The 272,056-nt window shown below is 47.6% G+C and overlaps 12 protein-coding genes, 121 non-coding genes and 5 pseudogenes across 133 annotated transcripts; 45 read left to right on the top strand and 93 right to left on the bottom strand.

Moving 5' to 3' along the window:
- The first annotated feature begins 22,446 nt into the window (after positions 1–22,446).
- LOC146195672 (uncharacterized) lies at positions 22,447–35,690 on the top strand. Its single transcript, XM_084596254.1, has 5 exons — positions 22,447–22,512; positions 25,055–25,235; positions 29,117–29,260; positions 30,439–30,548; positions 34,341–35,690. Exons 1-5 carry the CDS (start codon positions 22,462–22,464, stop codon positions 34,614–34,616), a joined length of 762 nt encoding a protein of 253 aa, XP_084452380.1. The 5' UTR covers positions 22,447–22,461; the 3' UTR covers positions 34,617–35,690.
- A 37,172-nt stretch (positions 35,691–72,862) lies between these two features.
- On the bottom strand, positions 72,863–72,935 carry TRNAK-CUU (transfer RNA lysine (anticodon CUU)). The gene has a single exon. It is a non-coding gene; the product is annotated as a tRNA-Lys (tRNA).
- Positions 72,936–73,083: 148 nt separating this feature from the next.
- On the bottom strand, positions 73,084–73,156 carry TRNAK-CUU (transfer RNA lysine (anticodon CUU)). Its single transcript has one exon. It is a non-coding gene; the product is annotated as a tRNA-Lys (tRNA).
- A 144-nt stretch (positions 73,157–73,300) lies between these two features.
- TRNAK-CUU (transfer RNA lysine (anticodon CUU)) lies at positions 73,301–73,373 on the bottom strand. Its single transcript has one exon. It is a non-coding gene; the product is annotated as a tRNA-Lys (tRNA).
- Positions 73,374–73,523: 150 nt separating this feature from the next.
- On the bottom strand, positions 73,524–73,596 carry TRNAK-CUU (transfer RNA lysine (anticodon CUU)). The gene has a single exon. It is a non-coding gene; the product is annotated as a tRNA-Lys (tRNA).
- Positions 73,597–78,756: 5,160 nt separating this feature from the next.
- Positions 78,757–79,762, bottom strand: LOC146195667 (uncharacterized; annotated as a pseudogene).
- Positions 79,763–83,864: 4,102 nt separating this feature from the next.
- Positions 83,865–83,937, bottom strand: TRNAK-CUU (transfer RNA lysine (anticodon CUU)). The gene has a single exon. It is a non-coding gene; the product is annotated as a tRNA-Lys (tRNA).
- A 145-nt stretch (positions 83,938–84,082) lies between these two features.
- Positions 84,083–84,155, bottom strand: TRNAK-CUU (transfer RNA lysine (anticodon CUU)). The gene has a single exon. It is a non-coding gene; the product is annotated as a tRNA-Lys (tRNA).
- Positions 84,156–84,300: 145 nt separating this feature from the next.
- On the bottom strand, positions 84,301–84,373 carry TRNAK-CUU (transfer RNA lysine (anticodon CUU)). Its single transcript has one exon. It is a non-coding gene; the product is annotated as a tRNA-Lys (tRNA).
- A 5,089-nt stretch (positions 84,374–89,462) lies between these two features.
- On the bottom strand, positions 89,463–89,535 carry TRNAK-CUU (transfer RNA lysine (anticodon CUU)). The gene has a single exon. It is a non-coding gene; the product is annotated as a tRNA-Lys (tRNA).
- Positions 89,536–89,685: 150 nt separating this feature from the next.
- On the bottom strand, positions 89,686–89,758 carry TRNAK-CUU (transfer RNA lysine (anticodon CUU)). Its single transcript has one exon. It is a non-coding gene; the product is annotated as a tRNA-Lys (tRNA).
- A 145-nt stretch (positions 89,759–89,903) lies between these two features.
- TRNAK-CUU (transfer RNA lysine (anticodon CUU)) lies at positions 89,904–89,976 on the bottom strand. Its single transcript has one exon. It is a non-coding gene; the product is annotated as a tRNA-Lys (tRNA).
- A 3,921-nt stretch (positions 89,977–93,897) lies between these two features.
- On the bottom strand, positions 93,898–93,970 carry TRNAK-CUU (transfer RNA lysine (anticodon CUU)). Its single transcript has one exon. It is a non-coding gene; the product is annotated as a tRNA-Lys (tRNA).
- Positions 93,971–94,120: 150 nt separating this feature from the next.
- On the bottom strand, positions 94,121–94,193 carry TRNAK-CUU (transfer RNA lysine (anticodon CUU)). The gene has a single exon. It is a non-coding gene; the product is annotated as a tRNA-Lys (tRNA).
- A 145-nt stretch (positions 94,194–94,338) lies between these two features.
- Positions 94,339–94,411, bottom strand: TRNAK-CUU (transfer RNA lysine (anticodon CUU)). The gene has a single exon. It is a non-coding gene; the product is annotated as a tRNA-Lys (tRNA).
- Positions 94,412–94,556: 145 nt separating this feature from the next.
- Positions 94,557–94,629, bottom strand: TRNAK-CUU (transfer RNA lysine (anticodon CUU)). Its single transcript has one exon. It is a non-coding gene; the product is annotated as a tRNA-Lys (tRNA).
- Positions 94,630–94,774: 145 nt separating this feature from the next.
- On the bottom strand, positions 94,775–94,847 carry TRNAK-CUU (transfer RNA lysine (anticodon CUU)). The gene has a single exon. It is a non-coding gene; the product is annotated as a tRNA-Lys (tRNA).
- A 2,582-nt stretch (positions 94,848–97,429) lies between these two features.
- Positions 97,430–99,807, bottom strand: LOC146195655 (uncharacterized). The gene has a single exon (XM_084597871.1). The coding sequence runs from the start codon at positions 99,785–99,787 to the stop codon at positions 98,531–98,533; it is 1,257 nt and encodes a 418-aa protein (XP_084453997.1). The 5' UTR covers positions 99,788–99,807; the 3' UTR covers positions 97,430–98,530.
- Positions 99,808–99,991: 184 nt separating this feature from the next.
- On the bottom strand, positions 99,992–100,063 carry TRNAK-CUU (transfer RNA lysine (anticodon CUU)). The gene has a single exon. It is a non-coding gene; the product is annotated as a tRNA-Lys (tRNA).
- A 148-nt stretch (positions 100,064–100,211) lies between these two features.
- TRNAK-CUU (transfer RNA lysine (anticodon CUU)) lies at positions 100,212–100,284 on the bottom strand. The gene has a single exon. It is a non-coding gene; the product is annotated as a tRNA-Lys (tRNA).
- Positions 100,285–100,432: 148 nt separating this feature from the next.
- On the bottom strand, positions 100,433–100,505 carry TRNAK-CUU (transfer RNA lysine (anticodon CUU)). The gene has a single exon. It is a non-coding gene; the product is annotated as a tRNA-Lys (tRNA).
- Positions 100,506–100,653: 148 nt separating this feature from the next.
- Positions 100,654–100,726, bottom strand: TRNAK-CUU (transfer RNA lysine (anticodon CUU)). The gene has a single exon. It is a non-coding gene; the product is annotated as a tRNA-Lys (tRNA).
- Positions 100,727–100,874: 148 nt separating this feature from the next.
- TRNAK-CUU (transfer RNA lysine (anticodon CUU)) lies at positions 100,875–100,947 on the bottom strand. The gene has a single exon. It is a non-coding gene; the product is annotated as a tRNA-Lys (tRNA).
- A 148-nt stretch (positions 100,948–101,095) lies between these two features.
- TRNAK-CUU (transfer RNA lysine (anticodon CUU)) lies at positions 101,096–101,168 on the bottom strand. The gene has a single exon. It is a non-coding gene; the product is annotated as a tRNA-Lys (tRNA).
- Positions 101,169–101,316: 148 nt separating this feature from the next.
- Positions 101,317–101,389, bottom strand: TRNAK-CUU (transfer RNA lysine (anticodon CUU)). The gene has a single exon. It is a non-coding gene; the product is annotated as a tRNA-Lys (tRNA).
- A 148-nt stretch (positions 101,390–101,537) lies between these two features.
- Positions 101,538–101,610, bottom strand: TRNAK-CUU (transfer RNA lysine (anticodon CUU)). Its single transcript has one exon. It is a non-coding gene; the product is annotated as a tRNA-Lys (tRNA).
- Positions 101,611–101,758: 148 nt separating this feature from the next.
- TRNAK-CUU (transfer RNA lysine (anticodon CUU)) lies at positions 101,759–101,831 on the bottom strand. The gene has a single exon. It is a non-coding gene; the product is annotated as a tRNA-Lys (tRNA).
- A 148-nt stretch (positions 101,832–101,979) lies between these two features.
- TRNAK-CUU (transfer RNA lysine (anticodon CUU)) lies at positions 101,980–102,052 on the bottom strand. The gene has a single exon. It is a non-coding gene; the product is annotated as a tRNA-Lys (tRNA).
- A 148-nt stretch (positions 102,053–102,200) lies between these two features.
- TRNAK-CUU (transfer RNA lysine (anticodon CUU)) lies at positions 102,201–102,273 on the bottom strand. Its single transcript has one exon. It is a non-coding gene; the product is annotated as a tRNA-Lys (tRNA).
- Positions 102,274–104,723: 2,450 nt separating this feature from the next.
- Positions 104,724–107,348, bottom strand: LOC146195643 (uncharacterized). The gene has a single exon (XM_084597870.1). The coding sequence runs from the start codon at positions 107,319–107,321 to the stop codon at positions 106,098–106,100; it is 1,224 nt and encodes a 407-aa protein (XP_084453996.1). The 5' UTR covers positions 107,322–107,348; the 3' UTR covers positions 104,724–106,097.
- Positions 107,349–107,525: 177 nt separating this feature from the next.
- TRNAK-CUU (transfer RNA lysine (anticodon CUU)) lies at positions 107,526–107,598 on the bottom strand. Its single transcript has one exon. It is a non-coding gene; the product is annotated as a tRNA-Lys (tRNA).
- Positions 107,599–107,748: 150 nt separating this feature from the next.
- TRNAK-CUU (transfer RNA lysine (anticodon CUU)) lies at positions 107,749–107,821 on the bottom strand. Its single transcript has one exon. It is a non-coding gene; the product is annotated as a tRNA-Lys (tRNA).
- A 5,160-nt stretch (positions 107,822–112,981) lies between these two features.
- On the bottom strand, positions 112,982–113,987 carry LOC146195640 (uncharacterized; annotated as a pseudogene).
- A 4,103-nt stretch (positions 113,988–118,090) lies between these two features.
- Positions 118,091–118,163, bottom strand: TRNAK-CUU (transfer RNA lysine (anticodon CUU)). The gene has a single exon. It is a non-coding gene; the product is annotated as a tRNA-Lys (tRNA).
- Positions 118,164–118,308: 145 nt separating this feature from the next.
- On the bottom strand, positions 118,309–118,381 carry TRNAK-CUU (transfer RNA lysine (anticodon CUU)). The gene has a single exon. It is a non-coding gene; the product is annotated as a tRNA-Lys (tRNA).
- Positions 118,382–118,526: 145 nt separating this feature from the next.
- Positions 118,527–118,599, bottom strand: TRNAK-CUU (transfer RNA lysine (anticodon CUU)). The gene has a single exon. It is a non-coding gene; the product is annotated as a tRNA-Lys (tRNA).
- A 5,093-nt stretch (positions 118,600–123,692) lies between these two features.
- TRNAK-CUU (transfer RNA lysine (anticodon CUU)) lies at positions 123,693–123,765 on the bottom strand. Its single transcript has one exon. It is a non-coding gene; the product is annotated as a tRNA-Lys (tRNA).
- Positions 123,766–123,915: 150 nt separating this feature from the next.
- On the bottom strand, positions 123,916–123,988 carry TRNAK-CUU (transfer RNA lysine (anticodon CUU)). Its single transcript has one exon. It is a non-coding gene; the product is annotated as a tRNA-Lys (tRNA).
- A 145-nt stretch (positions 123,989–124,133) lies between these two features.
- Positions 124,134–124,206, bottom strand: TRNAK-CUU (transfer RNA lysine (anticodon CUU)). The gene has a single exon. It is a non-coding gene; the product is annotated as a tRNA-Lys (tRNA).
- A 3,922-nt stretch (positions 124,207–128,128) lies between these two features.
- Positions 128,129–128,201, bottom strand: TRNAK-CUU (transfer RNA lysine (anticodon CUU)). Its single transcript has one exon. It is a non-coding gene; the product is annotated as a tRNA-Lys (tRNA).
- A 150-nt stretch (positions 128,202–128,351) lies between these two features.
- TRNAK-CUU (transfer RNA lysine (anticodon CUU)) lies at positions 128,352–128,424 on the bottom strand. The gene has a single exon. It is a non-coding gene; the product is annotated as a tRNA-Lys (tRNA).
- A 145-nt stretch (positions 128,425–128,569) lies between these two features.
- TRNAK-CUU (transfer RNA lysine (anticodon CUU)) lies at positions 128,570–128,642 on the bottom strand. Its single transcript has one exon. It is a non-coding gene; the product is annotated as a tRNA-Lys (tRNA).
- A 145-nt stretch (positions 128,643–128,787) lies between these two features.
- TRNAK-CUU (transfer RNA lysine (anticodon CUU)) lies at positions 128,788–128,860 on the bottom strand. Its single transcript has one exon. It is a non-coding gene; the product is annotated as a tRNA-Lys (tRNA).
- A 145-nt stretch (positions 128,861–129,005) lies between these two features.
- Positions 129,006–129,078, bottom strand: TRNAK-CUU (transfer RNA lysine (anticodon CUU)). The gene has a single exon. It is a non-coding gene; the product is annotated as a tRNA-Lys (tRNA).
- Positions 129,079–131,659: 2,581 nt separating this feature from the next.
- On the bottom strand, positions 131,660–134,038 carry LOC146195628 (uncharacterized). The gene has a single exon (XM_084597869.1). The coding sequence runs from the start codon at positions 134,016–134,018 to the stop codon at positions 132,762–132,764; it is 1,257 nt and encodes a 418-aa protein (XP_084453995.1). The 5' UTR covers positions 134,019–134,038; the 3' UTR covers positions 131,660–132,761.
- Positions 134,039–134,222: 184 nt separating this feature from the next.
- Positions 134,223–134,295, bottom strand: TRNAK-CUU (transfer RNA lysine (anticodon CUU)). Its single transcript has one exon. It is a non-coding gene; the product is annotated as a tRNA-Lys (tRNA).
- A 148-nt stretch (positions 134,296–134,443) lies between these two features.
- TRNAK-CUU (transfer RNA lysine (anticodon CUU)) lies at positions 134,444–134,516 on the bottom strand. Its single transcript has one exon. It is a non-coding gene; the product is annotated as a tRNA-Lys (tRNA).
- Positions 134,517–134,664: 148 nt separating this feature from the next.
- Positions 134,665–134,737, bottom strand: TRNAK-CUU (transfer RNA lysine (anticodon CUU)). Its single transcript has one exon. It is a non-coding gene; the product is annotated as a tRNA-Lys (tRNA).
- Positions 134,738–134,885: 148 nt separating this feature from the next.
- TRNAK-CUU (transfer RNA lysine (anticodon CUU)) lies at positions 134,886–134,958 on the bottom strand. Its single transcript has one exon. It is a non-coding gene; the product is annotated as a tRNA-Lys (tRNA).
- A 148-nt stretch (positions 134,959–135,106) lies between these two features.
- Positions 135,107–135,179, bottom strand: TRNAK-CUU (transfer RNA lysine (anticodon CUU)). Its single transcript has one exon. It is a non-coding gene; the product is annotated as a tRNA-Lys (tRNA).
- A 148-nt stretch (positions 135,180–135,327) lies between these two features.
- Positions 135,328–135,400, bottom strand: TRNAK-CUU (transfer RNA lysine (anticodon CUU)). The gene has a single exon. It is a non-coding gene; the product is annotated as a tRNA-Lys (tRNA).
- A 148-nt stretch (positions 135,401–135,548) lies between these two features.
- Positions 135,549–135,621, bottom strand: TRNAK-CUU (transfer RNA lysine (anticodon CUU)). Its single transcript has one exon. It is a non-coding gene; the product is annotated as a tRNA-Lys (tRNA).
- A 148-nt stretch (positions 135,622–135,769) lies between these two features.
- On the bottom strand, positions 135,770–135,842 carry TRNAK-CUU (transfer RNA lysine (anticodon CUU)). The gene has a single exon. It is a non-coding gene; the product is annotated as a tRNA-Lys (tRNA).
- A 148-nt stretch (positions 135,843–135,990) lies between these two features.
- TRNAK-CUU (transfer RNA lysine (anticodon CUU)) lies at positions 135,991–136,063 on the bottom strand. The gene has a single exon. It is a non-coding gene; the product is annotated as a tRNA-Lys (tRNA).
- A 148-nt stretch (positions 136,064–136,211) lies between these two features.
- Positions 136,212–136,284, bottom strand: TRNAK-CUU (transfer RNA lysine (anticodon CUU)). Its single transcript has one exon. It is a non-coding gene; the product is annotated as a tRNA-Lys (tRNA).
- A 2,436-nt stretch (positions 136,285–138,720) lies between these two features.
- Positions 138,721–141,345, bottom strand: LOC146195617 (uncharacterized). Its single transcript, XM_084597868.1, has one exon. It carries the CDS (start codon positions 141,316–141,318, stop codon positions 140,095–140,097), a length of 1,224 nt encoding a protein of 407 aa, XP_084453994.1. The 5' UTR covers positions 141,319–141,345; the 3' UTR covers positions 138,721–140,094.
- Positions 141,346–141,522: 177 nt separating this feature from the next.
- On the bottom strand, positions 141,523–141,595 carry TRNAK-CUU (transfer RNA lysine (anticodon CUU)). The gene has a single exon. It is a non-coding gene; the product is annotated as a tRNA-Lys (tRNA).
- A 150-nt stretch (positions 141,596–141,745) lies between these two features.
- Positions 141,746–141,818, bottom strand: TRNAK-CUU (transfer RNA lysine (anticodon CUU)). The gene has a single exon. It is a non-coding gene; the product is annotated as a tRNA-Lys (tRNA).
- A 148-nt stretch (positions 141,819–141,966) lies between these two features.
- Positions 141,967–142,039, bottom strand: TRNAK-CUU (transfer RNA lysine (anticodon CUU)). The gene has a single exon. It is a non-coding gene; the product is annotated as a tRNA-Lys (tRNA).
- Positions 142,040–142,070: 31 nt separating this feature from the next.
- On the bottom strand, positions 142,071–149,975 carry LOC146195603 (uncharacterized). Its single transcript, XM_084596253.1, has 2 exons — positions 149,576–149,975; positions 142,071–142,644 (listed from the first exon to the last, which is right to left on the bottom strand). The coding sequence occupies exons 1-2, from the start codon at positions 149,973–149,975 to the stop codon at positions 142,139–142,141; spliced, it is 906 nt and encodes a 301-aa protein (XP_084452379.1). The 3' UTR covers positions 142,071–142,138.
- LOC146195613 (uncharacterized) lies at positions 144,853–146,963 on the bottom strand (annotated as a pseudogene).
- TRNAK-CUU (transfer RNA lysine (anticodon CUU)) lies at positions 147,133–147,205 on the bottom strand. The gene has a single exon. It is a non-coding gene; the product is annotated as a tRNA-Lys (tRNA).
- TRNAK-CUU (transfer RNA lysine (anticodon CUU)) lies at positions 147,354–147,426 on the bottom strand. Its single transcript has one exon. It is a non-coding gene; the product is annotated as a tRNA-Lys (tRNA).
- Positions 147,571–147,643, bottom strand: TRNAK-CUU (transfer RNA lysine (anticodon CUU)). Its single transcript has one exon. It is a non-coding gene; the product is annotated as a tRNA-Lys (tRNA).
- TRNAK-CUU (transfer RNA lysine (anticodon CUU)) lies at positions 147,794–147,866 on the bottom strand. The gene has a single exon. It is a non-coding gene; the product is annotated as a tRNA-Lys (tRNA).
- Positions 148,015–148,087, bottom strand: TRNAK-CUU (transfer RNA lysine (anticodon CUU)). The gene has a single exon. It is a non-coding gene; the product is annotated as a tRNA-Lys (tRNA).
- Positions 148,236–148,308, bottom strand: TRNAK-CUU (transfer RNA lysine (anticodon CUU)). Its single transcript has one exon. It is a non-coding gene; the product is annotated as a tRNA-Lys (tRNA).
- Positions 148,457–148,529, bottom strand: TRNAK-CUU (transfer RNA lysine (anticodon CUU)). The gene has a single exon. It is a non-coding gene; the product is annotated as a tRNA-Lys (tRNA).
- On the bottom strand, positions 148,679–148,751 carry TRNAK-CUU (transfer RNA lysine (anticodon CUU)). The gene has a single exon. It is a non-coding gene; the product is annotated as a tRNA-Lys (tRNA).
- Positions 148,911–148,983, bottom strand: TRNAK-CUU (transfer RNA lysine (anticodon CUU)). Its single transcript has one exon. It is a non-coding gene; the product is annotated as a tRNA-Lys (tRNA).
- Positions 149,976–152,907: 2,932 nt separating the features above from the next.
- LOC146195602 (uncharacterized) lies at positions 152,908–153,677 on the bottom strand (annotated as a pseudogene).
- A 432-nt stretch (positions 153,678–154,109) lies between these two features.
- TRNAK-CUU (transfer RNA lysine (anticodon CUU)) lies at positions 154,110–154,182 on the bottom strand. Its single transcript has one exon. It is a non-coding gene; the product is annotated as a tRNA-Lys (tRNA).
- Positions 154,183–154,330: 148 nt separating this feature from the next.
- Positions 154,331–154,403, bottom strand: TRNAK-CUU (transfer RNA lysine (anticodon CUU)). The gene has a single exon. It is a non-coding gene; the product is annotated as a tRNA-Lys (tRNA).
- A 148-nt stretch (positions 154,404–154,551) lies between these two features.
- Positions 154,552–154,624, bottom strand: TRNAK-UUU (transfer RNA lysine (anticodon UUU)). Its single transcript has one exon. It is a non-coding gene; the product is annotated as a tRNA-Lys (tRNA).
- Positions 154,625–154,772: 148 nt separating this feature from the next.
- On the bottom strand, positions 154,773–154,845 carry TRNAK-CUU (transfer RNA lysine (anticodon CUU)). Its single transcript has one exon. It is a non-coding gene; the product is annotated as a tRNA-Lys (tRNA).
- A 4,736-nt stretch (positions 154,846–159,581) lies between these two features.
- Positions 159,582–159,654, bottom strand: TRNAK-CUU (transfer RNA lysine (anticodon CUU)). Its single transcript has one exon. It is a non-coding gene; the product is annotated as a tRNA-Lys (tRNA).
- Positions 159,655–159,802: 148 nt separating this feature from the next.
- Positions 159,803–159,875, bottom strand: TRNAK-CUU (transfer RNA lysine (anticodon CUU)). Its single transcript has one exon. It is a non-coding gene; the product is annotated as a tRNA-Lys (tRNA).
- A 148-nt stretch (positions 159,876–160,023) lies between these two features.
- Positions 160,024–160,096, bottom strand: TRNAK-CUU (transfer RNA lysine (anticodon CUU)). Its single transcript has one exon. It is a non-coding gene; the product is annotated as a tRNA-Lys (tRNA).
- A 148-nt stretch (positions 160,097–160,244) lies between these two features.
- On the bottom strand, positions 160,245–160,317 carry TRNAK-CUU (transfer RNA lysine (anticodon CUU)). The gene has a single exon. It is a non-coding gene; the product is annotated as a tRNA-Lys (tRNA).
- A 148-nt stretch (positions 160,318–160,465) lies between these two features.
- TRNAK-CUU (transfer RNA lysine (anticodon CUU)) lies at positions 160,466–160,538 on the bottom strand. Its single transcript has one exon. It is a non-coding gene; the product is annotated as a tRNA-Lys (tRNA).
- A 148-nt stretch (positions 160,539–160,686) lies between these two features.
- Positions 160,687–160,759, bottom strand: TRNAK-CUU (transfer RNA lysine (anticodon CUU)). The gene has a single exon. It is a non-coding gene; the product is annotated as a tRNA-Lys (tRNA).
- A 148-nt stretch (positions 160,760–160,907) lies between these two features.
- Positions 160,908–160,980, bottom strand: TRNAK-CUU (transfer RNA lysine (anticodon CUU)). The gene has a single exon. It is a non-coding gene; the product is annotated as a tRNA-Lys (tRNA).
- A 952-nt stretch (positions 160,981–161,932) lies between these two features.
- Positions 161,933–165,833, bottom strand: LOC146195590 (uncharacterized). Its single transcript, XM_084597867.1, has one exon. The coding sequence runs from the start codon at positions 165,814–165,816 to the stop codon at positions 164,569–164,571; it is 1,248 nt and encodes a 415-aa protein (XP_084453993.1). The 5' UTR covers positions 165,817–165,833; the 3' UTR covers positions 161,933–164,568.
- Positions 165,834–166,017: 184 nt separating this feature from the next.
- TRNAK-CUU (transfer RNA lysine (anticodon CUU)) lies at positions 166,018–166,090 on the bottom strand. The gene has a single exon. It is a non-coding gene; the product is annotated as a tRNA-Lys (tRNA).
- Positions 166,091–166,238: 148 nt separating this feature from the next.
- Positions 166,239–166,311, bottom strand: TRNAK-CUU (transfer RNA lysine (anticodon CUU)). Its single transcript has one exon. It is a non-coding gene; the product is annotated as a tRNA-Lys (tRNA).
- Positions 166,312–167,195: 884 nt separating this feature from the next.
- Positions 167,196–167,268, bottom strand: TRNAK-CUU (transfer RNA lysine (anticodon CUU)). Its single transcript has one exon. It is a non-coding gene; the product is annotated as a tRNA-Lys (tRNA).
- Positions 167,269–167,416: 148 nt separating this feature from the next.
- Positions 167,417–167,489, bottom strand: TRNAK-CUU (transfer RNA lysine (anticodon CUU)). The gene has a single exon. It is a non-coding gene; the product is annotated as a tRNA-Lys (tRNA).
- Positions 167,490–167,637: 148 nt separating this feature from the next.
- On the bottom strand, positions 167,638–167,710 carry TRNAK-CUU (transfer RNA lysine (anticodon CUU)). Its single transcript has one exon. It is a non-coding gene; the product is annotated as a tRNA-Lys (tRNA).
- A 148-nt stretch (positions 167,711–167,858) lies between these two features.
- TRNAK-CUU (transfer RNA lysine (anticodon CUU)) lies at positions 167,859–167,931 on the bottom strand. Its single transcript has one exon. It is a non-coding gene; the product is annotated as a tRNA-Lys (tRNA).
- A 148-nt stretch (positions 167,932–168,079) lies between these two features.
- TRNAK-CUU (transfer RNA lysine (anticodon CUU)) lies at positions 168,080–168,152 on the bottom strand. The gene has a single exon. It is a non-coding gene; the product is annotated as a tRNA-Lys (tRNA).
- Positions 168,153–168,300: 148 nt separating this feature from the next.
- Positions 168,301–168,373, bottom strand: TRNAK-CUU (transfer RNA lysine (anticodon CUU)). Its single transcript has one exon. It is a non-coding gene; the product is annotated as a tRNA-Lys (tRNA).
- Positions 168,374–173,513: 5,140 nt separating this feature from the next.
- TRNAK-CUU (transfer RNA lysine (anticodon CUU)) lies at positions 173,514–173,587 on the bottom strand. The gene has a single exon. It is a non-coding gene; the product is annotated as a tRNA-Lys (tRNA).
- A 4,987-nt stretch (positions 173,588–178,574) lies between these two features.
- TRNAK-CUU (transfer RNA lysine (anticodon CUU)) lies at positions 178,575–178,647 on the top strand. The gene has a single exon. It is a non-coding gene; the product is annotated as a tRNA-Lys (tRNA).
- A 148-nt stretch (positions 178,648–178,795) lies between these two features.
- Positions 178,796–178,868, top strand: TRNAK-CUU (transfer RNA lysine (anticodon CUU)). Its single transcript has one exon. It is a non-coding gene; the product is annotated as a tRNA-Lys (tRNA).
- A 5,100-nt stretch (positions 178,869–183,968) lies between these two features.
- On the top strand, positions 183,969–184,041 carry TRNAK-CUU (transfer RNA lysine (anticodon CUU)). Its single transcript has one exon. It is a non-coding gene; the product is annotated as a tRNA-Lys (tRNA).
- Positions 184,042–184,189: 148 nt separating this feature from the next.
- Positions 184,190–184,262, top strand: TRNAK-CUU (transfer RNA lysine (anticodon CUU)). Its single transcript has one exon. It is a non-coding gene; the product is annotated as a tRNA-Lys (tRNA).
- Positions 184,263–184,410: 148 nt separating this feature from the next.
- TRNAK-CUU (transfer RNA lysine (anticodon CUU)) lies at positions 184,411–184,483 on the top strand. The gene has a single exon. It is a non-coding gene; the product is annotated as a tRNA-Lys (tRNA).
- Positions 184,484–184,631: 148 nt separating this feature from the next.
- Positions 184,632–184,704, top strand: TRNAK-CUU (transfer RNA lysine (anticodon CUU)). The gene has a single exon. It is a non-coding gene; the product is annotated as a tRNA-Lys (tRNA).
- Positions 184,705–184,852: 148 nt separating this feature from the next.
- Positions 184,853–184,925, top strand: TRNAK-CUU (transfer RNA lysine (anticodon CUU)). The gene has a single exon. It is a non-coding gene; the product is annotated as a tRNA-Lys (tRNA).
- Positions 184,926–185,073: 148 nt separating this feature from the next.
- On the top strand, positions 185,074–185,146 carry TRNAK-CUU (transfer RNA lysine (anticodon CUU)). Its single transcript has one exon. It is a non-coding gene; the product is annotated as a tRNA-Lys (tRNA).
- A 148-nt stretch (positions 185,147–185,294) lies between these two features.
- TRNAK-CUU (transfer RNA lysine (anticodon CUU)) lies at positions 185,295–185,367 on the top strand. Its single transcript has one exon. It is a non-coding gene; the product is annotated as a tRNA-Lys (tRNA).
- Positions 185,368–185,515: 148 nt separating this feature from the next.
- TRNAK-CUU (transfer RNA lysine (anticodon CUU)) lies at positions 185,516–185,588 on the top strand. Its single transcript has one exon. It is a non-coding gene; the product is annotated as a tRNA-Lys (tRNA).
- A 148-nt stretch (positions 185,589–185,736) lies between these two features.
- TRNAK-CUU (transfer RNA lysine (anticodon CUU)) lies at positions 185,737–185,809 on the top strand. Its single transcript has one exon. It is a non-coding gene; the product is annotated as a tRNA-Lys (tRNA).
- A 148-nt stretch (positions 185,810–185,957) lies between these two features.
- On the top strand, positions 185,958–186,030 carry TRNAK-CUU (transfer RNA lysine (anticodon CUU)). The gene has a single exon. It is a non-coding gene; the product is annotated as a tRNA-Lys (tRNA).
- Positions 186,031–186,178: 148 nt separating this feature from the next.
- On the top strand, positions 186,179–186,251 carry TRNAK-CUU (transfer RNA lysine (anticodon CUU)). Its single transcript has one exon. It is a non-coding gene; the product is annotated as a tRNA-Lys (tRNA).
- A 148-nt stretch (positions 186,252–186,399) lies between these two features.
- On the top strand, positions 186,400–186,472 carry TRNAK-CUU (transfer RNA lysine (anticodon CUU)). Its single transcript has one exon. It is a non-coding gene; the product is annotated as a tRNA-Lys (tRNA).
- A 173-nt stretch (positions 186,473–186,645) lies between these two features.
- Positions 186,646–187,866, top strand: LOC146195566 (uncharacterized). The gene has a single exon (XM_084596830.1). The coding sequence runs from the start codon at positions 186,676–186,678 to the stop codon at positions 187,864–187,866; it is 1,191 nt and encodes a 396-aa protein (XP_084452956.1). The 5' UTR covers positions 186,646–186,675.
- Positions 187,867–191,792: 3,926 nt separating this feature from the next.
- Positions 191,793–191,865, top strand: TRNAK-CUU (transfer RNA lysine (anticodon CUU)). The gene has a single exon. It is a non-coding gene; the product is annotated as a tRNA-Lys (tRNA).
- A 145-nt stretch (positions 191,866–192,010) lies between these two features.
- On the top strand, positions 192,011–192,083 carry TRNAK-CUU (transfer RNA lysine (anticodon CUU)). Its single transcript has one exon. It is a non-coding gene; the product is annotated as a tRNA-Lys (tRNA).
- A 4,054-nt stretch (positions 192,084–196,137) lies between these two features.
- Positions 196,138–196,210, top strand: TRNAK-CUU (transfer RNA lysine (anticodon CUU)). The gene has a single exon. It is a non-coding gene; the product is annotated as a tRNA-Lys (tRNA).
- A 148-nt stretch (positions 196,211–196,358) lies between these two features.
- On the top strand, positions 196,359–196,431 carry TRNAK-CUU (transfer RNA lysine (anticodon CUU)). The gene has a single exon. It is a non-coding gene; the product is annotated as a tRNA-Lys (tRNA).
- Positions 196,432–201,471: 5,040 nt separating this feature from the next.
- On the top strand, positions 201,472–201,544 carry TRNAK-CUU (transfer RNA lysine (anticodon CUU)). Its single transcript has one exon. It is a non-coding gene; the product is annotated as a tRNA-Lys (tRNA).
- Positions 201,545–203,832: 2,288 nt separating this feature from the next.
- Positions 203,833–203,905, top strand: TRNAK-CUU (transfer RNA lysine (anticodon CUU)). The gene has a single exon. It is a non-coding gene; the product is annotated as a tRNA-Lys (tRNA).
- A 145-nt stretch (positions 203,906–204,050) lies between these two features.
- On the top strand, positions 204,051–204,123 carry TRNAK-CUU (transfer RNA lysine (anticodon CUU)). Its single transcript has one exon. It is a non-coding gene; the product is annotated as a tRNA-Lys (tRNA).
- Positions 204,124–204,271: 148 nt separating this feature from the next.
- On the top strand, positions 204,272–204,344 carry TRNAK-CUU (transfer RNA lysine (anticodon CUU)). The gene has a single exon. It is a non-coding gene; the product is annotated as a tRNA-Lys (tRNA).
- A 145-nt stretch (positions 204,345–204,489) lies between these two features.
- TRNAK-CUU (transfer RNA lysine (anticodon CUU)) lies at positions 204,490–204,562 on the top strand. Its single transcript has one exon. It is a non-coding gene; the product is annotated as a tRNA-Lys (tRNA).
- Positions 204,563–204,707: 145 nt separating this feature from the next.
- Positions 204,708–204,780, top strand: TRNAK-CUU (transfer RNA lysine (anticodon CUU)). Its single transcript has one exon. It is a non-coding gene; the product is annotated as a tRNA-Lys (tRNA).
- A 148-nt stretch (positions 204,781–204,928) lies between these two features.
- On the top strand, positions 204,929–205,001 carry TRNAK-CUU (transfer RNA lysine (anticodon CUU)). The gene has a single exon. It is a non-coding gene; the product is annotated as a tRNA-Lys (tRNA).
- Positions 205,002–210,262: 5,261 nt separating this feature from the next.
- Positions 210,263–210,335, top strand: TRNAK-CUU (transfer RNA lysine (anticodon CUU)). Its single transcript has one exon. It is a non-coding gene; the product is annotated as a tRNA-Lys (tRNA).
- Positions 210,336–210,483: 148 nt separating this feature from the next.
- TRNAK-CUU (transfer RNA lysine (anticodon CUU)) lies at positions 210,484–210,556 on the top strand. Its single transcript has one exon. It is a non-coding gene; the product is annotated as a tRNA-Lys (tRNA).
- A 339-nt stretch (positions 210,557–210,895) lies between these two features.
- On the top strand, positions 210,896–212,219 carry LOC146195552 (uncharacterized). Its single transcript, XM_084596829.1, has one exon. The coding sequence runs from the start codon at positions 210,996–210,998 to the stop codon at positions 211,944–211,946; it is 951 nt and encodes a 316-aa protein (XP_084452955.1). The 5' UTR covers positions 210,896–210,995; the 3' UTR covers positions 211,947–212,219.
- A 2,096-nt stretch (positions 212,220–214,315) lies between these two features.
- Positions 214,316–215,547, top strand: LOC146195551 (uncharacterized). Its single transcript, XM_084597866.1, has one exon. The coding sequence runs from the start codon at positions 214,393–214,395 to the stop codon at positions 215,545–215,547; it is 1,155 nt and encodes a 384-aa protein (XP_084453992.1). The 5' UTR covers positions 214,316–214,392.
- Positions 215,548–215,666: 119 nt separating this feature from the next.
- TRNAK-CUU (transfer RNA lysine (anticodon CUU)) lies at positions 215,667–215,739 on the top strand. Its single transcript has one exon. It is a non-coding gene; the product is annotated as a tRNA-Lys (tRNA).
- A 148-nt stretch (positions 215,740–215,887) lies between these two features.
- TRNAK-CUU (transfer RNA lysine (anticodon CUU)) lies at positions 215,888–215,960 on the top strand. Its single transcript has one exon. It is a non-coding gene; the product is annotated as a tRNA-Lys (tRNA).
- Positions 215,961–216,108: 148 nt separating this feature from the next.
- On the top strand, positions 216,109–216,181 carry TRNAK-CUU (transfer RNA lysine (anticodon CUU)). The gene has a single exon. It is a non-coding gene; the product is annotated as a tRNA-Lys (tRNA).
- Positions 216,182–216,329: 148 nt separating this feature from the next.
- On the top strand, positions 216,330–216,402 carry TRNAK-CUU (transfer RNA lysine (anticodon CUU)). Its single transcript has one exon. It is a non-coding gene; the product is annotated as a tRNA-Lys (tRNA).
- A 463-nt stretch (positions 216,403–216,865) lies between these two features.
- Positions 216,866–217,984, top strand: LOC146195546 (uncharacterized). Its single transcript, XM_084596252.1, has one exon. The coding sequence runs from the start codon at positions 216,941–216,943 to the stop codon at positions 217,982–217,984; it is 1,044 nt and encodes a 347-aa protein (XP_084452378.1). The 5' UTR covers positions 216,866–216,940.
- Positions 217,985–218,285: 301 nt separating this feature from the next.
- On the top strand, positions 218,286–218,358 carry TRNAK-CUU (transfer RNA lysine (anticodon CUU)). Its single transcript has one exon. It is a non-coding gene; the product is annotated as a tRNA-Lys (tRNA).
- A 148-nt stretch (positions 218,359–218,506) lies between these two features.
- On the top strand, positions 218,507–218,579 carry TRNAK-CUU (transfer RNA lysine (anticodon CUU)). The gene has a single exon. It is a non-coding gene; the product is annotated as a tRNA-Lys (tRNA).
- Positions 218,580–218,727: 148 nt separating this feature from the next.
- Positions 218,728–218,800, top strand: TRNAK-CUU (transfer RNA lysine (anticodon CUU)). Its single transcript has one exon. It is a non-coding gene; the product is annotated as a tRNA-Lys (tRNA).
- A 148-nt stretch (positions 218,801–218,948) lies between these two features.
- On the top strand, positions 218,949–219,021 carry TRNAK-CUU (transfer RNA lysine (anticodon CUU)). The gene has a single exon. It is a non-coding gene; the product is annotated as a tRNA-Lys (tRNA).
- Positions 219,022–219,169: 148 nt separating this feature from the next.
- On the top strand, positions 219,170–219,242 carry TRNAK-CUU (transfer RNA lysine (anticodon CUU)). Its single transcript has one exon. It is a non-coding gene; the product is annotated as a tRNA-Lys (tRNA).
- A 148-nt stretch (positions 219,243–219,390) lies between these two features.
- TRNAK-CUU (transfer RNA lysine (anticodon CUU)) lies at positions 219,391–219,463 on the top strand. The gene has a single exon. It is a non-coding gene; the product is annotated as a tRNA-Lys (tRNA).
- Positions 219,464–219,611: 148 nt separating this feature from the next.
- On the top strand, positions 219,612–219,684 carry TRNAK-CUU (transfer RNA lysine (anticodon CUU)). The gene has a single exon. It is a non-coding gene; the product is annotated as a tRNA-Lys (tRNA).
- Positions 219,685–219,832: 148 nt separating this feature from the next.
- TRNAK-CUU (transfer RNA lysine (anticodon CUU)) lies at positions 219,833–219,905 on the top strand. The gene has a single exon. It is a non-coding gene; the product is annotated as a tRNA-Lys (tRNA).
- A 148-nt stretch (positions 219,906–220,053) lies between these two features.
- Positions 220,054–220,126, top strand: TRNAK-CUU (transfer RNA lysine (anticodon CUU)). The gene has a single exon. It is a non-coding gene; the product is annotated as a tRNA-Lys (tRNA).
- A 17,036-nt stretch (positions 220,127–237,162) lies between these two features.
- Positions 237,163–239,094, bottom strand: LOC146195536 (endothelin-converting enzyme homolog). Its single transcript, XM_084596828.1, has one exon. It carries the CDS (start codon positions 239,092–239,094, stop codon positions 237,163–237,165), a length of 1,932 nt encoding a protein of 643 aa, XP_084452954.1.
- A 28,032-nt stretch (positions 239,095–267,126) lies between these two features.
- Positions 267,127–268,353, bottom strand: LOC146195535 (uncharacterized; annotated as a pseudogene).
- Between the last annotated feature and the right edge of the window lie 3,703 nt (positions 268,354–272,056).

The following is a 272,056-nucleotide window of genomic DNA, read 5'->3' as shown; positions in this document are numbered from 1 at the left end:
GAGAGCCGGATCATTACGTTGCTGCTGCGAAACAGTGAGCGCGTCGACGGCTGCGAGAAGGGGAAAGTCTGGTTCTTCGTCTTCCCGCGCAGCCTCGACAGGTGAACGGGACAAGCAGTCAGCGTCGTTGTGCTGATGTCCAGACTTATACACGATGGTCATGTCGAACTCCTGTAGCCGTAAGCTCCATCGTGCAAGGCGTCCGGAGGGGTCTCGCAAGTTTGTTAACCAGCACAGAGAGTGGTGGTCACTCACAACCCGAAAGTGCCGGCCATAAAGATAGGGTCGAAATTTCATCACCGCCCATACAACGGCCAGACATTCTTTTTCGGTGGTTGAATAGTTTGATTCGGCACGGGACAAAGTCCGGCTTGCGTATGCGATAACTCGCTCGGCACCGTCTTGCCACTGGACGAGTACAGCGCCTAGACCCACGTTGCTGGCATCTGTGTGGACCAGAGTCTCGGCATTCGCATCGAAATGGGCAAGTACAGGTGTTGTCTGCAAGCGGTGCCGTAACTCGTCGAATGCCTTTTGCTGTTCGTCCGTCCAGGTGAAGGTGACATCATCCCGGGTGAGACGTGTCAACGGAGCGGCAATGCGTGAAAAGTTTTCAATAAATCTGCGGTAATAGGCGCAGAGGCCCAAGAAACGGCGAACTGTCTTCTTGTTACATGGTGTTGGGAATTTGGTGACGGCAGCTGTTTTAGCGGGATCGGGACGAACTCCTCGATGGCTGACGACGTGGCCCAAGAACATGAGCTCTTCATAGCCAAAGTGACACTTTTGTGGTTTTAACGTGAGGCCGGCAGATCTGATAGCCCGTAGCACAGCGGAGAGACGTTGGAGGTGTTCCTCGAACGTTGGTGAAAACACAACAACGTCGTCCAGGTAGACTAGACACATCTGCCATTTAAGACCAGATAGAACTGCGTCCATCATTCGCTGAAATGTCGCTGGAGCGGAGCACAATCCGAAAGGTAGGACTTTGAATTCATAAAGTCCATCGGGCGTGACAAACGCTGTCTTCTCGCGATCACGTTCATCGACTTCGATCTGCCAGTAACCGCTCTTGAGATCAAGCGATGAAAAGTAGCGCGCGTGGCGCAACCGGTCTAATGAGTCATCAATGCGTGGCAGCGGGTAGACGTCTTTTTTTGTGACCTGATTGAGCTTACGGTAGTCCACACAGAACCTTAAACTTCCGTCTTTCTTCTTAACGAGGACAACAGGCGAAGCCCAGGGACTCCTCGATGGCTGGATGACACCGTCATTTAGCATCTCGTCGACCTGTTGAGCAATGACTTCGCGTTCCCGCGGTGACAATCGGTAGGGGTTCTGTCTGACTGGTCGGGTGCGGTCGTCGGTTATTATGCGGTGCTTGGTCAAGGGCGTCTGTTTAACCGCGGAGGCGGATGAGAAGCAGTCTTGAAACTGAAAGAGCAGCCCAACGAGTCTGTCCTTCTCTGCCGGTGATAGAGCGGGATTCACATCAGGGTCGAAGTTGGGCGTTTGGCTGGCAGACGTGTTGGTCTCAAGAACAAAGCAGCTGTGGGCTGCTTCTGCGACACCTTCAAAGTAAGCTACCGTGGTGCCTTTAGCGATGCGTTGCCGTTCGTTCCCGAAGTTCGTAATCAGTACGTGAGCTAGACCATTAGTCAGATGAACTATACCGCGTGCAACACAGACTCCATGATGTAACAGAAGCTCTATGTTCTGTTCGGCAACACCGGCAGCACAGGACTGATCGTCGCACCTGACTGCGACGAGAGCAGACGAACGCGGCGGCATGAATACATCCGCGTCAACGATGCGTAAAGGTGCGTGGCGTCTTTCTGAGTCAGCGGTCATCGTTGCAGGCGTCGAAAACGTTACAGTACGGCGAGGAACATTAATAATCGCCCCATGCTCCCGTAAAAAGTCCATGCCGAGTATGAGATCCTTGCAGCAGTGTGGCAGGATAACAAAAACGGCTACAAAGGCTGAATCGGCGATGGTTACTCGGGCAGTGCATCGTCCGATCGGCGTCATAAGGTGACCGCCAGCAGTACGAATTTGCGGCCCCAGCCATTCAGTTTTCACCTTAGAGAGCCGATCTGCGAAATTTTTGCTTATTATTGAGAAGTCTGCTCCGGTGTCTACCAAAGCTGTTACTGGGTGTCCGTCGACGAGAACGGAAAGGTCGGCGCTAACAACTTGATCGGTTTGAGGTTGATTGGGAGTTTCGGATTCATGTGGCGGCGGCGGCATCCTAGTCACAGCATCGGACTGAGTCGTCACGGGGGGGTCTTCGGGATATCGGTTCCGTTCGTCAGCAACCTGCCCCCCTGAGGTAGCCGCCTTCAGTTTCCCCGGTGTGGGCTTGGCGACCGGCGCCTCGGCGCATCATTAAAATCACGGCGGCTAGGTGACGAGTAGCGCGCGGGAGAAGACTGTGTACGGTTGCTCGAAGAGGTTGCACGGGTTGCGAGGTATTCCTCGATTTCTGGAGGGCGTTCGCCGACCCGGGGACGCGGGGAATCCCGAGAAAAACCCCGAAGACCGAGCTCACGGTATGGACAACGACGGTACAAGTGGCCGGGTTCTCCACAGTGGTAGCACAGCGGCCGTTGGCGAGGAGTGCGCCAGACGTCTGCCTTCCGAACCGGTGGCTGCATGACGGGGCTCTGCTGGGGCGGTGGCTGGTAGGAAGGCTGGTAGTATAGTGGCTGAGGAGCGGACGGCTGTATGACGAGGCTCTGCTGGTATGGCGGCTGGAAGGACGGTTGGTAGAACGGTGGCTGCAAAGTGGGTGGCGGCTGTGCTTCGAATCGAAGCTGTTGCGCAGGAGGCACTGCAGGCCGACGAAGAGCTGCTGCGTAGTTCATAGAACGTGGCTCCGACGGTGACTCAGGCGGGGACAATGTCTGACGTATTTCTTCCCGCACGGCTTCGGTGACAGCCACAGCAGTCGGGTTAGGCGATCCAAGGTTGAACTTGAGGAGCTCCTCGCGAACTACCTCGCGGATCAGCTCACGCAGAGAGTGATCGTCAGTAGATCCGTTCAATGTGGCCACACTGCTGAAGGGCTGACCACAGGCAGACTCCGTGCGCCGGTATCTTTGCTGCAGGGCTCGCTCAATGAGGGTAGCTTCACTGATGAATTCCGCGACGGTTTGAGGCGGACTCCGAACCAGACCAGCGAAGAGGGGTTCTTTTACGCCCTGCATCAGGTGGCGCAACTTCGCTGATTCCGTCATGTCGGGATCAGCCCGTCGGCAAAGACGCGTCACGTCCTCAGCGAACATGGCCACGCTCTCGTTTGGTAGTTGCACACGAGCTTCTAGGAGGCGGCGTGCGCGATCACGGCGGTCATGGCTGGCAAAAGTGTCCCGCAGCTGCTGGCGAAAGGAATCCCAGCTTTGAAGACTGGCTTCCCTATTCTCATACCATGTTTTTGCGCAGTCCTCAAGGGCGAAATACACATTGTGCAGCTTCTGAGCAGGGCTCCACTGATTGAATTGCGCCACTCGCTCGAACTGGTCGATCCAGTCGTCGACATCTTCCCCAGTAGCGCCATGGAAACTGGGGGGCGTACGAGGCTGCTGAAGCAGCAACTGGTGCTGACTTGCCTGTGCCATTACAGAAGTCTCGAACTGCTGATCAGCTGGCGTCGGTTCAGGTAGAGGAGCGAATTCCGGCGCCAGACCTCGGAGGCGACGGCTGCAGCGATGAACGGGTGTCGACACGAGCGGAAGCCGGTTGGGACTCTATGAGCGGCTGCGAGAGGCCCGAGACATGTAATGCAAGGCCTCACCTCCACCAGTGTCACGTAGCCGTTTAGGCCCGTAACCAGAAGGTTGGTTTTAATAGGGGGGTTGACCTAGAAGGCACAGAAGAGTAGGTCCAGAGAGCACTGAGAGACAGCAGCCGACTTCAGCTTCTTCTCGAACGCCACGAGACCACTTCTTCCAGTCCGCGCACGAGACTCTCGATGAGCTGCCGCCTAGCGGCTGCTGTTGCACATGCTACAATATTCTTCCTTTTCATCTCCTCCTCCTTTTTCTTCTTGTTCCTCTTCTTCTTCTTATTCTTCTTCTCCTCCTTCTTCTCCTCCTCCTCCTCCTCCCTACCACGCAGAGCTTGCTGCCCTACTTTCTTTTCCGAGAAATACCCTGGCTCGTGACTCTCTTTCGCTCCAATGGTGACGCATCTCAACCGCCGCACCGAAACATGAGAGCTGAACTCTTGAGTGTCAAAGGAAGCAGCAATAAAACATTTTCTAAATTTTTTCTTTGCAGCCCGCAGTGGTGATGTAGTGACAATGTCATTCTACTTCCGGCCACCGTAGTGAACGGTCGCAGAATCATGTGCTCCAGCGGAGCGGCGATAGCGGCCCTTTCCAGCCGCGGAAACAGGCTCGACGACATGGACGATAGCGAGTATCAGATTATTCTGCCAACTTTGCCCACCGGACGCGTTGTTTTTAACACGCTTTTGTCGCACGGCGATGTGCGAGTCAGGCCATACAGGGTCGAAGATTTCCGCGACGCCCTGGTCAAGGCTGGTGCGCTCCCCGACGTTGTGGCGTTGGGGGCGTATCAGATCAACCATGTTTGGGCGGTCACGTTAAGCAGCACAGAAGCAACGAAGAAATTGGCGGCTTTCAAGGAACTCGAAGTTAAGGGACGCCGTTCCTCATTATTGATCCCGAAGACCAACAGGTGAAGCTGCGACTTCACTGGATGTTGCACGGTGTGGCAGACGACGACATCCGGACGGCTTTTGCTGCGTTTGGGAATGTGACCGAGGTGACCCGGGAAAGGTGGAGAGTTCAAGGCGTCAAGGAGAAGGGGTCCACCACGAGGACTGTGCTCCTGAAATTGAAACCCGGCATTAAGGTCGACGACTTGCCTCACCAGCTGCGAGTTACCGGAGAGCTAGCCCTTGTCGTGGTGCCTGGGCGAGCGATGCAGTGCCTGCGCTGCCGCGGTACCGGTCACGTTCGACGTGAATGTAAGGTACCGCGTTGTCCAAAGTGTAGACGCTACGGACATGACGAGGCTGCCTGTGTGCTTTCGTACGCTTCGGCCGCGGGACATGGAACTGCGGAACGGTCGGCGGAGCTAACCATGGACGTGGTCGAGGCGGAGGAGGCGGCGAAGGGTGCCGGAGAGGTGCGAACGCAGACACGGGAGACTGAATCGTCGGTGGACTCGGCAGAAAGCGGCAATGCTGCGAGGGATGTGGGGAGAGCGGACTCTGCACCTGAGCTCCCTAGCAATGAGGAAGGCACGTCACTTGAGCCGGCAAACGGTATGGAACAGGATAATGGGGAGGAGCACTCGGGCACCAGCGGTGTTCGTAAGCCAGGCGTCCCAGCCCCAGCCAAGCGATCCCACACACAGTCCGAACCCGAAGGTAACCAGGCGTCAGCCCCCAGCGTCGACGAGCCACCAGCAAAAACGGGGCAATCCCGGCGGTCCACGCTACGTCCGCGGCCAAACATATCATCAGAGAGACGGGCAGTGGATAAAGTGCCCCCGCTGCCGGGTCAGCCGCTCGCACCGGACGGGGATGGATCCAATGACGGCGTCTAGCAACGCGCTAGACGGGAAAGGTAAGCACCATGCTTTCGGTCTCTTCACCCTTGATGAAAATGGCGCCTGAAACCACCTTAAGAGTAGCCACGTTAAATGTCAGGGGATTGGCAGGCAAAAAGAAGCAGAGCCAGGTGCACCGGCTCTTAACTGACCCCGATATTGACGTGCTTGCCGTGCAAGAAACTAAGGTTGATGGGGAGGAAGAGACCGGGAGCATGGTGCGACGTTTCACGGCTAGATTTTACGCCATTGTTAGCCACGCAGTTGGGACATCGGCCGGGTGTGTATTGTTCGTCAAAAAGCTGCCTGGTCTGGTTGTAAAGGGCTACTCCTCATGCTCTTCTGGACGGTGTGTGGTGGCTGATTGTGTATACAGTGGTGTTGAGTGGCGCATTATTTGTGTGTACGCTCCTAACTGTGTGGAGGAAAGAACAGTGTTTTTCGAGAATGTTATGCAGCAGTTAAGTACGGAAAGGCAGGTAATATTGCTGGGCGATTTTAACTGTGTACTGAATGCTCGAGACAAAACCAGCACACGCGGATTCAGAGACAAGAGCACTGAAATGTTATGCCAGTTAATAAGCGGATGGAATATGGAGGATGTGGCTGATTGCTTGGAAGGACCGCGTGCCGTTCAGTACACGCACTTCCAAGGTTCTAGCCACGCGCGTCTGGACAAAATTTACGCGTCGCTGGATTTGATTCATTCATGCAATGAATACCGAGTTGTGCCTATGACATTCACGGATCACTGTTTGGTGCAATGCTTATTCGGCACCAAAAAAACGAAGCAATGCATTTAGCTGGGAGTTATGGAAATTGAACAATAAATTGCTTAAGGATGATGCCTTTAGACGCGTGGTATTGAATGAATTTATAAAGTGAGGCCAGGGACTTTGCTCGAAATCTGGAAACAGTGGGAGTTGTGCAAGAACAGTTTAAAATTAAAGCCATTGACAGATCCAGTTGCCTGGTGTACGAAAAGAAAATTACAGAAACCCAGCTTAAGGCTTTGCTCGCAAAACTACACGAACAGGAATGTAAGGCACCCGGCAGATGGATAGAGGATATTCAAAAAATAAAAGAACAGATTAACTTGATAGAAGAAGACGGATACCAAGGAGCGTTAGTGCGTGCAAAAGCGGAAAATTGGGCCATGGGTGAGACGCCATCGAAAAGGGCACTGGGAATTGAAAAGGCTCATGCCGAGAAAAACCGCATTGATAAGATCGAATGGGGCGGCGTGCTATCGTCGGAAGACGAACATATCAGGCATGGTTTCTTCCAATATTATCAGGAACTGTTCAGTAAAAAAGTGGTCGACATGAAAGCTTTCAAACAAAAGTTTCTCGCAGCTATGCCGCGACTAGACGAGGATAAGAAGGAAAGATTGGAGATGCCAATCACAGAAATCGAGGTAGAAAAAGCGATCGATGGTTTAAATATGGGAAAGTCGCCTGGGCCAGACGGCCTAAGGGCGGCTTTTTATAAAGAATTTAAGAACGAAGTAGTTCCAATATTGACAGCGCTCTTCAATGAAGCCTATGCAATGAATAGATTGCCGCAATCTTTCGGACTATCTCATACTATTATTATTCCCAAGACAAATGACGAGGAAAAGCTGAAGCAAGTCACAGCATATAGGCCAATTGCTTTGACAAACGTAGATTATAAAATATTGATGAAAGTGTTAGCTAGAAGATTGCAGTCAGTTATTACAAATATTGTTGGTCCTCACCAAACGTGTGGTATAAAGGGGAGGTCAATTATGACAAATATACACACGGCAAGATCGGTGCTCGAGTGTAGTGAACTAATGGATAAATGTGTAGCCATCCTACAACTGGACCTCGAAAAGGCTTTCGACTGTGTAGCCCACGAAATATTGCTGTGTATTCTGGATCACGTGAACCTAGGTTCAGTAATCAGAGAGGGCGTGGCCATGGCGTACCGGGGATGCACTACTAGATTAATCATTAACAAAAGTCTGGGGGCCCCCATTCAGGTGCAACGCTCGGTACGCCAGGGCTGCCCCCTCAGCCCACTTTTGTTTGCCATCTACATAGAGACACTATGTGTGAACATTATTCAAAACGAGGCAGTTAAAGGTTTTAAGTTGCAGGCAGCTGAAGTCAAGTTGCTCGCATACGCGGATGACCTAGCGGTCTGTGCTGTGGATCAGCATAGTATACGCGAGGCAGTGCTGTGTGTCGACAGTTTCAGGAAGGCAACCGGAAGCAAAGTGAACTGGTCAAAGTGTCAGGGATTTTGGCATGGCAATTGGCCATCGACCCCAGAGCTTTTTGCAAATGTGCCCTGGGTAACAACCCCCACAAAATACTTAGGAGTTCCATTAAACATCTACAGGGACAGTGAGGCATACTGGAAAGGAGAACTGAACGAAATACAGGAAAAAGCAGATAGATGGAAGGGGGCATATTTATCAATTTTTGAAGAGCGACGGTGTGCAATGTGTTCTTTTTAAGCAAACTCTGGTATGTCATGCAAGTGTTGCACTGTTCCCGGGTAAATGTACAGAAGATACATCGTATTCTAGCTGTGTTTGTTTGGTCATCGAGCTGGGAACGGTGCAAGCGGACGAACTTGTTTCGAAGTGTGAAAGACGGTGGGCTCGGGCTGGGACATCTATTTCTCCGCCAGCTTGTCAACAGGTTTTTCTTCTTTCGAGATGTTAGTGACCCTTTCTTAAGAACTGTGTGCCAACTAAGATTGAACCGTGATTTGCCTGATTTTGTTGTGGGTACCAAGAGTTTACCAGGGAGAATCTTCGGTTATTTTAGAGAAGCGGCTGACAGCGTGAAATTTCTTACAGCGCGTTTTTCTACAGAATTCTTAAGTCAAGTGAAGCGGAAAAAGCTATACGGTGATCTGTGTGATGTTGTTTTTCCAGTGCTAGTGTACAGAGCCATTTACAATGGAGGCAACGGTGGGGACGTTTCGAAAAGAGTTAAAAGAATGCAAGTGCAGCCAGGAATAAAAACTTTCTTCTTCAAATTACATACAGAAACACTACCAGTTAAAAAGTTCTTAGAGGGGAAAGGTTTATTTTTACCATGGGGTACGCATTGCCTAATATGTAAAGTGCCCGAAACAATTGACCGCGTATTTCTTCACTGTTGGGAGGGGGTGTATTTTTGGGATGTGTTACAAAGAACCATTAAAAAAGAGTTTCCGCTTCATCCGTACGGCATCAGATTTTTGGCCATTCAAAATGAGGATGGCTTCCCGTTGGACCAAGTAATGCTCTGGGGCCTCCATAGTATATGGCGCTCCAGGATGGCGGGTTATTACTGCGACCCAGACGCGCGACCGGCCCGCATGTACTTTAAGGAGAATGTGCACAGATTCGTGCAAGTGGTGCGATCACAATCATGTAACCCCGATTGGCTACCCAGGATGAAAACTTTAAGCCTGCTCAAAGAATTTTAAACAAGACAAGGCCTGTCAAGCAGCTCTGGCAGGTTGCTGGTGTCAAGATGGAATGAAGTTTTTTTTTTTGTGTGTGTGCAGTGTTTGTCAAAGAATGGCAATAAAAAAAAAAGCAGTGGTGGTGTAGTGGTTATGGCGCTCGACTACTGTGCTCAAGGATGCGGAATCGAATCCCGGCTGCGGGGGCTGTTTTTCGATCGAGGTGAAAAGCAAGGCGCCCGTATACCGTGTGATTTCAGTGCAGCGTATTGCCATTCCCTGAAAACTGCAGCAACGAAAGGGCTGGGTGGCGTTACTAAAAAATAAAACGCAACAAAAAGGAAGTTAATAAAGCTATATGTTTTTTTTTGAGTATGCATTGAAGTGCATAAACTAAAATGCATACGCAATAAAATAGTTTGCTGGATTTAAATTGCTTGCAGTAATCCTGTGATCATGCCAGTTGCGTCCGTCGCGCCATCTTTACTGCATTGAATCAAACCGAATAAGAGCGCGTTTAAAGACCGCAAAGGGTAAAAAGAATGCAGGTGACGCCAGGAGCAAAAACCTTCTTTTTTAAATTGCACACTGGAGCCTTGCCAGTAAAAACATTTTTGGAGATAAAGGGATCATTCATACCCTGGGGATCGTATTGTTTAATATGCTGGAAGCCAGAAACCATAGACTATGTTTTTTACACTGTTGGGAAGGAGTATATTTTTGGGATGTATTGCAAAGAACGCTAATGAAAGACTTTCCGCTAGATCCGCATGGCATTCGGTACTTATGCGTAGAAAGTGAGGTGGGGTACCATTTGATTTAATTATGCTCATGGGCCTCCACTGCATATGGCGCTCAAGAATGGCGGGTTACCGTTGTAATAAAGATGCACGGCCTGCTAGAATTTATTTTCGGGAAAGCATGGACAGGTTTTTGGCAATACAAAAAGCTGCAGCAGAACCTCCCGAGTGGCTCTCAAGGCTAGAGCCTTTGTTGTGTATGCGTGAATTTTAGTGTGTCATATGTAAATAGCGTATGTTAATAATATTTCAGTGATTTTTGTTGATTTTGTTTTAGTGAAAAGCAATGTGTCAAGACCAGGCAAAGAAAAAAAAAAGCTTCTGTGGCGTAGTTGATTAAAACCCCGTACCTGACTGTAAGACACGTATTTGATGTACCTCTGAGTCAAAATCACCTAATCTTCCAATGCCCCGATTCTCCGGGAGCTAAAGAAATTGATCCCCTTGATCAAATAACCTGGGAGTCCTACATCCGCAGCCCAAATGTGGATGAACAAAAGATCGTCCCACGCCTGGCGAAGGAGGCTTACTTTAGGACCTTCTCTGCGGCCAAGACACAGGAGAGCCGGCAAGGAGACCCTCCCCCTGGCTGAGCCCCTGCCTCGAGGTCCATGTCGGTGCAAATAAAGTCTTCTCACTCACTCACTCACTCACACGTATTCGATTCCTGTAGATACATTTTTTTTCAATGCACAACATTCAAATAAATTACTACCATATTTCCTGAGGTATGTTCTGTTGTAGGTTGCATAATACCATGTTTTTTTTTCTTAAAAGTAGCGAAACCAGCCGCGAACGCAGCCAGGATGTGACGGTATGACAACGGTTACACTATACAATTACCTTCAGCATAATCAATTCCGGTCTTCAGTGAGTGTATGTAAACTTTAGGTTGCGTTCACAGACAACTCTCAGCAACAATCGCCTTTTAACATGCTTTAAACTCTTTTTAACGAATTTACGCCGCGGAGATTTTTCAAGTTAACTTATTCAACATCGCATAGGTGGCGCGACGAATGCCACCGATGTATTACGCTTATACAGTAAATAATTTTAATCCATAACACTATTTTATTAATATTATATTTCTGTTTCCGTACTGTGCTTCAGGCTCGAACACAACGTAAGGTTGTGTTTTATTTTTGAGTGACGCACTCGGCACCTTTTTTGCTGCAGTTTTCGGGGAACGGCAGTACGCGTCAGTGCACGTTAAAGAACCCCAGGAGGTGGTCGACAATTCTGGAATCCTTCACTACGGCGTCTCTCATAGGCTGAGTCGCTTTGGGATGTTAAATCCCCCAAAGCTAACCACGAACCAAATTGTTTTCTGTATAATGCCGGGAAAAGGTATACCTTGGGTATTCACGGTCATAAATCCGCCTTTCGAAATTGTTCTCAATTCTTGCTGCTTCTTTCTCGTGCTCCTGTATTTTTTTCTCAGCAGTCTTCTGGAAATCTAACCACACTTCGATGCACATCTTTACACTGCCTCTGGTTTTAATTTAAAATTATTTTTTTTTCTCTTGCTCGATAAAAATGCCGTCAAGTAGCGTGAACTCCAATAACCTTGCTCATATTTTCTTCGCAGCTGTATTATTTTAGCTCCTCTAAGGCTGAATTCATAACTTTTAAGTGTATCAGCTAACGTTTGTAGCTACCATAAGCTACACTGTTTGACAGAGAAGAAGAAGATGCCACCATTGGTTCTGGTCGCTGTTCTTGCATTCCCGCTGGCCACAGCTTCCGTCAACCCAACTAATCCAGGCTACTACGAACTAGGTAAGTGGTCTTTGAACGCTGCTTATATACAGAGCTAGCGTGTGGAAATTGCTTGCACGCAGCCTGTCCGCCGTCAGCCGCGACGCGCCTTACACCAACATGCGCCAAGCACGAAGGCGTCTCTCTGTAAGACGACGCAGGATCACTGAATTACAGTACCTGCCCAATGAACTGGCCTAAGACCCTGGAAAACAGTCGGTGTATGCTATAAGTTTGATGAGTGGCGTTACATCTTATATACGTTCTAAGATGCCTTGCGACAACACTGTCATTAGAAAGTAGCTTAGTCAAGGCAGATCCTGTGGTAGCGAAACTTGCATAGCGCCCCATGGTAACGACTGAGCGAGGCACGATTTTCTTGACGCTGCCGCTCTGCCCGGAAAATTGTTCTAATCACTGGTGTACTTAAAAAATAAAAGTATGACGTCATGAACACGTACGATTGGCACGGATATCGAATTTTGGTTTTGTAGGCTACGAAAGACAACGTCAGTGACGACGAAGACGGAACGTTACATGGCCAAGTGGGCAAAAAATAACCCCGTAACTCTTGAGGCAATTTAACTCGACATGTATTTTGACTGTCAAGTTTAGCTACCCCTTGATATTGAACACGGTCAATTCTTAACCGACGTAATTATCCAAGCATTGTTCCGTCTCTGTCATCGTTGGCCTTGTCTTTCTGTGGGCGTCATCTTTAGTTTTCAGGCTCTATGGAGCTGAAATTGCATGCATTGACCTCAGAATAACGAATGCTTGTTAGTGCTTGCATACCACGAAGAACACAAAGGCAAAACTGAGTGTCGGAGAAGCAACAGCATTTTAATTTCAGCTGTAGTACGTGATCAAAAAGCGACATGGTACAGTAAACTGTACAGAAGGCCTTAATATATAATGGAATAAACAAGTGCAATAATAACACAATGTAGAAGGTTGCAGCAGTAGTACGGTAAAGCGTGGGAGATGAGAAAGGCACGTAACAAAGCGCGTACTGTTAACACATCTTTTTTTTCTGTGTACAGTTACTTGCAAGATAAATTGCAATATTACATCACAAATGCTTGGGCATCGAGCTGCGAGTAATGTGGCCTTGCACTGTCATAGCCAATATGCAGCATGTTACATAAGGGATGATAAAAAAGCATTTATAAAAAGTTAATATTTTAAAATCACGACGAAAATTGAGCACAAGTATGAGCCCACATACTACACTTCTGAGGTCATATAAGTGAAGGAAATTGATGCTTATTGGGCTAGTTGGTTAAACATGACTTCAGTAATAGCGCAGGTAGACAGAAGGGACGAGATGAAGCATAAGAGTATAGAGCGCTTTATTCTTTGTGCTACCCATCCCGTCCCTTCTTTCTACCTGCGCTGTTACTGAAGTCAGGTGAGGGGAGCCCGCATGAAAACGAACATGCTGGAGTCAACACAACACTTAATGAAAGTAATCTGGACAAATGTACTATTACATGAAAGCGTATTGTATTTCGTGGTGTTTTTTTTTAAATGCAGTCAGCTCGCACGCATCATGCCAAGGTAGTAAGATTTACATCAGCCCAGAATTTACGCAACTGAAATTTATGCATGCCACAAAACAATCCTTCACTAATCACCGAAATAAAAAGCTACTTATTCTTTGCACCTTTGTCCTGCACATTGCATGAGCAGTCACGTTACAAATTCGGCCTTTCTTTGCCTCGCAACCAATGAAGCCTAACCCATGTGATCAAGGGAACAATTCATCATTTACAGCATCGCTGCACACTACCGAGCATTCTTCTATTTTCTCATTAAGGAGCGGTTAGCCGATATCGTCTAGAGACACAAATCTCCGAAGCTAAGGCATTCACACGTAGAAAACAAAAATAAGCAAGAGGCGGTTCCTATGACTTTTCATTGCATCTGGTCTTGAGCACAAGTGACTTATGGCAAATGTTCCCACCTTGCCTGCCACAGTAGTCCTCAAAACCTTCAAACTAGCCGTCGAAAGATGTCTTGTAGAACAACGTTTCTGAATATACAACTCATTAGACGCAATGAAGCATACGCATTCCGGCGCTAAAAAAGGAAGCTCCTTTCTTTTTACTAGTTGAAATATTTGAAGGAAAACTTATTTTCTTAGGGAACACGCTTCAACCAGATTTGCGTTGATCTGACTGACGTTAACATGAGAAACTGTCTATAATATCAATAGCCCTTCGGACGATGAAAGTCAGGTCCAGAGCAAATGCGTTGTTATAGCTTCTGCAAAGGCTACCATAACGTTTAACATTTTTGAGCTTGAACTAAGCTTCAACCAGTGCGCGTCAACTAATGACGATACATGCGTGATTGTATCATTTACTATTTCGGCCATAGTGTTCTGTCGACGTGGGTGGGTGGACTGCTGAAGTTTCTGGTTGCGCTCTCGAAGCAGCTGGTATTTTCTTTTGATGCTGGGGATGTTTCTGGTGGAAAAACTGTGGTTCGTAAAGGCAGCTTCAAGACGCGCATTAGAAACAATTGAAAGAATTAAATTCACGCCAAACTGCAGAACAACTGAAGTTAAAACTGAGTAGAAATACGTTAACCTAGCCCTTGCTGCTACTAATATGTCTTGGGTAGTACCTTCCAAGCCGTCAATAATCACCTTTGTAAGCTCATAAAAAAGCGAAAAAAAAAGAAGGTAAGTGGAGTTTCTAAGAAACACTTATGAGGGGGTCTGTTACTGCTAGATGTCATTAGTTCCCTCACAGCTCATGTGCTGTATTTAGTGTTGCATTCTATTATATTATATTCTAGTAATGTATGTAGTAATGTAGTCGCTGGAGAAAGATTTGATGTTGGGAAAGGTTGAGGGTCGGCGGAGAAGGGGTAGGCAGCGAACGCGATGGTTAGATGGCATCCTCGAGGCACTGCAGATGAAGTTATGTGATGTTAGGAAGATAGTGAGAGACCGGAAAGCGTGGCGTGACATGGTCCATAGGGTCACGAAGAGTCGGACACGACTGAACGACTGAACTGAACTGAATGTATTACGAAATGTGCAGAGAAATGAAAATTGATCAAATGCAGCGAGGAATTCGGGACATGCTGCTGAGCTCGTTAAGGTGCGAGACTTCACCGTCGTCTCAGCGGTGTCATTTATCGCCAAATCTTCTTTTGAACAATTTCCTTTATTATAGCTGCGTAAAGCATGTAAAGCTACCGTTCATGCGGCAACCTGTCAGTAAAAACTACTAGAGTGAATTCAGCTACTAATGCTGGTTAATGGCACACAGTAACCGCAGTGCGCACCGAAGGTAATACGCAGAAAGCTGTGCAGAAATGCCACGTGCGCCCTGAAAGTAGTAAAACCATGCTTGCCGACTTTCCCAATAAAATACAAAGGGACAAATTGAGACGCAGTTCGAGCAGTGCATGCCGTCATCCGCATGTCGGGACGTCTCTCCGGGGAAGCGCTGACGTCGCATCGTTCGAGGAGCTTTGCACGATATAGGATTTACCGCAACAAATATAAAGACGTGCGATAAGGTCTGACACATTACACACCAGTTCACATTGTGTGCAGACGCTCGCAAGTGGCAAGATGAAGACGTGACGATATAACGAAGACATTGCTGAACCGCCGCCATCCCGCATGCAAACCCACCATGTTCTTGAAGATTCCACCGGGTTCACAAGTGCAAAAGAGGCCGCTGAAAAAAAAGCCCACTATATGTACTGCAAAATAAGTATACTGCGTTCTTTTTAAGAAATAAGAAGCTTGATCTCGTCTACATAAGAACATGATCATGTTGTTTTATTGATCATTTTTACTCTGTGGTTCCGATATTTACAAATCAATGCAAAGATGTCCTTCAAGCGATTGATGTCCCTATCATATAGGTTTCCGAAACCCGTTTGGTCACAAGCAACGCGACCATGCTATGGACCTTGGCTTAGTCGCCGTTGGTTTACAATATATCCCGTGTCTATTCCTTATGACACGGAGAAACTCGCTGAGTTGAAGATTTTTGTAAGGTAACGTTGTGAGGTTCGTGGGCTCTGCATTAAAGCGTGCAAGTCTCTTAGACATATACCGAAATAAAACATCCTACTAAATATAAATGGATCGAGTGAAGCTAGCCGAGACGTACAGGCGTGTAAGGATATACGAACAGTCCAGGACAGATACCAATTAACTGTGCTTGTGGATTACCTCATATTCATAATTCACAGAGCATGGAGACAAATACCGAAAGCTAAGAGAGACAGCCCGCAAGCAGGTCGAAACCTGATTGATTTGATTTATAGGAAGGTAAAGGCGCGGTAACTGTCTCACTTGTTTCTGTAGACACCTCAACCGTGCCAGAAGGGATGGAAGGAAGGTGGGAGTGAAAGTGGAAAGAGAGAAAGAGGATCCGTAGTGGAGGGCTACGGATTCTTTTTCTCTCAAAACTTCCTATGCATCATACAGGAGCGATGTCAGCGCACGTTAAAGATCCCCAGGTGGTCGAAATTACTCCGTAGCCCTCCACTACGGCTCCTCTTTCTCTCTTTCCACTTTCATTCCCACCCTCCTCCCTTCCCTTACGGCGCGGTTCGGGTGTCCACAGAGCAAGTGTGACAGTTACTGCGCCTTTCCCTTCCTGTGAACCAATTTAACTTTTTATACAGGAAGGCGCATTAATCTAGATGCCCCGCGTGAAGCGAACGCTGGTTCATTTCGCAGTAGCGCCTTTCTTGGAGATTAGATGAGAAAGTGTCACAACTGCATTACTGAGGCCTGCTGTTTCTGATGCATATATGTGACGCCAGAGCAGTTAACCCTATAGTATTCACCTAATCTGTGCAAGAAGGAATTGACGGGAAAAATATTAATGCAAAATGTTTCTTGAAAGAACGAGCGGCTTATGAGTGACATTTATAGAGATAATATGAACTAGGTGTGTTAGCGTCTGCCCGTTGTTTATATTTGTGATTCTTGTGATTCACCTTGGTGAATCATGCTTAGCATGTTTTTTGTTTTGTTTTCTTTGCTTGTGGACGTTGCTTAGGTCTGATGTTCTTTAATTGCTTTACTCACCTGAATGCATGGTTTATCATTTATTACTGGTGATTTGATGTCTCCTTAAGTCCTATATTTATTTCCAGTCAAGCACAATAAGTACTAGGGCAATGATTTTATGCCATATCCACGGTGACAGCTGCCCACGCCATCGAGTGTTTTTCATTTCCGTAGATGCATGTCAATTTGTAACAGTTGTTACACTGAATTGAACTGCAGCGGCTGAACGAGGGCACCGAGAGAGCTGAACAAGGGAGTGAGGGCACCAGAAAATGGACCTACAGTTCAGCGTCCTCTACTTCTTCCGATTGCGCTATTTTTTTCGTCTTCCTCTACTACACGTGTCACTGCCCCCTCCTTTAGAGCATCGCTCCCATGCGGTGTTACTGCCATACAGAAGAGCAGGCGGAGAGGAAAAGCCTTCACGAGTTACGCCACGAGTCTGACATCACAGGACAGACTATATGCAACGTGAAAGTCAGTCGGGAGGTCGCTCATAACAAGGCTTCATTCGCAATACATGCACAACGTCACTGCGCTTGCTGATTTGCAATGAATATGCCTTTCGGTCTTTAAACTTCGTGAAAGCAGATTAGGGCTGCGTGAAGTTATTTGATTTACGCAACACACTTCCTATCACTGATTTGAACACTGAATCTAAGCATTTTTTTTTGCTCTGGAAGGCTGCTATGTCAGCGGGAGTAACGAGGTATGTGAAAATGCTGCTTTAACTTTTGTATAGAGCGCAGCCACAGCTCATAACATCTGGGAATTACGTGGCGCAGCGTTAACAATGATAACTATACGGCGATAACTTACATTAGACCGAAAAGCTGTCAGGGTGGTAGTTGTAATTGTCGATACTGCGTGTTGGAAATCATCGGGCGCTGCGTAAAAAAATTGTCTTGATAATTTGTGGTTCTAGTGATTGATGATTGATTGGTGTGTGATAGACGATGACGAGTTGATGAAATGATTGTAATGAATTGATTAAATTATGAAGTAAAGAAATTAAAAGTTCGAAATAATTGGACAAAAGGGGTTCAATGGTGTTTATGTGCCGAAAATGAAAAGCCAATGCTCGATGATGCTTATTAAGAAACTATAGAGTATGTAACTGACTATTAATTGATGGAAATATTTCAGGGAAGGAAAAATACATTTCTCAATGCGGATTTTCAGAAAATAGCAAGGAGAGATAAGAATGCCTTCCTGAACATACAGTGCCAAGCAGTTGAGGACAACAGCCAATTAAGGAACACAAGAGCTCTGTATAAGACAACCAAAGATATCAAAGGAAGCTTCTGTGCTAAGCTTCTGTGCTAATACCCTTCATGGATCACTGCCTTGTCGTGGCGGAGGGGCTTGCGAAACTCGATGAAGTCGTGAGCTCTGCTGTGTAGGGCCACCCAAGATAGACAGGTCACGGCAGAGAGTTCTGACAAAATGTGATTCACTGGAGAAGGTAATGGCAACCCACTCCAGTATTTCCTGCCAAGAAAACCCTATGGCCAGTCACAATACCATTATCGATATGGCGCCGGAAGATGAGCCCCCCAGGTTGGAAGGCGTCCCACATGTTACTGGGGATGAACAAAGGGCGATTCCTGGTAGCTCCAGGACGAATGAAGCGGCTGGGCTAAAGCCAAAAGGACGCTCAGTTGTGGATGTGTCGGGAAGCGACCGGAAAGTCCGATGTTGCAAGGAGATATATCACATAGCAACATGGAATGTAAGATCTATAACGCAAGGTAAACTGGATATCGTCAAGCGAGAAATGGACAGATTGAACATTGATATCTTGGGTATCGGCGAGCTCAAGTGGACCGGAATGGGAGAATTTAACTCCGGCGACCATTATGTCTTTTATTGTGGGCACGAATCCAAGAGAAGGAATGGGGTCGCTCTCATAGTAAACAGAAGATTGGGCAAAGCAGTGCTAGGGTACAACCCCAAAAACGACCGAATGATGTCACTTCGAATCCAAGGTCACCCTTTCAACATAACAGTTATCCAAGTCTATGCACCGACCACTACTGCTGAAGAAGCTGACGTTGAGAGATTTTATGCGGACCTACAATGCCTTTTAAATCGCACCCCATCATGAGACGTCGTTTTTCTCATAGAAGACTGGATTGCTAAGGTAGGGAGTGAAGAAATATCCGGAATTACAGGCAAGTTCGGTCTTGGTGAGCCAAATGAAGCTGGGCAGAGGCTAGTAGAGTTTTGTCAAGAAAATAACCTGACCATAGCGAATACTCATTTTCAACATCACAAGAGGCGCCTGTACACATGGACTTCACCGGACGGTCTGTACAGGAATCAGATCGATTATATTATTTGCCGGCAGAGATGGAGAAGCGCTATACAAGCAGTAAAAACAAGGCCTGGGGCCGATTGTGGCACCGATCATCAGCTTCTTGTTGCCAAAATTAAGCTTCGATTGAGGAAAACGCAGAAAACTAGAAGGCCTTTCAGGTATGATCTGGATCAAATTCCATTAGGATATGCTGTGGAAGTGAGGAATCGATTTCAAGAATTAGATCTAGAAGACAAAGAGCCCGAAGAGATGTGGACTGATGTTCGTGATATAATACAAGAAGTTGCTACTAAGGTAGTTCCAAAGCAAAAGAAATGCAAGAAAGCAAACTGGTTATCTGAAGAGGCTTTGCAAATAGCTGAGGAAAGGAGGATGGCAAAAGTTATGGGGGAAAGAGAAAGATACAAGGTTCTCAATGCGGATTTTCAGAAAATAGCAAGGAGAGATAAGAATGCCTTCCTGAACATACAGCGCCAAGCAGTTGAGGACGACAGCCAATTAAGGAACACAAAAACTCTGTATAAGACAATCAAAGATATCAAAGGAAGCTTCTGTGCTAAGCTAGGCGTGATAAAGGACCAACGAGGCAAGGACCTCACTGAAGCCTCAGAGATAAAGAAGAGGTGGCAGGAATACACAGAAGAACTGTACAAGAAGGACCCGAATGTGCAAACCCAACATAAGACGGTTGTGATCACTGCTCTCGAGCCGGGCATCCTGAAGAGAGAAGTTGAATGGGCCTTAGCCAGCCTTGCTAAGAACAAAGCTAGCGGAATTGATGGCATTCCAGCTGAGTTGCTTCAAAACCTTAACCATGACGCTGTTAACATTGTGCATACATTATGTCAGAAGATTTGGACAACCCTGCAGTGGCCACAGGATTGGAGGAGGTCAGTTTACATCCCCATTCCAAAAAAAGGCAGTGCCAAAGATTGTTCCAACTACCGCACGATCGCGCGTATTTCACATGCTAGCAAGGTGATGTTGAAAATCCTCCAAGGTAGGCTGCAGCAGTATGTGGATCGGGAGCTTCCGGACGTGCAAGCTGGGTTTCGCAAGGGCAGAGGAACTAGAGACCAAATTGCCAACCTTCGCTGGATCATGGAAAAAGCAAGAGAGTTCCAGAAACCCATCTACCTCTGCTTTATTGATTATGCGAAAGCGTTTGACTGCGTAGATCATGACAGATTGTGGCAAGCTCTCCAAGAGACGGGAGTTCCAATTCACCTCATCTGTCTCCTCAGGAACCTGTATGAAGGGCAAAAGGCCACAGTCAGAACTGGGCATGGTCTTACTGATTGGTTTCCGATTGAGAAAGGAGTGAGGCAAGGCTGCATACTGTCGCCCTGTCTGTTTAACCTATATGCAGAGTGCATCATGAGGAAGGCCGGTCTGGACGAGTCTTCAGCTGGAGAGAAAATTGCTGGAAAACGTATCAACAACCTTAGATATGCGGATGATACCACTTTAATGGCAGAAAGTGAAGTGGAACTCAAGAGACTTCTGATGCGCGTACAAGAAGAGAGTGACAAGTTTGGGCTTAAACTGAACATTAAAAAGACAAAGATCATGGCGTCTTGCCCTATCAAGTCCTGGAGGATCAATGGACAAGAAGTGGAAGCTGTGACGGATTTTCTCTTCTTGGGCTCGAAGATTACCTCCGAAGGAGACTGCAGCCATGAAATTAGGAGACGCCTGCTTCTGGGAAAGAGAGCAATGGTTAGCCTTGAACGCCTAGTAAAGAGAAGAGACATTAGGAGACATTAGTCTGCCAACCAAGATCCGTATAACTCGTGCTATGGTCTTTCCAGTTGTGATGTAGGGATGCGAGAGTTGGACTTTGAAAAAGGCTGACCGCCGAAGAATTGACGCGTTTGAATTGTGGTGCTGGCGAAGACTCTTGAGAGTTACTTGGACTGCCAGAAGATCAAATCAGTCGATATTGTCGACCATAAACCCTGACTGCTCATTGGAGGGTCAAATTCTAAAGTTAAAGCTCAGCTACTTAGGTCATCTGATGAGAAGAGAGGAGTCGCTGGAGAAACATTTGATGTTGGGAAAGGTTGAGGGCTGCCAGAGAAGGGGTAGGCAGCGAACGCGATGGTTAGATGGCATCCTCGAGGCACTGCAGATGAAGTTATGTGATGTTAGGAAGATAGTGAGAGACCGGAAAGCGTGGCGTGACATGGTCCATAGGGTCACGAAGAGTCGGACACGACTGAACGCCTGAACTGAACTGAACTAATTGAGAAAATTTAGAGCCTGTAATTGAATAATTGACACAATTGAAAAATCACAAATTGCAAAAAGAGGGCATCAAATTGCTCAAAAGGAAAAGTTAATGCTTGATGATGCTAATTAAGGAAATATAAATTGCATGATCGAAATAGTTCAATGAATGAAAAGTTTAAAGAAGGGCTTTTGAACGGTGCTAAATTGTCTTGAAAGAAGAAGAAAATGTTTGATACTATTTCTGTGAAATTTAGAGCGTGTAACTGATCAACTACGCAATTGAAATACATAATTTGAAAAATATAAAAATTCGAAAAATGGGATTCAACAGTGTCAGAACGCTCAGAACTAAAAGCAAATGCATAATGATGCTAATTTAGAAAATTGTTATTATGTAAAAGATAAGTTAGCCAATTTAATTGATAAAAACTAGGAAATGCGTTTATGCGCGTCAAACTGTTGATGATGGAAAGGCAATATTTGGTGATGCTAGTACCGATATATAAAAATAAATAAACAAAAAGAAATAAAAGTAATAAAATTTAAAGTGCAATACTGAAGAGTGGAAACATCGTCCGTGTGTGTATGAAACGCTCTCTTATCATATCCTTAACGGCGGGGCTTAAGTGATGTCCTACTTATTCTTTTACTATTGAGCCCGTCAAAATGCTATTGACGCCGTAAGGCCTGTTGCCACACTGCAATTGCATCCACAACGAATTCCAAGTAGCCAGACGGGCAGCACTTGCTGGCCCGTGTAGTGTGCCATTGCAGATACGTTTGAACACAGACTGTTTGCTCTTCGAACTGAGATTCCGATATATTACGGCTTTTTTGCTATCTAATACCAGTACAAACAAAGACGTTCTGTGCTCTCCGCAAAGTAATTTATTTTATACTAGTTTATAGACATTAGGTGTAGCTAACCTGGGAACAGTGGGAACTAGATAATGTAGCACACGAGAGGAACACTCGTGACTGACAAGTAAAAAGTAACAATGGTGGTCTAAACCTTTTATTTTGCGTTTATAATAAACTTGCCAGTACTATAGCTCAAGATAAGGTTCTCTTCTTGCTCACCTACTTTTCTGTCTGGCGGCAGTGTCGCTGAACGACTTCTGTGACAACAAGGAGAACAAGAAGGACCTGCGCAACACGTCGCAGAGCAAGTCCGCGGCCATCGTGACGGCAACACAGTTCCGCGACATGCGAGGCAGCATCAAGGACGGCTGTTCCATCGACCTGTCGACCAAGGGAACGGCAGGCCTGATTGTCTCCCTTGTCGAGATGAACCTGCGCTCTGGGGTGCTGAACCGCTCCTGCATCGACTACGTCAACGTACGTAGACTGATGCTCGTCCTTAGACAGACGAATATATATATATATATATATATATATATATATATATATATATATATGTATATATATATATATATATATATATATATTTTTTTTTTTTTTTTGCTAAGGAAATGGAAGTATGAAAATTTTTATCACGAGAAACTAGTCTCTCGGGTAAAATTTAAGCGGAAAGAGAGAGTGTTACATGCATGTTGCTTTTAGTAGTTACCAGATAAAGGCGCAATATGACACAATTTCTGACCACCCTGACTGTCATGTATGCCTTGAAACCAACTTCAGTAAGCAAGGTTAGTTTGTCGTAGGTATAGATTTTCGGTTCTTAATAAACTAGGCGTAAAGTTAGCACATGTTTAGCGTAGTCAAACATCGCATTCAGCGAAACCTTCACAGGACAATTGCGCTTAGTAAAATAATTCGTGACCGATTTAACGCACCGGCGCGACGCGCTAAGCGCAGCATGATCGCCAGTGGCATCGATGGGTGGCTGTTAGTCGAGGCGTAGTGGCTCCTGGTTCTTAAACCATCGATTGATGTCCTGGCTGTTTCCATCGCGCGATGGCGCGACGTGACGTCGCTCACATGATAAATCAAGTTCTCCAACTCTTCCTGTCTCTTCAGCTCCAAGTTTGAAAGGTTAAATATGAAAGGACACCAAAAGTCAACTGTAACCCAAAGGTCATGACCTTGTGGGGCTACACCATGGTGCTCAAGGTTACACTCAAGCGGCCATATGTTTTGAGGAAAGGAAGGCCCACTATATTAAAAGCCAGATTTGTCCTTTAGCTCCTTGAAGGTCGTTGGCTAGCCCAAACTGACATGTGTTGGTTCATAGTCTACCCCTTCTAGAGCATTAGTTTATAGGAAAGGAAAGCCACATCATCCGTCACATTTTTCTCTGTGGGTACCTGAACCGCATAGCAAAAGTTTGTCCTGCTCCTTGAAGGTCAAATAAACATCAAATTTTGTGTCACGCGAAGACCGACACCACCTATAGCATAGTGAGGAAAGGTAGCCTCAACGCGTTCAGTCGCTGTGTAAACAATTCTACATATGATGAATTCGCACCCTTTGGCTGGCTAGGCCTAGTGATTAAATTTTTGTCGAAATCATTTAGAAATGTTCTCAAATGAGCGAAGTCGAGATATACTATTTTGATGACAAAAAATATTTTTTGCCGAATTTACGTATTGTACCCCTTAAGTCTGCTTCGGTGCATTAATGCGAAGTAATTTCTCTTACTGTTTCTTATGCATTTGTCGCCTCAGATACGCGTTTTTCCCATTTGCTGCTGTGGTGTTTTGTGTCGATCTCGCTAGAGGGCACAATGTGTCTGTCTAACGGGAGATTTATTTTTATTGTTTTGTTTTAAGTTTTGCATGCGAAGAGTTTGAAAAGCTTTTGTTGCCCTCCATAATTTATACTCTAAAGCAGGTTTTTGAATTTGTGCTCATTTTTTATTCTTTCTTTTCACTCTTATCACTATCCTTTCCGTCAGTGCTCTCCGGGGTCCATATGCTAGATTAGTGGAATTACAAACGCGTTCTGGGATAGTCAGCACGCACTGCTAGTTAGGAGTGCCATAGATGTGTGAAAACATTGCGTGTATTTATTGCAGTGTATTATACGTATATTGTAGTATATTGCATTGTAGTTTATTGTGTTATAGTGTATTGTATATTGCATGATATAGTGTTGTGTTGTAGTGTTTTGTTATGATGTACCCTACAACCTTGAAGGCAATAAAGATATAAAAAAGTTAGCATGGAGTAGTTGCTTGCGTGCTCGGCTGAAGAGCGGAGGGATGGTAGTTCGACTTCTGGCAGTGACACGTTTTTGTTTCTTAAGTGTCAGTTAGCGCGCGCACGTTTATTATTAACAGGCGCTGTCTGCACCACTCGTAAGCCAAGAAGGGCTTTCAGATTAAAGAAAATAAAAATTCCGAGAGCACTGGGAAATCTGCACAGCAGAAATGCGAAAGCCTGAGCGTTGCTGCTGCACGCGTCACATTTACTCTTATTATCATTATCAGCTAACTGCACCGTCATTATCACCGCTAATGTAATCGTTGTTTTATCACTAATTTCAGCACAATTGTCATTCTCACTGTAGACAAGGAGAATTATGATGTGCGTGTCACGATCCCCGGCGTGGCGCAGTTGGTTCAAGCGCTCAGCTGGGGATTGAGGACTAGAGCTTCAATTCCCTATGAAGATACGGTTTTAACAAATTAATTAATAATTAAATATTTATGTTCTCATTACTACTAAAAATTTATTTACGTCGATGACGTCATCAGTTTTATTGGCGAGACTCCTGCTGACTAAATGTTCGAATTTGCCACCTAACCGGATGTGACGTTACATTGGCTATAGCGTGACGGACGTGCGTGACAGAATCGTGGCCGACAGTATGATCCGTTAAAGGCGTTCGCCTTAAAACATTGTTCCACTTGCCTGAGACTTCTCACGTTCCGTTGCCGTGAAAATTGTATCTATAGGAGTGTGTTTCGTGCACGCAGATCGTGACCAAGTTCCACATCCCGAGCGACAAGGACGAGCGCTGCGGACGCGTATTGCCCGGCGAGTACTTGCATTTCGCCACGTCGCAGTCTCTGCAGCTGAGGCTGCACTCCCGCACGCCGCTCTCCACCTTCTTCGACGGATACACGCTGGTCGTGGTGGTCACCAGCTTTACCGAAGGTGCGCTCCGCTCGCACCCAATATGCGGAGACAATATCCGTGCCGGGAAAATTGTCGCATCTTCCGTCTTTCGGCTGGGAACGTGGTGCCCGTGTACTACGAAACGTGAACACTTCCCTAAGGAAAACATACTAAAGAGTTGCAGGGCCGTGGTCTATTGTTTCAGAGGCGTGGCAGTAGACCTAATAAAAAATACTTAACTGACAGCTACTCACAGATACTTAACTAAAAGATACTTAACTGAAAGTGACAGGTGACACTATTTTTCTCAGGAACAGATGCCAACGACTTCGTAAAAGAAGCCTGTATAATGCCCGACAAATTACATTCATGGTGAATCGGAAATTTCGTACTTATAAAGTGAGCTAAACCTGAGGCTGTTTTTTTCTGCTCCAAGACAAGTTATTGTTTAACCAATGCACTGATATTAAACAATTTTGAAATAGAAATATCTTCAGCAATAAAAGCTCTACGTGTTCTCTTCCGTGGAGATATGTTTTGGGATTGCCGTGCAGACGAACTTTGCACAAAGCTCGGTAGGATTTTTAGGGCCTTAAGAAAATGCCAGCACCTACTTTCCCCAGCATTAATGCGCATGTTGTAAAACTATTTCAATCCCGACGTCAATACTGTCATCTAGTTTTGGATAATGGCACAAAACATTTGCTACTTATATTGCAGATTTTATAGAATAATACCTTGCGCACCGTTCCAAAGGAGCCGTACAATGCTCACTGTGCCAATTTAAAAAGAAACAAAAAACATAATTTTATAAAAATAGAACTGTTCGATGAATATCAACTTATAACGTCATTTATGAACCAACTATGCGAGCACATTACCAGCTTATGTTCCGGAGCCAATTTGAAAGTAAACACTTCATCTAGCTCCACAAGGCTTCGTGAATACTGCACGTGCTCCTCCCCCGTACCAAATGTGGTTTACAGATGCTGCAGTCTAGCCTTCCGCGTGCGCGTAGTAAGTTTAAAATTAGATCAGAACAACTCCACCTTTTATCAAAACATTTTTTGCATGCAATGTTTATTTGAGGAATCAATCCGATTTCCTCTATCTGTCCTCACAGTAGTTTGTTTATTCCTTCTTTTGTGATTTTGCTAAAGAAATACTGATACACCCACACGTCTTGAATGCCTCTTAGGCTGTTTTTGCTGTCTTGCTTGCTCATTTTAAGGTGAGGCGGCGCAGTATTTTTTTTCTAATAAAACCTTGTGGAGCTTGGCCCTTAGCACGCAAACCAGGTCACCACAGGGTGCTATTCTGTCGAGCAGATTTATATCTCGCTTGTACTAGTCTGGGTTACTCGGAGCAGCGACAGGGTCCTAAGCTCTTACCTAACGCTTGCATGTAATTTAGCAGTTCCCAGATGAAAACGAAAAATTAGTGCTCGTAATTATCATCAATCGGCCAACGCTAAGGTGGTGCTGGTGTGCCATAGTTCGTCATGTCTCAGAAGGCGGCGAAAGGCGACAGGTACATGGCACTTTGTACGGGAGCCACAACTCGTTCTTTGTGCGGCGCCCACAATCAATGAACAGTTTGGCAGCTGGTTTCAAAGCGCGTGCAACGCGATAGATCAATTCAAAGCCCATCGTTATGGAGGCTTCTCCTTCCCCGCTGTTGCTACGACTTCACCTTAAAACAAGGTGAACATTGAAAACGATCTGTTAAGCACTGCCACTGGGGTCCACGATCAGAGAACGCACGTGTAGCAATACCCAGAATGGCGTCTCGACATTTATAACAGTAGGGGGCGAGGCCTGTCTTATAGATAATTGGCAGATAATGTTTTTCTAGGAAGTGACCTTTAATCTTTATCGTGATCACATCAAGTCTCCAGTGTTACGTGACAACTCCTGTGACACTTCCAGGAATGATCGAGTCACTTTACTGGAATGTTGCCCTATCTATACTCGCTTAGTCGGTCGCTATGCATGGGCTCATACATTAAAATATTATCACGATAAAATAAAACGGATGACTATTGACAAGTAGATGGCAAAATATGTAATCACCCTAGAGGTTCGTGGTGTCGCGAACAGTGTTTTCAAGTTTTCATAGTGTATCAGATATATAAGGGTGTTCATTTTCACGGAAAACCCAATTTTTCCCTAGTGTTTTCTCGTCGCCATTTCCTAAAATTTGAGTAAATCTAGAGGGCAAAAATGTGCCTTGTAAGTACCATGCGTTTTGCAGAGTGCGAAGAGGAAGTTATCGTAAAAGAATTAGGGGACATGATGTGTTCAATACAGCGGCAGGGCCCCAGTCGAGTGAAAGTCGAAAGTTCTTTTAAGTCGCATGGTACAAGAAGCTCTTCAATTTCAGAACCTGTCCGACGAGCGCATTGTAGAGGGGACATTCTAAAGCTTGGATACTGACCAGGCTTCTTCTCGGTTTCTTTGAGCATTATCTACGCTGATGACGTTCATGACTCGTGCTTGAATATCATCCACATGCCGACTTTGAAATTATGTTTTTTCAACGTGCACAGACAGGCGGGTGTCTCACTGCCACGAAAAGGCTACGTAAGAGGTCAGCAATGCCCCTGACGAAATAATCGTAATACGGGGAAAAATAATATGTATGATTTGATACACATTTATACAGCGAATTCTGTCATTTCTATCCTAGGTTTCAATTATTATGAAAAGGCAGAGCACTTTACCTCCCTTGGTGGTAGATTGGCGAGTGCTTCAAAATACTGCCCGTCTCGTATAAAGAAGGAACTCGTATAGTTTAAATTTTGTGGAATACTTCGATGTGTACAGAAGTTCGGGCCGAAACTTCTCTCTCTCTGACGTTTTTATGCACCAAGGTGTAACTGGAAAATACAACGTTAGTACTTTTTGTCTTCTTATTGTAGCAGAGAGTGCAACTGTAGACAGCATTCGAGTGGTGGCAGCACAATATATAGCCGCACTAAATGGTAGTGGATGCCTAATTGTGTTGCCATCCCGGTTATCATCCTATGGTGCTTCGATATGAAGGGGCTTCTTTTCTTATATACTTGCTGGCCTTTTGCGTCGCATCTGCAGGACTCATGGAATCTCAACCGAAAAGGACCGGACTGTTTTGACAGTAAATATCCCGCTAGTCATTCTAGCTCAAGGGCAGTTAATCGTCACTCAGGCAAAAACTGAATGTTAAATATTTGTTTAGTATATGTAATTCGTTCGAGGGGCACAGCGAATACGCAAAAAATTATGAACACGTTTAAGGGCAAAATATCATATACGCGTTTGAATATTTTCCTCCAAACTTTAAGCGCATTCATGATTCTTTTAGTAGAACTTGGGCCCTCGTAATTAAGAACAATGCCCAAAAAAGAACTACTTGTGTAAATTCTCTATCTCTGAATTAGAAGTACGTTTTTGACCAATTTAACATTTTCTGCGTGAGAACTTGCTGAGCTCCTTTGAACCATCATGCTGACATGGTGATGGGCGCAGAAACAGCATTTAATTTAGTTGTATTGTTTGTTTTGTAGATTCCGCTAGTACCACAGATGTCGGATTCATGGCAGCATAGAAATAGGAATACCTACCTCACCTCTGGTTTCGTCTGTTCGGTTTAGGAATATATTGGGTTGGCATACATGATTGAACAGCGCTAGTAGGCGGGACGGAAAAAGAGGAAACAGACATTCTTTAAACGAGAACCATTTGACAATACTAACCAACCTGTCCGGCTTGGGCCTATTCTTAACCATCTGCTGTGTTATAACGCAACGCTGACTGTTTATGCCTCAGATTTAAACAGCGATTAAAGCTTTTCAAAGGGCACGTATGCTTGGCAAAGTGCAGTGCGATGTGCATGTTCAGTATGAATATACCCGCTCCTTATTTTATTCTCCTTAACGACAGCGTCCGCACGGGACGGTGGCTGCGGACCGCATGAATTCCAGTGTGTCGATGCCGGACGCTGCATCTACAAGCACTACCAGTGCGACAACATCAACAACTGCGGAGACAATAGCGACGAAGAGCAGCTGGGAAATTCCATGTGCTGTGAGTACTCATACAGCGCATTTTACATACTGGCTGAGTTTTACGCACACTTTATCACCCAATACGAGTAATTGTTTCGTGTGTAAGCAGAGGTAATGATTCTGCACGTTTACTTTGCGCTATCAGCATGAGGTTCGTAAGCGCTGTTCCCCACACAGACACCCAAATTATTTTGAACCAATGCAGAAGAAACACGCTTGAATATCGCTAAGGTCAATTTGTGTCAATTTAGCGGAAGACCTGCACTCATGTAACACCAACTCATCAATGTCACGGCGAGGGAAGGGTTAGTTTCTAAACACCTAGATCGCCTAGCACTTTGATAAGTGATGCCAGTTTATAAAGTCAAGTGATGGTAACAGATTTTCGCAACTTGAGACAAAGACAAATAGACTTTTAAATCAAAACAATGCATAATACCAAGCAGGTACAGATTGCTGAAGCCGAGGTAAAAACTGGGGGCACATAAATTATTCTTAAGCAGTATCGAGCGATAGCGTAGATATTCCATTGCCGCTAGCTTACAAAAAAAGGCATACATTCACGTACGCACACGCACGCAAGCAGCACAATGCAATACTATGCAATCGGCATTTCTTTATTTATTTCACACACATGCTGTACGATCACTACTACTTACTGCTCACATGTTAAAGCACTCGTGTCGGTCTCATTCGTGTCATTTCACTGTCAGGCGAAGTGCTCGTACGAGGTATTCTTTTAACCCCGATAACCGTAAGTTCTTTGGTAGCGTAGAGGTAATTTGTCCAGTTCAGTTCGTGACACTTAGAGCGAATTTACCGTCTGACGGATCTAATTCTCATACGTCTTTGTTTAACTGGTCACGTGACATATGACGTAATGACACTGTCGGCGAATAAAGATTTAGCGTCACGCAGGACAAGTGACGGTTTTTCTCTTTGCGCCGAGACTCCTAAGGCTACCGTCTTAATAAATTACCATACGTTCCCTTAATGCCTGGGGAGTAGGTTAAAATATATTTTATTCAGAGTAGTCACTTTATGGCGACTGCGCGGCATACCTCGATCAAAATCATGGATCATAAACACGTCGTGCAGCACCTTTAGTTCTGTAGGAGCGCTAAAGCGTTATAGCATTACTCGTTGAGCGCCATCTAGAAACAGCAGCCTACAGAAAGAGTCGGGTTTTCTTCGCAGTGATGCCCCTCAGTTCGCTCATCTTGATCGTCACGGGCACCATACAGTTCGTCGTCACGTGGCTCTTGGTCCTTTATTGTTGCATCCGCAGCGCCCTCGCGTCAAAGAAGGTAAGCGTAGTTTGCGCTTTATAACCCAGGTGCATAAATAACAGCTCGAAACAAGGACGTGATAAATTACAACACACGTTTGATGTCACCTCCTTGTTCTTGCGCTTTTTATGCCCATTTTTCATGCACCAACCAGCCCCCCAAAATGCGGTCTTAGATAGGTGCATAAAATGGGAAGAAGCCGCGGCTGGTTTGGCGGGATTGCAGATTAAGATCGACAAGTCGTGATTCTTCGGCCTGCGCCGAATTCACGCTGTATACACGGGTGGTTTTGCATGCCGACTAAGTGAAGCATAATGTGCAAGTGGAGCAGGGACACATTTGTTTTGAACTCTTAAATTGAGACTTAAAACGAACCGGTCCAATCTAATTTCCTGGCTCTTCCTGGCTATTTCGTCGTTTATGCAACAGATTGGCAGCAATTTGAAGTGGATGACGGTGTGCCGTTGCTTCTGGGAACCGCGACCATAAATCGATGTAGACCCAGGTGTTTTGCTGGTGAGATTAGCCGGTTAAGGCGACGCCTTTGGTTTTATTGCCCTTCCCATATTATAATGTTCCTCTCTAGGAGTGGGAGTGATTACAACTGCGAATTCTTCTGATTCAAGTGAAATAACATCACTATACTCAGCGTTCCTTTAAATGGTGCATCAGAAAAGGACGCATGCAGATGCCGATTTTCGAGAAACATGGGAACTGGCCGGACGAGCCGCGTTGTCGATGCTTTAGGTAACCGTCCGAGATTTTTGTATTGAACACTCAGGCGCACCTTGGTGTTCTCAGCACGTCATTTAACCAAGTTATATTCGCATCCTATTCGCGAGGAGGTTAATAACCTCATCCCAGCAGACTGATTAAAAATTGTGCAGGTTTTATGGTTTTTACTGCTGGGTTTATATGGTTGCGAATAGGCTCTGCGCGCTACCTCTATTAAAAGAAGCAGGTGGCTGCGCAGGTCGAAAACTTCTTGAAAAGTTCACTGAGGCTAAGAAGCAGAGCTGAATGCTTCATTAGCCAAAATGGGGCATAAAAAAAAAACAAGGGTGAAATAGGTATTTTCAACGTCCGGCTGTCCCCTCAGGCGTGGAGGCGGCAGCGAAAACCGTATCAGCCACAGAGCGGCACAGTATTCGAACAAAAAGATGAACTGGACATGAGACATTTATCCTAGCGTGCAGTTTATAGCCACCGGTGTCAATTACGCTACAACACTTCATTGGTTCCACGTAGTGGTTTATAAAATTGGCTATGATTTTCGGATGTGCCATTCGCAGTGATGGCGCATGGAAGCAGCGCAGGCACGTGTTATGCCAAAAGCATCTAACGAAATGCCTTTCAATGGACGTACCTTAACTGCTAATAGCATTGACATCTGGTGTCAGTGAGCAGTCCTCCACCAAGAATACGTGCCAAAAAAGTACGTGCCCAATAGGTGCTTCGTTTATTAGCTGCTTGTTGGCCAAAACATCTGTATATTTCACCGGTGCCACAGGTAATTAAAAGGGCATTAAAACGAAGGAAAACCGCTTTGTCGGTTGAAAAGGATGGCTGCAGTGTTCCTGGAAGCAGCCAAATATCAATTCTTGTAGAGTACCTGCAAGTGTGTGTGTGTGGGGGGGGGGCGTGGGGGGGGAGGGTTTTGTCGGAGCAGCGTGTTGCCATTCCCTGAAAACTGCAGCAACGGAATTGCCGGGTCCGTCACTCAAAAATAAAACGCGACCTTACACTTTGTTCGAGCATGAAGCGCAGTACGGAAACCTAAATGAAATATTAATAAAATAGGTTTATGGATTAAAATTACTTACTGTAAAGAGCGTAATAGATCGGTGGCGTCCATCGCGCCATATTCGTGACGTTGAATAAATTAACTTGAAAAATCTCCGCGGCATAAATCCGTTAAAAAGAGTTTAAAGCACGTTAAAAGGTGATTGTTGCTGAGAGCTGTCTCTGAACGCAACCTAAAGGTAACATACACTCACTGAAGACAGAAATTTATTACGGTGAACGAAATTGTTGTCATACCGTCACATCCTGGCTGCATTCGCGGCTGGTTTTGCTGCTGTTAAGAGCAAAAAACATGGTAATATGCAACCTAAATGAGAACATACCCCATGAAATATGGTCGTAATTTATTTGAATGTTGTGAATTTAAAACAAAATAAAACATTGTACCTACAGGAATCGAACACATGTCTTACAATCGGGTACATGGTGTGAATCCACTGCGCCACAGAAGCTTTTTTTACCAGCATGGTATTTATTACACGCGTTTACATAGAGAAGGGAGTTAAATAAAGTGTATAGCGTCATAGAAGCGACTGGCAGCGCGGTCTTTAAATGCGCTCTTATTCGTTTTGATTTAACATACTAAAGATGACCAGACGGATGCAACTGGCATGATTAGAGGATCACTGGAAGCAATTTTAATCCAGCAAAATATTTTATTGAGTATGCATTGCATTTCAAAAAAACATATAGGTTTATTGACTGCCTTTTTGCTGTGTTTTTGTTTTGAGTGACGCAACCCACGTCTACCATACTCGAGCAATAGAATGTAAAAAAAAAAGCATCTTGCTGCTTCATAAAGTGACACCTAGAGTTGCAGTGACTAACCTTAAAAATCAGTTTCCATTTTATTAGGTATGAATTTTGTATAAGGTAGTTTCTTCCTCCTCCCTGTTAGTCTTGCTAGTGATGTTGATTCTTTCTGGGAGAGGTGGAAGGCGATGAAAATTTAATGAACGAAGTATATAGCTTGTTCAGAAGTTACAATCTGTTTTCTGTTCTGTAATCAACTGCATTTTACCACTCTCTATAGCTCCTAATGCAAACTCTAACCTTCACTACCAAATTCGTATAAATTCTACCGTGCGCCTAAATTGCTTATGTGTTCACTCAACCCAATGCCAGGACTTGTATCGCAGCCTCTGCAGTCTGCCCGTGCACTGTGCGTCGTCAACGGACCTAAAGGACCTGAGCTTCTGGAAGTTAATCTATTGCCATTTACTCGTCTGCCGCTTAGCCCACGTATAGCCCTTGAACGCTAAATGGCGCACACCATAACATTTCCAGCTGCCCAGTATTTGCCGTTGCCCCAGCGAGGATCCTGTCCACAAAGATTAAAAGATAACCTGTGTTATTCGTGGGATCGTCCTCCCTTTTCCTGCTTTAAAACAATCCGATATTCCACTCGTACGGGCGATGCCTCTCTTCTTGCGCCTTTGATAGAGTCACTGTACTACCCAGTGACTAACCTACACGCTGCTTTCTGCCCATGCTTAGTCTGGGAGAGGCGGGAAAAAGGCGCTCTTTCTGAGATTTCCATGGTAGTCCTCTGAAATCATGAGTGGAGTGGTGCTCTCAGAAATCACTGTCAAAATGCACGGATTTCGCGCGTGAATGATTTATTACACCTAAAAAACCATTCTGGCTACACCAAAGTTACTCGCGGTACTCACTCAGAGATAAAAAGAAGCGATGAAGTAAAGATAAAAACAAACCGATCAAGAGGAGTACCGCGCAAAGGTTTCTTTAGGTAGGACTGCGGCCAGAATGCAGAGCCCTCCTTTGTGTCTTACGCAGTCAATACTCTTTCGATTGAAGGCGGGAACCTCATTTTCGCAAGTTGAGGCAGGAGTTTGAATGCTTAAATGGACTCTGTTTATTTCTGCCCGTAGATATGCTCAGAGTCAACTGAGACTCGCTTTCATGATTGGTGCCCCACACTGTATTCTCAACTACCACGTTTGGCTAACATACATGTGTATACATTTATTTGGCTTTCTTTAACAGGAGCTACTGGACGAGCGCACGGACTCGGACTTTGCTCAGCCGACCAGCGTGCAGGTTCCGAGGCGCCATGGCAGCGCCAGCATAGAGAACACTGCCGGCATCAGCGAGATGCAGAGCGACGCGGTGACTCCCGACGGCGAAGAGCAGCAGCCGGCGGCACTCAGTCCCACGGCTCGGGCCAAGCGCTCCATGTCGCGCTCCTACCGTATCCCGCTGTTCGCCACCATCATAAAGAAGGACGCTGAAGAAACAGCGCCCATACAGCCTGTTTTGTAGCCACAAGCCTCTTCAGTTGCGGGACAGCTCAACTAGGATTGGCCGCTCCAACCATATTTGGGTGAAACATGTGCAATATGTTCACCTGAGCACTTGGATTTCTGTGGTCATTAGGTGACAAAGGTTTTTCTCTTATGGTACTTGTGTGAACAATGCTAGACTGCTATGCGGAAATACGCACCAAAGTAGGTACTGTAATGGGATTCGTTATCAGTGATATGGGTGGTATAAACAAATACAAGCAGTAGAGGAACAAGAAACCAAATGAAAAATATGAAAGCGAGTCAATCACACTTAAATATATCGATGATGTACACAAAACGGATCGCAATGTGAAGCAAAAATGGCATGTAGGGAAATACACTCACAGAAATAAATTACAGCAAATAATCTTCATGTTTATAAACGGTGCTCAGTTAAGGAAGGGACGCGTCCCAGGCATAAATTCTATAGCACATAAAAGGACAGATTCAAGTATAAAAAAATATATAATGTCAGTTGTAGTAATATGCAATACTACAGCTCTGGATGATTGCTTGAAATTGCCGAGAAGGCAATGGAAACAAAGGCGTTACGAAAGTTTCGCCAATGTAAAACCGAGAGTTATTTTAGCGTATTTTTGCGAATCTTCATAAATAAAGTAATATTTTCGAAATAAAAAACAGGCAGTGATCAGGATGTTTACAAAATGTTCGAAGAGGGCGAGAGCTTTTATAAAACGATATGCTATCGTGCATATACGTACTCCAATTTAGGTCCATGACCATGATATCTATGAAATGTTAGTGATTATTTTAAAGTGTCTTATTCGCGATCAATGAGCAGGACACAAGCATCATAAGGCGTTGCAATAGTAGTGACTATAAGTAAAAGGACAATAGCGAGTTGCTGAAAAAAAAATGGCAGGGGAATATCTTTCTGAACACAATATACTGCGAAAGCACGGGTTGTTTCGTCTTTTTCTTCACTTGGAGTAACTGCTGTTTTTTACGCGGTGCTTATCTGATAAAAACTTCCCGTGGTTGTGGCCTGATGCGTTGCAGTTAAGTTATACATGTGGCACCATCTGGGATCAGCCGCTACAAATGGCGGTGGTGTAACCATGACTCTCCCGATCAGCTCCGCTGCATCGGTGTAGTTGATGGCGCATGTCACATAATTACCCTTTTGTTCTGACGTTCCTACATATAGTCCGACAAAGATGTGAAGGCCCCCCCCCTCCCCCCCCCCCCCAAAAAAAAGAAAACTTGAAATCTGGGAAAAAAGAAAAGATTATCTTTTCCTTTATTTTGCATCAAAAAGTGAGTTCCTTAATGCAATTTTGAGGCTTTATGAGTGTTTGCTTTCAGTTAGGTTTTTTTTTCTTTAAATTCTGGTACAGCGTTACGCAGAGGGAAGCCATCAAGTATTTCTCATCGCCTGGTCGTAGATTCCCATGATGTTTGGCGTTATAAAACTGCACACGCTTGAGGAATGTCGCATTAGCGGGCTTGGATAATTCCGACTATATGAGATTCATTACCATGCACTGATATCCGACAGCGCACGGATACCTTGCATTCCGTCGCCATTGAAACGCGGCTGCCTCGGCCGGGATCGAGCCCACCTCTCCCAGACAAGTAGCCGAGTGCCGATGTTGTTGTGCCCTTAGATAATCTTCGCCTGTTATGGCAGCGTCTTTTATTCTCTTCATTGCCGGCCTTCGACACTGTAAATCGAAACGAAAAGAAGCTATGTGCCCAATTTGCACAAAAAGAATACGAGATCATGCGACCGGGCCTGGCTTTGTCGGTTCAAAAAATGAGTGCCATCAGAGGCTCCATACTTGATAGCCCATCTGGAACGCCCTCCTGTAACGTCTGTATTTCGATATACTTGTGCACATATTTACGAAAATATATTCGCGCTAGATTTGCGTCCGGATCACTGTGGTATCTAGCCGTATGAGAGCGTCAAATTCTCTGAGGCCAACCACCATGGCTAATTCGAACGGCAAACCGTTCTCATTTTCTGTTTGTAAGAACCTAATTCAGCATGAGTTTAGTGAAAGATATATCTATTTTGATCGTCGTTCTTAGCACATCCCAAAAGCAGACCTCTATCAGCAGTGCAGTAATATGTCGTCAAATTTCCCAGGTTGTTCGCGTATCGGACATTGTGGCCCCCAAGGCAGAAACATCTGTTTTGCCTCCAAAAAAGTTTTCGCAGGCAAAATTCCGGTGTGTAGTTTAAAGAAACAGCTCCTGATTATCGGTTACACAATAATTTTTTTCTACCATTTTCAAAACGTTAATGCCCGGGCCTTCACAGTACAAAGCTCTGCACAAAGGAATCGGGAAAAGAATATCACACACATATCACACTGCCCCGGCTGCGGAGCTGGTTACGAGGGGCAACGCCGATGGCGACGGCGAAGACGACGCGAAACGCAAGAACGGGTGTCAAAGAGCCTGCGCTTTAGAATTTGATATTGCAGACTATCTCCTTACGAAAGCGAAAATGCACCTGTCATGAATTCAGCAGCAATCACAGAACATCGTAAAGCTTGCCGAAGCCCTGCTACTACCGACCAGCTACTTGACAAATAAACAGCCCATTCCCATACCCTATTTTTCTCTCTTCTGAAGAAGTTGGTTCACGAACACACCTCCCAATAAGATGACCAAACAGAAATCGCAAAACTACGGTATAACTTCTAAGCATTAACACAAGAATAAAATTAATATTATCATTACATTAAGACGATTGCATGAAAAAGAGATTGCATCTGGTGGCTCCGGAAAAAATAGATGTGACACCTTCCACTTTTCAACTATTGCTTTTGTTTCTTGCGTCTGCAGTGTCCAATATGAGTGTTCCCGTAATATTCTGACTGGATCTCCAAGCGATCCACAGGGGGCGTGTACCATGCGAAGTTCGCAAAAATATCGGGGGACGCATGCTATTCTTCATGACAGGACCCCGGACACTGTCTCAAATTAACTCTACTCCCAGTAACTCTACTGAAATGTTTGACCCCATCAACTGCATTACGGATGCTGTTCTAATACCAAACACTGAAACATCGTCAGTATATTCACCGCATGTAATCGAAAACCGTAAATAGCATCATTCCGTATTAATATAAATGCAAAAAGAGAGATGATTGAGGGAGCATCCTTGGCTCACAAAACATTGCACTTTAATGTCCCCAACCCCTCCAAACTTATTAAGGTTTGGCTTGGTTTGTGGGGTTTAACGTCCCAGAGAAACTCAGGCTATGAGAGACGCCGTAGTGGAGGACTCCGGAAATTTGGACTACGTGGGGTTCTTTAACGTGCACTGACATCGCACAGCACACGGGCGCCTTGCTTTTCGCCTCCAACGAAAAGCTGCCGCCGAGGCGGGATTTGTTCCCGCGCCCTTGGGAACAGTAGTCGAGCGCCGTAATCAATGCGCCACCCCGGCGGGGTAAGCTATTTAGGATTAACCTCGTTGCGCTATCTCTGCACACCAAGGCCTCGCCCTCAATGATAACCGAGCCAAGATTAACCCGACGGAGGTCTGACACAGCGACTGAGCTATTCGGGGGACGATGACGAACGTATGTGAGGCGCTTTTTAATGACTGCGTAAATGAATGAAGTGTGCTATAGGTTTTAAAAAAAAGACTAAAACAATCCTGATCCTGAACAGCTCTGAACCAAGCAGTAAAGAAGAAAAGGAGCGCCCAACCTGGGGCTCGAACCCACGACCCTGAGAATGTCTCATCTTCTACCGTCTGAGTTAGCCGGACTTTTTTGTTCTCAATTGCATGGAAAAACTGCCCAGGAATAGCAAAAATTACGTGCCTCAAATCACCGGTCTGTATAACGCATGTTCGCGAGAATCTATAATTGCCTATCATAACAAATGTCATAATTCAGGGAGGAGCACACAATCCCCGAGATGCGGTAGCCAATTAGGCGGTTCTTCCAAGGCAGCATACACTCCCTGCTCCAAAAGCGCACTGCTCTCGGAACAATGATTTTGACGATCGTTGTAGTTCAGCAGGACTGTCCATCATTCAGGTTAGCCATAAACAACATAAGCCACATCACAGTTCTTCCGAACGGCAAGAACGAATGCTATACAGCGTGATTTCAATGTCCTTCTTTAGCGTCCGCTGCAGTATGTCCGAGAAAAACGCACAATCATGGAACTGAATACAGCAGTGCTCAGTGGTCTCTGGCGTGTTGCACAGGCGGCAATTCACTGGCCATGCCACGAACATCTGCTTGGTTTGTAGACATACCTTAACAGGAAGCGTTATTGTGTGCAAGATTGTTTTTGCAGCAGACTGAATGCACATGCGCTTAACACGCTTTAAAACGCTAGTGTCAAGAAAGTCTTGATATGGTTGCCCAATCAAAGGTAAAGACTCAGAAAGAACCTCGGTCATCTACCTTCTGAGTAGGCTATGTAGGTAATCTAAACAAGAGCGCTAAGTGAAGTAACTGAAGGCGCCCGAGACCTGCTTAAAGGGCCCATGAAAAACTATTTGCTAGAATTTTAAAAATGTGCACTATCGATAGGCATCCGATCCATCCTCTATGCAACAAAAAAACCTTTAAGGCAGCGTCATTATCACCGAACATATGTAATAATATAATTGGTTGACAGGAAGGGAGAGGCGCAGTATGTCACACTTGCTCTGTAGACACCTGAACCGCGCCGTAAGGGAAGAGAGGAAGGTGGGAGTGAAAGTGAAAAGAGAGAAAGAGGAGCCGTAATGGAGGGCTACGGAGTAATTTCGACCAACTGGGGATCTTTAACGTGCGCTGACATTGGGATAGTGCTCTCCCCTGATGGGGTTGGTACAGGTGGGTCACCGCCGCTTGCGGCGGGGGCTAGCCTGGCGCCGAATTTTTATCTGTTCTAGGCCGTCATTGCACACGCCACCGCTTGTGGTGGACGACGGCTGTTGTTGCGGCGCGCGTCTTTCTTTCCCTCTTCCTTTTCTTTCTTCTCTACATTCTCTTCTATCTGCACGAGGCAGCGGAGGTGGCTCAGCTACAGAGCCAGTAGCAGGCCCGTGCATTTTCTTTTCCTTCTTCCTACAGCCACAACAACAACAACAACGCTGACATCGCACAGCACACGGACGCCACTGCGTTTCGCCTCCAACGAAACGCAGCCGTCGTGGTCGAGATCGAACCTGGGTACTCGGGCACAGTAGGCGGGCTTCTTACCACTGCATCACCACGGCGGGGCCCTTAGAATACCCTAAGTAGATTTCAGAAGCCCGTTAAGGAATCCCCATAGAGTTCTTTCATGAGCCTGTCCAGTCGGTGCGAATAGGTAAGGCAAGTGAGAACTAAGAGCTAGCCGGACGACGCTGGAGAACGTACGTGAGGCGCTATTTAATGACGGCCAACCCGAATAAAGGGTGCCATAGGTGCAAGAACATAGACAAAAAATCGTGATCTTCAATTCAATGGAGGCGAAACGAAGAGGGGTCCGTGTGCTGTGCGATGTCAGTGCACGTTAAAGATCTCCAGGTGGGCGACATTATCCATAGCCTTTCACTACGGCTCCTTTATCGCTTTCCACTAACACCTTCCTCCCTTCCCCTGCGGCGCGGTTCAGGTGTACACAGCACAAGTCTGACCGATACTGCTCTTTTCTCTTCCTGTGAACCAACTATTACTATTATCAATAGCTCTTTCCCTTCCGGCCACAGAGTGCAACGGACGTTCGATGCTGTGCTCCGTCGGAGTGGCTGCAGCGGCCATGTCTCGCCGCGGAAACAGGATTTGTGCATTGGAGAACGAACACCAGGCCGTACTGCCGATTTTACTTACTGGGCGCCTTTTTTGAATACCATTTTCCTGCACAAGGACATCAAGGTCCTGGCCCGCCGGGGTGGTGCAGTGGTATGACGCCCGACTATACTGTGCCGGCGTACCCGGGTTCGATCCCGACCTCGGCGGCTGCGTTTCGATCGAGGCGAAACAGAGTCGCCCTTGTGGTGGGCGAAAAAAAAAATCTGATTTATTTATAGGAAGGGAAAGGCGCGGTAACTGTCTCACTTGTTTCCTGTGGACACCGCAACCGCGCCGTAAGGGAAGGGAGGAAGATGGGAGTGAAAGTGGAAAGGGAAAAAGAGGAGCCGTAGTGGAGGGCTACGGAGTAATTTCGACCACCTGGGGATCTTTAACGTGCGCTGATATTGCACAGCACACAGACTTCACTTTGTTTCGCCTCCATCGAAACGCAGTCGCCGTGGTCGGGTGCGAACCCGGGAACTCCGGACAGTAGTCGGGCGTCTTACCAGTGCACCACCCCGGCGGGGCAGCTGAGCCAGTAGTCGGGCGTCTTACCACTGCACCACCCTCCGCTGCCATGTTTGTCACCACCACCCTCCGCTGCCTCGCCGGGGTGGTGCAGTGGTGAGACGCCCGACTGCTGCCACCTCCACTGCCTCGTGTGGGCAGAAGAGAGAAAGTAGAGAAGAAAGAAGAAAAAGAGGGAGAGAAAGACGCGCGCCGCAGCAACAGCCTTCGTCCACCACCGAAGCAGTGGCGGGTGATTACGGCCTACAGCAGATAACATTCGGTGGCTGGCTAGCCCCTGCCGGAAGCGGCGTTGACTTACCGTCCCAGCCCCGTATGCGTATTTGAGTTTGCTCGGTACGGTGGCTCCGCAAGGGACAAAACGACAGAAGAGACGAAGAAAGCGGGCTGTTCCGACTAGCATCCATACCGGCCCCAGGAGCCGAGCAGCTTAGCGATTAGCGGCGCATGCTTTTTCAATGGGCGTCGTGTTGGACGCGGCACTAGCTTGAGAAAGCCTATACTACTACTACTACTATTACTACTACTACTACTACTATTATTATTATTATTATTATTATCATTATTATTATTATTATCATTATTATTATTATTAGTAGTAGTAGTATAGAGAAAGAATCGTTTCACTAAGTTGGCACTGAATTGTCTGTAGGTAACGGCCTAATTAACTGGCTAACAATTATCTTCACAGTTTTAATTATTAATGATAATGATATTAATTGGTTCACAGGAAGGGAAAGGCGCAGCATCTGTCACACTTGTGTCTGTGGACACAAAGCGATGAAGGTGTCCACAGACAGAAGGGAGGAAGAGAGAAAGAGGAGCCGTAGCGGAGGGCTACGGAGTAGTTCAGGTGTCCACAGACACACGTGTGACAGATACTGCGCCTTTCCCTTCCTGTGAACTAATTATTATTATTGTTAAGCGGGGATCCAGGCACTGGTAGCGGGCACTGGTAGCGAGCAGGACCGGAGCGGGGCTGGCCTAGCTTGCAGTCAGCTGGTACGCAAAATCACTTCCTCTTCCTCTTTTTCGGCGATATGCCCACTTAATCTGAACTTCTTTTTTACAATCTGGCCGCCGCAGAAAAGAGGGGCCATCCTGGCGACTCAAGGAGACGAAAGGAATGCGGGATCGTAGTAAGGCTTCAAACGGTCGACGTGAACAATCTCACGCCCACGGCGGCGAAGGTCGGTGAATGCGGCTAGCGGTTCAAGTAGGTAATTCACGGGAGAAGTCTATTGGAGTACTAGATAGGGTCCGTGGTATTTGGAAATAAACTTGCTGGTCAGACCGGGTGGTGTCGATGGGACCCAGAGCCACACGTGAGCACCGGGAGAAAATTGGTGGACAGAGTGGCTGCTGTCGCTGTGCGCTTGTTTCTGGGCTTGCTCGTCCGAAGTGAGTGAGCGAGCCAGTTTGCGACATTCTTCAGCGTGCCTGGCAGCTGCTGAAAGCGATGTATACTCTGAGATATCAGGACGGTAGGGAAGGATGGTGTCAAGTGGAGACGAAGGTTCACGCCCGTACAGCAGAAAAAATGGCGAGAATCCGGTAGTTGCTTGAACGGCGGTGTTGTAGGCGTAGGGTATAAATGGGAGAATCTTGTCCCAATCGGAGTGATCGGAGGCGATGTACTTGGACATCATGTCACCTAGTGTGCGATTGAAGCGCTCTATCAGTCCGTTGGTTTGAGGGTGGTACGCGCTGGCTGTCCGATGGATGATTTGACATTCGCGTAGGAGCGCTTCGACAACCTCGGATAGGAAAGATTTGCCTCGATCACTTAGAAGTTCACGGGGGGCCCCGTGCCGCAGAAAAATTATGAAGAAGAAAGGACGCGATAGTGTGTCCGGTGGCATCCTGAAGTGCTGCTGTCTCCGCAGAGAGTGAGGTGATCGACGGCCACGACTATCCAACGATTTCCTGCAGGTGTGTACGGCAGAGGTCCATACAAATCGATGCCAACACGATCGGTCGGTATGGGCACGGAAGGTGCTGTAGTGGAGCCGGCTGATGGAGAGGAGGCGGCTTGCGCGTTGACAATCTATGCACGAACACACATACTTACTGACGAAGGTATACATACCGCGCTAGTAAAACCGCTGTCGCAACCGTTCGTAAGTCTTAAATACACCCACATGGCTACACTGCGGATCGTTATGGTAAGATGCGCAGATATCACTTCGGAGGTGGCGAGGTACGACGAGCAGCCACTTACGGCCATCTGGCATATAGTTGCGTCGATAGAGAAGACGGTCACGAAGGGCGAAATGCGGCGCTTGACGACGAAGGGCGCGAGGAGCCGGTGAAAGTGACGAGTGTTAGAAGATCGATTAGTGATGTAAGCCACGGATCCTTGCGCTGTTCTGATGGCATGTCGTCGATGGACAAGGAAGACAAGGCGGAGCTGGAGGCAGGGGACAACGGAGCGTCAGGCGACACTGGCGAGCGAGATAGAGTCTTCGTCGGAATGCTTACGCTCTGTACGATATATGACTCGGATATCATACTCTTGTAGTCTAAGCGACCAGCGGGTGAGACGGCCGGTGGGGTCTTTTAGTGAAGACAACCAACATAAAGCGTGGTGGTGCGTAACAACATCAAATGCGCGTCCATACAAGTATGGCCGAAATTTTTGAGCGGCCAAAGAATTGCCAAGCATTCCTTTTCTGTCACCGAGTAGTTGGTCTCGGCATTGGTCAGCGTTCGACTTGCGTACGCCACAACGTATTCATCAACACCGGGTTTTCGTTGGGCAAGAACAGCGCCGAGGCCGGCGTCGCTGGCATCGGTGTGCACTTCGGTAGGAGCAGCCGGATCAAAATGGCGCAATACGGAGGGTGAGGTAAGTATCGCGCGCAATTTCGTAAAAGCAGTATCGCAAGCCTGCGACCAGGCAGAAAGATCTTTGTGGGCGCTGAGAAGTCGCGTCAGAGGAGCAATGATGGTCGCAAAGTTCCGAACGAAACGCCTAAAATAGGAGCATAAGCCTATGAAGCTGCGCAGTTGCTTGATAGATGTTGGCTTCGGGAACTCAGCGACAGCGCGGAGTTTAGATCAGGAAGGATGCCATCCTTGGACACTGAATGCCCTAAAATAGTAAGTTGGCGAGCGGCGAAATGGCACTTTTTCAGATTGACCTGCAGACCAGAGTCGCTAAGACATTGCAAGACAGTTTCAAGGCGAGTTAGGTGGGTAGCGAAGTCGGGTGAAAATACGACGATGTCATCCAAGTAGCAGAGACATGTGTGCCGCTTCAAACCGCGGAGAATATTGTCCATCATGCGTTCAAAGGTGGCGGGCGCGTTACACAGGCCAAACGGCATGACGTTGAACTCATAGAGCCCGTCGGGAGTGACAAAAGCTGTCTTGGGGCGATCGTCTTCAGCCATTGGAACTTGCCAGTAGCCAGATCGTAAATCGATTGAAGAGAAAAATTCCGCTCCATGCAAAGTGTCCAGCGCGTCGTCTATGCGTGGCAGCGGATAGACGTCCTTTCGTGTGATCGCATTAAGTCGGCGGTAGTCCACACAGAATCGAAAAGACCCGTCTTTCTTCTTGACTAAAATGACCGGGGACGCCCAAGGGCTTCTGGAAGGCTTAATAACATCTCTACGGAGCATCTCATCGACTTGTTCATCAATAATGCGTCGCTCTGAGGCTGATACACGATAAGGACGTTGGCGTAATGGGGCGTGCGTACCAGTATAGATGTGGTGGGCAACAGTTGATGTCCGACCCAAGGAAGGCTGCTGGATGTCGAAGGAAGTTTGGAATCGGTTCAGCAAGTCGAAGAGCTTGGCGCGTTGATCTGGAGCGAGAGCACTGTCGATGGCTTTGTCAAAGGCAGCAAGAGGCGATGGAGGAGACGAGGAACGAGGTGGGCTAAGGGCACTTATGCTGTCGGAGATTGTGTCGGCACAGTCGGAGAGAAGCGGCGGGACGGTAACAAAATTTTCAGATCGAACAGGGTCGGCATGCCCAATGCACTCGCCACATTGCAACGTGAGTGGGTAGAACGAATCATTAGTAATGGCTAGTTCGGTACGGCCGCTTCGTACACTAAGGACGGCGAAGGGGAGGGGAAGGCAGCGTCGTGAGACGAAAAGGGAAGATGGGGTGAAGAGCACTGTACAGTCATGAAGAGAGGCACAGTTTATAGGCACTATAGCGGCAGATAAAGGCGGGGTATCAGTAGCTATTCACAGCTTGTTTAGAGGAAGTATTCAGAGACTTGGAATGGGAGCAGTTAGGGATAAGGGTAGATGGAGAACACCTCAGTAATCTGGGATTTGCTGATGACATTGCCTTGCTAAGCAACTCGGGGGATGAACTGCAAATAATGATTAATGACCTAGACAGGAAAAGTAGAAAAGTAGGCTTGAAAATCAATATTGTCACGCTAATGAGGACGATGAGGGATGGTGATGGTGAGGCAGAAGAAGAAGCGTTGGTGCCTGGGGCTAGTAGGCTTCACCTTATCCCACTGCCATATCACTGTAAATAAACACCCCTTTGCTATTTCATCGTAACAACTTGGTGGAAGGTGCTCCGTTCGATCCCCAAGTACGGCGCAGCAAGAACCACTGGAGTTTCGACGTAGTCGCCGCCTTGCTGGACTGCCACCGCTTCCAAACATCATGGACCACAGCGATTCTAACCGCGCCGGCCGCGACGCTGCAAGCCAGGCTGGTGACAGGCCTGCCCCCTCCAGCTCTATTCCCTGCCAGCCTTACCGGGAACCACGACCTTTTGCAGGAGAGGAAGGTGAGGACGTTGAGAAGTGGCTACTTCATTATGAACGAGTTAGTCGGTACAACCGGTGGGACCCTATCACCATGCTCACAAATGTCGTCTTCTTTCTAACTCACACGGCGATGACATGGTTCGAGAATAACGAGGACAATTTGACAACTTGGGAACGGTTTGCCACCGAGATCAAACAGCGTTTTGGTGACTCTGTACCGAGCAAAAAACGGGCTGAGCAGACCCTTGCCCAAAGAGCTCAGTTGCCGGATGAAACTTGTACCACTTATACAGAAGAGATCCTCCGATTGTGCAGATGTGTCAATTCCAACATGCCCGAAGAAGATAGAGTCGGCCACATTTTGAAGGGTATCGCGGCTGACGTATACAACTTTTTAATCGCCAAAGACAGCCTTGAAACCGTCTCCGATGTCATTAAACACATCCGCGCTTTTCAAGCTCTGAGAACGCGTCGTATTGTGCCAAAATTTGGGCGGCTGGCCAACGTGCCTACCGTGGCCAGCCTTGATGACCACGCCCAACTAGATCTTCCGTCGACGATCCGGCAAATCGTGCGGGAAGAACTCCTGCGGCTCAACCCACTTCCCCTGCACGAATCTGCTGAGGTCTCTGTCCAGAGGGTATCTGGACGGCCGGCTTCACCACCACAAGCGATTACCCTTCAGCCTTTCCCACAAGCTCCTGAAGTTGCAGCTTCCATTGACTATCCTCCCATGCATTTCGCCAACCGGAATGCGTCGGTGCCTGACGCCCCAAGGTATGACGTCGCCTCAAGTGCCCATAGATCTTCCATTCGATCTACCAGGATTCCTGAGCAGTATGAGCATTCAGACAGACCTACGACGCACCCAGCTGTTCCCTGCTCTTATTCGCAACAGCATTTTCTACCTTCTCCGCCGATATGCTACCGCTGCGGCGTCGAAGGTCACATCGCCAGATACTGCCGCAGTAGGTTCCCACCTCGCTATAACCGTCCGGCGCTTCCAACAGTACCCAACAATCGGCAATACAATCCCGTTTTTCAACAATCAAATACTCAGCGTGGGAATTACCGCAACATCCATAACCAGAATATCCGCGACCACTCCCCTGCATCTGATAGAAGTGTTACTCCACCACCCGCCTTCCGTGCGCGTCGTTCTCCATCACCACGACGGCGCCCCATGTCGCCTCAGCATCATCAGCAGGAAAACTAACCAGCGCGACCAATGGGGGTGAGGCCGCTGGAAATGTGCTGTGTGCCAACATCCCTCCAACTATAATGCTCAAAAACAAAATTCGTGTGTTTATTGATGGTGTGTATACATTAGCTTTGGTGGATACGGGTGCGACTGTGTCTGTGATGAGTAATCAGTTTAGGCGCTTGTTGGGACGCAAAGTGATGTTTGAATATGACCGTGCTTCAACGTTTTGTGGTGTGAGTGGAGAGGCGTTGCGGCCACTGGGTGTGTGTAGTGCGCAAGTGTCTGTGGGTGGTGCAATTTTTCAAGCAGAATTCGTAGTCTTACCCCACTCTACGCATGACATCATTTTAGGAATGGACTTCTTGAAGTTTTGTGGCGCTACCGTGGACTGCCGAAGTCAAGAGGTTCATTTTGATGGCTCGCATCTGCCGACACTTTTTGAAAGTGGCCGTGATGAAGAAACAGTTTTTAGTATTACCGAAGACACAGTAGTTCCACCCTTGTCTGCCATGTTCGTCCCCGTGTCCGTTCCACTTCTTGAGAAGGTTTCATTCCAGGCCATGGTGCACCCAGTTCACTCAGCATGCCTGAAGAAAAATGTAATTATCCCTCACTGTATGATATCCGTGCATCATGGTAGTGCCTCGTTATGCACCATCAACCCATCGTCCGAGCCCGCAGTTTTACCAACGGGATTGAAGCTTGCCTCTTGTGGACCCGATGCGCCCCACGTCGTTGCTTTGGTCACAGATGCTACGAGTGCCATCGTACCTTTGCCTGCTGATGAAACTTCAATCTCCCGCATGATCAGCGCCGATCTCAGCTCACCTCAACGCCGTACTCTTGTGGATATTCTTCTACCTTTTTCGCCTATGTTTGACTTTTCTGAAACAGATGGACCAACCTCTCGCCCTGCACATCGGACCCATCATAGCATCGACACTGGTTCGGCTCGTCCCATTCGTCAAAAGCCATATCGCGTGTCCCCATCTGAGCGCAAAGTCATTCATGAGCAAGTGGAGGACATGCTACAGAAAAAGGTGATACAGGAGTCATCTAGCCCCTGGGCTGCCCCTGTTATTCTTGTACGCAAGAAAGACGGTTCGTGGCGATTCTGCGTCGATTATCGGCGTTTAAATTCTGTTACGAAAAAGGACGTCTATCCTCTTCCTCGCATAGACGATGCCCTCGACTGCCTCTCTGGTGCGTCCTATTTTTCTTGTCTTGATCTCAGATCTGGCTACTGGCAAATTCCAATGGACCCTGCAGATAAGAAAAAAACAGCCTTCGTAACGCCAGATGGCCTTTATGAGTTTAATGTTATGCCATTCGGGCTGTATAATGCGCCAGCTACATTCGAACGCTTTATGGACACAGTTTTGCGCGGCTTAAAATGGGACATTTGTCTTTGCTATCTGGACGATGTCGTGATATTTGGGAAATCCTTCCAAGAACACAATGACCGTCTAGTACGTGTCTTGAATTGCCTGCACAACGCCGCCCTAATTCTGAACTCCAAAAAGTGCCGCTTTGGAGAGCGCCAAGCGCTGGTGCTAGGACACCTTGTCAATGGTGATGGTGTAATGCCGGATCCCCAGAAAACTGCCGCTGTTGAGTCTTTTAAACCCCCGCAGACAGTGAAGGAGTTGCGCAGTTTTCTAGGGTTGTGCTCGTATTTTAGACGCTTTATACATCGCTTTGCTGACGTTGCTTACCCATTGACGTGCCTTCTCCACAAAAACTCTACTTTTAACTGGACACCAGACTGCGACGCGTCATTCCGTCAACTGAAGTTTCTTTTAATATCGAAACCCATCTTACGTCACTTCGATCCTACTGCAATGACAGAAGTACACACGGACGCTAGTGGAATCGGTCTTGGTGCAGTCCTTGTCCAACGGCACAATGAACGAGAGCATGTTATCGCGTACGCAAGTCGTACCCTGAGCAAGCCGGAGCGAAACTACACAGTCACCGAACAGGAATGCCTAGCTGTAGTTTTCGCTGTGCAGCGTTTCCGTTCATATTTGTACGGACGTTCGTTTACTATCGTAACTGACCATCATTCACTCTGTTGGTTGCGGAACCTTCGAGACCCATGTGGTCGCCTCGCACGCTGGGCCCTCCGGTTACAGGAATATGACTTTGCCGTGGTTTACAAAAGCGGGAGGCGTCATGCAGACGCAGATTGTCTTTCTAGGATGCCAATGGCCACGACTGGACCTGAAAGCGACGATTTCGACAATTATATATCGACCCTCGAGCCAGCGTTCCCCGACACGAATGTTTTCAAAACGGAACAGCAAAATGATACCAGTCTGCAGCCTCTCTTTGCCCAAGCCAACGTACCTACAAGCCGTTTTTGTGTGCATGATGGCCTCCTATGGAAAAAGTTATTCGCCTGTCGGCCAGCGATACCTACTCGTAGTTCCCAAGACGTTGTGCACGGACGTATTGCGTGTTATGCATGATAATCCAACTTCTGGGCATTTGGGATCGGTTAGAACACTCCACCGTGCTCAAGAAAGATTTTACTGGCCCAGAATGCGCTCGACGGTTGAACAATACGTTGCCAGTTGCAAGCAATGTCAACGCCACAAACGTCCAACTGCAACTCCGTCTGGCTTGCTGCACCCTGTGAAGACCCCGACAGCACCGTTTGATCAAGTAGGCATTGACCTCGTAGGTCCGTTTCCGAAGTCCGTGGATGGAAATCGCTGGATTGTAATCTGCGTGGACTATCTCACACGTTACTGTGAAACCGCCGCTCTTCCATCTGCTACGGCGCATCAGGTGTCGCTTTTCTTGCTGCACTCAGTCATCTTACGACACGGGCCGCCACGAATTGTCATCACTGACCGGGGCCGACAATTCACTGCTGATGTTGTTGAAGAGCTCATGCGTTTATGCGCCGTAACTTTCCGACACTCGACGCCATACCATCCCCAGACAAATGGCTTGACTGAGCGCGTCAACAGAACGCTTATCAACATGCTAGCCATGTATGTGGACGCAGGGCATAAGAACTGGGACACCATAGTGCCCTTCATCACGTATGCGTTTAATACCGCCACGCATGAGACGACTGGATACAGTCCATTTTTTCTGCTTTACGCCAGACCACCACGCTACTCTCTGGATACTATCCTGCCCTTCACAAGCCGTGAAGACCCCTGCCTGGCTGAGACCCTCTGTCTCGCCGAAGAAGCTCGGAGAATCGCCCGATTACGGTCTGGTGCTTCACAAGAACGTTCCAAAGTGCGATACGATTCCAGTCACCGGCGGGTCACGTACTCTGTAGGTGATTTAGTCTGGCTATGGCGTCCAATTCGGCGCCGTGGCCTACATCAAAAACTCTTGGCCCATTATGACGGCCCATATGTGGTTATCAAACGCCTTAGTGATTTAACTTATGGGATAGCCCGCCTGACAGCATCGGGTCGCCGGTCTGCCAAAACCGAACTGTGTCATGTTGCCCGCTTGAAGCCGTGTCAGCCTCGCACGACTCACGAACACGCCCAGAGGGCTTCGTCTGAGTAGGGGGGAAATGTCACGCTAATGACGACGATGAGGGATGGTGATGGTGAGGCAGAAGAAGAAGAAGAAGCGTTGGTGCCTGGGGCTAGTAGGCTTCACCTTATCCCACTGCCATATCACTGTAAATAAACACCCCTTTGCTATTTCATCGTAACAATATGCAGAAGACTAAGGTAATGTTCAACAGCCTCGGGCAGGAACAGCAGTTTACATTAGGTAGCGAAATACTGGAAGTAGTAGGCGAATATGTCTACTTAGGACAGGTAGTAACCGCAAATCCGGACCACGAAAAGGAAATAACAAGAAGAATACGATTGGGATGGAGCGCATTTGGCAAGCACTCGCAGATTATGACTAGCAGCTTACCGGTATCGCTCAAGAGGAAAGTATACAACAGTTGCATCTTGCCTGTACTCACCTATGGGGCTGAAACGTGGAGGCTAACCAAGAGAGTTCTACTTAAGTTGAGGACAACCCAGAGGGCTATGGAACGAAAAATGGTAGGGGTAACATTAAGAGATAGAAAGCGTGCAGAGTGGGTCAGAGAAATAACTCAAGTTACCGACATTCTAGTAGAAATTAAGAAGAAATGGACATGGGCAGGACATGTAGTGCGAAGAGAGGATAACCGATGGTCGCTGAGGGTAACAAACTGGATTCCAAGGGAAGGAAAGCGTAGCAGGGGGCGGCAGAAAGTTAGGTGGGCGGATGAGATTAAGAAGTTCGCAGGGGTCAAGTGGATGCAGCTAGCACAGAACCGGGTTAAGTGGAAAAATATGGGAGAGGCCTTCGCCCTGCAGTGGGTATAATCAAGCTGATGATGATGATGATGATGATGATCAGTAGCATCCGCAACGTGGCATTTGGCTTCCCCAAGAACGTTAACGGTGGTCGGTGCGGTGCACAGCGGAGAAAGCACTACTTCGGCACGAGCGCAATAAATTACGGCGCGATTGCGACACAAGAAGTCCCACCCTAAAATAATGTCATGAGAGCAGTCACGAAGAACGATAAAACTGATGACGTAGAGAACGTCCTGAATGGTGACTCGAGCCGTGCAGGTACCGAGCGGTTTGATGTGCTCAGCAGTGGCGGTGTGCAAAAAAACCCCAGAATACGGCAGAACAACGTTTCGTAACAAGCGGCACAGTCTAACGTCAATAACCGACACAGCAGCACCAGTATCTACAAGCGCAAGAGTACAAATATTTTCAATGGTAACTTCTATTAAATTGTTCGGTTGCGAAGCAGGACTTTCACTGTTCGATGAAAGCGCAGTTCTTGCCTGCGGAACTGCGTCTAGTGGTTTTCCAGCATTGGCGAGGTAGAACGGCGGTGCATCGGCGACGGAGAGCGACGGCGCGGAGAGGTTGAGCGGTTGTCATAGGTTGAGCGGTTGTCATGCAAGAAGTGGTCAAAGTGAGACGAGGGCTGAGGGGGCGCACGGAGAGGGGACGGCGGCTGCGCGTAGTTAACCGGGCTCTGATCGAAAGCGTACGGTGCCGAGTGACGGCGGCACAGGTGTGCAACATGGCCAGGGAGGCCACATGCAAAGCAAATCGGCCGATTGTCAGCTGTGCGCCAAGGGCGTAGAATAGGTGCCGCACGACGCTGAGTGAAAAATGCCCGCTGAGGCGAACCGTACGATGGAAAAGGCGCAGGAGGGGGTGGTCTTGCGGCAACCTCAGCATAAGACAGTGGACTGGGTCCGGGCGTCGGGACAGCGTCGGCATGAATGAGCGGAGCTGTGAGTGGAGCGGCATGAAGAGGTGGTTGTAGAGGGGGCGGAAGTGCTTCGGCAACTTGTTCCTGAATAACCTGGCGTATGTTCGAAGCGAGGTGTGAGCTGGATTGCGGAACGTTTGAAATTAAGGATAATTGCCGGGCAACTTCTTCCCGTACGAAGTCTTTGATTTCCTGGATAAGTGCAGAGCTGACAGTGGCATCAGACAGCCGCGATCGTGCCTTCAGGTTGTCGAGGGACGATGCGTTGGCGAGGAAGTTCGTCGTAGCTTTGACACATCGTGACAACATCACTTACAGTGCGGGGCTCTTTCGCCATGAGGATGTTGAATACGCCTTCATGGATGCCCATCATGATGTGGCGAATCTTCTGAGCTTCAGTCATCGATGCATTTACACGATGGCACAAATCTAAAACGTCTTCGATGTAGCTTGTGAAGGTTTCGCCTGTCTGCTGCACCCGCTCGCGCAAACGGTGTTCAGCGCGAATCTTGCGGACCGCAGGGCGACCGAAGACATCCACAAAGCGAGATTTGAACGAGGCCCAAGTTGGAATGTCAGCCTCGTGATTTGTGAAGCACAACTTTGCGACTTGCGTGAGGTAGAATATCACGTTGTTAAGCTTCAAGATGTCATCCCACTTATTGTGGGTGCTTACGCGTTCATACGACGAAAGCCAGTCCTCGACGTCCTGGTCGTCGGTACCGCTGACGACCGGCGGGTCCCGTTGGCGAAGCACCCCGGAGCATGGAATATAAGGGGCCGAGGTAGCGAGGCCGGTAGTGTTAGTGCTGGAGTCTGTCATTGAGGTAGGAATTCGGCGGCTGCGGAGCTCCAGGGCGAGGAAATGGAAGAGAAATCCCGCGACCTCCACCAAGTGTTAAGCGGGGATCCAGGCACTGGTAGCAGGCACTGGTAGAGAGCAGGACCGGAGCGGGGGTGGCCTAGCTTGCAGTCAGCTGGTACGCAAAATCACTTCCTCTTCCTCTTTTTCGGCAATATGCGCACCTAATCTGAACTACTTCTTTACGTTATCATTATTAATTAAAACTGTGAAGATAATATTTAGCCAGTTAATTCGGCCGCTAACTAGACAATTCAGGGCCAACTTCGTAAAACGAGTCTTCCTCTATACTACTACTACTCAGTTCAGTCGTTCAGTCGTGTCCGACTCTTCGTGACCCTATGGACCATGTCACGCTACGCTTTCCGGTCTCTCACTATCTTCCTAACATCACATAACTTCATCTGCAGTGCCTCGAGGATGCCATCTAACCATCGCGTTCGCTGCCTACCCCTTCTCCGGCGACCCTCAACCTTTCCCAACATCAAATCTTTCTCCAGCGACTCCTCTCTTCTCATCAGATGACCAAAGTAGCTCAGCATTAACTTTAGAATTTGACCCTCCAATGAGCTGTAAGGGTTTATGGTCGACAATATCGACTGATTTGATCTTCTGGCAGTCCAAGGAACTCTCAAAAGTCTTCGCCAGCACCACAATTCAAACGCGTCAATTCTTCGGCGGTCAGCCTTTTTCACAGTCCAACTCTCGCATCCATACATCACAACTGGAAAGACCATAGCACGAGTTATACGGATCTTGGTTGGCAGACTAATGTCTCTGCTCTTTACTAGGCGGTCAAGGCTAACCATTGCGCTCTTTCCCAGAAGCAGGCGTCTCCTATTTTCATGGCTGCAGTCTCCTTCCGAGGTAATCTTGGAGCCCAAGAACAGAAAATCTGTCACAGCTTCCACTTCTTGTCCATTGATGCTCCAGGACTTGATAGGGCAAGACGCCATGATCTTTATCTTTTTAATGTTCAGTTTAAGCCCAAACCTCTCACTCTCTTCTTGTACGCGAACCAGAAGTCTCTTGAGTTCCACTTCACTTTCTGCCATTAAAGTGGTATCATCCGCATATCAAAGGTTGTTTATACGTTTTCCAGCAATCTTCACTCCAGCTGAAGACTCGTTCAGACCGGCCTTCCTCATTATGCACTCTGCATATAGGTTAAATAGGCAGGGCGACAGTATGCAACCCTGCCTCACTCCTTTCTCGATCGGAAACCAATCAGTAAGACCATGCCCAGTTCTGACTGTAGCCTCTTGCCCTTCATACAGGTTCCTGAGGAGACAGATGAGGTGAATTGGAACTCCCATCTCTTGGAGAGCTTGCCACAATCTGCTGTGATCTACGCAGTCAAACGCTTTCGCATAATCAATAAAGCAGAAGTAGATGGGTTTCTGGAGCTCTCTTGCTTTTTCTATGATCCAGCGAAGGTTGGCAATTTGGTCTCTAGTTCCTCTGCCCTTGCGAAACCCAGCTTGCACGTCTGGAAGCTCCCGATCCACATACTGCTGCAGCCTACCTTGGAGGATTTTCAACATCACCTTGCTAGCATGCGAAATAAGCGTGATCGTGCGGTAGTTGGAACAATCTTTGGCACTGCCTTTCTTTGGAATGGGGATGTAAACTGACCTCCTCCAATCCTGTGGCCACTGCAGGGTTATCCAAATCTTCTGACATAATGTATGCAGAATGTTAACAGCGTCATGGTTGAGGTTTTGAAGCAACTCAGCTGGAATGCCATCAATTCCGCTAGCTTTGTTCTTAGCAAGGCTGGCTAAGGCCCATTCAACTTCACTCTTCAGGATGCCCGGCTCGAGATCAGTAATCACAACCGTCGTATGTTGGGTTTGCACATTCGGGTCCTTCTTAACAGTTCTTCTGTGTATTCCTGCTACCTCTTCTTTATCTCTGAGGCTTCAGTGAGGTCCTTGCCTCGTTTGTCCTTTATCATGCCTAGCTTAGCACAGAAGCTTCCTTTGATATGTTTGATTGTCTTATACAGAGCTCTTGTGTTCCTCAATTGGCTGTTGTCCTCAACTGCTTGGCACTGTATGTTCAGGAAGGCATTCTTATCTCTCCTTGCTATTTTCTGAAAATCCGCATTGAGAACCTTGTATTTTTCTCTTTCCCCCATAACTTTTGCCATCCTCCTTTCCTCAGCTGTTTACAAAGCCTCTTCAGATAACCAGTTTTCTTTCTTGCATTTCTTTTGCTTTGGAACTACCTTAGTAGCAACTTCTTGTATTATATCACGAACATCAATCCACATATCTTCGGGCTCTCTGTCTTCTAGATCTAATTCTTGAAATCGATTCCTCACTTCCACAGCATATTCTATTGGAATTTGATCCAGATCATACCTGAAATGCCTTCTAGTTTGCGTTTTCCTCAATCGAAGCTTAATTTTGGCAACAAGAAGCTGATGATCGGTGCCACAATCGGCCCCAGGCCTTGTTTTTACTGCTTGTATAGCGCTTCCCCATCTCTGCCGGCAAATAATATAATCGATCTGATTCCTGTACAGGCCGTCTGGTGAAGTCCACGTGTACATGCTGGCGCACGGGGACCCTTCCGGCCCAGTGGACACACGCCCGTATCACATTTATCCCTAAACCCGGCAAACCACTCGACATCAAGAATCTCCGACCCATATCTCTAACCTCCTGTCTAGGCAAACTCTTTGAACATGTTGTGCTCGCACGCCTCCAGAACCACATAGATGATCACAACCTCTTCCCTGACACAATAGTCGGCTTCCGACCACATCTCTCCACACAGGATGTTATGCTGCAACTGTCGGAAGATGTCCTTCACCCCCGCCACGCAAAGTGCACTCGAGCAATTCTTGCCCTAGATCTCACAAAGGCCTTTGATAATGTCCGTCACGCAGCCATTTTAGATGCTCTCTCATCGCTTCAAGTCGGCTCGCGTGTCCACCAGTACATATCCGCCTTTCTTAGTCATCGCACAGCAGAAATCACCATCGGCTCGCTCTCATCTCCATCTTTCAAACTCGGTAGCATTGGCACCCCACAGGGTTCTGTCCGCTCTCCACTGCTTTTTAACATTACCCTTATGCCCATGGCACACGCCCTCAACCAAATCCCTGCCCTGTCCCACTCCTTATACGCCGATGATATTACACTGTGGACCACCACAGGTAACATTGGCTTCATGGAAGATACATTACAGGCCGGAGCAGACATTGTCGTATCTTTTGTCGCAAATGTCGGCTTGGCTTGTTCCCCTACCAAATCGGAGCTTCTCATACTCCGACCTCCTAGATGTCGTACAGACAAAGGCCCTCCTCCCCCCCTTTTCTTGACAATTGACAACACCCGGATACCAGAAGTGGACAACATCAGGATTCTTGGTGTTCTAATACAAAACAATGGCAAGAATACCGCAACCATCACTAAGCTGACGGTGATGGTTCATCAAACAATCCGCCTCATTCGCCGCATAGCCAATCGCCATCGTGGCATGCGCGAGCATGACCTCAGACGCCTGGTACAGGCATTTGTCCTGAGCCGTGCTGTGTACTCTCTCCCCTACCTTTTCCTCACGCGGGTGGAGGAAGACAAGGTTAATGCCCTTATCCGACAGGCGTACAAGGCCGCCCTCAACTTACCCCGCTACGCTTCCAATGAACGCCTTCTTCACATGGGCATCCATAACTCCCTAACTGAGCTCACGGAAGCCCACCGCTCAGCCCAGTTGGAGCGATTATCATCTACCCTCACCGGCCGTAACATCCTTGCTCGCATCCATCTCTCACCTCCCGGTCACTGCTCTACACAACATACACTTCCCCCTGCGATACACCGCGTTCTTAAGGTGCATCCCCTGCCAAAGAATATGCACCCAGAGCACCATGTCAGGAGTTCCCGGGTTCGAACCCGACCTCGGCGGCTGCGTTTCGATGGAGGCGAAACGAAGTGGCGTCCGTGTGCTGTGCGATGTCAGCGCACGTTAAAGATCCCCAGGTGGTCGAAATTACTCCGTAGCCCTCCACTACGGCTCCCCTTTCTCTCTTTTCACTTTCATTCCCACCTCCCTCCCTTCCCTTACGGCGCGGTTCGGGTGTCCACAGAGCAAGTGTGACAGTTACTGCGCCTTTCCCTTCCTGTGAACCAATTTAACTTAACCATGTCACTCGCCGCAAGGCACGCGCAGAAGCTCTTCACAAACACTATGGCTTCCAGCCAGAGACCGTTTACGTAGACGCTGCCTCATACCCCTCCCGCCCAGCGTTCGCCGTCAGCGCTGTTTCCAACTCTTTCCAACTGGTCTTGGCCGGTACAACTTTTGCCTCCACTTCCCTGGAGGCGGAGGAGGCGGCGGTTGCCCTCGCCATAGCTACCACCAGAGCCACAACCATCTTTAGCGATTCTAAATCCGCCGAACGAAACTTCGCCCGTGGTCGGATCTCTACACCAGCCTTCCGGTTCCTCGCCTCCTTCCCCCCACCCGAACACACTATTCAACTAATATGGGTGCCTGCTCACACGGGTCACCCAGGCAACGAAGCAGCTCACTCTTTTGCTCGAGGATACGTCAGCCGAGCAGGGACTGCCACTGCCTGGGGAGATGCTCGCGAGCGCATGGTATCCTATCACGAAATCTCTCTCCATTACCGTGATCAACGAACCATCTACCCTCCTCCTCATAAATCTATGACTAAGCTACAACAGGTGACGTGGCGCCAACTTCAGTCCCGTACATTCCCATCCCCTGCTTTCTTATCTTTGATCCATCCAGGACTGTTCTCGCCGCAATGCAGCCTGTGTGGGGCACCTAAAGCTGATTTTGAGCATATTATGATCAAATGCTCGGAATTCCACCCTCCAGCCACTTGGCAACTCTCCGACCTCGAGCGATGAGAGGCTGTGTTCAGCTTTGACCCGGCCGTTCAAAAGCGGCTGACGGACTGGGCTTTGGGTGTCGCTCGGAAGCACCAGCTTCCGGCCACAACACGCAGCCAAGAGCCGACCCGTCATTAACATGCAATCCCTTAAGGCTCCCAAACAAAGTTTTTTACCACCACCACCACCATGTCCTGTTGAAAATGAGTATTCGCTATGGTCAGGTTGTTTTCTTGACAAAACTCTACTAGCCTCTGCCCAGCTTCATTTGGATCGCCAAGACCGAACTTGCCTATAATCCGGATATTTCTTCACTCCCGACCTTAGCATTCTAGTCTCCTATGAGAAAAACGACGTCTGATGATGGGGTGTGGTCTAAAAGGCATCGTAGGTCAGCATAAAATCTCTCAACGTCAGCTTCTTCAGCAGTAGTGGTCGGTGCATAGACTTGGATAACTGTTATGTTGAAAGGGTGACCTTGGATCCGAAGTGAAATCATTCGGTCGTTTTTGGGGTTGTACCCTAGCACTGCTTTGCCCATTCTTCTGTTTATTATGAGAGCGACCCCATTCCTTCTCTTGGATTGGTTGGTTCACAGGAAGGGAAAGGCGCAGTATCTGTCACACTTGCTCTTTGAACACCTGAACCGCGCCGTAAGGGAAGGGAGAAAGGTGGGAGTGCAAGTGGAAAGAGAAAGGGGAGCCGTAGTGGAGGGCTACGGAGTAATTTTGACCACCTGGGGATCTTTAACGTGCGCTGACATTGCACAGCACACGGACGCCACTTCGTTTCGCCTCCATCGAAACGCAGCCGCCGTGGTCGGGTTCGAACCCTACTCTTGGATTCGTGCCCACAATAAAAGACATAATGGTCGCCGGAGTTAAATTCTCCCATTCCGGTTCACTTGAGCTCGCTGATACCCAAGATATCAATGTTCAATCTGTCCATTTCTCGCTTGACGACATCCAGTTTACCTTGCGTCATAGATCTTACATTCCATGTTGCTATGTGATATATCTCCTTGCAACATTGGACTTTCCGGTCGCTTCCCGACACATCCACAACTGAGCGTCCTTTTGGCTTTAGCCCAGCCGCTTCACTCGTCCTGGAGCTACTAGGAATCGCCCTTTGTTCATCCCCAGTAACCTGTGTGACGCTTTCCAACCTGGGGGGGTGGGTGGTGGTGGTAAAAATATTTTAATGAAAATGATTAGGAGGTTGTAGCGGCGGTTGGAGTCCTCAGTCCGGAACCCCATTGGCGTAGGCTGCTGTCCGCGCTCTTCCGATGAGTTCTTTTTGAACCCTTGCGTCCGAGCTGGTCAGAGCTGCCTCCCACCCCTCCTGCGTTGGCTGGTTATTAATAGTGACAGTCTGATTTCGCTGGCATGCCCACACCATATGGTATAGGTCCGCCTTCTCCCCGCAGAATTTGCATTGTGAGTCAAATGACTCTGGATCTATTGCGTGTAGTCTGCGTGGATTGTTAAAAGTGTTGGTCTGTAGCTTGCGGAGGTGTATCTCCTCCCCTTTGTCTAGTGTCTTTGCCGGTGGAGGGTAGACCCGGCGAGATAATCTTAAGTGCTGAAGTATTTCGGTGTAAGTTAGCAATGGGATAGGAGGTTCCACGAGATCCGTATCGGGTGCCCGGGGGAGAAATGCTCGGGCTGAGGCGTGTGCGCTCTCGTTCCCTGGGATGCCCTGGTGACCTGGTACCCATACTAAGTGTTTATCCATGGGTTGGTAGCCACGGGTGTAACTATCTTGCAGGATTTTAGCTGCTAGCGGTGCAATCCTGCCCCTGAGGTAATTGCGATATGCTGTCTGTGAATCTGTAAGAATGTATTCTGAGGTAGTGTGTGTCGCAGCTAGGGCAATTGCCACTTCCTCCGCAGCCAGTGTGTCATGGCTGTGTAATATTAGTCCATCCACTGTTTTATCTTGGTGTACTACCGCAACGGCCGCCATTCCCTGTTCAGGACCCGCAGCATCGACATAGAACACGCCCTCGCGCCCGCCGTAGTGCCTTTTTATAGCTTCCGCTCGTGCTTGTCTTCTTGGCTGGTGAAAGTCGGGGTGCATATTCCTCGGTAATGGAGTTCCCTTGAATTGTCCTCTCCATGAGGCTGGGATGTCGCTTTTAGGGTCTAGCTGTTCGGGGCAATTGATGTTCAAATCGTTCAAGACTTGTCGGCCAGTCAGAGTCGTGGAGAGTCGTACCACCTGCGCCGTGAGGTGTGCCTCAATCAGCTCGTCTACCGTGTTGTGGACGCCTAGTCGTAAAAGCCGGTCCGTCGATGTCGTAAGAGGGAGGCCCAGGGCCTTCTTGTAGGCTGTTCTGATTATGACGTCGAGGTTCTTGATGTCAAACTTCTTGAGACGAAGGTAGGGTGCCGCATAGACGATGCGGCTCACGACGAAGGCCTGCACCAGTCGGAGAGTATCTTCTTCGCGCATCCCTGATTTCCGCGTCGTTATTCTGGCGATCATCCTGCCGACTTGCTCGCTCACGAGGCGGAGTTTCTGGATGGCGAGGTGGTTGTTGCCCTTGTTATTGATGCATAGACCCAGTATCTTAACGGTCTGAACTTCCTTTATGGGTGAGTTGTCAACGTGGATGTCGATCGTGGCCTGATTTTTGTGCTGGCGGAAGACTAGGAGTTCACATTTTTCGGGAGAGCAGGTTAGTCCACACGCTCGTGCATAATTCTGAACTGTTGTTGCCGCTGTTTGTAGTTGTTCTTCCATCATTCCCATACTACCCCTAGTTGTCCAGATGGTTATATCGTCAGCGTACAGGGCGTGTCGTATGCCCTGTATCTGATTTAGAAGAGGTGGAAGATTGCGGAGTGCAATATTGAACAGAAGTGGGGATAATACTGCCCCTTGCGGAGTGCCTCTCGTGCCCATCTTCACTTGCGTTGTTTGTTTAGTGCCGATGCTGATGTTGACTGTTCTGTCTTTAAGGAAATCATAGATGTATGAGTAGACTCGCTGGCCACAGTTGGTGGTCTGGAGATTTTGGAGGATTGTGGAATGTTTGACATTGTCAAACGCTCCTTTGAGGTCGAGGGATAGAAGTGCTCGGTCACTGTTTCTGCGTGCTGGATCAATGACTTCGCGTTTGAGTTGCAGAAGCACATCATGGGTGGACAGATGTGCTCTGAATCCAAACATCGTGTGTGGCAGTAGCTCGTTGTTCTCTAGATAGTTGGAGAGACGTGCGTGGACTGCCTTTTCCATGAGTTTGCCTGCGCACGACGTGAGGGATATGGGGCGTAGGTTTTCAATGCTGATTTTCTTGCCGGGTTTGGGGATAAAGTGTACATTGGCTGTTTTCCATGCCTGTGGAATGGTGCCGATGCGCCAGCATTCGTTAACGTAATCCGTAAGTTGCTGCAGTGCCTCCGTGCCGAGGTTGGTTAGAAGTCCGACCGTAATTTTGTCTTGTCCCGGGGCTGTACCTCGGCGCATATCTGCTAGTGCTGCTATGATTTCTTCTAAAGTGAAGTCTTTATCTAGGTCTTCGTTCGGTTCCCCCCGGTATTCTGGATTTGAGGGTTCTGCGTCTCTCGAAGTGCAGATATAGCGACGCGTGAGTTCATCCATGAGTTCATCATCCGTGCCTTGAAAGTTGTGTAAGGCTCGATGCAAATTTCTACGTTGTTCACTCTTCGATTTCGGTGGATCAATTAGGCATCGGAGAAGGTTCCACGTAGTCTTGCTGTCTAGGCGACCTTTGAGGGATTCGCACCTTTTTAGCCAATTGGTGCGAGCGAGGTCCCATGCGTATTGGTCTGCTTGAGTAGTTAGCTTCGCTATTCGAATTCTGAGTTTTCGATTGTGCCTTTGTTTCTTCCACCGTTTTATGAGACTACGCCTAGCTTCCCAAAGGTGTAGAAGATGGTTGTCAACAGCTGGGTGGTCCTCCGTGGTGGCAAGGGTTTTTGTGAGGTTTTCTTTAAGGTCGAGAATAGATGCCGCCCACTCTTCGTAACTAGTTATTTGTTCCGATGTAACTAGTTTAGTATCCTTCCTGAATTTCTCCCAGTCTGTCATTCTGGCTTGCCCACGAGGTTTGCTGTGCTTGTTGCTTTCAAAGATGGTCTGCAGCATGTAGTGATCGCTGCCTAAGGTCTCTCCCGTATTGAGCCACTCATAGTTGCGGGCGTTGCGGACGAGCGTCAGGTCGGGGGAGGTATCCCGAGTTATGCTGGTACCGACTCGAGTCGGATGCTGCGGGTCAGTAAGTAAGGTGAGTGCCATGTCAGCGATGGCGGAAGCTAGTTTCCTGCCTTTAGTGTCTTCCTTTGGATATCCCCATAATGGGCTAGAAGCGTTAAAGTCGCCGACTATAGCTAGGGGAGCTGTGTGAGCTTCTCTTAGTGCTTTGATAAAGATAGCGTCAAAGGCTGCGCGGCGCTGTTTGGGGCGACTATATATATTGAGTATATAGGTGCCCTTGCTGTTACGGTGTTGTGGTAGCAACTTTATGAAGGTATATTCAATGTCGCTGTGTAGGTCAAGGTCTACAGTGGTTGCTGTGCATGATTTGTGGACCAAAATACATGTCGAGGGGTTTGTTTGATGTGTTGAGTATCCTCTGATCTTAGCCTCCATATTTACTTCTTGCAGGGCTATTATTTGCGGCGCATGAGAATAAGAGTCTATGTATTGTTGTAATGTTTCCCTCTTGCGCTTTAGTCCCCTGCAGTTCCATTGTAGGATGGTGAGTTTAGGTCTTGGTTGTGGCGCCATGTTGAGGATTAGAAATGTGTGTCGGATCCTGTGGTGGATCTTCAGGTTCTTTATCAAGTTCAGGGATGACTAGGCGACGATTTCCCATTTTGCCCTGTAGTTTTGTGCCCTTGTTGTGAGAAACATCCGAATATTCCTGAATTTTTCGGTCAATTCTAATCTCCTGCGCTTGCATCCTGATTAGAACTGGTTCAAGTTTTTCCATCATGGGCTTGATGACTGATTCTAACATGCTTTTGATTGTCGTCTCGATCATAATTTGTAATTTATTGGCCATGAGATCTTGGACTGTGTTTTCCAAGCGGGTAATGCGGTCCTGTGTTTCGGTGTTCTCAATAAATTGCGGCATGGGTGCCTGCGGTGCTGCTGCCTGCGGTTGTGGTACCTGCGGCATTGGCGCCTGCTGTGGCGTCTCTAGTGCAGTTTGCCTGTCGATAGTGCTAGTATTTAGCTCCTGTGGGTACGGAGGGTGTACCTCTTCCTTGTCCTCCTCCATCGGACATGCCTGTTGTGTCAATGGAGGTAATGTGTTCTTCGGGTTGGCTGCGACGCCTAATTGCTCTTTTAATTTCCTATTTTCTGACTTTAGTTTCTCGATCTCTGCTTTAAGTTGTTTGTAAGCCAACGCTTCGGGGGAGGAGGCAGCTACATCTGCCCAGCTCACCTTGCCGTCGTTGCGCTGGTCCTTGTAATGGGGTCCTGTTGTTTTCTCAGCTGGACGACTGCCGGTGGGGTGCGACGCCTTGTCGCTAGTGTCACGTCCTTTGCTTGATGACCGGGAGCCGCGTGGTCCTGAGTTGCTGCTGTTGGACTGGGCCCGTTGGGTCAGTCGGTCCCCGCTGTTAGATGTGCCTCTGCGGCTGGACCGGTCCCGAAACTTGGCCCTGGACTGGTGACTGTCTTGACCTGTCTTGGATTTGGCTGGTTGTGATGTTCGGTACTTGAACTTGCATTGATTCGACCCCATGGGATGTGGGCCTTCGCACACTGTGCACTTGGGTTGGCAGTCATGGGCTTCTTGAATGTCGTCCTGGCCACACTGCGGACATCGTGACTGCGCAGGGCAAGGGCAGACATCCGCCCGGTGTCCAAGTTTCCCGCACAGCAAACAGGCTGGTGTTGTTTTCTTGTACAGGCGCACAGGAAGCGCCTCTCCGTAGTAAAAGACGTGAAAAGGGACCTTTCTTCCTTCGAAAGTGACGGCCGCTTTGTTGGAGGAACCTAGTTTTCTCACGCTCACCACTGGTGCGTCCGGGGAGCGAAGCGCTTCCGTGATGTCTTCGTTGGAAACCCTAGGGTCCACCTGTATTACTCCTTTACATGTGTCGTCAGAAGGCCGGAGGTAGGAGTACACTGCGTGTGCTGTGTCCCCTAGTTTAAGTTCTTGAATTGCGAGGATCTTTCTGATTATTTCGGCATCTCGTACGCCGACGACGATGATGTTTTGTTCCCAAATGGGCCAAACGCTGAGCGCTGCTGATGTGTTATTAATGCCTGCTGCCATGTGCAAGGAGCTTCCGAGAGTGTTGCTTCCCCTGAATTTGCTGAGATCCAGCGTTCCTCTAGGTTTGATTATGATGACTGCATCTTGCTTGTCGAGACGCGGCTGCGGAGGAGGCTTCCAACGCTTGACTTGCGTGCGTGGCGTCTCCTGCAGCGGCGTATCAGCTGCGGCGGTGAAGTGGCCATCTGGCGTTCGTCCTTTCTGCCGTGCCGAGCGGTTGTTACGGGCTGATGCGCGTTCCCACTCTTCTATCTTGCGTTGGATGTTGGCTTCTGTTACTTTGTCGAAAACTGGCGTTTTCGCCTGCGGAATGGTGACGATACGCATTCCATCCGGGTCGTACCCCGTCAAGGTTGTCATGATTTGCGGCAGAGTTTGCCCGCGGAGCCGCGGCGGGCAGCTGACTCGAGGCCTATCTGTTAGGCTTAGCTACTCGCTCGATCCGCTTGAACTTGAAATCCTCGTTGAAAATGGTCCCACCTGAGAAACGGTGGTCTCCTCGTTGTTCTGAAGTGCCCGGGAACAAGTCCTGCTGCTTTTGAAGCGCTTTGGAAATCCTTGTCCGGGAAAGGAGCATAAATTCGGCGGAGCCGATGTAACACACGGCCGTCCTTCCCGACTGCTCGCAGCGCCCTCTGGGGGGGTGGGCTCATCTTCCGGCGCCATATCATTAATGGTATTGTGACTGGCCATAGGGTTTTCTTGGCAGGAAATACTGGAGTGGGTTGCCATTACCTTCTCCAGTGAATCACATTTTGTCAGAACTCTGCCGTGACCTGTCTATCTTGGGTGGTCCTACACAGCAGAGCTCACGACTTCATCGAGTTTCGCAAGCCCCTTCGCCACGACAAGGCAGTGATCCATGAAGGGGACTACTACTACTACTAATGATAATAATAATAATATGATTAATATGAATTAGCAGATAAATATTACTGTGTATTATTATTATTTAGTAGTAGTAGTAGTATTAGTAGTAGTAGTAGTAGTAGTAGTAGTAATAGTATTATAGGCTCTCTCAAGCTAGTGCCGCGTCCAACGTGACGCCCATTAAAAAAGCATGCACCGCTAATCGCTAGGCTTCTCGGCTCCTGGGGGCGGTAGATGCTAGTCGGAACAGCCCATTTTCTTCGTCTCTTCTGTTGCTTTGTCCCTTGCGGAGCCACCGTACCGAGCAAACCCAAATACGCGCCCCGTATACGGCCAGGAGCAGCGACCCTTCACCACCTCGCTCCCTCCGATGACAGCGCACGTTAAAGATCCCCAGATGGTCGAAATTACTCCGTAGCCCTCCACTGCGGCTCCTCTTTCTCTCTTTACACTTTAACTCCCACCTTCCTCCCTACCCCTTACGGCGCGGTTGAGGTGTCCACAGAAACTAGTCTGACAGATACTACGCCTCGTGACATCGGGGCCAAGTATTATTATTATTATTATTATTATTATTACCAGGGCCCGCCCATACCGGGTTGAGAATATTCTAGACGCGCTCGCTTCGCTTTCGCTCCTGTCGGAAGGCTCGTGACCGTGAAGTTTCATGCCGGCGTCAAGCTAGACGACCTGTCCCATCAGGTGACCGTCGCCGGAGAGCTGGCCCTCGTGGACGTGTCGGCCAGCACCCCCCCTCCCCCCTCTTGCCTGCACAGCTGCGGCACGTGCCATATTCGACAGGAATGACGAGTACCGAGGCGCAGAACCTGCCAACGTTTCGGCCGGGAAGAACCCAGTGTTCTTGGACGTACGCCAATGTTACCGGGCCCATGAGCAGCGAAAATGCCTCCGAAGTGTTCAAGGATAAGGCCGATGGGGAGGAGACATCGAGAGCGGGAAATGTGCTGGTGGTGAAAGAGAACGCGCTCGCGCAAAGTCTAGGAAGCAGTTCCCAGTTCCTGCAGCGACCGTTGTCGTCGCGGCTAAAGACTCAGCTAGAGCATCAATGTACTCTTATGTGAGCGACACAGTGTTCATGTATCTTTTGTGCTCAGCAGCTAGTCTCACGGCCGGAAAGCGGCCACATGATGAAGCTATCTCAAATGTGCCTCAACAGGATGTCAGCGGCGAGGACGAGCCTCCGCTTATAGCACCATGCTGGTATGAGGATCCATGTTAGAACGTAAAACAAAGATGGCTACACGGTATGGAGGATCACTGAACAAGGGTAGAGGAGGAGGAGGGAGCATCAGTTGCGAACTCTTATTGCAGACTAAGGCTCTTCCCTCCCCTCCCCCTCTACCCGTGTTCAATGATCTTTGATGCTGGTATGAGACGCTCGAAGTTGAAGCCGCATCCGAATATTCTGGTAGATTCATGGTAGGTGGGTATACCGCCTACGTAGTTTCGTGCTGTTCAGCTAGCTTTTCGGTGTGGGCTGTTTGCGGGGTTCGCTCTAGACCAAGCGCTAGGGTCCTGTCCTTCTTTCGAGATGGCTATCAACCTCTCGGAAGCGCTGCGTGTAGCTACTATAAATATAAAGCAAAAAGGCGACAATGCGTGCTGAGTCGTCGTATTCAAAGCCATGAAGCGATAGATGGAATGGTGTCTGCTTTCTGTATGCGCTTCGATGTCTGGGTGAGTCACTCTTTTGGGACTTCAGGTTATTGCGCCCTTCCTATTCGAAATTGCGTCAGGATCACCTGCATTCACTCTTTTCGTGCCAAAGCGGTAAACGCCCAGGGGATGACTTATTGAATTCAGGCACAAATTATCGAGTCATCTGTGCCTATGCTCCTAATTCAGAGACAGACAGACAACTGTTTTTCTAAAGTTTTCAATCTACTCTGCAACAAAGTATTTATTTTATTGGGCAACTTTAACGGTGTTTCGTGCGGCAGATCACGTAAAGCGTTTACCTGTTCGAGATAAGAATGCCGAGGGGATGAGTATAGTTGTTCAGGATCACAACTTGGAGCATATGAGAATTTTCGCAAATACGCACTGGTTTGCAGTAAACACACATTCAAGGGCATAACCACGCACTACTAGATAGGTTGTGTGTATCGGCTGACCTTGTGACATTATGCGCATCGCACAAGGTTAGGCCTGCGCCTTTAAGCGATCACTGTCTGGTGATCGCAACGTTTGGTAAGATAGCAAACAAAGGACGCTTCTATTTGGACCTTTGGAAACTCAATAAGAAACTGTTAGATGACGTCTTCTATAAGGAAGTACAGAAGTAGTTAATAAAGTCAGATTAAGCTGAACTGATGAGTGGCTGTAGGCTTAGAAGAATTGAAGAAGCTAGTTAAAATGTGAGCTGTAGAAAGAAGCACTGCTCTGCATTAAAAAGAGAAACCAAACGAGACACAGCTTCGTTGGCAAATAGAATTCCTGATTAGTACAGAATGGCTCAATCAATGAGCTTCACTAAATAATTAAGACGCATCAAAATTGAGTTAGAAAGAGCCGGCGCAGACAAGTACAGAGCGGAAATTATTCGCTCACGTTCAGAGAAGCTGTGGACTGATGAAACCCCAACAAAGCGGGCGTTATGAGATGCAAACATATACGCCTGTCATAAAGAAATAGGGGAAATAAAAATGCGAGAGGCAGTTCCAGTGACAGCAGTGTTATCAACCATATCAGCGCTGCTGACTTCAAAGGCTTGCTTGATCACTCGAAGAAATGATAGGGGGTTTTCAAGCAGAACTATACCGTTGCTGCCAAATCTTGATGAAGAGGTTACAAATGCTCCTGGAACACCCAATTTCAATACAAGAAATAGAATACGCAATATACACACTACCAGCTGTGTAAGGCCCCAGTTCCGGACAACTAAGGGGAGACTTCTTACAATACGTTTAAAACTATGATAGCTCAGGAGGAGGAGAAAAAGAGGGCAGAAGGCAGTGATGTTAACCAGAAAGAATGAATTCCGGTTGGCTACCCTGCACTGGGGAAGAGGAATGGGGGATTAAAGGGGGAGGGTAGTAGAGGAGAGGAGGTCAGAAAGTCACAGTCTGTTAATCAGGCTAGTCTCTCTTAAAAAGCGAAGAAGTGCCTTGTAGACTTTGAGCGCAGATGACTTTTGTGGTCATGGTCTCAAGATCTTCCCTTCCGTTAAGGGGTGAGCGTTCAGACGATCCAATGCAGCACGCAGCGGATGTTGTTCAGTAGCAAAAACAGGGCAATCACAAAGGAGGAGCTCAATCGTTTCATAAACGCTACAATGTTCACAAGCAGGGCTGTCAGCCATCGCGATCAGGAAGGCATATTTGCGAAAGCAACGCCAAGCCATAGACGGCACAGTAACGTTGCTTCCCGACGTGTTGTGTGGTGGGAAATACGCAGGCGCAGTCCGGGGTCCAATGCCTTGAGGCGACGGTTGGAGAACTCTCTGGTGTTCCCCGCTGAATGTGTCAGCTCCACAGCCAAACAGCGAAGACCGTTCGCTGCGTCGGCTCTCGTTAACGGAGTTTGGACTGGAAGTCCATCGTTGTCGGCAAAACGGGCAGCGTCGTCCGCCTGGTTATTTCCTGTAATGCCACGGTGTCCTGGCAACCACTGATAGATGATGTTGTGGCCTTTGGATATTGCGGCGTGGTGTAGCGTGCGGATCTCTGCAATTGTTCATTTGAGCCGTGGTGTAGTGCCGCTTGCATGCCTTGAAGCGCTGCTTTCGAGTCGGTGAAAACTCACCATTCTTGGGGGAGTTTCGGTCAGCCCGTAGGGCAGCTAGTTCCGCGCCAGTCGAAGAGGTGAGATGTGTAGTCTTTAGCTTTATCAAGGCAGACTTTGCCGGTACTACCACTGACCCCGCGGAGTTGGTTGACGTAACTGAGCCATCCGTGTACACATGCATTCAGCGATTGGGCTTAGAATGGAGGTGATCCAGCGTCATTTGTTGCATTGGTACCCCAGCTTTCTTCTTGATGCCAGGAATTGATAGGTGAACCTGAGGCTCATGTAGGCTCCATATGGGAGCACATGGTCTTGAAGCAGGGGTGAACTGTGAGGGAAGATGAGCTTCAACGTTGAGCTTCAATAGTTTTGGAAAAGGCAGTACATGGTCTAGTTTTTGGGAGATTTGCCAGGTTGTGATTGGGAACTCGTGCGAGGTGTCTAATGTGTGTTCTCAGGGTCTCGAAAGCAACATAGGTAGTGACAGGATGTTCCCCGGCTAGAAGAACAGTTGCTGCCGTTGAGGTGCATTCAGGCAAACCGAGGCAGATGCGGAGAGCTTGCGCTTGCACACTTTGAAGAGTCCGAATCTTCATCTTCATGATGTTGTTGAATATTGAAGGCTGTCCCGCATGTACCCCATAAATAATGATCGGTAATGCTGTAGCATCGAGTGCACTGATGTGCCCCATGACTTTCCCACGAGGAAGGAGAGAACATGGACAATGGCAAGTAGTCTCTTTTTCATGTCATTCAGACGTGGGCTTCACGAGAGATTCCTGTAGATGGCGATTCCCAGGAAGCGATGACTTTTTTTTTCATAGAGAATGGCTTTCCCATTTATAGATATGGTATAGTGTGACATTGGTTTTCGTGTGAAGGCCACAAGAGAGCCTTTCTGATTTGAAATGTTAAGGCACTGCAAATGTCGGTAGGACGTCACGATTGATTCTGCCCTTTAAAGTTTCGCACAGACTTGGGGACGAGTCACGCTTGACGCCCAAATGCAGATATCATCCGCATAGATGGACATCTGAGCATATTGTGGAAGCAAATCGTCCAGGCCGATGAGAGCAAGGTTGAACAGGGTTGGGCGCAACACCCCACCCTGTGGGACTCCGCGTGAGCACCGGTGTAAAGAGGTTGGTCCGTCCTGAGTCTGGATAAAAAGCCACCTCTCTGAGAAATAGCTGCTTATCCAGCTGAACATACGGCCTCCAATCTCAACGGTTTGCAATGCTTCCATAATAGCCTGATGTGCAATGTTGTCGTAGGCGCCCTGAATGTCCAAAAACAAACGCCGCAGTCAATCTTTTCAAACTTTTCTGCACCTGAACGGATGTGACCAGGTCAACCAGATTGTCGATAGACAAAGGGCCGCGTCGAAAACCGGACATAAAGCCTGGATATACTTGGTATCTCTCCAAGTACCACTAAATGCGCGTGAGCAGCATTCGTTCCATAACTTTGCCTACACAGCTGGCAAGTGCTATTGGAGGATATGATGAAAGCTCGAAGGGTGATTTACCGGGTTTCAGCAGTGGAATGAGCCGGCTGGTCTTCCAGTCATTGGGAACTGTGTCGTCGCACCGTGACTTGTTGTAAAGATCCGAAAGAGCCCGACGAGCCTCCTGGCCAACGTCGGGCCCCGGCGATAACGACCTTCTGCAACAAGCTAGCGCGGCGTCGAGTTCTTTTAAAGAAAATAATAGATCCATATATGAATCCCGCATTGGTGGAACATCACCGCTATACTACGCTGCTGGTGGGTTTGGGAGGCCAGTCATCTTTGCTCAGAATTCTTCTGCTGCATCAACCTCGCTGCGTCGCTGGTGCAGCGCGAGAGATTTGAAGGGGTAGCGCTGTTGAGGGGATGTTCGGAGGCCTCGAATCACCTTCCAAACTTGTGACAAGGTCTTCTGTGGATCCAGTGTTGCGCAAAAAGTCCGCCATTGTTGAGTCTCAAGTGTCTGCATTCTGCGCTGTATCTTCTTTTGTATGCATCTGGCACACCGAAGGTCTAAGTGCGACTTCTTGCGATGGTATCTACGCTCTGCTCGCCGCCGTAGCGATCAAAATCGCTATAATTCAGTATCCGAATGGGTGTAGTTTGCCACAGGGTTAAAGAAGCGGGTTGCTCTTTCCATAGCCTCCCTAATCTTTCCTTCGATGCCCGTGTAGAGGCCTTCAACACAAGCACCTTCCTTAATTTCCTTGAAAACCTTCCAGTCAGTATAGCGCATACGTGGTGCTGAGGAAGATGTGACATGGCCGGTAATGGTAAGGTAGGTCGGGATGTTGTCGCTGCCATGTTTTTCAATATCTGAAAACCAGCGGACACGTCTTGTAAGGCATTCCGAAACGAATGTCAAGTCCAGGCAGCTGCTATAATTCACTCCTGTAATATACGTCGGGGTTCCGTCATTAAGATATTAAAGGCTATGGTCCGAGGCGAAGGAGACGAGCTTTCTGCCCCTGAGGTTCATCCTAGCACCTCCCTACAAAGGGTGATGGGCATTGAAATCTCCTGTAATAATCCAAGAAACACTTGTGACTTCCATCAGGTCACTCAGTCTCTTGGTGTCAAAATGGCTTGATGGCGCCAGGTACACAGCCACAAGTTTAAACGTCAAGGCGCGGCTCTTCACAGTCACGCAGACATACTGATTATCATTGTTCGGAGGAACTGGATGAAGCACGTATGTTAGTTCACATCGAATGTATACGATAACGTTGCTAGTTCTGGTGCGAGCATGCGAAGAAAATGCTTATTAACCGGATATTCGCAAAACTTCGATACGTTCGGTTCACAAATAACGAGAATAGGGAATTGATTTTTATAGACATAGCACCGAATATCTGAAATCCGAGAATGAATTCCACGGGAATTCCACTGAAAAATAAAAGCTTGATTGACCGGTCTCTGCAGAGGTACGTCCGGGGGAGTCATGATGCCTAATTTTGTTAGGACGCAAGAACTGGATGTACTGCGTCTAGTACTTGCAGAGCGTTGTTTGCTGCTGGCGTGTTCAGGCTTGTCAGCAAACTGCGCATTGCATTCATCAGGGACGTGAGCATAACGATCACTTGCAGATCTTGGCTGCTGTCAAAGTCTTGTCGTTACACTGGCTCAATTATGGTGTTGGACGTTTGGATGGCAGCAACGTTTCTGGCCTAGTGCGCACAGAATGCTTCGGTAGTGATGGCCAAGAGATGTGGCAGGCTCCAGGTCTAGCATAAACTAGAACGTGAGATTTCTGCGTTTACTGTAGGTGGTCACGGAGTTGGACAAGCCATAGTAGCACGTGGAGCCTTTTATTTAACGGTGGTTGCCTTCTTTGTCGATCGTTTTCAGTGCGAGCGACGTCGTCGCACCTTTGCAGTGGCTTCTCTGTGCATGGATCCATCTCGCACCATTTGCCTCAGTACTGCCTTCTCATTCTTTAATCGAGGGCAGTCTCGTGAACATAAGTCGTGGGGGCAACTGCAGTTGGCACACTCAGATTCTCTATAATGTCATGAAGTAAAGAATCGGTATTTAATGACGGCGGGAAAGAGACTGAAGGGCGCCATAAGTTCTAAAGCAGTGACATAAAATGCCGCTCTTGAATCGCTCTTCGAGCTTCTTTCTTCATTGAAACAATGAAAAACAAAAAACAACGCTCAACGTGGGGCTCAAACCCACGACCCTGGGTATAATCAGGCTGATGATGATGATGATGATAATGTATTTACTTCAAGTATTGTATTGTGCTCGAATCAATATACAAAGGTTCCATCGTGTATTTGTGGTCTTCATTTGGTCGTCCAACGGGGAACGAATTAGCAGAGATAATTTCTTTCAGCGAGTTAGAGACGGAGGGTTGCCTCTAATGCACCTGTATGTGCGGCAGATGGTTTCAAGGTTTTGTTTCCTACGTGACCAAAAAGATGCATTCCTGAGAACTGAGCTAGCCGGGCCATGCTGCAGAGCGTGTGTGGCTCTATTTACTGACAACTGAAGAAGAAATTAAAGTGCGCTAATGGATCTAAAATAATGATAAAAATCATTACCTTGAATCGCTCTTTGAGCTTCTTTCTTGATCAAAACAATGAAAAATAAAAGCAACGCCCAACGTGGGGCTCGAACCCACGACCCTGAGATTAAGAGTCTCATGCTCTACCGACTGAGCTAGCCGGGCCATGCTGCAGAGCGTAAGTGTGGCTCTATTTAATGACAACGAAAGAAGAATGAAGGCCGCTAATGGATCTAAAATAATGATAAAAATCATTACCTTGAATCGCTCTTAGAGCTTCCTTCTTGATCAAAACAATGAAAAATAAAAGCAACGCCCAACGTGGGGCTCGAACCAACGACCCTGAGATTAAGAGTCTCATGCTCTACCGACTGAGCTATCCGGGCCATGCTGCAGAGCGTAAGTGTGGCTCTATTTAATGACAACGAAAGAAGAATGAAGGCCGCTAATGGATCTAAAATAATGATAAAAATCATTACCTTGAATCGCTGTTTGAGTTTCTTTCTTGATCAAAACAATGAAAAATGCAACGCCCAACGTGGGGCTCGAACCTACGACCCTGAGATTAAGAGTCTCATGCTCTACCGACTGAGCTAGCCGGGCCATGCTGCAGAGCGTAAGTGTGGCTCTATTTATTGACAGCTGAAGAAGAAATTAAAGTGCGCTAATGGATCTAAAATAATGATAAAAATCATTACCTTGAATCGCTCTTTGAACTTCTTTCTTGATCAAAACAATGAAAAATAAAAGCAACGCCCAACGTGGGGCTCGAACCCACGACCCTGAGATTAAGAGTCTCATGCTCTACCGACTGAGCTAGCCGGGCCATGCTGCAGAGCGTAAGTGTGGCTCTATTTATTGACAACTGAAGAAGAATGAAGGCCGCTAATGGATCTAAAATAATGATAAAAATCATTACCTTGAATCGCTCTTTGAGCTTCTTTCTCGATCAAAACAATGAAAAATAAAAGCAACGCCCAACGTGGGGCTCGAACCCACGACCCTGAGATTAAGAGTCTCATGCTCTACCTTTTTTTTTTTTTTTTTTCTTTATTGCCTGGCTTTGACACAAATACACCGCACTGGAACTCAAAACAACAGGAAAAAAAGGAATAATATATGTACACAAAGGTAGCTAGCGTTGCCTAACACCCACTGAGGGGCAGGCATTGTCACGTTTAAAATTCCTTGAGCACCGTCAAAGGTTCCAGCTTTGACAGCCACTCAGGAGCACATGGTTGCAATTTAAGCACGTCGAGCCATCGCTGCACACTTTCACGGAAATACATGCGGGCTGGCCGTGCATCTGGATCGCAGTGATAACCAGCCATTCGTGCGCGCCATATACTGTGGAGGCACATTAACATAACCTGGTCTAACGGCATATCATCGTGGTTATCCAATGGCAAGTACCTAATGCCATGGGAATCAAGTGGCAACTGTTTTTTTATTGTCCTTTGCAGAACATCCCACAAATATACCCCCTCCCAGCAATGCAAAAACACGTGATCTATTGTCTCTGGTTGTTTGCAGATGAGACATTGGGCCCCCCACGGTAGGAACATACCCTTCTCCTCCATAAATGATTTTACACTCAAAGTACCGGTATGCAGCATAAAGAAAAACGTTTTAGCTCCCGGAGCAACTTGCATTTTCTTTACGCGTTTTAGTACATTACTTCCTGTGCCTCCATAGTATAAAGCTCGGTACAAGGGCACCGGGAACACCACTTCACAAACATCCTTGTATAATGTTCTCCTGTTAACATTACTTAAATACTCTTTCGAAAAACGTGCGCTTAAGAATTTCACACTCAAAACAATTTCCCTAAAGAAGCCAAACAGAGAACCAGGCATACATTGAGTATACACTACGAAATCAGGCAACGCTCGACCAAGTCTCTGTTGACACACTGTGCGCAGGAATGGATCACTGGCATCCCTAAAAAACATAAACCGGTTGACAATCTGTCGCACAAACAAATGACCCAGACCAAGCCCCCCATGCTTCACCTGCCGGAACAAATTTGTCCGACTGCACCTCTCCCAACTCGAGGCCCAAACAAACACCGCAAAAACTCGATGCAATTTTTGCACATTTACACGGGAGCAATGCAACACTTGCATAACATACCATAACTTACTAATTAAAAACAGGTTGCAAACTGCGGCTCTTGCAAATATTGATAATTGAGCGCTTTTCCATTTCTCCGCTTTTTCACTGGTTTCTTTGACCTGCTCTCGCCAGTATGGCTCGCTTTCCTTGTAAAATTTCAAGGGCACACCCAAGTACTTTGCAGGCGTTGTAACCCACGACACATTAGCGAAAGTGTCGGGGGTCAGCTGCCATTCTCCGTGCCAAAATCCCAGGCACTTACCCCAGTTAACTTTACTCCCTGTGACTTTGCTAAAATGTTTTACCACATCCACTGTCCTCTTTATACTCTCCTTATTTACACAAAAAACCGCAACGTCGTCTGCGTAAGCCAACAATTTGACTTCTGACTCCTGCAGTCGAAAACCATCAATGTCATTGTTTTGTAGGATGCTTAAACACAACGTTTCAATATAAATGCCGAACAAAAGAGGGCTGAGGGGGCAACCTTGGCGCACCGAACGTCGTACGTTGATGGGGGCCCCCAGTGACTTATTGACAATTAATCTCGTAGTGCAGTTACGGTACGCCAAAGCCACTCCCTCTCGAATAACAGAGCCGACATTAACATAGTCTAATATACTTAACAGAATAGTATGTGCCACACAATCAAAAGCTTTCTCCAAGTCCAACTGCAGTAACGCAACACATGCATGAGTTGCATCGCAGCATTCGAGCACACTTCGCGCTTTGTGAATGTTCTGAAAGATAGATCGCCCTTTGATACCGCACGTTTGGTGAGGGCCCACTAGTTCGCATATAACCGTTTGTAGTCTGCCAGCAAGCACCTTCATATAAATCTTGTAATCAACGTTTGTCAGAGCAATGGGCCTGTAAGACGACAACTGCCTAAGCTTATCTGGTTGGTCAGTTTTCGGAATAAGTACTGTGTGCGACGATCCGAAAGACGCAGGCAGTGCCTTCAGTTCATACGCTTCATTAAATAAGGCACACAACAAAGGTGATAGCTGTTCCTTGAACGCTTTATAAAAAGCCGCACTCAGGCCATCAGGCCCGGGTGATTTCCCTGGGTTTAAATTTTCTATTGCCTGCTGCACTTCTTTTTCGCTTATTGGCCGCTCCAGTCTTTCTTTTTGTTCCTCGTCAATTTTTGGCATCGCGTCAAGAAAGGATTCTTTAAAACGGTCCAAATAAACCTCTCGGGACGAAAATAGATCTTCATAATACTCCCGGAAAGCTTTCGCGATTCCTTCGTTATCAGTTTCTGTGCGTCCTGCCCAATCTACCTCTGCCACGTGATTTCGCCTTGCATTTGCTTTTTCTATTCCCAACGATCTTTTTGTCGGCGTCTCATCCATGGCCAATTTTTCCGCTCTTGCACGCACTAACGCTCCTTGGTATCTGTCTTCTTCTATCAAGTTAATCTGTTCTTTTATTTTTCGAATATCCTCTATCCATCTGCCGGGTGCCTTACATTCCTGTTCGTGTAGTTTTGCGAGCAAAGCCTTAAGCTGGGTTTCTGTAATTTTCTTCTCGTACACCAGGCAACTGGATCTGTCAATGGCTTTAATTTTAATCTGTTCCTTGCACAACTCCCACTGTTTCCAGATTTCGAGCCAAGTCCCTGGCCTCACTTTAATCAATTCATTCAATACCACGCGTCTAAAGGCATCATCCTTAAGCAATTTGTTGTTGAATTTCCATAACTCCCAGCTAAATGCATTGCTCCGTTTTTTGGTGCCGAATAAGCATTACACCAAACAGTGATCCGTGAATGTCATAGGCACCACTCGGTATTCATTGCATGAATGAATCAAATCCAGCGACGCGTAAATTCTGTCCAGACGCGCGTGGCTAGAACCTTGGAAGTGCGTGTACTGAACGGCACGCGGTCCTTCCAAGCAATCAGCCACATCCTCCATATTCCATTCGCTTATTACCTGGCATAACATTTTAGTGCTCTTGTCTCTGAATCCGCGTGTGCTGGTTTTGTCTCGAGCATTCAGTACACAGTTAAAATCGCCCAGCAATACTACCTGCCTTTCCGTACTTAACTGCTGCATAACATTCTCGAAAAACACTGTTCTTTCCTCCACACAGTTAGGAGCGTACACACAAATAATGCGCCACTCAACACCGCTGTATACACAATCAGCCACTACACACCGTCCAGAAGAGCATGAGGAGTAGCCCTTTACAACCAGACCAGGCAGCTTTTTGACGAACAATACACACCCGGCCGATGTCCCAACTGCGTGGCTAACAATGGCGTAAAATCTAGCCGTGAAACGTCGCACCATGCTCCCGGTCTCTTCCTCCCCATCAACCTTAGTTTCCTGCACGGCAAGCACGTCAATATCGTGGTCAGTTAAGAGCCGGTGCACCTGGCTCTGCTTCTTTTTGCCTGCCAATCCCCTGACGTTTAACGTGGCTACTCTTAAGGTGGTTTCGGGCGCCATTTTCATCAAGGGTGAAGAGACCGAAAGCATGGTGCTTACCTCTCCCGTCTAGCGCGTTGCTAGACGCCGTCGTTGGATCCATCCCCGTCCGGTGCGAGCGGCTGACCCGGCAGCGGGGGCACTTTATCCGCTGCCCGTCTCTCTGATGATATGTTTGGCCGCGGACGTAGCGTGGACCGCCGGGATTGCCCCGTTTTTGCTGGTGGCTCGTCGACGCTGGGGGCTGACACCTGGTTACCTTCAGGTTCGGACTGTGTGTGGGATCGCTTGGCTGGGGCTGGGACGCTTGGCTTACGAACAGCACTGGTGTCCGAGTGGTCCTCCCCATTATCCTGTTCCATACCATTTGCCGGCTCAAGTGCCGTGCCTTCCTCATTGATAGTGAGCTCAGGTGCAGAGTCCGCTCTCCCCACATCCCTCGCAGCATTGCCGCTTTCTGCCGAGTCCACCGATGAATCCGTCTCCCGTGTCTTCGTTCGAACCTCTCCGGCACCCTTCGCCGCCTCCTCCGCCTCGACCACGTCCATTGTGAGCTCCGCCGACCGTTCCGCAGTTCCATGTCCCGCGGCCGAAGCGTACGAAAGCACACAGGCAGCCTCGTCATGTCCGTAGCGTCTACACTTTGGACAACGCGGTACCTTACATTCACGTCGAACGTGACCGGTACCGCGGCAGCGCAGGCACTGCATCGCTCGCCCAGGCACCACGACAAGGGCTAGCTCTCCGGCAACTCGCAGCTGGTGAGGCAAGTCGTCGACCTTAATGCCGGGTTTCAATTTGAGGAGCACAGTCCTCGTGGTGGACCCCTTCTCCTTGACGCCTTGAACTCTCCACCTTTCCCGGGTCACCTCGGTCACATTCCCAAACGCAGCAAAAGCCGTCCGGATGTCGTCGTCTGCCACACCGTGCAACATCCAGTGAAGTCGCAGCTTCACCTGTTGGTCTTCGGGATCAATAATGAGGCAACGGCGTCCCTTAACTTCGATTTCCTTGAAAGCCGCCAATTTCTTCGTTGCTTCGGTGCTGCTTAACGTGACCGCCCAAACATGGTTGATCTGATACGCCCCCAACGCCACAACGTCGGGGAGCGCACCAGCCTTGACCAGGGCGTCGCGGAAATCCTCGACCCTGTATGGCCTGACTCGCACATCGCCGTGCAAAAAAAGCGTGTTAAAAACAACGCGTCCGGTGGGCAAAGTTGGCAGAATAATCTGATACTCGGTATCGTCCATGTCGTCGAGCCTGTTTCCGCGGCTGGAAAGGGCCGCTATCGCCGCTCCGCTGGAGCACATGATCCTGCGACCGTTCACTACGGTGTCCGGAAGTAGAATGAGTCTCATGCTCTACCGACTGAGCTAGCCGGGCTTTTTTTTTCTTTATTGCCGTGAAACACAAAACAAAAATACACATGATAAAACACGTCAACTACACTTGAGCTGACATGTACGCGGCTAAAATCTTTTCAGGTTCACCAACTCATCAAATAGACATTGCAATTGTGGTGGATCCTGCTGCATCCTGAAAGTTTCGCGTATATACACCGCACTTTCAATGAAGTTTTCACGCGCAGATCGTGTATTTATATCTGCGTGACGCACCTGCATTCGTGTTTTCCACAGACTATGGAGGCCAAGAAGCATAATTAAATCATAAGGTGCATCATCGTTCTGCACTGGAAGGAATCTGATACCGTACGGAGTTAGGGGAAGTTCCTTTTTAATTGTCCTTTGGAGGACGTCTCATAGAAAGACAGCATCCCAACACTGTAAGAAGACGTGTTCAATTGTCTCCGGTTTTTTGCACAACAGGCAATTTGTTGTCCATGGGACGAAGATACCTTTTTCATTCAGCCAGGTTTTAACAGGGAGCGTATTAGAGTGAAGTTTGAATAGGAACGTTTTAGCAGATGGCCTCACGGGCATCTTCTTGACTCTTTTCAAAACGTCCTGCCCTGGGCCTCCACAGTGTAATGCCCGGTAAAAAGGCACCGGCAGCATCACGTCAATGAGATCTTTATACAGTTTTTTTCTCGGAACATTGAAAAGGTAATCAAAAGAATACCGCACTTCCAGCAACTTGCACGAAAAAACAACCTCGCGCAGGTAGCCAGTCACAGTACCAGGCATGCTTTCACATGACACAATCCATTCAGGGAGCAGCCTCTGCAATCGCACTTGCATCACAGTTCTCAGACAGGTATCTTTTTGATCACGCAGGAATATAAATCGCGAAACCACTTGACGCAAGAACAAATGGGCAAGGCCAAGCCCGCCCCTTTTAACAGAAATAAACAAATTCGTCCGGGCGGTTTTTTCCCATGTGGATGCCCAAATAAAAACAGCAAAAACGCGGTGCATTTTCTGAATTGAGGTCCGTGAGACACACAACACATTCATGAGGTACCACAGCCTCGAAATAAGAAAAACATTGCAAATAGAAGCGCGCGAAAACATTGAGAGTTGCCTTCCTTGCCACGCACCCGCTTTTTCTTTCGCTCTGGATGTTTCTTCCATCCAGTGCACGTTGGGATCTCGATAACAATCTAAAGGCACACCTAGATATCGCGTTGGGAGAACAGACCATCGCAGCTTACAGAAGAAATCAGGTGTCACGTCCCAATCACCGTGCCAAAACCCAGAGCTTTTCTCCCAATTGATCTTACATCCGGTTTGATCACAAAATGTTTGGACGACACCCGTAACTTCACAGATGCTCTTTCTAGTTGCACAAAACACTGCTATGTCATCAGCATATGCTAGCATTTTCACGTGTGCTGATTGCAGCTTGAACCCTAAAATGCGATCGCTATCAATGATAGCCAAGCAAAGTGGCTCTAAAGACAGTGCAAAAAGCAGGGGTGAGAGCGGGCAGCCCTGCCTTACCGATGAACGTACTGCGATGCTGTCAGTCAGTTCACCATTCACTATAATACGGGTCGTGCAGTTCGCGTAAGCCATTTTAACACCCTCCACTATGACTTTTCCAAGGTTAGAATGCTCCAAAATGGAAAAAAGAATTTCGTGAGAAACACGGTCAAAGGCTTTCGCCAAATCTAACTGCATCATGGCTATCTGACCACCGAGTGCATCAACACATTCTAGTACGGTTCTTGCGACATGCATATTCGTGGCAATGGATCGACCCTTGATGCCGCACGTTTGATGAGACCCAACCAGTTTTTTTATTACGCTTTGCAGTCTTTTTGCTAAAACCTTCATATACACCTTGTAGTCAACATTGCTGAGGCTAATCGGCCGATATGACCCCACAAACAGTCGTTTCTCTGGATCATCTGTCTTGGGTATTAGCACAATGTGCGATGTAGCGAAAGACAATGGAACAGAATTACGTTCATAAGCTCCAGTGATTACATCGAGCATAAACTGAGCCGCATACTGCTGAAAGGTTTTAAAGAAGGCAGCGCTTAGACCATCCGGCCCAGGTGCTTTCCCAGGTGTCGGTCATCTATTGCAGATTCTATCTCCTGCAACGTTATCGGTGTTTCTAGGCGCGCTTTACTTTCGTCATCCAGGGCAGGCATCAGTCTTAGAAAATCTGTTTGAAAGCCACCTACAGTCTCAAGCTTGGCGCTAAGCAGTTCTTCGAAGTGCTCTGCTACCGCACGCTGAATATCTTTAGCATCTTCAGTGATATGGCCGGCATACCTTATACTCCTTATTTCTTTCTGGCAGGCGTATCTTTTTTTGTCTGCTAGGGCTCGTTTTGTCGGCACTTCTCCAGCCCAAAGTTTTTCAGCCCTTGCACGTATGACAGCCGCTGTGTATCTTTCGCTGTCGATTGTTTCCAGCTCACTTTTAATCTCTCGTATTTTACTGGCGAAATGCCCTGGCACAGTACTTTCCATGCTAAAAAAAAACTGAAGTTGTTCATTCAGTTCTTTTTCTTTTTCTTTCTCTTTATGCCGCACCTTACTGCTCTTTTCTATGGATTTCAATTTGACCCACTCTTTGAAGCTGTCCCATTCCGCTGCAAAACTTACTGGTCGCATTGCATCAGGTTGATTTTCAAACTCGGTCTTAACTTCCGTAAGGAACTCTTCATCGGCGAGAAGTTTGGCATTCAGTTTCCATAGGTACCAGTTAAAGCGCGATTTCTTTCCTTTTCTACCAAACACTGCACTCACGAGACAATGATCGCTGAAAGACACAGGTTTGACCTCATATGCAGTACATAGGGAAACAAGATCAACCGAGGCATACACCCTATCCAATCTAGCATGGCTATCTCGCTGAAAGTGCGTGAACTCTGGTTGGTTTCCAGTGGAGAACACACTACCAACATCCTCAAGGCCGTAATCATGCACAAGTGCATTCAACAGCTCGGAGCTTCTGTCTCTTCGAGGTTTACACTTCGCCGCTCGGTCCACAGCTGCGCACACACAGTTGTAATCGTCAAGTGCAAGCAAGATTTTGTCGACCTTCAACCACAATTCAATAGACTCAAAAAAACGATTCACGTTCGCATTCTGAATTGGGAGCATACACACACATAACACGCCAGCATAAATTACAGTAGGTAAAATCAGTAACCAAAAGCCGACCACTTGGACAGGCAAAAGTGAACTCTACACTTACTCCCAGCGTGTTACGTATAAATAAAAGGCATCCGCCCGACACACCAACAGAATGGCATACACACACATAAAAGTTTGTTTGAAAAGAAGCCACCATACGGTCAGTGCTTTCTTGGCTCTCAATCTTTGACTCTTGCACAGCTGCTATATCTATATCATTATCCACAAGGAGGCGACTGAGCTGGCATTGTCGCCTTCTCGCTCCCAGCCCTCTGACATTCAAAGTAGCTACGTGTAACGCCGAATTAAACTTGAGAGTCATGTGTTAGAAAGGGCCGCCCGTACCCGCATGGTGCCTACCTTCCTGGTTGCATGGCCTCCGCTTCTGAAGAAGAGCGGCATATGTGTGCACGTATTGTCCTCCCAGCAGAACGTCGGGCTGCATTCAAACGAAGTCCAAGCACCGTTTTTCATTTTTTTTCCACATACGCCCCGCTTGGTTGCAGAATGTTCCTGACGCTGGTCGGTAGGCAGCCGACCCACAAATCGTTCAGGACACCACAAAACCTACGGAGGCGGTTTCCCCGCCTGCCGCGTGTCGGCAGAGAAGTTCGGCTTCGGTCTCAAAGTCGATCTTCGGATGCCCGCAGTTTTCGGCGGCGGCTCACCACAAACTCCGCCTGGCAACTGAGTCTCCTCGAAGCTTTCCTCGTGTGGACGTTTTGAGGCAATTAAGGCCGCTGTCTCCGGCGCAACTTCCATGGCATCAGTGCAAGGAGGCTCAGTACTCAGATGCTCCTCAGCGTCAGAAAACTTGATTACGTCCTCTGACGCTTCCTTTGAAGCGCTTTCGTGGTCCTGTTGGTCCTGCGATGGAACGTGCGAGACGTGCCGAGTTTCGTTCTTTTCACTTGAGGCAGTCACCTTATGCTTAGTTAAAACCGTCATGGAAGGCGCGTCCTGTTTCGTTGACTGTCCTCTAATGTCGGCCGCCTACTCCGCATCCACCTCATCCATTATCAACTCGGACGTGTCCTCGCTGGTCCCAGGTCCGGCAATGCGTGCGTAGGTACGTGCACACTGGCTGTCTTCATGACCGAACCGTCGACAGGTTCCGCAGCGAGGAACCCGGCACTCCTTGCGGATGTGACCCGTGCTCCGACAGCGTAGGCACAAGGGAGGTCTGCCTGGCACAACAACGAGCGCCAACTCACCGCTAACGTTCAACTGATGTGGCAGGTCATCCGGCTTCACGCCAGCTTTCAACTTAAGCGTGACAAGTCTAGTAGTTGAGCCTTTTTCTACCATACCTTTCACACGCCAGCGCTCCCTTGTAACTTCCAACACCTTTCCATACGGCGTAAAGGCAGCACGCACATCCTCGTCTGGCACGTTGTGTAAAAGCCAGTGAAGTTTCAGTCGCACGTCTCTTTGTTGGCCGGGTCAATTACCAAGCAGCGACTGTTTTTCACACACAACTCACCGACACTAACAAGCTTGGTCACCGCTCCAGGATCCTTGAGAGTGACAGCCCAGACGTGGCTCATCCGATACGCCCCCATCGCAACAACATCGGGGATCAGCGAATGCTGTGCCAACGCGTCGCGGAAATCTTCCACCCGCTAAGGGCGGGCCCTGATATCGGCGCGCAAAAAAACCGTATTCAAAACAAACCGACCTGTTGGCAGTGCAGGCAAAACAACTTGATAAGTACCATCCTGTTCAGCAGTCCTGTTACCGCGGCCTGACTAGGCCGCTGAAGCCGCTCCTGAGGAGCCCTGCATCCTGCGTCCGTTCACTGGCGTGGCCGGAAGCAGAATCCCCGACTGAGCTAGCCGGGCCATGCTGCATAGCGTTAGTGTGGCTCTATTTAATGACAACGAAAGAATGAAGGCCGCTAATGGATCTAAAATAATGATAATAATCATTACCTTGAATCGCTCTTAGAGCTTCTTTCTTGATCAAAACAATGAAAAATAAAAGCAACGCCCAGCGTGGGGCTCGAACCCACGACCCTGAGATTAAGAGTCTCATGCTCTACCGACTGAGCTAGCCGGGCCATGCTGCAGATTGTTAGTGTGGCTCTATTTAATGACAACGAAAGAATGAAGGCCGCTAATGGATCTAAAATAATGATAAAAATCATTACCTTGAATCGCTCTTTGAGATTCTTTCTTGATCAAAACAATGAAAAATAAAAGCAACGCCCAACGTGGGGCTCGAACCCACGACCTTGAGAATAAGAGTCTCATGCTCTACCGACTGAGCTAGCCGGGCCATGCTGCAGAGCGTTAGTGTGGCTCTATTTAAAGACAACGAAAGAATGAAGGCCGCTAATGGATCTAAAATAATGATAAAAATCATTACCTTGAATCGCTCTTTGAGATTCTTTCTTGATCAAAACAATGAAAAATAAAAGCAACGCCCAACGTGGGGCTCGAACCCACGACCCTGAGATTAAGAGTCTCATGCTCTACCGACTGAGCTAGCCGGGCTTTTTTTTTTTTTTTTTCTTTATTACCAGGCTTATGACAAGTACAAAACACAAAATCAATGATAAAAGAGTCGCCAATCCTTCGGCTGACACATGTGATTTAAAATTGCTTGATGCCAACCAACTGGTCAAGTATATTCATCCATTCCGGTGGATCAGGCTCGCTTTTGTACACATCTCGGATATACGCCACGCTCTCCACGAAATTTTCTCTAACAGGTCGCGTATTGACGTCCGCATGACGCACTTGCATTCTAGTCTTCCATATACTATGGAGGCTAAGGAGCATTATCATATCGTATGGGGTTTCTTGATTTTCAACTGGCAGGAAGCGTATACCGTAGGGATCTATTGGGAGTTCTTTTTTTATTGTTCTTTGAAGAACATCCCAATGAAATATCGGGTCCCAGCAGTCTATAAAGACATGCTCAATTGTTTCGGGTTTCTTGCAGAGGAGGCAATTGGTTGTCCACGGGACAAATATTCCTTTTTTTTCCAGCCAAACTTTGACTGGAAGCGTCCCGGTATGTAATTTGAAGAAAAACGACTTTGTCGTAGGCTTAACTGGCATCCTCTTTACTCTCTTCAAGACGTCCTGTCCTGGGCCTCCATAGTATACAGAACGGTACACAGGCACAGGTAGCATAATGTCTATAAGGTCTGTATACAGTTTGCGCCTTGAAACTGAAGAAAGATATTCCATTGAAAATCGGACACTCAGCATTCTGAATGCAAGAACAACCTCACGTAAGTAACCAGAGACCGTGGTACAGGGATCTAAAAATGACGTGACAATGAATTGTGGTAGCATATTGCACATTCTTATTTGTAAAACAGTTCGCAAAAACGGGTCTTGCTGGTCTCGAAGATATAGAAACCGAGATACTATCTGGCGTAAAAACAAATGAACGAGACCAAGGCCTCCGTATCTAACAGGCCGAAACAAATTTGTGCGGCTCATTCTTTCCCATGTGGAGGACCAAATAAACACAGAAAAAATGCGATGCACTTTTTGTACATGGACCCGTGACATAGATAAGACATTCATTATATACCATATTTTGGAAAGCAAGAAAACATTACAGATGCTAGCCCGCGCGAACATAGATAAATCCCTTCCTTGCCATCCTTCCACTTTTTCCCGTACTCGGTTGGTTTCCTCTGCCCACTGTCGCTCAGTGTCACGATAACAGCAAAGCGGCACGCCAAGGTACTTTGTAGGTAATTCCGCCCACTTCATGAAAGCGAAATACTCGGGTTTATTATCCCATTGTCCGTGCCAAAAGCCTGAGCTTTTTTCCCAATTAATTTGGCAACCTGTCTGTTTGCAATATTTCCCCGTAATGGTAACAACTTCCCGAACGCTGTCTTTATCTGAACAGAAGACGGCAATATCATCCGCATAAGCTAGGACCTTAACATGAGCGTCGTAAAGCTTAAAACCGATCACCTTATTGCTGTGAAGCAAAGCTAAACACATTGGCTCGAGGTACATTCCAAATAGCAGGGGCGACAGCGGGCAGCCCTGTCTTACCGACGAGCGCACTGGCACGCTTTCAGTAAGAGTACCATTTACAATCACACGTGTCGTGCAACATGCGTATGACATCTTAACGCCTTCTAGTATGACTCGACCGACGTTGGTGTGCTCAAGAATACTAAGTAAAACCACGTGCGATACGCGGTCAAAAGCTTTTGCTAAATCGAGTTGCAGCATAGCAACACGGCCTTCACAAACATCGCAACATTCCAGAACATTACGGGCGACATGAATATTTGTAGCTATTGTGCGGCCTTTGATGCCACATGTTTGGTGTGGACCTACCAAAAGCTTTATTACGGTTTGTAGTCGGTTTGCTAAGACTTTAGTGTAGATTTTGTAGTCTGTGTTGGTAAGGCTAATTGGACGGTACGACCCCACCAACAACCGCTGCTCGGGATCATCAGTTTTGGGTATCAAAGTAATATGGGAAGCCCCAAAGGACAGTGGCACTCTTTGCTTTTCATACGCTTCCGAGATCACACGGTGTAACAGAAGGGCCACTGGTGTTCTAAACACCTTGTAAAAATTTGCTGTTAACCCATCCGGTCCAGGGGCTTTACCAGATTGTAAGCCATCGATTGCACTTTCAATTTCGCTAATAGTAATTGGTTCTTCAAGTCGCGCTTTTGTCTCATCATCAAGCGATGGCATAAGCGGTAAAAACTCTTTTTCAAACCCGTCTTGGACATCTCTTTCACGGCCTAACAACTCGCTGAAATATTCAACAAAAGCTTGCTCTATGATTTTACTGTCTGAAATTACCTCGCCTTGGTATCGTATCTGTTTAATTTCTTTCCGGCACGCGTACCTTTTCTCGTCCGATAAGGCGCGTTTTGTTGGCGTTTCGCCTGCCCACAACTTTTGAGCTCGCGCTCTTATCACCGCCGCTTTGTACTCGTTCGTGTCAATCTGTTGCAAGCGGCTCTTTACTTCTCTCATTTCCTTCGAACAGCTTCCTGGCTTGTCGCTTTCAATGGCCAAAAGAAATTCAAGACGTTCATGTAATTGCTTTTCTTCATTGTTGCGCTTGAACTTATTGATGCAGCTTCTCTCAATAGCTTTTATTTTTACGCGCTGCTTGAATTCATCCCATTCGGCAACAGCGTTTGCCGAATTAGCCTGAATAATATATTTTATTTGTTCATCTACGTAGTTAATAAATTCTTCGTCTTCTAAAAGCTTGTCATTCTGCTTCCATAGATCCCAGCTAAATTTCGGTTTTTCCTTTCTTGTTCCGACAGTTGCAATTACTAGGCAATGATCACTAAACTGTACAGGTACGACCTCATATTTGGTACACAGCGGCAAAAGCTCTAGAGAAACATATATTCTGTCAAGTCTTGCATGACTTTCATTCTGAAAATGCGTAAATAGTGGACGCATACCATCTGTTAGAGCTGCCCCCACATCTTCCAAATTGCATTCTTGTACAATCTGATTAAGCGCTAACGCACTCTTGTCCCTAAGAGGCAGCTTTTTTAAACGATCAGCAACGCTACAGACACAGTTAAAGTCTCCTAACAGGATTACTTTCTTGTCGCATGAAAGATACTGATAAAGATTATCAAAAAACACTGCGCGGTCAGCCTCAACGTTTGGCGCATAAACACAAACTGCTCGCCAGTTGCACGCATGGAAGAAAAAATCTACGACAAGAAAACGCCCATTTTCACAAATGACGACAGATTCAGGGACAACTGTTATGTCGTTGCGAATAAAAAGAACGCAACCCCCTGATGTACCAAGAGCATGGCAAACACATACGTTGTAGCGGGTCTGAAAGGGTGCCACCATACGATCTGTTTGCTCAACACTTTCGATCTTTGTTTCTTGGACAGCTATTAGGTCAAGTTCTTTTTCCAAGAGAAGTCTTTTAAGCTGGTACTGTTTTTTTCTTGCTCCCAGTCCTCTTACGTTTAATGTGGCAATACGTAGCACTATCTTATTGCTAGGATCCATGATTTAGTTTGAATATTTGAACGTATGGTGGCGGCCTTTGCTGGTAAAAAACAAACAAACAAAAAAGGCTTACTGAACTTAGTTGCATATGCTCTTCATAATGCAGACACATAGTTGCACCAGACAGTAGCCAGAAACTGTCTTCACAAAGTCCCCTCAGCATCTTCCAACGCAGCCAGCAACAATGCACAGATTCACGATAGTTACGGTGGCGGTTTTCCCGCTGACCGTGTATCAGGCGGGATGTTGGGGCGCGGCTTAAAACTCGGCCGTCTGGTCGAAGCCGCTTTTGGTGGCGGTTCATCTCCAATGCTGCTTCCTGGCGTCCCCGATGCGTCGCTTGTTGCATCCCGTGGACGCTTTCCCGCTAGGCTACCGGTTGCATCTTCCGCGACGTCCATGGTTTCACCTTGCTGATGCATCTCGTGTGATGAATCTTCAGCAAGTGGCCTGTCCTTTCCTTCTGTTGAAGTTGTTTTGTTGGCAGAAGCTACCGTCTGATGAGTCTCGGTTGAATTGTCCACTTCAGGGGTCGTCTTCTGCTCAGATCCTGAAGCAGCTGACTGTGTTTCTTCCACATCAGTTACATTTTTTGCTGCCTATTCAGATTCAACCTCGTCCATGAGCAGATCGGACGTATCCATTCTGCTCACGGGGCCTGCAGCGCTGGCATATGTGCGGGTGCATTGGGTCTCTTCATGTCCATACCTTCGGCACGCACCGCAACGTGGTACTTTACACTGCCGTCGGATGTGACCAGTAGAATGGCACCGGAGGCAGAGTGGCGGTCGTCCCGATACAACCACAAGTGCCAGCTCGCCTGCAACAATGACTTGGTGTGGAAGGTCGTCAAGCTTTATCCCTGGCTTGAGCTTGAGGGACACCAACCTCGTAGTTGAGCCTTTATCGGCGACACCTTGAACGCGCCATCGCTCTCTCGTGACATCACTGACTGTTCCGTATGGCGCAAAAGCTAGCCTCACGTCTTCGTCAGTCACGCCATGAAGAAGCCAGTGCAATTTCATACGCACGCATTGGTTCACCGGTTCAATAACAAGGCACCGATGCTCTTTAACCTTCAGCTCGCCTGCATTCAAAATCTTCTTCACACCTTCCGCATCCTTGAAAGTTACCGCCCATACATGGCTCATTCGATACGCCCCCAGAGCGATAACGTCTGGGAGCAGCGACATTCCGGCTAGCGCATCGCGAAAGTCTTCCACCCTGTATGGGCGGGCCCTTATGTCAGCGTGCAGAAAAATAGAATTCAAAACAACTCGCCCGGTTGGCAGACTTGGCAGGATAACCTGGTATTCCTTGTCAGATGCAAAAGCCTCGTTTCCGCGGCCTGACATGGCCGCTGAAGCCGCTCCTGAGGAGCCCTGCATCCTGCGTCCGTTCACTGGCGTGGCCGGAAGCAGAATCCCTCTGAGCTAGCCGGGCCATGCTGCAGAGCGTAAGTGTGGCTCTATTTAATGACAACGAAAGAATGAAGGCCGCTAATGGATCTAAAATAATGATAAAAATCATTACCTCGAATCGCTCTTTGAGATTCTTTCTTGATCAAAACAATGAAAAATAAAAGCAACGCCCAACGTGGGGCTCGAACCCACGACCCTGAAATTAAGAGTCTCATGCTCTACCGACTGAGCTAGCCGGGCCATGCTGCAGAGCGTAAGTGTGGCTCTATTTATTGACAGCTGAAGAAGAAATTAAAGTGCGCTAATGGATCTAAAATAATGATAAAAATCATTACCTTGAATCGCTCTTTGAGATTCTTTCTTGATCAAAACAATGAAAAATAAAAGCAACGCCCAACGTGGGGCTCGAACCCACGACCCTGAGATTAAGAGTCTCATGCTCTACCGACTGAGCTAGCCGGGCCATGCTGCAGAGCGTAGGTGTGGCTCTATTTAATGACAACGAAAGAATGAAGGCCGCTAATGGATCTAAAATAATGATAAAAATCATTACCTCGAATCGCTCTTTGAGATTCTTTCTTGATCAAAACAACGAAAAATGAAAGCAACGCCCAACGTGGGGCTCGAACCCACGACCCTGAGATTAAGAGTCTCATGCTCTACCGACTGAGCTAGCCGGGCCATGCTGCAGAGCGTTAGTGTGGCTCTATTTAATGACAACGAAAGAATGAAGGCCGCTAATGGATCTAAAATAATGATAAAAATCATTACCTTGAATCGCTCTTTGAGATTCTTTCTTGATCAAAACAATGAAAAATAAAAGCATTTACGCCTAATGTCTCCACAATCTCAAACTTAATGGCTTTCTAATTGTGTTCCAGGAGAATGATATCATCGGCACGCATCAGTGCCGATAAGCGACTTGTTTCCATTCGAACCATTCGTCGCCACAAAATGAACTTCGCTATGTCGATCGCCGCGCCGTAACACATCCTAGTGAGAAGAGCAAATACTTTTGAGTCGCCTTCGAAAGGCGTTGTCATGCCACCTGCAGGAGCTTACAGGGATCAGACTGCACGCTACGTCGCAGCTTTTCGTGGCGTGTGTCAGATAACTCTGCTACATCGAGAGCGCCTGGGCAAGGGCGTTATCTTTCACAACCGTATCTATATAGTGGTGCTGAGTATGCTCGTTCGTTTATCGCGAACCAAGCGGTTAAGAGCAGCGTTTTTAAGGCGCGCTGGATGGATGGATGGAATATAGGAGCGTCCCCTTTGAAACGGGGTGGTAGCAGTAGCTATCATGCTCATTTTTCTCCCTAAATCTTCATTATTGATTTAGAATGGTTAACTAAACCATCATTCTATTTATTAAATTTTTGTTCCTACTTTACTAACATTATGTCACTTCCCTGCTTTTAAGCCACCAATCTTCCAGTCGGTTTTCGCTAGCTTCCACCGCCGGTTTATTCACCCGGCCACTGTTATCTCTAAACCTCAGAGCTTCAGGAAGAGTGACTGCGCCTGCATCGACTTCCGGATGGATACCATTACATTCGAGTATTATATGGTCAATTGTTTCACTGGAGTTTCCACATACAGCACAGGCGTCATCTTCATTGTTAAATTTCTTTTTGTAGCTGCGTGTTCTAAGGCCCCTGATCTAGCTTCAAAAAGTAGGGCACTGCCTCTTGAGTTATCAAAGAAAGCTTCCTTCCTGATCTGCCTTTTCCACTTTCGGTATAATTCCACACTGTTTTTTTTATCGAATTTATGCAATTTTTACGTTCTGCGTTTTTCACCTGTTGCTTAACGCTCTTTATTTCTCCGTCCTTGTGACTAGCGCACTTACTAGTTAGTTTCCTAGTTCGTTTCCTACATTGTGAGTCATCCTTTAGCTGCCCATCTGTTACTGTCCAATTTCCTCAGGCGTTCCTCATATAATATTTTACGCTGAGCTTCCTGTACTTCGAAAGATGGAGGGTTGAAATCTGGGTCAGTTGGTACATAGTAAGAGAATAAAAACCAGCCAAGGGACGAGGACGAAGAAAGACGATGTACACACGGAAGCTGTGTACAGCTTTCGTGTGTACATCGTCTTTCTTCGTCCTCGTCCCTTGGCTGGTTTTTATTCTCTGTCTTCGAAAGATGCCCAGCCCATATCTCCCTGTACCGCCTCAGTTGCGGTTTTGCCGTGGGCACCCAGTGCAGAACAATTGCAGCGCCACCTGGGAAATGTGCAGGTTCCCAGGTTTGACCTCATATGCAGTACATAGGGAAACAAGATCAACCGAGGCATACACCCTATCCAATCTAGCATGGCTATCTCGCTGAAAGTGCGTGAACTCTGGTTGGTTTCCAGTGGAGAACACACTACCAACATCCTCAAGGCCGTAATCATGCACAAGTGCATTCAACAGCTCGGAGCTTCTGTCTCTTCGAGGTTTACACTTCGCCGCTCGGTCCACAGCTGCGCACACACAGTTGTAATCGTCAAGTGCAAGTAAGATTTTGTCGACCTTCAACCACAATTCAATAGACTCAAAAAAAACGATTCACGTTCGCATTCTGAATTGGGAGCATACACACACATAATACGCCAGCATAAATTACAGTAGGTAAAATAAGTAACCAAAAGCCGACCACTTGGACAGGCAAAAGTGAACTCTACACTTACTCCCAGCGTGTTACGTATAAATAAAAGGCATCCGCCCGACACACCAACAGAATGGCATACACACACATAAAAGTTTGTTTGAAAAGAAGCCACCATACGGTCAGTGCTTTCTTGGCTCTCAATCTTTGACTCTTGCACAGCTGCTATATCTATATCATTATCCACAAGGAGGCGACTGAGCTGGCATTGTCGCCTTCTCGCTCCCAGCCCTCTGACATTCAAAGTAGCTACGTGTAACGCCGAATTAAGCTTGAGAGTCATGTGTTAGAAAGGGCCGCCCGTACCCGCATGGTGCCTACCTTCCTGGTTGCATGGCCTCCGCTTCTGAAGAAGATCGGCATATGTGTGCACGTATTGTCCTCCCAGCAGAACGTCGGGCTGCATTTAAACGAAGTCCAAGCACCGTTTTTCATTTTTTTTTTCCACAGACGCCCCGCTTGGTTGCAGAATGTTCCTGACGCTGGTCGGTAGGCAGCCGACCCACAAATCGTTCAGGACATCACAAAACCTACGGAGGCGGTTTCCCCGCCTGCCGCGTGTCGGCAGAGAAGTTCGGCTTCGGTCTCAAAGTCGATCTTCGGATGCCCGCAGTTTTCGGCGGCGGCTCACCACAAACTCCGCCTGGCAACTGAGTCTCCTCGAAGCTTTCCTCGTGTGGACGTTTTGAGGCAATTAAGGCCGCTGTCTCCGGCGCAACTTCCATGGCATCAGTGCAAGGAGGCTCAGTACTCAGATGCTCCTCAGCGTCAGAAAACTTGATTACGTCCTCTGACGCTTCCTTTGAAGCGCTTTCGTGGTCCTGTTGGTCCTGCGATGGAACGTGCGAGACGTGCCCAGTTTCGTTCTTTTCACTTGAGGCAGTCACCTTATGCTTAGTTAAAACCGTCATGGAAGGCGCGTCCTGTTTCGTTGACTGTCCTCTAATGTCGGCCGCCTCCTCCGCATCCACCTCATCCATTATCAACTCGGACGTGTCCTCGCTGGTCCCGGTCCGGCAATGCTTGCGTAGGTACGTGCACACTGGCTGTCTTCATGACCGAACCGTCGACAGGTTCCGCAGCGAGGAACCCGGCACTCCTTGCGGATGTGACCCGTGCTCCGACAGCGTAGGCACAAGGGAGGTCTGCCTGGCACAACAACGAGCGCCAACTCACCGCTAACGTTCAACTGATGTGGCAGGTCATCCAGCTTCACGCCAGCTTTCAACTTAAGCGTGACAAGTCTAGTAGTTGAGCCTTTTTCTACCATACCTTTCACACGCCAGCGCTCCCTTGTAACTTCCAACACCTTTGCATACGGCGTAAAGGCAGCACGCACATCCTCGTCTGGCACGTTGTGTAAAAGCCAGTGAAGTTTCAGTCGCACGTCTCTTTGTTGGCCGGGTCAATTACCAAGCAGCGACTGTTTTTCACACACAACTCACCGACACTAACAAGCTTGGTCACCGCTCCAGGATCCTTGAGAGTGACAGCCCAGACGTGGCTCATCCGATACGCCCCCATCGCAACAACATCGGGGATCAGCGAATGCTGTGCCAACGCGTCGCGGAAATCTTCCACCCGGTAAGGGCGGGCCCTGATATCGGCGTGCAAAAAAACCGTATTCAAAACAAACCGACCTGTTGGCAGTGCAGGCAAAACAACTTGATAAGTACCATCCTGTTCAGCAGTCCTGTTACCGCGGCCTGACATGGCCGCTGAAGCCGCTCCTGAGGAGCCCTGCATCCTGCGTCCGTTCACTGGCGTGGCCGGAAGCAGAATCCCCGACTGAGCTAGCCGGGCCATGCTGCATAGCGTTAGTGTGGCTCTATTTAATGACAACGAAAGAATGAAGGCCGCTAATGGATCTAAAATAATGATAATAATCATTACCTTGAATCGCTCTTAGAGCTTCTTTCTTGATCAAAACAATGAAAAATAAAAGCAACGCCCAACGTGGGGCTCGAACCCACGACCCTGAGATTAAGAGTCTCATGCTCTACCGACTGAGCTAGCCGGGCCATGCTGCAGAGCGTAAGTGTGGCTCTATTTACTGACAACTGAAGAAGAAATTAAAGTGCGCTAATGGATCTAAAATAATGATAAAAATCATTACCTTGAATCGCTCTTTGAGCTTCTTTCTTGATCAAAACAATGAAAAATAAAAGCAACGCCCAACGTGGGGCTCGAACCCACGACCCTGAGATTAAGAGTCTCATGCTCTACCGACTGAGCTAGCCGGGCCATGCTGCAGAGCGTTAGTGTGGCTCTATTTAATGACAACGAAAGAATGAAGGCCGCTAATGGATCTAAAATAATGATAAAAATCATTACCTTGAATCGCTCTCTGAGATTCTTTCTTGATCAAAACAATGAAAAATAAAAGCAACGCCCAGCGTGGGGCTCGAACCCACGACCCTGAGATTAAGAGTCTCATGCTCTACCGACTGAGCTAGCCGGGCCATGCTGCAGAGCGTTAGTGTGGCTCTATTTAATGACAACGAAAGAATGAAGGCCGCTAATGGATCTAAAATAATGATAAAAATCATTACCTTGAATCGCTCTCTGAGATTCTTTCTTGATCAAAACAATGAAAAATAAAAGCAACGCCCAACATGGGGCTCGAACCCACGACCTTGAGAATAAGAGTCTCATGCTCTACCGACTGAGCTAGCCGGGCCATGCTGCAGAGCGTTAGTGTGGCTCTATTTAATGACAACGAAAGAATGAAGGCCGCTAATGCATCTAAAATAATGATAAAAATCATTGCCTTGAATCGCTCTTTGAGATTCTTTCTTGATCAAAACAATGAAAAATAAAAGCAACGCCCAACGTGGGGCTCGAACCCACGACCCTGAGATTAAGAGTCTCATGCTCTACCGACTGAGCTAGCCGGGCTTTTTTTTTTTTTTTTTTTTTTATTGCCTGCTTTGACAAATACACTGCAAATATATACAGATAAAACACGGTGACCATGCCGTGGTCAGCGTGAATGCTTAAAACTTCTTAAAATGAACAAGTTCATCTAGGACGCCAATCCAGTCTGGAGGTTCTGGCAATGTACGGTAAACATCTCGTAAGTACAAAATGCTTTCAATAAAATTCTCCCTGACTGGACGGACGTTTACATCGGCGTGCCTAACAGCCATCCTTGTTCGCCATATGCTGTGGAGCCCCAGAACCATGATTAGATCATAAGGAATGTCTCCATCGTTTTCAATTGGTAGAAAACGGATTCCGTACGGTGTTATTGGTAGGTCTTTCTTTAGAGTCCTTTGCAAGATGTCCCAGTAGAAGACTGGATCCCAGCAATCAATAAATACATGATCTATTGTTTCTGGTTTCTTGCATAATATACAGTTAGTTGTCCATGGAACGAATATTCCCTTTTCCTCTAACCAAGTCTTAACTGGGAGCGTGCCTGTATGAAGTTTAAAGAAGAAGGTTTTAATGCTGGGCTTAATATTCATCTTTTTAACTCTCTTTAAAACATCATTTCCTGGGCCTCCACAGTATATTGTTCGGTACCTGGGTGTTGGCAACATTGTATCCAGTAGGTCTCTGTACAGTTTTTTCCTTTGCACTGAACTTAAGTACTCAAGGGAAAATCGAGCCTTTAAGATTTGTACTGCAAGTACAACTTCTCGCCAAAACCCAGTTACTGCGCGTCCACCGTCATTGCATGATGAAACAATAAATTCAGGTAAGGCATTGCTTAAGTGCACTTGCATTACTGTGCGCAAAAAGTAGTCTTTCTGGTCCCGCAGAAAAATAAATCGCGACACAATTTGTCTTAAACACAGGTGAGACAGGCCTAATCCACCATTACAAACAGAATGAAACAAATTCGTCCTACTAGTACGTTCCCAACTTGCCCCCCAAATGAAAACCGCGAACACTCTGTGAATTTTTTGCAGATTTGTGCGTTTCATGAACAAAAATTGGAGTACGAACCACACCTTGGATATCAAAAAAAGATTGCAGACAGTCGCGCGGGCAAACATGGACAAATTACGGCCTTGCCAGCCTTGCGCCTTTTCCCTGACCCTTTCTGTCTCTTGACGCCAGTACTGTTCGCTATCTTGATAGCTATCAAGTGGCATACCCAGATACTTCGTAGGCAACGATGTCCATCGCATGTTTGCAAACGTTTCCGGTCTTTCGTACCAGTTACCATGCCAAAAGCCAGCCGATTTTTCCCAGTTAATCTCACAGCCAGTTGCGGTGCAAAAACCCCCAGCAACCTCGACTGCCTCACTTACGCTTTGTCGGTTCACACAGAAAATGGCTATATCATCCGCGTACGCAAGTACTTTCACTTCAGATGCTTGTAGCTTGAATCCACGGATTCTTTCATTATTAATCAGGCTTAAACAAAAGGGCTCTAGATACAAGGCAAATAGAAGAGGGGACAATGGACATCCTTGCCTTACTGACGATCGCACGGCTATTGCGTCAGTAAGACTTTTATTTACAATAATACGGGTAGAGCACCCAGCGTATGCCATTTTGACTCCATCTACGATAACACTTCCGATATTTACATGCTCTAAAATGGTGAAAAGGACGTCATGTGAAACGTTGTCAAATGCTTTTGACAAGTCAAGCTGCATCATTGCTACATGTCTTCCGTCTGCATCGCAACACTCTAAAACGCATCTTGCTGTGTGTACATTCGTACAGATAGTGCGGCCCTTAATGCCGCACGTTTGGTGTGGACCTACCAACTGTTTAATGACACCTTGCACCCTCCTTGCCAACACTTTCATAAACAATTTATAATCCACATTTGTGAGGCTTATAGGCCGATAGGACTCCACCGACAGAAGTTTGACTGCGTCATCTGATTTAGGAATTAAGACAATATGTGAAGCTTTGAAAGATGGCGGCATTTGTTTAACATGGTATGCTTCCTTTATTACGCAGTACAATGCCCTGCTGGCTTCTGATTTGAATTTCTTGTAAAAAGCAGCCCCTAATCCGTCAGGACCGGGTGATTTTCCAGCGCTTATTTCTTCTATAGCCTGCTCAATTTCAAGTACACTGATTGGTTGCTCAAGCCTGGCTTTAACTTCATCCTCAAGCCTGGGCATGGTCTGCAAAAACTGACTTTCGAATTGTTCTTTCCTTTGCTTAGCCCGCCCAAGTAGCTCACTATAGTACTCTGCAAACGCTTCTTTGATAACCTCGCATTCTGTTGCAACTTCGTTATGGTGAAGTATCTTTTTAATTTTGTTTTTTTCCGCGTATCTTTTCTCGTCTCCGAGTGAGCGCTTGTTCGGTGTCTCGCCAACCCATAATCGCTCTGCTCGTGCTCGCACAATAGCTCCCCTATATCTTTCTTCATCGATAAGCTCAAGTTTATTCTTAACTTCTTTAATCTGCTTCGACCACAATCCAGGCGTCCCGCTATCTAGGTTCAGCAACAAGTTGAGTTGACGGTGCAGATCTTGCTCGTTCTCTTTACTGACTTGTCGTAAAATGGTTGCTCTTTCTATTGCTTTCATTTTTATATTGTTCTTAAAACTTTCCCACTCACTCATCCAGTCCCCTGATTTGGTCGCAAACAGTGCGTTGAACATTTCCTTTACTTCGTTCACATAGCTCTCATCATCCAAAAGTTTAGAATTAAATTTCCAAAGCTCCCAGTTAAATTTAGATTTATTTTCCTTTGCTCCTATGCAAAAAACTACTAGGCTGTGATCTGTAAAAGACACGTGCTTAACTTCATAACTTCGACACAGAGGCGCGAGTTCTAGGGAAATGTATGCACGATCTAGCCTCGCATGGCTTTCTCTTTGGAAATGGGTGTACTGGCATTGTCCATTAGGTGACAGAAGCCAACCAACATCTTCTAGATGATACTCTGTGGTTAACGTCCTTAATAAGTGTGCGCTGGGGTCCTTCACAGGCTCAAGTTTTACGCGATCTTCAGGCATACATACACAATTGAAGTCACCCACCATAACAACACATCTTTCACCCTTCAAATGCTGTTCGAGCTGCTCGAAGAACAACCTACGCTCCCCTTCCTTATTAGGTGCATAGACGCATATCATACGCCATTTCAAATTAGAGAAGGAAAAGTCAACAACAATCAGGCGTCCAGAAGGGCACACTGTGACTGCCTCCTCGACAATGCCCAGACTGTTGCGAATAAAAATAACACATCCTGCCGAATTGCCAACAGCATGACACACACATACATTGTACCTATCTCTGAATGGTTGCACCATGCGGTCCGTTTGTTCTTCACTTTCTACCTTCGTTTCTTGTATAGCGACCAAGTCCAATTCGTTTTCAAGAAATAGCCGACTAACTTGATATTGCCGCCGCCTCGCTGTCATTCCGCGAACGTTTAAGGTGGCTATACGTAACGCAGACTGGAGGTTTACTGCCATTTAATTGCAAAACAAAAGGACCGCACAGCGCTTACCACGGCAGTCTGGGAAGCAGTTGAGCATGTGCACTTGCTTTTTTGGTTGAGCCCGTAGCCACTGCGAAGAGGCCTTGCTTCTCGGTCGAAGCACCTTGAAGGGTTTGTCCAGTTCCTTGTGCACAAACTTCACAATCGCTCTTTGCTACGAGGGCGGTGTCCCGACCGTATTCCGGTCGAGGGAGATGTTTGGCTTCGGTCTGAAGCTAGGTCGCCGTGGCATGACGGCTTTGGGGGGCGGTCCCTCGTTGCTAGTGTAGTCAAGGCCGTCTCCTGCTCCCACGCTGTCCCCGTGCGTTCTTTTTGAGTTCACAGTTAATTCCATCGGCTCCCGCTGACTTCCATTGCCTGCGGCTGACGCTGCTCTTCGGTCACTACTAGACGCAGCCTTCGTAACTTCAGGTGACTGCATGCCGTCCTGGGTGTGTTCGTCTGGCTGGCCCTCCGACAAGGTGCTCTCGGAGGACTTCTCAGCAGCCTCCGAAGGCGTCTTTACTTGTGTAGCAAGTGACTGGCTTTTCGTGTCGCGGCTTGCGGCCTGCGTGGAGCCTTCAGAATTTTCGGAAGACGCGTTAGGGCATCGCGTGGACACTTCTAGCCTCCCTTTCGCTGCTTCCTCGGCGTCGGCTTCATCCATAATGAGGTCTGAAGCGTCCTCTTGTTGCAGTGGTCCAGTAACACTCGCGTAAGTTTTAACGCACATGTCCTCCCGATGACCAAAGCGCCTGCATCGGGTGCAACGAGGAACACGACACTCGCGTCTAATGTGCCCCGCAGTCCGGCACCGGAGACAAAGCGGAGCTCTGCCCGGCACTACAACCAGAGCCAACTCGCCTGCTACGCGGAGCTGGTGCGGGAGGTCATCCACCGAAACACCGGATTTCAGCTTGAGCCCAATTACTCTTGTCGTTGATGCTTTGTCCGCAACGCCACTGACACGCCACTTTTCTTTCGAAATGTCCGTTACCTTCCCAAAAGGTGCCAGGGCAGATCGCACGTCGTCGTCATGGACACCGTAGACAAGCCAGTGCAACTTCAGCCTTACGTCCTGGTTCATTGGGTCGATGATGACGCATCGTCGTTCCTTCACCTTGAAATCACGCAGGGCCAACATTTTCTTCATCCCGTCTCCGCTCTTGAATGTAAGCGCCCAGACGTGATTCATCTGGTACGCCCCCAAGGCAATCACCTCGGGGAGCATATCCAGACTATCCAACGCATCGCGGAAGTCTTCCACGCGATACGGCCGACATCTCACATCGGCATGCAGAAAAACAGTATTTAAAACATTCCGACCTGATGGCAGTTGAGGCAAAATGACTTGATAATCCTGGTCCGGTAAGTCCGCAATCCTGTTTCCGCGACCCAGCTGGGCCGCTGTTACCGCTCCGTCGGAGCACATGATGGCACGTCCGTTCGCCTCGGCGGCCGGAAGTAGAATGACTGAGCTAGCCGGGCCATGCTGCAGAGCGTTAGTGTGGCTCTATTTAATGAGAACGAAAGAAGAATGAAGGCCGCTAATGGATCTAAAATAATGATAAAAATCATTACCTTGAATCGCTGTTTGAGCTTCTTTCTCGATCAAAACAATGAAAAATAAAAGCAACGCCCAAAGTGGGGCTCGAACCCACGACCCTCAGATTAAGAGTCTCATGCTCTACCGACTGAGCTACCGGGCCATGCTGCAGAGCGTTAGTGTGGCTCTATTTAATGAGAACGAAAGAAGAATGAAGGCCGCTAATGGATCTAAAATAATGATAAAAATCATTACCTTGAATCGCTGTTTGAGCTTCTTTCTCGATCAAAACAATGAAAAATAAAAGCAACGCCCAAAGTGGGGCTCGAACCCACGACCCTCAGATTAAGAGTATCATGCTCTGCCGACTGAGCTAGCCGGGCCATGCTGCAGAGCGTTAGTGTGGCTCTATTTAATGAGAACGAAAGAAGAATGAAGGCCGCTAATGGATCTAAAATAATGATAAAAATCATTACCTTGAATCGCTGTTTGAGCTTCTTTCTCGATCAAAACAATGAAAAATAAAAGCAACGCCCAAAGTGGGGCTCGAACCCACGACCCTCAGATTAAGAGTCTCATGCTCTACCGACTGAGCTAGCCGGGCCATGCTGCAGAGCGTTAGTGTGGCTCTATTTAATGAGAACGAAAGAAGAATGAAGGCCGCTAATGGATCTAAAATAATGATAAAAATCATTACCTTGAATCGCTGTTTGAGCTTCTTTCTCGATCAAAACAATGAAAAATAAAAGCAACGCCCAAAGTGGGGCTCGAACCCACGACCCTCAGATTAAGAGTCTCATGCTCTACCGACTGAGCTAGCCGGGCCATGCTGCAGAGCGTTAGTGTGGCTCTATTTAATGAGAACGAAAGAAGAATGAAGGCCGCTAATGGATCTAAAATAATGATAAAAATCATTACCTTGAATCGCTGTTTGAGCTTCTTTCTCGATCAAAACAATGAAAAATAAAAGCAACGCCCAAAGTGGGGCTCGAACCCACGACCCTCAGATTAAGAGTCTCATGCTCTACCGACTGAGCTAGCCGGGCCATGCTGCAGAGCGTTAGTGTGGCTCTATTTAATGACATCGAAAGAAGAATGAAGGCCGCTAATGGATCTAAAATAATGATAAAAATCATTACCTTGAATCGCTGTTTGAGCTTCTTTCTCGATCAAAACAATGAAAAATAAAAGCAACGCCCAAAGTGGGGCTCGAACCCACGACCCTCAGATTAAGAGTATCATGCTCTGCCGACTGAGCTAGCCGGGCCATGCTGCAGAGCGTTAGTGTGGCTCTATTTAATGAGAACGAAAGAAGAATGAAGGCCGCTAATGGATCTAAAATAATGATAAAAATCATTACCTTGAATCGCTGTTTGAGCTTCTTTCTCGATCAAAACAATGAAAAATAAAAGCAACGCCCAAAGTGGGGCTCGAACCCACGACCCTCAGATTAAGAGTATCATGCTCTGCCGACTGAGCTAGCCGGGCCATGCTGCAGAGCGTTAGTGTGGCTCTATTTAATGACATCGAAAGAAGAATGAAGGCCGCTAATGGATCTAAAATAATGATAAAAATCATTACCTTGAATCGCTGTTTGAGCTTCTTTCTCGATCAAAACAATGAAAAATAAAAGCAACGCCCAAAGTGGGGCTCGAACCCACGACCCTCAGATTAAGAGTCTCATGCTCTACCGACTGAGCTAGCCGGGCCATGCTGCAGAGCGTTAGTGTGGCTCTATTTAATGACATCGAAAGAAGAATGAAGGCCGCTAATGGATCTAAAATAATGATAAAAATCATTACCTTGAATCGCTGTTTGAGCTTCTTTCTCGATCAAAACAATGAAAAATAAAAGCAACGCCCAAAGTGGGGCTCGAACCCACGACCCTCAGATTAAGAGTATCATGCTCTGCCGACTGAGCTAGCCGGGCCATGCTGCAGAGCGTTAGTGTGGCTCTATTTAATGAGAACGAAAGAAGAATGAAGGCCGCTAATGGATCTAAAATAATGATAAAAATCATTACCTTGAATCGCTGTTTGAGCTTCTTTCTCGATCAAAACAATGAAAAATAAAAGCAACGCCCAAAGTGGGGCTCGAACCCACGACCCTCAGATTAAGAGTATCATGCTCTGCCGACTGAGCTAGCCGGGCCATGCTGCAGAGCGTTAGTGTGGCTCTATTTAATGACATCGAAAGAAGAATGAAGGCCGCTAATGGATCTAAAATAATGATAAAAATCATTACCTTGAATCGCTGTTTGAGCTTCTTTCTCGATCAAAACAATGAAAAATAAAAGCAACGCCCAAAGTGGGGCTCGAACCCACGACCCTCAGATTAAGAGTATCATGCTCTGCCGACTGAGCTAGCCGGGCCATGCTGCAGAGCGTTAGTGTGGCTCTATTTAATGACATCGAAAGAAGAATGAAGGCCGCTAATGGATCTAAAATAATGATAAAAATCATTACCTTGAATCGCTGTTTGAGCTTCTTTCTCGATCAAAACAATGAAAAATAAAAGCAACGCCCAAAGTGGGGCTCGAACCCACGACCCTCAGATTAAGAGTATCATGCTCTGCCGACTGAGCTTTTTTTTTTTTTTTTTTTTTTTTTTTTTTTTTTTTTTTTTTATTGCCGGGCTCCGACAACCAATTCAGTACATCACGATACACTATATACAAACACAGGCAAGACGTGGAACAAAAAAGGAAACGCTGTCAGTTTTGTACTGACATTGTCACTTAAAATTCCCTTAGGCCTGCCAAGGCTTCCAGCCTTGGCAGCCACTGCGGCACACATTCAAGTGTCTTCTGCACCTCCACGAAGCGGGAAATGCTCTCCCGAAAATACAACCGTGCAGGCCTCGCATCAGGATCACAATAGAAGCCGGCCATGCGGGAGCGCCATACAGAGTGGAGGCCAGCCAACATTACGAGATCGAAAGGAAAACCATCTTCGTTATCTGTCGCCAAATATCTGATCCCGTGTGGATCTAGAGGGAAATCCTTTTTCACTGTTCTCTGCAGAACATCCCAGAAATACACTCCTTCCCAGCAGTGAAGAAAAACATGATCTATAGTTTCGGGTATCTTGCAGATTAGACAGTTAGTTCCCCATGGCAAGAAAAAACCTCGTTGTTCAAGGAATGTTTTGACTGGAAGTGTTTCAGTATGAAGTTTAAAAAAAAAGGACTTCATGCCTGGTGTCACCTGCATTTTCTTCACCCGTTTTAACACATTCTGGCCCGGCTCTCCACTGTGCATGGCTCTGTACATCGGTACAGGAAGTATGCTGTCGCACACATCTTTGTACAGTGTTTTCCTTTTCACCGCAGACAAATAATCGTTGGAAAATCGTACTGTCAAGAAACATACGCTCATCACCACCTCCTTGAAAAAGCCCTTAATTGGCCCTGGCATTTCATTCGTGCCGATCACAAAGTTTGGCAACGCCCGTCTTAATCTCATTTGGCACACCGTTCGTAAGAAAGAGTCTTTTGTGTCCCGAAAAAACAGAAACCTGTTAATAAGCTGTCGCACAAAGAGGTGCGCCAGACCAAGACCGCCGTCCTCCACCTTTCTGAACAAATTTGTTCGGCTGCACCTTTCCCACTGCGATGCCCAAATAAAGGTGGCAAACACTCTGTGCAGCTTTTGCACATTTAGCCGCGAGCAATGCAAAACCTGCATTAGATACCATAATTTGCTTATAAAAAAAAGATTACACACAGTTGCCTTGGCAAAAAACGAGAGAGGAACCCCCTTCCATCTGTCTGCTTTCTCACGTATTTCATGCGCCTGGCTTCTCCAGAGGCCATCATTGCTTTCGTAGAATTGCAGAGGGACACCCAGGTACTTCACTGGGGTCTTCACCCACGTTACGCCTGCAAACGTGTCTGGGGTTGACGCCCATTCTCCATGCCAAAATCCCAGGCATTTTTCCCAATTGATCAAACTCCCTGTGATGTCCCGAAAACATTTTACCTCTTCGACCACTGCTATAATACTTTCTCTATCAATACAACACACTGCGACGTCGTCGGCATATGCTAAGAGCTTCACTTCGGCAGCTTGGAGTCGAAAACCGTGAACAGAATCATTTTTAATAATAGTCAAGCATAGTGATTCGATGTACAGACAAAATAAAAGTGGGCTGATGGGGCAGCCTTGGCGTACCGCACGCTGCATGGCAATGGGGGCCCCCAGTGACTTGTTTACAATAAGCCGCGTTGAGCAACTCCTGTACGCCATGACCACACCCTCTCTGATAACCGAACCGACATTAATATGGTCAAGAATGGCGAACAGGATAACATGTGATACACAGTCAAAGGCCTTCTCTAGGTCGAGCTGCAAAACCGCGACGCCAGATTGCATGACATCACAGCCCTCAAGCACGCACCGCATCTTGTGTATGTTGCTTACTATAGACCTTCCCTTGATTCCACATGTCTGGTGGCACCCTACTATGTCCTTAATCACTGTCTGGAGCCTAGCTGCTAAGACTTTCATGAATATTTTATAGTCAACATTGGTTAAAGAGATGGGCCTGTAACTCGTTACAAGGCGAAGTCTTTCTGTATCGTCAGTTTTTGGTATGAGAACAGTATGTGATGTACTATATGACGGTGGTAATTCTTTCAGTTGGTATGCCTCATTGAATACAGCTGTAAGCACTGCAGACAAATTCTCTTTGAAAAACTTGTAGACCGCGGCACTCAAGCCATCGGGCCCAGGCGACTTTCCGTCGTTCAAGTTTTCAATTGCTCGGCACACTTCTCTTTCGGTTATTGGCCGCTCCAAAACTTCTTTTACTTCGTCGGCCAGTCGCGGCATCTGACCCAGAAACATCTTTTTGAAACCGTCCAAGTCAGCTTCATGAAACGCGAATAACGCCTGATAATGCTCAAAGAACTCTCGCCCAATGCCGTCGTTATCTGACACCACAACGCCGTTCCGCTCTATCTCGCATACGTGGTTTCGTTGGCCGTTCGTTTTTTCCAAACCTAAAGCCCGCTTCGTAGGTACTTCGCCCGCTTTTAGTGCATTTGTTCTAGCTCGCACCAGCGCGCCCCGATAACGCTCCTCTTCGATCAGCTGTAATTGCTGTTTTATAATCCTCACGTCATCTTTGAAAACGCCTGGCTTTTTGCATTCCTCTGTTATTAACATCTTTAGTGTTTTCTGCAGTTCGTTTTCTTTAATTTTTTCGTGAAATCGAATCGAACTGGCCCTATCAATCGCTGTGATTTTGATTTGCTCTTTGCATAGTTCCCACTGTTGTCCCACCTTACAGTAATCGTTCATATTTATTCTGTTGGTTTCTTCTGTCACTTTTGCTACAAAATATTCGTCGTTGAGAAGCTTAACGTTCATTTTCCACATATCCCAAGCAAACTTCCTAACTTCTTTCTTTGTTCCTATTACGCACTTAACCAGACAGTGGTCAGTAAAACACTGCGGTAGCACGGTGTAAGTGCGGCATTTTGAGATCAAGTCGAGTGCTACATAAACCCGGTCTAGGCGTGCGTGGCTTGTCCCCTGGAAATGAGTGTACTTCACTGCCTGTCCACTCTTTAGGACTTCGGCCACGTCGATTAACTCGGCTGCGGTAACAATATCGGCTAATAAATCTGTGCTCTTATCTCGGAAAGCCGTGCCGCTGGTTTTGTCTGTAGAATTCAGTACACAGTTATAGTCCCCCAAAATAATGAGGCATTTTTCAGGGTCCACATATTGCTGAACCATAGCGAAAAAATTATATCTCTCATCCACTGCATTTGGTGCGTATATGCAAATAACCCGATATTCTCTTTGGCAATAACTAAAATCACAAATAACGAGTCTTCCAGAGGACCCTGATGTGATGCTCTGCACAGTAAGACCCGGTAACTTTTTGACAAAGAGTACGCATCCTGCCGACAACCCAACAGCGTGGCTAACCACAGCGTAGTACCTTGAGGTAAAACGCAGCACCATGCTCCCAGTCTCCTCTTCTCCCTCGACTTTTGTCTCCTGAACAGCTAGTACGTCAATGTCATTATCTGTTATCAGCCGATACAATTGACTTTGTTTTCTTTTGCTCGCTAGTCCTCTGACATTCAACGTGGCTACACTTAGAGACGGTTCAGGTGCCATTGTTGCTCTAATCATGAGGTAGGCCCAGGAGCATGGTGCTTACCTTTAACGTCTAGCAAGCCGCTAGACGCCTCCGGAGCCGCCCGGCTGGCCGGTCTCGCTTTTCGGCGGGGGTGGCTTGTCGACAGGTTTTCGTTCCGCTGCGATGTTAGGTCGCGGCTTGAAGGACGACCGCCGTCCCTGCACCGCTTTCACAGGCGGCTCGTCCACACTGCTTGTATACGGCATGTCGTCGAGATCGCCGGCTGCGTCGTGGGGGCGTTTAGTTGCAGTTCCGGCACCCACTGAACTTACATTGCCATTGCCTGGGGGCTCCTGACCCTTCACTGCTGCTGGCTGCTGCGCTTGACTGGATCCATCTTCGTTGATGTCCGACGCTGCCGATGATGGGTTTTCCACCATTTCACTTGCCCTGTCCGTGCTTTTATCCTGGGCTCCTTCGCTAAGGAGAGGCATTTCTGCTCCCGAAGCAGTCGCTATCTCACCAGTCCCCTCCGCAGCGTCCTCCGCCTCAACCTCGTCCATGAGGTGCTCGGTGTCATCACTCGCCGCCGTTCTCGTTGCCGCGGCGTAGGTACGGACGCACTGCGAGTCCTCATGCCCAAATCGCCTGCAGATCGAGCAACGCGGCACCTTGCACTCTCTTCTCACGTGGCCCGAGCCATGGCATCGCAGGCACTGCATCGGGCGACCAGGTGCGACAACTAGTGCCAGTTCACCACCGACCCGTAACTGGTGCGGCAGGTCTTCTATTTTCATGCCGTTCTTCAGCTTTAAAAGCACTGACCTTGTTGTGGAGCCCTTGTCACTCACACCCTGCACTCGCCAGCGCTCTCGTCTGACATCCATTACAGTCCCAAAGGCCGCGAGTGCGGACCGGACGTCCTCGTCCGCCACTCCATGCAATAGCCAGTGAAGCTTCAGCTTCACCTGCTGTTCCTGCGGGTCGATGATAACACAGCGTCGCCTCTTCACCATTAGCTCCTTCACACCAAGCAGCCGTTTTGTAGCCTCGGAACCTTTAAGGGTGACTGCCCAAACGTGGTTAACCTGGTAGGCTCCCAGGGCCACCACATCCGGCAGTAAGCCTGTAGGCAAGAGCGCATCTCGTAAATCTTCAACCCTGTAGGGCCTTGCTCGCACGTCGCCGTGCAAAAACACGGTGTTCTGAACGATGCGTCCGGTTGGCAGCTGAGGCAGAATAAGCTGATAATCGCTGTCTTCGCTATCTGAGATCCTGTTTCCGCGGCCGGTAAAAGCCGCAATCGCCGCTCCGTCGGAGCACATGATTCCGCGTCCGTACACGGTGGTGGCCGGAAGTAGAATGACTGAGCTAGCCGGGCCATGCTGCAGAGCGTAAGTGTGGCTCGATTTAACGACAACGAAAGAAGAATGAAGGCCGCTAATGGATCTAAAATAATGATAAAAATCATTACCTTGAATCGCTCTTAGAGCTTCTTTCTTGATCAAAACAATGAAAAATAAAAGCAACGCCCAACGTGGGGCTCGAACCCACGACCCTGAGATTAAGAGTCTCATGCTCTACCGACTGAGCTAGCCGGGCCATGCTGCAGAGCGTAAGTGTGGCTCTATTTACTGACAACTGAAGAAGAAATTAAAGTGCGCTAATGGATCTAAAATAATGATAAAAATTATTACCTTGAATCGCTCTTTGAGCTTCTTTCTTGATCAAAACAATGAAAAATAAAAGCAACGCCCAACGTGGGGCTCGAACCCACGACCCTGAGATTAAGAGTCTCATGCTCTACCGACTGAGCTAGCCGGGCCATGCTGCAGAGCGTAAGTGTGGCTCTATTTATTGACAACTGAAGAAGAATGAAGGCCGCTAATGGATCTAAAATAATGATAAAAATCATTACCTTGAATCGCTCTTTGAGCTTCTTTCTCGATCAAAACAATGAAAAATAAAAGCAACGCCCAACGTGGGGCTCGAACCCACGACCCTGAGATTAAGAGTCTCATGCTCTACCTTTTTTTTTTTTTTTTTTCTTTATTGCCTGGCTTTGACACAAATACACCGCACTGGAACTCAAAACAACAGGAAAAAAAGGAATAATATATGTACACAAAGGTAGCTAGCGTTGCCTAACACCCACTGAGGGGCAGGCATTGTCACGTTTAAAATTCCTTGAGCACCGTCAAAGGTTCCAGCTTTGACAGCCACTCAGGAGCACATGGTTGCAATTTAAGCACGTCGAGCCATCGCTGCACACTTTCACGGAAATACATGCGGGCTGGCCGTGCATCTGGATCGCAGTGATAACCAGCCATTCGTGCGCGCCATATACTGTGGAGGCACATTAACATAACCTGGTCTAACGGCATATCATCGTGGTTATCCAATGGCAAGTACCTAATGCCATGGGAATCAAGTGGCAACTGTTTTTTTATTGTCCTTTGCAGAACATCCCACAAATATACCCCCTCCCAGCAATGCAAAAACACGTGATCTATTGTCTCTGGTTGTTTGCAGATGAGACATTGGGCCCCCCACGGTAGGAACATACCCTTCTCCTCCATAAATGATTTTACACTCAAAGTACCGGTATGCAGCATAAAGAAAAACGTTTTAGCTCCCGGAGCAACTTGCATTTTCTTTACGCGTTTTAGTACATTACTTCCTGTGCCTCCATAGTATAAAGCTCGGTACAAGGGCACCGGGAACACCACTTCACAAACATCCTTGTATAATGTTCTCCTGTTAACATTACTTAAATACTCTTTCGAAAAACGTGCGCTTAAGAATTTCACACTCAAAACAATTTCCCTAAAGAAGCCAAACAGAGAACCAGGCATACATTGAGTATACACTACGAAATCAGGCAACGCTCGACCAAGTCTCTGTTGACACACTGTGCGCAGGAATGGATCACTGGCATCCCTAAAAAACATAAACCGGTTGACAATCTGTCGCACAAACAAATGACCCAGACCAAGCCCCCCATGCTTCACCTGCCGGAACAAATTTGTCCGACTGCACCTCTCCCAACTCGAGGCCCAAACAAACACCGCAAAAACTCGATGCAATTTTTGCACATTTACACGGGAGCAATGCAACACTTGCATAACATACCATAACTTACTAATTAAAAACAGGTTGCAAACTGCGGCTCTTGCAAATATTGATAATTGAGCGCTTTTCCATTTCTCCGCTTTTTCACTGGTTTCTTTGACCTGCTCTCGCCAGTATGGCTCGCTTTCCTTGTAAAATTTCAAGGGCACACCCAAGTACTTTGCAGGCGTTGTAACCCACGACACATTAGCGAAAGTGTCGGGGGTCAGCTGCCATTCTCCGTGCCAAAATCCCAGGCACTTACCCCAGTTAACTTTACTCCCTGTGACTTTGCTAAAATGTTTTACCACATCCACTGTCCTCTTTATACTCTCCTTATTTACACAAAAAACCGCAACGTCGTCTGCGTAAGCCAACAATTTGACTTCTGACTCCTGCAGTCGAAAACCATCAATGTCATTGTTTTGTAGGATGCTTAAACACAACGTTTCAATATAAATGCCGAACAAAAGAGGGCTGAGGGGGCAACCTTGGCGCACCGAACGTCGTACGTTGATGGGGGCCCCCAGTGACTTATTGACAATTAATCTCGTAGTGCAGTTACGGTACGCCAAAGCCACTCCCTCTCGAATAACAGAGCCGACATTAACATAGTCTAATATACTTAACAGAATAGTATGTGCCACACAATCAAAAGCTTTCTCCAAGTCCAACTGCAGTAACGCAACACATGCATGAGTTGCATCGCAGCATTCGAGCACACTTCGCGCTTTGTGAATGTTCTGAAAGATAGATCGCCCTTTGATACCGCACGTTTGGTGAGGGCCCACTAGTTCGCATATAACCGTTTGTAGTCTGCCAGCAAGCACCTTCATATAAATCTTGTAATCAACGTTTGTCAGAGCAATGGGCCTGTAAGACGACAACTGCCTAAGCTTATCTGGTTGGTCAGTTTTCGGAATAAGTACTGTGTGCGACGATCCGAAAGACGCAGGCAGTGCCTTCAGTTCATACGCTTCATTAAATAAGGCACACAACAAAGGTGATAGCTGTTCCTTGAACGCTTTATAAAAAGCCGCACTCAGGCCATCAGGCCCGGGTGATTTCCCTGGGTTTAAATTTTCTATTGCCTGCTGCACTTCTTTTTCGCTTATTGGCCGCTCCAGTCTTTCTTTTTGTTCCTCGTCAATTTTTGGCATCGCGTCAAGAAAGGATTCTTTAAAACGGTCCAAATAAACCTCTCGGGACGAAAATAGATCTTCATAATACTCCCGGAAAGCTTTCGCGATTCCTTCGTTATCAGTTTCTGTGCGTCCTGCCCAATCTACCTCTGCCACGTGATTTCGCCTTGCATTTGCTTTTTCTATTCCCAACGATCTTTTTGTCGGCGTCTCATCCATGGCCAATTTTTCCGCTCTTGCACGCACTAACGCTCCTTGGTATCTGTCTTCTTCTATCAAGTTAATCTGTTCTTTTATTTTTCGAATATCCTCTATCCATCTGCCGGGTGCCTTACATTCCTGTTCGTGTAGTTTTGCGAGCAAAGCCTTAAGCTGGGTTTCTGTAATTTTCTTCTCGTACACCAGGCAACTGGATCTGTCAATGGCTTTAATTTTAATCTGTTCCTTGCACAACTCCCACTGTTTCCAGATTTCGAGCCAAGTCCCTGGCCTCACTTTAATCAATTCATTCAATACCACGCGTCTAAAGGCATCATCCTTAAGCAATTTGTTGTTGAATTTCCATAACTCCCAGCTAAATGCATTGCTCCGTTTTTTGGTGCCGAATAAGCATTACACCAAACAGTGATCCGTGAATGTCATAGGCACCACTCGGTATTCATTGCATGAATGAATCAAATCCAGCGACGCGTAAATTCTGTCCAGACGCGCGTGGCTAGAACCTTGGAAGTGCGTGTACTGAACGGCACGCGGTCCTTCCAAGCAATCAGCCACATCCTCCATATTCCATTCGCTTATTACCTGGCATAACATTTTAGTGCTCTTGTCTCTGAATCCGCGTGTGCTGGTTTTGTCTCGAGCATTCAGTACACAGTTAAAATCGCCCAGCAATACTACCTGCCTTTCCGTACTTAACTGCTGCATAACATTCTCGAAAAACACTGTTCTTTCCTCCACACAGTTAGGAGCGTACACACAAATAATGCGCCACTCAACACCGCTGTATACACAATCAGCCACTACACACCGTCCAGAAGAGCATGAGGAGTAGCCCTTTACAACCAGACCAGGCAGCTTTTTGACGAACAATACACACCCGGCCGATGTCCCAACTGCGTGGCTAACAATGGCGTAAAATCTAGCCGTGAAACGTCGCACCATGCTCCCGGTCTCTTCCTCCCCATCAACCTTAGTTTCCTGCACGGCAAGCACGTCAATATCGTGGTCAGTTAAGAGCCGGTGCACCTGGCTCTGCTTCTTTTTGCCTGCCAATCCCCTGACGTTTAACGTGGCTACTCTTAAGGTGGTTTCGGGCGCCATTTTCATCAAGGGTGAAGAGACCGAAAGCATGGTGCTTACCTCTCCCGTCTAGCGCGTTGCTAGACGCCGTCGTTGGATCCATCCCCGTCCGGTGCGAGCGGCTGACCCGGCAGCGGGGGCACTTTATCCGCTGCCCGTCTCTCTGATGATATGTTTGGCCGCGGACGTAGCGTGGACCGCCGGGATTGCCCCGTTTTTGCTGGTGGCTCGTCGACGCTGGGGGCTGACACCTGGTTACCTTCAGGTTCGGACTGTGTGTGGGATCGCTTGGCTGGGGCTGGGACGCTTGGCTTACGAACAGCACTGGTGTCCGAGTGGTCCTCCCCATTATCCTGTTCCATACCATTTGCCGGCTCAAGTGCCGTGCCTTCCTCATTGATAGTGAGCTCAGGTGCAGAGTCCGCTCTCCCCACATCCCTCGCAGCATTGCCGCTTTCTGCCGAGTCCACCGATGAATCCGTCTCCCGTGTCTTCGTTCGAACCTCTCCGGCACCCTTCGCCGCCTCCTCCGCCTCGACCACGTCCATTGTGAGCTCCGCCGACCGTTCCGCAGTTCCATGTCCCGCGGCCGAAGCGTACGAAAGCACACAGGCAGCCTCGTCATGTCCGTAGCGTCTACACTTTGGACAACGCGGTACCTTACATTCACGTCGAACGTGACCGGTACCGCGGCAGCGCAGGCACTGCATCGCTCGCCCAGGCACCACGACAAGGGCTAGCTCTCCGGCAACTCGCAGCTGGTGAGGCAAGTCGTCGACCTTAATGCCGGGTTTCAATTTGAGGAGCACAGTCCTCGTGGTGGACCCCTTCTCCTTGACGCCTTGAACTCTCCACCTTTCCCGGGTCACCTCGGTCACATTCCCAAACGCAGCAAAAGCCGTCCGGATGTCGTCGTCTGCCACACCGTGCAACATCCAGTGAAGTCGCAGCTTCACCTGTTGGTCTTCGGGATCAATAATGAGGCAACGGCGTCCCTTAACTTCGATTTCCTTGAAAGCCGCCAATTTCTTCGTTGCTTCGGTGCTGCTTAACGTGACCGCCCAAACATGGTTGATCTGATACGCCCCCAACGCCACAACGTCGGGGAGCGCACCAGCCTTGACCAGGGCGTCGCGGAAATCCTCGACCCTGTATGGCCTGACTCGCACATCGCCGTGCAAAAAAAGCGTGTTAAAAACAACGCGTCCGGTGGGCAAAGTTGGCAGAATAATCTGATACTCGGTATCGTCCATGTCGTCGAGCCTGTTTCCGCGGCTGGAAAGGGCCGCTATCGCCGCTCCGCTGGAGCACATGATCCTGCGACCGTTCACTACGGTGTCCGGAAGTAGAATGAGTCTCATGCTCTACCGACTGAGCTAGCCGGGCTTTTTTTTTCTTTATTGCCGTGAAACACAAAACAAAAATACACATGATAAAACACGTCAACTACACTTGAGCTGACATGTACGCGGCTAAAATCTTTTCAGGTTCACCAACTCATCAAATAGACATTGCAATTGTGGTGGATCCTGCTGCATCCTGAAAGTTTCGCGTATATACACCGCACTTTCAATGAAGTTTTCACGCGCAGATCGTGTATTTATATCTGCGTGACGCACCTGCATTCGTGTTTTCCACAGACTATGGAGGCCAAGAAGCATAATTAAATCATAAGGTGCATCATCGTTCTGCACTGGAAGGAATCTGATACCGTACGGAGTTAGGGGAAGTTCCTTTTTAATTGTCCTTTGGAGGACGTCTCATAGAAAGACAGCATCCCAACACTGTAAGAAGACGTGTTCAATTGTCTCCGGTTTTTTGCACAACAGGCAATTTGTTGTCCATGGGACGAAGATACCTTTTTCATTCAGCCAGGTTTTAACAGGGAGCGTATTAGAGTGAAGTTTGAATAGGAACGTTTTAGCAGATGGCCTCACGGGCATCTTCTTGACTCTTTTCAAAACGTCCTGCCCTGGGCCTCCACAGTGTAATGCCCGGTAAAAAGGCACCGGCAGCATCACGTCAATGAGATCTTTATACAGTTTTTTTCTCGGAACATTGAAAAGGTAATCAAAAGAATACCGCACTTCCAGCAACTTGCACGAAAAAACAACCTCGCGCAGGTAGCCAGTCACAGTACCAGGCATGCTTTCACATGACACAATCCATTCAGGGAGCAGCCTCTGCAATCGCACTTGCATCACAGTTCTCAGACAGGTATCTTTTTGATCACGCAGGAATATAAATCGCGAAACCACTTGACGCAAGAACAAATGGGCAAGGCCAAGCCCGCCCCTTTTAACAGAAATAAACAAATTCGTCCGGGCGGTTTTTTCCCATGTGGATGCCCAAATAAAAACAGCAAAAACGCGGTGCATTTTCTGAATTGAGGTCCGTGAGACACACAACACATTCATGAGGTACCACAGCCTCGAAATAAGAAAAACATTGCAAATAGAAGCGCGCGAAAACATTGAGAGTTGCCTTCCTTGCCACGCACCCGCTTTTTCTTTCGCTCTGGATGTTTCTTCCATCCAGTGCACGTTGGGATCTCGATAACAATCTAAAGGCACACCTAGATATCGCGTTGGGAGAACAGACCATCGCAGCTTACAGAAGAAATCAGGTGTCACGTCCCAATCACCGTGCCAAAACCCAGAGCTTTTCTCCCAATTGATCTTGCATCCGGTTTGATCACAAAATGTTTGGACGACACCCGTAACTTCACAGATGCTCTTTCTAGTTGCACAAAACACTGCTATGTCATCAGCATATGCTAGCATTTTCACGTGTGCTGATTGCAGCTTGAACCCTAAAATGCGATCGCTATCAATGATAGCCAAGCAAAGTGGCTCTAAAGACAGTGCAAAAAGCAGGGGTGAGAGCGGGCAGCCCTGCCTTACCGATGAACGTACTGCGATGCTGTCAGTCAGTTCACCATTCACTATAATACGGGTCGTGCAGTTCGCGTAAGCCATTTTAACACCCTCCACTATGACTTTTCCAAGGTTAGAATGCTCCAAAATGGAAAAAAGAATTTCGTGAGAAACACGGTCAAAGGCTTTCGCCAAATCTAACTGCATCATGGCTATCTGACCACCGAGTGCATCAACACATTCTAGTACGGTTCTTGCGACATGCATATTCGTGGCAATGGATCGACCCTTGATGCCGCACGTTTGATGAGACCCAACCAGTTTTTTTATTACGCTTTGCAGTCTTTTTGCTAAAACCTTCATATACACCTTGTAGTCAACATTGCTGAGGCTAATCGGCCGATATGACCCCACAAACAGTCGTTTCTCTGGATCATCTGTCTTGGGTATTAGCACAATGTGCGATGTAGCGAAAGACAATGGAACAGAATTACGTTCATAAGCTCCAGTGATTACATCGAGCATAAACTGAGCCGCATACTGCTGAAAGGTTTTAAAGAAGGCAGCGCTTAGACCATCCGGCCCAGGTGCTTTCCCAGGTGTCAGGTCATCTATTGCAGATTCTATCTCCTGCAACGTTATCGGTGTTTCTAGGCGCGCTTTACTTTCGTCATCCAGGGCAGGCATCAGTCTTAGAAAATCTGTTTGAAAGCCACCTACAGTCTCAAGCTTGGCGCTAAGCAGTTCTTCGAAGTGCTCTGCTACCGCACGCTGAATATCTTTAGCATCTTCAATGATATGGCCGGCATACCTTATACTCCTTATTTCTTTCTGGCAGGCGTATCTTTTTTTGTCTGCTAGGGCTCGTTTTGTCGGCACTTCTCCAGCCCAAAGTTTTTCAGCCCTTGCACGTATGACAGCCGCTGTGTATCTTTCGCTGTCGATTGTTTCCAGCTCACTTTTAATCTCTCGTATTTTACTGGCGAAATGCCCTGGCACAGTACTTTCCATGCTAAAAAAAAACTGAAGTTGTTCATTCAGTTCTTTTTCTTTTTCTTTCTCTTTATGCCGCACCTTACTGCTCTTTTCTATGGATTTCAATTTGACCCACTCTTTGAAGCTGTCCCATTCCGCTGCAAAACTTACTGGTCGCATTGCATCAGGTTGATTTTCAAACTCGGTCTTAACTTCCGTAAGGAACTCTTCATCGGCGAGAAGTTTGGCATTCAGTTTCCATAGGTACCAGTTAAAGCGCGATTTCTTTCCTTTTCTACCAAACACTGCACTCACGAGACAATGATCGCTGAAAGACACAGGTTTGACCTCATATGCAGTACATAGGGAAACAAGATCAACCGAGGCATACACCCTATCCAATCTAGCATGGCTATCTCGCTGAAAGTGCGTGAACTCTGGTTGGTTTCCAGTGGAGAACACACTACCAACATCCTCAAGGCCGTAATCATGCACAAGTGCATTCAACAGCTCGGAGCTTCTGTCTCTTCGAGGTTTACACTTCGCCGCTCGGTCCACAGCTGCGCACACACAGTTGTAATCGTCAAGTGCAAGCAAGATTTTGTCGACCTTCAACCACAATTCAATAGACTCAAAAAAACGATTCACGTTCGCATTCTGAATTGGGAGCATACACACACATAACACGCCAGCATAAATTACAGTAGGTAAAATCAGTAACCAAAAGCCGACCACTTGGACAGGCAAAAGTGAACTCTACACTTACTCCCAGCGTGTTACGTATAAATAAAAGGCATCCGCCCGACACACCAACAGAATGGCATACACACACATAAAAGTTTGTTTGAAAAGAAGCCACCATACGGTCAGTGCTTTCTTGGCTCTCAATCTTTGACTCTTGCACAGCTGCTATATCTATATCATTATCCACAAGGAGGCGACTGAGCTGGCATTGTCGCCTTCTCGCTCCCAGCCCTCTGACATTCAAAGTAGCTACGTGTAACGCCGAATTAAACTTGAGAGTCATGTGTTAGAAAGGGCCGCCCGTACCCGCATGGTGCCTACCTTCCTGGTTGCATGGCCTCCGCTTCTGAAGAAGAGCGGCATATGTGTGCACGTATTGTCCTCCCAGCAGAACGTCGGGCTGCATTCAAACGAAGTCCAAGCACCGTTTTTCATTTTTTTTCCACATACGCCCCGCTTGGTTGCAGAATGTTCCTGACGCTGGTCGGTAGGCAGCCGACCCACAAATCGTTCAGGACACCACAAAACCTACGGAGGCGGATTCCCCGCCTGCCGCGTGTCGGCAGAGAAGTTCGGCTTCGGTCTCAAAGTCGATCTTCGGATGCCCGCAGTTTTCGGCGGCGGCTCACCACAAACTCCGCCTGGCAACTGAGTCTCCTCGAAGCTTTCCTCGTGTGGACGTTTTGAGGCAATTAAGGCCGCTGTCTCCGGCGCAACTTCCATGGCATCAGTGCAAGGAGGCTCAGTACTCAGATGCTCCTCAGCGTCAGAAAACTTGATTACGTCCTCTGACGCTTCCTTTGAAGCGCTTTCGTGGTCCTGTTGGTCCTGCGATGGAACGTGCGAGACGTGCCGAGTTTCGTTCTTTTCACTTGAGGCAGTCACCTTATGCTTAGTTAAAACCGTCATGGAAGGCGCGTCCTGTTTCGTTGACTGTCCTCTAATGTCGGCCGCCTACTCCGCATCCACCTCATCCATTATCAACTCGGACGTGTCCTCGCTGGTCCCAGGTCCGGCAATGCGTGCGTAGGTACGTGCACACTGGCTGTCTTCATGACCGAACCGTCGACAGGTTCCGCAGCGAGGAACCCGGCACTCCTTGCGGATGTGACCCGTGCTCCGACAGCGTAGGCACAAGGGAGGTCTGCCTGGCACAACAACGAGCGCCAACTCACCGCTAACGTTCAACTGATGTGGCAGGTCATCCGGCTTCACGCCAGCTTTCAACTTAAGCGTGACAAGTCTAGTAGTTGAGCCTTTTTCTACCATACCTTTCACACGCCAGCGCTCCCTTGTAACTTCCAACACCTTTCCATACGGCGTAAAGGCAGCACGCACATCCTCGTCTGGCACGTTGTGTAAAAGCCAGTGAAGTTTCAGTCGCACGTCTCTTTGTTGGCCGGGTCAATTACCAAGCAGCGACTGTTTTTCACACACAACTCACCGACACTAACAAGCTTGGTCACCGCTCCAGGATCCTTGAGAGTGACAGCCCAGACGTGGCTCATCCGATACGCCCCCATCGCAACAACATCGGGGATCAGCGAATGCTGTGCCAACGCGTCGCGGAAATCTTCCACCCGCTAAGGGCGGGCCCTGATATCGGCGCGCAAAAAAACCGTATTCAAAACAAACCGACCTGTTGGCAGTGCAGGCAAAACAACTTGATAAGTACCATCCTGTTCAGCAGTCCTGTTACCGCGGCCTGACTAGGCCGCTGAAGCCGCTCCTGAGGAGCCCTGCATCCTGCGTCCGTTCACTGGCGTGGCCGGAAGCAGAATCCCCGACTGAGCTAGCCGGGCCATGCTGCATAGCGTTAGTGTGGCTCTATTTAATGACAACGAAAGAATGAAGGCCGCTAATGGATCTAAAATAATGATAATAATCATTACCTTGAATCGCTCTTTGAGATTCTTTCTTGATCAAAACAATGAAAAATAAAAGCAACGCCCAGCGTGGGGCTCGAACCCACGACCCTGAGATTAAGAGTCTCATGCTCTACCGACTGAGCTAGCCGGGCCATGCTGCAGATTGTTAGTGTGGCTCTATTTAATGACAACGAAAGAATGAAGGCCGCTAATGGATCTAAAATAATGATAAAAATCATTACCTTGAATCGCTCTTTGAGATTCTTTCTTGATCAAAACAATGAAAAATAAAAGCAACGCCCAACGTGGGGCTCGAACCCACGACCTTGAGAATAAGAGTCTCATGCTCTACCGACTGAGCTAGCCGGGCCATGCTGCAGAGCGTTAGTGTGGCTCTATTTAAAGACAACGAAAGAATGAAGGCCGCTAATGGATCTAAAATAATGATAAAAATCATTACCTTGAATCGCTCTTTGAGATTCTTTCTTGATCAAAACAATGAAAAATAAAAGCAACGCCCAACGTGGGGCTCGAACCCACGACCCTGAGATTAAGAGTCTCATGCTCTACCGACTGAGCTAGCCGGGCTTTTTTTTTTTTTTTTTTTTTCTTTATTACCAGGCTTATGACAAGTACAAAACACAAAATCAATGATAAAAGAGTCGCCAATCCTTCGGCTGACACATGTGATTTAAAATTGCTTGATGCCAACCAACTGGTCAAGTATATTCATCCATTCCGGTGGATCAGGCTCGCTTTTGTACACATCTCGGATATACGCCACGCTCTCCACGAAATTTTCTCTAACAGGTCGCGTATTGACGTCCGCATGACGCACTTGCATTCTAGTCTTCCATATACTATGGAGGCTAAGGAGCATTATCATATCGTATGGGGTTTCTTGATTTTCAACTGGCAGGAAGCGTATACCGTAGGGATCTATTGGGAGTTCTTTTTTTATTGTTCTTTGAAGAACATCCCAATGAAATATCGGGTCCCAGCAGTCTATAAAGACATGCTCAATTGTTTCGGGTTTCTTGCAGAGGAGGCAATTGGTTGTCCACGGGACAAATATTCCTTTTTTTTCCAGCCAAACTTTGACTGGAAGCGTCCCGGTATGTAATTTGAAGAAAAACGACTTTGTCGTAGGCTTAACTGGCATCCTCTTTACTCTCTTCAAGACGTCCTGTCCTGGGCCTCCATAGTATACAGAACGGTACACAGGCACAGGTAGCATAATGTCTATAAGGTCTGTATACAGTTTGCGCCTTGAAACTGAAGAAAGATATTCCATTGAAAATCGGACACTCAGCATTCTGAATGCAAGAACAACCTCACGTAAGTAACCAGAGACCGTGGTACAGGGATCTAAAAATGACGTGACAATGAATTGTGGTAGCATATTGCACATTCTTATTTGTAAAACAGTTCGCAAAAACGGGTCTTGCTGGTCTCGAAGATATAGAAACCGAGATACTATCTGGCGTAAAAACAAATGAACGAGACCAAGGCCTCCGTATCTAACAGGCCGAAACAAATTTGTGCGGCTCATTCTTTCCCATGTGGAGGACCAAATAAACACAGAAAAAATGCGATGCACTTTTTGTACATGGACCCGTGACATAGATAAGACATTCATTATATACCATATTTTGGAAAGCAAGAAAACATTACAGATGCTAGCCCGCGCGAACATAGATAAATCCCTTCCTTGCCATCCTTCCACTTTTTCCCGTACTCGGTTGGTTTCCTCTGCCCACTGTCGCTCAGTGTCACGATAACAGCAAAGCGGCACGCCAAGGTACTTTGTAGGTAATTCCGCCCACTTCATGAAAGCGAAATACTCGGGTTTATTATCCCATTGTCCGTGCCAAAAGCCTGAGCTTTTTTCCCAATTAATTTGGCAACCTGTCTGTTTGCAATATTTCCCCGTAATGGTAACAACTTCCCGAACGCTGTCTTTATCTGAACAGAAGACGGCAATATCATCCGCATAAGCTAGGACCTTAACATGAGCGTCGTAAAGCTTAAAACCGATCACCTTATTGCTGTGAAGCAAAGCTAAACACATTGGCTCGAGGTACATTCCAAATAGCAGGGGCGACAGCGGGCAGCCCTGTCTTACCGACGAGCGCACTGGCACGCTTTCAGTAAGAGTACCATTTACAATCACACGTGTCGTGCAACATGCGTATGACATCTTAACGCCTTCTAGTATGACTCGACCGACGTTGGTGTGCTCAAGAATACTAAGTAAAACCACGTGCGATACGCGGTCAAAAGCTTTTGCTAAATCGAGTTGCAGCATAGCAACACGGCCTTCACAAACATCGCAACATTCCAGAACATTACGGGCGACATGAATATTTGTAGCTATTGTGCGGCCTTTGATGCCACATGTTTGGTGTGGACCTACCAAAAGCTTTATTACGGTTTGTAGTCGGTTTGCTGAGACTTTAGTGTAGATTTTGTAGTCTGTGTTGGTAAGGCTAATTGGACGGTACGACCCCACCAACAACCGCTGCTCGGGATCATCAGTTTTGGGTATCAAAGTAATATGGGAAGCCCCAAAGGACAGTGGCACTCTTTGCTTTTCATACGCTTCCGAGATCACACGGTGTAACAGAAGGGCCACTGGTGTTCTAAACACCTTGTAAAAATTTGCTGTTAACCCATCCGGTCCAGGGGCTTTACCAGATTGTAAGCCATCGATTGCACTTTCAATTTCGCTAATAGTAATTGGTTCTTCAAGTCGCGCTTTTGTCTCATCATCAAGCGATGGCATAAGCGGTAAAAACTCTTTTTCAAACCCGTCTTGGACATCTCTTTCACGGCCTAACAACTCGCTGAAATATTCAACAAAAGCTTGCTCTATGATTTTACTGTCTGAAATTACCTCGCCTTGGTATCGTATCTGTTTAATTTCTTTCCGGCACGCGTACCTTTTCTCGTCCGATAAGGCGCGTTTTGTTGGCGTTTCGCCTGCCCACAACTTTTGAGCTCGCGCTCTTATCACCGCCGCTTTGTACTCGTTCGTGTCAATCTGTTGCAAGCGGCTCTTTACTTCTCTCATTTCCTTCGAACAGCTTCCTGGCTTGTCGCTTTCAATGGCCAAAAGAAATTCAAGACGTTCATGTAATTGCTTTTCTTCATTGTTGCGCTTGAACTTATTGATGCAGCTTCTCTCAATAGCTTTTATTTTTACGCGCTGCTTGAATTCATCCCATTCGGCAACAGCGTTTGCCGAATTAGCCTGAATAATATATTTTATTTGTTCATCTACGTAGTTAATAAATTCTTCGTCTTCTAAAAGCTTGTCATTCTGCTTCCATAGATCCCAGCTAAATTTCGGTTTTTCCTTCCTTGTTCCGACAGTTGCAATTACTAGGCAATGATCACTAAACTGTACAGGTACGACCTCATATTTGGTACACAGCGGCAAAAGCTCTAGAGAAACATATATTCTGTCAAGTCTTGCATGACTTTCATTCTGAAAATGCGTAAATAGTGGACGCATACCATCTGTTAGAGCTGCCCCCACATCTTCCAAATTGCATTCTTGTACAATCTGATTAAGCGCTAACGCACTCTTGTCCCTAAGAGGCAGCTTTTTTAAACGATCAGCAACGCTACAGACACAGTTAAAGTCTCCTAACAGGATTACTTTCTTGTCGCATGAAAGATACTGATAAAGATTATCAAAAAACACTGCGCGGTCAGCCTCAACGTTTGGCGCATAAACACAAACTGCTCGCCAGTTGCACGCATGGAAGAAAAAATCTACGACAAGAAAACGCCCATTTTCACAAATGACGACAGATTCAGGGACAACTGTTATGTCGTTGCGAATAAAAAGAACGCAACCCCCTGATGTACCAAGAGCATGGCAAACACATACGTTGTAGCGGGTCTGAAAGGGTGCCACCATACGATCTGTTTGCTCAACACTTTCGATCTTTGTTTCTTGGACAGCTATTAGGTCAAGTTCTTTTTCCAAGAGAAGTCTTTTAAGCTGGTACTGTTTTTTTCTTGCTCCCAGTCCTCTTACGTTTAATGTGGCAATACGTAGCACTATCTTATTGCTAGGATCCATGATTTAGTTTGAATATTTGAACGTATGGTGGCGGCCTTTGCTGGTAAAAAACAAACAAACAAAAAAGGCTTACTGAACTTAGTTGCATATGCTCTTCATAATGCAGACACATAGTTGCACCAGACAGTAGCCAGAAACTGTCTTCACAAAGTCCCCTCAGCATCTTCCAACGCAGCCAGCAACAATGCACAGATTCACGATAGTTACGGTGGCGGTTTTCCCGCTGACCGTGTATCAGGCGGGATGTTGGGGCGCGGCTTAAAACTCGGCCGTCTGGTCGAAGCCGCTTTTGGTGGCGGTTCATCTCCAATGCTGCTTCCTGGCGTCCCCGATGCGTCGCTTGTTGCATCCCGTGGACGCTTTCCCGCTAGGCTACCGGTTGCATCTTCCGCGACGTCCATGGTTTCACCTTGCTGATGCATCTCGTGTGATGAATCTTCAGCAAGTGGCCTGTCCTTTCCTTCTGTTGAAGTTGTTTTGTTGGCAGAAGCTACCGTCTGATGAGTCTCGGTTGAATTGTCCACTTCAGGGGTCGTCTTCTGCTCAGATCCTGAAGCAGCTGACTGTGTTTCTTCCACATCAGTTACATTTTTTGCTGCCTATTCAGATTCAACCTCGTCCATGAGCAGATCGGACGTATCCATTCTGCTCACGGGGCCTGCAGCGCTGGCATATGTGCGGGTGCATTGGGTCTCTTCATGTCCATACCTTCGGCACGCACCGCAACGTGGTACTTTACACTGCCGTCGGATGTGACCAGTAGAATGGCACCGGAGGCAGAGTGGCGGTCGTCCCGATACAACCACAAGTGCCAGCTCGCCTGCAACAATGACTTGGTGTGGAAGGTCGTCAAGCTTTATCCCTGGCTTGAGCTTGAGGGACACCAACCTCGTAGTTGAGCCTTTATCGGCGACACCTTGAACGCGCCATCGCTCTCTCGTGACATCACTGACTGTTCCGTATGGCGCAAAAACTAGCCTCACGTCTTCGTCAGTCACGCCATGAAGAAGCCAGTGCAATTTCATACGCACGCATTGGTTCACCGGTTCAATAACAAGGCACCGATGCTCTTTAACCTTCAGCTCGCCTGCATTCAAAATCTTCTTCACACCTTCCGCATCCTTGAAAGTTACCGCCCATACATGGCTCATTCGATACGCCCCCAGAGCGATAACGTCTGGGAGCAGCGACATTCCGGCTAGCGCATCGCGAAAGTCTTCCACCCTGTATGGGCGGGCCCTTATGTCAGCGTGCAGAAAAATAGAATTCAAAACAACTCGCCCGGTTGGCAGACTTGGCAGGATAACCTGGTATTCCTTGTCAGATGCAAAACCCTCGTTTCCGCGGCCTGACATGGCCGCTGAAGCCGCTCCTGAGGAGCCCTGCATCCTGCGTCCGTTCACTGGCGTGGCCGGAAGCAGAATCCCTCTGAGCTAGCCGGGCCATGCTGCAGAGCGTAAGTGTGGCTCTATTTAATGACAACGAAAGAATGAAGGCCGCTAATGGATCTAAAATAATGATAAAAATCATTACCTCGAATCGCTCTTTGAGATTCTTTCTTGATCAAAACAATGAAAAATAAAAGCAACGCCCAACGTGGGGCTCGAACCCACGACCCTGAAATTAAGAGTCTCATGCTCTACCGACTGAGCTAGCCGGGCCATGCTGCAGAGCGTAAGTGTGGCTCTATTTATTGACAGCTGAAGAAGAAATTAAAGTGCGCTAATGGATCTAAAATAATGATAAAAATCATTACCTTGAATCGCTCTTTGAGATTCTTTCTTGATCAAAACAATGAAAAATAAAAGCAACGCCCAACGTGGGGCTCGAACCCACGACCCTGAGATTAAGAGTCTCATGCTCTACCGACTGAGCTAGCCGGGCCATGCTGCAGAGCGTAGGTGTGGCTCTATTTAATGACAACGAAAGAATGAAGGCCGCTAATGGATCTAAAATAATGATAAAAATCATTACCTCGAATCGCTCTTTGAGATTCTTTCTTGATCAAAACAATGAAAAATGAAAGCAACGCCCAACGTGGGGCTCGAACCCACGACCCTGAGATTAAGAGTCTCATGCTCTACCGACTGAGCTAGCCGGGCCATGCTGCAGAGCGTTAGTGTGGCTCTATTTAATGACAACGAAAGAATGAAGGCCGCTAATGGATCTAAAATAATGATAAAAATCATTACCTTGAATCGCTCTTTGAGATTCTTTCTTGATCAAAACAATGAAAAATAAAAGCATTTACGCCTAATGTCTCCACAATCTCAAACTTAATGGCTTTCTAATTGTGTTCCAGGAGAATGATATCATCGGCACGCATCAGTGCCGATAAGCGACTTGTTTCCATTCGAACCATTCGTCGCCACAAAATGAACTTCGCTATGTCGATCGCCGCGCCGTAACACATCCTAGTGAGAAGAGCAAATACTTTTGAGTCGCCTTCGAAAGGCGTTGTCATGCCACCTGCAGGAGCTTACAGGGATCAGACTGCACGCTACGTCGCAGCTTTTCGTGGCGTGTGTCAGATAACTCTGCTACATCGAGAGCGCCTGGGCAAGGGCGTTATCTTTCACAACCGTATCTATATAGTGGTGCTGAGTATGCTCGTTCGTTTATCGCGAACCAAGCGGTTAAGAGCAGCGTTTTTAAGGCGCGCTGGATGGATGGATGGAATATAGGAGCGTCCCCTTTGAAACGGGGTGGTAGCAGTAGCTATCATGCTCATTTTTCTCCCTAAATCTTCATTATTGATTTAGAATGGTTAACTAAACCATCATTCTATTTATTAAATTTTTGTTCCTACTTTACTAACATTATGTCACTTCCCTGCTTTTAAGCCACCAATCTTCCAGTCGGTTTTCGCTAGCTTCCACCGCCGGTTTATTCACCCGGCCACTGTTATCTCTAAACCTCAGAGCTTCAGGAAGAGTGACTGCGCCTGCATCGACTTCCGGATGGATACCATTACATTCGAGTATTATATGGTCAATTGTTTCACTGGAGTTTCCACATACAGCACAGGCGTCATCTTCATTGTTAAATTTCTTTTTGTAGCTGCGTGTTCTAAGGCCCCTGATCTAGCTTCAAAAAGTAGGGCACTGCCTCTTGAGTTATCAAAGAAAGCTTCCTTCCTGATCTGCCTTTTCCACTTTCGGTATAATTCCACACTGTTTTTTTTTATCGAATTTATGCAATTTTTACGTTCTGCGTTTTTCACCTGTTGCTTAACGCTCTTTATTTCTCCGTCCTTGTGACTAGCGCACTTACTAGTTAGTTTCCTAGTTCGTTTCCTACATTGTGAGTCATCCTTTAGCTGCCCATCTGTTACTGTCCAATTTCCTCAGGCGTTCCTCATATAATATTTTACGCTGAGCTTCCTGTACTTCGAAAGATGGAGGGTTGAAATCTGGGTCAGTTGGTACATAGTAAGAGAATAAAAACCAGCCAAGGGACGAGGACGAAGAAAGACGATGTACACACGGAAGCTGTGTACAGCTTTCGTGTGTACATCGTCTTTCTTCGTCCTCGTCCCTTGGCTGGTTTTTATTCTCTGTCTTCGAAAGATGCCCAGCCCATATCTCCCTGTACCGCCTCAGTTGCGGTTTTGCCGTGGGCACCCAGTGCAGAACAATTGCAGCGCCACCTGGGAAATGTGCAGGTTCCCAGGTTTGACCTCATATGCAGTACATAGGGAAACAAGATCAACCGAGGCATACACCCTATCCAATCTAGCATGGCTATCTCGCTGAAAGTGCGTGAACTCTGGTTGGTTTCCAGTGGAGAACACACTACCAACATCCTCAAGGCCGTAATCATGCACAAGTGCATTCAACAGCTCGGAGCTTCTGTCTCTTCGAGGTTTACACTTCGCCGCTCGGTCCACAGCTGCGCACACACAGTTGTAATCGTCAAGTGCAAGTAAGATTTTGTCGACCTTCAACCACAATTCAATAGACTCAAAAAAAACGATTCACGTTCGCATTCTGAATTGGGAGCATACACACACATAATACGCCAGCATAAATTACAGTAGGTAAAATAAGTAACCAAAAGCCGACCACTTGGACAGGCAAAAGTGAACTCTACACTTACTCCCAGCGTGTTACGTATAAATAAAAGGCATCCGCCCGACACACCAACAGAATGGCATACACACACATAAAAGTTTGTTTGAAAAGAAGCCACCATACGGTCAGTGCTTTCTTGGCTCTCAATCTTTGACTCTTGCACAGCTGCTATATCTATATCATTATCCACAAGGAGGCGACTGAGCTGGCATTGTCGCCTTCTCGCTCCCAGCCCTCTGACATTCAAAGTAGCTACGTGTAACGCCGAATTAAGCTTGAGAGTCATGTGTTAGAAAGGGCCGCCCGTACCCGCATGGTGCCTACCTTCCTGGTTGCATGGCCTCCGCTTCTGAAGAAGATCGGCATATGTGTGCACGTATTGTCCTCCCAGCAGAACGTCGGGCTGCATTTAAACGAAGTCCAAGCACCGTTTTTCATTTTTTTTTTCCACAGACGCCCCGCTTGGTTGCAGAATGTTCCTGACGCTGGTCGGTAGGCAGCCGACCCACAAATCGTTCAGGACATCACAAAACCTACGGAGGCGGTTTCCCCGCCTGCCGCGTGTCGGCAGAGAAGTTCGGCTTCGGTCTCAAAGTCGATCTTCGGATGCCCGCAGTTTTCGGCGGCGGCTCACCACAAACTCCGCCTGGCAACTGAGTCTCCTCGAAGCTTTCCTCGTGTGGACGTTTTGAGGCAATTAAGGCCGCTGTCTCCGGCGCAACTTCCATGGCATCAGTGCAAGGAGGCTCAGTACTCAGATGCTCCTCAGCGTCAGAAAACTTGATTACGTCCTCTGACGCTTCCTTTGAAGCGCTTTCGTGGTCCTGTTGGTCCTGCGATGGAACGTGCGAGACGTGCCGAGTTTCGTTCTTTTCACTTGAGGCAGTCACCTTATGCTTAGTTAAAACCGTCATGGAAGGCGCGTCCTGTTTCGTTGACTGTCCTCTAATGTCGGCCGCCTCCTCCGCATCCACCTCATCCATTATCAACTCGGACGTGTCCTCGCTGGTCCCGGTCCGGCAATGCTTGCGTAGGTACGTGCACACTGGCTGTCTTCATGACCGAACCGTCGACAGGTTCCGCAGCGAGGAACCCGGCACTCCTTGCGGATGTGACCCGTGCTCCGACAGCGTAGGCACAAGGGAGGTCTGCCTGGCACAACAACGAGCGCCAACTCACCGCTAACGTTCAACTGATGTGGCAGGTCATCCAGCTTCACGCCAGCTTTCAACTTAAGCGTGACAAGTCTAGTAGTTGAGCCTTTTTCTACCATACCTTTCACACGCCAGCGCTCCCTTGTAACTTCCAACACCTTTGCATACGGCGTAAAGGCAGCACGCACATCCTCGTCTGGCACGTTGTGTAAAAGCCAGTGAAGTTTCAGTCGCACGTCTCTTTGTTGGCCGGGTCAATTACCAAGCAGCGACTGTTTTTCACACACAACTCACCGACACTAACAAGCTTGGTCACCGCTCCAGGATCCTTGAGAGTGACAGCCCAGACGTGGCTCATCCGATACGCCCCCATCGCAACAACATCGGGGATCAGCGAATGCTGTGCCAACGCGTCGCGGAAATCTTCCACCCGGTAAGGGCGGGCCCTGATATCGGCGTGCAAAAAAACCGTATTCAAAACAAACCGACCTGTTGGCAGTGCAGGCAAAACAACTTGATAAGTACCATCCTGTTCAGCAGTCCTGTTACCGCGGCCTGACATGGCCGCTGAAGCCGCTCCTGAGGAGCCCTGCATCCTGCGTCCGTTCACTGGCGTGGCCGGAAGCAGAATCCCCGACTGAGCTAGCCGGGCCATGCTGCATAGCGTTAGTGTGGCTCTATTTAATGACAACGAAAGAATGAAGGCCGCTAATGGATCTAAAATAATGATAATAATCATTACCTTGAATCGCTCTTAGAGCTTCTTTCTTGATCAAAACAATGAAAAATAAAAGCAACGCCCAACGTGGGGCTCGAACCCACGACCCTGAGATTAAGAGTCTCATGCTCTACCGACTGAGCTAGCCGGGCCATGCTGCAGAGCGTAAGTGTGGCTCTATTTACTGACAACTGAAGAAGAAATTAAAGTGCGCTAATGGATCTAAAATAATGATAAAAATCATTACCTTGAATCGCTCTTTGAGCTTCTTTCTTGATCAAAACAATGAAAAATAAAAGCAACGCCCAACGTGGGGCTCGAACCCACGACCCTGAGATTAAGAGTCTCATGCTCTACCGACTGAGCTAGCCGGGCCATGCTGCAGAGCGTTAGTGTGGCTCTATTTAATGACAACGAAAGAATGAAGGCCGCTAATGGATCTAAAATAATGATAAAAATCATTACCTTGAATCGCTCTCTGAGATTCTTTCTTGATCAAAACAATGAAAAATAAAAGCAACGCCCAGCGTGGGGCTCGAACCCACGACCCTGAGATTAAGAGTCTCATGCTCTACCGACTGAGCTAGCCGGGCCATGCTGCAGAGCGTTAGTGTGGCTCTATTTAATGACAACGAAAGAATGAAGGCCGCTAATGGATCTAAAATAATGATAAAAATCATTACCTTGAATCGCTCTCTGAGATTCTTTCTTGATCAAAACAATGAAAAATAAAAGCAACGCCCAACATGGGGCTCGAACCCACGACCTTGAGAATAAGAGTCTCATGCTCTACCGACTGAGATAGCCGGGCCATGCTGCAGAGCGTTAGTGTGGCTCTATTTAATGACAACGAAAGAATGAAGGCCGCTAATGCATCTAAAATAATGATAAAAATCATTGCCTTGAATCGCTCTTTGAGATTCTTTCTTGATCAAAACAATGAAAAATAAAAGCAACGCCCAACGTGGGGCTCGAACCCACGACCCTGAGATTAAGAGTCTCATGCTCTACCGACTGAGCTAGCCGGGCTTTTTTTTTTTTTTTTTTTTTTATTGCCTGCTTTGACAAATACACTGCAAATATATACAGATAAAACACGGTGACCATGCCGTGGTCAGCGTGAATGCTTAAAACTTCTTAAAATGAACAAGTTCATCTAGGACGCCAATCCAGTCTGGAGGTTCTGGCAATGTACGGTAAACATCTCGTAAGTACAAAATGCTTTCAATAAAATTCTCCCTGACTGGACGGACGTTTACATCGGCGTGCCTAACAGCCATCCTTGTTCGCCATATGCTGTGGAGCCCCAGAACCATGATTAGATCATAAGGAATGTCTCCATCGTTTTCAATTGGTAGAAAACGGATTCCGTACGGTGTTATTGGTAGGTCTTTCTTTAGAGTCCTTTGCAAGATGTCCCAGTAGAAGACTGGATCCCAGCAATCAATAAATACATGATCTATTGTTTCTGGTTTCTTGCATAATATACAGTTAGTTGTCCATGGAACGAATATTCCCTTTTCCTCTAACCAAGTCTTAACTGGGAGCGTGCCTGTATGAAGTTTAAAGAAGAAGGTTTTAATGCTGGGCTTAATATTCATCTTTTTAACTCTCTTTAAAACATCATTTCCTGGGCCTCCACAGTATATTGTTCGGTACCTGGGTGTTGGCAACATTGTATCCAGTAGGTCTCTGTACAGTTTTTTCCTTTGCACTGAACTTAAGTACTCAAGGGAAAATCGAGCCTTTAAGATTTGTACTGCAAGTACAACTTCTCGCCAAAACCCAGTTACTGCGCGTCCACCGTCATTGCATGATGAAACAATAAATTCAGGTAAGGCATTGCTTAAGTGCACTTGCATTACTGTGCGCAAAAAGTAGTCTTTCTGGTCCCGCAGAAAAATAAATCGCGACACAATTTGTCTTAAACACAGGTGAGACAGGCCTAATCCACCATTACAAACAGAATGAAACAAATTCGTCCTACTAGTACGTTCCCAACTTGCCCCCCAAATGAAAACCGCGAACACTCTGTGAATTTTTTGCAGATTTGTGCGTTTCATGAACAAAAATTGGAGTACGAACCACACCTTGGATATCAAAAAAAGATTGCAGACAGTCGCGCGGGCAAACATGGACAAATTACGGCCTTGCCAGCCTTGCGCCTTTTCCCTGACCCTTTCTGTCTCTTGACGCCAGTACTGTTCGCTATCTTGATAGCTATCAAGTGGCATACCCAGATACTTCGTAGGCAACGATGTCCATCGCATGTTTGCAAACGTTTCCGGTCTTTCGTACCAGTTACCATGCCAAAAGCCAGCCGATTTTTCCCAGTTAATCTCACAGCCAGTTGCGGTGCAAAAACCCCCAGCAACCTCGACTGCCTCACTTACGCTTTGTCGGTTCACACAGAAAATGGCTATATCATCCGCGTACGCAAGTACTTTCACTTCAGATGCTTGTAGCTTGAATCCACGGATTCTTTCATTATTAATCAGGCTTAAACAAAAGGGCTCTAGATACAAGGCAAATAGAAGAGGGGACAATGGACATCCTTGCCTTACTGACGATCGCACGGCTATTGCGTCAGTAAGACTTTTATTTACAATAATACGGGTAGAGCACCCAGCGTATGCCATTTTGACTCCATCTACGATAACACTTCCGATATTTACATGCTCTAAAATGGTGAAAAGGACGTCATGTGAAACGTTGTCAAATGCTTTTGACAAGTCAAGCTGCATCATTGCTACATGTCTTCCGTCTGCATCGCAACACTCTAAAACGCATCTTGCTGTGTGTACATTCGTACAGATAGTGCGGCCCTTAATGCCGCACGTTTGGTGTGGACCTACCAACTGTTTAATGACACCTTGCACCCTCCTTGCCAACACTTTCATAAACAATTTATAATCCACATTTGTGAGGCTTATAGGCCGATAGGACTCCACCGACAGAAGTTTGACTGCGTCATCTGATTTAGGAATTAAGACAATATGTGAAGCTTTGAAAGATGGCGGCATTTGTTTAACATGGTATGCTTCCTTTATTACGCAGTACAATGCCCTGCTGGCTTCTGATTTGAATTTCTTGTAAAAAGCAGCCCCTAATCCGTCAGGACCGGGTGATTTTCCAGCGCTTATTTCTTCTATAGCCTGCTCAATTTCAAGTACACTGATTGGTTGCTCAAGCCTGGCTTTAACTTCATCCTCAAGCCTGGGCATGGTCTGCAAAAACTGACTTTCGAATTGTTCTTTCCTTTGCTTAGCCCGCCCAAGTAGCTCACTATAGTACTCTGCAAACGCTTCTTTGATAACCTCGCATTCTGTTGCAACTTCGTTATGGTGAAGTATCTTTTTAATTTTGTTTTTTTCCGCGTATCTTTTCTCGTCTCCGAGTGAGCGCTTGTTCGGTGTCTCGCCAACCCATAATCGCTCTGCTCGTGCTCGCACAATAGCTCCCCTATATCTTTCTTCATCGATAAGCTCAAGTTTATTCTTAACTTCTTTAATCTGCTTCGACCACAATCCAGGCGTCCCGCTATCTAGGTTCAGCAACAAGTTGAGTTGACGGTGCAGATCTTGCTCGTTCTCTTTACTGACTTGTCGTAAAATGGTTGCTCTTTCTATTGCTTTCATTTTTATATTGTTCTTAAAACTTTCCCACTCACTCATCCAGTCCCCTGATTTGGTCGCAAACAGTGCGTTGAACATTTCCTTTACTTCGTTCACATAGCTCTCATCATCCAAAAGTTTAGAATTAAATTTCCAAAGCTCCCAGTTAAATTTAGATTTATTTTCCTTTGCTCCTATGCAAAAAACTACTAGGCTGTGATCTGTAAAAGACACGTGCTTAACTTCATAACTTCGACACAGAGGCGCGAGTTCTAGGGAAATGTATGCACGATCTAGCCTCGCATGGCTTTCTCTTTGGAAATGGGTGTACTGGCATTGTCCATTAGGTGACAGAAGCCAACCAACATCTTCTAGATGATACTCTGTGGTTAACGTCCTTAATAAGTGTGCGCTGGGGTCCTTCACAGGCTCAAGTTTTACGCGATCTTCAGGCATACATACACAATTGAAGTCACCCACCATAACAACACATCTTTCACCCTTCAAATGCTGTTCGAGCTGCTCGAAGAACAACCTACGCTCCCCTTCCTTATTAGGTGCATAGACGCATATCATACGCCATTTCAAATTAGAGAAGGAAAAGTCAACAACAATCAGGCGTCCAGAAGGGCACACTGTGACTGCCTCCTCGACAATGCCCAGACTGTTGCGAATAAAAATAACACATCCTGCCGAATTGCCAACAGCATGACACACACATACATTGTACCTATCTCTGAATGGTTGCACCATGCGGTCCGTTTGTTCTTCACTTTCTACCTTCGTTTCTTGTATAGCGACCAAGTCCAATTCGTTTTCAAGAAATAGCCGACTAACTTGATATTGCCGCCGCCTCGCTGTCATTCCGCGAACGTTTAAGGTGGCTATACGTAACGCAGACTGGAGGTTTACTGCCATTTAATTGCAAAACAAAAGGACCGCACAGCGCTTACCACGGCAGTCTGGGAAGCAGTTGAGCATGTGCACTTGCTTTTTTGGTTGAGCCCGTAGCCACTGCGAAGAGGCCTTGCTTCTCGGTCGAAGCACCTTGAAGGGTTTGTCCAGTTCCTTGTGCACAAACTTCACAATCGCTCTTTGCTACGAGGGCGGTGTCCCGACCGTATTCCGGTCGAGGGAGATGTTTGGCTTCGGTCTGAAGCTAGGTCGCCGTGGCATGACGGCTTTGGGGGGCGGTCCCTCGTTGCTAGTGTAGTCAAGGCCGTCTCCTGCTCCCACGCTGTCCCCGTGCGTTCTTTTTGAGTTCACAGTTAATTCCATCGGCTCCCGCTGACTTCCATTGCCTGCGGCTGACGCTGCTCTTCGGTCACTACTAGACGCAGCCTTCGTAACTTCAGGTGACTGCATGCCGTCCTGGGTGTGTTCGTCTGGCTGGCCCTCCGACAAGGTGCTCTCGGAGGACTTCTCAGCAGCCTCCGAAGGCGTCTTTACTTGTGTAGCAAGTGACTGGCTTTTCGTGTCGCGGCTTGCGGCCTGCGTGGAGCCTTCAGAATTTTCGGAAGACGCGTTAGGGCATCGCGTGGACACTTCTAGCCTCCCTTTCGCTGCTTCCTCGGCGTCGGCTTCATCCATAATGAGGTCTGAAGCGTCCTCTTGTTGCAGTGGTCCAGTAACACTCGCGTAAGTTTTAACGCACATGTCCTCCCGATGACCAAAGCGCCTGCATCGGGTGCAACGAGGAACACGACACTCGCGTCTAATGTGCCCCGCAGTCCGGCACCGGAGACAAAGCGGAGCTCTGCCCGGCACTACAACCAGAGCCAACTCGCCTGCTACGCGGAGCTGGTGCGGGAGGTCATCCACCGAAACACCGGATTTCAGCTTGAGCCCAATTACTCTTGTCGTTGATGCTTTGTCCGCAACGCCACTGACACGCCACTTTTCTTTCGAAATGTCCGTTACCTTCCCAAAAGGTGCCAGGGCAGATCGCACGTCGTCGTCATGGACACCGTAGACAAGCCAGTGCAACTTCAGCCTTACGTCCTGGTTCATTGGGTCGATGATGACGCATCGTCGTTCCTTCACCTTGAAATCACGCAGGGCCAACATTTTCTTCATCCCGTCTCCGCTCTTGAATGTAAGCGCCCAGACGTGATTCATCTGGTACGCCCCCAAGGCAATCACCTCGGGGAGCATATCCAGACTATCCAACGCATCGCGGAAGTCTTCCACGCGATACGGCCGACATCTCACATCGGCATGCAGAAAAACAGTATTTAAAACATTCCGACCTGATGGCAGTTGAGGCAAAATGACTTGATAATCCTGGTCCGGTAAGTCCGCAATCCTGTTTCCGCGACCCAGCTGGGCCGCTGTTACCGCTCCGTCGGAGCACATGATGGCACGTCCGTTCGCCTCGGCGGCCGGAAGTAGAATGACTGAGCTAGCCGGGCCATGCTGCAGAGCGTTAGTGTGGCTCTATTTAATGAGAACGAAAGAAGAATGAAGGCCGCTAATGGATCTAAAATAATGATAAAAATCATTACCTTGAATCGCTGTTTGAGCTTCTTTCTCGATCAAAACAATGAAAAATAAAAGCAACGCCCAAAGTGGGGCTCGAACCCACGACCCTCAGATTAAGAGTATCATGCTCTGCCGACTGAGCTAGCCGGGCCATGCTGCAGAGCGTTAGTGTGGCTCTATTTAATGAGAACGAAAGAAGAATGAAGGCCGCTAATGGATCTAAAATAATGATAAAAATCATTACCTTGAATCGCTGTTTGAGCTTCTTTCTCGATCAAAACAATGAAAAATAAAAGCAACGCCCAAAGTGGGGCTCGAACCCACGACCCTCAGATTAAGAGTCTCATGCTCTACCGACTGAGCTAGCCGGGCCATGCTGCAGAGCGTTAGTGTGGCTCTATTTAATGAGAACGAAAGAAGAATGAAGGCCGCTAATGGATCTAAAATAATGATAAAAATCATTACCTTGAATCGCTGTTTGAGCTTCTTTCTCGATCAAAACAATGAAAAATAAAAGCAACGCCCAAAGTGGGGCTCGAACCCACGACCCTCAGATTAAGAGTCTCATGCTCTACCGACTGAGCTAGCCGGGCCATGCTGCAGAGCGTTAGTGTGGCTCTATTTAATGAGAACGAAAGAAGAATGAAGGCCGCTAATGGATCTAAAATAATGATAAAAATCATTACCTTGAATCGCTGTTTGAGCTTCTTTCTCGATCAAAACAATGAAAAATAAAAGCAACGCCCAAAGTGGGGCTCGAACCCACGACCCTCAGATTAAGAGTCTCATGCTCTACCGACTGAGCTAGCCGGGCCATGCTGCAGAGCGTTAGTGTGGCTCTATTTAATGACATCGAAAGAAGAATGAAGGCCGCTAATGGATCTAAAATAATGATAAAAATCATTACCTTGAATCGCTGTTTGAGCTTCTTTCTCGATCAAAACAATGAAAAATAAAAGCAACGCCCAAAGTGGGGCTCGAACCCACGACCCTCAGATTAAGAGTATCATGCTCTGCCGACTGAGCTAGCCGGGCCATGCTGCAGAGCGTTAGTGTGGCTCTATTTAATGAGAACGAAAGAAGAATGAAGGCCGCTAATGGATCTAAAATAATGATAAAAATCATTACCTTGAATCGCTGTTTGAGCTTCTTTCTCGATCAAAACAATGAAAAATAAAAGCAACGCCCAAAGTGGGGCTCGAACCCACGACCCTCAGATTAAGAGTATCATGCTCTGCCGACTGAGCTAGCCGGGCCATGCTGCAGAGCGTTAGTGTGGCTCTATTTAATGACATCGAAAGAAGAATGAAGGCCGCTAATGGATCTAAAATAATGATAAAAATCATTACCTTGAATCGCTGTTTGAGCTTCTTTCTCGATCAAAACAATGAAAAATAAAAGCAACGCCCAAAGTGGGGCTCGAACCCACGACCCTCAGATTAAGAGTCTCATGCTCTACCGACTGAGCTAGCCGGGCCATGCTGCAGAGCGTTAGTGTGGCTCTATTTAATGACATCGAAAGAAGAATGAAGGCCGCTAATGGATCTAAAATAATGATAAAAATCATTACCTTGAATCGCTGTTTGAGCTTCTTTCTCGATCAAAACAATGAAAAATAAAAGCAACGCCCAAAGTGGGGCTCGAACCCACGACCCTCAGATTAAGAGTATCATGCTCTGCCGACTGAGCTAGCCGGGCCATGCTGCAGAGCGTTAGTGTGGCTCTATTTAATGAGAACGAAAGAAGAATGAAGGCCGCTAATGGATCTAAAATAATGATAAAAATCATTACCTTGAATCGCTGTTTGAGCTTCTTTCTCGATCAAAACAATGAAAAATAAAAGCAACGCCCAAAGTGGGGCTCGAACCCACGACCCTCAGATTAAGAGTATCATGCTCTGCCGACTGAGCTAGCCGGGCCATGCTGCAGAGCGTTAGTGTGGCTCTATTTAATGACATCGAAAGAAGAATGAAGGCCGCTAATGGATCTAAAATAATGATAAAAATCATTACCTTGAATCGCTGTTTGAGCTTCTTTCTCGATCAAAACAATGAAAAATAAAAGCAACGCCCAAAGTGGGGCTCGAACCCACGACCCTCAGATTAAGAGTATCATGCTCTGCCGACTGAGCTAGCCGGGCCATGCTGCAGAGCGTTAGTGTGGCTCTATTTAATGACATCGAAAGAAGAATGAAGGCCGCTAATGGATCTAAAATAATGATAAAAATCATTACCTTGAATCGCTGTTTGAGCTTCTTTCTCGATCAAAACAATGAAAAATAAAAGCAACGCCCAAAGTGGGGCTCGAACCCACGACCCTCAGATTAAGAGTATCATGCTCTGCCGACTGAGCTTTTTTTTTTTTTTTTTTTTTTTTTTTTATTGCCGGGCTCCGACAACCAATTCAGTACATCACGATACACTATATACAAACACAGGCAAGACGTGGAACAAAAAAGGAAACGCTGTCAGTTTTGTACTGACATTGTCACTTAAAATTCCCTTAGGCCTGCCAAGGCTTCCAGCCTTGGCAGCCACTGCGGCACACATTCAAGTGTCTTCTGCACCTCCACGAAGCGGGAAATGCTCTCCCGAAAATACAACCGTGCAGGCCTCGCATCAGGATCACAATAGAAGCCGGCCATGCGGGAGCGCCATACAGAGTGGAGGCCAGCCAACATTACGAGATCGAAAGGAAAACCATCTTCGTTATCTGTCGCCAAATATCTGATCCCGTGTGGATCTAGAGGGAAATCCTTTTTCACTGTTCTCTGCAGAACATCCCAGAAATACACTCCTTCCCAGCAGTGAAGAAAAACATGATCTATAGTTTCGGGTATCTTGCAGATTAGACAGTTAGTTCCCCATGGCAAGAAAAAACCTCGTTGTTCAAGGAATGTTTTGACTGGAAGTGTTTCAGTATGAAGTTTAAAAAAAAAGGACTTCATGCCTGGTGTCACCTGCATTTTCTTCACCCGTTTTAACACATTCTGGCCCGGCTCTCCACTGTGCATGGCTCTGTACATCGGTACAGGAAGTATGCTGTCGCACACATCTTTGTACAGTGTTTTCCTTTTCACCGCAGACAAATAATCGTTGGAAAATCGTACTGTCAAGAAACATACGCTCATCACCACCTCCTTGAAAAAGCCCTTAATTGGCCCTGGCATTTCATTCGTGCCGATCACAAAGTTTGGCAACGCCCGTCTTAATCTCATTTGGCACACCGTTCGTAAGAAAGAGTCTTTTGTGTCCCGAAAAAACAGAAACCTGTTAATAAGCTGTCGCACAAAGAGGTGCGCCAGACCAAGACCGCCGTCCTCCACCTTTCTGAACAAATTTGTTCGGCTGCACCTTTCCCACTGCGATGCCCAAATAAAGGTGGCAAACACTCTGTGCAGCTTTTGCACATTTAGCCGCGAGCAATGCAAAACCTGCATTAGATACCATAATTTGCTTATAAAAAAAAGATTACACACAGTTGCCTTGGCAAAAAACGAGAGAGGAACCCCCTTCCATCTGTCTGCTTTCTCACGTATTTCATGCGCCTGGCTTCTCCAGAGGCCATCATTGCTTTCGTAGAATTGCAGAGGGACACCCAGGTACTTCACTGGGGTCTTCACCCACGTTACGCCTGCAAACGTGTCTGGGGTTGACGCCCATTCTCCATGCCAAAATCCCAGGCATTTTTCCCAATTGATCAAACTCCCTGTGATGTCCCGAAAACATTTTACCTCTTCGACCACTGCTATAATACTTTCTCTATCAATACAACACACTGCGACGTCGTCGGCATATGCTAAGAGCTTCACTTCGGCAGCTTGGAGTCGAAAACCGTGAACAGAATCATTTTTAATAATAGTCAAGCATAGTGATTCGATGTACAGACAAAATAAAAGTGGGCTGATGGGGCAGCCTTGGCGTACCGCACGCTGCATGGCAATGGGGGCCCCCAGTGACTTGTTTACAATAAGCCGCGTTGAGCAACTCCTGTACGCCATGACCACACCCTCTCTGATAACCGAACCGACATTAATATGGTCAAGAATGGCGAACAGGATAACATGTGATACACAGTCAAAGGCCTTCTCTAGGTCGAGCTGCAAAACCGCGACGCCAGATTGCATGACATCACAGCCCTCAAGCACGCACCGCATCTTGTGTATGTTGCTTACTATAGACCTTCCCTTGATTCCACATGTCTGGTGGCACCCTACTATGTCCTTAATCACTGTCTGGAGCCTAGCTGCTAAGACTTTCATGAATATTTTATAGTCAACATTGGTTAAAGAGATGGGCCTGTAACTCGTTACAAGGCGAAGTCTTTCTGTATCGTCAGTTTTTGGTATGAGAACAGTATGTGATGTACTATATGACGGTGGTAATTCTTTCAGTTGGTATGCCTCATTGAATACAGCTGTAAGCACTGCAGACAAATTCTCTTTGAAAAACTTGTAGACCGCGGCACTCAAGCCATCGGGCCCAGGCGACTTTCCGTCGTTCAAGTTTTCAATTGCTCGGCACACTTCTCTTTCGGTTATTGGCCGCTCCAAAACTTCTTTTACTTCGTCGGCCAGTCGCGGCATCTGACCCAGAAACATCTTTTTGAAACCGTCCAAGTCAGCTTCATGAAACGCGAATAACGCCTGATAATGCTCAAAGAACTCTCGCCCAATGCCGTCGTTATCTGACACCACAACGCCGTTCCGCTCTATCTCGCATACGTGGTTTCGTTGGCCGTTCGTTTTTTCCAAACCTAAAGCCCGCTTCGTAGGTACTTCGCCCGCTTTTAGTGCATTTGTTCTAGCTCGCACCAGCGCGCCCCGATAACGCTCCTCTTCGATCAGCTGTAATTGCTGTTTTATAATCCTCACGTCATCTTTGAAAACGCCTGGCTTTTTGCATTCCTCTGTTATTAACATCTTTAGTGTTTTCTGCAGTTCGTTTTCTTTAATTTTTTCGTGAAATCGAATCGAACTGGCCCTATCAATCGCTGTGATTTTGATTTGCTCTTTGCATAGTTCCCACTGTTGTCCCACCTTACAGTAATCGTTCATATTTATTCTGTTGGTTTCTTCTGTCACTTTTGCTACAAAATATTCGTCGTTGAGAAGCTTAACGTTCATTTTCCACATATCCCAAGCAAACTTCCTAACTTCTTTCTTTGTTCCTATTACGCACTTAACCAGACAGTGGTCAGTAAAACACTGCGGTAGCACGGTGTAAGTGCGGCATTTTGAGATCAAGTCGAGTGCTACATAAACCCGGTCTAGGCGTGCGTGGCTTGTCCCCTGGAAATGAGTGTACTTCACTGCCTGTCCACTCTTTAGGACTTCGGCCACGTCGATTAACTCGGCTGCGGTAACAATATCGGCTAATAAATCTGTGCTCTTATCTCGGAAAGCCGTGCCGCTGGTTTTGTCTGTAGAATTCAGTACACAGTTATAGTCCCCCAAAATAATGAGGCATTTTTCAGGGTCCACATATTGCTGAACCATAGCGAAAAAATTATATCTCTCATCCACTGCATTTGGTGCGTATATGCAAATAACCCGATATTCTCTTTGGCAATAACTAAAATCACAAATAACGAGTCTTCCAGAGGACCCTGATGTGATGCTCTGCACAGTAAGACCCGGTAACTTTTTGACAAAGAGTACGCATCCTGCCGACAACCCAACAGCGTGGCTAACCACAGCGTAGTACCTTGAGGTAAAACGCAGCACCATGCTCCCAGTCTCCTCTTCTCCCTCGACTTTTGTCTCCTGAACAGCTAGTACGTCAATGTCATTATCTGTTATCAGCCGATACAATTGACTTTGTTTTCTTTTGCTCGCTAGTCCTCTGACATTCAACGTGGCTACACTTAGAGACGGTTCAGGTGCCATTGTTGCTCTAATCATGAGGTAGGCCCAGGAGCATGGTGCTTACCTTTAACGTCTAGCAAGCCGCTAGACGCCTCCGGAGCCGCCCGGCTGGCCGGTCTCGCTTTTCGGCGGGGGTGGCTTGTCGACAGGTTTTCGTTCCGCTGCGATGTTAGGTCGCGGCTTGAAGGACGACCGCCGTCCCTGCACCGCTTTCACAGGCGGCTCGTCCACACTGCTTGTATACGGCATGTCGTCGAGATCGCCGGCTGCGTCGTGGGGGCGTTTAGTTGCAGTTCCGGCACCCACTGAACTTACATTGCCATTGCCTGGGGGCTCCTGACCCTTCACTGCTGCTGGCTGCTGCGCTTGACTGGATCCATCTTCGTTGATGTCCGACGCTGCCGATGATGGGTTTTCCACCATTTCACTTGCCCTGTCCGTGCTTTTATCCTGGGCTCCTTCGCTAAGGAGAGGCATTTCTGCTCCCGAAGCAGTCGCTATCTCACCAGTCCCCTCCGCAGCGTCCTCCGCCTCAACCTCGTCCATGAGGTGCTCGGTGTCATCACTCGCCGCCGTTCTCGTTGCCGCGGCGTAGGTACGGACGCACTGCGAGTCCTCATGCCCAAATCGCCTGCAGATCGAGCAACGCGGCACCTTGCACTCTCTTCTCACGTGGCCCGAGCCATGGCATCGCAGGCACTGCATCGGGCGACCAGGTGCGACAACTAGTGCCAGTTCACCACCGACCCGTAACTGGTGCGGCAGGTCTTCTATTTTCATGCCGTTCTTCAGCTTTAAAAGCACTGACCTTGTTGTGGAGCCCTTGTCACTCACACCCTGCACTCGCCAGCGCTCTCGTCTGACATCCATTACAGTCCCAAAGGCCGCGAGTGCGGACCGGACGTCCTCGTCCGCCACTCCATGCAATAGCCAGTGAAGCTTCAGCTTCACCTGCTGTTCCTGCGGGTCGATGATAACACAGCGTCGCCTCTTCACCATTAGCTCCTTCACACCAAGCAGCCGTTTTGTAGCCTCGGAACCTTTAAGGGTGACTGCCCAAACGTGGTTAACCTGGTAGGCTCCCAGGGCCACCACATCCGGCAGTAAGCCTGTAGGCAAGAGCGCATCTCGTAAATCTTCAACCCTGTAGGGCCTTGCTCGCACGTCGCCGTGCAAAAACACGGTGTTCTGAACGATGCGTCCGGTTGGCAGCTGAGGCAGAATAAGCTGATAATCGCTGTCTTCGCTATCTGAGATCCTGTTTCCGCGGCCGGTAAAAGCCGCAATCGCCGCTCCGTCGGAGCACATGATTCCGCGTCCGTACACGGTGGTGGCCGGAAGTAGAATGACTGAGCTAGCCGGGCCATGCTGCAGAGCGTAAGTGTGGCTCGATTTAACGACAACGAAAGAAGAATGAAGGCCGCTAATGGATCTAAAATAATGATAAAAATCATTACCTTGAATCGCTCTTAGAGCTTCTTTCTTGATCAAAACAATGAAAAATAAAAGCAACGCCCAACGTGGGGCTCGAACCCACGACCCTGAGATTAAGAGTCTCATGCTCTACCGACTGAGCTAGCCGGGCCATGCTGCAGAGCGTAAGTGTGGCTCTATTTACTGACAACTGAAGAAGAAATTAAAGTGCGCTAATGGATCTAAAATAATGATAAAAATTATTACCTTGAATCGCTCTTTGAGCTTCTTTCTTGATCAAAACAATGAAAAATAAAAGCAACGCCCAACGTGGGGCTCGAACCCACGACCCTGAGATTAAGAGTCTCATGCTCTACCGACTGAGCTAGCCGGGCCATGCTGCAGAGCGTAAGTGTGGCTCTATTTAATGACAACGAAAGAAGAATGAAGGCCGCTAATGGATCTAAAATAACGATAAAAATCATTACCTTGAATCGCTCTTAGAGCTTCTTTCTTGATCAAAACAATGAAAAATAAAAGCAACGCCCAACGTGCGGCTCGAACCCACGACCCTGAGATTAAGAGTCTCATGCTCTACCGACTGAGCTAACCGGGCTTTTTTTTTTTTTTTTTTTTTATTACCAGGCTTATGACAAGTACAAAACACAAAATCAATGATAAAAGAGTCGCCAATCCTTCGGCTGACACATGCGATTTAAAATTGCTTGATGCCAACCAACTGGTCAAGTATATTCATCCATTCCGGTGGATCAGGCTCGCTTTTGTACACATCTCGGATATACGCCACGCTCTCCACGAAATTTTCTCTAACAGGTCGCGTATTGACGTCCGCATGACGCACTTGCATTCTAGTCTTCCATATACTATGGAGGCTAAGGAGCATTATCATATCGTATGGGGCTTCTTGATTTTCAACTGGCAGGAAGCGTATACCGTAGGGATCTATTGGGAGTTCTTTTTTTATTGTTCTTTGAAGAACATCCCAATGAAATATCGGGTCCCAGCAGTCTATAAAGACATGCTCAACTGTTTCGGGTTTCTTGCAGAGGAGGCAATTGGTTGTCCACGGGACAAATATTCCTTTTTTTTCCAGCCAAACTTTGACTGGAAGCGTCCCGGTATGTAATTTGAAGAAAAACGACTTTGTCGTAGGCTTAACTGGCATCCTCTTTACTCTCTTCAAGACGTCCTGTCCTGGGCCTCCATAGTATACAGAACGGTACACAGGCACAGGTAGCATAATGTCTATAAGGTCTGTATACAGTTTGCGCCTTGAAACTGAAGAAAGATATTCCATTGAAAATCGGACACTCAGCATTCTGAATGCAAGAACAACCTCACGTAAGTAACCAGACACCGTGGTACAGGGATCTAAAAATGACGTGACAATGAATTGTGGTAGCATATTGCACATTCTTATTTGTAAAAACAGTTCGCAAAAACGGGTCTTGCTGGTCTCGAAGATATAGAAACCGAGATACTATCTGGCGTAAAAACAAATGAACGAGACCAAGGCCTCCGTATCTAACAGGCCGAAACAAATTTGTGCGGCTCATTCTTTCCCATGTGGAGGACCAAATAAACACAGAAAAAATGCGATGCACTTTTTGTACATGGACCCGTGACATAGATAAGACATTCATTATATACCATATTTTGGAAAGCAAGAAAACATTACAGATGCTAGCCCGCGCGAACATAGATAAATCCCTTCCTTGCCATCCTTCCACTTTTTCCCGTATTCGGTTGGTTTCCTCTGCCCACTGTCGCTCAGTGTCACGATAACAGCAAAGCGGCACGCCAAGGTACTTTGTAGGTAATTCCGCCCACTTCATGAAAGCGAAATACTCGGGTTTATTATCCCATTGTCCGTGCCAAAAGCCTGAGCTTTTTTCCCAATTAATTTGGCAACCTGTCTGTTTGCAATATTTCCCCGTAATGGTAACAACTTCCCGAACGCTGTCTTTATCTGAACAGAAGACGGCAATATCATCCGCATAAGCTAGGACCTTAACATGAGCGTCGTAAAGCTTAAAACCGATCACCTTATTGCTGTGAAGCAAAGCTAAACACATTGGCTCGAGGTACATTCCAAATAGCAGGGGCGACAGCGGGCAGCCCTGTCTTACCGACGAGCGCACTGGCACGCTTTCAGTAAGAGTACCATTTACAATCACACGTGTCGTGCAACATGCGTATGACATCTTAACGCCTTCTAGTATGACTGGACCGACGTTGGTGTGCTCAAGAATACTAAGTAAAACCACGTGCGATACGCGGTCAAAAGCTTTTGCTAAATCGAGTTGCAGCGTAGCAACACGGCCTTCACAAACATCGCAACATTCCAGAACATTACGGGCGACATGAATATTTGTAGCTATTGTGCGGCCTTTGATGCCACATGTTTGGTGTGGACCTACCAAAAGCTTTATTACAGTTTGTAGTCGGTTTGCTAAGACTTTAGTGTAGATTTTGTAGTCTGTGTTGGTAAGGCTAATTGGACGGTACGACCCCACCAACAACCGCTGCTCGGGATCATCAGTTTTGGGTATCAAAGTAATATGGGAAGCCCCAAAGGACAGTGGCACTCTTTGCTTTTCATACGCTTCCGAGATCACACGGTGTAACAGAAGGGCCACTGGTGTTCTAAACACCTTGTAAAAATTTGCTGTTAACCCATCCGGTCCAGGGGCTTTACCAGATTGTAAGCCATCGATTGCACTTTCAATTTCGCTAATGGTAATTGGTTCTTCAAGTCGCGCTTTTGTCTCATCATCAAGCGATGGCATAAGCGGTAAAAACTCTTTTTCAAACCCGTCTTGGACATCTCTTTCACGGCCTAACAACTCGCTGAAATATTCAACAAAAGCTTGCTCTATGATTTTACTGTCTGAAATTACCTCGCCTTGGTATCGTATCTGTTTAATTTCTTTCCGGCACGCGTACCTTTTCTCGTCCGATAAGGCGCGTTTTGTTGGCGTTTCGCCTGCCCACAGCTTTTGAGCTCGCGCTCTTATCACTGCCGCTTTGTACTCGTTCGTGTCAATCTGTTGCAAGCGGCTCTTTACTTCTCTCATTTCCTTCGAACAGCTTAATGGCTTGTCGCTTTCAATGGCCAAAAGAAATTCAAGACGTTCATGTAATTGCTTTTCTTCATTGTTGCGCTTGAACTTATTGATGCAGCTTCTCTCAATAGCTTTTATTTTTACGCGCTGCTTGAATTCATCCCATTCGGCAACAGCGTTTGCCGAATTAGCCTGAATAATATATTTTATTTGTTCATCTACGTAGTTAATAAATTCTTCGTCTTCTAAAAGCTTGTCATTCTGCTTCCATAGATCCCAGCTAAATTTCGGTTTTTCCTTCCTTGTTCCGACAGTTGCAATTACTAGGCAATGATCGCTAAACTGTACAGGTACGACCTCATATTTGGTACACAGCGGCAAAAGCTCTAGAGAAACATATATTCTGTCAAGTCTTGCATGACTTTCATTCTGAAAATGCGTAAATAGTGGACGCATACCATCTGTTAGAGCTGCCCCCACATCTTCCAAATTGCATTCTTGTACAATCTGATTAAGCGCTAACGCACTCTTGTCCCTAAGAGGCAGCTTTTTTAAACGATCAGCAACGCTACAGACACAGTTAAAGTCTCCTAACAGGATTACTTTCTTGTCGCATGAAAGATACTGATAAAGATTATCAAAAAACACTGCGCGGTCAGCCTCAACGTTTGGCGCATAAACACAAACTGCTCGCCAGTTGCACGCATGGAAGAAAAAATCTACGACAAGAAAACGCCCATTTTCACAAATGACGACAGATTCAGGGACAACTGTTATGTCGTTGCGAATAAAAAGAACGCAACCCCCTGATGTACCAAGAGCATGGCAAACACATACGTTGTAGCGGGTCTGAAAGGGTGCCACCATACGATCTGTTTGCTCAACACTTTCGATCTTTGTTTCTTGGACAGCTATTAGGTCAAGTTCTTTTTCCAAGAGAAGTCTTTTAAGCTGGTACTGTTTTTTTCTTGCTCCCAGTCCTCTTACGTTTAATGTGGCAATACGTAGCACTATCTTATTGCTAGGATCCATGATTTAGTTTGAATATTTGAACGTATGGTGGCGGCCTTTGCTGGTAAAAAACAAACAAACAAAAAAGGCTTACTGAACTTAGTTGCATATGCTCTTCATAATGCAGACACATAGTTGCACCAGACAGTAGCCAGAAACTGTCTTCACAAAGTCCCCTCAGCATCTTCCAACGCAGCCAGCAACAATGCACAGATTCACGATAGTTACGGTGGCGGTTTTCCCGCTGACCGTGTATCAGGCGGGATGTTGGGGCGCGGCTTAAAACTCGGCCGTCTGGTCGAAGCCGCTTTTGGTGGCGGTTCATCTCCAATGCTGCTTCCTGGCGTCCCCGATGCGTCGCTTGTTGCATCCCGTGGACGCTTTCCCGCTAGACTACCGGTTGCATCTTCCGCGACGTCCATGGTTTCACCTTGCTGATGCATCTCGTGTGATGAATCTTCAGCAAGTGGCCTGTCCTTTCCTTCTGTTGAAGTTGTTTTGTTGGCAGAAGCTACCGTCTGATGAGTCTCGGTTGAATTGTCCACTTCAGGGGTCGTCTTCTGCTCAGATCCTGAAGCAGCTGACTGTGTTTCTTCCACATCAGTTACATTTTTTGCTGCCTCTTCAGATTCAATCTCGTCCATGAGCAGATCGGACGTATCCATTCTGCTCACGGGGCCTGCAGCGCTGGCATATGTGCGGGTGCATTGGGTCTCTTCATGTCCATACCTTCGGCACTCACCGCAACGTGGTACTTTACACTGCCGTCGGATGTGACCAGTAGAATGGCACCGGAGGCAGAGTGGCGGTCGTCCCGATACAACCACAAGTGCCAACTCGCCTGCAACAATAACTTGGTGTGGAAGGTCGTCAAGCTTTATCCCTGGCTTCAGCTTGAGGGACACCAACCTCGTAGTTGAGCCTTTATCGGCGACACCTTGAACGCGCCATCGCTCTCTCGTGACATCACTGACTGTTCCGTATGGCGCAAAAGCTAGCCTCACGTCTTCGTCAGTCACGCCATGAAGAAGCCAGTGCAATTTCATACGCACGCATTGGTTCACCGGGTCAATAACAAGGCACCGATGCTCTTTAACCTTCAGCTCGCCTGCATTCAAAATCTTCTTCACACCTTCCGCATCCTTGAAAGTTACCGCCCATACATGGCTCATTCGATACGCCCCCAGAGCGATAACGTCTGGGAGCAGCGACATTCCGGCTAGCGCATCGCGAAAGTCTTCCACCCTTATGGGCGGGCCCTTATGTCAGCGTGCAGAAAAATAGAATTCAAAACTACTCGCCCGGTTGGCAGACTTGGCAGGATAACCTGGTATTCCTTGTCAGATGCAAAACCCTCGTTTCCGCGGCCTGACATGGCCGCTGAAGCCGCTCCTGAGGAGCCCTGCATCCTGCGTCCGTTCACTGGCGTGGCCGGAAGCAGAATCCTCTGAGCTAGCCGGGCCATGCTGCAGAGCGTAAGTGTGGCTCTATTTATTGACAGCTGAAGAAGAAATTAAAGTGCTCTAATGGATCTAAAATAATGATACAAATCATTACCTTGAATCGCTCTTTGAGCTTCTTTCTTGATCAAAACAATGAAAAATAAAAGCAACGCCCAACGTGGGGCTCGAACCCACGACCCTGAGATTAAGAGTCTCATGCTCTACCGACTGAGCTAGCCGGGCCATGCTGCAGAGCGTAAGTGTGGCTCTATTTAATGACAACAAAAGAAGAATGTAGGCCGCTAATGGATCTAAAATAATGATAAAAATCATTACCTTGAATCGCTCTTTGAGCTTCTTTCTTGATCAAAACAATGAAAAATAAAAGCAACGCCCAACGTGGGGCTGGAACCCACGACCCTGAGATTAAGAGTCTCATGCTCTACCGACGGAGCTAGCCGGGCCATGCTGCAGAGCGTAAGTGTGGCTCTATTTAATGACAACGAAAGAAGAATGTAGGCCGCTAATGGATCTAAAATAATGATAAAAATCATTACCTTGAATCGCTCTTTGAGCTTCTTTCTTGATCAAAACAATGAAAAATGCAACGCCCAACGTGGGGCTCGAACCCACGACCCTGAGATTAAGAGTCTCATGCTCTACCGACTGAGCTAGCCGGGCCATGCTGCAGAGTGTAAGTGTGGCTCTATTTATTGACAACTGAAGAAGAAATTAAAGTGCGCTAATGGATCTAAAATAATGATAAAAATCATTACCTTGAATCGCTCTTTGAGCTTCTTTCTTGATCAAAACAATGAAAAATAAAAGCAACGCCCAACGTGGGGCTCGAAGCCACGACCCTGAGATTAAGAGTCTCATGCTCTACCGACTGAGCTAGCCGGGCCAAGCTGCAGAGCGTTAGTGTGGCTCAATTTAATGACAACGAAAGAAGAATGAAGGCCACTAATGGATCTAAAATAATGATAAAAATCATTACCTTGAATCGCTCTTTGAGCTTCTTTCTTGATCAAAACAATGAAAAATAAAAGCAACGCCCAACGTGGGGCTCGAAGCCACGACCCTGAGATTAAGAGTCTCATGCTCTACCGACTGAGCTAGCCGGGCCATGCTGCAGAGCGTTAGTGTGGCTCTATTTAATGACAACGAAAGAAGAATGTAGGCCGCTAATGGATCTAAAATAATGATAAAAATCATTACCTTAAATCGCTCTTTGAGCTTCTTTCTTGATCAAAACAATGAAAAATAAAAGCAACGCCCAACGTGGGGCTCGAAGCCACGACCCTGAGATTAAGAGTCTCATGCTCTACCGACTGAGCTAGCCGGGCCATGCTGCAGAGCGTTAGTGTGGCTCAATTTAATGACAACGAAAGAAGAATGAAGGCCACTAATGGATCTAAAATAATGATAAAAATCATTACCTTGAATCGCTCTTTGAGCTTCTTTCTTGATCAAAACAATGAAAAATAAAAGCAACGCCCAACGTGGGGCTCGAACCCACGACCCTGAGATTAAGAGTCTCATGCTCTACCGACTGAGCTAGCCGGGCCATGCTGCAGAGGCGTTAGTGTGGCTCTATTTAATGACAACGAAAGAAGAATGAAGGCCGCTAATGGATCTAAAATAATGATAAAAATCATTACCTTGAATCGCTCTTTTAGCTTCTTTCTTGATCAAAACAATGAAAAATAAAAGCAACGCCCAACGTGGGGCTCGAACCCACGACCCTGAGATTAAGAGTCTCATGCTCTACCGACTGAGCTAGCCGGGCCATGCTGCAGAGCGTAAGTGTGGCTCTAATTATTGACAACGGAAGAAGAAATTAAAGTGCGTTAATGGATCTAAAATAATGATAAAAATAAATACCTTGAATCGCTCTTTGAGCTTCTTTCGCTTCTTTCTTGATCAAAACAATGAAAAATAAAAGCAACGCCCAACGTGGGGCTCGAACCCACGACCCTGAGATTAAGAGTCTCATGCTCTAGCGACTGAGCTAGCCGGCTTTTTTTTTTCTTTATTGCCGTGAAACACAAACCAAAAATACACATGATAAAACACGTCAACTACACTTGAGCTAACGCGTACGCGGCTAAAGTCTTTTCCAGTGCACCAACTCATCAAATAGACATTGCCATTGTGGTGGATCCTGCTGCATCCTGGAAGTTTCGCGTATATACACAGCACTTTCAATAAAGTTTTCACGCGCAGATCGTGTATCTATATCTGCATGACGCACCTGCATTCGTGTTTTCCACAAACTATGGAGGCCAAGAAGCATAATTAAATCATAAGGTGCATCATCGTTCTGCACTGGTAGGAATCTTATACCGTAAGGAGTTAATGGAAGTTCCTTTTTAATTGTCCTTTGGAGGACGTCCCATAGAAAGACAGCATCCCAACACTGTAAGAAGACGTGTTCAATTGTCTCCGGTTTTTTGCACAACAGGCAAATCGTTGTCCATGGGACGAAGATACTTTTTTCATTCAGCCAGGTTTTAACAGGGAGCGTATTAGAGTGAAGTTTGAAAAGGAACGTTTTAGCAGATGGCCTCACGGACATCTTCTTAACTCTTTTCAAAACGTCCTGCCCTGGGCCTCCACAGTGTAATGCCCGGTAAAAAGGCACCGGCAGCATCACGTCAATGAGATCTTTATACAGTTTTTTTCTGGTAACATTGGAAAGATAATCAAAAGAAAACCGCACTTCTAGCAACTTGCACGAAAAAACAACCTCGCGCAGGTAGCCAGTCACTGTACCAGGCATGTTTTCACATGACACAATCCATTCAGGGAGCAGCCTCTGCAATCGCACTTGCATCACAGTTCTTAAAAAGGTATCTTTTTGATCACGGAGGAATATAAATCGCGAGACCACCTGACGCAAGAACAGATGTGCAAGGCCAAGCCCGCCCCTTTTAACAGAAATAAACAAATTCGTCCGGGCGGTTTTTTCCCATGTGGATGCCCAAATAAAAACAGCAAAAACGCGGTGCATTTTCTGAATTGAGGTTCGTGAGATACACAACACATTGATGAGGTACCACAGCCTCGAAATAAGAAAAACATTGCAAATAGAAGCGCGCGAAAACATTGACAGTTGCCTTCCTTGCCACGCATCCGCTTTTTCTTTCACTCTGGATGTTTCTTCCACCCAGTGCACGTTGGGATCTTGATAATATTCTAAAGGCACGCCTAGATATCGTGTTGGGAGAGCAGACCATCGCAGCTTACAGAAGAAATCAGGTGTCACGTCCCAATCACCGTGCCAAAACCCAGAGCTTTCCTCCCAATTGATCTTGCATCCGGTTTGATCACAAAATGTTTGCACGACACCAGTGACTTCACAGATGCTCTTTCTAGTTGCACAAAAGGCTGCAATGTCATCAGCGTATGCTAGAATTTTCACGTGTGCTGATTGCAGCTTGAATCCTAAAATGCGATCGCTATCAATGATAGCCAAGCAAAGTGGCTCTAAATACAGTGCAAAAAGCAGGGGTGAGAGCGGGCAGCCTTGCCTTTCTGATGACCGTACTGCGATGCTGTCAGTCAGATCACCATTCACAATAATACGGGTCGTGCAGTTCGCATAAGCCATTTTAACACCCTCCACTATGACGTCACCAAGGTTAGAATGCTCCAAAATGGAAAAAAGAATTTCGTGAGAAACACGGTCAAAGGCTTTCGCCAAATCTAATTGCATCACGGCTATCTGACCACCGAGTGCATCAACGCATTCTAATACGGTTCTTGCGACATGTATATTCGTGGCAATTGATCGACCCTTGATGCCGCACGTTTGATGAGACCAAACCAATTTCTTTATCACGCTTTGCAGTCTTTTCGCTAAAACCTTCATATACACCTTGTAGTCAACATTGGTGAGGCTAATCGGTCAATATGACCCCACCAACAGTCGTTTCTCTGGATCATCTGTCTTGGGTATTAGAACAATGTGCGATGTAGAGAAAGACAATGGAACAGTATTACGTTCATAAGCTTCAGTGATTACACAGAGCATAAACTGAGCCGCATACTGCTGAAAAGTTTTAAAGAATGCGGCGCTTAGACCATCCGGCCCAGGGGCCTTCCCAGGTGTCAGGTCATCTATTGCAGATAGTATATCCTGCAACGTTACCGGTGTTTCTAGGTGCGCTTTACTTTCGTCATCCAGTGCAGGCATCAGTCTTAGAAAATCTGTTCGAAAGCCGCCTACAGTCTCAAGCTTAGCGCTAAGCAGTTCTTCGAAGTGCTCTGTTACCGCTCGCTGAATATCTTTAGCATCTTCAGTGATATGGCCGGCATATCTTATACTCCTTATTTCTTTCTGGCAGGCGTATCTTTTTTCGTCTGCTAGGGCTCGTTTTGTCGGCACTTCTCCAGCCCAAAGTTTTTCAGCCCTTGCACGTATAACAGCTGCTGTGTATCTTTCACTGTCGATTGTTTCCAACTCACTTTTTATCTCTCGTATTTTACTGGCAAAATGCCCTGGCACTGAACTTTCCATGCTCAAAAGAAACTGGAGTTCATTCAGTTCTTTTTCTTTCTCTTTATGCCGCACCTTACTGCTCTTTTCTATAGATTTCAATCTGACCCACTCTTTGAAGCTGTCCCATTCCGCTGCAAAACTTACTGGTCGCATAGCATCAGGTTGATTTTCAAACTCGGTCTTAACTTCCATAAGGAACTCTTCATCGGCGAGAAACTTGGTATTCAGTTTCCATAGGTGCCAGTTAAAGCGCGATATCTTTCCTTTCCTACCAAACACTGCACTCACGAGACAATGATCACTGAAAGACACAGGCTTGACCTCATATGCAGTACATAGGGAAACAAGATCAACCGAGGCATACACCCTGTCCAATCTAGCATGGCTATCTCGCTGAAAGTGCGTGAACTCTGGCTGGTTTCCAGTGGAGAACACACTGCCAACATCCTCAAGGCCATACTCATGCACAAGTGCATTCAACAGGTCGGAGCTTCTGTCTGTTCGAGGTTTACACTTAGCCGCTCGGTCCACAGCTGAGCACACACAGTTTTAGTCACCAAGTACAAGCAAGATTTTGTCGACCTTCAACCACAATTCAATAGACTCAAAAAACAATTCACGTTCGCATTCTGAATTGGGAGCATACACACACACAACACGCCAGCATAAATTACAGTAGGTAAAATCAGTAACCAAAAGCCGACCACTTGGACAGGCAAAAACGGACTCTACGCTTACTCCCAGCGTGTTACGTATAAATAAAAGGCATCCACCCGATAAACCAACAGAATGGCATACACACACATAAAAATTTGCTTGAAAAGAAGCCACCATACGGTCAGTGCTTTCTTGGCTCTCAATCTTTGACTCTTGCACAGCTGCTATATCTATATCATTATCCAAAAGGAGGCGACTGAGCTGGCATTGTCGCCTTCTCGCTCCCAGCCCTCTGACATTCAAAGTAGCTACATGGAACGGCGAATTAAGCTTGAGAGTCATGTATTAGAAAGAGATGCCCGTACTCGCATGGTGCCTACCTTCATGGTTGCGTGGCCTCCGCTTCTGAAGAACAGTGGCATATGTGTGCATATAATGTCCTCCCAGCTGAACGTCGGGATGCATTCAAACGAAGTCCAAGCACCGTCTGTCATTTTTGCTCACACACGCCCCGCTTGGTTGCAGAATGTTCCTGACGCTGGTCGGTAGGCAGCCGACCCACAAAACGTTCAGGACACCTTAGAACTACGGAGGCGGTTTCCCCGCCTGCCGCGTGTCAGCCGAGAAGTTCGGTTTCGGTCTCAAAGTTGCTCTTCGGATGCCCGCAGTTTTCGGCGGCGGCTCACCACAAACACCGCCTGGCAGCTGAGTCTCCTCAACGCTTTCCTCGTGCGGACGTTTTGCGGCAATTAGGGATGCTGTCTCCGGCCCAACTTCCATGGCATCAGTACAGGGAGGCTCTGTACTGAGATCCTCCTCAGCGTCAGAAAACTTCATTACGTCTTCAGACGCTTCCTTTGACGCGTTTTCATGGTCCTGGGATGGAACGTTCAAGACATGCCGAGTTTCATTCTTTTCTCTTGAGACCGCCACCTTATTCTTTGTTAAAACCGTCACTGCAGGCGCGTGCTGTTTTGTTGACTGACCTCTAATGTCAGCAGCCTCCTCTGCATCCGCCTCGTCCATAATTAACTCGGACGAGTCTTCGCTGGTCCCAGGTCCGGCAATGCTTGCGTAGGTACGTGCACACTGGCTGTCTTCATGACCGAACCGTCGACAGGTTCCGCAGCGAGGAACCCGGCACTCTTTGCGAATGTGGCCCGTACTCCGGCAGCGTAGGCACAACGGGGGTCTGCCTCACACAATGACGAGCGCCAGCTCACCGCTAACATTCAGCTGATGCGGCAGGTCATCCAGCTTCATGCCTGCTTTCAGCTTCAGCGTGACGAGCCTAGTAGTAGAGCCCTTTTCAAGAATACCTTTAACACGCCAGCGCTCCCGGGTAACTTCCGACACCTTTCCGTACGGCGCAAAGGCAGCACGAACATCCTTGTCCGGCACGTTGTGCAGCAGCCAGTGAAGTTTGAGTCGCACGTCCTGGTTCGTGGGATCAATCACCCAGCAGCGGCCGTTCTTCACAGTAAGCTCACCTACACTAACAATCTTACTCACCGCTTCACTATCCTTGAGAGTGACGGCCCAGACGTGGCTCATCCGATAAGCCCCCGTAGCGATAACATCGGGGATTAGCGTGTGATGTGCTAACGCGTCCCGGAAATCTTCCACCCGGTACGAGCGGGCCCTGATATCGGCGTGCAAAAAAACGGTATTCCAAACAAACCGACCTGTTGGCAGTGCAGGCAAAACAACCTGGTAAGTAGTTTCCTGTTCAGTAGTCCTGATACCGCGGCCTGGCATGGCCGCTGAAGCCGCTCCTGAGGAGCCCGCGTCCGTTCACTGGCGTGGCCGGAGGCAGAATCTCCACTGAGCTAGCCGGCGATGCTGCAGAGCGGAAGTGTGGCTCAATTTAACGACAACGAAAGAAGAATGAAGGCCACTAATGGATCTAAAATAATGATAAAAATCATTACCTTGAATCGCTCTTTGAGCTTCTTTCTTGATCAAAACAATGAAAAATAAGAGCTACGCCCAACGTGGGGCTCGAACCCACGACCCTGAGATTAAGAGTCTCATGCTCTACCGACTGAGCTAACCGGGCCATGCTGCAGAGCGGAAGTGTGGCTCAATTTAATGACAACGAAAGAAGAATGAAGGCCACTAATGGATCTAAAATAATGATAAAAATCATTACCTTGAATCGCTCTTTGAGCTTCTTTCTTGATCAAAACAATGAAAAATAAAAGCAACGCCCAACGTGGGGCTCGAACCCACGACCCTGAGATTAAGAGTCTCATGCTCTACCGACTGAGCTAACCGGGCCATGCTGCAGAGCGGAAGTGTGGCTCAATTTAATGACAACGAAAGAAGAATGAAGGCCACTAATGGATCTAAAATAATGATAAAAATCATTACCTTGAATCGCTCTTTGAGCTTCTTTCTTGATCAAAACAATGAAAAATAAGAGCTACGCCCAACGTGGGGCTCGAACCCACGACCCTGAGATTAAAAGTTTCATGCTCTACCGACTGAGCTAACCGGGCCATGCTGCAGAGCGGAAGTGTGGCTCAATTTAACGACAACGAAAGAAGAATGAAGGCCACTAATGGATCTAAAATAATGATAAAAATCATTACCTTGAATCGCTCTTTGAGCTTCTTTCTTGATCAAAACAATGAAAAATAAGAGCTACGCCCAACGTGGGGCTCGAACCCACGACCCTGAGATTAAGAGTCTCATGCTCTACCGACTGAGCTAACCGGGCCATGCTGCAGAGCGGAAGTGTGGCTCAATTTAATGACAACGAAAGAAGAATGAAGGCCACTAATGGATCTAAAATATTGATAAAAATCATTACCTTGAATCGCTCTTTGAGCTTCTTTCTTGATCAAAACAATGAAAAATAAGAGCAACGCCCAACGTGGGGCTCGAACCCACGACCCTGAGATTAAGAGTCTCATGCTCTACCGACTGAGCTAACTTTTTTTTTCTTTTTTTTTCTTTATTGCCTGACTTTGACACAAATACAACGCACTGGAAAACAAAACAACAGGAACAAAGGAATAATATATGTACACAAAGCTAGTTCGCGTTGCCTATTCCCCACTGAGGGGCAGACATTGTCATTTTAAAATTCCTTGAGCACCGTCAAAGGTTCCAGCTTTGACAGCCACACAGGAGCACATGGTTGCAATTTAAGCACGTCGAGCCATCGCTGCACACTTTCACGGAAATACATGCGGGCTGGCCGTGCATCTGGATCGCAGTGATAACCAGCCATTCGTGCGCGCCATATACTGTGGAGGCACATTAACATAACCTGGTCTAACGGCATATCATCGTGGTTATCCAATGGCAAATACCTAATGCCATGGGAATCAAGTGGCAACTGTTTTTTAATTGTCCTTTGCAGAACATCCCACAAATATACCCCCTCCCAGCAATGCAAAAACACGTGATCTATTGTCTCTGGCTGTTTGCAGATGAGACATTGGGCCCCCACGGTAGGAAAATACCCTTTTCCTCCATAAATGATTTTACACTCAAAGTACCGGTATGTAGCATAAAGAAAAAAGTTTTAGCTCCCGTAGCAACTTGCATTTTCTTTACGCGTTTTAATACATTACTTCCTGTGCCTCCATTGTATAAAGCTCGGTACAAGGGCACCGGGGACACCACTTCACAAACATCCTTGTATAATGTTCTCCTGTTAACATTACTTAAATACTCTTTCGACAAACGTGCGCTTAAGAATTTCACGCTCAAAACAATTTCCCTAAAGAATCCAATAAGAGATCCCGGCATACATTGCGTATAAACTACGAAATCAGGCAACGCTCGACCAAGTCTTTGTTGACACACTGTGCGCAGGAATGGATCACTGGCATCCCTAAAAAACATAAACCGGTTGACAATCTGTCGCACAAACAAATGACCCAGACCAAGCCCTGCATGCTTCACCTGCCGGAACAAATTTGTCCGACTGCACCTCTCCCAACTCGAGGCCCAAACAAACACCGCAAAAACTCGATGCAATTTTTGCACATTTACACGGGAGCAATGCAACACTTGCATAACATACCATAACTTACTAATTAAAAACAGGTTACAAACTGCGGCTCTTGCAAATATTGATAATTGAGCGCTTTTCCATTTCTCCGCTTTTTCACGGGTTTCTCTGACCTGCTCTAGCCAGTATGGCTCGCTTTCCTTGTAAAATTTCAAGGGCACACCCAAGTACTTTGCAGGCGTTGTAACCCACGACACATTAGCGAAAGTGTCGGGGGTCAGCTGCCATTCTCCGTGCCAAAATCCCAGGCACTTACCCCAGTTAACTTTACTCCCTGTGACATTGCTAAAATGTTTTACCACATCCACTGTCCTCTTTATACTCTCCTTATTCACACAAAAAACCGCAACGTCGTCTGCGTAAGCCAGCAATTTGACTTCTGACTCTTGCAGTCGAAAACCATCAATGTCATTGTTTTGTAGGATGCTTAAACACAATGTTTCAATATAAATGCCGAACAAAAGAGGGCTGAGGGGGCAACCTTGGCGCAGCGAACGTCGTACGTTGATGGGGCCCCCAGTGACTTATTGACAATTAATCTCGTAGTGCAGTTACGGTACGCCAAGGCCACTCCCTCTCGAATAACAGAGCCGACATTAACATGGTCTAATATACTGAACAGAATAGTATGCGCCACACAATCAAAAGCTTTCTCCAAGTCCAACTGCAGTAAAGCAACACACGCATGAGTTGCATCGCAGCATTCGAGCACACTTCTCGCTTTGTGAATGTTCTGAAAGATGGATCGCCCTTTGATACCGCACGTTTGGTCAGGGCCCACTAGTTCGCATATAACCGTTTGTAGTCTGCCAGCAAGCACCTTCATATAAATCTTGTAATCAACGTTTGTCAGAGCAATAGGCCTGTAAGACGACAACTGCCTAAGCTTATCTGGTTGGTCAGTTTTCGGAATAAGTACTGTGTGCGACGATCCGAAAGACGCAGGCAGTGCCTTCAGCTCATACGCTTCATTAAATAAGGCACACAACAAAGGAGATAGCTGCTGCTTGAACGCTTTATAAAAAGCCGCACTCAGGTCATCAGGCCCGGGTGATTTCCCAGGGTTTAAATTTTCTATTGCCTGCTGCACTTCTTTTTCGCTTATTGGCCGCTCCAGTCTTTCTTTTTGTTCGTCATCAATTTTTGGCATCGCGTCAAGAAAGGATTCTTTAAAACGGTCCAAATTAACCTCTCGGGACGAAAATAGCTCTTCATAATACTCCCGGAAAGCTTTCGCGATTCCTTCGTTATCGGTTTCTGTGCGTCCTGCCCAATCTAGCTCTGCCACGTGATTTCGCCTTGCATTTGCTTTTTCTATTCCCAACGATCTTTTTGTCGGCGTCTCATCCATGGCCAATTTTTCCGCTCTCGCACGTACCAGTGCTCCGCGATAACGGTCTTCGTCATTCAGTTGAAGTCTTTGTTTTATTTTTCTAACGTCGTCCATGTATAACCCTGGCGTGTTACACTCCATTGCTAACAATTTATCTAGCAAAGATCTTAAATGCATTTCATTTTGTTTTTCTTGAAACCGTATGCAGCTGGCCTTTTCTATAGCTTTGATTTTAATTTGTTGCTTACACAGTTCCCATTCTTGACCCAGTTCGTGGGTGTCCTCCTGACAAATATTACCAATTTCTTCTTCTACTAGTCTGGTGAATTGCTCGTCATTCAGCAGTTTATTATTTAACTTCCACAATTCCCAATTAAAACCGCTACCTCCATTTCTTGGTCCAATTGTAAACTGAACCATGCAGTGATCTGAGTACGTTACCGCCAAAACATGATAATCCTGGCATTTTGGAGCCAGTTCTGCGGCCACATAAATTCTGTCAAGGCGGGCGTGGCTAGCACCCTGAAAATGCGTATACTGAAACCGTCGCTCGCTCGTGAGACACTCTGCAACGTCTTCCAGTGCAAACTCGTCAATCAAGCGCGAAAGTACCTCTGTGCTACGATCCCTAAATGTACGAAGGCTAGTTTTGTCAGCGGACCTCAGTACAATATTGAAATCTCCCAGTAAGACAAGTTGCTTATCCGTGTTTAAATACTCTTCAACAAAATCAAACAAAGCAGCCCTCTCATCAACTATCGTAGGTGCATATATACAAACAGCACGCCACTCAGCCGAGCAAAAACTAAAATCAAGGACCACGCCCCGACCCGACGGAAAAGAAGCATGCGACTGCACTACAAGACCCGGCAACTTCTTCACAAACAGGACGCATCCAGCAGAAGTACCGACTGCATGGCTGACAACTGCGTAAAACCGCGACGTGAAACGTTGCACCATGCTCTCGGTCTCTTGTTCACCCTCGACTTTTGTCTCTTGAACTCCAAGTATATCGATGTCATTTTCATTTAAAAGGCGCAGGACTTGGCTCTGCTTCCTTTTCGCTGCTAGACCTCTCACGTTAAGGGTCGCAATCTTTAGTGACAGTTCATAAGCCATTTTCTTAGAGTGAAAAGAGGCCAAGAGCATGGTGCTTACCTCTCACGTCTAGCATGGCGCTAGACGCTTTTGTTGGCGCCAGAGCCATGAGGTTGGACTGGCAGACCTTGTGACAGGGGCGGCTTTTCGGCAGCTCTCCTGTCCGCCGAGACATTCGGTCTTGGTTTGAAGGTCGCCCTCCTCCCTATTGGCGTTTTTATCGGCGGCTCGTCGTTGCTAGCTGCCTCTGCCTTGCTTGTCTCACTTGTGCTCTCGTCGTGGGCACGCTTCGCAGGGCCTTGGACGTTGGTCGCTCGGCCGCTGCTCTTTTCAAGGGTTTCCTGTCGGCCCGCAGACTCCGGAAGTTGTTTTTGAGCGCTCGGCATCGCTCACACTTTCTTCCTCTGACGGTCCGTTGTTCGGTAGCGTGACTTCCTTGTCTGGCCTACTGAGTATCTCGTCACCGCCCCCCGGGGGCACTAACATGCCTGTCGTCGCTGTTAGCTTTTCAGCTTCTCCGACCCCCTTTGCGGTCTCTTCTGTCTCTGCGACATCCATTTGGTGCTCCGTCATGTCCGCCCTCGCTGTCGGTGCAGTGGCCACTGCATACGTTCGTACGCAATCTTCCTCGGAGTGGCCAAAACGCTTACATGTCGAACACCGCGGAATTTTACATTCCCGGCGCACATGACCGGTCCCGCGGCAGCGCAGGCACTGCATTGGCCGCCCAGGCACCACAACAAGGGCCAACTCCCCTGCTACTCTTATCTGGTGAGGCAGGTCTTCTATCCTCATCCCGGACTTCAACTTCAGGAGTACGGCTTTCGTTGTGGACGACTGAGCTAACCGGGCCATGCTGCAGAGCGGAAGTGTGGCTCAATTTAATGACAACGAAAGAAGAATGAAGGCCACTAATGGATCTAAAATAATGATAAAAATCATTACCTTGAATCGCTCTTTGAGCTTCTTTCTTGATCAAAACAATGAAAAATAAGAGCAACGCCCAACGTGGGGCTCGAACTCACGACCCTGAGATTAAGAGTCTCATGCTCTACCGACTGAGCTAACCGGGCCATGCTGCAGAGCGGAAGTGTGGCTCAATTTAATGACAACGAAAGAAGAATGAAGGCCACTAATGGATCTAAAATAATGATAAAAATCATTACCTTGAATCGCTCTTCGAGCTTCTTTCTTGATCAAAACAATGAAAAATAAGAGCAACGCCCAACGTGGGGCTCGAACCCACGACCCTGAGATTAAGAGTCTCATGCTCTACCGACTGAGCTAACCGGGCCATGCTGCAGAGCAGAAGTGTGGCTCAATTTAATGACAACGAAAGAAGAATGAAGGTCGCTAATGGATCTAAAATAATGATAAAAATCATTACCTTGAATCGCTCTTCGAGCTTCTTTCTTGATCAAAACAATGAAAAATAAGAGCAACGCCCAACGTGGGGCTCGAACCCACGACCCTGAGATTAAGAGTCTCATGCTCTACCCACTGAGCTAACCGGGCCATGCTGCAGAGCGGAAGTGTGGCTGAATTTAATGACAACGAAAGAAGAATGAAGGTCACTAATGGATCTAAAATAATGATAAAAATCATTACCTTGAATCGCTCTTTGAGCTTCTTTCTTGATCAAAGCAATGAAAAATAAGAGCGACGCCCAACGTGGGGCTCGAACCCACGACCCTGAGATTAAGAGTCTCATGCTCTACCGACTGAGCTAACCGGGCCATGCTGCAGAGCGGAAGTGTGGCTCAATTTAATGACAACGAAAGAAGAATGAAGGCCACTAATGGATCTAAAATAATGATAAAAATCATTACCTTGAATCGCTCTTTGAGCTTCTTTCTTGATCAAAACAGTGAAAAATAAGAGCAACGCCCAACGTGGGGCTCGAACCCACGACCCTGAGATTAAGAGTCTCATGCTCTACCGACTGAGCTAACCGGGCCATGCTGCAGAGCGGAAGTGTGGCTCAATTTAATGACAACGAAAGAAGAATTAAGGCCACTAATGGATCTAAAATAATGATAAAAATCATTACCTTGAATCGCTCTTTGAGCTTCTTTCTTGATCAAAACAATGAAAAATAAGAGCAACGCCCAACGTGGGGCTCGAACCAATGACCCTGAGATTAAGAGTCTCATGCTCTACCGACTGAGCTAACCGGGCCATGCTGCAGAGCGGAAGTGTGGCTCAATTTAATGACAACGAAAGAAGAATTAAGGCCACTAATGAATCTAAAATAATGATAAAAATCATTACCTTGAATCGCTCTTTCAGATTCTTTCTTGATCAAAACAATGAAAAATAAGAGCAACGCCCAACGTGGGGCTCGAACCCACGACCCTGAGATTAAGAGTCTCATGCTCTACCGACTGAGCTAACCGGGCTTTTTCTTTTTTCTTTATTTCCTGGCTTTGGTTCATACCATTTCACAAGAACACAACACGAATAACACAAAACAAAGTACATATTGGAAGGTCATCATCAGCCAATGTCAGGCTGGCTTCGTCTCAGTACATTAAAACTCCCGCAACGACAGCAAAGGCTCTACCCTTGAGAGCTATTCGGGAGGTTCAGCAGCCACTTTCTGTATGGCAATAAACCAATTCACGCTTTCTCGAAAGTATATTCTAGCGGGTCGAGCATCCCTGTCGCAGTGATAGCCCGCCATTCTGGAGCGCCATATAGAGTGGAGGCCCATGAGCATGATTAAATCATACGGAACGCCATCTTCATTATCAATGCTTAAATACCGGATGCCGTGGGAGTCTAGTGGAAATTCTTTCTTTATCCTACGTTGCAAAACATCCCAGAAATAAACCCCTTCCCAACAATGCAAAAAAACATGGTCTATTGTTTCCGGCTGCTTGCAGATTAAACAGTGCGCCCCCCACGGTAAAAAAAAAATCCCTTTCCTCCAAAAACTTCTTTACTGATAATGTTCCGGTGTGTAATTTAAAGAAAAATGTCTTAGCTCCTGGCGACACCTGCATTTTCTTTACTCTCTTCAAGACATCTCTGCCCGGACCTCCACTGTATAAGGTTCTGTACAAGGGTTGTGGCAAAACAATGTCACATAAATCGCAATACAGCTTTTTTCGTTTTACAGTGGACAAATATTCATTAGAAAAACGCACTGAAAGAAGTCTTACACTAGCGACGACCTCCCTGCAATAACCAAAAATCCCACCCGTAGCTTCTTCGGTGGAGACAACAAACTCCGGCAGTAGGCGCCGTAGCCTAACTTGGCAGACGGTGCGTAAGAAAGGGTCCGAAGCATTTCAAAAAAACAAAAACCGGTTGACCACCTGCCGTAAAAACAGATGGCCGAGTCTCAAACCGCCGTCTTTTACCCGACGAAACAAATTCGTCCTGCTGCAGCGGTCCCATTTACCTGCCCAAACAAAAACGGCGAAAATCCTGTGTAACTTCTGTACGTTTACGCGCGAACAACTCAAAACTTGCATTGCGAACCAAAGTTTGCTGATAAAAAAAAGATTGCATACAGTAGCTCTGGCAAAAATCGACATGTTGGCGCCTTTCCACTTCTCGGCTCTCTCCCGTAGTTCGGTCATTTGCCCTTTCCAATAATGCTCGCTTTCGCGGTAGGCATCCAGCTCGACGCCGAAGTACTTGGTCGGTGTGTCTGTCCACGTAACATTGGCAAAGCGATCTGGTTTCGACGGCCACTGTCCATGCCAGAGCCCAAGGCACTTGGCCCAGTTCACCCCGCTACCGGTAACTTGAGAGAACTCACGGATACATTTGACAGCCTCGGTGATACTCTCCTGGTCAACCGTAAAAATAACGATGTCTTCTGCATACGCGAGCAGCTTCACTTCGGCTGCTTGTAACCTAAACGCACTAATGTTGACATTATTCATAAGTTTCATGCACAATGTTTCAATATAAATGCAAAACTAAAGAGGGCTGAGGGGACAGCCCTGTCGCACCAAACGCTGCAGTCGAATGGGGGCTCCCAGACTCTTATTAATAATCACTCTCGTCGTGCAGTTACGGTACGCCAGGGCCACACCCTTACATATAACTGAACCAACATTCACATGTTCTAAAAGGGAAAACAAAATTTCGTGATCGACGCAGTCGAATGCTTTTTCGAGGTCGATCTGAAGCATGGCGACCCGACCATCCCAGTGATCACAACACTCAAGGACACTTCGCGCCTTTTGAATGTTGGTCACTATTGACCTCCCTTTTATCCCACACGTTTGGTGTGGTCCTACTCTATCCTTAATAACTGTTTGCAACCTTCGGGCCAAAACCTTCATAAAAATTTTATATTCAACGTTTGTAAGTGCTATGGGTCTGTAAGATGTTACCAGGCGTAATTTGTCTATTTCATCAGTTTTAGGAATGAGTACGGTGTGGGATGACCCATATGACGGAGGCAGGGCATTTACTGTGTAGGCATCGTTATAAATTGCGTTCAAAATAGGTGTGATTTCGTACTTAAATTCTTTGTAAAAACCCGCGCTGAACCCATCCGGTCCCGGCGATTTACCGGCATTTAAACTGTCAATAGCGTGCTCCACTTCTGTTTCAGTTATCTTTAGTTCTAATCTCTCTTTCACTTCATCGTCCAGACGCGGTATCGTCGCCAGAAACTTATTCTTAAAAGTGATAGCGTCTACCATGTGGGATGCGAAGAGGGTTTGGTAATGTGCGTTAAACGCTGCTTTGATGTGGTCGTTGTCCGCCGCCAAGATACCGCCCCAATCTATTTGGTCGATGTGGTTCCGTTGAGCGTTTGCTTTTTCGAACCCCAGCGCTCGTTTTGATGGCGCCTCCCCTGCAGCTGTGTCTTCTGCCCTTGCCCTTACTAACGCACCTCGATAACGATCTTCGTCTATCAATTCTAGTTTTTGCTTTGTTTTCCGTATATCTTCAATCCATTTCCCCGGCGCTCGAGCTTCCTGTTTAAGCAACGTACGGAGCAGTGTCCTTAACTCCGTCTCTTTCTGTTTTTCCTCAAACCGTATACAGGTTGCCCTCTCTATTGCTTTAATTTTTATAGTTTCTTTACACAGCTCCCACTGTTGCCAAAGGTGCATATTTTTGCTTAGGTTTATTTTTTCAATTTCTTCTTTTACTATGCGGGTAAAATGTTCATCCTGCAAGAGTTTATTATTGAATTTCCACATTTCCCACGAAAAAGAATTCCCTCTCTTTACCCATCCAAAAGAACATTTACCTAAACAATGGTCTGAAAACGATACCGGCTCTACTTCATAACTATTGCATTCAGGTAAGATGTCGAGGGATGCATAAATGCGGTCCAGCCTTGCATGGCTCGAACCCTGGAAGTGCGTGAGCTTTACGGTGCGGGCTCCCTCGAGACACTCTGCCACATCCTCGAGGTTACACTCCTCAACAATTCGCGATAGCACTTCAGTGCTTGCGTCTCGGTATGGCCGCCGGCTTGTCTTGTCTCGCGCACTAAGGACGCAATTAAAATCACCTAGGACGATCAGTTGTCTATCAGTGCAGAGCCGCTGCTGGATGCCTTGGAAAAACTGTGCCCTTTCATCTGCTACATTAGGCGCGTAGAGACAGACAATCCGCCAATCCGTGCTATTCAGCGAAAAATCTAGAAGTGCACACCGGCCAGACTCACAAGAAAAATGACCAAGCACTTCAAGCCCCGGCAACTTCTTCACAAAAAGAACACAGCCAGCCGATGTGCCTACAGCGTGGCTAACCACAGCAAAAAACCTAGGCGTGAAACGTTGCACCATGCTCTCGGTCTCTTCCTCACCGTCAACTTTCGTCTCCTGCACAGCTAATACATCAATATCATGCTCCGTTAAAAGTCGGTACACCTGGCCTTGTTTTCTCTTTCCTGCCAGACCTCTAACATTTAGCGTGGCGACCTTCAACGGTGATGCAGGAGCCATTTTTTAAATAAGAAGAAGAGACCGAAAGCACGGTGCTTACCTCTCGCGCCTAGCACAAGGCTAGACGCCTCCGTCGCTGCTGGCGCCGTCCTCCTCGAGCTTCTGGCCGTGCTCGAGAGGCGCCGTGTCGCCGGCCCACCTCTCGCTCGCAAGGTTTGGGCGAAGCTTCAACGTGGGCCTCCTTGTTTGAGGCGCCTTTGCTGGTGGTTCCTCGGAAGTGGGCGTTGCCTCCTTGTCGTCGCCGGTGCTGGTGTCGGCATGTGGGCGTTTCCCGGGGGTAGCGGCCGTGGTCGTCCGACCACCGCAGTTGTGCCGGTGAACCTCGCTCACTTCCTTTGCTTCTGCGTCCTTGGGAGCCGGCAGGCTCTCCGCGTCCGCTGAGGTCTCCTCGCTTGGCTGTGGCAAATTCACCGTAGCTGGCGCGAGCTCTGGCTTATCGGCAAGGGGGGCGTCGCCACTCGGAGTCACCGAGGTGCCCTGCGACACGGGAACCTTGTCCAGCACGTCGGCACCCTTTGCTGCTTCCTCAGCCTCGGCGACGTCCATCAGCTCCCTGTTGTCGTCCTTCGCACCGAGCCCGGTCGCTGACGCGTAGGTGCGGACGCAGTCCTCGTCCGCGTGTCCATAGCGCCTGCACTTGGAGCACCTGGGCACCTTGCAGTCACGGCGAACGTGGCCTGCGCCGTGACACCGCAGGCACTGCATCGGCCGCCCGGGAACCACCACGAGAGCCAACTCGCCGGCGACGCGAAGCTGGTGGGGCAGGTCGTCCACCTTCATACCTGGCTTCAACTTGAGCAGCACTGTTCTCGTGGTGGATCCCTTTTCCTTCATTCCAACGACGCGCCAACGCTCCCGCGTCACCTCGGTCACTTTTCCGAACGCCGCGAAAGCAGTCCGGATGTCCTCGTCTTGGACACCGTGTAGCATCCAGTGCAGGCGTAGCTTCACCTGCTGGTCTTCAGGGTCGAATATGAGGCAGCGGCGTCCCTTGACTTCCAGCTCCTTTAAGGCGGCCAGCTTCTTCGCGGCTTCCGTGCTGTTCATGGTTACCGCCCACACATGGTTGATTTGGTACGCCCCCAACGCCACGACGTCGGGGAGCGCACCCACGTTAGCGAGGGCATCCCTGAAGTCCTCGACCCTGTAGGGCCTCATACGCACGTCGCCGTGCAAAAACATCGTGTTTAACACGACACGTCCAGTGGGCAGGGTAGGCAAAACGATCTCGTAGTCCTTATCTTCTTCGACGCTAAACCTGTTTCCGCGGCCAGCAACGGCCGCTATCGCCGCTCCGACGGAGCTCATGATTCCGCGTCCGTACACTGCGGTGGCCGGAAGTAAAATCGAGCTAACCGGGCCATGCTGCAGAGCGGAAGTGTGGCTCAATTTAATGACAACGAAAGAAGAATGAAGGCCACTAATGGATCTAAAATAATGATAAAAATCATTACCTTGAATCGCTCTTTGAGCTTCTTTCTTGATCAAAACAATGAAAAATAAGAGCAACGCCCAACGTGGGGCTCGAACCCACGACCCTGAGATTAAGAGTCTCATGCTCTACCGACTGAGCTAGCCGGGCCATGCTGCAGAGCGTAAGTGTGGCTCTATTTATTGACAACGGAAGAAGAATAAAGGCCACTAATGGATCTAAAATAATGATAAAAATCATTACCTTGAATCGCTCTTTGAGCTTCTTTCTTGATCAAAACAATGAAAAATAAAAGCAACGCCCAACGTGGGGCTCGAACCCACGACCCTGAGATTAAGAGTCTCATGCTCTACAGACTGAGCTAACCGGGCCATGCCGCAGTTTTTTTTTTCTTTATTGCCGTGAAACACCAAACAAAATACACATGATAAAACACGTCAACTACACTTGAGCTAACGCGTACACGGCTAAAATCTTTTCAGGTTCACCAACTCATCAAATAGACATTGCCATTGTGGTGGATCCTGCTGCATCCTGAAAGATTCGCGTATATACACCGCACTTTCAATGAAGTTTTCACGCGCAGATCGTGTATTTATATCTGCGTGACGCACCTGCATTCTTGTTTTCCACAAACTATGGAGGCCAAGAAGCATAATTAAATCATAAGGTGCATCATCATTCTGCACTGGTAGGAATCTGATACCGTACGGAGTTACGGGAAGTTCCTTTTTAATTGTCCTTTGGAGGACGTCCCATAGAAAAACAGCATCCCAACACTGTAAGAAGACGTGTTCAATTGTCTCCGGTTTTTTGCACAACAGGCAAATCGTTGTCCATGGGACGAAGATACCTTTTTCATTCAGCCAGGTTTTAACAGGGAGCGTATTAGAGTGAAGTTTGAAAAGGAACGTTTTAGCAGATGGCCTCAAGGGCATCTTCTTGACTCTTTTCAAAACGTCCTGCCCTGGGCCTCCACAGTGTAATGCCCGGTAAAAAGGCACCGGCAGCATCACGTCAATGAGATCTTTATACAGTTTTTTTTTTTTGGGAACATTGAAAAGGTAATCAAAAGAAAACCGCACTTCCAGACTTGCACGAATGGGCCATGCCGCAGAGCGTAAGTGTGGCTCAATTTAATGACAACGAAAGAAGAATGAAGGCCACTAATGGATCTAAAATAATGATAAAAATCATTACCTTGAATCGCACTTTGAGCTTCTTTCTTGATCAAAACAATGAAAAATAAGAGCAACGCCCAACGTGGGGTTCGAACCCACGACCCTGAGATTAAGAGTCTCATGCTCTACCGACTGAGCTAACCGGGCCATGCTGCAGAGCGTAAGTGTGGCTCAATTTAATGACAACGAAAGAAGAATGAAGGCCACTAATAGATCTAAAATAATGATAAAAATCATTACCTTGAATCGCTCTTTGAGCTTCTTTCTTGATCAAAACAATGAAAAATAAGAGCAACGCCCAACGTGGGGCTCGAACCCACGACCCTGAGATTAAGAGTCTCATGCTCTACCGACTGAGCTAACCGGGCCATGCTGCAGAGCGTAAGTGTGGCTCAATTTAATGACAACGAAAGAAGAATGAAGGCCACTAATAGATCTAAAATAATGATAAAAATCATTACCTTGAATCGCTCTTTGAGCTTCTTTCTTGATCAAAACAATGAAAAATAAGAGCAACGCCCAACGTGGGGTTCGAACCCACGACCCTGAGATTAAGAGTCTCATGCTCTACCGACTGAGCTAACCGGGCCATGCTGCAGAGCGTAAGTGTGGCTCAATTTAATGACAACGAAAGAAGAATGAAGGCCACTAATAGATCTAAAATAATGATAAAAATCATTACCTTGAATCGCTCTTTGAGCTTCTTTCTCGATCAAAACAATGAAAAATAAAAGCAACGCCCAACGTGGGGCTCGAACCCACGACCCTGAGATTAAGAGTCTCATGCTCTACCGACTGAGCTAACCGGGCCATGCTGCAGAGCGTAAGTGTGGCTCAATTTAATGACAACGAAAGAAGAATGAAGGCCACTAATAGATCTAAAATAATGATAAAAATCATTACCTTGAATCGCTCTTTGAGCTTCTTTCTTGATCAAAACAATGAAAAATAAGAGCAACGCCCAACGTGGGGTTCGAACCCACGACCCTGAGATTAAGAGTCTCATGCTCTACCGACTGAGCTAACCGGGCCATGCTGCAGAGCGTAAGTGTGGCTCAATTTAATGACAACGAAAGAAGAATGAAGGCCACTAATGGATCTAAAATAATGATAAAAATCATAACCTTGAATCGCTCTTTGAGCTTCTTTCTTGATCAAAACAATGAAAAATAAGAGCAACACCCAACGTGGGGCTCGAACCCACGACCCTGAGATTAAGAGTCTCATGCTCTACCGACTGAGCTAACCGGTTTTTTTTTTTTTTTTTATTGCCTGCTGTGACAAATACACTGCAAATATATACAGATAAAACACGGTGACCATGCCGTGGTCAGCGTGAATGCTTAAAACTTCTTAAAATGAACAAGTTCATCTAGGACGCCAATCCCGTCTGGAGGTTCTGGCAATGTACGGTAAACATCTCGTAGGTACATAATGCTTTCAATGAAATTCTCCCTGACTGGACCGACGTTTACATCGGCGTGCCTAACAGCCATCCTTGTTCGCCATATGCTGTGGAGCCCCAGAACCATTATTAGGTCATAAGGAATGTCTCCATCGTTTTCAATTGGTAGAAAACGGATTCCGTACGGTGTTATTGGTAGGTCTTTCTTTAGAGTCCTTTGCAAGATGTCCCAGTAGAAGACTGGATCCCAGCAATCAATAAATACATGATCTATTGTTTCTGGTTTCTTGCATAATATACAGTTAGTTGTCCATGGAACGAATATTCCCTTTTCCTCTAACCAAGTCTTAACTGGGAGCGTGCCTGTATGAAGTTTAAAGAAGAAGGTTTTAATGCTAGGCTTAATATTCATCTTTTTAACTCTCTTTAAAACATCATTTCCTGGGCCTCCACAGTATATTGTTCGGTACCTGGGTGTTGGCAACATTGTATCCAGTAGGTCTCTGTACAGTTTTTTCCTTTGCACTGAACTTAAGTACTCAAGGGAAAATCGAGCCTTTAAGATTTGGAATGCAAGTACAACTTCTCGCCAAAACCCAGTTACTGCGCGTCCACCGTCATTGCATGATGAAACAATAAATCCAGGTAAGGCATTGCCTAAGTGCACTTGCATTACTGTGCGCAAAAAATAGTCTTTCTGGTCCCGCAGAAAAATAAATCGCGACACAATTTGTCTTAAAAACAGGTGAGACAGGCCTAATCCCCCATTACAAACAGAATGAAACAAATTCGTCCTACTAGTACGTTCCCAACTTGCCCCCCAAATGAAAACCGCGAACACTCTGTGAATTTTTTGCAGATTTGTGCGTTTCATGAACAAAAATTGGAGTACGAACCACACCTTGGATATCAAAAAAAGATTGCAGACAGTCGCGCGGGCAAACATGGACAAATTACGGCCTTGCCAGCCTTGCGCCTTTTCCCTGACCCTTTCTGTCTCTTGACGCCAGTACTGTTCGCTATCTTGATAGCTATCAAGTGGCATACCCAGATACTTCGTAGGCAACGATGTCCATCGCATGTTTGCAAACGTTTCCGGTCTTTCGTTCCAGTTACCATGCCAAAAGCCAGCCGATTTTTCCCAGTTAATCTCACAGCCAGTTGCGGTGCAAAAACCGCCAGCAACCTCGACTGCCTCACTTACGCTTCGTCGGTTCACACAGAAAATGGCTATATCATCCGCGTATGCAAGTACTTTCACTTCGGATGCTTGTAGCTTGAATCCACGGATTCTTTCATTATTAATCAGGCTTAAACAAAAGGGCTCTAGATACAAGGCAAATAGAAGAGGGGACAATGGACATCCTTGCCTCACTGACGATCGCACGGCTATTGCGTCAGTAAGACTTTTATTTACAATAATACGGGTAGAGCACCCAGCGTATGCCATTTTGACTCCATCTACAATAACACTTCCGATATTTACATGCTCTAAAATGGTGAAAAGGACGTCATGTGAAACGTTGTCAAATGCTTTTGACAAGTCAAGCTGTATCATTGCTACATGTCTTCCGTCTGCATCGCAACACTCTAAAACGCATCTTGCTGTGTGTACATTCGTACAGATAGTGCGGCCCTTAATGCCGCACGTTTGGTGTGGACCTACCAACTGTTTAATGACACCTTGCACCCTCCTTGCCATCACTTTCATAAACAATTTATAATCCACATTTGTGAGGCTTATAGGCCGATAGGACCCCACCGATAGAAGTTTGACTGCGTCATCTGATTTAGGAATTAAGACAATATGTGAAGCTTTGAAAGATGGCGGCATTTGTTTAATATGGTATGCTTCCTTTATTACGCAGTACAATGCCCTGCTGGCTTCTGATTTGAATTTCTTGTAAAAAGCAGCCCCTAATCCGTCAGGACCGGGTGATTTTCCAGCGCTTATTTCTTCTATAGCCTGCTCAATTTCAAGTACACTGATTGGTTGCTCAAGCCTGGCTTTAACTTCATCCTCAAGCCTGGGCATGGTCTGCAAAAACTGACTTTCGAATTGTTCTTTCCTTTGCTTAGCCCGCCCAAGTAGCTCACTATAGTACTCTGCAAACGCTTCTTTGATAACCTCGCATTCTGTTGCAACTTCGTTATGGTGAAGTATCTTTTGAATTTTATTTTTTTCCGCGTATCTTTTCTCGTCACCGAGTGAGCGCTTGTTCGGTGTCTCGCCAACCCATAATCGCTCTGCTCGTGCTCGCACAATAGCTCCCCTATATCTTTCTTCATCGATAAGCTCAAGTTTATTCTTAACTTCTTTAATCTGCTTCGACCACAATCCAGGCGTCCCGCTATCTAGGTTCAGCAACAAGTTGAGTTGACGGTGCAGATCTTTCTCGTTCTCTTTACTGACATGTCGTAAAATGGTTGCTCTTTCTATTGCTTTCATTTTTATATTGTTCTTAAAACTTTCCCACTCACTCATCCAGTCCCCTGATTTGGTCGCAAACAGTGCGTTGAACATTTCCTTTACTTCGTTCACATAGCTCTCATCATCCAAAAGTTTAGAATTAAATTTCCAAAGCTCCCAGTTAAATTTAGATTTATTTTCCTTTGCTCCTATGCAAAAAACTACTAGGCTGTGATCTGTAAAAGACACGTGCTTAACTTCATAACTTCGGCACAGAGGCGCGAGTTCTAGGGAAATGTATGCACGATCTAGCCTCGCATGGCTTTCTCTTTGGAAATGTGTGTACTGGCGTTGTCCACTAGGTGATAAAAGCCAACTAACGTCTTCTAGATGATACTCTGTGGTTAACGTCCTTAATAAGTGTGCGCTGGGGTCTTTCACAGGCTGAAGTTTTACGCGATCTTCAGGCATACATACACAATTGAAGTCACCCACCATAACAACACATCTTTCACCCTTCAAATGCTGTTCGAGCTGCTCGAAGAACAACCTACGCTCCCCTTCCTTATTAGGTGCATAGACGCATATCATACGCCATTTCAAATTAGAGAATGAAAAGTCAACAACAATCAGGCGTCCAGAAGGGCACACTGTGACTGCCTCCTCGACAATGCCCAGACTGTTGCGAATAAAAATAACACATCCTACTGAATTGCCAACAGCATGACACACACATACATTGTACCTATCTCTGAATGGTTGCACCATGCGGTCCGTTTGTTCTTCACTTTCTACCTTCGTTTCTTGTATAGCGACCAAGTCCAATTCGTTTTCAAGAAATAGCCGACTAACTTGATATTGCCGCCGCCTCGCTTTCATTCCGCGAACGTTTAAGGTGGCTATACGTAACGCAGACTGGAGGTTTACTGCCATTTAATTGCAAAACAAAAGGACCGCACAGCGATTACCACGGCAGTCTGGGAAGCAGTTGAGCATGTGCACTTGCTTTTTTGGTTGAGCCCGTAGCCACTGCGAAGAGGCCTTGCTTCTCGGTCGAAGCACCTTGAAGGGTTTGTCCAGTTCCTTATGCACAAACTTCACAATCGCTCTTTGCTACGAGGGCGGTGTCCCGACCGTATTCCGGTCGAGGGAGATGTTTGGCTTCGGTCTGAAGCTAGGTCGCCGTGGCATGACGGCTTTGGGGGGCGGTCCCTCGTTGTTAATGTAGTCAAGGCCGTCTCCTGCTCCCACGCTGTCCCCGTGCGTTCTTTTTGAGTTCACAGTTAATTCCATCGGCTCCCGCTGACTTCCATTGCCTGCGGCTGACGCTGCTCTTCGGTCACTACTAGACGCAGCCTTTGTAACTTCAGGTGACAGCATGCCGTCCTGGGTGTGTTCGTCTGGCTGGCCCTCCGACAAGGTGCTCTCGGAGGACTTCTCAGCAGCCTCCGAAGGCGTCTTTACTTGTGTAGCAAGTGACTGGCTTTTCGTGTCGCGGCTTGCGGCTTGTGTGGAGCCTTCAGAATTTTCAGAACACGCGTTAGGGCATCGCGTGGACACTTCTAGCCTCCCTTTCGCTGCTTCCTCGGCGTCGGCTTCATCCATAATGAGGTCTGAAGCGTCCTCTTGTTGCAGTGGTCCAGTAACACTCGCGTAAGTTTTAACGCACATGTCCTCTCGATGACCAAAGCGCCTGCATCGGGTGCAACGAGGAACACGACACTCACGTCTAATGTGCCCCGCAGTCCGGCACCGGAGACAAAGCGGAGCTCTGCCCGGCACTACAACCAGAGCCAACTCGCCTGCTACGCGGAGCTGGTGCAGGAGGTCGTCCACCGAAACACCGGATTTCAGCTTGAGCCCAATTACTCTTGTCGTTGATGCTTTGTCCGCAACGCCACTGACACGCCACTTTTCTTTCGAAATGTCCGTTACCTTCCCAAAAGGTGCCAGGGCAGATCGCACGTCGTCGTCATGGACACCATAGACAAGCCAGTGCAACTTCAGCCTCACGTCCTGGTTCATTGGGTCGATGATGACGCATCGTCGTTCCTTCACCTTGAAATCACGCAGGGCCAATATTTTTTTCATCCCGTCTCCGCTCTTAAATGTAAGCGCCCAGACGTGATTCATCTGTTACGCCCCCAAGGCAATCACATCGGGGAGCATATCCAGACTATCCAACGCATCGCGGAAGTCTTCCACGCGATACGGCCGACATCTCACATCAGCATGCAGAAAAACAGTATTTAAAACATTCCGACCTGATGGCAGTTGAGGCAAAATGACTTGATAATCCTGGTCCGGTAAGTCCGCAATCCTGCTTCCGCGACCCAGCTGGGCCGCTGTTACCGCTCCGTCGGAGCACATGATGGCACGTCCGTTCGCCTCGGCGGCCGGAAGTAGAATCCCACTGAGCTAACCGGGCCATGCTGCAGAGCGGAAGTGCGGCTCAATTTAATGACAACGAAGGAAGAATGAAGGTCACTAATGGATCTAAAATAATGATAAAAATCATTACCTTGAATCGCTCTTTGTGCTTCTTTCTTGATAAAAACAATGAAAAATAAAAAACCAACGCCCAACGTGGGGCTCGAACCCACGATCCTGAGATTAAGAGTCTCATGCTCTACCGACTGAGCTTGCCGGCGATGCTGCAGAGCGTAAGTGTGGCTCAATTTAATGACAACGAAAGAAGAATGAAGGCCGCTAATGGATCTAAAATAATGATGAAAATCATTACCTTGAATCGCTATTTGATTCCACTTCCGGCCACCGAGCGTGACGGACGTGATTATCATGGGCTCCCAAGGAGCGGATTCAGCGGCCCAGCTGGGCCGTGGTATCAGGAGCACGGAAAGGCCTGCCAGGGAATATGAACTGGTTCTACCGCATCTGCCTACAGGTTCGAGTGTTTTGCATACTGTTTTTTCGCACGGCGACGTAAAAGCCAGGCCGTATCGGGTGGAGCACTTTCGAGACTCCCTCGCTCGTCTTTCACTGCTGCCGGAAGTGGTTGCCCTCGGGGCATATCAAATGAATCACGTGTGGGCGGTAACGTTTAAAGGTGAAGAGGCAAAAGCGAAGATATTGCAAGCTCAAGCTTTTGAAGTTTAAGGAACACCGATGCGTGGTCATTGACCCCTGTAACCAAGGGATCAGGTTGAAACTTTTCTGGCTGCTTCACGGCGTGCACGACGATGATGTGCGAGCGGCGTTGGCGGCTTATGGAAAAGTTACGGAAATATCAAGAGACAAGTGGAAAGTGCTAGGCTGTGTCGACAAGGCTTCAACGACTCGAACGGTCACGCTGAAGCTAAAAGTGGGCGTTACCATCGAGGACCTGCCGCATCAGCTTCGGGTCGCCGAGGACGTCGCACTCGTCCACATCCCAGGCAGAGCCCCGCTTTGCCTCCAGTGCCGCGGGAAAGGACATATACGTCGTGAGTGTCGTGTGCCGCGCTGCGGGCTGTGTCGTCGCTACGGCCATGATGAGTCCCAGTGTGTGCGCACGTATGCCAACGTTGCAGGCCCCGTGCCGAGTGAAGTGGCAGGCGAGAACTTGATGGACGCAGTGGACGCCGAGGAAGCGAGCAGTGGAATCACTGAGGAGGCAGAACAGAACGAACAGTCCTCTGAGAAGACCCCTGCCCCTAAAGCACAATGTGAATCAGAATTGATAGTTCCGTTGTCGAATGTCGCTGGGACCGAGACACCCGCGAAAGAAGACGGCAATGCCAGTGCTGCAAGCTCAGCTTCGGCTACGCAACACAGTGAGGAACAGGGGGACACTGAAGCTGAGATGCCAGCTGCTTCTACCTTGCCTGTGAAGCGGGTGCACGAAGACAGTGTCAACGAGGAATCAACCCAAGGAGGAGCGGAAAGCGGACAGCCTCCACTGAAGGCGGCCCCCCTTCGCCGGGCGTCCTTCAAGCCAAGGCCAAACGTGCCCCCAGACCGGAGAACTTCACGCACACCTGTGCCTCCGCCATAGCTGGGGTACCCTTTCCGGTCGAGACGTTACAAGCCCGGTCCATGATCGGGAGCAGCGCTTGGAACGACGGACGGACTCGCCGCAATGCCGTCTTTCTGCAAAAGCGATGTGAGTGATATATGTTTCGCGATTTATATTTTCTTGAGATGGCGACCAATTTAACCACTAGCTTGCGCGTAGCCACGCTAAATGTGAGGGGGCTGTCAACGCGTCGGAGACAACTGCAGCTGAACCGCATTCTGCTGGAAAATGAAATTGATGTGCTAGCAGTTCAAGAGAGCAAAATGGAAAGCGAACAACGAACAGAGAAAATGGCTGAAATATATCGTTCTAGATATAGTGTTTGCGTTTGTCATGCGGTTGGAAGATCGGGGGGATGTGTCATTTTCATTCAAATTTGCATAGAGTGTGTGCAGTCTGTGTTCTCGTGTGAGAGTGGTGGGCTTTTGATATGTGATTTCAGTTTTTCTGGATTGGACTGGAGAGTGATCTGCGTTTATGCGCCGACTAGAACGTTTGAGAGGGAAGAGTTTTTTCACTATATTAAATCCTTCCTAAAACATGAGAGGCGTGTTCTCCTGCTTGGAGACTTCAACTGTGTCTGTAGACCGGAAGATAGAACAACAGACCGTGTCCTTCGTGACAAGAGTGCAGAGTTACTTATTGACATTGTTATTGAGGCAGAGCTTGAAGATGCTGGCTGTATAATGACGCATGAAGGCCAAGCAAAGTTCACGCACTTTCAAGGTAGCTGTCATGCAAGGTTAGACTGAATATATGTTCCCATTGATTGCGTGCCCTTGTGCTCGGAATATCAAGCACTTCCCATGAGCTTTAGTGACCACTCCCTCGTAATGATTACTCTAGGCATGAAAAGTATGGCAACAAAGTTCAATTGGGAGATATGGAAATTTAATGAAAAACTGCTGCTGGATGAAGAGTTTACCACTAAAGTTAAAGAATATATTAAGCATATGTTACAAAATGACTCTAATTTTATACAAGCATGGGAGCAGTTTAAGTGCAATATAAAGATAGCTGCTATTGACCGAGCATGCACTCTCCGACGTAAAGAAAGAGAACAAGAAAAAGAACTTCGAAGCACACTTGAATACATGCTTAGCATGGAGAGCGTTAAGCCTGGCTTGTTCGCCCAAGTTATAAAAAAGATAAAAACCAAACTTGAGGTGATAGACGAAGAGAAGTATCGCGGTGCGGTGATAAGGGCACGCAGCGAAAAATTGTGGCTCGGAGAGACGCCCACGAAAAGGCCACCTAGTGATGAAAAACGGTACGCAGTGTCAAAAGAGATAAAAGAAATCTGCTATCAGAACGTAGTTACGTCGGAAAAAAAAAACGATTGAACGGGCGTTTGTAGAACTTTACAGGGAATTGTTTAGCCTCAAAACACCGGACATTGAACGCTTCAGAAAAGACTTTCTGTCGCTGATGCCAAGAGTGGAAGACGAAGTTGCGCAGACACTTGAAGCAAGTATTACTTCCAAGGAAATTGAGGCCGTTATCGGGGAATTAAATTCCAATAAGTCACCCGGACCAGATGGTCTTGGTGCTGCCATTTACAAGGCCTTTCCAACAGAAATGGCTGTTTTACTGGAAAGAGTTATTAGTGAATGCTACGAAGAGAACGTACCTCCTCCGTCTTTTCGAATGTCACACGTTGTACTAATCCCGAAAACAGATGACCCAGTTAAGCTTCAGTCTGTAGCGTCTTACCGTCCTATAAGTCTAACGAATGTTGACTATTAAATTTACATGAAAGTATTAGGGCGACGACTCCAACGTGTAATTACTTCTCTTGTAGGCCCACATCAGACATGCGGTATAAAAGGAAGGACCATTTTTACTAATACACACGCAGCAAGGAGTGTTCTCGAATGTTGTGACGCGATGCATGACCACGTAGCCATGATGCAATTAGACCTCCACAAAGCATTTCACAAAGTGTTACATGAAATTTTGTTCTCTGTTTTAGAGTATGTCAACGCTGGTTCCGTGATCACAAATGGCGTGAAAATGGTTTACGAGTGCTGTTCAGCGAGACTGGTCGTGAATAAGCATTTAACCGATCGTATACCTGTCCAGTCGTCAGTAAGGCAGGGCTGTCCTCTGTCTCCCCTTTTGTTCGCGCTTTATCTGGAGCCTTTCTGTTTAAGATTGCTTACAAGGCCAAACATAGGCGGTTATAGATATTTTCAAAGTGAAGTTCGAGTTTTGGCATACGCGGACGATATTGCGGTTTTTTGTACAGACCATGAGAGCGTGCAAGAAGTTGTAAAAGAAGCCACTGCTTTTTGCACTGCAAGTGGAAGTGAAATTAGTTGGGCAAAGTGTTTAGGATTTTGGCACGGAAACTGGCAATACGCGCCTGAACTGTTCTCCAGTATGCAATGGACAATAACGCCAGGAAATTACCTTGGTGTGCCACTAAAGCATTACCGTGAAAGTAAGGAAAGTTGGGCCGGTGAAGTTGAGCAAGTGAAAACCCAAACAAACAAATGGGGAGGACATAACTTTTCTATGTTCGCAAGAGCTACCGTTTGCAATATGTTCCTAGTTGCAAAAATTTTTTACATGCTGCAAGTTTTATATATGTCAAGAATCTCTGTTCAAAAACTGCATAGGGTATTTGCCACGTTTGTGTGGGCTTCAACATGGGAGCGTACCAGTCGATGTAATTTGTTTCATACGGTGCATAATGATGGACTCGGATTGTCACATTTATACTTAAAGCAGATTGTAACCAGGTTCTTTTTTTTGCGCGAACAAAGCGATGTTTTTCTTAGAACGGTAATCCAAGTGCGATTGCGTGATTCACTGCCGGAAGATGCAGTTTCGACTATGTCTACAGGGCCAATGGCTCTAAGTGCTTTTCTTCGCGAAGTTGTCGCGTCCTTCCAAATAATGAAGGCGAGATTTTCAAATGAGTATATGTATACTGTTATGCGAAAACGGCTGTACAAAGATTTATTGGAAACCTTTTTACCTGTGCCTCTTTATCGCGCTGTATATGCTTTGGGTCCGGAGCGGGACGTGTTGAAGAGAGTGAAAAGAATGCCCATCAGATCGTCCGCTAACTATTTCTTTTTTCAATTGCATACCGGCACTCTTCCGGTGAAGCCATGGCTGGAAAGCAAAGGCCTTTTCGTGCCTTGGTCTGCTGACTGTTTAATTTGCAAAAAGCTGGAAACCATAGAACATATTTTCCTTGATTGTCACGATGCGGTTTTTTTGTGGGACGTGCTACAGCGCACTATTAAAAAGGACTTACCAATAACGCCGTTTGGCATACGCTACCTTCCATGCGCCCAGCCAGGAGAAGTGCCCAGTGATTTATTGATGGTATTGTGTATGCACAGCATATGGAGAACGCGGATGGATGTTCGCCATGAGCATGTTGCCGTACACCCAGCCCAATCAATACTTTGTTGAAAGTGTAATGTACACGCGTGATGTTTTCGGAGGGCAATCTGAACCCCCGGAATGGCTGCCAGTCTTGGACAAGCTCATGTAACCTTATCCATTCTATCACAAGAAACCTGTAAGAAAGTGACTTGTGTTTTTAATTCAGTGCGACTTTTCATCGTTCTTTGTAGTTGCCAAGTCGGTAATAAAGAAAAAAAAAAGCCCGGCTAGCTCAGTCGGTAGATCATGAGACTCTTAATCTCAGGGTCTTGGGTTCGAGCCCCACGTTGGGCGTTGGTTTTATTTTTCATTGTTTTGATCAAGAAAGAAGCTCAAAGAGCGATTCAAGGTAATGATTTTTATCATTATTTTAGATCAATTAGCGCACTTTATTCATCTTCCGTAGTCAATAAATAGAGCCACACTTACGCTTCGCTGCATCGCCCGGCTAGCTGAGTCGGTAGAGCATGAGACTCTTAATCTCAGGGTCGTGGGTTCGAGCCCCACGTTTGGCGTTGGTTTTATTTTTCATTGTTTTGATCAAGAAAGAAGCTCAAAGAGCGATTCAAGGTAATGATTTTTATCATTATTTTAGATCAATTAGCGCACTTTATTCATCTTCCGTAGTCAATAAATAGAGCCACACTTACGCTTCGCTGCATCGCCCGGCTAGCTGAGTTGGATTCTACTTCCGGCCACCGAGCGTGACGGACGTGTGTATCATGTGCTCCCAAGGAGCGGATTCAGCGGCCCAGCTGGGCCGTGGTATCAGGAGTACGGAAAGGCCTGCCAAGGATTATGAACTGGTTCTGCCGCATCTGCCTACAGGTTCGAGTGTTTTGCATACTGTGTTTTTGCATGGCGACATAAAAGCCAGGCCGTACCGGGTGGAGCACTTTCGAGACTCCCTCGCTCGTCTTTCACTTTTGCCCGAAGTGGTTGCCCTCGGGGCATATCAAATGAATCACGTATGGGCGGTAACGTTTAAAGGTGAAGAGGGGAAAGCGAAGATTTTGCAAGCCGAAGCTTTTGAAGTGAAAGAGCACCGATGCGTGGTCATTGACCCCTGCAACCAAGGCATCAGGCTAAAACTTTTCTGGCTGCTTCACGGCGTGCACGACGATGATGTGCGAGCGGCGTTGGCGGCTTATGGAAAAGTTACGGAAATTTCAAGAGACAAGTGGAGAGTGCAAGGGTGTGTCGACAAGGCTTCAACGACACGAACGGTCACGCTGAAGCTCAAAGTGGGCGTGACCATTGATGACCTGCCGCATCAGCTTCGGGTCGCCGAGGACGTCGCACTCGTCCACGTCCCAGGCAGAGCCCCGCTTTGCCTCCGGTGCCGCGGGAAAGGTCATATACGGCGTGAGTGTCGTGTGCCGCGCTGCGGGCTGTGTCGCCGTTACGGCCATGACGAGTCCCAGTGTGTGCGCACGTATGCCAACGTTGCAGGCCCCGTGCCGAGTGAAGTGGCAGGCGAGCACTTGATGGACGCAGTGGACGCCGAGGAAGCGAGCAGTGGAAACACCGAGGAGGCAGAACAGAACGAACACTCCTCTGAGAAGACCCCTGCCCCTAAAGAACAATGTGAATCAGAATTGATAGTTCCGTTGTCGAATGTCGCTGGGACCGAGTCACCCACGAAAGAAAACGGCAATGCCAGTGGTGCAAGCCCAGCTTCGTCTACGCAACACTGTGAGGAACAGGGAGGCACTGAAGCTGAGATGCCAGCTGCTTCTACCTTGCCTGTGAAGCGTGGGCACGAAGACAGTGTCAACGACGGATCAACGCAAGGAGGAGCGGAAAACGGACAGCCTCCACTGAAGGCGGCCTCCCTTCGCCGGTCGTCCTTCAAGCCAAGGCCAAACGTGCCTCCAGACCGGAGAACTGTGTCACCTGTGCCTCCGCCATAGCGGGGGTACCCTTTCCGGTCGAGACGTTACAAGCCCGGTCCATGATCGGGAGGAGCGCTTGGAACAATGGACAGACTCGCCAAAACGGAAGGATGGTTAACCCATGCAACAGTTGAACCGCAATGCTGTCTGTCTGCAGAAGAGATGTGAGTGAAATGTTTCGCGATTTATAATTTCTTGAGATGGCGACCAATTTATCAACTAGCTTGCGCGTAGCCACGCTAAATGTGAGAGGGCTGTCAACGCGTCGGAGACAACAGCAGCTGAACCGCCTTCTGCTGGAAAATGAAATTGATGTGCTAGCAGTTCAAGAGAGCAAAATGGAAAGCGAACAACAAACAGATAAAATGGCTGAAATATATCGTTCTAGATATAGTGTTTGCGTTTGTCATGCGGTTGGAAGAGCGGGGGGATGTGTCATTTTCATTCGAAATTGCATAGAGTGCGTACAGTCTGTGTTATCGTGTGAGAGTGGTCGGCTTTTGATATGTGATTTCAGTTTTTCTGGACTGGACTGGAGAGTGATCTGTGTTTATGCGCCTACTAGAACGTCTGAGCGCGAAGAGTTTTTCCACTATATGAAAGCCTTCCTAATACATGAGAGGCGTGTTCTCCTGCTTGGAGACTTCAACTGTGTCTGTAGACCGGAAGATAGAACAACAGACCGTGTCCTTCGTGACAAGAGCGCAGAGTTACTTATTGACATTGTTAATGAGGCAGAGCTTGAAGATGCTGGCTGTATACTGACGCATGAAGGCCAAGCAATGTTCACGCACTTTCAAGGTAGCTGTCATGCAAGGTTGGACCGAATATATGTTCCTATTGATTGTGTGCCCCTGTGCTCGGAATATCAAACACTTCCCATGAGCTTTAGTGACCACTCCCTCGTAATGATTACTCTAGGCATGAAAAGTAAGACAACAAAGTTCAATTGGGAGCTATGGAAATTTAATGAAAAGCTGCTACGGGATGAAGAGTTTATCACTAAAGTGAAAGAGTATATTACGCATCTGTTGCAAAATGACTCTAATTTTATACAAGCATGGGAGCAGTTTAAGTGCGATATAAAGATAGCTGCTATCGACCGAGCATGCACTCTCCGACGTAAAGAAAGAGAACAAGAAAAAGAACTTCGAAGCACCCTTGAATACATGCTTAGCATGGAGAGCGTTAAGCCTGGCTTGTTCGCCCAAGATATAAAAAAGATAAAAACCAAACTTGAGGTGATAGACGAAGAGAAGTATCGCGGTGCGGTGATAAGGGCACGCAGCGAAAAATTGTGGCTCGGAGAGACGCCCACGAAAAGGGCACTTAGTGATGAAAAACGGTACGCAGTGTCAAAAGAGATAAAAGAAATCTGCTATCAGAACGTAGTTACCTCGGAAAAGAAAACGATTGAACGGGCGTTTGTAGAATTTTACAGGGAGTTGTTTAGCCTCAAAACACCGGACATTGTACGCTTCAGAAAAGACTTTCTGTCGCTGATGCCAAGAGTGGAAGACGAAGTTGCGCAGACACTTGAAGCAAGTATTACTTCCGAGGAAATTGAGGCCGTTATCGGGGAATTAAATTCCAATAAGTCACCCGGACCAGATGGTCTTGGTGCTGCCATATACAAGGCCTTTCCAACAGAAATGGCTGTTTTACTGGAAAGAGTTATTAGTGAATGCTACGAAAAGAACGTACCTCCTCCGTCTTTTCGAATGTCACACGTTGTACTAATCCCGAAAACAGATGACCCAGTTAAGCTTCAGTCTGTAGCGTCTTACCGTCCTATAAGTCTAACGAATGTTGACTATAAAATTTACATGAAAGTATTAGGGCGACGACTCCAACGCGTAATTACTTCTCTTGTAGGCCCACATCAGACATGCGGTATAAAAGGAAGGACCATTTTTACTAATATACACGCAGCAAGGAGTGTTCTCGAATGTTGTGACGCGATGCATGACCACGTAGCCATGATGCAATTAGACCTCCACAAAGCATTTGACAAAGTGGTACATGAAATTTTGTTCTCTGTTTTAGAGTATGTCAATGCTGGTTCCGTGATCACAAATGGCGTGAAAATGGTTTACGAGTGCTGTTCAGCGAGACTGGTCGTGAATAAGCATTTAACCGATCGTATACCTGTCCAGTCGTCAGTAAGGCAGGGCTGTCCTCTGTCTCCCCTTTTGTTTGCGCTTTATCTGGAGCCTTTCTGTTTAAGATTGCTTACAAGGCCAAACATACGCGGTTATAGATTTTTTCATAGTGAAGTTCGGGTTTTGGCATACGCGGACGATATTGCGGTTTTTTGTACTGACCATGAGAGCGTGCAAGAAGTTGTAAGAGAAGCCACTGCTTTTTGCACTGCAAGTGGAAGTGAAATTAGTTGGGCAAAGTGTTTAGGATTTTGGCACGGAAACTGGCAATACGCGCCTGAACTGTTCTCCAGTATGCAATGGACAATAACGCCAGGAAATTACCTTGGTGTGCCACTAAAGCATTACCGTGAAAGCAAGGAATGTTGGGCCGGTGAAGTTGAGCAAGTGAAAACCCAAACAAACAAATGGGGAGGACATAACTTTTCTATGTTCGCAAGAGCTACCGTTTGCAATATGTTCCTAGTTGCAAAAATTTTTTACATGCTGCAAGTGTTATCTATGTCAAGAATCTCTGTTCAAAAACTGCATAGGGTATTTGCCACGTTTGTGTGGGCTTCAACATGGGAGCGTACCAGTCGATGCAATCTGTTTCATACGGTGTATAATGGTGGACTGGGATTGTCCCATTTATACTTAAAGCAGATTGTAAGCAGGTTCTTTTTTTTTGCGCGAACAAAGCGATGTTTTTCTTAGAACGGTAATCCAAGTGCGATTGCGTGATTCACTGCCGGAATATGTAGTTTCGACTATGTCTACAGGGACAATGGCTCTAAGTGCTTTTCTTCGCGAAGTTGTCGCGTCCTTCCAAATAGTGAAGGCGAGATTTTCAAATGAGTACATGTGTACTGTTACGCGAAAACGGCTGTACAAAGATTTATTGGAAACCTTTTTACCTGTGCCTCTTTATCGCGCTGTATATGCTTTGGGTCCGGAGCGGGACGTGTTGAAGAGAGTGAAAAGAATGCCCATCAGATCGTCCGCTAAATCTTTCTTTTTTCAATTGCATACCGGCACTCTTCCGGTGAAGCCATGGCTGGAAAGAAAAGGCCTTTTCGTGCCTTGGTCTGCTGACTGTTTAATTTGCAAAAAGCTGGAAACCATAGAGCATATTTTCCTTGATTGTCACGATGCGGTTTTTTTGTGGGACGTGCTACAGCGCACTATTAAAAAGGACTTACCAATAACGCCGTTTGGCATACGCTACCTTCCATGCGCCCAGCCAGGAGAAGTGCCCAGTGATTTGTTGATGGTCTTGTGTATGCACAGCATATGGAGAACGCGGATGGATGTTCGCCATGAGCATGTTGTCGTACACCCAGCCCATCAATACTTTGTTGAAAGTGTAATGTACACACGTGATGTTTTCGGAGGGCAATCTGAACCCCCGGATTGGCTGCCAGTCTTGGACAAGCTCATGTCACCTTATCCATTCTATCACAAGAAACCTGTAAGAAAGTGACTTGTGTTTTTAATTCCATGCGACTTTTCATCGTCCTTTGTAGTTGCCAAGTCGGTAATAAAGAAAAAAAAAAAAAAAAAAAAAAAAAAAAAAAAAGCCCGGCTAGCTGAGTCGGTAGAGCATGAGACTCTTAATCTCAGGGTCGTGGGTTCGAGCCCCACGTTTGGCGTTGGTTTTATTTTTCATTGTTTTGATCAAGAAAGAAGCTCAAAGAGCGATTCAAGGTAATGATTTTTATCATTATTTTAGATCAATTAGCGCACTTTATTCATCTTCCGTAGTCAATAAATAGAGCCACACTTACGCTTCGCTGCATCGCCCGGCTAGCTCAGTCGGTAGAGCATGAGACTCTTAATCTCAGGGTCGTGGGTTCGAGCCCCACGTTTGGCGTTGGTTTTATTTTTCATTGTTTTGATCAAGAAAGAAGCTCAAAGAGCGATTCAAGGTAATGATTTTTATCATTATTTTAGATCAATTAGCGCACTTTATTCATCTTCCGTAGTCAATAAATAGAGCCACACTTACGCTTCGCTGCATCGCCCGGCTAGCTCAGTCGGTAGAGCATGAGACTCTTAATCTCAGGGTCGTGGGTTCGAGCCCCACGTTTGGCGTTGGTTTTATTTTTCATTGTTTTGATCAAGAAAGAAGCTCAAAGAGCGATTCAAGGTAATGATTTTTATCATTATTTTAGATCAATTAGCGCACTTTATTCATCTTCCGTAGTCAATAAATAGAGCCACACTTACGCTTCGCTGCATCGCCCGGCTAGCTGAGTCGGTAGAGCATGAGACTCTTAATCTCAGGGTCGTGGGTTCGAGCCCCACGTTTGGCGTTGGTTTTATTTTTCATTGTTTTGATCAAGAAAGAAGCTCAAAGAGCGATTCAAGGTAATGATTTTTATCATTATTTTAGATCAATTAGCGCACTTTATTCATCTTCCGTAGTCAATAAATAGAGCCACACTTACGCTTCGCTGCATCGCCCGGCTAGCTGAGTCGGTAGAGCATGAGACTCTTAATCTCAGGGTCGTGGGTTCGAGCCCCACGTTTGGCGTTGGTTTTATTTTTCATTGTTTTGATCAAGAAAGAAGCTCAAAGAGCGATTCAAGGTAATGATTTTTATCATTATTTTAGATCAATTAGCGCACTTTATTCATCTTCCGTAGTCAATAAATAGAGCCACACTTACGCTTCGCTGCATCGCCCGGCTAGCTGAGTCGGTAGAGCATGAGACTCTTAATCTCAGGGTCGTGGGTTCGAGCCCCACGTTTGGCGTTGGTTTTATTTTTCATTGTTTTGATCAAGAAAGAAGCTCAAAGAGCGATTCAAGGTAATGATTTTTATCATTATTTTAGATCAATTAGCGCACTTTATTCATCTTCCGTAGTCAATAAATAGAGCCACACTTACGCTTCGCTGCATCGCCCGGCTAGCTGAGTCGGTAGAGCATGAGACTCTTAATCTCAGGGTCGTGGGTTCGAGCCCCACGTTTGGCGTTGGTTTTATTTTTCATTGTTTTGATCAAGAAAGAAGCTCAAAGAGCGATTCAAGGTAATGATTTTTATCATTATTTTAGATCAATTAGCGCACTTTATTCATCTTCCGTAGTCAATAAATAGAGCCACACTTACGCTTCGCTGCATCGCCCGGCTAGCTGAGTCGGTAGAGCATGAGACTCTTAATCTCAGGGTCGTGGGTTCGAGCCCCACGTTTGGCGTTGGTTTTATTTTTCATTGTTTTGATCAAGAAAGAAGCTCAAAGAGCGATTCAAGGTAATGATTTTTATCATTATTTTAGATCAATTAGCGCACTTTATTCATCTTCCGTAGTCAATAAATAGAGCCACACTTACGCTTCGCTGCATCGCCCGGCTAGCTGAGTCGGTAGAGCATGAGACTCTTAATCTCAGGGTCGTGGGTTCGAGCCCCACGTTTGGCGTTGGTTTTATTTTTCATTGTTTTGATCAAGAAAGAAGCTCAAAGAGCGATTCAAGGTAATGATTTTTATCATTATTTTAGATCAATTAGCGCACTTTATTCATCTTCCGTAGTCAATAAATAGAGCCACACTTACGCTTCGCTGCATCGCCCGGCTAGCTGAGTCGGTAGAGCATGAGACTCTTAATCTCAGGGTCGTGGGTTCGAGCCCCACGTTTGGCGTTGGTTTTATTTTTCATTGTTTTGATCAAGAAAGAAGCTCAAAGAGCGATTCAAGGTAATGATTTTTATCATTATTTTAGATCAATTAGCGCACTTTATTCATCTTCCGTAGTCAATAAATAGAGCCACACTTACGCTTCGCTGCATCGCCCGGCTAGCTCAGTCGGTAGAGCATGAGACTCTTAATCTCAGGGTCGTGGGTTCGAGCCCCACGTTTGGCGTTGGTTTTATTTTTCATTGTTTTGATCAAGAAAGAAGCTCAAAGAGCGATTCAAGGTAATGATTTTTATCATTATTTTAGATCAATTAGCGCACTTTATTCATCTTCCGTAGTCAATAAATAGAGCCACACTTACGCTTCGCTGCATCGCCCGTCTAGCTCAGTCGGTAGAGCATGAGACTCTTAATCTCAGGGTCGTGGGTTCGAGCCCCACGTTGGGCGTTGGTTTTATTTTTCATTGTTTTGATCAAGAAAGAAGCTCAAAGAGCGATTCAAGGTAATGATTTTTATCATTATTTTAGATCAATTAGCGCACTTTATTCATCTTCCGTAGTCAATAAATAGAGCCACACTTACGCTCTGCAGCATCGCCCGGCTAGCTCAGGATTCCACTTCCGGCCACCGAGCGTGACGGACGTGTTATCATGAGCTCCGGTGGAGCGGTGTCAGCGGCCCGAGAGGGCCGCGGAAACAGGTTTTTTGCTGGTGATGCCCAGGATTATCAAGTTGTGCTGCCGCAATTGCCAACAGGTGCGTGCGTTTTGAATACCGTCCTTCTTCACGGCGATTTGAAAGCCAGGCCTTTTCGTGTGGAAGATTTTCGCGACACGCTGGTCCGTCTCGGAATGCTCCCTGAGGTGCTAGCTTTGGGGGCGTTCCAGATGAACCATGTGTGGGCGGTCACCTTTAACAGCCCAGAAGCGACAAGGAAAATTTTGGAAGCTAGCGAGGTTCAAGTGAAAGGAAAACGGTGCCTTGTCATCGACCCGGCTAACCAGGATGTGCGGCTGAAGCTCTACTGGGTGCTTCATAACGTCCCTGACGAAGATATTCGTGTGGCACTAGCCCCATACGGCAAAGTAACGGACCTGTCTCGGGAGTGTTGGCGCGTTCAGGGTATGGCAGACAAAGGTTCCTCTACCCGCACTGTAGGCCTCAAGATAAAGCCCGGTGTGACACTGGAGGACTTGCCTCACCAAATACGCATTTCTGGAAGTACGGCACTACTAGTCGCACCGGGGCGCCCGCCGTTATGTCTGAGATGCAATAGCCGAGGGCACATCAGGAGGGAGTGTAAATTGCCTCGCTGTGCCATGTGCAAGCGTTACGGCCATGAAGAAGCTATGTGCTCTAGGTCGTATGCCAATGTAGCAGGTATCAGAGCGGGCAAAGAAGTCCAGGAAGAACATCTCATGGACCAAGTGGACGCAGAGGAAGCAGCTGGTGGAGGGGGCGTGCCACCTACTGCAGACAAGGATGCCGCACTTGCTTCTGAAACAGAGGGACCAGTTAATGTGCAAACAAAGAGTATATCGGAAGCTTCTCCTGCGGCGGAAAACGCTGCGGACGAGAATGGTGGAAATAGGAGCGAAGCTCCTTGTGCATCGCCTGGGAAAACTCAGGAAAGAGAAGACGCCGTGATGTCAACCATGCCTACAGGAACGAAACGACTTCACGCCGACAGCAGCAACGATTCACACGGCAAAGGACACGAACCCAACGAGGAGCCACCAGTGAAAGCTCTGCCCAACCGAAGGCCGTCTTTGAGAGTTGCACCCAAAATTCCGCCCGAGCCGAGACCCGAGCGAAAACCGTCGGTGATGCCACCGACGTGATCCCCAGCCAAGTGAGTGTCGGAGCCGCCAACGAGCGATGGCTAAGGCAGGGACAGCTTCTCGCGGCGATTTAAAAAACGCCGTGTCTGGGAACTGTAGGCTGCAAAAGACTGTGCAAGGGGGGAAAATGAGATTTCGATCCGGGGCTCCAAAGTCGAAGGTAACACCATGCGGTTCGGGAGCTCCTTGAGAAAAAAATGGCAGTGAGCATAGAAACAAGTTTGCATGTGGCCACGCTGAATGTGCGCGGCTTGTCCACTCGGAGAAGACAATATCAACTAAGTCGGCTTTTCATGGAAAAGAACCTCGACGTCATTGCTATTCAAGAGACAAAAGTTGAAAGTGAGGAAGCAACAAACCGCATGGTGGAACCTTTCAGAGCACATTATAATGTGTGCATTTCGCACGCTACTGGCACAGCGGGTGGCTGTGGCCTTTTTGTTAAGAAGTCCTTGGAAGCAACCATTGAAAGTGTTTATACTTGTGGCAGTGGCCGTCTAATAGTGTGTGACTTTATACTGCAAAGAAACAAGTTTAGAGTCATTTGTTTATACGCTCCAAATAAGGAGGGTGAACGCAAAATGTTTTTCGAATCAGTTGAGCGCCACCTAAACACAGATGAAATGATCATCGTAATGATGGGTGATTTTAATTGTGTGTGCCGATCCGAAGACCGAACTAGGCAGGCGCCTTTTCGAGATGCGAGTTCGTTGTTTTTGAACGAGCTGGTTGACGACCGCGGACTAGAAGATGTAGGGTTATTTATGTCGAATTCAACATCACAATGGTTTACCCATCACCAGCGAGGCAGCCTCGCCAGACTGGATCGAATTTATGTATCTGCAAAAGTAGTACCTGTGTGCACCGAGTACGGTGTTAAAAACGTTTCTTTCAGTGACCACAGTTTGGTCATGGTGATACTGGGTCCGAGAAAACCGCCCAAATTCAACTGGGGTCTGTGGAAATTCAACGTACAGATTCTCGATGATGAATCATTTGTTAAAAAAATTCAAAGAAAAATTGGCGACTTGCTTGTTCGTAGGCAGGAAAGCTACAGTGAGGCATGGGAACTGGTTAAACAAGATTCGAAAATGATTGCGATCGAAAGTGCCGGTGTAATGAGTAAAAACAAAAGGAAGAAAGAAAATGAACTGCGTACTAAGTTAGATTTTTATTTAAGCGTCGAAGCATGGTCGCCAGGCCGATTCAGTAAGGAAACCAAGGAAGTGAAGAGCGAATTCGAAATAATCGACGTAGACAGATACAGGGGAGCGGTAATCCGTGCGCGCGCAGAAACTCTGTACATGGGTGAAGCTCCAACAAAACGGTCCTTATCGGACGAAAGAAGTTATGCTACGCGCAACGAAATAAGAGCGATAACGTTCGGGGACAAGGTTGTGCGAGATAACCAGGCGATACAACGCGCTTTTGTGGATTATTACTGTGAATTACTTGGTCGGGAGCAACAACTGGAAGAAGGGTTTGAAACGCATTTCTTAAGGCTCATGCCGCAAATAGATGATGAGATGAAAGCAAGTTTAGAAGCGCCAATTACCGTTACAGAAGTAGTGCGTGCAATAGACGAATTAAACTCAGGCAAAGAGCCGGGACCTGACGGGTTCGGCGCCGAGTTTTATAAAGCGTTTAAAGACGAGTTCGCTATAGTCCTACACCACGCAATAGAAGAAGCATACAGCATAAGGCAATTGCCTCCGTCTTTTAGGCACAGTCATATGGTGCTGTTTCCCAAATCGGACGATCCTACTACGCTGTTGTCAGTACGAGCATACCGACCGATAACGCTTGCAAATACAGACTATAAGATCTTTGCGAAAATAGTAGGCAAAAGACTCCAACGCGCAATACAGAGGTTGGTAGGGACACACCAAACGTGTGGTATCAGGGGGCGTTCAATTCAAACAAACATCCACGTGACTAGAACTATCCTAGAGTGTTGTGAAGCGTACTGTGAGAGGGTAGCAATGATACAGTTAGACTTAGAGAAAGCGTTCGATAAAGTCGCTCACAAAATCCTGTTCAGTATCTTGCAACATGTGAACGTCGGGAAGGTACTAATAGAAGGAGTTAAGTTATGCTATACTAATATGTTCACCAGGATTGTAGTCAATAAGGCATTAACCACTCCATTTCAAGTAAAATCCTCTGTTAAGCAAGGGTGTCCCTTGTCGCCTTTACTATTTGCCTTGTTTTTGGAGCCCTTTTGTTTAAGGATTATAACCAACAATGCTATCACCGGTTATCGATTTTCCTCAAGTGAAGTTAAGCTTTTAGCGTACGCGGACGACATAGCTGTATTCTGCACTGATGAGACCAGTATCACTAAAGCGGTAAGCGCAGCAACAAAGTTCTGCAGGATGACGGGAAGCAGCATTAACTGGGAAAAATCTATAGGAATCTGGCATTGGGAATGGGGTCCCACGCATGAACGTTTTGAAAACATGAAATGGTCACGCTCGCCAACGAAGTATCTCGGTGTACCCCTACAACACTATAAAGACACGTCGGAGTATTGGAAACTGGAAGCAGAGCAGCTCAAAGAAAAAACCGCGAAGTTTGGTGGGCGGGACCTATCCATCTTCGCGAGGTCAACTGTTTGTAACCTGTTTCTCGTAGCGAGAATTTGGTATGTTCTGCAAGTCATGTGTGCATCGAGAGGGAGCATACAAAAGCTACATAGGGTGTTCGCAGTATTTATATGGAGGTCGACATGGGAGCGCACAAGCCGCACGAACCTTTTTCGTACAGTAAAAGGGGGCGGACTGGGTTTGGCTCACTTGTTCTTGAAACAAGTGGTTTCGAGGTTTTTGTTCGTGCGAGACCAAGGGGATGCCTTTTTAAGGACTGTGATTCAAACCCGACTGTGTGATCATGTGCCATCTTATGTTGTGTCTTCAACTCGTGTTAAGGGATCAAGTGTGCGCGGATTTCTTCGAGAGGTTATTGGGTCCTTTCAATTTCTCCAAGCACGCTTTTCAGTAAAATACCTGGGTGACGTAACCCGAAGGCAATTGTACAAGGATGTTGTTTATGTATGCATGCCACAGCCAATGTATCGCTTGATGTATCCAAAAGGTAAACGTGAAGATGTATTGAAGAGAGTAAAGCGGATGCCAGTTCGACCTTCGGTAAAAAGCTTCTTTTTTCAAGTACACACTGCAACTCTACCAGTGAAACCATGGCTCGAGCAGAAAGGTATTTTTGTTCCGTGGACAGTAAACTGTTTCCATTGTAGAAGACCAGAGACAATTGATCATATTTTTCTTGAGTGTTCTGATGCTGTTTTTCTGTGGGACATACTACAACGCACTTTAAAAAAGGACTTACCGCTAACACCATATGGCATCCGCTTTCTCCCTACATCAAACGATGGAGGGGTGCCGCATGATATGATAATGTTACTATGCATGCACGGCATATGGCGCACTCGGATGGCGGTACATCATGCAGATCTAAACCCCAGGCCCGCCAGAGAGTACTTTATGGAAAGTGTACTGTACATTCGTGAAGTATGTAAATCGAGAACGGACCCACCAGAATGGTTGCCGGTGTTAGATGACCTTGTTAACTTGAAGCGTTTTTAAACACATGTGCTAGCCAAAGGTTGGCAAGCGCTTTTAACTACGATTTTGTGTATATGTAAACATGTATTGTATTGGCCGCAGATCAGGCAATAAAGAAAAAAAAAAGCCCGGCTGGCTCAGTCGGTAGAGCATGAGACTTAATCTCAGGGTCGTGGGTTCGAGCCCCACGTTGGGTGTTGCTTTTATTTTTCATTGTTTTGATCAAGAAATAAGCTCAAAGAGCGATTCAAGGTAATGTTTTTTATCATTATTTTAGATCCATTAGCGCACTTTATTCATCTTCCGTTGTCAATAAATAGAGCCACACTTACGCTCTACAGCATCGCCCGGCTAGCTCAGTCGGTAGAGCATGAGACTCTTAATCTCAGGGTCGTGGGTTCGAGCCCCACGTTGGGCGCTGCTTTTATTTTTCATTGTTTTGATCAAGAAAAAAGCCCAAAGAGCGATTCAAGGTAATGATTTTTATCATTATTTTAGATCCATTAGCGCACTTTATTCTTCCGTTGTCAATAAATAGAGCCACACTTACGCTCTGCAGCATGGCCCGGCTAGCTCAGTCGGTAGAGCATGAGACTCTTAATCTCAGGGTCGTGGGTTCGAGCCCCACGTTGGGCGTTGCTTTTATTTTTCATTGTTTTGATTAATAACGAATCTCAAAGAGCGATTCAAGGTAATGATTTTTATCATTATTTTAGATCCATTAGCGCACTTTATTCTTCTTCCGTTGTCAATAAATAGAGCCACACTTACGCTCTGCAGCACGGCGTCGCGGACGCTAAGGTGGCCAGCAGCAGCAACTCAACTGGGGACACGGAGGTCAGTCAGAGCACAGTATTCATTCATGAGACAGACAGCATGGTCGAATCTGAGGCAGCGAACTCGGCAGCGGTAGCGAAGCGGACACACGACGACACGGAGGACCGAACACCAGGTCACGAGAATGCAGACGTTGAAGGACCGCCGACAAAGACTTCCACGGCGGTACGGCGGGCGTCCTATCGGACTAGGTCGAACTTGTTAGAGAAAAGAGGGGGGGCTGCATCGCTCCCACCTCAGACTTAACACCTGACACCATGGAGGGGTGCTCGGCCACAGACATCACTAAAGGTATGACCATGCTCCCGGGTATTCGTTCATCACCAATGATTTGTCTAGACAAAGCCATTAGATTCGCGACTATTAATGTTCGAGGGCTCGCAGCAAGGCGCAAGCAAAATCAACTGTTTCGTTTGGTTAGCGAGCTGGAGCTAGACGTCATCGCGATTCAGGAAACTAAAGTTGATGGTGAAGAAGAAACCGGGAGAATGGTTAGCCTTTTTACTTCAAGATACAATGCCGTTGTAAGTCATGCAGTTGGAGCAGCGGCTGGTTGTGTGCTGTTTGTGCGTCAGTGCCTTGGTGTCACAATTCAAGCTGTCACGACTTGTGCGTATGGCCGCTTCGTTGTTTGCGATCTGGTGCTGTATTCATATGAATGGCGCATCATTTGTGTTTATGCACCGAACAGCGTGGGCGAAAGGCGCGATTTCTTTGAAGGTATTCGTCAGTATTGCAACTATGAAAGGCTAACTGTGATAATGGGAGACTTCAATTGTGTACTCTCCGCATCAGATAAAACGAGTAGAAGGCCGCATAGTGATGCCAGCACCTGTGTTCTCGCAGAATTGGTAAATGAGTTTAACCGTGTTGGTGTGGCTGGGTGTCTGGAGGGTGGACGAGCGGCACAGTTCACTCATTTCCAGGCTTCTAGCCACGCTCGACTCGATAGGATGTACATATCTCTTGATCTGGTGCCTGTATGCCACGAATACCACGTTAAGCCAGTATCGTTCTGCGATCACTGCTTGGTCACCGTCACTATCGCTGGGAACAAAACTAAAAGTCAAAGATTTGACTGGCAAATGTGGAAGTTAAATTCAAAATTATTATCTGATGACAGTTTCCAAGCCGACGTTGAAAGGCATATAGCAAATATGAATGACAAAGGCGTAACAAAGTTAGGGGCTAAATGGGAGGTTTTTAAGCAGAATGTCAAAATGACAGCATTGGAAAGATCGAGCGCTATAGCCAGACAAGAAAGGGCCGAAGAAAGGTCCCTTCGCGTGAATCTACAGCGTCTAATCGATGTGGGAAGCAATAACCCCCGTTTGTTCATAGACGATATACGAGCCCTTAAGGGCAAGCTTGAACTACTCGACGCTCACCGATATCGCGGTGCCCTTGTCAGAGCTAGAGCCGAACGGCTGATAAGGGGGGAAGGTCCGACAAAAAGGGCGTTAGGCACAGAAAAGTGGCACGCTCGAAGGAATCAGATAGATGAAATTGAATACCAAGGGACCATCACCAATGAAAAGAAAGAAATCCAGCAAGCTTTCTTCGAGCATTATCGTCAGCAGTTCGCACGATGTGCAGTTGATATCGAGAGTTTCAAGAGAGTTTATTTGCCTTTAATGCCACAACTCGACGAAAAGACGACACGTGTGCTAGAGACCCCCATCACGGAGGACGAAGTGAAATGCGCTATTGGGAATTAGAACCCTGGCAAATCGCCTGGCCCTGATGGACTTAGCGCCGCATTTTATAAAGCTTTCCAGGATTTTCTCTCCCCGGTACTGGAAAAAGTGTATAATGAAGCATATAACCTTAATGTGCTGCCGCCGTCCTTTGCATCTACTCATACTGTGCTAATTCCCAAAACGGAGGACCGAGGTCAATTACGCAGTGTTACCTCTTACCGGCCGATTAGTTTAACCAATGTCGACTATAAAATTTTTATGAAAATACTAGCTAAAAGACTGCAAACAGTTATTAAAGATATTGTTGGAGACCACCAAACATGCGGTATTAAAGACAGGTCCATTTTTACGAACATTCACATCGCGAGGGCCATTGAATGTTGCGATGCTGGTGGACTTGGAGTAGCAATGCTCCAAATAGATCTTGAAAAGGCTTTTGATAGAGTGCCCCACGACTTGCTTTTGTGTATATTAGACTATGTCAAGGTCGGATGCGTCATCAGAGAAGGAGTGGCTATGGCTTACAGTGCTTGTACAACTAGACTAATTGTGAACAAATCTGTCGGTGACAGTATTGCTGTCCAACGCTCAGTTCGTCAAGGTTGCCCCCTTTCACCTCTTCTCTTTTGTATCTATCTTGAACCCTTATGTTTAAGCATTATCAAGCATGAGAAAGTGCGGGGCTTCAAGCTGCATCAAGCAGAAGTGAAGCTTTTGGCTTATGCCGATGATGTCGCGATGTTTTGTGTAGACTACGAAAGCATCGTAGAAGTTGTGAAAACTGTAAAAGATTTTTGCGCTGTAAGCGGCAGTGCTGTTAACTGGGGCAAGTGCCTGGGCTTCTGGCACGGTGACTGGCCAGCAACCCCAGGCATTTTTGCTAACATGAAATTTGTTACCAACCCTGTCAGCTACCTTGGTGCCCCTCTTGAATCGTATCGGGACAGTGACCCATACTGGAAAAACCAAGTCGGTAAATTGAAAGATAGAGTGGACAAATGGAATGGATGGCAGTGGTCGGTGTTTGCGAAGGCCACGATTTGTAATTTGTTTTTAGTGACAAAAGTTTGGTACGTGCTTCAAGTGTTATATTGTTCAAGAGCTAATGTCCAAAAGATGCATCGTATCTTTGCCGTCTTTGTGTGGGGGTCTTCGTGGGAACGGACAAGTCGGACAAATCTCTTCCGCCGGGTGAAGGACGGCGGGCTTGGTTTGGCACATCTATTTCTGCGCCAGTTAGTCAATCGTTTCATGTTTTTGAGGAATGTGAAAAATCCATTTCTTCGTACGGTCTGTCAGTTACGCCTGGGTCAAGCTCTCCCGGGAATTGTCGTTTCTTCTGACTGCATGTCAGGAGGTGTCCACGGGTATCTAAGGGAAGTGGTCTTGGCGTACAGGTTCTTGATGGTGCGGTTTACTTTAGACTATTTGTGGAGTGTAAACCGGAAAAAACTGTATAAAGACTTGTGCGATGTGGTGCTTCCAGAACCGTTGTACAGAACTGTGTACTCGTCTACCGGGGGCAAAAATGTTCTTAAAAGAGTGAACAGGATGATGGTGCCGGCAGGGATCAAAACGTTTTTTTTTAAGCTGCACACTGGAACATTGGAGGTAAAGAAATGGAAGGAACAGAAAGGGCTTTTTGTACCCTGGGGTGTCCACTGCATAATATGCAGGAAAGAGGAGACGATTGAACACGTGTTTCTCGAATGCTGGGACGCCGTATTTTTATGGGACGTGCTCCAGAGGACGCTTAAAAAGGAACTACCCATAAGCCCACATGGCATTCGATTCTTGCCAGTAGAAGCGAACAATGATACACCGTTGGATCTTTTGATGCTACTGGCTCTCCACAGCATATGGAAAAGCAGAATGGCTGTAGAGCATGGTGACGTCGATGCACGTTCAGCGAGACAGCTCTTTAGAGAGAGCATACGGGCATATGTGGATGAACAGAAAGCGTTAAAACTAGAGTCAGAATGTTTGATTAGTTTTGAAGGGTTGTCACATATGAGGGATTTTTAATCCGACAACTTCAGGAAGGCCGAAGCTTTAAGTCAATGCTTGATCTTTTATTTTGTCATGTTATTGATGTCACATGTGTCTTTTTTGTGTACGTCCTCGGTCAGGAAATAAATAAAAAAAAAAAAAAAGCCCGGCTAGCTCAGTCGGTAGAGCATGAGACTCTTAATCTCAGGGTCGTGGGTTCGAGCCCCACGTTGGGCGTTGCTTTTATTTTTCATTGTTTTGATTAAGAAAGAAGCTAAAAGAGCGATTCAAGGTAATGATTTTTATCATTATTTTAGATCCATTAGCGCACTTTATTCTTCTTCCGTTGTCAATAAATAGAGCCACACTTACGCTTCGCTGCATCGCCCGGCTAGCTCAGTCGGTAGAGCATGAGACTCTTAATCTCAGGGTCGTGGGTTCGAGCCCCACGTTGGGCGTTGCTTTTATTTTTCATTGTTTTGATCAAGAAAGAAGCTAAAAGAGCGATTCAAGGTAATGATTTTTATCATTATTTTAGATCCATTAGCGCACTTTATTCTTCTTCCGTTGTCAATAAATAGAGCCACACTTACGCTCTGCAGCATGCCATTCTACTTCCGGCCACCGGCGTGTACGGACGCAGAATCATGAGCTCCGGCGGAGCGGCGATTGCAGCCCAGGCTGGCCGCGGTAACAGGCTTAACGCAATCGATGATAAGGAATATCAGCTCAATTTGCCGCATCTGCCCACCGGACGTGTTGTTTTCAACACAGTTTTTTTGCACGGAGACGTACGAGTGCGACCCTTCAGGGTTGAAGATTTCCGGGACGCCCTGGCCAAGACTGGTACGCTCCCAGACGTGGTGGCCTTGGGGGCTTACCAAATAAACCATGTCTGGGCGGTGACTTTGAGCAGCACTGAAGCAACCAAGCGGCTGGTAGCCTTCAAGGAGCTCCAAGTGAAAGGTCGACGGTGCATCGTCATTGACCCGGAGGACCAACAGGTGAAGCTACGGCTCCACTGGATGTTGCATGGCGTGGCGGATGAGGACATCCGAACTGCTTTTGCGGCTTTCGGTGAGGTGACCGAAGTGACCCGTGAGCGGTGGCGAGTCCAGGGCGTGCACGAAAAGGGCTCCACAACGAGAGCCGTACTCCTGAAGTTGTAGCCCGGGATGAGGATAGAAGACCTGCCTCACCAGATAAGAGTAGCAGGGGAGTTGGCCCTTGTTGTGGTGCCTGGGCGGCCAATGCAGTGCCTGCGCTGCCGCGGGACCGGTCATGTGCGCCGGGAATGTAAAATTCCGCGGTGTTCGACATGTAAGCGTTTTGGCCACTCCGAGGAAGATTGCGTACGAACGTATGCAGTGGCCACTGCACCGACAGCGAGGGCGGACATGACGGAGCACCAAATGGATGTCGCAGAGACAGAAGAGGCCGCAAAGGGGGTCGGAGAAGCTGAAAAGCTAACAGGAACGACAGGCATGTTAGTGCCCCCGGGGGGCGGTGACGAGATACTCAGTAGGCCAGACAAGGAAGTCACGCTACCGAACAACGGACCGTCAGAGGAAGAAAGTGTGAGCGATGCCGAGAGCTCAAAAACTGAACTTCCGGAGTCTGCGGGCCGACAGGAAACCCTTGAAAAGAGCAGCGGCCGAGCGACCAACGTCCAAGGCCCTGCGAAGCGTGCCCACGACGAGAGCACAAGTGAGACAAGCAAGGCAGAGGCAGCTAGCAACGACGAGCCGCCGATAAAAACGCCAATAGGAGGAGGGCGACCTTCAAACCAAGACCGAATGTCTCGGCGGACAGGAGAGCTGCCGAAAAGCCGCCCCTGTCACAAGGTCTGCCAGTCCAACCTCATGGCTCTGGCGCCAACGAAAGCGTCTAGCGCCATGCTAGACGTGAGAGGTAAGCACCATGCTCTTGGCCTCTTTTCACTCTAAGAAAATGGCTTATGAACTGTCACTAAAGATTGCGACCCTTAACGTGAGAGGTCTAGCAGCGAAAAGGAAGCAGAGCCAAGTCCTGCGCCTTTTAAATGAAAATGACATCGATATACTTGGAGTTCAAGAGACAAAAGTCGAGGGTGAACAAGAGACCGAGAGCATGCTGCAACGTTTCACGTCGCGGTTTTACGCAGTTGTCAGCCATGCAGTCGGTACTTCTGCTGGATGCGTCCTGTTTGTGAAGAAGTTGCCGGGTCTTGTAGTGCAGTCGCATGCTTCTTTTCCGTCGGGTCGGGGCGTGGTCCTTGATTTTAGTTTTTGCTCGGCTGAGTGGCGTGCTGTTTGTATATATGCCCCTACGATAGTTGATGAGAGGGCTGCTTTGTTTGATTTTGTTGAAGAGTATTTAAACACGGATAAGCAACTTGTCTTACTGGGAGATTTCAATTGTGTACTGAGGTCCGGTGACAAAACTAGCCTTCGTACATTTAGGGATCGTAGCACAGAGGTACTTTCGCGCTTGATTGACGAGTTTGCACTGGAAGACGTTGCAGAGTGTCTCACGAGCGAGCGGCGGGTTCAGTATACGCATTTTCAGGGTGCTAGCCACGCCCGCCTTGACAGAATTTATGTGGCCGCAGAACTGGCTCCAAAATGCCAGGATTATAATGTTTTGGCGGTAACGTACTCAGATCACTGCATGGTTCAGTGTACAATTGGACCAAGAAAGGGAGGTAGCGGTTTTAATTGGGAACTGTGGAAGTTAAATAATAAACTGCTGAATGACGAGCAATTCACCAGACTAGTAGAAGAAGAAATTGGTAATATTTGTCAGGAGGACACCCTCGAACTGGGTCAAGAATGGGAACTGTGTAAGCAACAAATTAAAATCAAAGCTTTAGAAAAGGCCAGCTGCATACGGTTTCAAGAAAAACAAAATGAAATGCATTTAAGATCTTTGCTAGATAAATTGTTAGCCCTGGAGTGTAACACGCCAGGGTTATACATGGACGACGTTAGAAAAATAAAACAAAGACTTCAACTGAATGACGAAGACCGTTATCGCGGAGAACTGGTACGTGCGAGAGCGGAAAAATTGGCCATGGATGAGACGCCGACAAAAAGATCGTTGGGAATAGAAAAAGCAAATGCAAGGCGAAATCACGTGGCAAAGGTAGATTGGGCAGGACGCACAGAAACCGATAACGAATGAATCGCGAAAGCTTTCCGGGAGTATTATGAAGAGCTATTTTCGTCCCGAGAGGTTAATTTGGACCGTTTTAAAGAATCCTTTCTTGACGCGATGCCAAAAATTGATGACGAACAAAAAGAAAGACTGGAGCGGCCAATAAGCGAAAAAGAAGTGCAGCAGGCAATAGAAAATTTAAACCCTGGGAAATCACCCGGGCCTGATGGCCTGAGTGCGGCTTTTTATAAAGCGTTCAAGCAACAGCTATCTCCTTTGTTGTGTGCCTTATTTAATGAAGCGTATGAGCTGAAGGCACTGCCTGCGTCTTTCGGATCGTCGCACACAGTACTTATTCCGAAAGCTGACCAACCAGATAAGCTTAGGCAGTTGTCGTCTTACAGGCCCATTGCTCTGACAAACGTTGATTACAAGATTTATATGAAGGTGCTTGCTGGCAGACTACAAACGGTTATATGCGAACTAGTGGGCCCTCACCAAACGTGCGGTATCAAAGGGCGATCCATCTTTCAGAACATTCACAAAGCGAGAAGTGTGCTCGAATGCTGCGATGCAACTCATGCGTGTGTTGCTTTACTGCAGTTGGACTTGGAGAAAGCTTTTGATTGTGTGGCGCATACTATTCTGTTCAGTATATTAGACCATGTTAATGTCGGCTCTGTTATTCGAGAGGGAGTGGCCTTGGCGTACCGTAACTGCACTACGAGATTAATTGTCAATAAGTCACTGGGGCCCCCATCAACGTACGACGTTCGGTGCGCCAAGGTTGCCCCCTCAGCCCTCTTTTGTTCGGCATTTATATTGAAACATTGTGTTTAAGCATCCTACAAAACAATGACATTGATGGTTTTCGACTGCAGGAGTCAGAAGTCAAATTGCTGGCTTACGCAGACGACGTTGCTGTTTTTTGTGTGATTAAGCAGAGTATAAAGAGGGCAGTGGATGTGGTAAAACATTTCAGCAAAGTCACAGGGAGTAAAATTAACTGGGGTAAGTGCCTGGGATTTTGGCACGGAGAATGGCAGCTGACCCCCGACACTTTCGCTAATGTGTCGTGGGTTACAACGCCTGCAAAGTACTTGGGTGTGCCCTTGGAATTTTACAAGGAAAGCGAGCCATACTGGCTAGAGCAGGTCAGAGAAACCCGTGAAAAAGCGGAGAAATGGAAAAGCGCTCAATTATCAATATTTGCAAGAGCCGCAGTTTGTAACCTGTTTTTAACTAGTAAGTTATGGTATGTAATGCAAGTGTTGCATTGCTCCCGTGTAAATGTGCAAAACTTGCATCGAGTTTTTGCGGTGTTTGTTTGGGCCTCGAGTTGGGAGAGGTGCAGTCGGACAAATTTGTTCCGGCAGGTGAAGCATGGAGGGATTGGTCTGGGTCATTTATTTGTGCGACAGATTGTCAACCGGTTTATGTTTTTTAGGGATGCCAGTGATCCCTTCCTGCGCACAGTGTGTCAACAAAGACTTGGTCGAGCGTTGCCTGATTTCGTAGTTTATACGCAATGTATGCCGGGATCTCTTTTTGGATTCTTTAGGGAAATTGTTTTGAGCGTGAAATTCTTAAGCGCACGTTTTTCGAAAGAGTATTTAAGTAATGTTAACAGGAGAACATTATACAAGGATGTTTGTGAAGTGGTGTTCCCGGTGCCCTTGTACCGAGCTTTATACTATGGAGGCACAGGAAGTAATGTTTTAAAACGCGTAAAGAAAATGCAAGTTGCTACGGGAGCTAAAACTTTTTTATTTATGCTACATACCGGTACTTTGAGTGTAAAATCATTTATGGAGGAAAAGGGTATTTTCCTACCGTGGGGGGCCCAATGTCTCATCTGCAAACAGCCAGAGACAATAGATCACGTGTTTTTGCATTGCTGGGAGGGGGTATATTTGTGGGATGTTCTGCAAAGGACAATTAAAAAACAGTTGCCACTTGATTCCCATGGCATTAGGTATTTGCCATTGGATAACCACGATGATATGCCGTTAGAACAGGTTATGTTAATGTGCCTCCACAGTATATGGCGCGCACGAATGGCTGATTATCACTGCGATCCAGATGCACGGCCAGCCCGCATGTATTTCCGTGAAAGTGTGCAGCGATGGTTCGACGTGCTTAAATTGCAACCATGTGCTCCTGAGTGGCTGTCAAAGCTGGAACCTTTGACGGTGCTCAAGGAATTTTAAAATGACAATGCCTGCCCCTCAGTGGGGGATAGGCAACGCGAACTAGCTTTGTGTACATATATTATTCCTTTGTTCCTGTTGTTTTGTTTTCCAGTGCGTTGTATTTGTGTCAAAGTCAGGCAATAAAGAAAAAAAAATACGCTCTGCAGCGTGGCCCGGCTTGCTCAGTCGGTAGAGCATGAGACTCTTAATCTCAGGGTCGTGGGTTCGAGCCCCACGTTGGGCGTTGCTTTTATTTTTCATTGTTTTGATCAAGAAAGAAGCCCAAAGAGCGATTCAAGGTAATCATTTTTATCATTATTTTAGATCCATTAGCGCACTTTATTCTTCCGTTGTCAATGAATAGAGCCACACTTACGCTCTGCAGCATGGCCCGGCTAGCTCTTTTATACAGTTTTTTCCGGTTTACACTCCACAAATAGTCTAAAGTAAACCGCACCGTCAAGAACCTGTACGCCAAGACCACTTCCCTTAGATACCCGTGGACACCTCCTGACATGCGGTCAGAAGAAACGACAATTCCCGGGAGAGCTTGACCCAGGCGTAACTGACAGACCGTACGAAGAAATGGATTTTTCACATTCCTCAAAAACATGAAACGATTGACTAACTGGCGCAGAAACAGATGTGCCAAACCAAGCCCGCCGTCCTTCACCCGGCGGAAGAGATTTGTCCGACTTGTCCGTTCCCACGAAGACCCCCACACAAAGACGGCAAAGATACGATGCATCTTTTGGACATTAGCTCTTGAACAATATAACACTTGAAGCACGTACCAAACTTTTGTCACTAAAAACAAATTACAAATCGTGGCCTTCGCAAACACCGACCACTGCCATCCATTCCATTTGTCCACTCTATCTTTCAATTTACCGACTTGGTTTTTCCAGTATGGGTCACTGTCCCGATACGATTCAAGAGGGGCACCAAGGTAGCTGACAGGGTTGGTAACAAATTTCACGTTAGCAAAAATGCCTGGGGTTGCTGGCCAGTCACCGTGCCAGAAGCCCAGGCACTTGCCCCAGTTAACAGCACTGCCGCTTACAGCGCAAAAATCTTTTACAGTTTTCACAACTTCTACGATGCTTTCGTAGTCTACACAAAACATCGCGACATCATCGGCATAAGCCAAAAGCTTCACTTCTGCTTGATGCAGCTTGAAGCCCCGCATTTTCTCATGCTTGATAATGCTTAAACATAAGGGTTCAAGATAGATACAAAAGAGAAGAGGTGAAAGGGGGCAACCTTGACGAACTGAGCGTTGGACAGCAATACTGTCACCGACAGATTTGTTCACAATTAGTCTAGTTGTACAAGCACTGTAAGCCATACCCACTCCTTCTCTGATGACGCATCCGACCTTGACATAGTCTAATATACACAAAAGCAAGTCGTGGGGCACTCTATCAAAAGCCTTTTCAAGATCTATTTGGAGACTTGCTACTCCAAGTCCACCAGCATCGCAACATTCAAGAATGGCCCTCGCGATGTGAATGTTCGTAATAATGGACCTGTCTTTAATACCGCATATTTGGTGGTCTCCAACAATATCTTTAATAACTGTTTGCAGTCTTTTAGCTAGTATTTTCATAAAAATTTTATAGTCGACATTGGTTAAACTAATCGGCCGGTAAGAGGTAACACTGCGTAATTGACCTCGGTCCTCCGTTTTGGGAATTAGCACAGTATGAGAAGATGCAAAGGACGGCGGCAGCACATTAAGGTCATATGCTTCATTATACACTTTTTCCAGTACCGGCGAGAGAAAATCCTGGAAAGCTTTATAAATTGCGGCGCTAAGTCCATAATGACTGCATAAAGACTTGTGCGATGTGGTGCTTCCAGAACCGTTGTACAGAGCTGTGTACTCGTCTACCGGGGGCAAAAATGTTCTTAAAAGAGTGAAGAGGATGATAGTGCCGGCAGGGATGAAAACGTTCTTTTTTAAGCTGCACACTGGAACATTGGAGGTAAAGAAATGGAAGGAACAGAAAGGGCTTTTTGTACCCTGGGGTGTCCACTGCATAATATGCAGGAAAGAGGAGACGATTGAACACGTGTTTCTCGAATGCTGGGACGCCGCATTTTTATGGGACGTGCTCCAGAGGACGCTTAAAAAGGAACTACCCATAAGCCCACATGGTATTCGATTCTTGCCAGTAGAAGCGAACAATGATACACCGTTGGATCTTTTGATGCTACTGGCTCTCCACAGCATATGGAAAAGCAGAATGGCTGTAGAGCATGGTGACGTCGATGCACGTTCAGCGAGACAGCTCTTTAGAGAGAGCATACGGGCATATGTGGATGAACAGAAAGCGTTAAAACTAGAGTCAGAATGGTTGGTTAGTTTTGAAGGGTTGTCACATATGAGGGATTTTTAATCCGACAACTTCAGCTAAGGAAGGCCGAAGCTTTAAGTCAATGCTTGATCTTTTATTCTTTCATGTTATTGATGTCACATGTGTCTTTTTTGTGTACGTCCTCGGTCAGGAAATAAAGAAAAAAAAAAAAGCTCGGCTAGCTCAGTCGGTAGAGCATGAGACTCTTAATCTCAGGGTCGTGGGTTCGAGCCCCACGTTGGGCGCTGGTTTTATTTTTCATTGTTTTGATCAAGAAAGAAGCCCAAAGAGCGATTCAAGGTAATGATTTTTATCATTATTTTAGATCCATTAGCGCACTTTATTCTTCCGTTGTCAATAAATAGAGCCACACTTACGCTCTGCAGCATGGCCCGGCTAGCTCAGTCGGTAGAGCATGAGACTCTTAATCTCAGGGTCGTGGGTTCGAGCCCCACGTTGGGCTCTGCTTTTATTTTTCATTGTTTTGATCAAGAAAGAAGCCCAAAGAGCGATTCAAGGTAATGATTTTTATCATTATTTTAGATCCATTAGCGCACTTTATTCTTCTTCCGTTGTCAATAAATAGAGCCACACTTACGCTCTGCAGCATGGCCCGGCTAGCTCAGTCGGTAGAGCATGAGACTCTTAATCTCAGGGTCGTGGGTTCGAGCCCCACGTTGGGCGTTGCTTTTATTTTTCATTGTTTTGATCAAGAAAGAAGCCCAAAGAGCGATTCAAGGTAATGATTTTTATCATTATTTTAGATCCATTAGCGCACTTTATTCTTCCGTTGTCAATAAATAGAGCCACACTTACGCTCTGCAGCATGGCCCGGCTAGCTCAGTCGGTAGAGCATGAGACTCTTAATCTCAGGGTCGTGGGTTCGAGCCCCACGTTGGGCGCTGCTTTTATTTTTCATTGTTTCGATCAAGAAAGAAGCCCAAAGAGCGATTCAAGGTAATGATTTTTATCATTATTTTAGATCCATTAGCGCACTTTATTCTTTCGTTGTCAATAAATAGAGCCATACTTACGCTCTGCAGCATGGCCCGGCTAGCTCAGTCGGTAGAGCGTGAGACTCTTAATCTCAGGGTCGTGGGTTCGAGCCCCACGTTGGGCGCTGCATTTATTTTTCATTGTTTTGATCAAGAAAGAAGCCCAAAGAGCGATTCAAGGTAATGATTTTTATCATTATTTTAGATCCATTTGCGCACTTTATTCTTCTTCCGTTGTCAATAAATAGTGCCACACTTACGCTCTGCAGCATCGCCCGGCTAGCTCAGTCGGTAGAGCATGAGACTCTTAATCTCAGGGTCGTGGGTTCGAGCCCCACGTTGGGCGCTGCTTTTATTTTTCATTGTTTTGATCAAGAAAGAAGCCCAAAGAGCGATTCAAGGTAATGATTTTTATCATTATTTTAGATCCATTTGCGCACTTTATTCTTCTTCCGTTGTCAATAAATAGTGCCACACTTACGCTCTGCAGCATGGCCCGGCTAGCATTCTACTTCCGGCCACCGGCGTGTACGGACGCAGAATGATGAGCTCCGGCGGAGCGGCGATTGCGGCCCAGGCTGGCCGCGGTAACAGGCTTGAGGAAAACGACGATAAGGAATATCAGATTATTTTGCCGCATCTGCCCACCGGACGTGTTGTTTTCAACACAGTTTTTTTGCACGGTGACGTACGAGTGCGACCCTTCAGGGTTGAAGATTTCCGGGACGCCCTGGCCAAGATTGGTACGCTCCCAGACGTGGTGGCCTTGGGGGCTTACCAAATAAACCATGTCTGGGCGGTGACTTTGAACAGCACGGAAGCAACCAAGCGGCTGCTAGCATTCAAGGAGCTTCAAGTGAAAGGTCGACGGTGTATCGTCATTGACCCGGAGGACCAACAGGTGAAGCTACGGCTCCACTGGATGTTGCACGGCGTGGCGGATGAAGATATCCGAACAGCTTTTGCGGCGTTCGGCGAGGTGACGGAAGTGACCCGTGAGCGGTGGCGAGTCCAGGGAGTGCACGAAAAGGGCTCAACAACGAGAACCGTGCTTCTGAAGTTGAAGCCTGGGATGAAGATAGAAGACCTGCCTCACCAGATAAGAGTAGCAGGGGAGTTGGCCCTTGTTGTGGTGCCTGGGCGACCCATGCAGTGCCTGCGCTGCCGCGGGACCGGTCATGTGCGCCGGGAATGTAAGATTGCGCGGTGTGCGACGTGTAAGCGGTTTGGCCACTCGGAGGAAGACTGCGTACGAACGTATGCAGTGGCTACTGCACCAACAGCGAGGGCGGACATGACGGAACACCGAATGGATGTCGCAGAGACGGAGGATGCCGCAAAAGGGGTCGGAGAGGACGAGAGGGTGACAGCAACGACAGGCATGTTAGTGCCCCCGGGGGGTGGTGACGAGATGCTCGGTGGACCAGACAGGGAATTGGCACTGCCAAGCAACGGACCGTCGGAAGAAGAAAAGGTGAGCGATGCCGAGAGCTCAAAAATTGAACTTCCGGAGTCTGCGGGCAGAAGGGGGACCCTCGAAGGGAGCAGCGGCCGAGCGACCAACGTCCAGGGCCCTGCGAAGCGTGCCCACGACGGGAGCGCCAGTGAGACGAATGAGGCAGATACAGCTAGCAACGACGAGCCGCCGATAAAAACGCCAATAGTGAGGAGGGCGACCTTCAAACCAAGACCGAATGTCTCGACGGACAGGAGAGCTGCCGAAAGGCCGCCCCCGTCACAAGGTCTGCCAGTCCAACCTCATGGCTCTGGCGTCAACGAAAGCGTCTAGCGCCATGCTAGACGTGAAGGGTAAGCACCATTCTCTTGGCCTCTTTTCACTCTAAGAAAATGGCCTATGTACTGTCACTAAAGGTTGCGACCCTTAACGTGAGAGGTCTAGCAGCAAAAAGGAAGCAGAGCCAGGTCCTGCGCCTTTTAAACGAAAATGACATCGATATACTTGGAGTTCAAGAGACAAAAGTCGAGGGTGAACAAGAGACCGAGAGCATGGTGCAACGTTTCACGTCGCGGTTTTACGCAGTTGTCAGCCATGCAGTCGGTACATCTGCTGGATGCGTCCTGTTTGTGAAGAAGTTGCCGGGTCTTGTAGTGCAGTCGCATGCTTCTTTTCCGTCGGGTCGGGGCGTGGTCCTCGATTTTAGTTTTTGCTCGGCTGAGTGGCGTGCTGTTTGTATATATGCACCTACGGTAGTTGATGAGAGGGCTGCTTTGTTTGATTTTGTTGAAGATTATTTAAACACGGATAAGCAACTTGTCTTTCTGGGAGATTTCAATTGTGTACTGAGCTCCGGTGACAAAACTAGCCATCGTACATTTAGGGATCGTAGCACAGAGGTACTTTCGCGCTTGATTGACGAGTTTGCACTGGAAGACGTTGCAGAGTGTCTCACGAGCGAGCGACGGGTTCAGTATACGCATTTTCAGGGTGCTAGCCACGCCCGCCTTGACAGAATTTATGTGGCCGCAGAACTGGCTCCAAAATGTCAGGATTATTATGTTTTGGCGGTAACGTACTCAGATCACTGCATGGTTCAGTGTACAATTGGAACAAGAAAGAGAGGTAGCGGTTTTAGTTGGGAATTGTGGAAGTTAAATAATAAACTGCTGAATGACGAGCAATTCACCAGACTAGTAGAAGAAGAAATTGGTAGGATTTGGCAGGAGGACAGCTACGAACTGGGTCAAGAATGGGAACTGTGTAAGCAACAAATAAAAATCAAAGCTATAGAAAAGGCCAGCTGCATAAGGTTTCAAGAAAAACAAAATGAAATGCATTTAAGATCTTTGCTAGATAAATTGTTAGGCCTGGAGTGTAACACGCCAGGGTTATACATGGACGATATTAGAAAAATAAAACAAAGACTTCAACTGAATGACGAAGACCGTTATCGCGGAGCACTGGTGCGTGCGAGAGCGGAAAAACTTGCCATGGATGAGACGCCGACAAAAAGATCGTTGGGAATAGAAAAAGCAAATGCAAGGCGAAATCACGTGGCAGAGGTTGATTGGGCAGGACGCACAGAGACCGATAACGAAGGAATCGCGAAAGCTTTCCGGGAGTATTATGAAGAGCTATTTTCGTCCCGAGAGGTTAATTTGGACCGTTTCAAAGAATCCTTTCTTGACGCGATGACAAAAATTGATGACGAACAAAAAGAAAGACTGGAGCGGCCAATAAGCGAAAAAGAAGTGCAGCAGGCAATAGAAAATTTAAACCCAGGGAAATCACCCGGGCCTGATGGCCTGAGTGCGGCTTTTTATAAAGCGTTCAAGGAACAGCTATCTCCTTTGTTGTGTGCCTTATTTAATGAAGCGTATGAACTGAAGGCACTGCCTGCGTCTTTCGGATCGTCGCACACAGTACTTATTCCGAAAACTGACCAACCAGATAAGCTTAGGCAGTTGTCGTCTTACAGGCCCATTGCTCTGACAAACGTTGATTACAAGATTTATATGAAGGTGCTTGCTGGCAGACTACAAACGGTTATATGCGAACTAGTGGGCCCTCACCAAACGTGCGGTATCAAAGGGCGATCCATCTTTCAGAACATTCACAAAGCGAGAAGTGTGCTCGAATGCTGCGATGCAACTCATGCGTGTGTTGCTTTACTGCAGTTGGACTTGGAGAAAGCTTTTGATTGTGTGGCGCATACTATTCTGTTCAGTATATTAGACCATGTTAATGTCGGCTCTGTTATTCGAGAGGGAGTGGCCTTGGCGTACCGTAACTGCACTACGAGATTAATTGTCAATAAGTCACTGGGGGCCCCCATCAACGTACGACGTTCGGTGCGCCAAGGTTGCCCCCTCAGCCCTCTTTTGTTCGGCATTTATATTGAAACATTGTGTTTAAGCATCCTACAAAACAATGACATTGATGGTTTTCGACTGCAGGAGTCAGAAGTCAAATTGCTATCTTACGCAGACGACGTTGCGGTTTTTTGTGTGAATAAGGAGAGTATAAAGAGGACAGTGGATGTGGTAAAACATTTTAGCAAAGTCACAGGGAGTAAAGTTAACTGGGGTAAGTGCCTGGGATTTTGGCACGGAGAATGGCAGCTGACCCCCGACACTTACGCTAATGTGTCGTGGGTTACAACGCCTGCAAAGTACTTGGGTGTGCCCTTGGAATTTTACAAGGAAAGCGAGCCATACTGGCTAGAGCAGGTCAGAGAAACCCGTGAAAAAGCGGAGAAATGGAAAAGCGCTCAATTATCAATATTTGCAAGAGCCGCAGTTTGCAACCTTTTTTTAATTAGTAAGTTATGGTATGTAATGCAAGTGTTGCATTGCTCCCGTGTAAATGTGCAAAAATTGCATCGAGTTTTTGCGGTGTTTGTTCGGGCCTCGAGTTGGGAGAGGTGCAGTCGGACAAATTTGTTCCGGCAGGTGAAGCATGGGGGGCTTGGTCTGGGTCATTTGTTTGTGCAACAGATTGTAAACCGGTTTATGTTTTTTAGGGATGCCAGTGATCCATTCCTGCGCACAGTGTGTCAACAAAGACTTGGTCGAGCGTTGCCTGATTTCGTAGTTTATACTCAATGTATGCCGGGCTCTCTTTTTGGATTCATTAGGGAAATTGTTGTGAGCGTGAAATTCTTAAGCACACGTTTTTCGAAAGAGTATTTAAGTAATGTTAAAAGGAGAACATTATACAAGGATGTTTGTGAAGTGGTGTTCCCGGTGCCCTTGTACCGAGCTTTATACTATGGAGGCACAGGAAGTAATGTATTAAAACGCGTAAAGAAAATGCAAGTTGCTACGGGAGCTAAAACGTTTTTCTTTATGCTACATACCGGTACTTTGAGTGTAAAATCATTTATGGAGGAAAAGGGTATTTTCCTACCGTGGGGGGCCCAATGTCTCATCTGCAAACAGCCAGAGACAATAGATCACGTGTTTTTGCATTGCTGGGAGGGGGTATATTTGTTGGATGTTCTGCAAAGGACAATAAAAAAACAGTTGCCACTTGATTCCCATGGCATTAGGTATTTGCCATTGGAAAACCACGATGATATGCCGTTAGACCAGGTTATGTTAATGTGCCTCCACAGTATATGGCGCGCACGAATGGCTGGTTATCACTGCGATCCAGATGCACGGCCAGCCCGCATGTATTTCCGTGAAAGTGTGCAGCGATGGCTCGACGTGCTTAAATTGCAACCATGTGCTCCTGAGTGGCTGTCAAAGCTGGAACCTTTGACGGTGCTCAAGGAATTTTAAAATGACAATGCCTGCCTCTCAGTGGGGGATAGGCAACGCGAACTAGCTTTGTGTACATATATTATTCCTCTGTTCCTGTTGTTTTGTTTTCCAGTGCGTTGTATTTGTGTCAAAGTCAGGCAATAAAGAAAAAAAAAAAGCATGGCCCGGCTAGCTCAGTCGGTAGAGCATGACTTTTAATCTTAGGGTCGTGGGTTCGAGCCCCACTTTGGGCGCTGCTTTTATTTTTCATTGTTTTGATCAAGAAAGAAGCCCAAAGAGCGATTCAAGGTAATGATTTTTATCATTATTTTAGATCCATTTGCGCACTTTATTCTTCTTCCGTTGTCAATAAATAGTGCCACACTTACGCTCTGCAGCATGGCCCGGCTAGCTCAGTCGGTAGAGCATGAGACTCTTAATCTCAGGGTCGTGGGTTCGAGCCCCACGTTGGGCGCTGCTTTTATTTTTCATTGTTTTGATCAAGAAAGAAGCCCAAAGAGCGATTCAAGGTAATAATTTTTATCATTATTTTAGATCCATTTGCACACTTTATTCTTCTTCCGTTGTCAATAAATAGTGCCACACTTACGCTCTGCAGCATGGCCCGGCTAGCTCAGTCGGTAGAGCATGAGACTCTTAATCTCAGGGTCGTGGGTTCGAGCCCCACGTTGGGCGTTGCTTTTATTTTTCATTGTTTTGATCAAGAAAGAAGCCCAAAGAGCGATTCAAGGTAATGATTTTTATCATTATTTTAGATCCATTAGCGCACTTTATTCTTCCGTTGTCAATAAATAGAGCCACACACGCTCTGCAGCATGGTTCGGCTAGCTCAGTCGGAGTGCACTTCCGGCTTCGCTAGCGAACGGACGTGTGCATCATGGGCTCCGTAGGAGCGGTTACAGCGTCCCAAGTGGGTCGCGGAAACATGTTTTCTTGCTCAGGTGACCAAGCTTGCGAAGTTATTTTGCCCCGGCTTCCAACAGGTCGTATTGTAGGTAATACTCTTTTTTTGCACGCCGATGTGAGAGCGAGACCATACAAGGTCGAGAATTTTCGCGACGCACTGGCTCAGTTCGGACTGCTCCCCGAGGTTATCGCCTTGGGGGCGTACCAAATGAATCACGTTTGGGCCATTACGTTCAAGAGTGACGATGGAATGAAGCAGCTGCTGTCTTGCCGTGAACTAGCCGTGAAAGACCGTCGGTGCATCGTTGTTGACCCTGGTGACCAGGATGTTAGAATGAAAATCCACTGGATTTTATACAACGTTCCCGATGAAGATGTGCGGACTGCCCTGGCTCCCTACGGCACAGTCACAGAAATTGCCAAGGAACGCTGGCGCGTGCAAGGCGTGCTGGACAAAGGCTCCTCAACACGTTCAGTGTCCTTGAAGTTGAAGCCTGGTGTGACAATTGATGATTTGCCGCACCAGCTGCGCATTGCTGGAGAACAGGTTCTCATAGTCATTTCCGGCAGAGCTCCACTTTGCCTGAGGTGCCATACCACAGGACATGTCCGACGAGAGTGCAAAGTTCCTCGTTGTACGCTATGCCGCCGCTTCGGACATCTTGAAACTGAATGTGTCAAGACCTATGCAAATGTCACAGGGTCTATAACAAGGCAAGACGCCTCGGAGCTCGTCATGGACGAGGTTGAAGCCGAGGAAGCTGCGAGTACCGAATCGAGCAAACCGCAGTCAAATGCCAAGGATACGGATGACACTGGGGGCGGGGCAGTAAAGTGTAGTGAAGACCGCGCCTCTGAGCCTGCTCAGGCAGGTGCAGCGGAGACTGGTGGGGCATCAGATCGAGAAGACAGCCATGGCACTATAAGCATGAGAGAAAATGCCGCAGTTACCGAAGTAGGTATGGACTACGACCAATCATCCACGAACGTGGCACCAACAAAGAGGACCCATGACAAGGCCTGTGTTGAAGATTCGTGTCTTTCTACCCCCAGCGCCGACGAACCACCTCCCAAAACACCAGGACAGCGTCGGGCGACGCTTCGCCCGAAGCCCAACATCCCGCCGGACAGAAAGCCGGCGACGACTACACCGACGTAGGAAAAATGGCTCGCCCCGAATTGACTCAAGGACGAGGGGAGACTCACGACGGGTCTGCCAGCGAGTGTGTGCTGACGTTCAGTCAGTACACGCCGGAAGACCCGCACACCTCTCGAGTGGACTCGACATTTCGTAGGCGAGAACGTTTCCTGTATTCCACATCTGTGTATAATACGGTAGAAGGTGAACACCGAGCGGTTTGGTTATCATGTGTTTCTCAACGAAATGGCAGCTCAACCTGAAGCAACACTTCGATTTGCTACGCTTAATGTAAGAGGCCTTGCAGCGAGGCGACGTCAGTATCAACAGAGTCGCCTCATGCTGGACAACGATTTGGACGTGATAGCAGTGCAAGATACTAAGATCGAAAGTGAAGCTCAGACAAACCGCATGGTCGAACCATTTAGAAATCGGTACAGTGTATGTGTATGCCATTCTGTTGGTACATCGGGGGGGTGTGCTATCTTCATCCGCAATTCTTTAGGTATTGTTGAAGAATCTGTTGTAGTGTGTAATACTGGACGTTTTGTTATGTGCGATTTTTCATATCTTGATTTACAGTGGCGCGTACTGTGTGTGTATGCCGCAAATAAGGAAAATGAGCGCAAAGCATTCTTTAAAAATATTGAACCTTATTTGAACTCTACCAGATATACGATCCTTCTTGGGGATTTCAATTGCGTGTGTATGCCCGAGGACAGAGCTACTAACGCGATCATTCGGGATCAAAGTTCGCTGCTTTTGAGCTCAATCGTCCAAGAGCACAATCTCGGAGACGTTGGGAGTGCTATGTCAGAAGGAATCCGTCCTCAGTTCACGCACTTCCAACAAGCCAGCCACGCACGACTCGACAGAGCTTATGTGTCGGCTATCTTGGTGCCAATGATTAGTGAATACTTGGTTAAAAGCATCGCATTCAGCGACCATTGCATGGTGATGTTTACAGTAGGAACTAAGCCCAAGAGGTCTAATTTCAACTGGAACCTTTGGAAACTAAATGTAAAGCTGCTTAGTGATGAAAGTTTCGCGCGTACAGTACAAGAAAAACTTGATAGTTTGTTTATGGGCGACAATAGGGACGTTATAGAAAAATGGGAGCGTTTCAAAGAAGAAATAAAAATGAGCGCAATCGAAAGAGCGTGTGCACTACGACATAACGAGAAAACGGAGGAAAAAGAACTTCAAAGCCAATTAAATTCATTTCTGCGGCTAGAAAACGCACAGCCAGGCCAGTTTGCATCAGAAATAAAAGAAACAAAAAATAGACTAGAATTGATAGATAAAGAAAAATACAAAGGTGCTATCATACGCGCACGCGCAGAGCGGTTGTGGCTAGGTGAGTCGCCAACAAAGCGGTCCCTATGTGACGAAAAACGATACGCCGTCAAGAATGAGATTAAAGAGATAGTCTACGAGGGAAAAATAACTCGCGATTTCAAGACTATTCAGCACGCGTTTGTTGAATATTATGAAGAACTGCTGGGTCACGAGGCAAACTTGAAAGAAGGCTTTGAGTCAGAATTTTTGTCGCTGTTGCCAGTACTAGGGGATGAAGTTAAGCTTAACCTAGAGGCACCCATTAGCGTTATTGAAATCGAGTGTGCTATTGACGAGTTGAGCTCTGGAAAGGCACCGGGACCAGACAGGCTTGGCGCAGCTTTCTACAAAGCCTTCAAGAGTGATATGGCGTATGTGTTGCACCGAATAATTCAAGAAATGTATGAAACCCACATGATGCCTCCGTCTTTCCGAAAGACCCACATTGTTCTCATACCGAAAAGTGACGATCCCACCAGGCGACAATCAGTAAAAGCTTATAGGCCCATAAGTCTCACAAATGTAGACTATAAAATTTTCATGAAGGTTTTAGGACGAAGATTGCAGAATGTAATAAAGTCTATTGTTGGCCCGCACCAAACGTGCGGAATAAAAGGTCGAACGATACATACAAACATTCATGTAGCACGTAGTATTCTAGAATGCTGTGATTCATTTGAGAAACCTGTAGCCATGTTGCAATTAGACATGGAAAAAGCCTTTGACCGCGTTAGTCACCATGTCTTGTTTTCTATCCTTGAACATGTGAATGTTGGCCGCGTTCTTTTTGATGGTGTTAAAATGGCATATGCTGGTTGTACGGCAAACATCATTATTAATAAGCAACTCAGTGAAAGCATTACTGTTCGTTCTTCAGTTAGACAAGGATGCCCTTTGTCGCCGTTGTTGTTTGCATTGTACCTCGAACCATTCTGTCTAAAAATTATGTCAAATGAGAATGTGCATGGCTTTGCGATATTGTCCACTGAAGTTAAAATCCTTTCTTACGCGGATGACATTGCAGAAAGCAGTGAAAGATTCGACTAGGTTTTGCAAAGTCTCAGGAAGCGTGATAAACTGGGAAAAGTGCTTCGGCTTTTGGCATGGTAGCTGGGAATCTGCGCCTATCATGCACGAAGGCTTTCAGTGGGCAATGTCACCTGTTAAATATTTGGGAGGTCCGCTAAACGATTATAAAGAACCAGCAAAGTACTGGGAAGCAGAAATTCAACGTGCGCGTGAAAATACGCGCAAATGGGGTGGCCGAGATTTTTCTATTTTTACTAGAGCCACAGTATGCAACCTGTTTCTAGTGGCCAAAGTTTGGTATGTGCTTCAGGTATTGTGTATGTCACGAACAAGTGTCCAGCGATTGCACCGAGTGTTTGCCGTGTTTATTTGGGGGTCGAGTTGGGAGAGGACAAGCCGCACAAATCTTTTTCGATCTGTGAAAAGCGGCGGCCTGGGTTTGACTCATTTGTTCGTTAGGCAACTTGTGTCGAGATTTATGTTCCTTCGGGACCAAAAAGACGCTTTCTTGCGGACAGTAATGCAACTGTTGCTGGGTGAGGCACTGTCAGACTTCGTTGTATCATCCAGCCCTGTTAGACGCATGAGGGTCAGAGGTTTTCTCTGGGCGGTTGTTCGAGCTTTTAAATTTTTGAAAGTTCGTTTTTCAGTGCAGTACCTTACTGAAGTATCGAGGAAAGAACTTTACAAAGCCCTCATTGATACTGTGTTGCCTGTTCCTGTCTACCGGGCCATGTACAGTGTAGGTCAAGGTAAAAATGTGCTGAAAAGAGTAAAGAGGATGCCTGTGCGGGCCTCGGTTAAAACATTCTTTTTTCAGTTGCACAGTGGCAGTCTACCAGTGAAGCCCTGGCTTCAAGAGAAGGGTATTTTTGTTCCATGGTCCGTAAATTGCCTAATTTGTAGAACACCGGAGACGATAGATCACATGTTCCTTCACTGTACAGACTCGGTATTTCATTGGGACATCTTACAACGAACGGTTAAAAAGTTGCTCCCGATATCGCCATACGGAATACGATTTCTACCTCTAGAGAGTGGGGACGACATACCATATGATATGTTCATGCTTCTCAGCCTACACAGTATTTGGAGAAATCGAATGGCTTTCAGGCATGCAGACGCGACTGTACTCCCCGTCATGGAGTACTTTATCGAAAGCATGTCTTATATAAGAGATGTGCTTAGGGCCCAAAATGAGCCCCCCGAGTGGTTGTCAGTAATGGATGACCTTGTACAGCTTAAACGCTTTTAATCCTGTGGCGTGAGCGAGGCAGATTTCCGCTCGCGCCTTTTACTTCTCAAGCGATGTAGATGCTGTACAGATGTGTTTTGTTTTGTGTTATATTCCAATGTGGTAATAAAGAAAAAAAAAACCGGCTAGCTCAGTCGGTAGAGCATGAGACTCTTAATCTCAGGGTCGTGGGTTCGAGCCCCACGTTGGGCGCTGCTTTTATTTTTCATTGTTTTGATCAAGAAAGAAGCCCAAAGAGCGATTCAAGGTAATGATTTTTATCATTATTTTAGACCCATTAGCGCACTTTATTCTTCTTCCGTTGTCAATAAATAGAGCCACACTTACGCTCTGCAGCATGGCCCGGCTAGCTCAGTCGGTAGAGCATGAGACTCTTAATCTCAGGGTCGTGGGTTCGAGCCCCACGTTGGGCGCTGCTTTTATTTTTCATTGTTTTGATCAAGAAAGAATCCCAAAGAGCGATTCAAGGTAATGATTTTTATCATTATTTTAGATCCATTAGCGCACTTTATTCTTCTTCCGTTGTCAATAAATAGAGCCACACTTACGCTCTGCAGCGTGGCCCGGCTAGCTCAGTCGGTAGAGCATGAGACTCTTAATCTCAGGGTCGTGGGTTCGAGCCCCACGTTGGGCGCTGCTTTTATTTTTCATTGTTTTGATCAAGAAAGAAGCTAAAAGAGCGATTCAAAGTAATGATTTTTATCATTATTTTAGATCCATTAGCGCACTTTATTCTTCTTCCGTTGTCAATAAATAGAGCCACACCTACGCTCTGCAGCATGGCCCGGCTAGCTCAGTCGGTAGAGCATGAGACTCTTAATCTCAGGGTCGTGGGTTCGAGCCCCACGTTGGGCGCTGCTTTTATTTTTCATTGTTTTGATCAAGAAAGAAGCTAAAAGAGCGATTCAAAGTAATGATTTTTATCATTATTTTAGATCCATTAGCGCACTTTATTCTTCTTCCGTTGTCAATAAATAGAGCCACACTTACGCTCAGCAGCATCGCCCGGCTAGCTCAGTCGGTACTGTCACCCCTATTGTTTGCTATTTATGTTGAACCTTTTTGTTTAGCAGTGATTCGTCAAACAGCCATAATAGGTTTTAAGATACACTCTACAGAGGTAAAATTACTGGCGTACGCTGACGACATAGCCGTATTCTGTCAAGATCGCCAGAGTGTGTTAGGGGCCGTCAATCTTGGTAAGAAGTTCTGTAAGCTCACTGGTTCGGAGTTAAACTGGGAAAAAAGTGTTGGTATATGGCATGGCAACTGGGACATTAAGCTAGATAGGTTTGCCTGTATGAATTGGATAACCACACCAACGACGTATCTTGGTGTACCACTCGAGCACTATCACAATCCCGCAGAGTACTGGAGTGAGGCAACGGATAGAATGAGGGAGAAGACGGGAAATTGGCAGGGTCGTGGCCTTTCAATGTTTGCGCGTGCTACTGTGTGCAATTTGTTTTTGATAGCTAAGGTATGGTACGTGCTGCAGGTGCTGTGCATGAGCCGTGCCAATGTACAGAAAATGCACCGAGTTTTTGCTGTATTTATATGGGGCTCAACTTGGGAGAGGGTCAGCCGCACTAATCTTTTCCGCTCAGTCCGCGATGGAGGCCTGGGCCTATCTCATTTGTTTATTAGGCAGATTGTGTCACGTTTTTTTCTACGGGATCAAAGGGACAGTTTTTTGCGCACAGTTATGCAAGTTCGACTCGCGAGAGCGCTGCCTGAATTCATTGTTACAACCAGTGATATAAGGTGCCGGCGCGTGACTGGCTACTTTCATGAAGTTGTGGTTTCTTTCCGTATGCTGCATGCTCGGTTTTCATTGAATTACCTGTGTTCTGTTACAAAAAAGAAATTGTATGCTGACTTGCTGGAAAGCCTACTACCAGCTCCATTGTACAGAGTCATTTACTGTGAAGGCCCAGGAGGGGACGTGTTGAAGAGGGTCAAAAGAATGCCACTTAGACCTCACAATAAATCCTTCTTTTTTAAGTTACACACGAACACCCTCCCCGTAAAAGCATGGCTACACCAGAAGGGCATATTCGTTCCATGGACAATTAATTGTCTATTGTGCAAAAAAGCGGAAACAATTGAACACGTTTTCATCGAGTGCTGGGACCCTATCTTCCATTGGGACATATTGCAACGAACTCTAAAGAAACAGCTGCCCATTACACCCTACGGCATCCGGTTTCTCCCAGTGAAAAGTGATGAAATTCCCTATGACATGCTTATGCTCCTAGGCCTTCACAGTCTGTGGCAAACAAGAATGGCAGTGCGTCACGCAGATCCAAATGTTCTCTCTGTACGCGAAAATTTTATTCAGAGTATGGTATACATGAGAGAAGTGTATCAGGCATTACCCGAACCTCCTGAGTGGATCGATGTATTTGATGAGTTAATGTGCCTGAAGAAATTTTAATTTGTCTCGCCAGATGAAGACAGGTTGGCGTGTTTTATCTTTTGTAAACTGTACATTGTCCGGCAATAAAGAAAAAAAAAAAAAGGCTAGCTCAGTCGGTAGAGCATGAGACTCTTAATCTCAGGGTCGTGGGTTCGAGCCCCACGTTGGGCGTTGCTTTTATTTTTCATTGTTTTGATCAAGAAAGAAGCTAAAAGAGCGATTCAAGGTAATGATTTTTATGAATATTTTAGATCCATTAGCGCACTTTATTCTTCTTCCGTTGTCAATAAATAGAGCCACACTTACGCTCCGCTGCATCGCCCGGCTAGCTCAGTCGGTAGAGCATGAGACTCTTAATCTCACGGTCGTGGATTCGAGCCCCACGTTGGGCGCTGCTTCTATTTTTCATTGTTTTGATCAAGAAAGAAGCAAAAAGAGCGATTCAAGGTAATGATTTTTATCATTATTTTAGATCCATTAGCGCACTTTATTCTTCTTCCGTTGTCAATAAATAGAGCCACACTTACGCTCTGCAGCATCGCCCGGCTAGCTCAGTCGGTAGAGCATGAGACTCTTAATCTCAGGGTCGTGGGTTCGAGCCCCACGTTGGGCGTTGCTTCTATTTTTCATTGTTTTGATCAAGAAAGAAGCCCAAAGAGCGATTCAAGGTAATGATTTTTATCTATATTTTAGATCAATTAGCGCACTTTATTCTTCTTCCGTTGTCAATAAATAGAGCCACACTTACGCTCAGCAGCATCGCCCGGCTAGCTCAGTCGGTAGAGCATGAGACTCTTAATCTCACGGTCGTGGATTCGAGCCCCACGTTGGGCGCTGCTTCTATTTTTCATTGTTTTGATCAAGAAAGAAGCCCAAAGTGCGATTCAAGGTAATGATTTTTATCATTATTTTAGATCCATTAGCGCACTTTATTCTTCTTCCGTTGTCAATAAATAGAGCCACACTTACGCTCTGCAGCATCGCCCGGCTAGCTCAGTCGGTAGAGCATGAGACTCTTAATCTCAGGGTCGTGGGTTCGAGCCCCACGTTGGGCGTTGCTTCTATTTTGCATTGTTTTGATCAAGAAAGAAGCCCAAAGTGCGATTCAAGGTAATGATTTTTATCATTATTTTAGATCCATTAGCGCACTTTATTCTTCTTCCGTTGTCAATAAATAGAGCCACACTTACGCTCTGCAGCATCGCCCGGCTAGCTCAGTCGGTAGAGCATGAGACTCTTAATCTCACGGTCGTGGATTCGAGCCCCACGTTGGGCGCTGCTTCTATTTTTCATTGTTTTGATCAAGAAAGAAGCCCAAAGTGCGATTCAAGGTAATGATTTTTATCATTATTTTAGATCCATTAGCGCACTTTATTCTTCTTCCGTTGTCAATAAATAGAGCCACACTTACGCTCTGCAGCATCGCCCGGCTAGCTCAGTCGGTAGAGCATGAGACTCTTAATCTCACGGTCGTGGATTCGAGCCCCACGTTGGGCGCTGCTTCTATTTTTCATTGTTTTGATCAAGAAAGAAGCCCAAAGAGCGATTCAAGGTAATGATTTTTATCATTATTTTAGATCCATTAGCGCACTTTATTCTTCTTCCGTTGTCAATAAATAGAGCCAAACTTAAGCTCTGCAGCATCGCCCGGCTAGCTCAGTCGGTAGAGCATGAGACTCTTAATCTCACGGTCGTGGATCCGAGCCCCACGTTGGGCGTTGCTTCTATTTTGCATTGTTTTGATCAAGAAAGAAGCCCAAAGAGCGATTCAAGGTAATGATTTTTATCATTATTTTAGATCCATTAGCGCACTTTATTCTTCTTCCGTTGTCAATAAATAGAGCCACACTTACGCTCAGCAGCATCGCCCGGCTAGCTCAGTCGGTAGAGCATGAGACTCTTAATCTCACGGTCGTGGATTCGAGCCCCACGTTGGGCGCTGCTTCTATTTTTCATTGTTTTGATCAAGAAAGAAGCCCAAAGAGCGATTCAAGGTAATGATTTTTATCATTATTTTAGATCCATTAGCGCACTTTATTCTTCTTCCGTTGTCAATAAATAGAGCCAAACTTAAGCTCTGCAGCATCGCCCGGCTAGCTCAGTCGGTAGAGCATGAGACTCTTAATCTCACGGTCGTGGATCCGAGCCCCACGTTGGGCGCTGCTTCTATTTTTCATTGTCTTGATTATGAAAAGCTCGAAGAGCGATTCAAGGTAATGATTTTTATCATTATTTTAAAACCATTAGCGAACCATTAGAACCATTAGCGGTACAATCTCTCTTGTGCACCTCACAACTCCACCACACATATTCTCCCGCGAAGAAGACTCTATTATTTCTCGGAGAAGCCTTTGCAGCCGTAACTGAATAACGGTGCGCAAAACGTTGTCAGACTGATCACGGAGAAACATCAACCGTGAGACAACTTGGGGCAGAAATAAATGGACAAGACCAGCCCCCCCCCCCCCCCCCCCCGTTTGTCAGAAATGAACAAATTCATTCGACGGTTCGATCCCACGTCGACGACCAGATAGACACAGATAAATCGCGGTGAACCCCACGTCGACGACCAGATAGACACAGATAAATCGCGGTGAATGTTTTGTGTGTTTGTTTGGAATGCGCATTTCACATTATGTAGGTACCAGATGTTTCTAACAAAGAAAAGATTACAAACAAAGGCACATGAATGCATTGACATCTGTGTCCCCTGCCGCACGTCTACCGTTTTCTTCGCCCGTGAGGCTTCTTCGCTCCGTCGTTCGCTGGGATCCCGATAAAATTCAAGAGGGACGCCATGATACCACGTCGTCAACACGGACTATTGCAACCGAGCAAAGAGTTCCCGCACATTGTCCCTGTTTCCATGCCATAACCTAGAGCTCGTGTCCCAGTTTATCATGCAGCAAATTTGTTTGCAACAGTTATTAAACAGGTGTATTGAGTAAAAAATTACTATATCGTCTGAATAGACGAGCACTTTCACACTGCAGTTGAAAACCCGACACAAAATTACTCTTAAGTATTTGCCAGACAGAGTGGTTCAACATATGCTGCAAACAATAGCGACGAGAGAGCACATCCTCGCCTCACTGAAGTGTGCACTCGGATGAAATCAGTCAAGTCACCATTTACACAAATACGCGTGGTATAGTTAGCATAGGCCATCCTCACACCTGCTACAACATGTCCTACGTTCGCGTAGCCAAGGATGGAAGAAAAGAACATGTGAAACACAATCAAAGGCTTTCGCCAGGTCCAGTCGAATCTTCGTAATGCCGTCCCCGAGGGCGTCACAGCTACCTAGGACACTACGAGTGACGTGAATATTTTTTGCTATTGTCCGTCCTTTGATGCCAGAGGTCTGGTGTGGTCCGACCAAGATCTTGATCATGCTCTGTAATCTCTCTGCTAATACTTTAATATATATGCTGTAATCTAGTGTGGTGAGGCTTGTCGGTCGATAAGACCCCACCAAAATTCTTCTCCGGGTCATCTGTTTTAGGAATCAGAATCACGTGTGACGTAGTAAATTACACACTGAAACTTTTTTTCCGCTCGTAAGCTTCGTTAGCAACCACGAGCAGAAAATGAGCTATTGTATTTTTAAACGTTTCATAAAATGCGGCACTTAATCCATCCGGGCCAGGGGTTTTTCCGATCTGTAACTCATCTATTGCGGAGGCTATTTCACTGACACCAATGGGCATCTCAAAGCGCATCTGCGCTTCATCCTCGATCCTTGGCAGCAAGGGCAGGAATTCTACCCAAAAAGGCATCATCCATAGCACACTTTTCAACCAAGAATATCTCTGAAGAGTTCGATAACTACCTTCTGGATAACCTTCTCATTGCATGTGACTTCAGCTCAGTTCTTATTTCGAGTGATTTTTTTCTGGCGAGCATAACGTTTTTCATCCGGCAGTGCTCGTTTCGACAGTACTCACAATTTATCGGACATCGAGCGTATCGTCGAACACCTATGTATCTTTCTGTGCCAATTTTTTCAACTTGACTTTTCACTGTCTTAAAGGGGTCATGCAATGCCTAAAACGGGGTAAAACAAATCGGTCGAGAGATAGGTACTCCCTCACAGGTCAATTCACCGCATGAATTTTTTAGCTAGCTTCATTAACACCAGAGATATCGGCGATTAAAAATGGCGCTCCTCCTCGCTCCCCTCAACTCAACACTCCGAGACACCAGAAAAAAAAACAGAAAACAGCTCGGAAACTCCGCCCCGCTAGCCCCGCCCACGAAGCGCCATCGGGTGACGCTCGGTTCTCAGACTTCCGGTCGTCGCGCCTGTTTTCCCCCGAGAGTCGTTCATGCATTCACGGTCTGCCTTTCTCGTCCCGTCTGCGTTTGCATAGCTTTCAACCTTGTCTGCTGTCTTCCTCGGCCGCCGGTGTCTTCAGTTTCTTGACCTCTCGGAATTGTGTGCTACAGCAGCCTGAACGACTCGGGTCGTTCGCGAGCGCATACCTGCAGGTGGGAGTTCACACATACCGGCGGCCGCCGCGGAGGGAGCACTTCCCTTCATATCCCTGTCCCATTCAGCGCAAATTAGCGTGCACTCCTGCCGAGCACGGCTTTCTACAAGACCGCTTTCTTCTCTCGCGCTGCCTGGGTCAGTCTCTTTGGTACCGTCTTCTGCGGTTTGACCAACGGCGGCCGGTGACCCCTCGCGGAGTTGACGCGATAGCATCGACTCTGCATGGATGCTGGCAGACGATCGAGCGTGCGAGTTGCCCGCGTGCAAACATATGTCGTCGTCACTTTTAGTCCGGAGCTGCTTTCATTATGGTCGGCGAGATGCATCTCTTGTGCATAACGAATGGAATGTATACGCGTACGTATCACCGACGAGAGCACGGACTGATGGTCGCTACAGAGTTTGGATATCGGATGGCAGGTGAGCACGAATTATTCGTCCGCGAATCTTAAAATTGAGATTAACAAAAAAGATAGTGTAGTGTTTTTTTTTTTTTTTTTTTGACGTCCTTTCGCACATCGTTTAGGAAGTGCCAATGCGCAACGTGCACGCGTGTTTATCTCATGTGTACGCATCGTCCGAGCCAGAATCGACGGCGCAAAACATCAGCAAAGCAGCTCGGCACATTCAGTTCGGCAGCGCAGGTTGTCACTGATTTTCGCACCGACACGCAAGAATCGCGCACATGAGCATGCGAGCGGCTACGCTAGAGACGCAGCGAAGCGGGTGATTCCAAAACGCCGTCCGCCGTGGCCTCGATGCAAATAAGGCCTAGCGACGACCAGGGAGCAGCGCACGATCGGAGTGCCGTCGGTCGCAGCGCCCGCGGACGGCATCTCTGCGGTAACCTGGCGACATCCGGTGCTGCACATACGCGGTGCGAATTTCTGTACTTTCGCGATGAAGCTGAGGACAGACCTTTTTTGACGCACGTTTCATTTAAACGAAGGTTGATGCTGCCTTTTTAATTGGTACGGTGTTGAATCGGACCTGCGTGCATGCTCTTTTCGCACTGCTGCACCGACGCGCATTTTCAGTCGGACGCACATAGTTTAGGAAGTGCCAGTGCGTAACGTGCACGCGTGTTTTATCTCATGTGTACGCATCGGCCGATCCAGAAACAACGGCGCAAAACATGAGCAAAGCAGCTCGCCACATGCAGTTCGGCAGCGCAGGTTGTCACTGTTTTCCGAAGCTACACGCAAGAATCGTGCACAGGAGCACGCGAGCGACTACACTAGAGACGCAGCGAAGCGGACGATTCTAAAATGCCGTCCGCCGTGGCTGCGATGCAAAAGAAACAAGGCCTATCGACGAGCAGGGAGCAGCGCATGACCGGAGTGCCGTCGGCAGCAGCGCCGGCGCCTGGCGGCATCGGGTGCTGCACTTAAGCGGTGCGAATTTGTGTACTTTCGCGATGAAGCTGAGGGTACACCTTTTTTTTGACGCACGTTCCATTTAATTATTAACACGCCGCACAAATGGTCGATGCGGCAAAGACGAGACGGGACTACAGTACGTTGCTGCGCCGTCGGTCGGTACATAAAGGTTGGTGCTGCCTATTTAATCGGTGCGGTGTTAAATCGGACCAGCTAGTGCTCTTTTCGCACTCCTGCACCGACGCGCACTTTCAGTCGGATGCCACCACCTTTTCGGTTAACATCGCGAACCGAAACGCCAAGCTCGGGTTCACGCATGCATTGCAGCACTCGAGCAGACGACTTTCGCAGCTACCGGAAGTGTGTCAGTGACGTAGTGGGCGTCGCGGCTGCAGCCAATGGCAGCCTGTCGTGGCCTGTCACTCTGGGACTGGTGACGTAGGAAATCACGGCAGAATAGTCCCAAATTTCGCCGCCACGCGGAAATGGCGCAGCCCGCGAATTTCAAAAAACGCTGTTTTTAAAAATTAATAACAAATCGCTGGATTTTTTCCGATGAGTTTTACTTTGAACGAATGCTCGGAAGCATTTGTTCTGCGCATTGAAAACGTTTGTCAGTGACCTTTCTAGCCGTTTCATTCCCCCTTTAAGTCTTTCAAAAACTTTCCTGGCTCGTAGCTTTCCATGCTTATCAAAAATTCTAAATTCTCGAGCAATTGTTTTTTTCCCCTCTCTTCATGCTTATTAAGACATGTGCTTTCTATTGCTTTTCGTTTCACCCATTCCTTAAAACCTTCCCACCACTGAACAGCCAAGCTGCCAGACTTTGGTTCAAGACGGCTGTCTACTTCATCTGCAGTTTCATCAACGGAACTTTCGTCTGCCAACAGCTTCGCATTAAATTTCCACTGATGCCGGCTAAATGCAATGTGTTTCTTTTCAGCACCAAAGGTTGCGATTACAAGGCAGTGGTCACTGAATGAAATGGGCTTCACTTCATACTTCGTGCAGAGACACACAAGCTTTGTGGTTGCACATAGCCTATCCAGCCGCGCGTGACTGTCACGCTGAAAATGAGTATGCGGCGGACTGTTTCCTTGCGTAAAACCTGACCTATTTCCTCTAAGACATGTTCGTTAAAAGAGAATTCAACAACAGTGCACTTTTGTCTCGTACTGGCTAAAGCTTCAATAGATCAGCGAGGGCGCAGACACAATTGAAATCCCTCGGAAGGACTACTGTTTTGTTACCAACAACAATATTTTCCAGACGGCTAAAGGAATCCTTGCGCTCTGATTCTTCATTTGGTGCATAAACATAGATTGGTCGGCAACTTCAATTGGAAAAAGAAAACTCAACGACAAGAAGACGTCCATTGGGAGAAGCAAAGACGGACTCAATTATAATGGCTAAATTATCGGGCACAAAAGTAACATTCCCGCCTGAGGTGCCAACAAAATGAAAAACCCGAACACTAAAGGCTGGGCGAAAAAAAGGACACCCTACAGTCTGTACAATCCTCGCTATCTATCTGTTTCCTGGATAGCTTAAATATCGAGCGTGTTGCCAGCAAGAGGCGATTTAGCTGACATTGACTTCGAGCACTGAGGCCTCGAACATTTAGTGTTTCTGGGTGCAAAGCTGTGCCCACTTTCATCGCCATTAACATACAGTGCCCAACATAATCCAACGAGCAATACCTAGACTCACAGTGCACATTGAACTTCACCGCGATTCTAAGAGTCCGTGTGCAGCCGTCGCAGCTCGTTGGCATCCCCCCCCCCCCCCCAGGCAGCCCCAGACCCCCGCAAACTGTCAGCTGGACACATCCAACGACACAAAATGTGAAACGAAAAAGGGGGACGTAAACGTAAGAACAGAGCACACGTTACGGAGGCGGTTTCCCCGCCTACCGTGGCTCGAACAAAAGTCAAGCGACGAGTCCCCGTAGTCTTTGGCGGTGGCTCATCACTCACACCATCAGTCTGTAGTTTCTCTCCGACACATTCTTCGTGTGGGTGCTTAGCAGCGGTGTGGGTGGCGGCCTACACATTGATCTCCATGGCCACTGTGTTCGCAGGCTCAATATTCTCTTCAGATTGGCCTCAGCCTTCGTGACGTCCTTCGGCGCGTCGTCCCAGAAAATGCAGAGGGCCGCGCTGTTCATCTACACTGGCTGCAATTGCACTCCCCATCGTCAGAGGAGTCAATGAAAGCCCACCTTGTGTTACGGGTCATACGGTAACACTTGCTGCCTCTTCTGCCTCCACCTCGTCCATCAGTAGCTCAGAGGAGTCCTTGCTGGTACCGGGACCAACATTGTTTGCATAAGTGCGAGCGCAATTCGATTTCTCATGCCAGAACCTTGGACAGACTCCGCAACGCGAGTCCCGACACTCGCATCGAATATGTCCTGTGCTGCGGAAGCGCAGACAAAGAAGTGGTCTACTCTGTACAAGTGCCAATTCACCGCCAATGTTGAGCTGGTGTGGCAAGTCGCCAAGCGTCACGCGCGCTATTGACTGGATTGGGATGAGACTGGTGGTAGATTCTTTATCAGCCACATCGGACACACACTAGCGCTCCCGGGCGATTTCCGCAACATTCCCATACGGTGCGAAGCAACACGCAGGTCCTCATCCGGCACGTTGTGAAGAAACCAGTGAAGCTTGAGGCGTACATCCTGGTTTTCCGGGTGTATTACAAGGCAGCGGCTTTCCTTTACACGCAGCTCTACGATGCCGGTAATTTTCTTCAATGCGGCGGCATCTTTCACTGTGACGGCCCAGACGTGGCTCGTCCGATACTCTCCCTGGGCGACAACATCGGGAAGCAGTTAATGTTGAGCCATGGCGTCATGAAAATCTACCCTGCTTGATCACGATTCAAAGCTCGCATCCCCTTCATTTCCGATACTCTTCAATGTTACACTGTGATGGAAGTAACTACTACAAGCACGGAAGACGTCACGGACCTAAAGGTCTTCCATATATTGGGTGAGCCCAAGAAGCTTGAGTTTCACAATCAGGGTTAATACCAAGATACCAACGGACTTTCATCTGTAGCTCTTCGGAGCTCACGAGCTTAGCTTTGACCAGCGCTGTCTTGCATGTCACGATCCACACATAGGACACCTGCAAATGTCCGATGGAACAAACATCCCTGAGCTCTATGACGCTATGTAAGGCATCTCGAAAGTCCTAGGCACGGTACGGACTGCCGCCGAGGTCGTCATGCAAAAACAAACGTATTTGAAAACCAGCTTACCGGCAGGCAGACGGGGATGGGCGGTACAGTAAGTATTACTGGCGACAGACACGCAACAGTACCTAGGCCGAGGGCCGAGGTACTGTTGCCGCTTCCACCGTGTTGTCGTCTGGTGCACACAACTACCCAGCGAGCATTATATGCGAACGGCCAGGGGGCCCTCGTTGCAAAGGTCTCTACTTTGAGCGTTTTTGCTATTTCCGGCTCAGTGTTTTACTTCCGCACTTGCTAACTGAACAAGAAGCAAAATTGACCTTTGATACAGGCCTTGTACGAAAATGCAGGACATAGCAGCGCGGCCTTGCGGCTTGCGTTATTAAGACAAACGCACGAGCTGCCGATCAACAGGAGCCCTAACTACACACTTCTGACTCGAACCGGCGTCACACCTGATTGCAGAAATAAAGCGGCTTCCTCCCCTTCTGGTTTGGTTTCGGTTATGTGATTTAACGCCCAAAAGTGACTCAGGCGTCTTCTGTGCTGTGCAATGTCAGTGCACGTTAAAGATCCCCATGTGGTCTAAATTACTCCGTAGCCCCTAAACTACGACTCCCATTTCTCTCTTTCCACTTTCCCTCCCACCTACCTCCCTTCCCTTACGGCGCGCTTCCGGTGTTCACAGAAACAAGTGTGGCAGATACTGCGCCTTTACCTTGTAGTGAACCATTATTATTATTATTATTATAGTTATTATGAGAGATACGGTAGTGGAAGGGCTTCGGAAATTTCGACCATCTGGGGTTCTTTAACGTGCACTGACACTGCACAGTACACGGGCGCCTTGCTTTTGGCCTCCATCGAAAAGACTCGGTCCTACGTCTCAGGGCAGAGAAGTCGAGTGCCCTTAACGCTGGGCCACCGCGGTAGACATCCTTCGCTTCTGCTGACAGTAAAATTCGATGCAGCTGCGGTACCTGGCTTCGCGGTCTTTTCGACTGTGTGTGTTTTCCCATTTTGATCCCCCTGTTTTGATTGCTACTGCCGGCGCCAGCTTCATTCATCATCCACGAAAGGTGCGTTTCATTTTAGCAAATATGTTGCAATGGGCAAGCCTTTAGTCACGAGGTCGTGACAGGGTCGTTAAGTTCTCTGCGCAGCCGCTACCATAGTGACTAGATGGATAATATAAGTAAACGAAGCTTTGTAGACAGGACAACAAACAGCAATAAATGTGCAGAGAGGGACGGAAGAAAGGGAAGGCATGGCCGGTTAACGAGAAGAGATGCGGAAGCTGCTCGAGCACACGTCTTCACGGCTCCCCAAACAAAGCGACTCATTAACCTCGTCGAGGAAGGCTTCATATGTCCACGAGCTGCCAAACACTGGACTCGCTCGCTCCATTTCGTCCAGCAGCGATGGTGCGGTAGTGCCATCTGCCCGAACTAGAGCTGAGTGAGGAGCGCGCGGTTGCGCAGAGCCAGGGTGGCGGCTGCGATCGCAGCTTGAGTGACAGGTGTCGCTTGAGTAGTGATTTGCGCCCCAGACAAAGACGTCGACTCCTAAGCTGCGAACAAAGGGGAAGGCTCGCAGGTCCGCTTGCTGCCGTGCTCGCGAAAGCTTTAAGCTCTGAGGGCCACAGCTGTTGGCTGCAGCTCAGTCACGAATTCCGCCGCTCCTGCTCGAGTGGCCGGGCCAGGCTACGTGCAACTGCTTAGGATGCCGACTCGCCTCGGCCGGGGATGGCGCCGAAAAAGGTATGCAGTAGCATGATGCGGAAATGGTGCTGAACTTTTTCACGCTAAGCTACCAGAAAAGAACGCCTGAAACCGGGCTGGTGGTTTGTATGATCGCGCCGCCTAAGATCGTGTAATGCAGCTAAGCAAAAACGGTAATACAGACCGGATAATAAGACTCTAAACGTCGAAATGTAAATAGATCTGGTTACAGCCGCAGTTACACAAATTCAGTAATAGTCTAAAAGTCGTTAAATTGTTAGCCGTTTTGATTTAGATAAACTCTTTCAACGGCGCCGATGTATCTAAACAGGTCCCTAGTAGAGGCTTATAATAGCTTTAAAATACAGTTTTGTACAACATGCATTGGGTGTACAAGGCGGTAAACCAATTACTTCATTGCTATTTGTGAGATAGCTTTATAATAAATAGCTGATCGATGTTGTTCATGGGTCTTGGCTGTGGGTGCTGCGTTATCGTAGATATACTCTCTGTAGTGCTCCGGCAATATCAACCCTGAGGTAAACAAACCTGACGAAGCTTAAAAAGCTGCTTGTGTTTAGGTATCTCAGCGGTGTCCTCAAGACTGATTAGATGGTCATTTTATTCTTGATTTTAAAGGTTCTTGTGCCTTGGTATATTGAGGTCGGAGTGTGGCGATGAGCGACATCCAACGACATTTTGACGTTGTTTATACATCCGTCGGGGATCAGCAATTGTTCGGGAGAAGCTGGACCTTTTTTTTTCTATTTGTACTTCTTTCCTCCGTCAGGAACTCAGCCAGTGCCAACATCTACAGCCCTGTGACCTCTCAGGGCGCCATATAACCATTTTCTTCTTGGAGAAGTATGTCATTAGCAGATTGAGAAAGGGGGAGAGTGCGCAATTCACCTATTCCGCGCATATATGTTTTAAAAGATAGCACCAACAATTTATAAAAATTGCAAAATGACCCACTGCCGCATATCTTAACACGTCATAAACGAAGAATGGAGCTGTTAGCGTTATATGTTTAAATTTGGCAGTGTGTGGTAATACATGCGAGCAAAGAATAATAGGCTGCAATGGGGCTTTAGCCTAGAATGGCGTTGCTGATGATGTTCTAATGAAAATAGACTGTGTGCAATTCTTTAAAATGCTTCGGATCGACATGTGAACGTAGAGCATGAATTTATTTCAAGGATACAAATGTCTCTGTGTGGGGTTGTGTTTTCGCTTGAAATGTTGTGAACTTTTGACTCATTTAATGAGTAAAAGGGACTTTTCTCTCAGTGTTCCAGCTAACTTTTAATGCTAAATTAGCCCCTGGATATGGGTCGAATAACGCTGTGAGTATTCCAGTGTGAACAAAAAAAAAAAACATTTAAAAATGCAGCGGATTGTAGCCTGCCAAGTGGGAAGAGGCAAAAAGCACATTGAACCTACCGGTGATCAAGAACTGAAAGATTCGTCAGATCCACGGTCAGATGTGACTTGTCCTCAGATGCATTATACCGTAAATTGTATGAAACGTGGGGGCGTACTTTCTACAGTCGTGGTTATATAACACAGATTAAGACCAAGCTATGATCGCTGCCCCATGTATGCGATTCAAGAGCTTGGGGGCTAGGCCTAACCACCATGCAAAATCAGGTGAATACGCGCCAATACGTCAGCCAGCACGTGATTATCTTTCGTGTGATTAAAGCGATGAAAAGGTGCAGAATCATTTCATGAATCTGTCGAGACTACTTATCCTGACATCTCAGTGAACTGCTGGAATTCTCCAAGGAGATACACTTCCCTCTCCTCAGAGGCTAATTGGACATTCCTGTCCGATAAGTACGCCCGTTGAACAAGCGTGGATCAACACACACGTATACAAAGAGAGCCAGTGAGCCCATTTTACCACTCCAACAGAATTGTCGGTGACAACTAAGAAAAACAAGGAGTGTAGGGCTCTGGCTCCACCATGATTCCAATGTTGTCACGGCACGTATACTATAGTTGTTTTTACTACAACTTGCATATAATCAGATTGCGGTACAGTTTCCTTTATCGCTTTACTTCATTTTGTGATACTGAACACACATATCGCATTTATTACTTATAGTCAATGTACTGCAGTGGACGTATTCCGAGTTGTGTGGTAACGCGAAAGTGTTTAGGACAGCGAAGGTTGTAAAGAAGCTGCAACTCCACGTCCTCTATATTTTTATAAATGTTGCATAGGGTCCATCCGCAAGAATTTTAGAATTTTGAACAATTCCACGCATTCACCTTTCGGCACTTAAAATTCTCTGAGAGCCAAAACACAAAGAGCAGAAATCAAATCCGCGCAATAACGATTTACATCATGCATGAAATGAGAGTCCCACAGCAGCCTGATAATAAGAAAACGAAAGTCTTCTTGAAACATTTATATGGTTCCCACAGTCATTGTCATTTCACACAAACACACACACACACACACGCACACACACACGCGCGCACACACACACACAGAGCAAAATAGACAAAATTAATTTTTCAGTGCGGACAGTTATCTTGTCGGGTTTCCTGGGCACCTCCAAGCGGCCAGCAGTCGGGAACCTCTCGCTCTCTTATCGAGACCGAAGGCTGGATGTCCGGATCCGGGCTGGCAAGCACAGCTCCCTATTGTTCAAGCTAGATAGGAGGGGCTAGATCTACTGGAGGCGGATACTCTGTGAAATACCAGATTGTGTTGTCTTAATGGCATGCTCGTCGCACAGTTCACAGCACGGGCTAACTAGATCGGCAAAGATATTGACGTCTGTCGGCGACCTGCTGTACTCTTGTCTAGGCACGAGACTGGACGTATACGGTGCAAGGCTTGTGCAAACCGAAGCTGACTTGCGGACAGCAAGGGTTTGGGTGGGGATACGAATTGTGACACTTCGGCAGCGCAGAATGAACAAAAAAAGGTGTCCCGAGGAAAGCACGACCAGAAAATGACGCGTAGTTCCGATTGCGTGCTCGTCACCTTTCATTCGTCGCTGCCGTTTACGTTGTATGTGTACTGCAACTTTGACAAAAGTGTTGAGGGCGTCAGAGAACATACATGATATTGTGCTACTGGGGTGCAGAAAAACAACTGCACTTCCGGCCACCATTTCTATGCGAGTGTCGTTTTCCGTGCCAATTTTTACTTTTTTTGTCTGATGTCACCGCTCACGTTCAATAGATTGTATGGCAGCAACATGTAGCAGCATTCCCATACTGCAGCAACTCGTTGCGGCGCTGCCATTCCACCAAGTCTCCCGGTTTCCTCATCTCGAGACCTTCATGACTTAGCTGACCGTCCGTTGCTTTACGTTCCTCTCCACCCTTGCGTATTTTTTTCTCACGGCGCAAAAGCCTACAAGCCCGCTTTGGTTCTTTCCAATCAAGCAGGGTTCTTTCAAATGAAAGGACAAAACGCCTCTGTTTAACTTGCCGGCCGTCCTGCTTTCATTTTTTTTATGCGAAGCATATTAACGTAGGTTTCGGGCCTTCGCGCGACGCCCGGCGGTGGCCATCATTGACCCTGAAGGGGGGTCACGTGACATGACGTCACGTGATGACGTCACACCGGCTGCAGATGGGGCCTCATATCGCGCCGTCGGTTGCCTCCCGGCGGTGGCCACCATTGACCTTGAAGTGAGATCACATGATTTGACGTCACGTGATGACGTCACACCGGCTGCAGATGGGGCCTCATATCGCGCCGTCGGACGTCGCCCGGCGGAGGTCTCCACGCTTCGGTTCGCGCCGTCGCGTGCAAGGCGGCGGCGGCGCCACCATGGCTGCATCACGTGATATGTGACGTCACGCCAGGGATGAAGCGGCGCGCTCCCGCCGTCGCGTCAGTCTCTGTGCCCGCAACCGCGCCAGCGTCTTTGCGTCGGGCGTGTATGCGGTCAAGATGCCTACGACGATTAACCTAAAACCAGGTCTCCGTTACTTAGCCCCATCCATACTGAGGCAGCTGCTTAACATGCTTCGCATCCACTGGGCTTAACCTTGATAAGCCTCCAATTTCTTTTTACGAGCTGCTGTCGATATTAATGCCACAACCAAATACATGGGTACCAGTGGATCCTTACCTTGTCTCTTGTTCAGAAAGCGAGTTTTGGTATTTTTGAGGATGCAATGTAGAGGTATAAACAGCTACGCCCGAGGTATAAACCTAACTTATGGAGGCGAATTGAAGAGGCGTATGTGTACTGTGCGATATCAGTTGTTGCTGTTGTTGTGGCTGTAGGAAGAAGGAAAAGAAAATGCACGGGCCTGCTACTGGCTGTGTAGCTGAGCCACCTCCGCTAGATTGTGCAGACAGAAGAGAAAACAGAGAAGAAGGAAAAGGCAGAGGAAAAGAGAGACGCGCGCCGCAACAACAGCCCTCGTTCACCACTGAAGCGGTAGCGGGTGCAATGACGGCCTACAAAAGATAAAAATTTGGTGGCAGCCCCCGCCGCAAGTGGCGGTGACCTACCTGCCCCAGCCCCATCAGGGGAGATGCGATGTAAGTGCACGTCAGGCCACCATGTGGTCTGAATTACTCCGCAATCTCCTACACATTCCCCTCCCTTAAATCTACTCAATAATGTTTTAGAGCGCAGCTCTTTGGCGTCCGTTCCTGGGTTTCGCGTCGGCGTCGTCGTCGGCCTCGTAACCAGCTCCGCCCCCTTTCATCCCCCCAGCGCTAGCAGCGACCGACTGATACCGCTGGATGCCGCTGACGCCGCTAGAGAGTCAAGATAACGTGACTGCATAGAACACCGTCGCCGCCATGCAGATAGAGGAGGGGAGGGTCCCCCCCCCCTGTTCGTGTGTGGCGGATAGGGTGCTCTTCAGTTGCCGACGCGCCGGTTATTTCACGTAGGCCCCGGCACGTCGACGAATGCGTGACCACCTTCCCACGGCTAGACCTGGTTCTTGGCGGTGCGGAAGCGAGGGTATCATATTGTTTGCGTCGGCATCGGCGGCGTTGTCCCTGAAACCAACTCCGCAGCTGGGGTTGACTCACTATCGGCGTCAGTAGCATCAGTCAGTCGCTGCTATCTCTTCCCTCCTCCCTTTATCGCGTTGTCCGCTTGCTGCGCGCGCTTCTGCCCCCATCGTTTGCCGCTGGGTGTACACGCCGCCCCCCTCCCCCCTCTTCCTGCGAGTCTTCGGTTGTCAAAGCGCCGGCTCGAACTTAATTCCTTTCTTCGCTCCTCCTCCAATGCAACCCCTGTGCGGTGGCAATCAGCCAGATCGGTGGCGGCGGATTTGCCTTAATCTATCGAAAAGGTGAAACAGCTTATTTGCTGCGCTCAAATTTCGCATTAGGAAGTAACGTAACCGTCGGTAATTTTTTTTTTCACTCACTCACTCCACTGCGGCACTGCTCTCTCTCCTACCGCTTTCACTCCCACCTTCCTCTCTTTCCTTACGACAAGCCTCAGCTGCCTACAGAACAGGTGTGACAGATACTGCGCCTTTCCTGTGAACCAGTTATTATTAAAAATTATGCCCCGTCGCGGTGGCACTGTGAAGGAGATACCTGACTACTGTTCCGGAGCATCTGGACTCAACCCTACCACCGGCGGCTGCGTTTCAATGGAGGCGAAACGGAGAGGCATCCCTGGGTAGTGCAATGTCTGTGCACGTTAAAGATATTACATTGCGGCCGAAATTACTCTGCAACCCTCCACTACGGCTCCTCTCTCTTTCTGCCTTCACTCCCACCTTCCTGCCTTCCCTTAGGGCGCTTCACGTGTCCGCAGGCCCCGCCGGGGTGGTGCAATGGTAAGACGACCGACTACTGTGCCGCAGTACCCGGGTTCGGACCCGACCTCGGCGGCTGTGTTTCGATGGAGGCGAAACGAAGTGGCGTCCGTGTGCTGTGCGATTTCAGCGCACGTTAAAGAACCCAGGTGGCCGAAATTACTCCTTAGCCCTCCACTACGGCTCCTCATTCTCTCTTTCCACTTTCACTCCGACTTTCCTCCCTTCTTTATGGTGCGGTTGAGGTGTCCACAGAAAGCAAGTGAGACAGTTATCGCACCTTTCCCTTCCTATAAATCAATCACGTGTCCGCAGAGCAAGTTTGACATATTGTACCTTTCCTTTCCTGTGTACCAAATAGTAATAATAATAATTATTATTGTTATTACGTGAGTGGGGTTATTGTATGGTTATTGATTACAGTGATGTATTCTTCTGCAAAGTATTGATGAATATAATTAGGCAACAGCCTAAAGTGGACATTTATTTTCCTCTTGTTATTCGTGGGATCTCAGTAGACCCTCTTTTATGTTGACGTAATCGAGGCAGTGTTGGCGAAGTCAGCCACAGCGTTCTTGCGATTTCGTTTCTGCAGTGACGTTTAAACTTCTTTCACGCAAAGAATAACAAATATTTGCCGCTGCCAGTTAGTTAGAAAATGCACAAGAAAAATGCATCAAGTTTTCTGAGCCAAGAAATTTTGCTGCGTCAACGTTTAATCGGCAACTACAGATTTCTGCAGGCTTTGAAGTGTACCGTAAATCGATAATTTCGCCAGAGAGGTTTCGATCGCCATCTTTCATTACCCCTTATGACTTGAGATTTGGGCGGGTTGGATATAGTTCATTTTGGAACTACTGTGCCAAAATCTAGGACGAAGACGAGTTGACACATGAACTCGTCTTCGTCCTCGTCCGTGCGCGCTGACTATTTCCAAAATGAACTTAAGACTTGTTCCCCATAAAGGCTGACAGAAGGTGTTCTGCGGCTATCTGCTGCATACCTCTCTCTTACAGGCAATTCCATAGCACGCTGTTCTCGTTCGGCTCACATCACCCGTGCATACTTATGATTGACCTTAGTGTTTCTGGCCAAATATTGACCTTATGAGTGCTTCAGAAGTTATTCATGCGAAACGCTGCATTTTGCGTGCGTAGACAAAGAATATGGATCGAGGACGTCACTCAGCTTTGTTTGGCGAGGCTTAGCTTACGGTTTTGAAGTGTTAAAAGCTCAAAACAATGACAATATGTTTGTGTAAAGATCCAAGAAACGAAATCTCAGCAAAATCGCAGCCATATATGGCTAAACTTTATACGGCATGCATCCTGCAATCTTTCAAACGGTACTGGCGAACCAGCGATCACGCTGCCTGTAAGCTGAAATGAACAACCACGAAGTCAGAGGGTCATATAAATATATATATATATATATATATATATATATATATATATATATATATATATATATATATATATATATATATATATATATATATATATATATATATATATATATATATATTATGAAGGAAAGAAGCCAACAGTCGGCGAGGCCAAGGAAAGCTTGGGGATGGTACTGTACGTTATTTTTTTTTTTAATGTTTACTTGGATAATTACAGAGATTAGTAATGTAATCTGTTTAGGGGAATGATAATTAAACACAAAGTAGAAGAAAAACAACGTGCCGATGGTGGGAACCGAACCCACGACCTCCGAATAACGCGTCCGGTGCTCTTCCAACTGAGCTACATCGGCCGTTGTCCCCCCTGCTACTTTCTTGGGTATTTATGTTGTCTGTATACGAACCTTGAGAGTGTTCACTAGCGCCACCCTCAGCCAAGGCGGCGGACGTGGAACGTCCTTTGTTACCGCCAGCGTCACGTAGAACGTGATCAAGAGCAAGGGCGAAAGCTGTGCTAGAACCCTCTTACGCTACCTATGGCTTCAAGAATGCCAGAACCGAGACCCCCGTAAGCTACAAGCAGATCAATTAAGGGGAAATGAGGGTGCTCGTTATAACGAGCACCCTCATTTCCCCTTAATTGATCTGCTTATATATATATATATATATATATATATATATATATATATATATATATATATATATATATATATATATATATATATATATATATATATAATAAACATACGTAAATTATAATAGAACTCCTTAGGGAGTCTTCCATTTGGTGTAGTATTCCAGAGGATGCAACTTCATAACGTATTTAACAGTACCATCTTTAGTGTGATTATACTTTGTGTGCCAATAAGGTACATTTTAAGCTTCTATACCTAGTAGGGCGCCTTTTAATATCAAGTATATAAGCACGGATCTCTATAGGCGAATTGAAAAATCAAGAAGGAGCTGGTGGGTTACACAAATATTCTTCGATCAAGTTCAAGCAGTCTATACCACTTGAGTCAAAAGGAGGAAGAATAGTCCCCAGTGGCGAAACCTAATACAGGCACCCTCGTGTTATCTAATGGCAAACCACTGCCTGCTTAATACAGTTTCCACTGGTCAATGTGCCACGGCTACAGTATTTAGACGACAAAAAAAGGCCCAGTCATTGCTAGAAATGTCAGGTTCTTGAGACCAATGTGCACCGGGAGAAAGCCAGTATTCAATTAGCGGGTAGTCTGTGGCTTGATATGCTTCTTATCGTGGATGTCGCACCGGTGGCTAGGGAACATTGGCGATCCCATCTTGCATCCGAATGCGTCAGCGAATTCCTGCGTGTTGATACAGGGCTGATTGCAGCGCACGTGGTTGGGAAGGTAAATGTTGTGCTCCGAAAACTCCTCTTTGGCTTGACAGAACATATAACAGCCTCCAGCAAAGAAAGCTTGGTCAGCAGAATAAGGGCCTGCTCCTATTTGCCGATCAGGCTTCTGCAAGGCGGAGTAAGCGAGGTACGCCGCCTCGACTCCTGCGTTGTCGGAAAATGTTTCGCTGATGGAGTTGTTTCCGGCTATCGCACTCCTGGTCATTTTGTTCGCCTGGATGATGAGGCATTCCCGCTGCCTCTCCAGCATCCTTGAAAAGTGACGCGAGTAGAAAACGTGCTTCTCTCCGCGAGGACTCACGTCCAAGAAATCCGGATCAAACGCGTGGGCGAGTTCGTGACCGATGACCTTGCCGATAGCTCCGTAGTTATACGTGTTTGGGCCTTCGGGGACCATAAATGGCGGCATCAATATGGTACCCGGTAAGAATATGATGTGGTATATAATGACATAATAGGCACCCACGGATATCCCGACGATCTCCCAGTCGTCTTTGCTGACTGTCACCAGATTGCCTGCTGAAGGCCGCAGGAAAGTCTTCTTGTGGGACACCACTGAGCGCAGGGCTACAACCAGCCAGTCTACAAAATTGAGCTCCGGGCTGTAATGGGGTACGTGCCGATAATAAGAGTCGACTTCGGACTCACTTCGAAATTTTGAAGCAGTACCGATTATCTGATGAATGGATCGAAGCCGCTTCACGATACCTTCTGCAGAGATAGGATCTAGCCAAGATGAATTATATGATAGTTCCAGCTGGTGCCTGATACGGTAGGCAACATTCCTTGCATAGTCGATTGCTTCATCGTCGAGGACGTCCTTGAGCTGCAGCTGAAGAAGTCCATAGGGCATAACAAGCTTTATGTACTGCGTGCACCGCTTGATGGCATTGGCAAATGTATATGCCCAGTGAGGGCGGCCAAACGGATTGTGACAGTAAAACATCCTGCTAGACGCAGCGTAGGAGAGGTACTTAATGACTTTCCACGCGATGTAGTTTTGCAGCTGAACGCTTCTGGTTCGGTACGCTCGTAACGAGTCTTCTAGCAAAAGAAGCACCTGATCGTCCTTGATGAGAATTTCGGTGTCCACACTAATGGCGGAATCCATGGGAATATTTTCGTTAATATCATCAACCCACCAATGTGCCTTCACTATAGCATCAAGGCCGGCATGCTTAGAAAAAATTGCCTCGATATTTTGGAACTTGGAGTAGTGTGGCACCGCTTCGTCTGTCGAGTGGATTTCTCTGATAGCTCTAACATCCATCTCCACTTCGAAAAGCATCTTTGCAAATTTTGGGACGTCTTCAAACGCCGGGTCATACGCATGAAGACAAGCCGCCATGAATTCCACGTCGGTAACGTACCTGTGCATTGTTTCGGCGTATTTGAACTCGAAACCGAACCGATTGTCTGTTTTCAAGTATGGCATCAGCTTGAGCTGGAAGAATACACCGAGGAGGTCTCGCAGGGTCAGCGCGACCAGAATTCGGAACACGTCGCGGGTAGAACGACTCCTCTCAACTGGAAAGCGTAATCCGTGACGATCCAGTATGTCGCGAATTGTGCTGGTGTGGTCGACCCCGTCTTCCCCCACTCTCACGCAGGCATAGAGAGCGGCGCCTACCTTGTCAGCTGCGCTGTCCGAGTTAGTCGAGGCTCTGTCGATGTTCTTGAACAACATCATAAGCAGCCGGCTGGTGAGGACTTCAAACTGGTCTGGCTGGTCAGGATACATGCTCGTCCATTGGCCGCAAACGTGCGCGAACATGTTGTCACATGGGTCGACTTCCACGCTCCGGCTGCGCTCCAGCTCGATATCAAGGTTGAAGCACTCAATCGGGAGGTCGCAGTGTTGGAAGTATGCGTTTGCGGCAGATTCGATTAGGAGCAGAAGCATGAAGACACCTGCCGTGCACGCTGCCATGTACACGCAATACTCTAAGTTGTCTTTGTCGCTGTGAGGGAAAATACCCAGGAAAAGGCTCTGCTCTTCTTCACCCTCGTCTTGTAATTCGGTGACCACATCAGTCGCATACTGCTCTCGGTATTTGGCGCCTGGCCGCGAAACCCGCGGCATGTTGCCATCAAGAGGCGACAAAGGCATCTGACCGCGGGCCCAGGATGGAGGCATTGGCATTCGCAGGTGACCTGCACTAGCAGTGAGCTCATCAGTGAACAGCGCCTCTTGTTTGGCGGCCGCCCCACGTTGGGCCCTACGGGCTGGAGAGACGTACAGTGGACGTGTCCGCGGATCCATGGAAAGAAGAGGCACGAGGACATTCGGTCCGCCTGGTGCTTATCCGGCAGCGTTCAGCCGCTGTACGCTTTCTTCGGTGGCCAGGCTTTGTGCTGCGGTCGGCTCCGGAGTATACCACAGACCCAAACGAGAAGAAACGATCTCGTTTTCTGAGAAACGTTTCGTGATGCCTGCTTCTTGATAGAAAGTTGTTCTTCTTCTTCGCGAACAGAACGCGCTTTCAGCACGAGATCTGACATCGGGAAAAATTCTTGCTTTTGTAGCTTGGGGTTCGTAACAGGAATTAAAAAAAAAGGTTCATGCTTACCAGTCACAGTACGACCCGTCACTGAAGCCCAACCTTTAAATAAGTTTTTAATGTATGTATAAGTGGAATTGTGTAAAGTGCTTTGCTTTCACAGCTTAAGTTCTTTGAATAGCTGACTTTTATGTGAACCAGTTGGCACCGTTTATGGCTTTTGGATACTGAACGAGGGTGAGTTTCGATATCAGAACTGTGCTTAAATTTTCTTGTTCTTTACATTTACCCTTCATAATGATGCAGTTCACAAAATACTTTGTTGTGGTTAACCCTAGTTGAGTTGCGATAGCATCGGCGGAAGCTTCTTCTGCCTGCTATATTACTCCCCTATCACGACCTATCAGTGTAAGGTGCTTCATTATTGTGGAGACTTAAGCTTATCCTTTACGGGTATGAGAGAACGTAAGTTACCAGTCTTTTTCTTCTTCTCCTCCTCCTCCTCCTCGGCTGTTCAAAATAAAGCGTGGCTCCGCCGGGACCAGGCGATGACTCGAAACTTGGAGCAGTATTGCTGTCGCAATAAAAGCGTCCATCAACAGCTGCATCAATATCGTTCAAGTCATTTTGTTTTCTCAATTTCGCATTTGATTTATGCGTTGTTCGCATAAACAAACATTCGAAAATAGCAGAGTTGCCAAAATATGTTTGGATATTAGGCGTGTTTACGAGCCGGGACATTCTCTATAGGGGCAATGGTGACACGTCACTGAATGGTCACAGTTGCACTCACTGCTCACCACGGCTGTTCGTAAGAGGTTCAGAATGCAGACGATGGCGTCCTTGTTAAGTTAATAGCTTCCACGGATATTTAAGTCTTTGATATGTAATAAACTATCTCGCGTCTGAGTTTACTGGCCACGTCTATACTTTGTAACGGCATTTGTTTTTATTTCACGATTCTGATTGCTGCCAAGAGCTCTAGCGATATTACCCACCCGCAAAATTAGACCTAATGCTCTCGCTAATTAACACACACAAATAGCGTGAGTTATCAGATCATATGGTGCCCTCTAAAGTTTCATACACGATGCGCTGTGTTTTGGGATCGCACATACCGTTTCCTGTTGAAGGTGACTGCTGCAGTCGCTGAAGTTACATGGTAGCGAAAGAGAAAGGCTATGAAACTGGCTCCAAAAGCACATAGATGGAGATGTATCATTTCTTAATAAAGTCGGTATTGCTATCAATTTACAGTATGTGCTAGCAAATAGCAGACACCATCATTGTTAATTCACTCGTTCTTGGGCTTCATGATCTGAACATACGGGTGGACGTCGAAACTGAATAGATAATAGGGTTATTTTCATGTAAAAAAGTCAGCTGTTTGACTTATAGCGATTTGAACAGTCAAGACAGGACAGTATCAATGACCTCAGTCGAGCTGGAAGCCAGCATCGCCAATCGCTGTGTTCTCCCTAAGGTTCTTCAGCCAAGATTGGTCGGGCATACTGAGTATCACGGCCTACATTGGACGCACCTAGTGAGGAATTTTCTTACTACTTATAGCCTGTAAAAAAAATTTATTGCGTTGCTTTTATAATTACCGCTGCGAGCTGATAGGACATTCCACTAATCAGTCGTGGTCGGCTTTCAGCCATAAGGTGAAAGCAACGATGCCAGGGAGGAATTTGGTGGCTGCATGCATCCTCACGCGAGGTAGGAAAACGAACAATAAGCAGCGCAGATCTGTTAGCACCTTTTTTTCTTCCTGCTTAGTAAACAAAATGCTGCGCCAGGCTTCGTGTTACAACTTCGCACCTGCCATTAATTTATTGCTGTAATTTATTTTATTTGTTTATTTGAGTAATACGCCTATCCTTTGAATAAACTTCCTTGGCAGGAGTAGGGTATAACGAGAGAAGGAAGATGGCTACACAATATGAAAGCGCACTGAGCAAAGGACAAGGGGGAGCCTCGGTTCGCAAGCCGAGCCAACGTTTCGACTAGCGGACATGCGAAGACGAAGGCCTAGCGAAGACAAGTGCACTTGTCGAAACGTTGGCTCCGCTTGAGAACTGAAACTCCCCCTCGGCCCTTGCTCAGTACTCTTTTATATTGGCGGTAGCATGTATTACATAAAATGTTCCTTGAATGAAAAAGCTAACAGGGCAACGATGTAGAAGGAAATGAAATAAAATAGCGCCAATAAAGAGCGAACGTAAAGACATAGTATAAATAATCAACAATACAAAGTGTGCTGCGCCGCGTACAGAGTGAGCCCGCGTACAGGAGTGGCATACCTAATGCGCATAATTAGGATGGGATTGTGATACAACACAGGCGCGGAAGGGCGTGCAGTGATAGTCAGTGTCACTACGCGGAGCGCCATATTAAGAAACATCAATGTGGACGTACGTGCGCGTGAGAAGCAAACGCAGAAATCAGTGGGGTTGTCCACGCAAGGTAAGTAATGGTAGATAGGGTAAATAATGATGGACAAGGTAGACTAGTAAAATCTTCGGGACCAATACATACCAAAATGATAGGCTCTCAGAAGCATCCTGCAAGGCACCAAACTAGGCACTTCTCTTAGAATTTTTATGTGGGTAAATCAGCGGTGGTCCTTACTACGAAAAAAAAACCACAAGACAGAACTGTGCGCAACGTGCAACAGGCATTACGTTCACAGACAGGTCCAAGTAAAGCAACATGCACGAGCAACTCCAAAACTAGCAAATTCAAAATGCATCTTCTATTATGCCAGCCAGCATTCACCTAAGACCAAGCGGCAGCTACGCGGATGACTCGCCATTTCAGTGTCTGGACAGCGGCTTTTGCGTCACTATCTTTTTGGTAGCCCCCAAATATTGACAATAACAAGCGCATTTTCGCGTGATTAGGATAATAGCCATTTTGCATCAGAACTGTCGCCAGTTGAACGATCGCTTGTTGTCGAACGAATCCGTCTGCTGACCAGGCAGTCTTGATTGCGCAGGAAGCCGACGGGGATAGTCGCAGAGCTTATACATGGCATTAGAAGTATTGCAGGGTGTTCGTACAGCCGACACTATGCTGGTGAACGCTTTGAACGTTACAATATATGCAAAGGAATATACTGTTTATTATTTACTTTTAAAAATTCTACTGACTTCGTTATTCATTTTCGAAAGTAAATTCTGTTAATCGTTTTTGTTAGTATTGTTTTCGACGTACGTTGTAGTGACTTTTAGCGGATTCCATCCGGCCGCCCGGTGTAATTTGAAGTCACTCCAGCTTCTCTGGGCCCTATTACCAGCACGAGCTGTTATCAATGCCCTTAAACGCCTAAGGCACCATTTTGAACTATGCTTGGAAAATAAATAGTTATCGTTATAAAAACCTAGCGCAAAAAATATTATACCCGCAGAATAAAGCGGTAGCAAAAGTTGCCTTTTAAAAACCCAGTTAGCATATTGTCTCAAGGGTGTCATGCGTGGTTTCAAAGTAGACCGCATGGGGTCCGAGCGTTGGTACCGACCGCACAACTGCCGCGCAGATGTGGTCATTGCCGAAACATGGTAGTTTATTTCGATGCACTTATGTGCGTTCGCACGATCGTGCTAGATACAATGGTAAACCTCCTCAACTAACTTACCGCATTAAAATTTTTTGGGGTCCTTCCAACCCCCTGGCAGCGATAAGGTGAAAGCCTTTGGGGAGAAAGAGGAGACAAAACCTTTCTTTCACGAAGCATTTGAGGCACATAATCCTCCTTTGTTTCCGCACGACTCCACTCGCGATCTAAACGTTCATGTGATGTTCGTCCGTGACGGACGCGGCCCGAGTGACGACGATCATCTGCCTGGCCGTGGCCGCTGACTGCAGTGAGGTCTCCCAGCCCTCCTAGGTTCGGTGAGGCAGCGGCCCGTAGGGGGAGGAGACGCCGGGCAGGATAAAAGAATGTGGGTAAGGGTGGCCCTGGGATGGGAGCACAAAGTACATATGGGATACCTGTTGTGGGCGCCACTGACGACAGCGCTCCAAGCGGCAAGCTAACCAGGCGGACCGCCGGGAGACCCCGGCATTTGCGACCGCGCCAAGAAGAGCGAAAATGGGTGCCATTACCTGATGTATAAATAAACAGTTTTGCTTGTTATACCGGCTATGTCTACCACATGGGGGCAGCGGCGGGAACCAACGCAGCAGAAGGACAGCGAGCCCAATGTAAGCGGCAGCAGCGTCGTGCCAGACACTCGCGGCGCGACAGAAGAGCCCGCGAGCGGCACTCCGAGAATGACGTTCAAACCGCTCGCCGTGGAACTGCCGACAAAGCTCGATTTCCGCAAGCCCGAAGATTGGATACGATGGCACCGCAGGTGGGAACGCTACCGACTCATCTGCGGTCTGACAAGACAGGACGAGACGACGCAAATCAACACATTGCTCTACGCCATGGGCAAAGAAGAGGAGGACGTGCTCGCTACATTGAAACTGACAGACGAACAGATGGCATCATACTCCGCTGTGGTGAGAGCTTTTGAAAGGCATTTCCTACCTCGAAAGAATGTCATCTATGAGAGAGCGCGATTTAACTCTCGGAAACAAGAGCAGCATGAAAACGTCGACGCATTTCCGACTGAGCTGTTCAAGATGGCCGAAAGATGCGATTACGGAACTCTCAAAGACGAACTGATTCTGGACAGGCTCGTGGTAGGCTTGCGAGACGTACAACTCAGCGAGAGCCTGCAGCTTGACGCAGAACTCACTCTCGAAAAAGCAATCACAGCTACCCGCAATTCATAGAGCGTGAAACTTCAACACAAGGAAATTCGCTCCATCGAACAGCCAGCTCTCGACATGGGAGAAGTTCGCGGCCAGACAAACATCAAAACTCGCCGGAACGAAGCGAAGGTGCCTTTCAAGTCGCGCCCTCAACGTACACACAAGAGGGGAGACGAACGCAGCAAGTGGTGTGGTGGTGTGCGTGACCACACGAAGACACAGTGTCCCGCGATAGACAAGACGTGCAACCAGTGTGGGAAAAAGGCCACTACGCCTGAGCCTGCATGTCTAAGCCGAAGGACGAGACATCGAGTATCCGACAACGACCAAAGGATCTCGGAGAGCTATATCTAGGCGAAATCACAGTGGGAGTGAACACGCCATTGAGGATTACTGCTACTGTGAACAACTTGCTCTTTACCTTCAAGGTCGACACCGTCGCGGATGTGACTGCAATCGCACACGACCAGTACGACAGAACCGTCGTGGGACCCATCAAGTCAACGCAACAGCTGTTGATAGGCCCAGGCCAGACAGCGATAGCCACTGTTGGCTACATCGATGCAACAGTCACCTGGCGCAACACTGAAGTCCAAGAAGCAGTCTTCATCATCAAAGGATTAAAAGAGCCGCTGCTCAGTCTATCAGCTATAGAATCACTTGGGATTCTACAGCGTCCTCTTGCTAGACGAAACCCTCGCACAATCAACTGATGTCCCCAACGTCTTGGCGTCATACCCAAAGCTGTCGTCTGGGCTTGGAGTCGTGAAGACTGAGTACCGCATCAAATTCAAAAAGGATGCTGAGCCATACGCAGTCAGTTATCCTAGGCGCGTGCCTCTTCCACAGCTTCAACTTGTGAAGGAAGAACTAGAAAGGATGGAGGACTCTGTGTCAAACAGAAGATCAAGCGAGTGGTGTTTTTCAATGGTTGTCGCACGAAAAAAGAACAATGAGCTGCGCATCTGCGTGGACTATGGTCAACTCAACCAGCAAATAATACGCGAACGTTTGCTCATGCCTACGTTGGACGAGTGACTTGCAAAATTAGCGAGTGCAACAGTTTTCAGCCGCCTATATGCACGAGCAGGGTACTGGCAGGTGCCACTGTCGAAGGAATCTCGCGAATACGCAACCTTCACACCAGTTGGCAGGTTCCAGTTCCTGAGGCTTCCCTTCGGAACCTCCACAGCGCCAGAGTTCTACCAACGAGAAATGCTCCGTGTGCTCGAAGGACTAGATGGTGTGAGTTGTCTGCAAGATGACATCATTGTCTCAGGGAAGACAACTGAGAAACACGACACCAACCTACTGCTGGTGCTGAGGAAGCTGGAAGATGCAGGTGTTACCCTCAACATCGACAAGTGCTCCTTTCGACAAACAGAAGTAACATTCTTAGGACACGTCGTAAACTGAACAGGAGTCAGCGCCGACCCGGAAAAGGTCAGAACCATAGTCCAGCTCGACCCACCATGTGGTGTGTCAGAAGTCAGGTCTTTGTTGGGCTCTGCAAACCACCTAGCAAAATTTCTTGCAGGGCTAGCAGAGTTTACGAAGCCTCTCAGAGACTTGCTCCACCAAGACGCTGACTGGCACTGGGGCCCAGCTCAGCAGCAGAAGTTTGACAAACTCAAGCAAGCTTTAAGCAGGACGCCGATTCTCACTCACTACGATGCTCAGTCGCCTCACACAGTGTCTGTGGATGCTTCCTCATACGGATTTGGGGCTGTACTTCTCCAGCAGTCGCAGGAAAATGTTGTCGACCAGACGCCACGCACTTTCGGCCCACGGACGGAATTCGCGCAGACCCTCTCCGGGGTCCCGCCTCGGACTCGACGGGGGGTGCTCTGCTGCACTGCGAAGTGACTCTCAGGTTACTCTGCCACTCCGACCCCGGACATCTGGTGGGAGAGGGTGTGCGGAGAGGGACCGAGTGGACCGTGCCGCCACCGAAACGGACCCTTTTCGGGCAGTGTGTGTTCTGTACGCCGTGCCAGCGAGTGCTGTAAACGAAGGGACAATAAATCTGTTCCGTTGTTTTGTTTTTGACGACTGTGTCGACTACAGAACTTTTTGGCAGAAGTGGGATATCAACCAACTACCTTCCTCAACGAGTACCTCTAAAGTTATTCGACCACGAAAAGCCACGATGATGCTACGTTCGAAGACAACGAATGGAGGACCCGAGGGCGAGGTATCACGACCGGCTCACTCGACGAACGAGAGCGTACAGAACGAGGGCGAGACGCAGTCCAACGTCGAAAGGGGATCCATGCACGCTGCAACGGCAAGCAGCCACGACATGGACAGCCCCAACGAAGCAGTGCCCGTTCCCAGTGCCTTCCACTTCCAGACGCTGATGCAGGCTGCGATCCAGACGGCGGTACGAGAGGCATTGCAGGCAGCAGCCTAACTAATGCAATCGGCTCAATCGCCACCACACCACCCGTCGGCAAGTGCATCGGGCGTCGCGAATGGACGATTGGCGACGGCGAGCGCGCAACTGGTGCCAATATTCGACCCATCTTTGCACGATCAGCCAACGGTCGAGACGTGGCTCAACAAAGTGGACAATTTGGCTGCAGCCTACATTTGGAGTGACCAGCAGACCACTTGCCTCGCCCTCACGAAGCTCCAGGGCGTCGCAAAAACGTGGTATGATGGGCTCACAGATGTCCAACGAACTTGGGCCGACTGGAAAGCTGAAATGAAGAGGGCATTTCCTTCGGCATACAGTTTCCAACGCACATTCCGGGACATGGAATCACGAACGAAGGAGCGACACGAAAGTGTTGAAGCGTACTTTTACGACAAGCTGGCCAAAGCAAGGCGCTGCAACATCGGTGAAGCGGCTTGTATCGAGTACGTCATCGCTGGACTCAACGACGAAGATCTGGTGCGGACCCTCAGCGTTCGAGACTACGCAAGCCCAAATGAGTTGCTCCAGTGCGTGAAACGGCTCTGCGACAGAACGGACACCATGAAGCAGACGAGACTCAAGACGCCCTATCAGCCGTTGAATGCTCGACGCTCACACCGCGTCCAAGAGGGCAACGACTGCGTAGCGGCAACTGCTCAACGTCCACTTCGCACCGGAGGCGAATCTGCAAAGGCATCCGGACGGAAGTACAACGAAAAAGGCGAGCCACTTTGTTTTAATTGCTCTTCATACGGACATTTTTCGGCAGCATGCCCAAAACCTCAACGCAAACCGCGATGCACAAATTGTGGAAAATCGGGCCACGAGACCAAAGATTGTTATTCGAAGAAAGGCTCGACAACTAGCAACGGGACGAAACCAGCTGTCCTTGCGCAAGAGAGCAACGATACAGTGGGCAGCATGGTGCCAAATTAAAAGTATTTAATGAGTGCCAACGTGAACGGGAAGCCGATTAAGGCATACGTCGACATGGGAAGCCAGTGCATAACGATGCGGGAGAGCGAAGCAGAAAAGTTGAAATTCTCATATGAACCTCTAAGCCGTCCCTTTACGATCAGCGGGTACGGATCGGGAAAAACGACGCCAATTGGCAGTTTTGAAGCGAAATTGACGGTGGACCAGGCTACAGCCGACGTCCAGATCCACATTGTCCGAGACAATGTACAAGCTGTCCCACTGCTTGTCGGGCAACCCTTTACCGAACAGCCGCACATAACGGTGGTGCGCCGCAAAAATACAGTGCGCATTTTCGAGGAGTATGACGAGTCGGAGGATGAGGACGGGACTCTGGCCAACTTAGCTGTACCAGCCCTACCACCGCGCCGAGTGAATTTGTGGGCAAAGGAGGCTGTTACGTTGGCTTCGTTGCACTGGGCAGTGACAACGTTACTAACAGTGACATCTTCGTCCACGGAAAGCTGCACGAGCCACGCGGCCAATACGTACGAAGCTGTGTGCTGAGGGAAAACGAAGGGTGCGAGCTATGCCTACCTGTAGCGAATGTCTCAGAGTCTCCTCTGATCATCGCGCAAAACCAAAAACTCGCAAGGGGAATCTTGTGCATGGAAGAATATTCTGAACCCTCCATTCTTGTAAGCTGCAATGAAAGAAAGCCGACAAAAGCAATCTCAGGAGAGGATGTAACGGTTGGCTCATCAATTTCTAACACGCAAAAGGAGTCACTCGTCACGGTGATTAACGAGTACCGCGACTGCTTCGCAACGTGTCTGTCGGAAATCGGCTGCACACGCGCAACTGAAATGAAGGTTCAGGTGACCACGGACACTCCAGTAACGTACCGCCCCTACCGCCTAGCGCACTCGGAAAGGCAGGCTGTGCGAACTATGATCGACGAACTGAAAGAGGCTGGAGTGGTTACGGACTCTAACTCTGCCTACGCGAGCCCTATCCTACTTGTAACAAAAAAGAGCGGTGAGAAACGGCTTTGCGTAGACTTCCGAGCCCTCAATAAAATAACCAAGAAGGATAGGTATCCACTCCCATTAATTGACGACCAACTTGACAGGCTCCACGACAAACGACTTTTCACGAGCCTAGACCTTGCGTGCGGTTATTATCAGGTGCCTATCAATGAAGAGAGCCGAGAGAAGACGGCGTTCGTCACTCCAGACGGTCATTACGAATTCACCCGCATGCCATTCGGACTTGTCAACGCACCGAGCGCGTTCCAGCGCATGATAAATATGGTGCTCGGACCGCACAGACGCACAAAAGTCATGGCATACATGGATGACTTGCTGATTCCCTCGGCTTCATTTAAAGAGGGATTAGAAAACTTGACACAGGTACTTGAAGTCCTGCAAGCTTCCGGCCTAAAGTTGCGCTTGAAAAAGTGCTCGTTCTTCCAAGAGAAAATCAGCTACTTGGGTTACGAGATTTCGGCTTCGGGCATCAACCCCGACAGCCTCAAGCTGAAAGGCATCGCTAATTTTCCTACACCGGCAAACGTCCACGATCTCCGACGTTTCCTGGGCCTTTGCAGCTATTTCAGACGGTTTGTGGCCGGATTCGCTAAGATAGCAAAACCACTCACGACTCTGCTTTGTAAGGGACCGTGCTGGTGCTGGAATGATGATCAAGAGGCTGCATTTAGGGAACTACAGACACCTAATGAGTAAGCCAACGCTGGCACTATACGCACATGGAGCGAAGACGGAAGTGCACACCGATGCGTGCAAGGTTGGTCTAGGGGGAGTGCTGTTGCAGCAGCAAGAGGACGGTAAAATGCATCCTGTTATGTATGTCAGCCGTAGCACTACGAGAGACGAGGAACGGTACCACTCGTACGAACTTGAGGCGTTAGCGGTTGTATGGACTATTGAGAAGCTTAGGCCATACCTGTACGGAACCGAGTTCCTCGTTGTTACAGACTGCAACTCTCTCAGGACTGCCTTGTCAAAGCGGGATCTGGTGCCACGTGTGGGCAGATGGTACCTGAAGCTGCAAGAATACACGTTTGATGTAGAACACCGACCGGGAGCTTCAATGAGCCATGTTGATGCCCTCAGCAGAGCGCCTGCCTCAGAAGCTGAAGAGACTGATGTTGCAAGAGGCATTAATGTCGTTGTAACGGAACTCACCGACGACGACTGGTTGACGCTAGCACAGAAAACGGACCCAAAGTTAGTCTATCGCATACACCTTGAGGGGATCCTCGATGACGAAAGAAGCGCACCGCGTCAAGCTATGCAAAGGGTTTTCTCCGAGACCTTGTTGCCACTTTCGGGGCTCCACGAAGACTGATCACCGACCAGGGAACCGCTTACACCAGCCGACAGTTCGAGAAGTACTGCAAGTCATTCAACATAATTCACGTGAAGAACGCAACGTGCCCGCCTAGAGCCAACGGGCAGGTCGAGAGGTACAACCGAATGATAACGCCCGCCATTGCCAGTCTATCAAAACGAGTCGACGGAAAGGACTGGGACGAAACCCTAACGCAGGTGCAATGGGGAATCAACAACACCGTAAATCGAGCTACGAAAGCGACGCCATTCAGTCTGCTTTTCAACTTTCACCCACGAAACGTGACAGGAGACCCAGTTGATGACGCCATCGCACTGGAACTTGACGCCAGCCTACTTAAGCTACGGGAGACGGCAATTGACAATATTCGTCAGGACCAGAAGAAACAGAGAGAGAGAGTTTCAACAAGCGACGAAAGACAGCGCCCAGCTACCAACCAGGCGACATGGTGTTGGTCGAGAGGGAGCCAGTTTCAACGGGAGAGTCGCGCAAGCTGTGCCCAAAGTACAGGGGACCGTACATGGTCGTGGAAACGCTTCCCAACGACCGATACAAAGTGCAAGATTTCCCCGAAGTACAGCGTACCCGGCGATTCTACGAAGGCGTCGTGGCGGCGGACCGGACGAAGCGCTTCACATTGGGAACCACGGCCAGCGGTGATTCCTCTTCAGAAGACACCGAAAACGACGAGAGCCAAGCGGTCTACGAGTAAGAAAAAAAAGAAAGAAAACGCAAGACCCCATTCCAACCGAGGGCGGTTGAAAAGAAAAGGATGGCCGAATGTTGTCGACCAGACGCCACGCACTTTCGGCCCACGGACGGAATTCGCGCAGACCCTCTCCGGGGTCCCGCCTCGGACTCGACGGGGGGTGCTCTGCTGCACTGCGAAGTGACTCTCAGGTTACTCTGCCACTCCGACCCCGGACATCTGGTGGGAGAGGGTGTGCGGAGAGGGACCGAGTGGACCGTGCCGCCACCGAAACGGACCCTTTTCGGGCAGTGTGTGTTCTGTACGCCGTGCCAGCGAGTGCTGTAAACGAAGGGACAATAAATCTGTTCCGTTGTTTTGTTTTTGACGACTGTGTCGACTACAAAAAGTTCCTACCTGTGGCATATGCATCACGCTCCCTTACGCATGCAGAACAAAGATGTGCCCAAATCAAAAAGAATGCACTGGCAATCACATGGGCTTGCGAACATTTCCGCAAATACCTGCTGGGATCAACCTTTCACGTGGAAACAGACCTCAAGCCGTTCATACCGCTGCCGACGACTAAACGACTTGACGAGCTGAGTCCTCGCTTTCAACGTTTCAGGATGCGCCTTTTGGAGTACGACTACACCATGTCCCACACTCCCGGCAAGAAGCTGTACACAGCTGACCTTCAGTCCCGGAAGCCAACTGGGAACCCAGCAGACAAAGAAAGAACCCTTGAGAGTGCAGTGCGCGAGTTTGAAGAATTAGCACTTGAACAGCTCCCTGCTTCAAACCTAATGCTGGACATAATCAGGGCAAGCATCCAGTCAGACGAAACACTTTCCAGGATGGCTACCTTCTGCACTACATCATGGCCAACTGTGCATGGGCTGTCATCTGACCTGAAAAGGTACGTCGAGGTGGCTAGTGAGATTTCGCTCGTTGATGGTCTGCTATTCAAAGGTTACAGAATAATCATCCCGCCAGACATCAGAGTAGAGGTTCTGGAAATTCTCCATGCAGGCCACTTGGTCACAACCAGGTTCCGAGCGAGGGCAAGAAAATGCATATGGTGGCCAGGCATAGGCAAGCACATTGAAGACTACGTGGAAAAGTGTCCAACTTGCAGAGAGGACACTTTTCCACGTAGTCTTTTCCACGGACAGAACCCCTGCTTCTAACCCCATTGCCAGCACACCCTTGGGACACAGTCGGCATGGATCTCTTCACGCTGGAGGGGAAAGGGTATGTTGTAGCAGTAGACTACAACTCCCATTTTTTCGAGCTAGAACAGCTGCCGAGGACAGTTACAAAAAACATAGCCCTAGTCTTGGAGCCAATGTTTGCACGGTACGGTGTTCCACGGACAATACGCACAGACAACGGGCCGCAGTTCACTTCCACAGAGTTCAAATAACTAGTGCATCACTGGGGAGCCTCGCACACAACCTCAAGCCCTTACTACCCGCACAGAAACGGTATGGCTGAGAGGGCTGTGCAGACAGCAAAGCAGCTTTTGAGTAAGAGTTCCAACATACATGAAGCGCTGCTTGCCTGAAGGGCCACATCCAGCGTGGAAGGGTTTTCACCAGGAGAACTCTTAATGGGTCGTCGTCTGAACACCACAATACCAATCACTTCGAAGCTGCTAGCCCTGAAGTGGGACGACAGCGAATTCAGACAAAATAATGAAGCCTACAGAGCTTGTGCAAAACGATCATACGACACCCGGCACAAGGTACGGAGCCGAGAGCGCTTACCACCAGGCATAGCGGCGCGCATCCTCGCTGGAGCTGCATCACAAGGCATGGTAACACAGCCAACACCAGAGCCAAGGTCCTACGTTGTACAAACCGACAGAGCACAAGTAAGACATACAGCAAAACACCTGCAACCGTTGCAGGACACGAGCACAAGAAGTAGACGTTTTGTAAGCGACCAAAACGCCTGGACCTGTGAGATAAAACCTTTCAAGAAAGGGGGCTGTTGTGGGCGCCACTGACGACAGCGCCCCAAGCGGCAAGCTAACCAGGCGGACCGCCGGGAGATCCCGGCATGGGCGACCGCGTCAAGGAGAGCGAAAACGGGCGCCATTACCATATGTATAAATAAACAGTTTTGCTTGTTATACCGGCTACGTCTACCACAATACTGGCGTAAATTTTGACAGTAGAGCTGGTTTAGGCAGCGTTGGTGTCTGCAAGCGACGCCAGATTGACTGTTCTTTGGTAGTGAGGGATGGGTGGGGTGACGGATAGATGAGGCGCTCAGTGCGGCAGTTTGTAGTGAACTCAGCAAACGAGTGCATGCGCTCCTTCGAGAAATCCCCCACGAGGTCCGCCTGTGCCCGGTTTTAGACCCTCGGGCTAAGGTGTCGGCGGCCTCGTTGCCTGGATTTCCCTATTGCGCAGGCACCCATACGAGCTGAACCTGTCGGAGGAGGAGGGGGGGAGCCGGCGGTGCACCGGGGGATCAACACGGCCCCTGGCAAAATTTATAATGGCAGTTTTAAAATCGCTAAGTACATAACTGGCATCTGTGTATGCCAGAGCAATAGCTATAGCGGTATCCTCGGCTTCCTCAGGGATGTCGCCTGATGTAAGCTCGAAATATGAGGGAAATGGGGAGGGGGGGGGGGGTTGAGGACAACCGCAGTGGCTCCATACTCATCGCAGGCGGCATCCACCCGAACTGCATCGGGCTCAGTCGCGTACCATTTGTAGAAGCGCCGCCGCGCATGGCTTCCTGCGACCTTGGTCATAGGGGGGGGGGGTGCATTTTTCGGGGTAACGGTTTGGCATAGATTGAAGTGTTAATGTGGGTAGGGAGTGTTCTTAGGGATGCATTGTTTGCGGGAATAAGGATGCCTTGCTTACTGAGTATGTGTCGTCCGGTAGTTGTAGCGGCCAATGTGAGGTATTATGCTTGTAAGTGGGCCTCTAGAAGTTCAAGTATTGTGTTATGGACTCCGAGTTCGTGTAGTTTCTCGTTGCTGATGCTTTTCTGTAATTTAAGTGCTGCCTTTGTTGTTTGCCAAATTAAAGAGTCTATTTGCTGGACCTCACTGCATGATAGTTTGAGGTATGGTGTAGCCTAAAGAATTCGGCTGGGGTATAGGCGTACACTAGGCAAAGCGTGTCCGCCTCTCGGAGCTCATGTGTGCGTGCTGTCACCCTTTTAATGAGTTGCGTGGTGTTAGCAGCGGCTTTTTGGAGCAGCCTAATTGTACCTATGTTTTTCCGTCCTGTTGCAGCCATAGTGCTAGAATGCGGATGGTATGAACCTGTGGTAGCTGTCTTTCCTGAATTCGGATTTCTATGGGGCTTGTCCGTCTTTTACGGGGTATGACTAGTAATTCCGATTTTTCTGGCGAGCATTCTAGTCCCATTGTTGCAGTGAGCTAAGTTATCGTATCTGCTGCCGTTTGTAGCGTGTCTACGAGTTCACTGTCTCATCCGTATGTTGTCCACAGTGTTATGTCATCGGCGTATGTGGTGTGACAGAGGTGAGGGATTTTTGTAGTTCTGTGGTTAAGGGGATAAGGGTGATGTTGAACAGAAAGGCGGGGAAGAACGGAGCCTTGCGGCGTCTCCACATTGGCAAGTGTGTACGGTGAGGTGTGGAGATTGTTGATGTGAAGCGTGGCTGTTCTGTGCTGGACGAGATACTCACCGCGCGACGCGCGTCTCTCCGCGTGCGCCGGACGAAGGGTTTCTCCGTGAATATCTCAGCTCTATACAGCAGTCAAAACAGGGACGCACTTGCGCCTTTACACGGCCACTACAGTACGCTATATAAACAGGATTCTAAGCTCATTTGGAATGGGGCTTTTAAGACGATAGCCTTTATTGCCTCATCATTGTCGTCAGCAAGTGTCACGCTTTTGCGGCGGCTCTGATTGGTGAAAACGGCATGACGTCATGGAGGTCTCGACCAATCACAGAGCACCACCACAGTATACGCGAATGCGTGCCTTCTATGACCATATGCCAATCACTTATCAATCAATAATTAAAACCAATTAATAAGCACTAATGTCTTATTAATTACTAATTATTTCATTGCAAAGTGCTAATTACAGATTACTTGCTGATTACTAATTAATTATTTGGCCAATAGTTACTAATGAGTGACAGTTGCGTAATTACCTAATAATTACTCATTAATACCGCGCACCCGGTAACATCAAGCACACAACACTAAACGTAGAACTGCCAAGATACAAGGAGTGCGATCTCGTCGCTACCAAGCAGAATTTACTGAATAAATTCACTCGATTTATTCCCTTTCATATCGACAAGATTTGAGTGCAAAGGAAGAGAAAAACCTGTGACTCTAGAAAAACCTTCTAGAGTGCGCAGTCTGAGATGACGGGGAATCTAGTTTTCAACCATCTCGAGCATAAATACTACAAGAATGCTTCCAGGGGTCCTGTTATGAGGCTAGAAGGAAGTACCCTGAGTGAGATAATTTGTCACTGTGCTTACTGTTATCGATGGGGGAACATCAGGGTAAGTATTTGCTCAGGCATGCACGGAATCGTTATGGTATTAAAGAAGGCCAAATTTTGGCAAATGTTTCCCAAAAATATACGATGTATAGATGTTTATCCACAGTAGCAGATTTTAAAGTCATGCGGATACATATGACGCCAAACTTCAGCCTTGCATCTACCGAAAACAGGTGAAAGCTGCGGTAGGACGCGCTTTGTACATGTTTCTTGCCCTATCACATTGAACGGCTGCCTTCTTCTCTATGCAGGTGGCGGCGTGGCGATATCATCGAACCAAGCACACACACGATACCCCTGATAATCTGCAGCATATCGCGTTAGGAAGCGGCAGTGAAACGAGACCCGCGACGGCAGGGGTGAGGAAATGCGTTTTATCTGGCTTCGCCATGTATTTGTTGTCTGTGCGAAATACGCTTGACATGGCTCCGGCACCTGCCAAACAAATCTCGTGGTGTTGATCGCCACAGGCGAGAAGCACGAAGCTCGGATGATAGCTGTGAAACGTGAAAGTTAAAAAAAGAGCATTGTGTACGGGCCGACGTGCCCGGTTCCTGCAGTGCAGTAATTATTTGTCTCCTTTTCAGTATACCATCTCTTAACAGTAGTCCAAACACTGGAACCTTCAAGTTAAGGATCTCGAACAATCTTATAAAGGCATCAACCCCGAGAGCTCTGTCTATAAGAGTTTTAAATATTGTTCTTGCATACTGTGTGCTCACAATCCATTCCTTCCTGGGAGTTATTTTCGCAGTTTTAATGCAATTCAGTAAAACAAACTCTTGTGCAGTGGTTCGCGCGCACATCTAATACATATTTGTGAGTGCATGCCACTGGCAGGTTATGAATCCATGAAGTCCGCAGTTCTCGTCCAGTGCTCTAGTGACCGAGTTACGGAGACGGCTAATCATTTATTCAAATACCCTAAAGGCCCGGGCGGGCATTACATAGGGGGGGGGGGGGCGGAAAGTGGGACGACAGTACAAAGAATGCATCCAAAATTGCGATAAGTATACAGTGGTTAACAATATAGCCAGGCGCAAAATGTTGAAAAGCTAATGCTTCAAAAACTCAAAGATACAGATGGCACCTAACATTCACGTTTTTCGAAGAGCAGCGCTTTAATACGAACATAAAAAAGAAATGCAAAGATGAAGGTTACAGCTCGAAGTGATTTTTTAGTCCGGTTACAAACGTTTCATAATCACTGGAAGATGCAATGGTGGCAGGCAGCAGATTCCATTGACGGATGGCGAGGAGGAGAGGCGAGTGAAAGAACAGATTGGTTCGAGCAAAGATGGGTTGCACTTTCAGTTGGTGATCAATGCGTGGGAATACATGATGAGCCGGCGTGATATGATACAACGCAAAGGAAGAATTACTATAATATAATTTGAAGAAAAAGACAGTAAGGAAAACATTCTCCGTCTTTCAAGAAGAGGTAAGTTGAGGGCTGTTTTTATTTCAGTTATACTTGCTGATCGCGAATAGTTTTTAGATATGAAACGGGCGGCTTTATTTTGCAGAGACTCCAATTTTGTTACTAGGTATGCTTGATGAGGGTTCCAAATTAAAGAGGCGTACTCCAACTTAGACCGCACTAATGTGGTGTATGCTAATAGCTTTGTGTCTGGATTAGCTAATCGCAGGTTGCGTCTGAGGAAGCCGAGGGTTTTGGAAGCCTTATTGGTGACCGTATCTAAGTGACAGTTCCATGAAAGGTCTGATGCTAAATGTACACCTAAATACTTTATGATGGGTACCGATTCAATACGCACGTTGTTCAAAGTGTAATGGAATGGTTCGGTGTTAGATGTTGTGGTAAATCTGACAAGTTTTGTTTTTGAGGTGTTAATTTCCATTTGCCATTGTGTGCACCAATTGTTGATCTTATCAATGTCTGATTGTAAATGAGTACAGTCTGAAAGATCAGTTATCTGTCTGTATACCACACAATCATCAGCAAATAATCTGACCGTGGAATTTAGGTTATTACTGATATCATTTATATAAACTAAGAACAAGATAGGTCCGAGTACAGACCCTTGCGGCACTCCAGATTTAACGGGGGAGCGGGAGGAAGAATGGCTGTTAACAAAGACTGATTGATAGCGATTAGCCAAAAAACTCCTTATCCAACAAATAACCTTATAATTTATGTTTAAATTTTCAAGCTTCTTTATTAGACGTATGTGTGGGACTTTGTCGAATGCTTTGGCGAAATCTATAAATACGGCGTCTATTTTAGAGTGCACATGAACAGCATGATGAAGGTCAGTAACCAATTCAAACAGTTGTGTTTCGCAAGACCTACCATGTAGGAAGCCGTGCTGATTGGGAAAAAAGAAGTTATGCTTCACCAGATGACCCATTATGGCGGAGGAGATTATGTGTTCTAGCAATTTGCAGCTTATATTGGTTAAAGAAATTGGTCTGTAATTTGATGGCAGAGAGGCATCACCAGATTTGAAAATGGGTATGACACGCGCAATTTTCCAGTCGTATGGTACACAACCCGTATCAATGGATTGCTGAAAAATAGCAGCTAAGATGGAGCATATTGCAGGTTTCGCTATTTTTAGTAATTTAGGACATATGTTATCGAGGCCGGGTGCAGAGTTAGCAGGGAGGCGGTCTATGGCAGAGGATACACCTTCTGCTGTGACAGTTATGTCGGGCATGCTTTCGTGTAGCTCTGGAAATTGCAGGTCAGTAGGTAAAGGGCTCTCATCAGTGAAAACTGAGCAGAAAAATTGGTTGAATTCCTCTGCTACTTCAGGGGAGGTAAGGAGCTTTCCTTCTTTAGTTATTGACACTGAGGTGTTTGTACCATAGTTTGGATTAACAACGCGCCAAAATTTTTGAGGATTGTTCTTTAACAGACGTGAAATGTCACTGTTATAGAACTTGTTCTTTGCGATTTCGATTTCAGTTTTGCACTGTTGGGCATGTGTACGATACTGATTCCAATCGTGCTCAGATGCTGACTTTTTAGCTTTCGCGTAGAACCTTTTCTTTTTGTTTATACACCTTTTGACGCTCCTTGTGAACCATGTGCTCTCTGTAGATGTGGTGATGGCGACCTTAGGTATGTACTTATCTTTAAGCAAAGTTAGTTTATCCCGAATAAGAGACCAGTTTTCATTCGCGTCCCGCGAATTGAAGGAGCGAAAAATATCTGCAGAGAACAATGATAGCTCATTAAGTATCATATCAGTATCTGCTCTGGTATAATCAAATATAATTTTATTTGCTTTTTCTGGTTTGTTTCTGGCTACTGTGAAATCGCACTGCAAAACTTTGTGGTCACTGAGACCATCCAGCAAGTTTACAGACGTTTGGTCAGGCTGCGTTGTCAGCACTAGATCAAAGATTGAATCGCCACGCGTAGGTGTGGAAACCATTTGATGTAGGTTGAAAAGTGCTAGCACATACATAAAATTCTGACATTCACGCTTTCTTGCGCCGTGGAGGGGCATACTTTCTTGGGCATTTGTGTTGATCGTGACATATCCTTGAGAGCGTTCGGCAGCGCCAACCTCGTCCGCAGCTGTGGACGTTGAACGTCCTGTGTTGACGCGAATGTCACGTGGAACGTGATTATGTACTGCGTAAATTAATTTTTTTAAATTGAGAAATACCAAAAAAATACTCTGAATTTTCCTATACAGTGACTTCTGGATCTGCCTATGTGTATAGTAGATCCCGGATATATCGAACGAGAACGGAATCGTGAAATAGATCGATATATATCGGTCAATCAAAATAGAAAACACGTCAGCAGTGAATACGGTGCCTGCACTATGATGGCTCGCTTAGTTCCTAGGTGTATTGCCAGTCGGCATACTGGCCACTCAAAGATCGCTGTTCGTGCGCCGACCCGCAAAACGCACACGCGCGTCACCTAGAGCCAGGCGTCGAAAAGAGGACGCACTAGGCGCCCCTCCAAGTGTGGCTCGATGCGTGGGCATGAGCGAGGGCTGCAAATTATACTAAACTACAATATGGTCTAGTACACTATGCTGCAAAAAAGAGGGAGATCGGAACGCCGGTGTTCGCGCTGTTCGCGACTTGCGTCCTGTGCAACGTGGCATAAGTGATGTCGGAGCTGTGGTTTAAATCAAAGCCGATTCTTTCGGTGCTTTGGGAGTAAGCGAAAAAAGCTGACTAATGCGAAAGCTTAAGGGAAAGAAAGCGTAGCAGGGGGCGGCAGAAAGTTAGGTGGGCGGATGAGATAAAGAAGTTCTCAGGGGAAAAGTGGATGCAGCTAGCACAGGACCGGGTTAAGTGGAGAAATATGGGAGAGGCCTTCGCCCTGCAGTGGGTATAGTCACGCTGATGATGATGATGATGATGATGATGATGATGATGATGAATGCGGAAGCATTACTAGGCCATGGACAAGGGTAACGTGCACAGAACGTGTGTACAGAACGTGTCCGTAGCCGTTCGTCATTTTTAGAAGAATTAGGACCAATCGACTGGTTTTGATTGATAGAGAATGATGTGAGAATGCTGCAGAAATCTTTTTGCCAGTAGGAGGATAAGTTATTAATTACAGATGAAAATGTAAAAGTAAAATTGATCAGACGTTGATTCAGCTATACATTTGATGTCGACGTCCAAGGGGTGTGACGTCATACCTTAGATGTGCATGTGCCTCTGACATAATGAGTGCCTGATACTGATCAGAAGTGTGTTCGATGTAGCAGTATGTCAAAACAGGACAAAACATTTCCAAGAGCAGTACAATATCTGCACTTGAAAAATTAGCTGTGGCTTGTTGTTGTTGTGGCTGTAGGAAGACGGAAAAGAAAATGCACGGGCCTGCTACTGGCTCTGTAGCTGAGCCACCTCCGCTGCCTCGTGAGGACAGAAGAGAAAATAGAGAAGAAAGAAAAAGAAGAGAAAGACGCGCGCTGCAACAACAGCCGTCGTCCACCACAGAAGCAGAAGCGAGTGAAATGACTGGCTACAACAGGTAAAATTCGATGGCTAGCTAGCCCCCGCTGCAAGCGGCGCCGACCCACCGTCCCAGCCCCGCAGGGCCATGAACTGTCGCCGTTCACCACCTCATATTAAGCGTGGATATCTCAAAGCGAAACACTTCGGCGATGCTAGTAATTTGGTTTGGTTTGGTTTGAATTTGGGGTGTAAGGTCCCAAAGCGACTCAGGCTATGAGAGACGCCGTAGTGAAGGACGCCGGAAATTTCCACCACCTGGGGTTCTTTAACGTGCACTGGCATCGCACAGCACACAAGCGCCTAGCTTTTCGCCTCCAGCGAAAAGCGCCCGCCGAGGCCGAGAATAGCTTACGTTTATACTTACGGCTAAACTTGGGGTATAGTTTTCTGGATTTCCGAAACGTATTGCTTAGCTATACAAAGTTTGTACGAAACGGCCCGTTATACATGGTTATTAAAATCTTTTTTTATTGTGTGCTGTCAGACTGTTGCCTCTTCTCCTTCCCTGGCGAGTGTCTATCCCTGTTCTATGTTTGTTGTGACTGTGGGAAGAAGGATAAGAAAATGCTCGGGCCTGCTACTGGCTCTGTTGCTGAGCCTCATCCGCTGAATCGTGCGGACAGAAGAGAAAATAGAGAAGAAAGATAAAGAATGGGAGAACGACGCGCGTCGCAACAGCCATCGTCCACCACCGAAGCGGTGGCGAGTGCAATGACAGCCTAAAACAGATAAAACTTCAGTGGCAGGCTAGCCCCGACGCAAGCAGCGGCCTAAGAAGTTGCTATAGCGTTCGCTTGCGTTGGAACAGAAGCGAAATTATAGTCAGCGATAGTAACACTGCCATATGAAATTTCATGAAAGGCAGAATCTCGCCTGAAGCGGCGAGGATCCTGGCCGGCAAAGAGTTGATCCGCAAAGTCAACCTAAAATGGACCCCAGCGCACGCGTCGGTTCCTAGCAATGAAGCGGCACACGAGTTAGCCCGAGCTATCTACTTCCGGGTAACCTAGAACTGCCGGATGGCCAGAACCTAGATGAACGCGCGCAAACATTATGAAAGCGTTGAGAATTAGGACTAAACAGAAAACTACTGCCACCACCGGATAAGACACTAAATAATAGAGAGGCGATCGCATGGCGGCGACTGCAAGCTGGAAACTTCGTTTACTCAGTATTGGTCTTTCACATACTACGAGTGGGAGAGGAAACCGATCTTTGTAGTACTCTCGACCCTATTATATGGGAATGTTTCGGCTCCCCTGGAGTCGAGGAAAATATCAAGAGCAGAGAGAGCTGGGAAGCCCTGCTGTGGAGCGAAGACCCCGCTCGGCAGCAACAAGCCGTTCGCCTAGAGACCGAGGCAGTGAAGAGACAAAATCTCTTTGTTAGCCTTTAGTCGCGGAGGCTCCAGCCCCCATCCCCTAGGCCTGCGTGCCGGAGGTGGGGAGTAAGAAGCATCTATTTAAGATAGACAATAAAGGTTGTCATCCACCCATCCATCCTACCTGTCCCAGCCCCTTCGCCAGCTATCGGTAGCCTACCTGCGCCTGTTCTATGAGAAATCGTCCCTTATATAGCCCCCCCCCCCCCCCCCTACAAATGCGCACTGCCGACGGCTGCGACGAAAGGTCAAACGGTGGCGAGGAGGAGAAGCAGCGGCGAACATGTGCAGTAGCATGCAGCGGCGGCGAAAGGTCAGGAGACGGAGTCAGCGGCGGCAGCGGCGATGGCGGCCTCCTGCGCCATGCATAACATCACTCGGTTTCGCGCATGCGCAGAAGTGGCAAATGTGGGGCTCCGGCTGACGCGAAGAGCGGTGCTGACGAGCATAGTGAAGCCCTTTCGCTTCAAAATATGAGAAATTTGGACCTCTAAAGTGCAATGAGGCGATTCTTGACCTCCGTCCTAGTCTGTAGTGCTGTTTATTCATCATGTCACCGTACCAACTCGCCCAGATGTCTCTTCTATCATGAAAGCGTCTGTTGCGAAGGGGACCGGAGCCTTCTAATACGGCACCTCTTTATCTTTTTTTAACTGCCACCTTCCTCTACCCTCGGCCTCTACCTTGAGACTTTCGAGCCTGTACAAGCCGTGGTTGCCCTCCAGGAGGCAGGCCTGGGCGCCACACTTTCAAATTATACGACGTTTCAACAGGATCCCGGACGGCTCTTGCCAAAATGAAACGGGGCACTGCCCCGGGAAGAGATAAGGTCACCGTCAAGCTTTTCACAATCCTGCCCGACTCGGCATACCAGTTCCTCCACGACTACATCAGTGCGATTTGGCACGGGGACACCCCTATGCAAAGCGACTGAAAAACGCCTCTGGTAACCTTTATTCCGAAATCAGGCAAACCAATTGACAAAGATAGCCTCCGCCCCATCTCTTTCATCTCCTGTGTTTGTAAACTAATGGAGACGATGGCGCGGAACCGGCTATCCAAATATCTTGAGAAAAAAAACGTGTATTCGCGGGCACCATGTTCGGATTTCGCCCACACAGATCCGCTCAAGGTGTCTTTCTGCAATCCAATCTGGAATTCCTTGACCCCCTCGAATGCCCCCATATGACCCGGTAGTGCTCGCCTTACATCTCAAAGGGGCATTTGATAACGTAACATACGAAATCATACTAACCTAAGCCAGACCGACTGTGGCCTCAAAGCATTCCAATACATAAAACAATTTCTTACCGATCGTCAATCTTACATTCGCATCCAAGATAATGAGCATGGTCCTTACCTACTCGGAACGCGGGGAACACCCCAAGGCGCGGTACTTTCCCCGCTGCTCTTCGATCTGGCTATGATGCACCTGCCTTCCCAGCTCGATGGTGTCAGTAGTGTGCAGCACGCCCTGTATGCTGATGACATCACACTGTGGGCCACGCTTCGCGGCACAGGAGACATTGATACCAGCCTGCAAACAGCGGCGACGATAGTAGGCCGCTAGGCCCGCCGCTGAGGTCTTCAGCGTTCCCCACAAAAATCGGTATTTGTGCACCTCTGCTCCTCGCCAAAGTGCACCAACTCAAATCACTCTTTCTTTAGACTGTGGTCCCACACACGAAGCTGACGAGATACGGGTGTTCAGACTCTACATTCACAACACAGACGGTAGACACTACATTGGCCAAACTCCGTAAGGTGGGGACCAGGTGGGCCACATGGTCCGCCGGGTTTCAAACAAACGCGGCCTCTATGCGACCTCTTCCAGCCAATATGTCACACGAAGATTATGATGGTCGGCGCCTGGCACGAGCGGAAGCCCTAGCCTGACATTATGGCAACAAACCAGATTTATACTACGTGGACGCCTCCGGCCCTCATTACGGGGGAGGGTACGCGGCCGCCGTAATTCACAACAGCAAAACGGTTAACGGTCTCATCATCACAGCCCACAGGGCAACACATGCAGAAGAGGTGGCGATTGCTCTCGCGGTCTCACACTAAGATTTAAAATACATAATTACCGACTCACGAGGAGCCTCTCGGAACTTCAAACAAGGCTGGGCTCCCTTCTTAGCTAATTGCATACGAGATACGGACCCCGCACACCGTTACCGCATATGGGCCCCTGCTCATCAGGGTTTGGCAGGAAATGAGGCAGCAGACGCAGCCGCCGCGTGCTCTCACCGGGCTGTTTTCTCCTCCCCACCCGATCAGGAACTAGATTTTATTCCGATCTACACCTTCAAAGATATCAGAACGTACTATCAGAATTGTCATCGCCTTTACCCCAGCCCCTGTAAAGACCTCAAAAATGCGAATGAGCGGCTCCTTCTCCGTCTTTTCACCAATACATTGCTGTGCCCGGCAGCACTAAAATATTTTGACCCCTCCTTTAGTGGCAGCTGCCCACACTGTGGAGCGGTGTCTTCTGACATCTATCACATGGTGTGGGCCTGCCCCTCTAATCCGGCTGTTTCCCCATCCCCAACCCAACTCGGGAGGACTGGGAGGCGATCCTTCTCGGCTGCCACGACTTAATGCCCCAACAAGCCTTAGTCGGGCGCGCCCTGGCTGCGGCAACCGCAACTGGGGTCTGAAACTAGGGACCTCCACCCAATGCTTGTAAGAACCGGTTCCTTATGGGCTGATCCAAACATACCTCCTGGCCCTTGTATATCCAATAAATGTTCTTACTACCACCACCTCCTTTTCGTTACAGCTCGGTTAAGGTGTCCGCTGGAGAATTGTGACAGATACTACGCCTTTGCTTTGCTTTCAAACAATTTGTATCGCCGCTGATGCCTGCTGTACTGCGTCTATTTTTTAACGCAGTAGCGTTAAAGAGCTCGTGTCGCAGCAAAGCCGGTGTCGGCGGCGACGTTGGCCGTGAGCGATAAATCCCGGCATGCACTTCATAAATAAAAAGCAACTTCCAAGATGGGCTGGGGGGGTATCGAACCAGGGTCTCCGGAGTGTGAGACGGAGACGCTACCACTCAGCCACGAGATTTCTTTTTATTGCCTGCTTAGACATACATCGCTACACAACAAAAGTGAAAGAACACATGTACATAGCGTTGGTATGGGCTAAAACTTCCAGCCAAACCTTGACTAATGTAAAGGGGCTAAAAACTCTTCATGTGCATAAAAGGCTCTATTCTCGATACCCATTCGGGCACCGGGCACACATTCTTGTGGGTTGCCACGAACGCCGCAACGGATTCACAGAAGTACTGGCGTGCCGGCCTTGCATCAATGGCGGCGTGTCGCGCTGCCATGCAGGCTTTCCATACACAGTGCAATCCCATCAGCATTACTGCGTCGAAAGGGACGCCTTCATCATTTTCCACTGCTAGAAAACGAATTCCTCGGGGGTCTAGTGGCAGGTCTTTTTTCAGTGTTCTTTGCAGTATGTCCCAAAAGAACACGCCACCCAAGCACTCCAAGAAGACGTGCTCGATGGTTTCGGGCTTTCTGCATAAAAAACAATGCACACCCCAGGGAACGTACAGTCCCTTTTCCTCCATCCAGGTTTTTACCTCTAAGGTTCCGGTGTGCAGCCTAAAGAAAAAGGACTTTGCGCCTGGTGCCACATGCATTCTCTTTACTCGCTTTAAAACGTAGCTACCGGGATTGGCACTCTACATGGTGCGATACAGTGGCTCAGGAAAAACTACGTCTGCAAGGTCCTTGTACAACGTTTTGCGCTTTACTACAGCTAAATAATCGCGTGAGGATCGCGCACTTAAGAAATTACAGGCCGCCACGACCTCCTTGAGAAAACCAACAACACGTGCTGTTACGGATTCGGTAGAAACAACAAAATCGGGTAGAAGTTTGCTTAATCTGATTTGTAACACAGTGCGTAAAAAATGGTCCTTCACGTCTCGAAGGAAGCAGAAACGAATAACTACCTGCCGCAGGTATAAATGCGACAAGCCAAAGCCTCCATTACTAACACTACGGAAGAGGTTTGTACGGCTTGTCCTCTCCCATACCGACCCCCACTCAAAGACAGCGAATATGCGGTGAAACTTTTGCACATTAGCGCGCGAGCAGTGCAGAACACTTAGCACAGACCACAATTTACTAACAAAAAACACATTGCACACAGTGCTACGTGCGAACATGGACAAGTCCCAATCTTTCACCCTCTCCGTCCTATCCCGCATTTCCCCAACTTGATTCCGCCAGTAAGGCTCACTGTCGCGGTAAAACTCTAACGGAGCGCCTAGGTACTCCGCGGGTGTACTAAGCCATTGCATGTTGGCGAAAGTACCAGGGGTCTCTGGCCAAGTACCATGCCAAAATCCAAGGCACTTAGCCCAATTGATAGCACTTCCGCTGGCAGCACAGAAACGCTTCACAATATCCACAGTTTTCAAAATGCTCTCATAGTCAACGCAGAAAACCGCAACGTCGTCGGCATATGCAAGGAGTTTGACCTCTGCTTGCTGTAGTTTGAAGCCTTTGATATAGCAAGTCCCGATGATACTGAGGCAAAGGGGTTCTATGTACATATCAAAGAGTAGAGGCGAGAGGGGGCAACCCTGGCGCACAGATTGTTGCACCTCGATGCGCGCTCCCACCGACTTGTTGATTATTAGCCGCGTCGTGCAACCACTGTACGCCATTTTGACACCCTCTGTGATGACTGTTCCAACGTTTACATGTTGCAAAATGGTAAACAGAATTTCATGTGGCACTCGATCGAACGCTTTCTCCAAATCGAGCTGGAGCATTGCGACGCGCATGTGTAGAGCATCGCAGCAATCCAGCACACATCTCTACTGAGCCAAAAGCAAAATCGCATACAACCGTGCGCCCCGACATGTCCGTCCTCACTGCCTGGACATCCAGCCCCAAATGTTGCCGAACAAAGAATGCGCATCCCGCAGATCTCCCGACAGCATGACTAACACACGCGTAGTACCTTGACGTGAAAGGGAGCACCATACTCTCGGTCTCATCGTCGCCTTCGATGTTAGTTTCCTGTACAGCAAGGATGTCTATATCTTGTTCTACTGCCAACCTATATAATTGCCGTTGTCTCCTCCTCGCTGTAAGCCCTCGAACATTGATTGTGGCGAGTCGCAAGGACCTATCTGGTAGCGCCATTATAGCATGAAAATAGACCGAGAGTACGGTGCTTACCTTGGACGTCAGGTCCCGAGGCGCAGGATCCAGCGCACGGCATGTGCCTGCGCTTGCAACTACGAATCAGGCGGCGGCGGAGGTGGAGCCGGCGGCGTTGTTGCCGTCAACCTCCGCTCGGAAGCGATGTTCGGCCGTAGGCGTAACGTCGGCCGACGCATGGGACCTGTCTTTGAAGGTAGTTCTCCGGTGACGGTCCGTCCACGAGATGCTCCCTCTGGCTCGGCGACTTCGTGCGAGCGCTTAGTCGCCGAGACGGCGGCGCCTTCCTTTGAAGTGTCCATGGCCTCCTGCACCTCGCTCACGCTTTCCACCGACAGCAAGGTGTCTTTTTCTTGCACCACGGCTGGCGTACTCGGCTCCTCTGTTGACACAAGTGCGTCTTCTTCAAGGTTTCGCGTTTCTTCCGCGACTGGGTTTCCTGATGTATGCTCGGCAGACGCCTTTTCGTCCTTAGCAATACTAGCCTCTACCCTTGCTGTTGCTTCAGCATCAGCCTCGTCCATTAGGAGGTCCGAGTTATCGTCACTCCCCATGGGCCCTGCGACGCTGGCGTAGGTGCGCACGCACTCCGTCTCGTCGTGGCCAAAACGACGACACAGCACGCAGCGCGGTACCTTGCAGTCTCGACGAATATGACCGGTGTTCTGGCAGCGAAGGCAGAGTGGTGCCCTACCCGGCACTACCACAAGGGCCAGCTCACTGTCAATTCTCAGCTGATGTGGTATGTCCTCCGGCGTCACCCCCGCCTTGAGTTTCAGCGTCACGGTTCGTGTCGTCGAACCCTTGTCCGAAACACCGTTGACCCTCCAGCGTTCCTTCACCACTTCAGTCGTTCTTCCGTATGCGAGCAAAGCTGCCCGTACGTCGTCGTCAGGTACGGTGTGAAGCAACCAGTGCAACTTCAACCGGATGTCTTGATTCGACGGGTCGATGAGTACGCAGCGATGACTCTTCACTTGTACTTCGGCATTCTCGAGCAACCTCTTTGCACCTTCAGCACACTTGAACTTGACTGCCCAAACGTCACTCATTTGATATGCCCCCAAGGCCGAAACCTCGGGGAGCAGTTTCAAACGGGCCAGCGTATCCGTGGGCTTCCACACGGTAGGGCCGGGCTCTCACATCAGCATGCATAAACAAGGTATTCAAAACCAAACGCCCTGAAGGCAGACTAGGTAGAACAACACGGTACTCATCATTCGATGAAGCAGAAACCCTGTTACCGCGGCCAGAAACGGCCGCTGACACCGCTCCGTTGGAGCACATGATAAGCACGTCCGCTCGCTAGCGCGGCCGGAAGTGGACTCACCACTCAGCCACGAGTTCGATGATTGAAAACGGTACAAAAGCGCTTCTAGTGAATGCGGTGTTGCCTTAGAAACGTGCCGTAGAACGTTATACTCCGGTGTATATCGGTAATTATGAGCATGTTACTTACACAAGTCGCAGTTACACGAGTAGCGAAGTACGTTTCCGCTAGATTTATTCTGCGCTCTGCGCACATGCAGAGCCATCTTGCGGCAAACACAGAACCCCTCCTCGCAATGTGCGGCGCTGCCCCGACACGTGGCGCGCCACTCGCCCCTGACGTTTCGCCGTGCACCCTCACGGGTTGTAGAATCAAGCGTCTTTCCTTTCTTTAGATCACTATCTTCGCTCACCCGCTTCTCCCCTTCGGGCCGCGCGGGTACCGGTGCGAGGATGCCCCAATACCCTTGCATTTAGTAAGTTTTCTCGCTCTGTCCCCTTCCAACATCCAGCGTGCGTCACTCGAACAGTGGTGTTTAGGCGACGCGGCTCCTCTTTCCGCTCACAGCGCGATTGCTAGGTGCAGCGTCTAATGCCGGACACCTCTGACGTGATAATTAGAAAAAAGTTGTACAGTGCACTTAGAAGTGTTGAGTAGGAATAACGCTATCGCGTTGCACTCTTGAAGGCGAAGCCGTCCTCCAAATTTTTCTGCTCTGTGCTGGGTACTCTGTTCATATGCTCTGTGATCCAGCGTTCGAGGCGCACCGATTGTTCAACCAGACGGGGGAAGGAGGGTGGCTGATTGGCCCTGGTGGGGATGGGATAAGTAGGGCACCGTCGTTTGCAGCCGGGGCTAGCCTGCCACCAAATTTTCATTGGTTGTTGGCGGTCATTGCACCCGCCACCGCTTCGATATTGAATGACGGCTGTTGCGGCGCGTGTCTTTCTCTCCCTCATTTTTAGTGCGTAGCACTACTAGTCGTAATCACGGATTTCGCCGATGTCTGACCGAATCCGCTCACTCTGTCTTTTCGTGAACTTCAAGTGAAGAAAGAGAAGGCGGCGACGCGCGCGTCGCGCGGCTTAGCGTTGAGGAAGTGGAGCGGTCGTAAAGCTGCAGCAGAAGCCGCTCTTTCTCTTTCTTTGTCCATTCATCTCTCCGTGAACTTGAATAGGAGGAAGGGAAAGTGACGACGCCCGCATCACGCGACTAAACACATGAGGGGGAGGAACGGCCGCATAGATGCACTCAGTGAGAGAGTAAGAAAGTGAGAGAGGGGCGTATCAGTTGCGGACTTGGCTGTCGTCACTGGGCAGCGTTGCACAAGCGTGTGTTACTCCGGTGTGAGCAGTTGTTGTTGTCGTGGCAGTAGGAGACGAAAATGCACGGGCCTGCTACTGGCTGTGTAGCTGAGCCACCTCCACTGCCTCGTGCAGATAGAAGAGAAAATAGAGAAGGAAGAAAAGGAAGAGGGAGAGAAAGACGCGCTGCGCAACAATAGCCATCGTCCACCACCGAAACGGTGGCGGAGTGGAGGTGGTGAAGGGTGGCAGTTCCTGGCCTAAGACTGGCCTGGGCGTTGACGTACCAGTCCGAGCTCCTGAAGGGGCTGGGAGGGCTGGGACTGGTAGGTCAAAGTCGCTTACAGCAGGGGCTAGCTCGCCACCGAACTTTAAGGTGAAAGCCTTTAATGGCTCACACTATGGTGGACAAAGTATGTCCTGCTTCTGCGGCGACTGTCGCGTGGCGTTACTTGGCGCGCGTTCAAGTGTGGGATTGCAGATGGCAGGAAGGCTAGACAAGATGAGACTTCAGGAAGGAAGGCGCAGTATCTGTCACACTTTCTCCGGCAACTCTGTGTTTGGATGGTACGCCATCGATACTGTCGCGTGGCGTTCTTTTGCTCGCGTTCAAGTGTGGGATTGCGTGGGTTGGTTGGTTGGTTTGTCGGTCGGTCGGTCGGTCGGTCGGTCGGTCGGTCGGTCGGTCGGTCGGTCGGTCGGTCGGTCGGTCGGTCGGTCGGTCGGTCGGTCGGTCGGTCGGTCGGTCGGTCGGTCGGTCGGTCGGTCGGTCGGTCGGTCGGTCGGTCGGTCGGGTCGGTTGGCTGGCTGGCTGGCTGGCTGGCTGGCTGGCTGGCTGGCTGGTTGGTTGGTTGGTTGGCTGGTTGGTTGGTTGATTGGTCGGTTGGTCGGTCGATCAGTCGGTCAGTCGGTCGGTCGGTCGGTCGGTCGGTCGGTCGGTCGGTCGGTCGGTCGGTCGGTCGGTCGGTCGGTCGGTCGGTCGGTCGGTCGGTCGGTCGGTCGGTTGGGTTTAACGTCCCAAAGCGACTCAGGCTATGAGAGACGCCATAGTGGAGGACTCCGGAAATTTCTACCACCCGGGGTTCTTAAACGTGCCCTGATATCGCACAGCACATGGGCGCCTTGCTTTTCGCCTCCATCAAAAAGCGGCCGCCGAGACCGGGATTCGATCCCGCGTCCTTGGGAACAGTAGTTCAATATCTAAGGGCATCACATGAACCAACACTACCTGCTTAAATTCAAATGTTCTCACATATATTTAAAGTGCTCATATGCCAAGTAACTTAAGGTGGCTCAAGCAAACAGACATTGAAGCGCATTTTAGACAAATTTCATTAAGTAGAGTGACAAGGAAAGAGGCTGAAGTAATTTAAAATTTTAACCATTCGTCGCATACCCCTTGCGTGTTGCTCTAAAATGTTGCTCGAACATCTTGCGTATATGCGGGAGAACCAGAACGCGACAAATTCTGCGGAGAGCGCTAAAATAATAAGAACACACCACATTTAATGCCGACCTTCAGTACAGACATGCAGAAAAACACTTCTGGCTTCTTCCTAGACGGGTATTAGATTGTCCTCGAGAGGTTCAAGCATACCGTTGCGGGCAGGATGAAAATTTCACTATCTCCAACTGGTAGGGGTGTTGGGCGCTGAATGCGTCAGCGACAGCTCTGCCAGATTCATGCCAAAAAAGTACAGGTTCATGAATAGGACATAGTCTGTCACATGCTTTCATCTCAAGCACAATGAATGTTTTTCATCTTGTTTTAGTACATCGTGGTTCCTCTTACGCGTTTGCGCCCTGCTCTATTGCTGGCAACTCACCAAGTAAAATTTCAGTTGTTTTTATGTAGTCCTCTGCACTTTACCTTTTGAGCGCATCCTTTCCGTTTATTGTTTAGCGTACCATGCACCAACTGGCCCTACAGGTTGCGTTTCGTCAATATCTGTGTCCAGTTTTCAAGATTTGTCTTGGACTCCTGAAACGATTGAACACCTGTTAAAGGATGTCAAACCTTTACTTTGTTGCAAAGAATAACAAAATCATTTGCGGAGCTACGATTCTGTCCTTGAAGTACAACCATGATGTGACACTTTGACGAATAAAAGATCACGAAATTGCATATAGCCCAAAGCAACGAAACTTAAATAATGCGCTTTCAGTGGTATCCAGCGTCTGATAGGCTTGCATGTCGCACGATTTTTGCTATCCAGGTGCCATTATTTCATCACACAAACGTGGCTGTTATCTAGCTGCTCACGATGTTCTGCGCTATCCGTGGGGTGACATTGTTCGCGAAGCAGAAAAAAGTGCTGGCTGTGTTGGCTGGCAGACATGAACGTTTCTTCGAGGCTATTTAGGTCTTTCGACTCTTCGGTTGTCAATTTGTGACTACATCGCGATACTCCTCTAGAGGTTCAACCATTTCTT

The sequence above is a fragment of the Amblyomma maculatum genome, chromosome 3 (assembly GCF_055883805.1).
Source record: "Amblyomma maculatum isolate TAMU_Amacu chromosome 3, ASM5588380v1, whole genome shotgun sequence".
Lineage (NCBI taxonomy): Eukaryota > Metazoa > Arthropoda > Arachnida > Ixodida > Ixodidae > Amblyomma > Amblyomma maculatum.
This window is presented reverse-complemented; position numbering and strand designations above follow the sequence as displayed.

Bases quoted from the DNA above. Each gene is read 5' to 3' on its own strand.
- LOC146195672 (XM_084596254.1), top strand. From the start codon at position 22,462: ATGAACCTGCGCTCTGGGGTGCTGAACCGCTCCTGCATCGACTACGTC. The intron at 22,513-25,054 runs GTACGTAGACTG...TCGTGCACGCAG, and splicing joins CCTGCATCGACTACGTCAAC to ATCGTGACCAAGTTCCACAT. The intron at 30,549-34,340 runs GTAAGCGTAGTT...TTTCTTTAACAG, and splicing joins GCGCCCTCGCGTCAAAGAAG to GAGCTACTGGACGAGCGCAC.
- LOC146195552 (XM_084596829.1), top strand. From the start codon at position 210,996: ATGAATCACGTTTGGGCCATTACGTTCAAGAGTGACGATGGAATGAAG.
- LOC146195617 (XM_084597868.1), bottom strand. From the start codon at position 141,318: ATGTGCTCCGACGGAGCGGCGATTGCGGCTTTTACCGGCCGCGGAAAC.
- LOC146195551 (XM_084597866.1), top strand. From the start codon at position 214,393: ATGCACGAAGGCTTTCAGTGGGCAATGTCACCTGTTAAATATTTGGGA.
- LOC146195536 (XM_084596828.1), bottom strand. From the start codon at position 239,094: ATGTTCGCGCACGTTTGCGGCCAATGGACGAGCATGTATCCTGACCAG.
- LOC146195546 (XM_084596252.1), top strand. From the start codon at position 216,941: ATGAGGGAGAAGACGGGAAATTGGCAGGGTCGTGGCCTTTCAATGTTT.
- LOC146195643 (XM_084597870.1), bottom strand. From the start codon at position 107,321: ATGTGCTCCGACGGAGCGGCGATTGCGGCTTTTACCGGCCGCGGAAAC.
- LOC146195590 (XM_084597867.1), bottom strand. From the start codon at position 165,816: ATGAGCTCCGTCGGAGCGGCGATAGCGGCCGTTGCTGGCCGCGGAAAC.
- LOC146195603 (XM_084596253.1), bottom strand. From the start codon at position 149,975: ATGCACCGCGTTTTTGCTGTTTTTATTTGGGCATCCACATGGGAAAAA. The intron at 142,645-149,575 runs GCCCAGGGCAGG...TATACTATGGAG, and splicing joins CCGGGCATTACACTGTGGAG to GCCCAGGACAGGACGTCTTG.
- LOC146195566 (XM_084596830.1), top strand. From the start codon at position 186,676: ATGAGCTCCGGTGGAGCGGTGTCAGCGGCCCGAGAGGGCCGCGGAAAC.
- LOC146195655 (XM_084597871.1), bottom strand. From the start codon at position 99,787: ATGTGCTCCGACGGAGCGGTAACAGCGGCCCAGCTGGGTCGCGGAAAC.
- LOC146195628 (XM_084597869.1), bottom strand. From the start codon at position 134,018: ATGTGCTCCGACGGAGCGGTAACAGCGGCCCAGCTGGGTCGCGGAAAC.